The sequence below is a fragment of the Ranitomeya imitator genome, chromosome 3 (genome assembly GCF_032444005.1).
Source record: "Ranitomeya imitator isolate aRanImi1 chromosome 3, aRanImi1.pri, whole genome shotgun sequence".
Lineage (NCBI taxonomy): Eukaryota > Metazoa > Chordata > Amphibia > Anura > Dendrobatidae > Ranitomeya > Ranitomeya imitator.
Window position 1 is genome coordinate 728,157,793 of NC_091284.1, and position 215,926 is coordinate 728,373,718.

At 45.1% G+C, this 215,926-nt stretch overlaps 2 protein-coding genes and 1 long non-coding RNA gene across 10 annotated transcripts; 1 reads left to right on the forward strand and 2 right to left on the reverse strand.

Annotated features, from left to right (window-relative positions):
• Positions 1–1,829: 1,829 nt before the first annotated feature.
• ZNF740 (zinc finger protein 740) lies at positions 1,830–78,143 on the reverse strand. 2 transcript variants are annotated; one of them, XM_069758776.1, is made up of 11 exons: positions 78,077–78,143; positions 72,601–72,703; positions 61,687–61,860; positions 49,791–49,874; positions 39,313–39,436; positions 33,338–33,456; positions 17,859–17,935; positions 9,054–9,095; positions 7,849–7,916; positions 7,642–7,760; positions 1,830–3,679 (listed from the first exon to the last, which is right to left on the reverse strand). In XM_069758776.1, the coding sequence occupies exons 2-11, from the start codon at positions 72,622–72,624 to the stop codon at positions 3,593–3,595; spliced, it is 918 nt and encodes a 305-aa protein (XP_069614877.1). In that variant the 5' UTR covers positions 72,625–72,703; positions 78,077–78,143; the 3' UTR covers positions 1,830–3,592. The 2 variants fall into 2 exon arrangements, with proteins under 2 accessions (XP_069614877.1, XP_069614878.1); XM_069758777.1 differs by lacking the exon at positions 9,054–9,095.
• Positions 78,144–82,707: 4,564 nt separating this feature from the next.
• CSAD (cysteine sulfinic acid decarboxylase) lies at positions 82,708–175,663 on the reverse strand. 7 transcript variants are annotated; one of them, XM_069758782.1, is made up of 17 exons: positions 175,609–175,654; positions 168,076–168,186; positions 161,218–161,273; positions 158,388–158,524; positions 156,527–156,653; positions 156,331–156,421; positions 147,615–147,721; positions 147,411–147,526; positions 139,137–139,216; positions 136,796–136,850; positions 134,105–134,221; positions 132,149–132,213; positions 103,236–103,317; positions 100,543–100,742; positions 95,780–95,831; positions 86,575–86,664; positions 82,710–86,018 (listed from the first exon to the last, which is right to left on the reverse strand). In XM_069758782.1, the coding sequence occupies exons 4-17, from the start codon at positions 158,502–158,504 to the stop codon at positions 85,845–85,847; spliced, it is 1,473 nt and encodes a 490-aa protein (XP_069614883.1). In that variant the 5' UTR covers positions 158,505–158,524; positions 161,218–161,273; positions 168,076–168,186; positions 175,609–175,654; the 3' UTR covers positions 82,710–85,844. The 7 variants fall into 7 exon arrangements, 4 of the variants coding, with proteins under 4 accessions (XP_069614879.1, XP_069614883.1, XP_069614881.1 ...); XR_011319399.1 differs by lacking the exon at positions 175,609–175,654 and having other exon boundaries at positions 82,726–83,497; positions 85,313–86,018; positions 168,095–168,186; XM_069758778.1 differs by lacking the exon at positions 175,609–175,654 and having other exon boundaries at positions 82,708–86,018; positions 168,095–168,186.
• On the forward strand, positions 89,683–90,464 carry LOC138670963 (uncharacterized). Its single transcript, XR_011319402.1, has 3 exons — positions 89,683–89,818; positions 90,155–90,245; positions 90,329–90,464. It is a non-coding gene; the product is annotated as an uncharacterized lncRNA (long non-coding RNA).
• Positions 175,664–215,926: the final 40,263 nt, after the last annotated feature.

The following is a 215,926-nucleotide window of genomic DNA, read 5'->3' on the forward strand; positions in this document are numbered from 1 at the left end:
CGCAGGCGTACTTGTCGGCCCTGTTGAGTGCAGAGTAAAGTACTGCAGGGCGCTGGGCCTCTGACCTTTCCTGACACCTGCGCACTGCAGTACTTTGCTCTGCCCTCAACAGGACAGACAAAGTACGCCTGCGCCGGAGCCGCAGCGTGAAGACCAGAAGAGGACATCATCTGATGAAGATGGGAGGCGCCGGACCAGCAGCGGGACCACCCCTGGGTGAGTATAATCTAACGTCTTTTTCTCATCTTTCAGGATACATCGTGGGCTTATCTACAGCATTACAGAATGCTGTAGATAAGCCCCTGATGTCGGTGTGCTTACCTCACTCACGATTTTGGGGGTGACAGACTCCCTTTAACTGATGGCTCCTATACCTGAAGTCGCACAGCATAGAGGCTGTCGGTGAAGCAGGACGACGATGTGCTGGGTAGGGAATAGAGCTGGAGTGACAGAGGCTTCAGTTCTACAACCTAATTTGCTAATCAATTCAAACATTGATTTCTCAGTAATGGAGAAATGGACTGGCCATGTAAACGTATTGCTAGACTTGTCATTGAAAGAGCTACATGCACAGATCGTTTGGGAGGTGAAATCATGCCTACAGATCCCCTTAAATTAACCTAACATACTCCATTTAGATAACAATCAACATTTATCCTCTCCACCGCCCACATTATTCCTATTACTCCCACTCTGTGCAGTAATACCACATTCCTCTCTGAAAATGGGATTATGGCGCAAAAAGCTAATTGGTTACATAAGCAGTAAATTAATCCATGTCTGACTGCTGTGACCCCCAACAATCACAAGATCAGGGCTTTTAAAGCTGAATAGAGCTGAGGTGAGCATGCTTCACCTCTGAAGGCTACAAAGAACAGGATTTCATTAAATCTGTCCCTTGATCCATATAGAAAAATATTTAGAATTGAGAGTCCTCAGTGGTTGATAACTTTTAATGGCTAACTGAAAAGATGGTAACAAATTGCAAGCTTTCGAGACTACTTAGATCTCTTCATCAGGCAAAGACTAAAACAAATTCTGAAGAATCACATATTTATGCACAACATAGCACAGAAAAAAAAGGGGGGGGAACCATGGATAAGACAGGTGACATGAAGCAGAATTATCATCAGTGATAAACAGTTATGTCCATAAATATTGGACCAGCTCTTAGATAAGGAATGTTTTATTGTCCTCTGATTAGGGTCTCTGTTGTGATGACCCCTCAGTCTGAGGGGCAAGTTCCTTAGTTGATGTAAAAAGACATATCCATATACACACTCAGCCAGGAGCTGTGAGATCCGGCCTGCTGAGCTGTGGGGTCTATTGAGTGATTGTTGGGGGTCAAAGGAAACAGCCCTACGGCTAATTTCACACTTCAATGTAAAACATGGACTGTGATGTATAAACTGGGTGCGGGGGTCTGGACCCAAACTTATCAACCTCATAGGCATACATGAGGCCTTCGAGTTCAGGTGAGAAGATCCATGGCCAGTCTGCAGATGATGATCCATACCGACACAGATGCGTGAAACCGGCCCAAAACAATAAGCTACAAAAAGAAATAGTCCGACCTCTGCAAAGAAGCTGCACACTACATATACCGGAGAGAAAAAAAAATTCTAACCTGGTCATTTTAATGCTATAGAATAAATTTGTGATTATCTGTTTCTCAAATACGTCAGATTAGGATTTCAGAAATAGGACTACACAATGCCAGTGTTCAGTGGATCCTAGCAAGAGAGAGTAGGGGGCGAAATGGATCTCGGCCTGTCAAAGGCCCACAGGTACGAGGGCAGTCAGCGCAATCCGCCAATCTACACCATATACTCCAGAATGGTCTGCTGCCTCTAAAGATTCACGGTAAGAGATCGAGGAGGGAGATTTCATGTAACAACATTTAGACATCATTAAACTCCAGTGTAGCCATCTCATGTAGTTTATCAACATCACCTTTCTGTGCAGATTACACAGTATTTTCTGCCAATCCTCCCTCGTCTCACACTAGTGTGTCCTGCAGAATATACATTTAGTAGTTCCATAAAGTGGTCACATAAACCTCTGTTCAGCGTATCTCACAGGGTAATAGATGCTGGCAACGAGCTGCTGCGGTCACTACAAATACTTGTCAGTCATGGCGGGGGAGGAGAGTTCCGTAAGAAGCAGTATTATGGGGTTAGTCCAGGTATCATCATCAGTCTGCAAGTCCTGAAAAGCTAATAGCTGTTTTGAAGAAAATGTATCATCAGAAAATGCACTAAAAATCAGAAGTCTTTTTTATAATTTTTATACTGCCCACCAGGGCTAATTTAAGCCCCCCCATACACATCAGACTAACATTGGTGGGATCAGCAGGCAGTCTAATGCATATGGGGGGCCCGGACAGATGATTGCCAGGGGAATTAAATACACCAATGCTTTTGATGTCCCAGAGATGGGTCACTGGCAGACATGTCATATGAGAACACAGGAGACCTCAGCAAAGCGAGTGCCCGAGTGTATGGGGAGCGACAGCTACCGGCCAAATGGCCCAACCATCAGCCATCTACAGCATATAAGGGACTTTAGAGACTTGTACCTCCTGTACTTTATAAAAGACTTTTCATAAATCTCATTACGATCAGGTTACAGTGGCAGGTAATGACTCTATACACCGCAGATAACATAGGATCCACCATTCACAACCGGCAATGTCACAACTCGCCTGCTCCTTCTCCCTTCTAAATCACTTTTGCACATAAACATTTCAATACAAAACATAGGGTCTGAGTTAGTCGGTGTACTTTTTGTGTCTTCTAATAAAGATTGTGATCTGAAAAATTAAAACAATTACAAAAACATTTAACATTCTGATTTAAGCAATAGGTCATTTTCTGGTTATACATTCCGCTGCGTTTAAAGCATAAATATCATCATGATTGTTGCTGTTGCTAATCTATAATGTTGGGGGCTGGGCTCTGAACAGAATCACTCCCCTTCCCCCTCTGGCAGCTGAAATTATCGCGTCTTACTTCCGTCTGCACTTGAGAGTCTTCTCAGCTTTACTCATATGCTATTAGAGGTTGTGCCAGCTTCAGAGCAGGGCTTGCAAATTGCAAACCAATCTGCAAGCATGCATGTCTTGCCTAGGAGACTGGCCACTTTTAAAGCGCTTGGTAACCTAAGCCACAAGCTATACACCACAGAATTAAACATCCCTCAGTTCTTGAGAACGATGAGGAATTTTAATAAGAGGTTCGTTTTCCAAGACCTATCTAATTTTACCCATTTAATAACATGAGACAAGCCCTTTAAATACACTTAAAGGATAACAAATGGAGATCTGCCACTTTAAGTATCAGACCAGAGTCATCTCCTTCCACGAAGTGAGAAATATTTACCAGTTTCAGACAAACTGATGAATATTGCTTAGTCTTTTCTATAAAATACGTTTGGCCTTTTTATTATTACAGCTTGCAAAGTAAGACCTGGTAGGCAGACCTCGTAATCAGCCCTGTGTCTTGAATCACAGAAATGTTGATGGATTTGATTTATCAGTACTGATAGTAAATGAGTCCTGAGCGTTGGAGATCGGCCGACATTCCACTGAAGTTCACAACACAAGGTTTATTTCAGGTTTCGTGTGGCACCCCTGACAAATCCGCTTATGTTTCAGAAGGCGGTCCGTCCTAGAGAAAGCCTGAGGGAGACAGAAAAAATGCAATTATATAATCAGAACCTAAGAGGCCAACATGTGGCCCTCCAGCACGCCTTCTGTGGTAGCTGCAAGAAAAGATTGCCAGTTGGTGCTCCATCTGTATTGCTATGTTAACACAGTTTTTTCAGCAGAAACTCTCCAGAAAACCTCAATTTTTGATTGGAAAAAAACAAAAAAATCTCAGCACAAATATACCATAAAAGGTGCCCATAAACCTTTGAGCTGTTTGTCAAATGTAGTCTCATTTAGCAGACAGCCATCTCTCCAGACGCTTGTATAAACATGAATCATTGGCTAAGTGTTCATGTGTTATCAATAGGGAGAGAGGAGTAAGCAGCGCCTATGTGTCACTATAGTCCAAAGACGATCAAACCACAGCCCTGGTGGCCCAGTACAGATTGCCAGTGGGCCATAGAGCTTAACTAGCGCGGTTATTCTGGCCCTTGGCCATTTAATTTTTGGGCAAAGAAGAACAGTGCGCACACAGAGTTCAGCCTGCGTGACCTAAATGTGCAACCACGGCTGGCAACATCTCTGGACTTGTCTCCCATTGAGCACATCTGGGCAATCATTGATCAGCAATTGCAAAACGAGCTGCCAGCATCGGATTTTGATGATTTGCCCAAGTGCTTTCATTTTTTGGGGGGGGGGGGGGCGGGGGGGGGGAGCGGGTTGTGTACACCATGTTCCAAATTATTATGCAAATAATTTTTCTCGGATTTTCCTAAATGGTCGGTGCAAATGACAGTCAGTCTAATAAAAGTCATCACCCGTTAGATTATACATCGCATTTTATTGAAGAAACCTCCCAATGATAACAGTATAATCTTTAAAATGAATAAAAACTCAAAATGCACTGTTCCAAATTATTAGGCACAGTAGAATTTCTAACCATTTGATATGTTTTAAAGAACTGAAAATGCTCATTTGTGGAATTTGTAGCTTTAAGAGGTCACATTCATTGAACAAAAAAGCTATTTAACTCCAAAACATCCTAACAGGCCAAGTTACATGTTAACATAGGACCCCTTCTTTGATATCATCTTCACAATTCTTGCATCCATTGAACTTGTGAGTTTTTGGAGAGTTTCTGCTTGTATGTCTTTGCATGAAGTCAGAATCGCCTCCCAGAGCTGCTGTTTTGATGTGAACTGCTTCCCACCCTCATAGGTCTTTTGCTTGATGATACTATAAAGGTTCTCTATAGGGTTGAGGTCAGGGGAAGATGATGGCCACACCATGAATTTATCTCCTTTTATGCCCATAGCAGCCAATGACTCAGAGGTATTTGCAGCATGAGATGGGGCATTGTCATGCATGAAGATGATTTTGCTCCTGAAGGCACGTTTCTGCTTTTTAGACCATGGAAGAAAGTTGTCAGTCAGAAACTCTATATACTTTGCAGAGGTCATTTTCACACGTTCAGGAACCTTAAAGGGCCCTACCAGCTGTTTCCCCATGATTCCAGCCCAAAACATGACTCCTCCACGACATGCTGGCCATCCACCATCCATCTGGACCATTCAGTGTTGCTCAACACTCATCAGTAAACAAGACTCTTTGAAAATTAGTCTTCATGTATGTCTAGGCTCACTGCAACCATTTCTGCTTGTGAACACTATTTAGGGGTGGCCGAATAGTAGGTTTATGCACCACAGCAAGCCTCTGAAGGATCCTACACCTTGAGGTTTGAGGGACTCCAGAGGCACCAGCAGCTTCAAATAACTGCTGCTTTGTAATGTTATTTTGGCAGCTGCTCTCTTAATCCAATGAATTTGTCTGGCAGAAACCTTCCTCATTATGCCTTTATCTGCATGAACTCTGTCTGTGCTCTGTTTCAGTCACAAATCTCTTCACAGTATGATGATCACTCTTAAGTTTTCGTGAAATATCTAATGTTTTCATACTTTGTCCAAGGCATTGCACTAATTAATGCTTTTCAGCAGCAGAGAGATCCTTTTTATTTCGCATATTGATTGAAACCTGTGGCCTGCTTCATAATGTGGAACATAATTTTTAAGTAGTTTTCCTTTAATTAGAATCACCTGGAAAACTAATTAACACGAGTTTAAGATTGATTTCAGTGATCCATTGAGCCCTGAGACACAATACCATCCACAAGTTTATTTGAAAAACAAAACAATTAAATCTTTATGACACTTAAATCCAATTTGTATAATAATTTGGAACATGGAGTATGTGAACAATTTTTTTTCCAGAACTTTTCTCACCTTTAATATAAAAAATAATAAGTACAATTCTATTGAACAATAAAGTAAACTTACTTTAAAGGGGAAAATATAATATGGTTGCATAAGTGTGAATGCCCTCTTATGACTGGGGATGTGGTTGTGTTCAGTATTGGCTAATCCCATTTACACTCATGGTAAACAGTCGTCAGTACACAGCAGCCATCATTCTGATTAACCCCATATAACGTTCAGCTGTTCTGATATAATTTTCTTGACATTTTCTTAGTTGCATTTTTACAGAAAAAGCCATGCTCCGAAAACAGCTTACAACACAGCAAAGAGATCTAATTGCTGAAAGTGATCAGTCAGGAGATGGGTACAAAAATTTTTCTTCTAATGCATTAGAGATACAATGAAGCGCTGTGAAGAAGGTTATCGAGAAGTAGTGATGATTAAGGGTTCCTAGTCACCAGAAACGCATTGGTATCGCATTTTATCTACTGTTTACACTTTTGTTTTTATCCTCTACCGAGCACGTTTTTCAATGAATAGTTTTCGTCACTACCTCATTGAGTTGGATCCTCCATTTTTTATGAAGTAGTAACTTAATTTTGGCACAACAGTGATATTACCTAGAACAGGACGTCCCTGAAATATTGATGAAAAGACAAAATTGGCCCTTTAAGCTGACAATAGACCTACAGCAACATTAAAGGAGCTGCAAGAATTTTTGGCAAACACTGGTTGTGTACTACATGTGACAATAATCCCCCATATTCTTCATAATTCTGGCTTGTGGGGAAGGGTGGAAAGATGGAAAACTTTTCTTACAAAAGAAAAAAAATCCAAGCTCAGTTATGTTTTGCCAAAACCTACAAGTCTGTCAAAATCATGTGGCAAAACGTGTTTTGGTCTAAGGAGATCAAATAATTTTTTGGTAATAATTCCTAAAGGTATATGTAGTGCAAAGCTAACTCTGCACATTATCAAAAGAACACCATATCCATAGTGAAGCATGGTGGAGGCAGAGTTATGCTTTTAAGTGTTTTTTGACAGTAAAAATTTGAATGTTAATCAAGGTGGAGGGAATTGTGAACCGCTCAATATATCAGTCAATTTTGAGTCTACACTTTCAGGCCTCTGCTAAAAAAAAATGAAATGAAAACTTTTTAGCACGATAATGACCCCAAGCATACTTCCAAATCAACAATAGAATGGCTTCACCAGAATACGATCCAAGTTTTGGAATGGCCCAGCTGGAGTCCAGACCTGAATCCTATTCAAAATTTGTCGGTGACCTGAAGAGGGCGCTGTACCAAGGAGATGCCCTCGCAATCTGATAGATTTGGAGCTACAGCAAGTAAGAGTGGGCAAAGATATCCAATTCTACGGTAGATATTCCAGGCTGATAGAATTCTACTCAATAATGAATGCCGTCACATATTCAAAGGGTACTTCAACAAAGTATTTGTGTAAGGATGTGCATATTTATGCAAGTCCATTATTTTATTACTTTTTCAACAGATCATTTTCAGTTTATTTTTCAATTGAATTGAACAGGTTATGGGAGATAGTAAAGGTGGGTAAAGTTCTGAGGATTCTTCTAGGTTTGAATTTTTTTTTATTACAAGCCAAAAACCTGGCATTTTGGGGTATGTAGACTTTATATATACACTGTATAAATTCATCAATACTAAGTTTGCACCAATCATGGATGGCTGAAAAAATGTCAACATTTGGGGCATCACTCACCTGCAGGCATCGCTCGCACTGGTACGGCTTCTCTCCGCTGTGAACTCGTTTGTGTCTGTCCAGATGATATTTCTGAACAAACTTCATGTCGCACATATCACATTCGAATGGACGCTCCCCTACGACATAACAGGTTGGCACACTGAGGGTCTTGGCACCTAATACAATTATTTAGGGTCTCTGCAGCACTGTGGGACCGTCTCTTACCTGTGTTAAGGTACACTTCTCTGTGAATACCGAAACTTGGCGAGTATGAGGATAAACTTGCCCCCGACCTAAAACATATATATTTTACTGTAAGTTTGCAAAGTCTTTAGCAGTAGATCTGAGGTAGAAATGGTGGCTCTCCTTTGATAAGGAAGTGATTCAAACCAAATTATGCTAAATTCAATGGCAGCCTTGTAGGTCAGACATGGGCGTCACATATATTGTGTAATGCATCCAAATACATGCGCTTTCCATCATACAAAGGCGAACAAAGCCTTGATTTTGGGACATAACTTTGCAAAGGCTAAATCATACCCATCAGTCAATATAAAAGGCATGCATCATTATTAGTGCATGCTAACAAAGTTAGTGACAAGCTCTTTACTACTATTGTATTGACAGAACAATAAAACAAAGTATACATCCTGCTTGGAAAAGTCAAAGTTCTGCTCTAAAGAAAAATGCTATTTTTTTTGTAACCAGGTTACAATCTATTTGGATGAAAAAATAATTGTCTACAATTCTGGGATTTGTTATAATATTCGCTAGAATATTTTGTCCACATGCTTTACACTGGGAGATGGCTGATCCATGGAAACCGTGTGGCCACGCGTAGCTTTTTCTTCCCATTTTTAAAGCATTTTTGCATTGAACTCTGGGAGATGTATTTAATACATTGACAAAATAGGTCTGCCACTGGGAGGGGGGGGGGTCTACGGTTACCTAGCTGTTCTCCATTGTGGCTCATAAAAATGGGTGGTCAGGAAGGGGGGGCAACTCGGCATTGTGTGTCCCAGCAAAGTCTAGCATTGATTGCATAGTGGAAACACCCGCATATTAACACCCCCACCTGTTAATTTATTAGCATTAATCTCTAAGAGGAAAAACTCTAAGGAGCGTTTTATACAACATGGTCCAGTAGGGCCCGATGCGGAGGGCTACATTTACGGTTTGTGTCAATCTGGAATAAAAGATCCCCATTGATCTTGACGAATTCTTCCATGATAGAGATGTCTAATTGTTATATTATAAAAGCATAGATGTGCATGACGAGCTTTAGACGGCATTAGAATCGTAACAAAATAGCTGTTATTTATTGTCAGATCCATTCACCAATATAGCGAATCTGTCATGAAATCGATGATGTTAGCAGCACCTCAGAGAAGGAGCAGAACAGATCGATATACAAATGTGTCCTTTCTTACCTTTTCTCTTGGCTCCCAGGATGAGTGGAGCAAGATAACAAGCTTTGGGGAAAAAATAAGAATGCTCGCATTACTTTTCCATGCATTTTCAGTAAAACAAAAAAGTTTGTCTCTCAAAGATGGTTAACTCACTTCACTCTTCTTGGATTATCTTCAGCCAAGAGGAAAGTTATACAATAACATATGTATATGGGTTATTCGAAAAAGATTTGATATAACTAGTATTTTACAGACCTAAATCTGTGCTCTCTTAGGCCGGGATCACACATGCGAGAAACACGGCCGAGTCTCGCAAGTTAATACCCGGCATTGCCGCCGTCACTCAGGAGCGGAGCGTGCGGCCGAATAGCAATACATGGAGCCGCACGCTCCGCTCCTGAGTGACGGTGGCAGAGCCGGGTATTAACATGCGAGACTTAGCCGTATTTCTCGCATGTGAGATCCCAGCCTTAGAGTCCAGTGGGCGGAGTTATGCTACGATAGAACGTTGACAATTGAGCGGGCCCGCCTACTGGACTCGAAACCAGAATAAATAGGAATTTAGAGAAATATAAAAATACAGCTTATACTGAATCTTTTCCCACTAAAGACCAGTCTGGTTTTAAGAACCAGAGAAGAAGAAAAACAGATGAAACAAAGAATATGTATAAAAAAATCACAAGTTTATTTAAATATTCTACACACACTGGTAATAGGGCAAAGGATACAATAGACTGTACAGTGCTATAAAACTGCATGTATTCAGAAAAAAAAGTCACTACGCTAATGTTAAAATCAAAATAGTAAAAAAGGTAAAAGTGAAAAAAAAAAAACTTCAAATTAAAACTAAACCTTCTTACAACAGAACAGATTACATAATTCATGTGAAAGCTCTGGAGAGAGGCAGCGACTTTACATTAAAGCTATTCATTTAGCTGGGCAGTGGCACACAGAAAATATATTTCTGACTTCACAGCTGTTACAAACATCTTAACATATATGAAACAAGCATAAAAAGACATTACGTTCTATTTAAATTTTTATTAGGGTTTATTGGAAATTTAGCTAAATCAATAGCTACATAGAAAAAGTCCATAGAAGAATTAGTTTGTGTAACTCCACTGCCGTCTGCGAATCGGCCTACAACAGTCCGCTGGGGACGCCGGTCCGTGCAACACACTGGTGAATTAATCAGAAAGACCATCTCTAAATCATATGGTTAAGGCCACTGGCTTCCATATGATGCTCAAAATTGAATATGGAAGCCACCTTTTGAGAAAATCATAAGGCAGCCGCTCTTCCTTTACACTGCTGAAGTCACCTCGTCACCCCCATGACGCCCATCATCTCCCGCTTGTGTGATCCAGTGAAGGTTAAAATGCCCCAAATTGGGAAGAGGAATCTTTTTTTTTTGTGTATGCCCCAGATCCAACGTCATTTCTGGGTAAACCGATGTGCCAGCTGTCACTACAGGATCTACACGTTTCAAGGAGCACTCTGTCTTAGATGCCGCACCGGTGAACCATAGACACGGCATGATCCCATACTGTACAGTAAAAGAGGGGATCACATGGATGACATCGACCTTTATCAATAATTGCAGGTAGTCGGATGGTATGTCAGCCCCTCTTCCAGTATAGTCTGGGCACGTTCAGGGGCCTGGTGTATGCCCATTAGAATATGCCATGCGAGTTATTCCAACTTTTTCTAAATGTTTGGGAATAAATGTTGGTGGCAGTGGTTTAGAGGGGCAATGCCTGATGAAAGGTTATCTTTGAAGCTGGTTCGATAGCTTATGCTCTAGACAAAGGTGAACACAGCTTAAAAGTGTCAAAGATTTTTTTAGTAGCATCTGCAATTTGTTGTAGGTAAGTAAATGGCTATTCAAACCCAAACCCAATGTGTTTGTTTTTTTTTTTTTAGTTTCCACCACCATTTAACCTGTAATACACTATTTACAGGTCTCTAACTGATAGGGTATGTGCACACGATGCAGATTTAGTGCAGAACTGCAGCAGATTTTTCTGCAGCAGAAACGCTGCAGAACTGCACTGTGATCACAGTACAATGTAAATCAATGTGAAAAAAAAAGCTGTGCACATGGTGCAGAAAAATCTGCGCAGAAACGCTGCAGATTTCAAAGAAGTGCATGTCACTTCTTTTGTGCAGTTCTGCAGCGTTTCTGCACCCCTCCATAATAGAAATCTGCAGGTGCGTTTTTGATGCGTTTTTTTGTGCAGATTTGTGCACAAAAAACGCATAAAAAACGCACCTGCGGATTCTGCCAGGAGATGCAGATTTAGTGCAGAACTGCAGCAGATTTTTCTGCACCAAATCTGCATCGTGTGCACACAGCCATAGAATACAGTGTTCAAAGTAAAATACACATAATATTTATCTGTAAATTAAAATAAAAAAATAACTCCTACAACTCGTCTAGAAAAGAAATACAGGACCAAGCAGTTTCTTAATGGTGATCATTTTTATATAATACTATGTACCAGTAGTCTGTAACATTTAACAAATGGATTTTAAACCGTAGAGGGGGGGAGGAACAAGGATTCATAACTCTAAGTATTAAAAACTGAGTACAAATGTGATATTCTGAAGTAACATTACAGAAAACAGAGGAGCTGGACACAGTGAACAGTGTACCTTTATGGATCTAATGTGTGCTGTGGGGAGCGGCCTAAGTAGAGCAGTCTCCTCCACCCTCTGGCAGCAGAATAAATAGTCTCATCTTACTACCCCTACAGAAGGAAGGATTCAGCCATGCTACTGCAAAGGCTCTGCTTCGTCTGACAAGCAGGACAGAAAGCAAATTATGTGTGTGCAACATAGTGTGTGTGTGTGTGTGTATGCGTACACATATACACACACACTGTACGTGCAAATGTTTTAGGCAGCTGTGGAAAAGTGCTTTAAAAAATTATCAAAAATAGAAATGTTAACAGTTTGCATTTTATTAATTGATAAAAATAAGATGAATGTCTGATGTGCCCACTCTTTGCATTTGAAACAACATCAATTCTTCTAGGTAGAAAGTCAGGGATTTTGTAGGATAACATTCAGGCCTATGAGTAACTAATTTGACCAAACAGGTGATATAATGATCAACACTTTCAAATACAGGTTGAAGCAGTGTCATTAACAAACAGAAACAGCTGTATTGAGGCATTAAATTGGGTGAGGAACAGCAAATCTCAGCTACAAAGGTGAGGTTAGGAAAGAGTTTCATGTAATAGGCCCTACACCATGGCACGACTGAGCACAGCAACAAGACAGGGTAGTTATACTGCATAAGCAAGGGATTTCCCAGGCAAAGTTTTCATAGTAGACTGGGGATACAACATGTATATTTAAAGCTCTTTTTGAAGAAGCAGCAAGAAATGGGCAACATTAAGGGCTGTAGATGTAGTGAAGAGCCAATGAAAGTCAGTGCGGCAGATAAAAGACACATCATGCTTACTTCCCTTTAAAATCAGATGTCCAGCAGTGTCATCAGCTCAGAACTGCATGAACTACTGTTCGGAGATTGCAGGGAAAAAAATCATCACTTCAAAATGGAAACAAGGCCAAGTGACTCGACTGTGCACAGAAACATAAGAATCGGAGTGCAAAAAATGGCAAGGTATGCTCTGGACGGATGACTCAAAAATTGAAATATACGGCTGTTAGGGTGGGTGTCCATGGTCGGTAATCACGGTGCTTTGGACGGAGCGGAAAACCTGCTCCGCCCAAAGCGCCACCCCCTTCTGTAAGCGCGGTGATCCCGGATGTGTTAATTGCACACATCCGGAATCTCCGCACCCCATACATAGGGCCCTGTGATTTACTTTGCGGCAACGCAATGTAAACAGACATGCTGCGATCTAAAAAGACGAGCCGCATGTCCGTAAATGCAGGGACGCCGGATGCGTGTTCGCACGCACAGTGGAGACGGGATTTAAAAAAATTCCTTCCACTATGCTGTAACATCTGGACGCTGCGGGTTCAACGCTGAAGCTGTAAGCAGCGTTCAATCCGCAGGTAATCTGGATGTAATCCTGAACGTGGACACATACCCTAAGAGAAGGCAGTTTGTTCACCAAAAGGCTGGAGAGCAGTACAATAATGAGAGTCTGCAGGCATCAGTGAAGCATGGTGGAGGTTGTCTGCAAGTTCAGGACAGGATTTGAGCAAATAGAGTTGGGAATTTGGTAAATGGCACCTTCAATGCTGAGAGATACAGGTAGATACTTATCCATCATGTAACAACATCAGAACGGAGTCTGATAGATCCAAATTTATTCCCCAGCAAGACAAAGACCCCAGTCAATATCATTAAAGAGGCTGTCCACTACCCTAACTCAGTTACTGCTTTTGTCAAATGATTAAAGCATAATGCCCCTAAATATTCAAATATATTGTTTAGGAAAGTTCCATGCTTCACTTCCTGTGTCCTGGCACAGCCAACACTTCCCTTTCAGGACCCACTGCTCCATTCTGACTACATTTCCCATCAGACCTTGTGCTGGGCTGCAAGCCAACAGTGAGCACACCCCTTTAATTCTGCCTAAACCCATCCCACTTCTCCCCAGCATAAACATTACATGGGGTATATAGCAGTCTGTATACATACACAAAGAAGAGCTGGATCTGCAGGAGCAATGAGAGCTCTGCTGAATGGCGCCCACCCAACCACACGGCAAATGATGGCCACCCATATGTTTCCAAAGACCTGATCTCAGGGAGATTTTGACATCACAGGAAGTCAGGGAATGCTAACCAGAGATCATGTGAGCAGGAGATTAGCTCAGATTAAGAATGATCTTCAGTGTACAGAAGAACAAGGAGTCACGGGAGTGATGATCTGGCCTCACTGAGCCCTGATCGCAACATTGAGTCATCTGGGACTACATGAAGAGAGAAGGCTTGTACAAGCCTACATCCACACAAGATCTGTGATTAGCTCTCCAAGATGTTTGGTACAACCTCCCCGTCGAGTGTCTTAAAAAGCTGTCTGCTAATGTATGTTGAACTGATGCCGTTTTGCAGGCCAAGCATGATCACACCAAATACTGATGTTCACTTTGCATTTTAATTGATAAAAATAAGCTATTAAAACTTCTATCTTTTTTTAAAGCATTCTTACATTAAAACATTTTTCCTACACCTGCCTAAAACTTTTGCAAAGTATTGTAATATATGTATGTATTTTATGTATTCGCTTTCTGTCCTGCTTGTCAGGGCATGTATATGGTGGTCTGCAGTAGAAGGGGCATCGCCATGCTAGGTCCTTATCTGCCAGAGAGGGACTGATCACTTTAACCGCATGTCATTTGCATTTTTATTATCTAAACAATTAATATATTTAATGGTGGTCTGATGCCATTAAAGTAGAAAGATAACATGTTCTGAGCGACTTTGGAGGGGTTGGATTTTGCAGAATGTTATCAGATACATCCAATTATAGAAACAATCCGTCTCGTTCCATAACTCCAGTCCTCCACCTACTATGGTAGAATAAAGGGAAGAAATCGGTTCTGGAAAGGGTCCTGATATGAAGGTAACTTGTCAGCTGAACCTTTCACGCTGAAACAATCAATACCCGAAAAATGTTCACGTCACCTACAAATAAGGCACCCCATGAATAATGCCGGCAATAAAAACAATCCACCATTTACCAATACAAACTGGCAGCACCAGCCCCAAATGCAATGACCGCTAGTCTTCCCTGTTTGGTAAAAGACACAAAAACGTCAAAATATTTTAGCTTGCGGTAGCGCTGTCCAACAACTTCTGCAAAAGCTACAAAGAATTTTAGAAAACGTATTGGGGATCGTGACAAACTAAAAGGGAAAAAGCTCCTTGTAACCAAAGAAAAATCAGAACCTGCCGCCTACTGCTACAAAAAAAAAATAATTGAAATGATCAGACGATAAAAAAATAAAGCAAAACTGTTAAATGTAACAAATTTTCTACAATAAAATTCTTATAAAAATATAGTAACACAATAAAGGGTGATACAACGACCTAAGGTTAGTAAAGACCAAAACAGTATAAAGCATTTTCTCCGTTAGCTAAAATAATTGTGCTCATGACTACAAGAGGATTTCCACAATCACTGTTAGTACAAACATTTCCATTCATTGTTTTACTGCACCCTGTGAAAGAAATATAGCGATAAAAGAAATCAGACAGGCCGGAAACCAGTGTTTGATGGGATTGGACAGGATTTAAAAGAAATATGGCTGCTTTGTCTTTAAAAAAAAAAAAAAAAAAAAAAAAAGGGCACCACTCTTGTTTACAGGTTGGTTGTGATACTGCAACTTAACTCGATACAATGGAAATGATAGATCTGGCCCAGCAGAAACCACCTAGAGTTACACTAATAGGGTTTCCCAATATCCACTCATTGGCTGAATCCCCCTCAATAGGAGCAATGCAAAGCTAGCCCAGGATGGCCGCCGGCAAAACCACGCCGCCATGGGACATTGGCAGCAGGTCAGCAGGCTACGCAGAGTTTAAAGGGACTGGATCATCTGGGTTTTCTTACTGAATATGGATACATTTTTAATAGCAGATTTTTTGTGCTTTCTGTACAGGTAACGCAGGGGCAGCTCTTCTAATACTTAGCATTGCTTTACACATGGGCGATGGAGCCTGGAGACCGCTCACTGACTTATCGCAGAGTGCTGTGGACATGGTCTGTTCTGGGAGGGGAGGAGGTGAGCTGTGACTATTAGGCCATGTTCACAAGTTGCGGTTTTTACCGCGGAACCGCAGCGATTTTGCCGCTGCGGGTCCGCTGCAGTTTCCATTGCGTTTACATTTACATGTAAACCAATGGAAACCGCTGTGCACATGCTGCGGGAAAAACCACGCAGAAACGCAGCAGTTTACAACCCGCAGCATGTCACTTCCTTGTGCAGAATCGCAGCGATTCTGCACCCATAGGAATGCATTGATCCGCTTACTTCCCGCATGGGGCTGTGCCCACCATGCGGGAAGTAAGCGGATAATGTGCGGGTTATACCCGGGGTGGAGGAGAGGAGACTCTCCTCCAGGCCCCGGGAACCAGATTTGTGGGTAAAAAAAAGAATTAAAATAAAAAATAATGTTATACTCACCTCTGAAGTCTCAGCGCTGCACGCGGCCGTCCGGTCTGGGTTGCTGTGCGAGCAGGGCCTGCGGTGACGTCGTGGTCACATGACCGTCACGTCACGAAGGTCCTTCTCGCACAGCATCTTTGGAACCGGACCGCCGGGTGCAGTGCCGAGGAGATCGGGACGTCAGAGGGTCAGTATATCATTATTTTTAACATTACTATTGATGCTGCATATTGCAGAATATGCAGCATCAATAGTAGGAGTAAAATCCCGCAGCGGAAACCGCGGAACAAAACGTGATAAATCTGCAGGGATAACCGCAGCGGGTTTGCCCTGCAGATTTATCAAATCCGCTGCGGGAAAACCCGCAGGGACAGGACGCAACGTGTGAACATGGCCTTAGGACTGGTGCATCCCATGTTATCACACTCCAGCTTTATAATGGAGATGTTAGGATAGGGCTACAATTTTTTAATGTTTGCAAGAGAAATCCACACATTTTTTCCCCCAATGAAAGGGTTCTCAATTCTGCTGTGGGGTGTTTTTTTTTTTAAATGTTTTTTTGCAGTCTTTTGGCTGCAAGTAATATTTGGTGCAGATTCCATGGAAAACCAGTAGTGATTGATGTTTTTAAACACAAGTTATAAAAATATGAATAATGGACAGCGAGGATTTCACACTGAAATCAATAGAAATAGAGGTCTGTGGATTATGGAGCAAAATCTGCTCAAAAGTCCACATAAAAACTCCAATGAACATACCCTTGCAGTTCAGATACATTTTGCAGGTGTCTTAGTAGATAGGCATGATTTTTATTTTATATATAGTGACATAAAACAATTCATAAAAGGGTTTTTTTTTTTCCAATGAAAAAAGGTAACATTTCAAAATAGCTAGTATAAAAAAAAAAACCCTCACCATTCTCGAGAAGAGAGGGATTTTTAAATCTAGTTTACTGCTCATTGCCTAGGTTACCAACCACCGCTGAGATCCATCAGCAGTAGACGGTCTCCTTGACGAGAAGCTCACACTTGTTCTATGCTTTAGACCTTGAGAGCGCTGCTCTGAAGGTGGCCGAATCGCTGGAACAGTCAATCTTCAGGAGCGTGTCGCCTTCTGACAAGGAGCAGAGGAGCGGTGCGCTCCTTAAGAAAGAGGAAAATAACCCTTTAAGTAGTATTTCAAATAAAAATTTAATTTATACCATAGTTCATTGGTAGAGGACAGATTTCCATTAAAAAGTCAGTAGCCCCTGCTCCAAAAGTGCAAGAACCAAGGAATAGTAGGAATATTTTAGGTAATTTCTAGTACTGTGGAAATGTTGCACCTCCTTATTGCAGAGGCGCTGCACACAGAACCAGCAACCTTTGGGGGTAAAACAAATATCAGCCCATCGCTGCTATAACAGCTTTCCAAAAAGTATCGACAATCAGGGGCGCCCTGTCAGAGTCGCTCTACATAGATATACATTTCTATACATACACATTTATATAGTTTATGGATCATAATAATCTGAGCCTAGGAAACGTCACGGTGCACAATTGTGAGCCGGAAGTGGTCAGCTTTATATAAAAGTCATCCTGTCACCAGTCCCGTGCCTGTCAGTACATTTTTTTTTTCAGATGCTGAAATTATAAAACAGGACTGAGAATATTTACGTCCTGAGTAAAAGAACATAATCTGCATGTAGAGATTACAGGACGTGCCAAACACATTCATAAGCTACAACACATACTCTGTTTCGGCAATTTTGGTGTGGCAGCCCTGGCACATCCGCTTATGTTTCAGAAGTCTGTCTGTTCGTGAAAAGGCCTAGAAAACAAAAAAATACAATGGATCAGTAAAAAAGGACAGCATCAAGAACAACGCGTCAGTAAGTGAGCTAGGATCACATCACAATCGTCCGCTGCGTTCAACAGGACCATGTGAAGCACACACCCCTAGGTCTAAAGAACGACAGACGTACAGGGCACAAAGTGAGCAGAACGGTCTAAAGTACTTTATTAAAATTCCGTATTAAAATTGAGAAACAAGTGCTGATTGGCAAAGCACGCTGATGAGGCATTACATAAAGCACAATGATGAGGCATTACACACAGCACAATAATGAGGCATTACACACAGCACACTGATGAGGCATTAAACACAGCACAATAATGAGGCATTACACAAAGCACGCCGATGAGGCATTACACAAAGCACGCTGATGAGGCATTACACAAAGCACGCTGATGAGGCATTATATAAAGCACAATGATGAGGCATTACACAAAGCACAATAATGAGGCATTACACAAAGCACGCCGATGAGGCATTACACAAAGCACGCCGATGAGGCATTATATAAAGCACAATGATGAGGCATTGCACAAAGCACAATAATGAGGCATTACATAAAGCACGCTGATGAGGCATTACACAAAGCACAATAATGAGGAATTACACAAAGCACGCTGATGAGGCATTATATAAAGCACAATAATAAGGTATTACACAGCACGCTGATGAGGCATTACACACAGCACGCTGATGAGGCATTACACACAGCACGCTGATGAGGCATTACACACAGCACACTGATGAGGCATTACACAGCAGGCTGATGAGGCATTACACACAGCACACTGATGAGACATTGCACAAAGCACGCTGATGAGGCATTACACACAGCACACTGATGAGGCATTACACACAGCACACTGATGAGGCATTACATAAAGCACAATGATGAGGCATTACACAAAGCACAATGATGAGGCATTACATAAAGCACAATGATGAGGCATTACACAAAGCACGCTGATGAGGCATTACACACAGCAAGCTGATGAGGCATTACACACAGCACACTGATGAGGCATTACACAGCACGCTGATGAGGCATTACACACAGCACGCTGATGAGGCATTACACACAGCACGCTGATGAGGCATTACATAAAGCACAATGATGAGGCATTACACACAGCACGCTGATGAGGCATTACACACAGCACGCTGAAGAGGCATTACACACAGCACGCTGATGAGGCATTGCACAAAGCACGCTGATGAGGCATTACACACAGCACGCTGATGAGGCATTATATAAAACAATGATGAGGTATTACACAGCACGCTGAAGAGGCATTGCACAAAGCACGCTGATGAGGCATTACACAAAGCACGCTGATGAGGCATTACACAAAGCACGCTGATGAGGCATTATATAAAACAATGATGAGGTATTACACAGCACGCTGATGAGGCATTGCACAAAGCACGCTGATGAGGCATTACACACAGCACGCTGATGAGGCATTACACAAAGCACGCTGATGAGGCATTACACAAAGCACGCTGATGAGGCATTACACACAGCACGCTGATGAGGCATTACACAAAGCACGCTGATGAGGCAATGAGGCATTATATAAAACACAATGATGAGGTATTACACAGCACGCTGATGAGGCATTACACAAAGCACGCTGATGAGGCATTACACAAAGCACGCTGATGAGGCATTGCACAAAGCACGCTGATGAGGCATTACACAAAGCACGCTGATGAGGCATTACACAAAGCACGCTGATGAGGCATTACACAAAGCACGCTGATGAGCCATTACACAAGGCACGCTGATGAGGCAATGAGGCATTATATAAAACACAATGATGAGGTATTACACAGCACGCTGATGAGGCATTACACAAAGCACGCTGATGAGGCATTGCACAAAGCACACTGATGAGGCACTACACACAGCACGCTGATGAGGCATTGCACAAAGCACGCTTATCGAGGCATTGCTCAAAGCACGCTTATCGAGGCATTGCACAAAGCATGCTGATGAGGCATTACACACAGCACGCTGATGAGGCATTGCACAAAGCACGCTTATCGAGGCATTGCACAAAGCATGCTGATGAGGCATTACACACAGCACGCTGATGAGGCATTACACACAGCACGCTGATGAGGCATTACACAAAGCACGCTGATTAGGCATTACACAAAGCACGCTGATTAGGCATTACACAGCACGCTGATGAGGCATTGCACAAAGCACACTGATGAGGCATTGCACAAAGCACGCTGATGAGGCATTACACAAAGCACACTGATGAGGCATTACACACAGCACGCTGATGAGGCATTACACACAGCACGCTGATGAGACATTACACACAGCACGCTGATGAGACATTACACAGCACAGTGATGAGGCATTATACAAAGCACGCTGATGAGGCATTACACAAAGCACGCTGATGAGGCATTACACAAAGCACGCTGATGAGGCATTGCACAAAGCACGCTGATGAGGCATTACACAAAGCACGCTGATGAGGCATTACACAAAGCACGCTGATGAGGCATTGCACAAAGCACGCTGATGAGGCATTACACAAAGCACGCTGATGAGGCATTACACAAAGCACGCTGATGAGGCATTGCACAAAGCACGCTGATTAGGCATTACACAGCACGCTGATGAGGCATTGCACAAAGCACACTGATGAGGCATTGCACAAAGCACGCTGATGAGGCATTACACAAAGCACACTGATGAGGCATTACACACAGCACGCTGATGAGGCATTACACACAGCACGCTGATGAGACATTACACACAGCACGCTGATGAGACATTACACAGCACAGTGATGAGGCATTATACAAAGCACGCTGATGAGGCATTACACAAAGCACGCTGATGAGGCATTACACAAAGCACGCTGATGAGGCATTGCACAAAGCACGCTGATGAGGCATTACACAAAGCACGCTGATGAGGCATTACACAAAGCACGCTGATGAGGCATTGCACAAAGCACGCTGATGAGGCATTACACAAAGCACGCTGATGAGGCATTACACAAAGCACGCTGATGAGGCATTACACAAAGCACGCTGATGAGGCATTACACAAGGCACGCTGATGAGGCAATGAGGCATTATATAAAACACAATGATGAGGTATTACACAGCACGCTGATGAGGCATTACACAAAGCACGCTGATGAGGCATTACACAAAGCACGCTGATGAGGCATTGCACAAAGCACACTGATGAGGCACTACACACAGCACGCTGATGAGGCATTGCACAAAGCACGCTTATCGAGGCATTGCACAAAGCATGCTGATGAGGCATTACACAGCACGCTGATTAGGCATTACACAGCACGCTGATTAGGCATTACACAGCACGCTGATGAGGCATTGCACAAAGCACACTGATGAGGCATTGCACAAAGCACGCTGATTAGGCATTACACAGCACGCTGATGAGGCATTGCACAAAGCACACTGATGAGGCATTGCACAAAGCACGCTGATGAGGCATTACACAAAGCACACTGATGAGGCATTACACACAGCACGCTGATGAGGCATTACACACAGCACGCTGATGAGACATTACACACAGCACGCTGATGAGACATTACACAGCACAGTGATGAGGCATTATACAAAGCACGCTGATGAGGCATTACACAAAGCACGCTGATGAGGCATTACACAAAGCACGCTGATGAGGCATTGCACAAAGCACGCTGATGAGGCATTACACAAAGCACGCTGATGAGGCATTACACAAAGCACGCTGATGAGGCATTGCACAAAGCACGCTGATGAGGCATTACACAAAGCACGCTGATGAGGCATTACACAAAGCACGCTGATGAGGCATTACACAAAGCACGCTGATGAGGCATTACACAAGGCACGCTGATGAGGCAATGAGGCATTATATAAAACACAATGATGAGGTATTACACAGCACGCTGATGAGGCATTACACAAAGCACGCTGATGAGGCATTACACAAAGCACGCTGATGAGGCATTGCACAAAGCACACTGATGAGGCACTACACACAGCACGCTGATGAGGCATTGCACAAAGCACGCTTATCGAGGCATTGCACAAAGCATGCTGATGAGGCATTACACAGCACGCTGATTAGGCATTACACAGCACGCTGATTAGGCATTACACAGCACGCTGATGAGGCATTGCACAAAGCACACTGATGAGGCATTGCACAAAGCACACTGATGAGGCATTACACACAGCACGCTGATGAGGCATTACACACAGCACGCTGATGAGACATTACACACAGCACGCTGATGAGACATTACACAGCACAGTGATGAGGCATTATACAAAGCACGCTGATGAGGCATTACACAAGGCACGCTGATGAGGCATTATATAAAACACAATGATGAGGTATTACACAGCACGCTGATGAGGCATTACACAAAGCACGCTGATGAGGCATTACACAAAGCACGCTGATGAGGCATTGCACAAAGCACGCTGATGAGGCATTGCACAAAGCACGCTGATGAGGCATTACACAAAGCACGCTGATGAGGCATTACACAAAGCACGCTGATGAGGCATTGCACAAAGCACGCTGATGAGGCATTACACAAAGCACGCTGATGAGGCATTACACAAAGCACGCTGATGAGGCATTACACAAAGCACGCTGATGAGGCATTACACAAAGCACGCTGATGAGGCATTACACAAGGCACGCTGATGAGGCAATGAGGCATTATATAAAACACAATGATGAGGTATTACACAGCACGCTGATGAGGCATTGCACAAAGCACGCTGATGAGACATTAAACACAGCACGCTGATGAGACATTACACACAGCACGCTGATGAGACATTACACAGCACGCTGATGAGGCATTGCACAAAGCACGCTGATTAGGCATTACACACAGCACGCTGATGAGGCATTGCACAAAGCACACTGATGAGGAACTACACACAGCACGCTGATGAGACATTACACACAGCACGCTGATGAGGCATTGCACAAAGCATGCTGATGAGGCATTACACACAGCACGCTGATGAGACATAACACACAGCACACTGATGAGGCATTGCACAAAGCACACTGATGAGGCACTACACACAGCACGCTGATGAGGCATTGCACAAAGCACGCTTATCGAGGCATTGCACAAAGCATGCTGATGAGGCATTACACACAGCACGCTGATGAGACATTACACACAGCACGCTGATTAGGCATTACACACAGCACGCTGATGAGGCATTGCACAAAGCACACTGATGAGGCATTGCACAAAGCACGCTGATTAGGCATTACACACAGCACGCTGATGAGGCATTGCACAAAGCACACTGATGAGGCATTACACAAAGCACGCTGATGAGGCATTACACACAGCACGCTGATGAGACATTACACACAGCACGCTGATGAGACATTACACAGCACAGTGATGAGGCATTACAGAAAGCACGCAGATGAGGCATTACACAAGGCACGCTGATGAGGCATTATATAAAACACAATGATGAGGTATTACACAGCACGCTGATGAGGCATTACACAAAGCACGCTGATGAGGCATTACACAAAGCACGCTGATGAGGCATTACACAAAGCACGCTGATGAGGCATTACACACAGCACGCTGATGAGGCATTACACACAGCACACTGATGAGGCATTACACACAGCACGCTGATGAGACATTACACAGCACACTGATGAGGCATTGCACAAAGCACGCTGATTAGGCATTACACACAGCACGCTGATGAGGCATTGCACAAAGCACACTGATGAGGCATTGCACAAAGCACACTGATGAGGCATTGCACAAAGCACACTGATGAGACATTACACACAGCACACTGATGAGGCATTGCACAAAGCACACTGATGAGGCACTACACACAGCACGCTGATGAGGCATTACACAAAGCACGCTTATCGAGGCATTGCACAAAGCATGCTGATGAGGCATTACACACAGCACGCTGATGAGACATTACACACAGCACGCTGATGAGACATTACACACAGCACGCTGATTAGGCATTACACACAGCACGCTGATGAGGCATTGCACAAAGCACGCTGATTAGGCATTACACACAGCACGCTGATGAGGCATTGCACAAAGCACACTGATGAGGCATTACACAAAGCACGCTGATGAGGCATTACACAGCACGCTGATGAGACATTACACAGCAGTGATGAGGCATTACACAAAGCACGCAGATGAGGCATTACACAAGGCACGCTGATGAGGCATTATATAAAACACAATGATGAGGTATTACACAGCACGCTGATGAGGCATTACACAAAGCACGCTGATGAGGCATTACACAAAGCACGCTGATGAGGCATTACACAAAGCACGCTGATGAGGCATTACACACAGCACGCTGATGAGGCATTACACACAGCACACTGATGAGGCATTGCACAAAGCACACTGATGAGGCATTATATAAAACACAATGATGAGGTATTACACAGCACGCTGATGAGGCATTACACACAGCACACTGATGAGGCATTGCACACAGCACGCTGATGAGGCATTACACACAGCACACTGATGAGGCATTGCACACAGCACGCTGATGAGACATTACACAGCACGCTGATGAGACATTACACAGCACACTGATGAGGCATTGCACAAAGCACACTGATGAGGCATTGCACAAAGCACACTGATGACACATTACACACAGCACACTGATGAGGCATTGCACAAAGCATTGTGATGAGGCATTACACACAGCACGCTGATGAGACATTACACAGCACACTGATGAGGCATTGCACAAAGCACGCTGATGAGGCATTGCACAAAGCACGCTGATGAGGCATTGCACAAAGCACACTGATGAGGCATTACACAAAGCACGGTGATGAGGCATTACATTACAAAAGGACTCTTTCAGCATACTGCTGGTTCATAAGAGTCTATAGGCACATCACACAATTTGGAGAATTTTCCAAGCTAAACATGCAATCAAATTAACGTTATCCTACTAGAAGATACATTAATCAAAAATATTATCACTTGTAACTTACACACTTTGCATCAAATTTGGGAACTACATAGATAAACCGGCAAAAACTACACAGGCAGATAAGCAGCACGCACTTCTCTGTATTCTACATTTTCCTTTATACAGTGTGTCTGTAAAGTCATGGTGCACTTTTGACCAGTCACAGGATCTATTTATAGTTTACGTTTTGGCACCCTTTCTCTGGCCCAATCATATCAGACCCATTCATGAGGAGGAATAACAAGAACCAATCAAACAACATAAACTCATTTAGGCTGTTGCTGAGCCCCCAGTCAGATTAACCCCTGATAAACTGAACTCTGATTAATACACTGCCAGGTCTGTGACATCATGCAACCACAAGCTTATGCCAGCTGTGTAGTCTTCCATGCCAGTCGAGATGTGGACAGTAAAGAGGAAAGTTCAATGTGTTCTGTGGCTCGCTAAGTTCGAATCCGTGACCAAGTGCTACGTGACTATTGGCGCGTTTATAACAAAGCCCCACCACATAGGAATAACATTACTCGGTGGGATAAGCAGTTGAAGGAAACCGGCAGTTTGGTGGAGAAACCCCGTTCTGGTAGGCCATCAGTCAGTGACGAGTCTGTAGAGGCTATACGGGATAGCTACCTAAGGAGCCCTAAAAAAAATCTGTGCGTGCATGTGCTCGAGAATTAAGGTACCTTCACACATAACGATATTGTTAACGATATCGTTGCTATTTGTGACGTAGCAACGATATCGTTAATGAAATCGTTATGTGTGACAGCGACCACCGATCAGGCCCCTGCTGGGAGATCGTTGGTCGCTGAACAAAGTCCAGAACTTTATTTCGTCGCTGGACTCCTGCTGACATCGCTGGATCGGCGTGTGTGACACCGATCCAGCGATGTCTTCACTGGTAACCAGGGTAAACATCGGGTAACTAAGCGCAGGGCCGCGCTTAGTAACCCTATGTTTACCCTGGTTACCATGCTAAAAGTAAAAAAAAACAAACACTAGATACTTACCTACAGCCGTCTGTCCTCCAGCGCTGTGCTCTGCACTCCTCCTGTACTGGCTGTGAGCCGGAAAGCAGAGCGGTGACGTCACCGCTCTGCTTTCCGGCTCACAGCCAGTACAGGAGGAGAGCAGAGAAGCAGAGCGCAGCGCTGGAGGACAGACAGCGGTAGGTAAGTATCTAGTGTTTGTTTTTTTTTACTTTTAGCATGGTAACCAGGGTAAACATAGGGTTACTAAGCGCGGCCCTGCGCTTAGTTACCCGATATTTACCCTGGTTACCGGCATCGTTGGTCGCTGGAGAGCGGTCTGTGTGACAGCTCTCCAGCGACCAATCAGCGACGCTGCAGCGATCCGGATCGTTGTCGGTATCGCTGCAGCGTCGCTTAATGTGAAGGGGCCTTTACACCTAAACAAGACTACAGTTCATGAGGTGTTAAACTAATTAGGCAAATTGTCTCTTCAGAGAGTAAGAGAGCTAGAACTCTAGTGCCACCTATTGGAAGGTAGCAATCCTACAAGTCAATGATGACCCTTTAACGAGCCTTGTCACATGACTTAGGATAATAGCCAAACCAGAATCTCAAAGTGCAGACACTGTGTTTCGGGATACTGCCCCTCATCAGTGCAATGTTGAGATCTGGTTTGGATGATTGAGAGGCGTCAGACCATTAGAAACGATATTTCTTGGATAACGGTCAGACGCCTCTCAATCAGCCAAACCAGATCTCAACTTTGCACTGACGAGGGGTAGTACCCTGAAACACAGAGTCTGCAAATTGAGATTCTAGTTTGGCTATTATCCTAAGTCATGTGACAAGGCTCGTTAACCCCTTCATGACCCAGCCTATTTTGACCTCAATGACCTGGCCATTTTTTGCAATTCTCACCAGTGTCCCTTTTTGAGGTAATGGTAATAACTCAGGAACGCTTCAACGGATCCTAACGATTTTGAGACTCTTTTTTCATGATATATTGGGCTTCATGTTAGTAGTAAATTTAGGTCGATAATTTTTGCGTTTATTTGTGAAAAAAATCGGAAATTTGTTGAATTAGGGCACCATGGGCACAGCGGATTTGGTTTTCCATAGGCTTACATGGTATTGTAAACATGATGGAAAACTGCTATGAATCCGCAGCGGCCAATCCGCTGCAGATCCGCAGCCAAATCCGCACCGCGTGCACATAGCCTAATTCTAACCCTAATTGCAACCCTAACCTTAATTCTAGCCCTAACCCTAATTGCAATTCTAATTCTAACCCTAATTGTAACCCTAACCGCAACTCTAAATGCATCCCTAACCCTAATTGCATCCCTAACCCTAACTATAACCCTAACCCTAGTTCTAACTCTAACCCTAGTTCTAACCCTAACCCTAGTTCTAACCCTAACCCTAGTGGAAAAATAAAAGTAAATATATTTTCTTTATGTTATTATGTTCCCTACCTATGGGGGTGATAAAGGGGGAAGTTTATTTATTTTTTTTATTTTGATCACTGTGATAGAACCTTTCACAGCGATCAAAATGTACCTGGAATGAATCTGCCGGCAGATTCGGCGGGTGCACTGTGCACGCGCCCGCCATTTTGGAAGATGGCCGCGCCCATGGAGAAGACAGACGGACGGACGGACACCGGAGCTCGGTAAGTATGCAGGGGTGGGATCGGACTGCGGGGGGAGCAGAAAGGAGGACGGAGGGGGGAAGCGGAGGATAGCAGAGGACAGGACGGAGGACGGGGGCGGTAGATCGGTGGCAGATCGCGGTCTCCAGCCATGGCCGATGATATTGCAGCATCGGCCATGGCTGGATTGTAATATTTCACCAATTTTCATTGGTGAAATATTACGATTGCTCTGATTGAAAGTGAAACGTCACTTTCAACAGCCAATCAGAGCGATCGTAGCAGGTCGGGTGAAATTACAGTTTACCCTTTCACCCGACCTGGAGCGCGATCATTCTGTGACACAGCTTATGCGTCACAGGTCGGATTGGCACCGACATTCATGACGCATACGCTGTGTCACAGGTCGGGAAGAGGATAAAGGGTCAACATTGACTTGTAGATTGTAACCTTCCAATAGGTGGAACTAGAGTTATAGCTCTCTCTCTCTGAAGAGACAATTTGCATAATTAGCATATTACCCAGAGGAGCATTGCGGCTTTAAGTCTCCTCATCTCGGCATGCTTAGCAAGGAGAAACGATACTTCTTGGATAAGGTGTTAAAGAAACATCTGTGTTTTACAGGGTACAAATTGCGGCTGCTGAACTTCATCAAACTGGCGGATAGACCCAAACGAAGCACGTTTGCTACCGATATGCTTCATGAGATCAACAATGATGCAAGAGAGCAACATGATGATATCTGTGGACATGTTCATCGTCATAACATCCGAATATGGGCTGAACATCCTCATGCCTACATTGAGTACGAACGTAACAACCCTAAAGTGAACGTGTGGTGTGGCCTGAGGCATGAAAAGGTGATAGGCCCATTTTTTTTTCGCGGAGTGGTCTGTGATGGCAAACCCGTATCTTGACATGTTGGAATTGCCACAATTTCCAGAAGGTGTCGTCTTTCAACAAGATGGCGCTGCTCTACACTACGCCACCATTGTTCTTGAGTTTCTGACTAGAACATTCCCCCAGCGGTGGATAGGCAGGGGTTCTGTCAAGCCATGGCCACCACGATCCCCAGATCTGATGCCCTTAGACTTTTACTTTTGGGGTTATGTGAAGCATCATGTGTACATTTAATGCATCAACAACATTAATCACTTAAAACAGAAAATCACAGACATTATTCACTCTGTTACACCAGACGTCCTTACCCGTGTGTGGCAAGAACTTCACTATTGTTTGGATGTGTGTAGGGAAACAAATGGAGCCCATATCGAACTGCACTGAATAGGTATGAAACTGAAGACTTATTTGGAGCAGATTTCACATTTCTATCGGTTTTTTTTGTTGCTTTCCAGTGAATGGTCAAAAGTGCACCATGACTTTACGGACACACGGTATTCTTCAATTTCACAGGTTTCATTGACTAAAATTACCAGTTTAGCACTGACACCATGGCTGTCGATCTAACTTAACACTGATGTGAAGCTGCAGCACGAGATGTTCTCCTGCATCCTCTTCCTACACAATGGGCAGCCATCAAGTGGTTGGTGCAGCCATATAAATAAAATAAATTATTATATCACCAAACTCAAGCGTGAAATAGGCTGAAAACACACCCGAGAAACCAGAAAAACCTATAAAAAATAGAGTACATATAAATATAATTTTATTGAGATGATAACATACAACTGATAAAAGACAAGTGTATTAAAATAGGAAAGTACAACAGGCCAAGAAAAGAACAGCAGGAGGAATGAGCTGGATAGTGATAATAAATATATATAATATGTATATAATGATATGAAAATGATGGGTGAAGAGGAACAAGGGTAGGTGGCAGTCAATGACTATAATAAAAGTAAAACAGTTGATGCCAAACAAATCAAATGCAGTAAATAAATAGAACAAACATTCAATAGAGAGACCACATAAATGAAAATATAAAACACCACCATACCCATAGCTTCCTCCTTCTGGAATGGCGCCAGCCCCAATGAAGGTTTACGCCGAAATACGCTTTGGGGCTTGCGCCATTCCAGCGGGATGAAGTTATGGGTATGGTGGAGTTTTATATTTGCTTTTATTATGTGGTCTTACTCTATTGAATGTCTGTTCTATTTTTACTGCATATGATTTGTTTGGCATCAACTATTCTACATTTATTATATTCATTGACTGCCACCTACCGTTGTTGCTCTTCATCCATCATTTTCATGTTATATCATGTTATTCATGTTGTCATTATATAGATTTTTTATTTATAAAATATATATATATATATATGTGTATATATATATATATATATATATATATATATATATATATATATATCTAATATATAATTGCCTAGAATACTACTTCCTGCAATTTGTGCCAACTTCCGTGGCTTTGTCCGGAGCTAATGTCCGGAGATTAATTGCCTAGAATACTACTTCCTGCAATTTGTGCCAACTTCCGTGGCTTTGTCCGGAGCTAATGTCCGGAGCTAATGTCCGGAGCTAATGTGCGGAGATAATGTCCGGAGCTAATGTGCGGAGATAATGTCCGGAGCTAATGTCCGGAGCTAATGTCCGGAGCTAATGTCCGGAGCTAATGTCCGGAGCTAATGTCCGGAGCTAATGTGCGGAGCTAATGTGCGGAGCTAATGTGCGGAGCTAATGTCCGGAGATAAGTGACGTCAACAGTGTCCAGTGTCTGATTGGTTGCCGCCTGCTGCGAGCGACCAATCAGAAACGTGCCGTACTGTGACACACTCCGCCCGCCATTTTGGTGTGATTTTTGAATTTTTACCTCACAGCAAGTTTCTACTGCGTGGAGGCGGGCCCAGTGACGTTGCTCTTCAAGCTCCTGCCGAATTTCGTCAAAAAAATGATAATACCATTTACCAAAACTATATATATTTAGTTGTGAAGTGGTTCAGTGACATTTTCACACCAATTTTGAACTTTTGTTTGGTGTTTTCTCCATATACTGCCTATTATTTTTGTTCTTTCTTACTATTATTTATTAATTGTATTATTCTTACATTTGAATAAATAAAGTATATATGGATTCTAGACTCCCGATTCTTTAGAATCGGGCTGCCATCTAGTATATATATATATATATATATATATATATATATATATATATATATACATACATACACACACACACAGAGTATATATACAGTATATATATTTATTATCACTATCCACCTCATTCCTCCTGCTGTGTTTTGTCACCCTCTTTTGTTCTCCTATTTTAATATACTTGTCTTATCAGCTGTATGTTATCAGCTCAATAAAAGAGATTTTTGGTATTTACCGTAAAAAATCTCTTTCTTGGAGCCTTCATTGGGGGGCACAGGTAACCATGGATGTATGCTGCTGTCGCTATGAGGTTCACACTATACAAAGAAAGAAAAATAACTCCTCCCCGGCAGTATACACCCTCCGACATGCACCAGGCAACTAAGTTGGTGCAAAAGCAGTAGTAGGAACAAGTATAAACAACTCAACCTATGTACCAACCCACAACAATGGCACGTTGGCAAATACGCTGTGTCCCCCAATGAAGGCTCCAAGAAAGATTTTACGGTAAGAACCAAAAATCCCTCTTTCTCGATTCATTGGGGGACACAGGTAACCGTGGGACATCCAAAAGCAGCCCTCAGGGTGGGATAATAAGAATAGAGAACAAGGTCGGCCGATGCGAAACCGCCTGCAGTATCTTCCTACCCAGGCCTGCATCCGCAGAAGCCCGAGTGTGCACCTTGTAGAATTTCACAAAGGTGTGGATGGACGACCAAGTCGTAGCTTGGTGACGAACTACCCAAGAAGCTCCCACAGCCCAGGTAGAGTGAGCCCTCACCCCCGGGGATCGTTGGTCGCTGGAGAGAGCTGTCTGTGTGACAGCTCCCCAGCGACCACACAACGATTTACCAACGATCACGGCCAGGTCGTATCGCTGGTCGTGATCGTTGGTAAATCGTTTAGTGTAACGGTACCTTAAGAATCCGACAGAGGATACATCTGACCCGACGTCCGCCTGCGAGAGGAGGGGGGGGAATGGGTAGAGAGAGGTATTCCGGCTGACGGAGCTGGCTCCGGAGAAGTGGATGAAGAACTAGACAGAAAACGCTTTCTGGTTCTTTTCTCAAGTCTGCCCCTGTGAGGGTCTTGGACAGGTGCGATCGAATCGCTGAGAGAAGCGTTCGTGGCACTGGTGGCAGTAGTCAGCAGTGGAATACGTTCTAGTACCTGAACCAGGGACTGAGACACTTTAGTCAGGTCGGAGACTGACAGACATTGCAACAGCCCACTCCGGGGAAGTGCACTCATCCCGAGCATTAGGGGCCTCCTGCATTAGGGGCCTCCTGCATTACGGGCCTCCTGAGAGACGGACATGATGGAAGGACTGCAAGACGTACTTTTCTTACAGCGGGCACAAGCGTAGTGAATTACCGTAGGGATATAGCCGGGGGCCCCTGCGGGGTTGGGCATAGGTAGTGCAGTTACACTGTGTCCCCCACCTATGGAGAGGTATTCCAGAGTACGCGATGCACAGGAGACAGCTGGCCGGGAAAGCGCAGGCTGCGAGCGTCTGCTCATGCAGAGAACGCGCCAAACAGTGGGGTGTGGCCGGCTGAAGAGAAACCAAGCACCCAATAGGCTGGCAGGGAAGGGGGGGGGAGGGTGGCCCGCCGGAAGCGCAGCCAATACCAGCGCTGGGCTGCAAGCGAGGTATGTCCAGAACTGGGAACGAGGAAGAAGAAGGGGCGCGGCCTCCCGGGGCAGAGACTTGCCGGAAACGAATATGTGGAAAAGGGCGCGCTGCGAGGAAAGTGGCGCGAGATTTAAATAATAGAGCACCCGATGGCCCCCTAGCCCGTGCAGCGGCGAGTGCTGCTGGATAATAAAGTTAAGTGCCCCTGCATGGAGATTGCGACGATGCAGGAACTGGGGGGGGGGGGGGGGGTTACTGTTGCTTGAAGATCTTCGTACCTGAAGATGAGGAACGCATCAGGATCCCTTGATGGCAGAAAGGGTCCTGGGAGATGTGGTCCGCCTTCCCGCGCTATATCAACCGGCGCAGAAGACGGCATCAACCCCTTAAAGAGGGGGAGAACACCGCAGGTGACCACCGTCTTCCTCTCAGCCCACTCCGAGGAGAGGGATGAGGGGGGGGGGTGGGAGGCAAGGACTGGCCACCGAAAGTAAACATGAACACCCCAGGGTGACATGAAACAAAGTCCTGCCCAGCGGATCCAAGAGGGTGCGATGTGGGTGATACCACACTGCTCTCTCGGTCGCTTAATGCGGGGAATCAGGGTGAGAAGAACTGCACCCTGTAACCCCCAGACATGTATATGAAACGAAAGGGAAAAAGATTAATAAACACACACAATCCCTGAAAGAAAAAGAAATGCGGATCTGGTGTTAGATCCAGGTCCGCCTCCTACAGACACTAAGCAAAAACTGAGTTGCCTGGTGCCTGTCGGAGGGTGTATACTGCCGGGGAGGAGTTACTTCTTTATTTGCATAGTGTCAGCCTCCTAGCGGCATACACCCATGGTTACCTGTGTCCCCCAATGAAGCGAGAAAGAAATGTATATTTATATGTACTCGTTTTGGCTGCACCATCCTTTGTAGGCTTATCCTCCTCCTACAGACTGGGCTTTCGGCAGAAGAGGGGCTGCTGGCCAGAGACTGACATAAATATGAGCAAAGCCCAGTGTACCTGCAGGCATCGCTCGCACTGGTACGGCTTCTCTCCACTGTGAACCCGTTTGTGTCTGTCCAGATGATATTTCTGAATAAACTTCATGTCGCACATATCACATTCATGTGGTCGCTCTCCTGAGAAGCAAAAGGGAATTATCAGATGGTTATATAACTGGAGAATGTGAACAAACATCTCCATACGTAAGATATTAACCCCTTTACCCCCCAAGTGTGGTTTTCACATTAATGACCAGGCCAATTTTTACAATTATGACCCCTGTCCCTTTATGAGGTTATAACTCTGGAACGCTTCATTGGATCCCGGTGATTCTGAGTTTTCTTGTGACAAAATGTATTTCATGATAGTGGTAACATTTCTTCGATGTGACTTGTGTTTAGTGATGAGCGATTGTACTCGTTGCTCGGATGTCCTCCGAGTATTTGTGAGTGCTCGGAGATTTAGTTTTCATGCGGCAGCTGAATGATTTACAGCTATTAGCCTGCTTGATTACATGTGGGTATTCCCTAGCAACCAGGCAACTCCCACATGTTCTCAGCCTGGCTAGAAGCTGTAAATCATTCAGCTGAAGCGATGAAAACGTAATCTCCAAACACTAACAAATACTTGGAGACCACCCGAGCATGCTCTGGAAAACCCAAGCAACGAGTACACTCGCTCATCACTACTTGCGTTTATTTGTGAAAAATTGGAAATTGTCAAAAATTTTGCAATTTTTCAACTTTGAATTTTCATCCCCTTAAATAACAGAGATATTGCACACAAAATATTTAATAAGCAACATTTCCCACAAGTCTACTTCACATCAGCACAATTTTGGAACCAATTCTTTTTTTGTTAGGACGTTATAAGGGTTAAAAGTTGACCAGCAATTTCGAATTTTTACACCATTTTTTTAGGGACCACATCACATTTAAAGTCACTTTGAGAAGTCTATATGATAGAAAATAACCAAGTGTGACACCATTCTAAAAACTGCACCCCTCAAGGTGCTCAAAACCACACTCAATAAGTTTATTAACCCTTCAGGTGCTTCACATGAACTTTTGGAATGTGGGGGAAAAAAATGAACATTTAACTTTTTTTTTCCCCAAAAAAAAATTTACTTCAGGTTAAAAAATTTTTTATTTTTCCAAGGGTAACAGCAGAAATTGAACACCAAAAGTCATTGTCCAATTTGTTCTGAGTACGCTGATACCCCATATGTGGAGGTAAACCACTGTTTGGGCGCACGGCAGAGTTCGGAAGGGAAGGAGCGCCGTTTGACTTTTTCAATGCAAAATTAGCTGGAATCAAGATCAGATGCCATGTTGGATTTCGAGAGCCCCTGATGTGTCTAAACAGTGGAAACCCCCCACAAGTGACCCCATTTTGGAAACAAGGCCCACATCTAGGAACTTATCTAGATGTGTAGTGAGCACTTTGAACCCCCAGGTGCTTCACGGAAGTCTATAACATTGAGCCGTAAAAATAATATAATCCCATTTTCATCACATAAATGTTATTTTAGCTCCAAATTTTGCATTTTCACAAGAGTAACAACAGAAATTGCACCATACATTTTGTTGTGCAATTTCTCCTGAGTATGCCGATACCCGATGTGTAGGGGAATACTACTTTTGAGGCACAGTGCAAAGCTCAGAAGGGAAGAGGCATCATATTGGAGTTTCCTTGAATGGTTTGAGGGTGCCATGTCACATTTGTTCTGGCACCTCAGGGCTCTGCCAAAGAAACCTCATTTTACAAACTACACTCACAATTAATTCATCTAGAGGTACAGTGATCATATTGACACCACATGTGCCTCACAGAATTTTATACCACTGAGCGGTGAAGAAAGAAATTACATTTTTCTAAAATGCGGGTTTAGCCCCAAGTTTTTAATTTTTCTAAGGGCTAATAGGATTTTTTTTTTTTTTTTTTAATAAACTGAGGTCCATTTTTTCCTGAGTGCATCAATACATGTAAATCGGGAAATATTTTTCAGGCACAGTGCAAAACTCAGAAGGCAAGGAGCTCCAGATTTTACTGTTATGGTTTGCAGGTGCCATGACCCACTGGGGGAGCCCATGAGGTGCCAGAACAGCAGAATCCCCCATAAGTGACCCCATTTTATGAACTACACCTCTCAATTCATCTAGGGGTGCAGTGATCATATTGACATCACGGGTGTGTCACAGAATTTTATACCATTGAGAAGCGAAGACAAAATAACTACATTTTTACCACCAAAATGTTGTTTTAGCCAAAGATTTTATATTTTCACACAAGAAGTGGGTAAAATGACACCAAAATTTGTGCCACAATTTCTACTGAACGCAGCAATAACCCATATGTGGCTGTATAGTACTGCTTAGCCATACGGAGAGACTCGAGAGGAACGGAGCGCTATATGCCTCCTGGAGCGAAGATTTTCCTAAAACAGTTTGTGGACTCATATACAGGGCCCCTAAGTGCTAGAAGAGCAGAATCCCCTCTCAAGTGACCCCATTTTGGAAACTATACCCCTTTATCTACAGGTATATTGACGATTATTTGACTCCATGGGCATTTTCCAGAAAAAAGCAGCAATGAACGTTGCAGAGTGAAAATTGCAAACTGCCGCTGTAGTGACCAGTACGTTGTAGTAACCAGTACGTTATGCCCAACCCGTGCTTCTGGAGGCATATACCCGTAAGTTAGGCGGGCTCTCATCGCTTCAGAAATGCCAAACGTGGACGCAATATGTTGTTTAGGCACAATGGGGCTCAGAAGAGAGGGGGTCATTTGAATTTGGGAGCAGCAAATTTGCTGAATTTCTTTTGGGGGCGAGGAGCCATTTTGCTTTTCCAAAGCCATTGTGCTACCAGTAACGTGGAAGCCCCAATATTTCCATTAACAGGTGGCGGACCTGAGTGAGGGCCTGCTTTTTTTGTGGATTGAGTTGAAGCTTTTATTGGGAACATTTTACATAGTGCTTGGGATCACATTTATCTGGCGCTCTTCGTCGAGCACTTACTTTAGGGTTTCCATCTAAATCTCCGAGTGACGTGATTTAGATGAAACCCCTTCGCGATCCATTCGCTATAATGAGGCAGAAGAGTTACTCTGGTTTCCGTCTGGCCTCTGTTCAGCGGTGTCCTTTTCAGAACTGCACAAAACTGTGGTCGACGGCACTTTTTTGCAATCCTAAAAAGACTTGACATTGCCGGATCACAGGTCCTATGGGGTTCACAGTTCCTCCATCAGGCTCAGTATAGGGAATCTTCTGCCAGAGGTTCCGTTTGAATCACGTATTTCAGAGATTTTCACGGAAACCCCACTGCAAGCACTCCGCGCAGGATAAATGTGTGCCGAGCCTTACTGCAATCTTTGGGCAGCAGAATGAATAAACCGCAGGTGAAGAATTGGTTTTATTTATTTTTTACGCCGTTCTTCGTGCGGTATAAGTGATTAGGTGACTTTATTCTTCGGGTTGGTGCGATTACAGAAATACCAGATTTATTCCTCTTTCACACATCCATGTCTCGGTAAGTGTGATGACAGTTTTCACACGTACCGGAGACACGTACACACCCATTTGAGTGAATGGGTCTGTGCACAAGTCAGTGTGCTTCCATGTGTTTCCAACATGCTGATATGTACGTTTTTTTAATGTCAGCGTGGGCCGCAAAACTTGCCACACACGTGTTCACGGATAACACACATGGATGTCAGTAGTGTGACACGCCGGGTCCTCAACACGGCTCTCATCATTCTCCCCTGCTCTTCCAGCGATCGGTACGAGCAGGGGAGAATGAGGCGTTCTATTTAAGTGATAAAAGAGACAGCAGGCAGCGGCTGATGGGACTATCATTCCCATCAGCCTACCCCTGCTGCCACTAATAACAGTGACAGCAGGAGCGGTTGATGGGGGTAGTTATCAGCCGCCACCTCCTGAACTATAAATAAATGAATTAATAAAAACGGCGTGGGTTCCCCTGTATTTTCTATAACCAGCCAGGCAAAACTCACAGCTGCGGATTGCAACCCTCAGCAGTCAAGTGTCAGCAAGGTTGGTTATCAAGAATAGAGGGGTCTCCACAATGTTTTTATTTTTTAATTATTTAAATACATTGCTTTAAAAACAGGCGTGGGGTCCCCCCATTTTTGACTAACAGCCTTGCAGCCCGCAGCTGCCCAGAAAAGACATGTATTAGATGCGCCAATTCTGTCGCTTTGCATGGCTCTTCCCATTTGCTCTGTAGCAGTGGCAAGTGGGGTTCATATTTGTGGGGTTGATGTCGCTTTTGTATTGTCAGGTGACATCAAGCCCACGGGTTAGTAATGGAGAAGCGTCTATAAGACATCTATCCGTTACTAATCCTATAGTTATATTGTAAAAAAAAAGCCACAGCCAGATAAAACATTCATTTTAATTCATTTTTTTAATTATAGCACAAGCGGCAGGCTGATGAATACCCCCATCAGCCAGTCCTGCTGTCGCGGTTATTAACAGCAGGGGTAGGCAGATGAGAGTAACAGTCCCATCAGCCACCGCCTGCTGTCTCTTATCATTTAAAAATATAACTCATCATTCTCCACTGATCGCAGGCAGAGCAGGGGAGAATGAGAAGAGCCATGTTCAGCACCCAGTGCTGGGGAACAGCGTTTACTGTAACGCTTCTTCCCTGGCGCCCGTCCTTGTGGTACTGATGTGGCACATGCATGCCACACGTGTGCCACAAGTATTACACACACGGACACTAACATCTCCGGTACTGGAAATATCAGGACGTGTGAAAGAGGCGTTATAGCTGTTTTTTTTATGTTTGGCAGCAGTCACACATTAAAAGATGCTTTTTACTGCAAAAATTTTTATTTTAGGGTTGGTGGGGGGGTCTATACCATTCCGTGTGTGGTAAAAATTGATAAGGCAGTTTTATTCTTCGGGTCAGTACGATTACAGCGATACCTCATTTATATTTTTTTTAATGTTTTGGCGCTTAAATACAGTAAAAACTATTTTATGGAAAAATTATTTTTGTATCACTTTATTCTGAAAGCTATAACTTTTTTATTTTTCCCTTTTTTATTTTATGGAGCTATATGGAGGCTTGTTTTTTGCGGGACAAGATGACGTTTTCAGCTGTGTTTATTTATATCCGTATTTTTGATAAAGCATTGATTTTTTGCCTTTTTTATGGTGTTCACTATAGGGGTTAACTTGTGGGACAGTTTTATAGGTCGGGTCGTTGCGGACGCGGCAATACAAAATATATGTACTTTTATTGTTTAGATTTTTTTGATTCATTCAAATATTTAGTTGGAAATTGAATATATATTGATTTTATTATTTTTTATAAATATTTTTTTTTTTTATTACTTTTTTCGAACTTTTCTTAGTCTCACTATGGGACAATCATTTTTTGCAGGTTGATCCTTTCTACAGCATGGAGATGAAGCAGCATCTGCACGCTTTAGAATTGTCAGCTCGACACTGATAGGGAGACTTGCTGATCATGCACTGCGCATGATCAGCAAGTTTCCTAGCTCTGGTGACCCGGATGCTGTCATGGTGACACTGGGTCACCATGGAAAGATCGGGACCCTGCGTCACGCTGGCAGCCCTCTGTCGGCTTCCGGACTGCCGCTATTGTGTTCCGATTGCAGCATTTTGGGGGGTTAAAGTGCTCCCACCTCCCCCCCCCCCCCCCCGTGTGCGATCGTGATGACGTACTATTCCGTCCATGGTCAAATAGGCTCAGGTCACATGGACGGAATATTGTGTCCAATGTCAGAAAGGGGTTAAAGCTGAAAAATTTAAGACACAAAAGATGAACCTCTCTATAACTAAGACTTTTCATCCAACATTAATGAGCTACTATGTTACATTTGAATATAAAAATACATATACTGTAAGGCACCCATAGGTAGCCTCCAAAAACAATGTATTTTTTTTTTTTTACTAGAGTGGAACAAGGCTGTGAAACTGATCCAGATCTCGGTCTTACCTGTGTGGATGTATAAATGTCTCTTTAGATGGTAGCTACTTCTGAAGGCTCCATAACAATGCTCACAGATAAAATTTTTGGGTATGTTCAATGAAAAAGGGATATTTTCTTCTGTTAAATCCACCTGCAACACAGGTAAACGGTCCAAATAACAGCAATGTGAAAGCATATAGGTTTTATATTGCATCTAACAAAAAAATTAGATTATGTCATACAGAAAAATTAAAATCCATATAGACATTTCCAAAGATAGGATATATCACCCTCACATTAAAGGGAACCGTCAGCTATTTTGGTCAATATAAGATGCGGCAACTGCCTTTCAGGGTTTATCTACAGCATTCTATAATGCTGAATTATTTATAAGCTCCCAATCTGACGTGAAACATAAGACCTTTGCCGGCGCACTGCACTGCTTAGCTCTGCCCTCAACAGGGCAGATAAGTACGCCTGCGCAGGAGCGCGATGTCGGGGAGCCATGAAGCAAGCAGAAGGGCAGCGTCACAAGAAGATGGGAGGCGTCAGAACTGGACCTGTGATGCCCATTGGACCAGACAACCCCCAGGTGAGTATAATAAAAGTTATTTTTCTCATCTTTCAGGTCGGATCGGGGGCTATCTACAACATTATAGAATGATGTATATAAGCCCTGAAAGGCAGTGGCTGTATCTTATATCGGCCAAAACAGCCGACAGGTTCGCTTTAAACACAGAAGATGAATTATAACTGGGAAAGTGAGAAAGAGCTGACACAGGAGTAGGGAGCATCTGTGGTGACCAGGTAATTACATCAGGATATATGTTCGGGAGAGCCAGTCACTAAGCCTGGGATTTATATATTTAGAGGCGGAGAAGTACATTTCCAAGGCAAGAGCTTTTTCTGTTCAAAGCACTGATCCCAGACCTTTTGGAGCCAGTGGTCACTGATGAATATTGGATGTTGTATTGATCTAATATTTATGGGAGATATATTTTCAGCATAGTAGCGAAAGGACTACGATAACACATTCACTCACATCACCATAATGCCATTCTAACACCTCCAAATTTAAGATGAAGACGATGAATGATGCTATCCATGCCATGTTTCAATGTCTATAGAAAGTAAAATTGCAAAAGGAAACATGGCAACCATATCTACGGTCTGGGACCTCTAGGGGTGAAGATATCCTGGAATTTAGAGGTCTTAAAATTCTAACAGACCTAGCATATCTCACAACCCCACAAGAGAGCTCACGGAGGGGAAATGTGTGGGTGTAACCTTGATCTAATAAAAAAACTGAATTTGGATTTTTGTATTTTGTCAGTACTGTAAGGTACACCTTGCTGTAGGTTCGGTCCGTTTCCCAATGAGTACTTCCGTCCACTAAGTTCAGAGAAATTTCTGTGACATAGGTTTAGTACTTTTCCCTTTGTTAATCATTTTATACCATGTGATTGTATATACCGTATTGTTTTATTCAGAATTTGTAAAATCTTTGTATAGTTTTTCTTTTATAAACACTGCCTACCTTTGCGGTTTAACTACAAACTACATAAAATTTAATAGCTCTGTTCCTCTTGCTCTGTAAACCGCACCCTTGAAGCACTTCCTGTAACTGGTGTTCATTAGGCCTATGTAAAAGATTGGAAGTGACAGCTAATAGATCATTTTACAAAATAATTAGAAAATGGAAGAAACACAACATGACTGTCAATCTTCCTCAGTCTGGGGCTCCATCCAAAATTTCGCCTTTCGGGGTAAAGATGCTTCTGTGTAAGTCAGTAATCAGCCCAGAACTACACGGAAGGACCTGGTGAATAACCTGAAGAGAGCTGGGACCACAGTCTCAAATATTGCCGTTAGTAACACTACACTGTCATGGATTAAAATCCTACAGGGCACGCAAGTTCCCCCTGCTCACACCAGCACATGTCCAGGCATGTTTGAAGTTTGCCAATGACCATCCGGATGATCCAGAGGAGGCATGAGAGAAGGTCATGTGGTCAGATGACACCAAAATAGAACTTTTTGGTATCAACTCCACTCACCGCGTTTCGAGGAAGGATGAGCACAACCTCAAGAACACTGTACCAACCATGAAGCATGGTGGACGAAACATCATACTTTGGGGGTACTTTCCTGCAAAGAGGACAGGACGACTGCTCTATAAATGAAGGAAGAATGGATGGGGTCATGCGTCACAAGAGTTTGGCCAACAACCTCCTTCCTCAGTAAGAGAATTGAAGATGGGTCGTGGCTGCGTCTTCCAGCATGACAATGACCTGAAACACACAGCCGAGGCAACTAAGGAATGTCTCTGTAAGAAGCATTTCAAGGTCCTGGATTGGCCTTGCCAGACTCCAGACCTGAACCCAATAGAAAATCTATGGGGGGAGCTGAAACTCAATGTTGCCAACAGAGCGTCCCGAAGCATCGGATAAGTTCTGTATGGAGGAGTGGACCAAAATCCCTGCTGCAGTGTATGCAAACTTGGTCAAGAACTACAGGAAACGTCTGAGCTCTGTAACTGCAAACAAAGGCTTCTGTACCAAATATTAAGTTCTATTTTTCTATTGTATCAAATACTTATTTCATGCAATAAAATTTAAATTAATTATGGAAAAATCACACGTGAGTTTATGGATTTTAGATTCTGTTTTTCTCAGTGCAGTGTACGATAAAAATTACAGACCTCTCAATTTTTTGTAGGTGAGAAAACTTGCTAAATCGGAAGTATCAAATACTTATTTTCCCCACAGTATAACTGAAAATATCAGCAGAAATATGTTAACCTTTTAGTGACCGGGTCAAATCTGCCGCTAGGAGGCTGACACGAAGTGAATACGAATTAAAGTTAGATTCTCCTCTGCAGTATATATCCTGATGCTGGCTCCACAAGAACCAGTTCAGTGCAAAAGCAGTAGAACACACACAAAAAAGAAAATTTAATACAAGGTACAACATGTGCATAAAAATAAATATATATATATACATATATATATATATATATATATATATATATATATATATATATATATATATATATATATATATATATATATACACACACACACACATATATATATACACACATATATTATTATAATATATATATATATATATATATATATATATATATATATATATATATATATATATATATATATATATATATATATATATATATATATATATATATATAAAATCAGAGCCATCAGGCCACCCGCCCCCAATGGGTGCTGTGCCCACAATGAGTGTCTCGGAGAAAAGGATTTTATGGTGAGTACACAAAATTCCTTGTTTCTCTTAGCCTCATTGGGGGACACAGGACCATGGAATGTCCAAAATCAGTCCTGGGTGGGAAATTGACACAGCAGAATAAGCCAAATTGTCTACAGGTGTGCTACCGCCGACTGCAGAATTTTTCTGCCCAGACTCGCCTCTGCTGGAGGCCCGAATGTGGACACCTGGTGCCGAAGGGCCCAAGAGGCACCCACCGACCGCAAGGAGTGTGCTCTGATCTCTGCTGGAATAGGCTTGCCTCTGATGTGGTAAGATTCCTGAATCGCCGAACGAATCCACCTGGCTATTGTTGACTTTGAAGCAGCAAATCCCTTCTTGTAATCCTTGGGGAGCACGAACAGCACGTCCATCTGGCGAAAGGGGGCTGTCCTTGACACATACCTCCTGAGAGCTCTTACTAGATCCAAAGTGTGAAAGGCCTTTTCCACCCAGTGTACTGGTGCTGGACAAAACGAGGGCAAGACAATGTCCTCGTTAATGTGAAAAGAGGAAAAATCCTTTGGCAGAAACGGAGGGGCTGGCCTTAGAACCACTTTGTCTCGGTGAAAAATTAGAAACGGAGCTCAGCAGGAGAGAGCAGCCAACTCCAAAACCCGCCTGACTGACATTGTCGCGACAAGAAAAACAATCTTCCATGAGAGGTAAGTTAACGAAACATCCTGTAGTGGCTTGAAGGGAGATTCCTATAGAACACCTAGGACCAGGTTAGGGTCCCAGGCATCCAGGGGAGCTCTATAGTGCGGTACCACATGGGAGACCCCCTGAATGAAAGTCTTCGCCTGCAGACTGGATGCAATCCTGCACTGAAATAGGCTGAGATCTGTCCTTTGAGGGAACTTGGCGCTAGACCCGAGTCCAGGCCTGTTTGAAGAAACTCTAAAATGTTAGGAATGGAAAAAATAAGTGGAGGACGACCGCGATATCTGCACCATGCAAAAAAGACCTTCCAAATGCAAATTGCCTCTTCAGAGAAAAAGAGGACTTGAACTATAGCCACCTATTGGAAGTAGTGGTGATAGATGCGCACCGAAGTGGGCTTACGAGCTCTAATCATCATGGTAACTACATCCCGGGAGAAACCGGCCTGGGTCAGGACCCAGGATTCAACGGCCAAGCCTTTAAACACAAAGCCCCCGAGTTCTGGTGGTAGATCGAACCCTGGGAAAGTAGGTCCTGTCGATCCGGTAGCCGCCAGGGTACCTCGGCAACTAGTTGCATCCACGCCGAAGGCCTTTGGGTCTCGGGATCGAGCGACAAACCCGGGAACCTTGGTGTTTAACCTGGAGGCCATCAGATCCACATCCGAGGTTCCCCAGCGTTGACACATCTGCTGAAAAACCTCTGGATGGAGAGACCATTCTCCCGATGAGAGACTTTGCTAGCTGAGAAAGTCTGCTGCCCAGTTCTCTACGCCTGGTATGTGAACTGCTGAGATCACTGAGTGGTTTTTCCCTGCCCAGTGGAGGACGTGTTCGCTCTGCTGTGGGTGCCCCCTTGATGATTGATATAAGCCACTGTGGCATTGTCCGACTGAATTCGGACTGGGCGCCCCCCGCCAGAAGATGATGGAAGTGCCGTAAAGCCCACCGAATTCCCCGGATTTCTAGGAGATTGATTGGAAGGCGTGACTCCCGAGGCAACCAACGCCCCTGAGCCGTGTGGTGATGATGGAAAACAACCCCCCAGCTGAGGAGACTGGTGTCGATAGTGCCCAACCAGCCAAAGGTCCGGGGAGAAGGATTTCCCCTGAAGGAGGGAGGAACTCAGCGTCCACCACCTGAGTTCCTGCCTGAACCAGGTGGACAGACGGTACGGGTGATCGAGAGAAAATGGGCTCTTGTCCCAGGTTGCCAGCAGCGCATGCTGCAAGGGGAGGAGGTGAAACTGGGCAAACGGAACAGCTTCCATTGCCGCCACCATTTTTCCTAGGACCCTCATGCTGAATTGGATGGAAAGAGGAATTGGTCGACGGAGTGCCTGAACTCCCAGACAAATGGCTAGGACCTTGTCTCGAGGAAGAATCACCAACCCTTGGGAGGTGTCCAAGATTATTCCTAAGAAGGAAATTTTCTGAGCTGGGACAGAAGACTTCCTCAAGTTTATGAGCCACCCCAGGCGAGACAGTGTATCCAACGTGATGTAGACGCATTCTTCACAGGCCTGAAAAGACGGTCCCTTGATCAGGAGGTCGTCTAAGTATGGCAAGATTACCATGCCCCGGAAATGCAGAATGGACATGACAGCCGCCATGAACTTTGTGAACACCCTGGGAGTGGTGGCTAGTCCGAAGGGCAGGGCTGTAAATTGAAAGCCCGCGAACACCGAAACACAGGAACCTTTGTTGAGAGAAAAATGGGAATATGAAGACAGGCGTCTTGGATGTCGATAGCCGCCAAGAATTCTCCCCTTTCCATCGAAGAGATGAGGGAGGGGAGGAACTCCATCCGGAAATGTCTGATTTTGATGAACCTGTTTAGGTCCAGAATGGGCCTTACAGTTCTGTCCTTTTTTGGAACCATGAACAGGTTTGAGTAGAACCCCTGGAATCTTTCGTTTTTCGGCACAGGAATGATAACCCCGTTGTGCCGGAGTGACTCGATGGCCTGAAAAAAGGATCGGCATGTGCCACCGCTTTGGGGTACGGGAAAGAAAAAAAGTTTTGGGGGTGGGAGCAAAACTCTATTTTGTATCCGGAAGACACCAGATCTCTGACCCATGAGTCGGAGAGCCAGACGATGCGAAACCAGAGCAGGCGACCGCATACTCTGCTGGTGTCGACCGGAAAGAACCTTGAGTCATTTGGTTGAAAATCTGTGGGACCTGGATCCCATAGATCTGGACTGGTTGGGATGGTTCTTTCACAATGGGTTGGTTATGTAAGAGACTTGATGATCTCTGTCCCCCCTGAGCGGGGCAGCCCGTGCCAGAAGGATTGGTTGAGGTGGCCCACCCAGGGCTGCAAAAGGGCCGAAAACACGTCTGTGGCTGGCGACAAAAGGGTCGCCTAATCTTCTGTTGGGGGAGGATGTTACTTTTTTCCACCTGTGGTGTTCGAGATAAACTGGTCTAGCTTCTCACCAAATAACCGGCTGCTTTGGTAAGGCAGAGAAGTTAGGGACTTTTTTGAAGTAGAGTCTGCTCGCCATGTCCTGAGCCACAGAGCTCTCCTAATATAAATAGCATTTGCAGCTTAAAGCGCTGTGCAGTTAGGCGCGTCCAGGGATGCATTAACCAATAGTCCCCAGCCAAAGCGATTTGGTTAGCAAGATCAGCAACCTCTGGTGGAAGGTCAGTATCCTGCAAACCGCTGTTTAGAGACTCCGCCTAGGATAACATTGCCTTAGCCACCCACGTTGCAGCGAAGGAGGGGGAGAGCGCTGAGCCTCACGCCTCGAAGAGTGAGGGAGCAAGGCTCTCTATTAGGCGGTCTGTGGGATCCTTGATGGAGGATCTGTTCAGTAAGGACAGTAGGGTTTTGGAGGCCAAACGCAATACGGGTGTATCCACTAAGGGAGATTCTGCCCAGTTTTTGCGAAGATCCGAAGCAAAGGGGTATCTCGCCTCAAGCACCTTCTGGCCTGAAAAACGCTTGTCTGGTCGCTCCCAATGTCGCCGCACACTCGGGGTGACTGCCGAACATCCTATGGGGACATTTGGCTGGTTTAAATAACACTTTGTGGCCTGTGGTAAGAGTGGATTCCTCATCAATCCCCAATAAGGCTATAAACTGTCTCCTGATAACCAAGCGCATCTAGATTGAGGGGCCCATCAGAATCGTAATACGAGTTCTGCTCGCTACCAACCTCTGGTGAGGGGGAGAGAGAGATGGAGCTCATGGATGCTGAGGCGCAGGAGGGCCCGGGAGACGCAGTATGGGATCATTATCTGGCTGCCTGTGGATGCTGAGTGAGAGCCTGCAGGCCGATGGATCCTGCGAGATGGAGGATCTCTCAGACAGGCGAGCTGTCCTTACCCCTGTCGGGGGCCTGAAGGGACTGCTCTAGCCAGTAATGCCATGGACTGCGACAAAGACTAAGCCCATTCAGGAGGGCCAGGTACACTGGGATCAGTCGCAGCGGAGGGTTCCTGAGCACGTTCGGGATCGCTTCACATAATTGCTTATTCTGCGCTTGCGGGAAAGCAGTGTGACAGGAGGTACATGAGGCGAACAACAACGTATGGGACTTGTTGGATCTTCTTGACATGCTGTACCCATGGTTAATATGGGCGGTATACTGCCGGGAGGCTGCTATAGTGCCGTAGTACTAAGTGTCGGCGCAGCTTATTCTGTTATAGGGCTGCAGCGCTTACCCCAAGTACCCATGAGCATCCTGGACCTGCGGAGATCCTGTGAGATCTGCGGCTCTTTGGTGGTGCCCCCATCCAGATTCAAAAGATGCGCCTCTCTGAAAAGCGGCGAGCGGGTGGACGGGGCTGCCGGAAATACACACGCTTGGGGGCGGGGCTGCCGTAAGAACGCACGCTAGGGGCGGAGCCACCGGCCTAGTACAGGCTGAAGCCGGGGAGTAAAGTTACAGCGCCAGCACGACACGCGCACGAATGAAGCCGGATAGGACTGCAACGCTGCAGGAGCCCTCCCAGCCCCCCTTCTTCATATACTCACTCCAAGAAGATCCAGGTCAGAGGGGAGGGGGGCTGTAATATGAACGGTGCAGGCACCCTCAATCCATCCTCCCTTGTAAGGGATGAGGAGAGGGACTGTCCGCCTCCTTCCATCACCACAGTAAAAAAAACATTGGTGATGCAGTGGGGGCTGCACGGACTAAATCTGTGCCTCTGTGCAGCCTAGGGTTTCATTACCTTAGGGTGGACAGGACTGTGTCTGGCAAAATGTCCCACGTCGCAGGAGAGGATACATGGAGGCGACTACATGTGCTCGCCTGTTGGTTTGGGGAGATTGGACCCTTCCAATAGGGTCCGTCGCCCCTATCTCATCTTCGTAGGAAAAGAAAAAAAGATGGTCTGAAGAAGCAGACCAGTGTGCCTCCTACAGACATTAAGAATGAACTGGTTCTTGTGGAGCCAGCATGAGGGTATATACTGCAGAGGAGGAGCTAACTTTTTTTTCGTATTCACTTCGTGTCAGCCTCCTAGCGGCAGCAGCATACACCCACGGTCCTGTGTCCCCCAATGAGGCGAAGGAGAAATAGTAATGTTCAAACTCTGAATGATTATCCCTTTAATCCAGATACCACAGAAATACATTAATAAATAACATTTCCCACATGTCTGCTTTAGATCAGCACCATTTGTGAAATGTTACTTTATTTTGTTAGCATTTTCAGGAGGTTTCAAAATGTAGCAGCAATTTTTCATTTTTTTCAAGGAAATTTACAAACATTTATTTTTTTTTAGGGACCTATCCAGGTTTGAAGTGACTTTAGGGATCTTATATATTGGAAACCACCCAAAAGTGATACCATTTTAAAAAAGGCACCCCTCAACATATTGAAAACTGCTGTTATGTAGTTTATTAACTCTTCAGGTGCTTTTCAGGAATTAATGCAAAGTGACATGACAGGAATGAAAGTGTGTATTTTTACCACCTAAAAGTTGCTAACGTCTTAACAGGCGACTGTAGCCAGCAGACTCTAAGGCCGCTATTTGGCCATGAATTGCCATGGCCAACATCAGCACCACACGATCATTATCTCAGGGTGCCAATGGGGATAAAGAGGGAGAAGCCACACTCTGTTAACCATTTATATGATATAGCCACTATTGACAGCAGCATCTAACGCCTCTTTCACACTTCAGTTGTTTGGCGTCAGTCTAAATCGCCATTTTCCTCAAATAACGGATCCGTCAATTTTTTTTGACGGATCCGTTACTTTCCCATAGACTTGCATTAGCGACGGATTGTGACGGATGGTCGTCCATTCCATCTGCCATGCGACGGATCCGTCGAAATTTGGCGGACGTTTTCTGAAAATAGACGGACATTGAAACGTTTTTTGTCAACGCCGAAATGGCGAATCGCGACGGATCCGTCGCGTCTGCCATTCCATAGAATGGCCACCTATGGGCGACGGATCCGCCGCAACCGTTTTTTCGGCGGATCCGTCGCCCCAATCCGTTTTTTCAATTGCGCATGCTCCAAAAAGTAGATACTTTTCCCAGACAACCCCCAAGTAACGGATCCGTCAAAAAAACGGATCCGTTAGAACCGTTTTCTCAACAATTGTGACGGATCCGTCAATCCGTCACTATGTCGGTAGTGACTGACGCCAAACAACTGAAGTGTGAAAGAGGCCTTAGGGGTTATACAGATTTGGACGGTGACAACACTGATTGTGGCTGATGCAGCAAGTTGTCAGCTATAGTGTACAGTGTGCTATTCCCTTATATCTTAGGTCAGAAAAAAAAGTTTTGGCGGTATTAAGGGGTTAAAGTTGGATGATCGGCAATCACACAGGGATTTTTCAATAGTGCTAAGAAAAAAATCACTGAATAAATAGGCAGGTTTGCAATTCAAGAACTTGGATTAGATAGCTGAGACCACTTATGGAATTTTGCTTTCTAAAAGAAACAACATTTCTAATGTCATGGAGCAGGAAATGTTACAAAGCATAGATTCTGCCCTATTGCCTTCTGTTTTTTGGGGTTTGTGTATTCCTCATTTGTAATCTATTATGCTTGTCTGTTACCCTGTACAGCCGCGTAATTGTGCATTTATACAATTACTAGAATTAGTAGTGTGCACAAGTTTGTATAACTTTACTAAATTACTGAGATGTCAAATGTGCTCATAAGTAAAAGAGAAAGTAAAATGCACAAAATCCATTTAGAGGAGAGCGCCACTTTAGGATGGCACATCTTCAGTTATGCCCCAGCGAGGAATGGAGGCCAGCTAAAGACTGCTAGATATTTCTGTTGTAATTTTCGGTATAAATTGTGATGAATATCACGGATGTGGGGCAACACCCGGCCAATTTTTCGAAATTGGGCAAAACATTTGCGACGTTTAAAGCTGTTTTACTCCAGAATTCTGTAAAAAAAAAAACTGCTTAATTCATCTGAGCCAATATGTTTATTTAAAAATAAAAAAAAATAAAAATCAGAATTTGGAACAACCAATACCGGACTAAAAGGCAAGAATTATATTTCTGCTGACATGGATTCCTATACTAGGTGAGAAAGAACAAATGGCCACAATGTAAACAGCAGCATACCTTTTTATGGCTCTGACTTTCTTGAGGAATCATTGATGCTTGACCTCTAGAAATAATTTGTTTTGCTGTTTCATTGTGTGGTTCCTGAGAAAAAAAAAAACAGGGATTTAAAAATAAATAAATAAACCCGACATACTGTTAAAAAAAAAAAAAAAAAGTAAAAAAAAGATCTAAAATATATACATATGAGCTCCTATACAAAGCAACATAATATAATGAATAACAGGGCCGTGTTCCAGTTGTCACCTATTCACAGGATAGGGGAACTCTCTTTTTCAACTGCTGTGACCTCCACTGATTGCCAGAACTTGGTCCTTATCCCATAGAATGTAGCAGGGCTTGTTCGACAACAGATCCATTCATTATCTGTAACAGGAATCCCCAAATTGTGACCCCCTATCATGTGGCTCGGGAAAGCTGTAGTAGAAAAGTGAAATATGACCCTGACACATTGGAGGAACCATGTAAATGCCCTGATGGTACAGCAATTGCCTCAATCTTATCTGGCGGCATCAATGTACTCTCCCCGGTGCTGCCGCCTCCTCGGTTGTTCCTGCGCTGCTCACTCCTGCTTGTCTCCCTGCTTAAGCCAATGTCAGCTTTGGCCACTGTAGGGCCAAGGCACTAGCACTGGCTGCTGTAGTTTGCAGCCCTCCTTCATAAATGCAAGGCAACACTGTTCTCCCATATTACCCAACCCCGGAGAAGTGCGGAGTAAGAAGCATGCGCCAGTCAGATGGCAGTTCACTGCTCCCCTTCATTGGGGTGGATCATCCAAAAGGACAGCGCTGCGGTTATTAAAACTACTATACTGCAGCCTGCTCTCTCTGGGTAGCAACCAGACCTGCTGTTTCCCAGGTTAAACAATAGAGGAGAGCGGTGCGGCTGTTGCCCAACATGGATCGGCAGCAGTGCACTCAGTAATTGCTGTTTGGATTGGTCTCTCCCCCTACTTCGGTTCAACATCATAGCTCAGATTACGATCTGTGCTTGGTATTCTGCTTCATGATGCGCCTCTCGCCCCGTGGTAGAGCAGAGGTAGGTCGATGGCTCGGCTCCCTGCGGCATCACTGGGGCCAAGTGAATAAAATACTCCCTAAGGCCGGCGTCACACTCAGCGTATGCAAATACGGTCCGTATATTACGGCCGTAATATGCTGAAAAGTCCTGAAAATAGTGGTCCGTAGCTCCTCCGTAGGCAGGGTGTGTCACCGTTTTTTGCGCATGGCATCCTCCGTATGTAATCCGTATGGCAGCCGTACTGCGTGTTTTTATCGCAGGCTTGCCAAACCGACATACGCCTATACAAGGGATCCATGTGTTAAAAAAAAAAAAAAAACATATATACTGTATATATATATATCTATAATATAACGCTGGGAGCGTCACGCTGTCCGAAGCCTCTATAGACTGCGCAAGCGCCGGCGCAGTCTGGGCCTCACAGAGCGACGCTCCCGGGAGATCGCGGTGTGCGTTCACACTGAACACACACCGTGATCTCCACCGCAGAAGCAGGGACCGCCAGGAGGGTGAGTATGAGCTATATTCACCTGTCCCCGTTCCATCGCTGAGCGCCGCCATCTTCCCGGTCTTCGGTCTGTGGCCTTCAGTTCAGAGGGCGCGATGACGCGCTTAATGCGCGCCGGCGCCGCCCTCTGACTGAACAGTCACAGCCAGGAGACCGGGAAGATGGCGGCGCTCAGCGATGGAACGCCGGACAGGTGAGTATAGTAAGTGCTGGGGGGGCCTGAGCTGGCGGCGATACCGGCACCTGACCCCCACAGCGCGCCGGTGTCCCCGCCTGCTCAGGCCCCCCAGCACTCGACGCCGAGCGGGTCAGAGGCAGGATGGGGACGCAGGATGGAGCAGCACATAAGGATGGGGACGCAGGATGGAGCAGCACATAAGGATGGGGACGCAGGATGGAGCAGCACCTAAGGATGGGGACGCAGGATGGAGCAGCACATAAGGATGGGGACGCAGGATGGAGCAGCACATAAGGATGGGGACGCAGGATGGAGCAGCACATAAGGATGGGGACGCAGGATGGAGCAGCAGATAAGGATGGGGACGCAGGATGCAGCAGCACATAAGGATGGGGACGCAGGATGCAGCAGCGCATAAGGATGGAGACGCAGGATGCAGCAGCACATAAGGATGGGGACGCAGGATGGAGCAGCACATAAGGATGGGGACGCAGGATGCAGCAGCACATAAGGATGGGGACGCAGGATGCAGCAGCACATAAGGATGGAGACGCAGGATGCAGCAGCACATAAGGATGGGGACGCAGGATGGAGCAGCACATAAGGATGGGGACGCAGGATGCAGCAGCACATAAGGATGGGGACGCAGGATGCAGCAGCACATAAGGATGGGGACGCAGGATGCAGCAGCACATAAGGATGGGGACGCAGGATGCAGCAGCGCATGACAGGATGGGGACGCATGATGGAGCAGCGCATGACAAGATGGGGACGCAGGATGGAGCAGCACATGACAGGATGGGGACGCAGGATGGGAGCAGCGCATCACAGGATGGGAGCAGCGCATCACAGGATGGGAGCAGCGCATCACAGGATGGGAGCAGCGCATCACAGGATGGGGACGCAGGATGGGAGCAGCGCATGACAGGATGGGGACGCAGGATGGGAGCAGCGCATGACAGGAAAGGGAACGCAGGATGGAGCAGCGCATGACAGGATGGGGACGCAGGATGGAGCAGCACATGACAGGATGGGGACGCAGGATGGAGCAGCGCATGACAGGATGGGGACGCAGGATGGAGCAGCACATACCATGATGGAGACAATATACCAATATAAATGCTCGCCACCCGGGCGTAGAACGGGTTCAATAGCTAGTATATATATATATATATATATATATATATATATATATATATATATATATATATATATATATATATATATATATATATATATATATATATATATATATTATTCCTTCATACAGCGCGAGATAGCAAAAAGCCGGTAATTCAATTCCCGACTTTTGCTTTCTCCTTCCTAAACCCGACATGATATGAGACATGGTTTACATACAGTAAACCATCTCATATCACCATTTTTTTTGCATAATCCACACTACTAATGTTAGTAGTGTGTATCTGCAAAATTTGGCCGTTCTAGCTCTTAAAATAAAGGGTTAAATGGCGGAAAAAATTGGCGTGGGCTCCCGCGCAATTTTCTCCGCCAGAGTAGTAAAGCCAGTGACTGAGGGCAGATATTAATAGCCTGGAGAGGGTCCATGGTTATTGGCCCCCCCCCTGGCTAAAAACACCTGCCCCCAGCCACCCCAGAAAAGGCACATCTGGAAGATGCGCCTATTCTGGCACTTGGCCACTCTCTTCCCATTCCCGTGTAGCGGTGGGATATGGGGTAATGAAGGGTTAATGTCACCTTGCTATTGTAAGGTGACATTAAGCCAAATTAATAATGGAGAGGCGTCAATTATGACACCTATCCATTATTAATCCAATTGAATGAAAGGGTTAAAAAAACACAGACACATTATTAAAAATTATTTTAATGAAATAAAAACAAAGGTTGTTTTAATATTTTATTTAACGCCCAATCCAATCACTGAAGACCCTCGTTCTGTAAAAGAAAAAACATAATAAACCAACAATATACTTACCTTCCGCAGATCTGTAAAGTCCAACGATGTAAATCCTTCTGAAGGGGTTAAAACATTTTGCAGCAAGGAGTTCCGCTAATGCAGGCTGCTCCTTGCTGCAAAACCCCGGAGAATGAAGCTAAATATAGGTCAATGATCTATATTTAGCTTCTTTTGCGGTGAGGCGCCCTCTGCTGGCTGTTCATAGATCGTGGGAACTTTCCTAGAAAGCCTGGGAGCTTTCTAGGTAAGTTCCCACGATCTATGAACAGCCAGCAGAGGGCGCCTCACCGCAAATGAAGCTAAATATAGATCATTGACCTATATTTAGCTTCATTCCCCGGGGTTTTGCAGCAAGGAGCAGCCTGCATTAGCGGAACTCCTTGCTGCAAAATGTTTTAACCCCTTCAGAAGGATTTACATCGTTGGACTTTACAGATCTGCGGAAGGTAAGTATATTGTTGGTTTATTATGTTTTTTCTTTTACAGAACGAGGGTCTTCAGTGATTGGATTGGGCGTTAAATAAAATATTAAAACAACCTTTGTTTTTATTTCATTAAAATAATTTTTAATAATGTGTCTGTGTTTTTTTAACCCTTTCATTCAATTGGATTAATAATGGATAGGTGTCATAATTGACGCCTCTCCATTATTAATTTGGCTTAATGTCACCTTACAATAGCAAGGTGACATTAACCCTTCATTACCCCATATCCCACCGCTACACGGGAATGGGAAGAGAGTGGCCAAGTGCCAGAATAGGCGCATCTTCCAGATGTGCCTTTTCTGGGGTGGCTGGGGGCAGGTGTTTTTAGCCAGGGGGGGGCCAATAACCATGGACCCTCTCCAGGCTATTAATATCTGCCCTCAGTCACTGGCTTTACTACTCTGGCGGAGAAAATTGCACGGGAGCCCACGCCAATTTTTTCCGCCATTTAACCCTTTATTTTAAGAGCTAGAACGGCCAAATTTTGCAGATACACACTACTAACATTAGTAGTGTGGATTATGCAAAAAAAATGGTGATATGAGATGGTTTACTGTATGTAAACCATGTCTCATATCATGTCGGGTTTTAGGAAGGAGAAAGCAAAAGCCGGTAATTGAATTACCGTTTTTTTGCTATATCGCGGCTGTATGAAGTAAGAATATATATACATATATGTGTCTCACTGACATATATATACAGGTCCTTCTCAAAAAATTAGCATATAGTGTTAAATTTCATTATTTACCATAATGTAATGATTACAACTAAACTTTCATATATTATAGATTCATTATCCACCAACTGAAATTTGTCAGGTCTTTTATTGTTTTAATACTGATGATTTTGGCATACAACTCCTGATAACCCAAAAAACCTGTCTCAATAAATTAGCATATTTCACCCATCCAATCAAATAAAAGTGTTTTTTAATAACAAACAAAAAAACCATCAAATAATAATGTTCAGTTATGCACTCAATACTTGGTCGGGAATCCTTTGGCAGAAATGACTGCTTCAATGCGGCGTGGCATGGAGGCAATCAGCCTGTGACACTGCTGAGATGTTATGGAGGCCCAGGATGCTTCAATAGCGGCCTTAAGCTCATCCAGAGTGTTGGGTCTTGCGTCTCTCAACTTTCTCTTCACAATATCCCACAGATTCTCTATGGGGTTCAGGTCAGGAGAGTTGGCAGGCCAATTGAGCACAGTAATACCATGGTCAGTAAACCATTTACCAGTGGTTTTGGCACTGTGAGCAGGTGCCAGGTCGTGCTGAAAAATGAAATCTTCATCTCCATAAAGCATTTCAGCCGATGGAAGCATGAAGTGCTCCAAAATCTCCTGATAGCTAGCTGCATTGACCCTGCCCTTGATGAAACACAGTGGACCAACACCAGCAGCTGACATGGCACCCCACACCATCACTGACTGTGGGTACTTGACACTGGACTTCAGGCATTTTGGCATTTCCTTCTCCCCAGTCTTCCTCCAGACTCTGGCACCTTGATTTCCGAATGACATGCAAAATTTGCTTTCATCAGAAAAAAGTACTTGGGACCACTTAGCAACAGTCCAGTGCTGCTTCTCTGTAGCTCAAAAGTGGCTTTACCTGGGGAATGCGGCACCTGTAGCCCATTTCCTGCACACGCCTGTGCACGGTGGCTCTGGATGTTTCCACACCAGACTCAGTCCACTGCTTCCTCAGGTTCCCCAAGGTCTGGAATCGGTCCTTCTCCACAATCTTCCTCAGGGTCCGGTCTCCTCTTCTCGTTGTACAGCGTTTTCTGCCACATTGTTTCCTTCCAACAGACTTACCATTGAGGTGCCTTGATACAGCACTCTGGGAACAGCCTATTTGTTGAGAAATTTCTTTCTGGGTCTTACCCTCTTGCTTGAGGGTGTCAATGATGGCCTTCTTGACATCTGTCAGGTCGCTAGTCTTACCCATGATGGGGGTTTTGAGTAATGAACCAGGCAGGGAGTTTATAAAAGCCTCAGGTATCTTTTGCATGTGTTTAGAGTTAATTAGTTGATTCAGAAGATTAGGGTAATAGGTCGTTTAGAGAACCTTTTCTTGATATGCTAATTTATTGAGACAGGTTTTTTGGGTTATCAGGAGTTGTATGCCAAAATCATCAGTATTAAAACAATAAAAGACCTGACAAATTTCAGTTGGTGGATAATGAATCTATAATATATGAAAGTTTAATTGTAATCATTACATTATGGTAAATAATGAAATTTAACACTATATGCTAATTTTTTGAGAAGGACCTGTATATATATATATATATATACCTATTCTATGTGTACATATTTATTCTACCTATTCTAAGCTGTCAGTGTGATTTTACTGTACACCGCACTGAATTACCGGCTTTTCTCTGTAACACCGCTGCGTATTTCTCGCAAGTCACACTGCTGGTCCGTGTGTAATCCGTATTTTTGGGGCTTCCATAGACTTTCATTGGCGTTTTATTTGCGCAATACGGTGACAAACGCAGCATGCTGCGATTTTCTACAGCCGTAGAAAGCCGTATAATACTGATCAGTAAAATACGGCAGATAGGAGCAGGGGCATAGAGAATAATTGTGCCCTATTTTTTGCGAGTTTTACGGACGTAGTTTCTGCGCTCTTACGTCCGTAAAACTCGCAAATGTGACGCCGGCCTCAGGCTCTTAGGTAATTAGGGCAGATATGGCTGGTGGGGGAGTGGGAGCTTCATTCAATCAGTGGCGACATGAGTGGTGGTGAACACCCCGAGTCAGTAAGGGATGACCGAGGGCCCAACCACCACCAAAATAAGTCTTAACTGAATGAGGGCCCCTCTCCCTTACCACCCGCACCCTTATAGACAATGATAGAGAATGACAACCCTTAGGCTGTGTCCACACAATGTGGAAGCGATGAGGTTAATTTGTCATTGCAGCTTAAAAAAATAAAAAAATAAAAAAAAAGTGTACCATTTGCAATGATTTTCAAAAATAGCTGCGGTTTTAGAAATTGTGAAAAGGAAAAAAAAAAAAAACTTATCAGGAATGCAGTGTGTGAATCTGCAAGTAGCTTTCCTTTAACCCTTCAACCCCCAAGGGTGGTTTGCACGTTAATCACCGGGCCATTTTTTACAATTCTGACCCCTGTCCCTTTATGAGGTTATAACTGGAAAGCTTCAATGGATACTGATGACTGTGGCACTTTTTTCTCGTGACATATTGTACTTCATGATAATGGTAAAATTTCTTTGATATTACCTGCGTTTATTTGTGAAAAAAAAAGGTAGATTTGGTGAAAATTTTGAAAATTTCACAATTTTCCAACTTTGAATTTTTATTAAATCACAGAGATATGTCACACAAAATACTTAATAAGTAACATTTCCCACATGTCTACTTTACATCAGCACAATTTTGGAACCAAATTTTTTTTTTTTTGTTAGGGAGTTATAAGGGTTAAAAGTTGACCAGCAAATTCTCATTTTTACGACACGATTTTTATTTTTAGGGACATCACATTTGGAGTCACTTTGAGGGGTCTATATGATAGAAAATACCCAGGTGTGACACCATTCTAAAAACTGCAACCCTCAAGGTGCTCAAAACCACATTCAAGAAGTTTATTAACTCTTCAGGTGTTTCACAGGAATTTTTGGAATGTTAAAAAAAAAAAATGAACATTTAACTTTTTTTCACAAAAAATTTAATTCAGCTCCAATTTGTTTTTTTTCCCCAAGGGTAACAGGAGAAATTGGACCTCAAAAGTAGTTGTCCAATTTGTCCTGAGTACGCTGATACCCTATATGTGGGGGGGGGTACCACCGTTTGGGCGCATGGGAGGGCTCGGAAGGGAAGGAGCGCCATTTGTATTGCAAACTTTGATGGATTGGTCTGCAGGCGCCACATTGCGTTTGCAGAGCCCCTGATGTACCTAAACAGTAGAAATCCCCCCACAAGTGACCCCATATTGGAAACTAGACCCCCCCACGAACTTATCTAGATGTGTTGTGAGAACTTTGAACCCCCAAGTGTTTCACTACAGTTTATAACACAGAGCCGTGAAAATAAAAAATCTTTTTTTTCCCACAAAAATTATTTTTTAGCCCCCAGTTTTGTATTTTCTCAAGGGTAACAGGAGAAATTGGACCCCAAAAGTTGTTGTCCAATTTGTCCTGTGTACGCTGATACCCCATATGTTGGGGTAAACCACTGTTTGGGCACACGGGAGAGCTCGGAAGGGAAGGAGCACTGTTACTTTTTCAATGCAGAATTGGCTGGAATTGAGATCAGACGCCATGTCGCATTTGGAGAGCCCCTGATGTGTCTAAACAGTGGAAACCCCCCAATTATAACTGAAACCCTAACACAAACACACCCCTAACCCCAACCATAACCCTAACCACACCCCTAATCCCAATCGTAAATGTAATCCAAACCCTAACTTTAGCCCCAACCCTAACTTTCCCTAACTAAGGGGGTGATGAAGGGGGGTTTGATTTACTTTTATAGCGAGTTTTTTAGCGGATTTTTATGATTCGCAGCCGTCACACACTAAAAGAAGCTTTTTATTGCAAAAAATAGTTTTTGCGTCTCCACATTTTGAGAGCTATAATTTTTCCATATTTTGGTCCACAGAGTCATGTGAGGTCTTGTTTTTTGCGGGACGAGTTGATGTTTTTATTGATAACATTTTCGGGCACGTGACTTTTTTTATCGCTTTTTATTCCGATTTTTGTGAGGTAGAATGAACAACAACCAGCTATTCATGAATTTCTTTTGGGGGAGGCGTTTATACCGTTCCGCGTTTGGTAAAATTGATAAAGCAGTTTTATTCTTCAGGTCAGTACGATTACAGCGATACCTCATTTATATCTTTTTTTTATGTTTTGGCGCTTTTATACGATAAAAACTATTTTATATAAAAAATAATTATTTTTGCATCGCTTTATTCTGAAGACTATAACTTTTTTATTTTTTCGCTGATGACACTGTATGGCGGTTCGCTTTTTGCGGGACAAGATGACGTTTTCAGCGGTACCATGGTTATTTATATCCGTCTTTTTGATCGCGTGTCATTCCACTTTTTGTTTGGAGGTATGATAGTAAAGCGTCGTTTTTTGCCTCTCTTTTTTTTTTTTTACAGTGTTCACTGAAGGAATTAACTAGTGGGACAGTTTGGGTCGTTACGGACGCAACGATACCAAATGTGTGCTTTTGTTTTTTTTATTATTATTTAGATATTTAGGGGCAGCACGGTGGCGCAGTGGTTAGCACTACAGCCTTGCAGCGCTGGGGTCCTGGGTTCTAATCCCACCCAGGACAATATCTGCAAAGAGTTTGTATGTTCTCTCCGTGTTTGCGTGGGTTTCCTCCGGGCACTCCAGTTTCCTCCCACATTCCAAAGACATACTGATAGGAATTCTAGATTGTGAGCCCAATCGGGGACAGTGATGATAATGTGTGCAAACTGTAAAGCGCTGCGGAATATGTTAGCGCTATATAAAAATAAAGATTATTATTATTTATTATTAAATGTATTTATTGGAACAATATATTTTTTTCTTTATTTAGGATTTTTTTTTACACTTGTGAATATTATTTTTTTCACTTTATAACATTGCCCCGGGGGGGGGGGGGGACATCACAATGTAGTGACAGATCGCTGATCTGACACTTTGATGTGCAATGTTTCAGATCATCGATAACACTGGCACAGCAGGGACGCTTCCAGGCGCCTGCTCTGAGCAGGCACTTGAAAGCCACCTCCCTGCAGAACCCGGAAGGCCCCCCGTGGCCATTTTGGATCCGGGCCTGCAGGGAGGAGGAGGTAGGAGACCCTCGGAGCAACGCGATCACATCGCGTTGCTCCGAGGGTCTCAGGGAAGCACGCAGGGAGCCCCCTCCCTGAGTGATGCTTCCTTATGCCACTGGAAAACTGCGATCATGTGTGATCGCAGTGTGTCGGGGGTTAATGTGCCGGGAGGATGTCAGCTGTAATAATCAGCTGACACCCGGCGGCGATCGGCCGCGCTCTCCCTGTGAGCGTGGCCGATCGACTATGACGTACTATCCTGTTACTTGGAATTAAGTCCCAGGTCACCTCGACGGGATAGTACGTTATATGGGATAAAGGGGTTAAGGGCGAATTCAGAAATCGGACCTGAACCTCATAGCCTCAATAAGCACATCTGAGACACTGGCATTCAGAGCAGGAGACACGCGGCCAGGCTCATGCATCACACACTGTACTATACGCAGACCTTGTTTTCACAGACACCTGAATTCGCCTTTTAAGGAAATCTGTCAGCAGTTTTTTTTTACTATGTAATCTGATAACAGCATGATGTAGTGACAGAGACCCTGATTGCAGCAATGTAACACTTAGTTTACTGGGTACAGGAATTATGATAGAATCACAGTTTTCTCTGCAGCAGATCTAGCAGAGCTCAGTTGTTGAGCTTTGTACACATTACAGCTCTCTGTGCACAATGTATGGTGACTGCTAATCAGTGCTGGGGGTGTGGTTGGACTAGGAGGAACCAGGCCGGTTGGACTAGGAGGAACCAGGGAGTCCCATAGCGATAATCTCCTGCTGATAAACCATTGATTATACTGAAACAGCAAAATACAGTTCAGTAAGTGACATCACTGTACTCAGGGTCTCAGACCCTTCATCCCGCTGCTGTCAAAATACATAGCAAAAACCTGGTGACAGATTCCATTTTTAATTATATGAGGGTGTGGAGGGAACGTTTTTATATCACCAGTAAGGCCATAATGGACTGCTGGCCCCCTCAACCTCCAACACTGTCAGTAAATATAATGTATGTTCACATAGCATAATTTTTTGCAACATATCTGCATTAATATCTGCTATGAGTTCTGCAGTTTAAACTCCCTTCACTTTAAGGCTATGTGCACACGTTCATTTCTCGCAGAAAATTCCTGAGAAAAACCTGAAATTTTCTGCAAGAAATCCGCAAGAAATCTGCATGTGTTTTTGCCGCGTTTTTTTCCGGACATTTCCCAATGCATTTTGTAGTGGAAAATCCGCAAAAACATACTGCGGTTTTTACCGCGATGCGTTTTTTTCGCGGAAAAAAACGCATCATGTGCACAAAACATGCAGAATTCATTCTAGAAGATGGGATGCTTATTGTATGCAGTTTTTTGCGGTTTTATAGCGTTTTTATCGGGAAAAACCGCGAAAAAACAGGAACGTGTGCACACAGCCTAGATGTGGAATTAATACAATGTTGAACACAGCGCAAGGACTAAGGTGACATTGTTTGTAGAAAGAAGAAAAAAATCAGACCAATTTATCTAACCTTAATTATTTAAGCGACATGTGGCAATCTTTTTATTGTTACTTGGAGGGAGCAGCTTCCAGTGTCTCCTACAGGTTACATGGTTCTACTTTTTTTTTTTTTTCATAGGATGCTGCTCACCAACCATCTCTCAGAGCTGAATGTGGTCTCTAGGTCAGAAAGGCTGGCAACCACTGCTCCATGAAACAGCTGGAGAGCTGTATTCGGCTTTTCCCGACAGAGAATGTATAAAGCGGTGGATAAGTAGGTGCATTGCCCCTCAATCCCACTAGATATCAGCATGTATGGTAATATAAAAGATGACTAGAAGAGAAGAAAGATCACTGCAAACAGAACCAATAATAAAAATACTCATCTTCCCATGTACCATGCGATATACGGCTAAATTCTCAATATAGGTTTAGGTATTGTTAATGATGCAATAATAAAAAAAGATATATCATACCGGCGTATCCTCCGTGTCAGATATTTCTGTTATCTCTTCCACGTCATCGTCGTCATCTCCTTCGTCACTTCCGACTGTACGTGACAGGCTGGCACTCAGCATTCCCAACTTCTTGCCTGCCGCTGAATGGAGAAGGCTTAATCCGGATAGCCCCTCACAACCAAGCAGACGACGCTGCACATAGAAAAATAGAAAAAAGGAGAGAAAAAAATTATAATAATTATATATTTATTTTCATGGCCCAAAGTGTTTGCGCCCTTGAAATGGTTTCCAGAAAATGAAGTACTTCACCCAGAAAATTATTGAAATTACACATGTTTTGTTATACAATTATCCACAACACACAGAATGGAGGGAAAAAAAAAAGGCAAATTGGACATGATTTCACACAAAACCCCAAAAATGAGAGAAACAAAATTGTTTGCACCCTCTGCATAATATTTGGTTGCAAATCCTTTGGAATAAATAACTGCAATCAATCATTTCCTATAACCATCAATAACTTTTGCAAACTGCTCCAGCTCTCTCATATTTGAAGGCACCTTCTCACAACAGCAATTTCAAGATTTCTCCACAGATGTTCAAAGGGATTTAGATCCGGACACATTGCTGGACACTTCAGAACTCTCCAGGGCTTTGTTTCCATTCATTTCTGAGTGCTTCTTGAAGTATTTTTGGGTTACCGTATATACTCGAGTATAAGCCGAGATTTTCAGCCCAAATTTTTGGGCTGAAAGTGCCCCTCTCGGCTTATACTCGAGTCACGGTAGCGGTGTGGTCGGCGGGTGAGGGCGCTGAGGCATACTCACCTAGTCCCAGCGATCCTCGCGCTCCCCCTGCCGTCCCACGGTGTTCTGTGCTGCAGTTCTTCCCCTCTTCAGCGGTCACGTGGGACCGCTCATTACAGAAATGAATAGGCGGCTCCACCTCCCATAGGGGTGGAGCCGCCTATTCATTTCTCTAATCAGCGGTAACGGTGACCGCTGATAGAGAAAGAAGCTGCAGCACCGAAGACAGCTGTGACAGGCGGGGACAGCGGGAGGATCGCTGGGACTAGGTAAGTATGTCATATTCACCTGTCCACGTTCCAGCCGCCGGGCGCCGCTCCATCTTCCCGGCGTCTCTGCGCTCTGACTGTTCAGGTCAGAGGGCGCAATGACGCATATAGTGTGCGCGGCGCCCTCTGCCTGATCAGTCAGAGCGGAGAGACGCCGGGACCGGACGCTGGGAGCTGCAATCAGCGTGGTGAGTATGGCTTTTTTTTATTTTTTATTGCAGCAGCAGCGGCCATGGCACAGATTTATGTGGAGCATCTATGGGGATATGTGAACGCTGCCGAGCACTATATGGGGCACAGCCAAGGGACGCTGCAGAGCACTATATGGGGCAGAGCTATGGGAGACATGAACGCTGCAGAGCACTATATGGGGCACAGCCAAGGGACGCTGCAGAGCACTATATGGGGCAGAGCTATGGGAGACATGAACGCTGCAGAGCACTATATGGGGCACAGGCAAGGGGGAGATATGAACGCTGCAGAGCACTATATGGGGCACAGCCAAGGGGGAGATATGAACGCTGCAGAGCACTGTATGGGGCACAGCTATGGGGAATATGAACGCTGCAGAGCACTATATGGGGCACAGCCAAGGGGGAGATATGAACGCTGCAGAGCACTATATGGGGCACAGCCAAGGGGGAGATATGTACGGTGCAGAGCACTATATGGGGCACAGCCAAGGGGGAGATATGAACGCTGCAGAGCACTGTATGGGGCACAGCCAAGGGGGAGATATGAACGGTGCAGAGCACTATATGGGGCACAGCCAAGGGGGAGATATGTACGGTGCAGAGCACTATATGGGGCACAGCCAAGGGGGAGATATGAACGCTGCAGAGCACTATATGGGGCACAGCTATGGGGAATATGAACAGTGCAGAGCACTGTATGGGGCACAGCCAAGGGGGAGATATGAACGCTGCAGAGCACTGTATGGGGCACAGCCAAGGGGAGATATGAACGGTGCAGAGCACTGTATGGGGCACAGCCAAGGGGAGATATGAACGGTGCAGAGCACTAAATGGGGCACAGCCAAGGGGGAGATATGAACGCTGCAGAGCACTATATGGGGCACAGCTATGGGGAATATGAACAGTGCAGAGCACTGTATGGGGCACAGCTATGGGGAGATATGAACAGTGCAGAGCACTATATGGGGCACAGCCAAGGGGGAATATGAACGGTGCAGAGCACTATATGGCACAGCTATGGGGAAATAATGATCTATTTTTATTTTTGAAATTCACCGGTAAAGGCTGCATTTCCACCCTAGGTTTATACTCGAGTCAATAGGTTTTCCCAGTTTTTTGTGGCAAAATTAGGGGGGGGCCGGATTATACTCGGGTCGGCTTATACTCGAGTATATACGGTAATTGTCCTTCTGGAAAACCCATGACCTAGCATGCAAATCCAGTTTTCTGACACTGGGCACTACATTGTGATCCAAAATCCATTGGTAAACTTCACATTTCATGATACTGTGCACACAGTCAAGGCACCCAGTGCAAAAGACAACATAATAACAACCCCAAACATTTTTTTACCCTCCATCATATTTGACTGTAGGTACTGTGTTTTTTTTTCTTTGTTTGTTTTGTTTTTGGCAAAGAGTAGAATGATGTGCTTTACCAAAAAGGAGATTTTTGTGTACTCACCGTAAAATCTCTTTCTCTTAGCCTCTAATTGGGGGACACAGGACCATGGGTGTTATGCTGCTGTCCACTAGGAGGCGACACTATGCATAATCTGAAAAAGATTAACCGTGGCTCCGCCTCTGCAGTATACACCCCTGGACGGCATCAGCCTTCTCCAGTTTTGTGCAAAAGCATTAGGAGGAAAGTAACATGAACAACATAACCATGCCTATAAGAAGGCAACTACTGTATATACGAGCTCAAGAAAACAATATGAATACTCAACAGTAACAACGGCCCGGAAAGGGCAACAGGGTGGGAGCTGTGTCCCCCAATTAGAGGCTAAGAGAAAGAGATTTTACGATGAGTGCACAAAAATCTCCTTTACTCTGTTGCCTCATTGGGGGACTCAGGACCATGGGACGTCCCAAAGCAGTCCCTGACTGGGAAGCAATGGACGAATATTGTGCAGACAGGCCCCTAAACTTGGGGCACCGCCGCCTGCAGAACCAGTCTACCCAGGCTTGCGTCCGCTGAGGACTGGGTATGAACTCTGTAGTGTTTAGTAAACGTGTGTAGGCTAGCCCAAGTGGCCGCCTTACACACTTGTTGTGCCGAAACCTGGTGCCGAATGGCCCAGGAGGCCCCTACCACCTGTGTAGAGTGTGCCGTAATACCGGCTGGAAAAGGAGAATTCTTAAGGCGGCAGGCCTCTTGTATGGTGGATTTGATCCACCTGGCAAGGGTAGCTTTGGAAGCTGGCAGACCCTTGCGGCTGCCTTCCGGAAGAAGGAAAAGAGAATCAGACTTCCGGAAGGGCGCAGTGCTAGACACATATATACGCAATGCCCTGACAAGGTCAAGAGTATGCAGAGCCTTCTCCACTCTATGAACCAGAACCGGACAAAGGGATGGCAGTCAAATTTCCTCATTGAGGTGGAAGTTGGACACAACCTTCGGAAGGAAGGATGGGACCGTACGGAGGACTACCTTGTCCTGGTGAAAAGGCAGAAAGGGCCATCTGCAGGAGAGTGCTGTCAGTTCAGACACCCTGCGTAGCGAGGTGATTGCCACCAGGAAAAACCACCTTCTGGGATAGAAGGCGGAGCGGGACCTCCTTAAGGGGTTCGAAGGGTGGTTCCTGCAATGCTGTCAGGACCAGGTTGAGGTCCTACGTTTCTAGTGGTCGTCTGTAGGGGGGAACCAATCGGGAAACCCCCTGAAGAAATGACCTTACTTGCGGCTTGGTAGCAATGCGCCTTTGAAAAAGCACTGAGAGGGCTGACACCTGGCTCTTAAGCGAGCCCAGGGACAGCCTGGCCTCCAGACCCAATTGGAGAAAACCAAGTAGTTTGGGGAGGGAATAAGGGAATGGGGTCTGGCCACGAGATTCGCACCAGGTAAAGAAAGCTTTCCAGGTACGGTAATAAATCTTGGCAGAGGCTGGCTTCCGTGCCCTGGTCATGGTCCTAATGACGTCCGGCAAGAGCCCTGCCTGGGTTAGAACCCAGGTTTCAAGGGCCACGCCGTCAACATGAGGACCCCTGAGTTCTGGTGGTAGAATGGGCCTTGTGACAGAAGATCCGGGTGGTCAGGGAGGCGCCAGGGGGCGTCTGCTGTAAGTTGTACGATGTCGGCTGTTGTGAATTCTGCTTTTGGGCTCCCTCCGGTGGTTGTAGGATTGTAGGTTGCAGTTGTCTCTGGGCTGCAGTCCTGGACAGGTGTATGTGCTGATTGCAGTTCTGACTGGAGTATTTAGGTTTGCAGGACTCATTAGTCCTTGCCAGTTGTCAATGTTTCTTGGGAAGTATTTGTTCTCTGTCTGGCTTCTCCTGCTTAGCTGCCAATTCAGCAAAGATAAGTGTCTGTTTCTTTTTCTATGGCACACAAGCTGTGTGCTTGTTTTTTGATTGTGTGTAGGAGTCTCTGGAGTTGCAGATATACGTTCCACGTTAGATGGAGGAATTTTTGTATAATCAGCTGTGGATATTTTTGGAAGGGTTTTAATACTGACCGCACAGAACTCTGTCCTATCCTTTCCTATTTTAGCTAGAGCGGCCTCTTGTGCTAAATCCTGTTTTCTGACTGTGTGCGTCTTTCCTCTCCTACTCACAGCCAATATTTGTGGGGGGCTGCCTATCCTTTGGGGTTCTGCTCTGAGGCAAGATAGTATTCCTATTTCCATCTCTAGGGGTATTTAGTCCTCCGGCTGTGACGAGGTGTCTAGGGCTTGTTAGGTACACACCACGGCTACTTCTAGTTGCGGTGAAAGTTTTCATGCTGCTCCAAGGTCACCGGATCATAACAGTCGGCGTACCATGTACGTCTGGGCCAGTCCGGTGCGATTAGGATGGTTGGAACTCCCTTCTGCTTGATCTTCCTCACCACTCTGGATATCAGGGGGAGAGGTGGACAAATGTACAGAAGCTGGAACTGGGTCCAGTCCTGAACCAGAGCGTCTGCTCCGAGCGACCGCGGATCGTGTGTTCTGGCCATGTAGTTGAAGACCTTGGCATTGAAGTGGGATGCCATTAGGTCCACATCCGGGGTCCCCCAGCGATGGCAGATCTGGCGATGGAAATCGGGATTGGAATGGACTCTCCCGAGTCTATTCCTTGTAGGCTGAGGAAGTCTGCTTCCCAGTTGTCCACACCCGGAATGTGGACCGCCGAGAGAACCAACCCTGTGTCCTCCGTCCAGTGGAGGATGTGTGACACTTCTCGCATCGCCTGGGTACTGCGGGTCCCCCCTTGGTGATTCACATATGCCACAGCCGTGGCATTGTCCGACTGTATTCTGATGTGAGAGGCTGCCAGTAAGTGATGGAAGGCCCTCAATGCCAGGAGGATGGCACGCATTTCCAGGATGTTGATGGGCATGGTCGCTTCCACTGGGGACCACTTGCCCTGTGGTGTAGGTGCACCACACCCCAACCCATCAGGCTCGCATCGGTGGTCAGAACCTTTCATTGACCTGTGAGAAAGGATTTCCCCTTTGCTAGCAAGGTTGGCTTGAGCCACCAGTGAAGGGACCTCCTGGTTGACGACGTTAGCCAGAACTCCCTGTCGAGAGAGAAAGGATTCTTGTCCCAGGACTTGAGGATGGCTAGTTGGAGAGGTCTGAGGTGAAACTGGGCAAATGGGACTGCTTCTATTGCTGCCCCCATCCTGCCGAGGACTCTCATGGCAAACCGGAGAGATCGAGGGGGTTTGCAGAGGAGGGTGTGAACTCCTAGGCGGAGAGCCAGTGCCTTGTCCTTGGGAAGGAGCACTAGACCCATGGAGGTGTTGAATAGCATTCCCAGGAAGGTCAGAGACTGACTCGGGGTTGGTGATGACTTTTGTAGGTTGACTAACCAGCCCATGCAACTCACGAGTGTCGATTGTGATTGAGACGCTGAGCTCGCAGTCCTTGAAGGTGGGAGCCTTGATAAGTAGATCGTCCAGGTATGGAACGACTACTATGCCTCTGGAATGCAAACACTCGAGGAGCCGTGGTGAGTCAGAATGGGAGAGCCACGAACTGGTAGTGGTCCTGGTCGACTGCGGACCTGAGAAATCTCTGATGGGCGGGTGCAATCGGTATATGCAGGTATGCGTCTTGTATGTCTATGGAGGCGAGATATTCTCCCTTCTCCATGGACGCAATGATGGGACTCCATGCGGAAGTGACGAACCCGTACATATTTGTTGAGCTATTTTAGGTCCCGTATGGGCCGTACGCTTCCTCCTTTCTTGGGAACTACGAATAGATTGGAGTAGAACTCTGAAGCGCTCGGCCGTGGGGATCGGTACTATGACTCCTGCTTGAAAAAGCGAGGAGACCGCTTGGTGGAAGGCACGAGCCTTGGCTGGTGGTTTTGGGGGGACAGAGAGGAAGAATCGGTCCGATGGGTTGGAAGTGAACTCTATCTTGTATCCGGAAGACACTAGTTCCCTGACCCACTTGTCTTCTGTAATAGGCAGCCAGACTTGATGAAAGAGCAAAAGTCGGCCGTCTATGGGTGTAGTGTCTTCCGTAATCCGTGAGTCATGATGAGGAGAAACTCTGAGATTTTCCTCCTCTGGGCTTAGACTGGCCTGCTTTTGACTGCCAGGTCTTGTCCGACCTTCGCGTGGAACGTGAGTTGTCCCTGCGTGGGGAACGGTTACGATTTTGTACTGGATGCGAGACGGACCAGCCCGAGGAGTTCCGAAAGGATTGGAATAGAGTTTGGTTACAATTCTTGTAAGTGCGTTTAGGTTTCAGTTGGGGAAGAGAGGTACTCTTACCCCCGGTGGCGTTGGGTATCATCGTGTCCAACTGTTCACTGAAAAGTCGCCCACTGAGGTAGGGGAGGTGCGTGAGGGACTTCTTTGAGGCTGCGTCCGCTTTTCATTCCTGCAGCCAGTAGATACGCCGAATTGTGATGGCATTTGATGATATCCCCGCTACACCCCTTGCTGAATCCAGAGCTGCATGAAGCATGTAATCTGCTACAACTGCTATTTGAACCGCTTGGTCCGACAGCTCAGGAGCGGATGCTTGGAGGCCAGCTTGTAAATTTTTGGCCCAGGCCAGAATTGCCTTGGCATCCCAAACTGAAGCGAATGCGGGAGCCAGGGATGCCCCTGCAGCCTCAAATATTCAATGAGCCATGCGTTCTACCTGCCGGTCTGCTGCGTCCCTGAGGGTTGAGCTATCTGGCAGTGAAAGGCGGGTCTGTGCTTCTAGCCTAAAGACTGGGGGGTCCACTTCGAGTGGATCTGTCCATTCCTTGGTGTCCTTCTGTGGGAAGGGGTACCTTGCCTCCAGATATTTGCGATTAGCAAATTTTTTCTCAGGCTGTGAGAGCTGCTTTTTAAGGATCGCCTTAAAATCTGGGTGGTTGGAGAAAACTTTAGGCGGCTTCAGAGCTCCTTCAAAGGAAATCTTGTGTTCTGGGGCCTCTGGTGGCGGATCAGAAATGTCCAGCACCCGATGGATGGAAGAGATTATGTCCTCAACTAGCTCTGTATTTCTAGGGGGGAATGGGATCAGGGACCCCTCCATTTCCTTGTCTGAGTCACAGATGCCTTTCGAATCCTGTGTATCACTGAGGCGTCCACTGCTGGGTGAGCTGGGGCGGAGGCCTTCTCTGGTCGGGGATTGCGGAGATCTGCATTGTCTGCCCCTGGAAGGGGACAGTCTAGATCAGGGATCCCCAACTCCAGTCCTCAAGGCCCACCAACATGTCATGTTTTCAGGATTTCCTTAGTCTTGCCCAGGTAATAATTGCATCACCTGTGCAATGCAAAGGAAATCCTGAAAACATGACCTGTTGGTGGGCCTTGAGGACTGGAGTTGGGGACCCCTGGTCTAGATGACCTGGAACTACGGTGTCTCTCCCTAGAAGGGAATGACCGTGTGCTATGGGATGATGCAGATAGAGTTGACCTATGGGTCTGCTTGCGTCCTGACCTAGACGTGGATGTGTCAGGGTCATCCTGTCCCTGAGTCAAGCTCTCCCTTTGCTGGGAAGCGGTCATAGCCGAGGCATGACTCTGTAGAGCCTGAAGCAATGTGGAGGTTAGGTTATCTATAGACTGCGTCATAGATTGCGACATCTGAGTGACCCATTCCGGCGTGGCATTAGGCACCGAAGCATTGGCAGGGGCTTCTTGGGGCTCTGACACAGTAGTCTGGTGCAGTCCTGGCAGTGTGGGTACGTGCTGCCACTGGGGAGAGCGGTCCTGCAGGCTGTGCAGAATGCATAATAGCAGTCCTGCCTCATAGTGCACAGACTGCAGAAGGGCTGGCTATGCAGAGGACCCTACAGGGGTGCTATGCAGAGGAACCTAGAGGGTTCTGGGATTTGTCATCTGGGGGGCGGGCCAGGGGGCGGAGAGGAGGCGGCGGCTTTAGCTAGGCCGAAGCCGCGGCCTAAATTAGATGCCTGATGCCCAGAAAGGCTCCAGGCCAGCGCGGAAGTCCGGGTGGGGGTCGGATCTGAACCAAACCTTCCCACCCGGATTTAAAGGCAGGATAGCGGTGGGGCTATAAGTGGAAGGGGGGCCCTGTGAGGGGTCCCCCTGAGGCACTGTAGCGCTGGTGCTGCCGCAGAGACAGGGGCGCAGGGAGCCCTGTGTCTCTATTGTGCCATGCCTGCCTGCACTCCCCCCGGCCCCGACAGGAGCCCGCAGCTGGGCTGGGGTCCCTGGATGCAGGCGCAGTGTGCTGGCCCATGCTGGGAGCTGCTGAATGCTGCCTGTACAGGCCCTACCTGAGGCGTCTCAGCCTAATGCCCCCAGAGGGGGATTAGGGAGGGTGCTGCTGTCACCATCAGGGGGCTTTATCCTCGCCTCAACCTCAACCCAGAAACCAAAAGAATTGGGAAAGTAGGGGGGGGGTCTCGACTTCGAACCAGCACCCGAGGGACTGGGGAAGGAGCGACATGGAGAATAGCCATCTCGACTTCAACCGGGCACCCCGTAATAAGGGGCCGAGGAAGGAGCCATGCCGGGAGTCTTGGAGGAGACCCACTTTTCTTCATCTGTAATTCCGTCGGAAAAAAACGAGTAAAAAAAAAACTAAGGTTTAGGTGTACCTCCTATGCGACACTAAGCAAAAACTGGAGAAGGCCGACGCCGTCCAGGGATGTATACTGCAGAGGAGGAGCCACGGTTAATCTTTTTCAGATTATGCATAGTGTTGCCTCCTAGTGAACAGCAGCATAACACCCATGGTCCTGTGTCCCCCAATGAGGCGACAGAGTAAACTATTTTGGTTTCATCTGTCCACAGGACTAGAGATGGGAGAACCCGAACAGAAATGTTCAGCATTCATACCGGACAGTCACTGTTCGGCCCTGTACACTGAACACAGACTTTCTGCTGAAGTCCGATGCAGAGTTGGGGGATAGTCCGTGGTGACACAGAGGAGAGAGACAGACAGAACAGGGCGGCACCAACAGACATACAAGCCATTGGAGGACAGACTGTGCCAGCACGGGACCCTGGAGGACGAGGCGCACTTCCTGCTGCACTGCAACAAATACTCAGCAGTGAGGGCCTCCAAATTACAGTGAAAATCACATCCCAGACTTTCCATCCATTGACGAAGAGAGGAAACTCTGCTTTCTACTGGGGAAAGAGGAATCACCGGTGGAGATCGGTGCCCAATATGTCACACACATATCATGAGCTGAGTGGAATGTAAGACCCCCGAATGAACTATTACTGCCCAAATTATGCCCCTAATACATCATCCCCATAACTCCCTCCCCGTCACACTTATTTTTTCTTTCTTTGGCAACACTAATTGTATTTTGGTCCTGCCAATAAGCCTATTTGAATCAGGCAGAGGAACATGCACACTTCAATTGAGTTCTACTGGAAGTTCGGGTAAGGTACCAGAACCGGAAACCTCAACCGATCCGCCCATCCCTACATACGACACTATCCCAGAAGGATTTTGGCCCACTGCAGTCCAGCTATTTTATGTGCCTTGTGTCAACAGTGGGGTCCTCCTGGGTCTGCTGCCATAGCGTCTCATCTCATTCAAATGTCAACGGATAATTCACGCTGATATTGATGCACCCTGAGCCTGCAGGACAGGTAGAATTTCTTTGGAACTGTTTATCCATCATCCATACTATCCTGCATTGCAACCTTTCATCTATTTTTCTCTGCTGTCCATGTCCAGGGAGATTAGCTACAGTGCTAAGGGTTGGAAACTTCCTGATTATGTTACACACCATGGACAAAGAAATATCAAGATCTTCAGATTTTTGATATTTTTCAACAATCGTGGTCTCTTCTTTGTGTTCTCTATATTTAGTGGAGCACACACAGACACAATGCAAAGCTTGAGTCAACATCTCCCCTTTTTACCTGGTTTCAGGTGTGACTTTCATATTACCTGTTGCATACCTGTTAATTGCCATGAGTGAGTTTGAACGAACATCACACGCTTGAAACAAAGCTGTTTACCCACAATTTTGGAAAGGTGAAAAACAATTTTTTTGGCCCATTTTTAGGTTTGTGAGTGAAATTATGTCCAATATGCCTTTTGTTTCCCTTCTGTGTTTTTTGTGCTTTTCTAATACACACAAAAGGAAATAAACATGTATCACAAAACATGCGTCATTGAAATTATTTTCTGGCAGAAATACTTAATTTCCTGAAACAATTTCTAGGGTGCCAGCACTTTTGGCAATGACTGTACATATACACACATACATACACTTCAGCACTCACTAACCGGATTTCTGTGTAGATGAGCCATCCTCAGTAACTTGTCGACGTTCTGTGCAGGATGTAGTCTCTCTCCTGGAGTGTCTCAACACAACCAGCTCATAACACTTCTGCAATTAAATACGAGAATCAGAATAAGTGAGGAAAAACAGAAGAAAAAGTGGACTTAATTTAAATACACTGCTCAAAAAAATAAAGGAAACACAAACAACAGAATATAACTCCAATTAAGTTAACCTTCTGTGAAATCAAACTGTCCACTTAGGAAGCAATACTGTTTGACAATCAATTTCACATGCTGTTGTGCAAATGGAATAGACAACAGATGGAAATTATTGGCAATTATCAAGGCACACTCAATAAAGGAGTGGTTCTGCAGGTAGGGACCACAGACCACATCTCAGTACCAATGCTTTCTGGCTGATGTTTTGGTCACTTTTGAATGTTGGTTGTGCTTTCACACTCGTGGTAGCATGAGACGGACTCTACAAACCACACAAGTGGCTCAGGTAGTGCAGCTCATCCAGGATGGCACATCAATGCGAGCTGTGGCAAGAAGGTTTGCTGTGTCTGCCAGCGTAGTGTCCAGAGGCTGGAGGCGCTACCAGGAGACAGGCCAGTACACCAGGAGATGTGGAGGGGGCCGTAGGAGGGCAACAACCCAGCAGCAGGACCGCTACCTCCGCCTTCGTGCAAGAAGGAACAGGAGGAGCACTGCCAGAGCCCTGCAAAATGACCTCCAGCAGGCCACAAATGTCCATGTGTATGCACAATTTGTTAGAAACCGACTCCATTAGGATCGTCTGAGTGCCCGACATCCACAGATGGGGGTTGTGCTCACAGCCCAACACCATGCAGGACGCTTGGCATTTGCCATAGAACACCAGGATTGGCATATTCGTCTCTGGTGCCCTGTGCTCTTCACAGATGAAAGCAGGTTCACCCTGAGCTCATGTGACAGACATGACAGAGTCTGGAGACATCTTGGAGAGCGATCTGCTGCCTGCAACATCCTTCAGCATGACCGGTTTGGCAGTGGGTCAGTAATGGTGTGGGGTGGTATTTCTTTGGAGGGCCGCACAGCCCTCCATGTGCTCGCCAGAGCTAGCCTGACTGCCATTAGGTACTGAGATGAGATCCTCAGACCCCTTGTGAGACCATATGCTGGTGCAGTTGGCCCTGGGTTCCTCCTAATGCAGGACAATGCCAGACCTCATGTGGCTGGAATGTGTCAGCAGTTCCTGCAAAATGAAGGCACTGAAGCTATGGACTGGCCTGCCCATTACCCAGACCTGAATCCTATTGAACACATCTGGGACATCATGTCTCGCACCATCCACCAACGTCACGTTGCACCACAGACTGTCCAGGAGTTGGTGGATGCTTTAGTACAGGACTGAGAGGAGATCCCTCAGGAGACTATCCGCTGCCTCATCAGAGCATGCCCAGGAGTTGTAGGGAGGTCATACAGGCACGTGGCGGCCACACACAACTGAGCATCATTTCCTTGTCTTGAGGCATTTCGACTGAAGTTGGATCAGAGTGCAATTTGATTTTCCACTTTGATTTTGAGCATCATTGCATCTCCCGACCTCCTGGGATATTTATTTTGATCTACATTGATCATTTTTAGGTTTTACTGTTCTCAACACATTCCACTACATAATGAATAAAGATTTACAACTGGAATATTTCATTCCGTGATATCTAGGATGTGGGATTTTAGTGTTCCCTATATTTTTTTGAGCAGTGTATAATTTATTGAAGAAAAGGCAGATGAGCGCTGTCATTATATGAAGTGGGCTCAGGAGTAGTGATGAGTGAATATACGGTACTCGTTACTCGAGATTTCTTGAGCATGCTCGGGTGACCTCCGAGTATTTTTTAGTGCTCGGAGATTTAGTTTTCATTGCCGCAGCTGAATGATTTACATCTGTTAGCCAGCATAAGTAAATGTGGGGGTTGCCTGGTTGCTAGGGAATCCCCACATGTAATCAAGCTGGCTAAGAGATGTAAATCTAGTCACCAGAGCGGCATGGTCCCAAAACATGCCTGCCTGGCAGGACCGAGCGGGGCTTGGTTGGATTCATGCTGCTTGTGGTTTGGACATCATAGATTAGCCTCCTAGTTCGGGGAGAGAGAGAGAGAATTCTAACTGATCACATGGATATTGAAGATTTGAGAGTGTCCAATATTAAATACCTGACACTTTTATATCCAGGTAAGATAAGCCTCAAGCGGAGGTGTCTGGCAGCGTTCTCTGCTGAACCTGTGCGGGTGGGCGCCGGCAAGCAGGTTTACTACTGCCACACTTGGTTTTGGTTTACATGATCAATTGGGCCTTGTATCACTACTTGTACAACTTTATGTACTTCTTGATAAGGTAACAACATTTTACCCAATAAAAATATAAAGTTGCTCAGAGAAATCAAATTTCAGCCAATTCACTGCAGATTCTCATTGTTTGCCAATTGGAAGCAGACACAAATCACCACTGATTGTCTAACACAATAATCGGCTAGCGTAAATGCTCCTTCGCAGTTAAGCAAGTGGTGGCCATGAATGGACAGGTGATCTGATGGAGGCAAACAATTACGTATTGGCAAAAAAAAGGACAACCTTTAGCTACTGGCGGGGGAAGACAAAATGCCATAAGATTCATTTCAATTGAGAAATGACACAGATGACATGAAGTGTGATGAATTGATCATTTATAAGGACATCAGCAATAGCGCTGATCAGGAGGCGCCAAAACTTGATATGAGGTTTGGGTGACAGAATCCACGGTGGCGTGCACCTGCCCTTAGGGCGCATTACTGTCAGAAGCTAGGAGCAGAAACTCACCGAAATCCCCAAAATTTGATCGGAGAACGGGACAGTCTCTCCTGAAAAAAACTTAGGCTACAGTGATTGGAACTAGCACCAATCGCTGTTTAACCCTTTAAACTCAGGTGGCATTTAAGTCAAGCCATCCTAGTGGTGCATGCATTTGGGAAAACATTTAGGGTGCAGATGGCTGGCCCGATTACATAGCAAAGCTCGATTGGAACTTTAAACTGTATTACTGAAGTATTGCCGTGTACAGAACAACTGAGCGAGGTGCAAATCTACAAAGGGGACTAAAAAATAAAGTTTGAAAAAAAAAAAAGTTAACAACTACACAGGTGTGGGTTCTCCATAATTATAATGACAATGAATGCTGTAAAACAAAACTAAAATTGTATTTTTGTTTCACCAGTCTACTGCGCTTTTTTCTCTACTTTTCAGAAGATTCTATGCCAAGAAGAATGGTGTCGTTCAAAATTACAAGTTTCACGGAAAAAAAAAACATCATCGGAGGACAGAGCAAGCAGGCATGTTGGATTTTAACATTCCTCCTCGCTTGTGCCTGTGCTCTGGAGATGGGCTGCCGCCAGCAGGGTCCGTCTGAATGCACAAATGTAATAAATAAATGTACAAGCACTCTTCAGCGAGAGCGCATATATATGCAAGAACTATGGACATAGCGGTCAGCAGACATTATATAGGGGGCTTATTCTCATCTGCTGGGGACATTAGCGGTCAGCAGACATTATATAGGGGGCTTATTCTCATCTGCTGGGGACATGGCAGTCAGCAGACATTATATAGGGGGCTTATTCTCATCTGCTGGGGACATGGCGGTCAGCAGACATTATATAGGGGGCTTATTCTCATCTGCTGGGGACATGGCGGTCAGCAGACATTATATAGGGGGCTTATTCTCATCTGCTGGGGACATGGCAGTCAGCAGACATTATATAGGGGGCTTATTCTCATCTGCTGGGGACATGGCGGTCAGCAGACATTATATAGGGGGCTTATTCTCATCTGCTGGGGACATGGCGGTCAGCAGACATTATATAGGGGGCTTATTCTCATCTGCTGGGGACATGGTGGTCAGCAGACATTATACAGGGGGCTTATTTTCATCTGCTGGGGACATGGTGGTCAGCAGACATTATATAGGGGGCTTATTCTCATCCGCTGGGGACAGGGCGGTCAGCAGACATTATATAGGGGGCTTATTCTCATCCGCTGGGGACATGGCGGTCAGCAGACATTATATAGGGGGCTTATTCTCATCCGCTGGGGACATGGCGGTCAGCAGAAATTATACAGGGGGCTTATTCTCATCCGCTGGGGACATGGCGGTCAGCACACATTATATAGGGGGCTTATTCTCATCTGCTGGGGACATGGCGGTCAGCAGACATTATATAGGGGGCTTATTCTCATCTGCTGGGGACATAGCGGTCAGCAGACATTATATAGGGGGCTTATTCTCATCCGCTGAGGACATGGCGGTCAGCAGACATTATGTAGGGGGCTTATTCTCATCTGCTGGGGACATTGCGGTCAGCAGATATATAGAGGGCTTATTCTCATCTGCTGGGGACATGGCGGTCAGCAGACATATAGGGGGCTTATTCTCATCTGCTGGGGACATGGCGGTCAGCAGACATATAGGGGGCTTATTCTCATCTGCTGAGGACATGGCGGTCAGCAGACATTATATAGGGGGCTTATTCTCATCTGCTGGGGACATGGCGGTCAGCAGACATATAGGGGGCTTATTCTCATCTGCTGGGGACATGGCGGTCAGCAGACATATAGGGGGCTTATTCTCATCTGCTGAGGACATGGCGGTCAGCAGACATTATATAGGGGGCTTATTCTCATCTGCTGGGGACATGGCGGTCAGCAGACATATAGGGGGCTTATTCTCATCTGCTGGGGACATGGCGGTCAGCAGACATATAGGGGGCTTATTCTCATCTGCTGAGGACATGGCGGTCAGCAGACATTATACAGGGGGCTTATTCTCATCTGCTGGGGACATGGCGGTCAGCAGACATATAGGGGGCTTATTCTCATCTGCTGAGGACATGGCGGTCAGCAGACATTATACAGGGGGCTTATTCTCATCTGCTGGGGACATGGCGGTCAGCAGATATATAGGGGGCTTATTCTCATCCGCTGGGGACATGGCGGTCAGCGGACATATAGGGGGTTTATTCTCATCTGCTGGGGACACGGTGGTCAGCAGACATTATACAGGGGGCTTATTCTCATCTGCTGGGGACATGGCGGTCAGCAGACATATAGGGGGCTTATTCTCATCCGCCTCGGGACATCCATGCACCATAAAGCTCCACTGCAGGGATAATGCCCATGTAGTTAGGCACTGGTTGTGAAGTGGGGGTGGGAGCCCCCTGTATACACAGTGGGGGGCCTCATACACTGCAGCCAGTGCTCACAGGAGGCTGAAGATGTGATAACACGAGTGCTCCCTATTGTATGTGGATGCAACAAGCAATGGCGTCCCCCGCCCCCTCCACTCACTCCGCGCACAGACTGCTACGTGCACCTCAGGCCGTGTGAGGGACCAGCAGGAGCCCGGCACAGCCGCCTCAGCACTAGCTCCTGAGGAGACGAGTATGGCTACCAGCACCACATTATACCTGTCCGCCCGCGGCTTCCACCGTCTTGTACCACTTCTCCCGCTGCTCCGGAAACTCTTTCCAGTGACTTCCTGCTGCACATGCGCACTGACAAGCTACCTGCTCGGCGACGCCATCTTACTAGAGGCAGTGCCAGCACTTGAGGCCGGGATTTTCTAAAGCACTGAGAGGTCGCCTCTCACTGAAACCACACAACTGACTGATTGCTATGGACGACTCTTTCATAATTTACTTGCAGACGTATGCGTCGGACTTATGCTGTACAAACGTGTGCAGTCGTGTGCCATTACGGCAAACTGCGTTTCATTTTGACGTTTACGTCAAACTCATTTAATACATCTCCATACGTTTGTTGTGGGTATTTTTTTTGTCATATCCATTTTCTATTCTTTTTTTCAACTTGTTTTTTCTTGTACTGACAGGAAATTGTATACATGTTAGATGTTTGTACATTTCAGTACGTCCGACATTCAAAATAACCAAGAGAAAAATGTACACAGCTTTTTTTTTGTGCCAAAAAGATGCAGTCAACCAACTACAGGTTTTTTTGTACGAAAAAAAAACAACAACACAATATGACACAAGCTGAACAAATTGTGGTCAAAACAATTGAGCGTGTTTGTAAAGTCTATGAGAAAGCCGCCGACATACATCTCTGCTAGAGGCTTATCTCCTGGAGAAAACAACCATCTGCGGCCTGAAATCAGACATTCCCGCTCAACATCGTTCCAGACCATCACTTGGCCAACGCCCCATACACTGATGGTCATCAGTAGGGGTCCGAAAACATCACCCATCTGCTGACCTCAGCTCCACATAAACTCATAATGCACATAAATGAACATAAATTCATGATGCATCACAGATGTTCGGGAGAGGGACGCGTCACCAAAGAATCCCAGACATGCGTACGCAACACTCAAAAGCCAGGAGTCCAGGACTCTTTGGTGATGAATCCCTCTCCCAGCACTTGCAATACATGATGACTGCTGGGGGCTGGGAGGTCTGGATTAGCTAGTGCTACTATTTAGGGGACTGTAATAGCTATAGCCGTGTCCAGAATGACCTGCCTATAAAACTGTCCCACTAGTTAACCCCTTTAGGGTATATTTCCACGGTCAGTAAATGTTGCGGGTTTGACACTGCGTTCATCCGCAGCATCAAACCCTCAGCATCCAGAAGTTACAGAATAGTGGACGGGATTTGAAGAAATCCCATCTCCACTATGCGTACAGGGACGCATCCGGCTTCCCCACAGTTTGTCAACTTATTTTGCAGAGATGCTCCATCTCCGCAAGATAAATTTCCCGTACAATGTATTGGACGTGGTGATTCCGCACGGTTCAATGAACACATGCGGAATCACCTGCGTTCAAAAGCCGGCAGCGCTTTGGACACAGTGGACATGTGCTGCGTCCAAAGCGCTGCTGGTTCCTGACATACTCTTACTGAACACCATAAAAAATAAAAAAGTCAAAAAACAACGCTTTATCATCATCCCGCCACACAAAAAAAAGGAATAATACGCAATTAAAAAGATGGATATAAATAAACATGATCCACTGAAAACTTCATCTTGTCCCTCAAAAAACAAGCAGCCATACAGCTCCATCAGTGGAAAAATAAAAAAGTTATAGCTCTCAGAATAAAGTGGCAAAACATAAAAAAACTATATAAATGGGGTATCGCCAGGGCCGGACAGGCCATCTGGCAATTCTGGCAAATGCCAGAAGGGCCTGTCTTTTCATGGGCTGCCTTGTCTGCTACGTTGTTAGGCCGGTTTCACACGTCAGTGGCTCCGGTACGTGTGGTGACAGTTTCCTCACGTAGCGGAGACACTGACTCACGTAGACACATTAAAATAAATTTGTCTCTGCACATGTCAGTGTGTTTTCACAGACCATGTGTTCGTTTTCAAAACATGGAGACATGTCAGTGTTCGTGGGAGCACACGGATCACACGGAGCCATTAAAGTCAATGAGTGCGTGTAAACACGTACCGCACACGGATGCTGTCCGTGTGTCATCCGTGGGCGTTTTTCCTGTCAGAGGGTAAAAATTGTTGCAATGCACGGACACGGACAGCACACGGACCCCAAAAACGTACTCCCGGACATCACACGGATCCCACACGGATGGCCTACGTGAGCACACGGACACGGATAACTCCGGTACCGTTTTATCCGGTACCGGAATTATCTGGACATGTGAGACTGGCCTTAACAGAATCGGTGTTCTCAAGACATCCATACTGTTAAGAGTTGTGATGCAGCACAAAGTTGCTGACTCCGTCACTTACCCCAGCAGCCACGGGTATCATTAAAATATTGGTCTTGTAGTAAATCTTTCTTTCCCCCATCCAGGGTAATATTAGTAATATATCCCGTCTGGTTCATCGGGATGAGGACAAAATGGGCCTGTGTGATTTCAAATGCCAGGACTGAATTTCAGCCCCAGTCCATACCTGGGTATCGCTGTAATAGTACAGACCCAAAGAATATGGCCGGGATCACATGCGAGAAATACGGCCGAGTCTCGCATGGTAATACCCGGCATTGTCGCTGTCACTCAGGAGCGGAGCGGAGCGTGCAGCCGCAGAGCAATCCATGCAGCCGCATGCTCCACTCCTGTGTGACGGCAGAAATGCCGGGTATTAACATGCGAGACTCGGCCGTATTTCTCGCATGTGTGATCCCGGCCTAAAACTGCCTTATCAATTTTACCACACGCGGAACGACATAGACCCCTCCCAAACAAAAAATTCCTGAATTGCTGGTTTTTGTTCATTCTGCCTCCCAATAATAGAAAGCGATCAAAATACATCATGTGTCTGAAATGGTACCAATAAAAACGTCAACTCGTCCCACAAAAAACAAGACCTCACATGACTCTGTGGGCCAACTATGGAAAACTTATTGCTCTCAAAATATGGCAATGCAAAAAATATTTTTTGCAATAAAAAGCGTCTTTTAGTGTGTGACAGCAGCCAAACATATAAACCCAATATAAATCTGGTATCACTGTAATCGCAGTGACCAGAAGAATAGAGTCGCATAATCTGTTATACCGCACAAGGAACGGTGTCAAAAAAATAAATAAAACCAATTCTTCAAGTGCTGTTGATTTTTTTCATTCTGCCTCCCAAAGGCTCGGTGCACATTTATCCTGCGCTCTGCGCTGATCGTTTGCACAAGGGTTTTTCGTTTAAATCTATGAAATATGTGATTCAGAAGGAACCCCCGGCGGAAGATTCCCTATAATGAGACAGATGGAGGCACTGTGGACGCCATAGGACCTGTGATCTGGCGGTTTCCGTCTTTTTAGGATTGCATAAAAGTGCAGACGGCCCCAGTTTTGTGCACTTTTGAAAAGGACACCACTGAACAGAGGCCAGACGGAGTCCAGAGTAACCCTGTGCCTCATTATAATGAACCCCTTGGGGGTTTCATTTGACTCACGTCACTCAGAGAGATTTAGATGGAAACCCCAAAGTAAGTGGTCAGTGTAGAGCGCCAGATGAATGTGATCCCAAACATTATGTAAAATGTCCCAAAAAAAAGCTTCAACTCAGCACACACAAAAAAGCAAATTCCCAATCAGGACTGTCATCTGTTAAGAGAAATATAGGGGGCTTCCATGTTACCTGTAGCACATAGGCTCTGGAAAAGCGAAAAGGCTCCTCACCCACCAAAAGAAATTCAGTAAATTCTGTGCTCCCAAATCCAAATGCCCCCTCCCTTGTGAGCCAAACAGTGTACCTAAACCTCATATAGCGTCCACATGTTTGGTATTTCTGAAGCGATGAGAGCCCACCTAACTTACGGGTGCATGTATCCAGATGATCGGGCTGGGCATAATGTCCTGGTGACGGCAATGCACTGGTCACTACAACGTACTGGTCACTATAACAGCAGTTTGCAATTTTCACTCAGCAACATTCATTGCTTTTTGTTTCTGGAAAAAACCCATGGAGTCAAAATCGTCACTACCCTTGTAGATAAATTCCCAAAGGGGTATAATTTTCAAAATGGGGTCACTTGAGGGAGGATTCTGCTCTTCTAGCAATTAGGGGCTCTGTATATGAGTCCACAAACTGTTCTAGGAAAATCTGCGATCCAGGAGGCAAATAGCGCTCCATTCCTCCCGAGTCTCTCCATATGGCTAAGTAGTACTGTGCAGTCATGTATGGGGTATTGCCACGTTCAGTAGAGATTGTGGGACAAATTCTGGTGCCATTTTTACCCACTTGTTGTGTGAAAATGTAAAATCTAGGGCTACAACAACATTTTGGTGGTTAAAATGTTGTTATTTTTTCTTCACTGCCCAATGGTGTAAAATTCTGTGACACATTTGTGGTGTCAATATGATCTCTGCACCCGTAGATGAATTCATTGGAGAGTGTAGTTTGGAAAATGAGTTCACATATAGGGGGTTTCGGTTGTTTTGGCACCTCAAGGGCTCTGCCAATGTGACATGGCACACTCAAACCACTCCAGCAAAATCTTAACTCTTTCCTTCTGAGCTTTGCACTGTGCCTCAAAAATTGTATTCCCTCCCACGTGGGGTATCGGCGTACTCATGAGAAATTGCACAACAAATTGTATGGTGCAATTTCTTATGTTCCCTTTATGAAAATGCAAAATTTAGGGCTAAAATAACATTTTTGTGGGGAAAATATGATTTTATTATTTTCATGGCTCAACGTTATAAACTTCTGCGAAGCACCTGGGGGTTCAAGGTGCTCCCCACACATCAAAACACATTCCTTGAGGGGTATATTTTCCAAAATGGGGTCATCTGTGGAGGGGTTTCCACTGTTTAGGCACATCAGGGGATCTTCAAACGGACATGACTTCCACTAATGATTCCAAGAAATTTTATATTCAAAAAGTCAAATGGCACTCCTTCCCTTCTGAGCCATGCCGTGCGCCCAAACAGTATTTTTCTTCCTCAAATGGGGTATCGGTGTACTCAGGAGAAATTGCACTACGAATTGTATGAAAATGCAACATTTGGGGCTAAAAACATTTTAGTGGGGAAAATGTGATTTTTTTTTTTTTGTATTTTCACAGCTCAACGTTTTAACCTTCTGTGAAGCACATTGAGGGTTCCATGTGCTCACCACACGTCCAGATCAGTTTCCTGTGGGGTCTAGTTTCCAAAATGGTGTCACTTGTGGGGGATTTTCACTGTTTAGGCACATCAGGGGCTCTCCAAATGTGACATGGTATCTGCCAATTGTTCCAGCAAATTTTGCATTCAAAAAGTCAAAAGGTGCTCCTTCCCTTCCGAGCTCTGCCGTGCGCCCAAACAGTGGTTTTATTCCTCATATAGGGTATCAGCTTGCTCAGGAGAAATTACACAACAAATTTTGAGGTCCATTTTTTCCTGTTACCCTTGTCAAAATGAAAAAATTTGGACCTGAAGTAAGTTTAAAAAAAAAAAAATTAAATGTTCATTTTTTTTCCACATTCCAGTAATTCATGTGAAGCACCTGAAGGGTTAATAAACTTCTTAAATGCAGTTTTGAGCACCTTGAGAGGTGCAATTTTTACAATGGTGTCACTTTTCGGTATTTTATATTATATAAACCCCTTAAGGCCGGTTTCACACGTCAGTGGCTCCGGTACGTGTGGTGACAGTTTCCTCACGTACCGGAGACACTGACTCACGTAGACACATTAAAATAAATGTGCCTCTGCACATGTCAGCGTGTTTTCACAGACCGCGTGTCCGTTTTCAAAACACGGAGACATATTAGTGTTCGTGGGAGCGCACGGATCACATGGACCCATTAAAGTCAATGGGTCCGTGTAAACACGTACCGCACACGGATGCTGTCCGTGTGCTGTCCGTGTGCGTTTTTCCTGTCATAGGGTTAAAATTGTAAAAATTGTTGCAATACACGGATACACGTACAGCACACGGACAGCATACAGACAGCACACGGACCCTAAAAACGTATTCACGGACATCACACAGATCCCACACGGATGGCCTACGTGAGCACACTGACACGGATAACTCCGGTACCGTTTTCTCCGGTACCGGAATTATCTGGACGTGTGAGACTGGCCTCAAACTGCATTCCTCGAGGGCCTCAAACCATGCGTGTTTTCAAGATTTCCTTAGCATTGCACAAGGTGCTGGAATCATTCTGTGCAGGTGATTAAATTATCACCTGTGCAATACAAGGAAATCCTGAAAACATGACCTGTTTGCAGCCCTCGAGGAATGCAGTTTGAGACCTTTGCCTTAGGCCAGTCTCACACGTCCAGATAATTCCGGTACCGGATCCATGAAAGTGTTCCAGAGCTATAACCTTATAAATTGACAGTGGTCAGAATTGTAAAAATTGGCCTGGTCATTAAGGCCTCTTTCACACTTCCGTCGTTTGGCCAATGTTGCAATGTGTCGTTTTGGAGAAAAAACGCAACGCATCCAGCAAAGTTGCCCCCAGGATGCGTTTTTCTCCATAGACTTGAATTAGCGATGCATTGCGACGTATGGCCACACGTTGCATCCATCGTGCACTGGATGCGTCGTGATTTTGCGGCCCGTCGTGATGAAAAAACGTTCAATGTAACGTTTTTTCGTCCGTCGGAACCGCCATTTCCGACCGCGCATGCGCGGCCGGAACTCCGCCCCCTCCTCCCACGGAACTCATAATGGGCAGCAGATGCATCTGAAAACTGCATCCGCTGCCCACGTTGTGCACTATTTGCACAAAGTCCGTTGGGCCGACGGTTTGCGACGGCCCCGTACCGACGGAAATGTGAAAGAGGCATAACGTGCAAACCACCTTCAGTAGGATTTTAGCCTACTTTTTTGGACTTGCGGTCTGAGGTTAACTACAATTTTCTGCACGTCTGAAAGAGACGAACTCTGCCAGAGGCGAGACAGTGTCCACAGTGACTTCGTCAGCTTCATTCTAGAGAATGGCTCTTTCAGAATACAGCTTTTTGGAGATTTTAATAGAAACCCAGACCTAGCGCTATTATGTCATCGTTATAACCGATGACTCTTTTTTACAATGCTATGTTAGGTTGTATATTAATCTGGGATCAGATTACTGCTTCTAGACTTGAATGAACCCCCTGTTCCTGCAAGTAAATCGCATTTGGTCCCCTCTCCTTCTCTTGGAGGGAGCACGATTCATACAATTCACCGTTTTCTACTTGCTACTCTCCTCCTACTTTGGAACTGCAGAATGTAATGGATGAAGACTCAACTTACCAGAAACTCTTATAGTATTGGCAGAATATAATATGAATATGCTTTGTGAAATGTGAGCTGTTCAATGAGAAGACTGGATGGTGGGAAGGTCATGGAAGATTTTCTAGGGTTTTAGTGTTTTGTATAAACTTGAACATTTTATAAGAAAAGATATGGATACCAGAAGGCACAAATATTGGTGACTGTTGGATAGGTGAGACGTATCTATTCTTACTTGGTGATGACTTGTAGATGATAGGCCTACTGAGTCTGATGGACAGTAGATGAAAATACCTTAGTGCCCCTGACTATAAGGACATTTCAATGTTTTTCCCCGTACTCGCACTTATAAGCTCAAGGCTTACAATAACTAAATTGCAGGTGACACAACTACAATAATGCTGGACTTCACAGTGAAGTAAGGAGTTGTCTGTGGGCCATATTCACCAAACCTTCAGTTGGGTGTATCAGTTCACCATAGTAGAACTGCTGTCCATATCTATATGTTACATTATTATATGTCCTTCCTTTCAGGATGCTGTGAAAGGATAATTCATAGATCTTCTGCCAGTCTTTCAATTTCATCTAAGAAAAAGTCCAAGTCTTCTTTAGTCACATCTGGATTCACAACGATCTGCCTGAAGAAGTTAACTCTGTGCCCATGAGGCTGGTATCCCACCATCATTGATCCTTTCTTCATCATTCTTTCTTTTAAGACAGGAGCCACCTAGAATGACAGGTAATATATTTTATAATACATGTTTATTTCCTATTCTCTATACAGTTCTGCAGCATTGTACAGAATTATTTTCCAGTTCCTGTAGATCACAGATGTTAAAGGGACTCTGTCACCTAAATTTGGCGGGACTGGTTTTGGGTCATATGGGCGGAGTTTTTGGGTGTTTGATTCACCCTTTCCTTACCCGCTGGCTGCATGCTGGCTGCAATATTGGATTGAAGTTCATTCTCTGTCCTCCATAGTACACGCCTCCACAAGGCAAGATTGCTTTGCGCAGGCGTGTACTATGGAGGACAGAGAATGAACTTCAATCCAATATTGCAGCCAGCGGGTAAGGAAAGGGTGAATCAAACACCCGAAAACTCCGCCCATATGACCCAAAACCAGTCCCGCCAAATTCAGGTGACGGGTTCCCTTTAAGGTATCATTTTATTCAGCTTCCTATGCCCTACGTGCCCATATAGACGGTTTAGGAGGGTTGATCCTACTGATAAATTCCCTTTAAATACTTTAGATTACAAATGACTATCAGGTGCTAAAATACCTTTCCAAGTCTAGTCCAGAAATCCAGGGAATTTTCTTGGTTTCGAAGGCTTGGTGGCACATACCAAAAACATAAATTCACAAACTCTGGCTGTAGAAAAATAAAGACTTGTAGTAATAAACTAAGTAATTGAAGATGGCAGATGCAATCGACTCACTCTCAGTAGATACAGCTTTGAAAACTCTTTATGACATCTTTTTTTTGCACTAATTTTTTTTTAGAACACTTGCGAATTACTAAAATATTTTGATTTGTCTTATTTGCATGCTGATAAAATTTAGTGTTGGAAAAAAAAAGTCCTAATCTACAGAATCAGGTTTTGGCACAAAAAAACGCAGCAAAACCTGATACCTGTTTTTCACTACCCATTTATTTCAATGGGTGAAAAACGCTGACAAAACGCTGGGAAAGAAGTGACATGCTCCATTGTGCAAAAAAAACATGCAAAGCACAAAATCCTGATGACAAAAAAAACAATGTGTGTGCATGAGATTTCTGAAACCTCATTGACTTTGCTGGTACTGTAAGGGTATGTTTCCACGTGCCGACGCGCCGCATGTCCGTTTTCGCGGGTCTGCCGCATGCGTCTTTTAATGCATAGTGGAGACGGGATTTCATGAAATCCCCTCCACTATGCTGCAACATCTGGATGCTGCGTTTTTGACGCTGCGGCTCAACGTCAAAAACGCAGCGTCCAGATGTTACAGCATAGTGGAGGGGAATTCATGAAATCCCGTCTCCACTATGCATTAAAAGACGCATGCGGCAGACCCGCGAAAACGGACATGCGGCACGTCTTTTAAGAACGCAGCATGTCCTTACATTGCAGAAACAACGCAAGGACAGAGCATGTGTCCTGCCAGTGACCTCAGGTGCAGATTTGGTCAGGATTTTACCTGCATAAAATCCTGACCAAATCCTGATGCAATCCTGAATTGGTACTGCAGGTGATACATCAACGACCAGAAGTCGTCTATGCTTCATCAATCGGGGATCAGCAAGTACTTAAAGATCTCCTTGATCTATTGGAAGAAAACACGACGCCAGCAGGTTGGAAACATTTTCCATTTAGGAATAAGTCCTCTACCGCTCCGTCTTTTTCCCTGGTCCCTGCGGTCAAATTCTTTTTTGAGTCAACTAAAAGAGACATCTTACAACTACCTGCATCCATCCGTAACACCCATAATCTCTCCCCACAAGAAAGGAAGGCACTGGGTTCTCTGAAGAACAATCACTCCTTTATCATCAGGGAGGCGGATAAAGGTGGGAATGTGGTGCTGTGACCCACCCACCTTTATCTGGAGGAGGCAAAAAGGCAGCTCAGTAACTCTAACCTTTATGTTAAATTGCCTTCGGATCCGACAGAAATTTTTGCGCATAGACTCCAAAAACTTATCAATCAGGCCGCGACCTGTTGTGAATTCTGTGGCTGAATTCACTCCTGTGGTCACAAGTGGTACTGCAGCTTCTGAGCTTCCTCCCTCAGGTGTTCTGGTGAGCTCGTTGGCTGCTTTGTTATTTAACTCCACCTGATTCGGTCTTCCTTGCTCCTTGTCAATGTTCCAGTGTTGGATCTAGCTTCTGGATCTTTCCTGTGGCCTGCTGCTCTGCTTAGATAAGTGCTTCTTTGCTTTTGTTGCTACTTTTTCTGTCCAGCTTGTTAATTCGTTTTGCTGGAAGCTCTGAGACGCAAAGGGTGTACCGCCGTGCCGTTAGTTCGGCACGGTGGGGCTTTTTGCCCCCTTTGCGTGGTTTTTTGCTTTAGGGTTTTTTGTAGACTGCAAAGTTCTCTTTGCTATCCTCGCTCTATCTAGAATATCGGGCCTCACTTTGCTGAATCTATTTCATCCCTACGTTTGTCTTTTCATCTTGCTAACAGTCATTATATGTGGGGGGCTGCCTTTTCCTTTGGGGTATTTCTCTGAGGCAAGTCAGGCTTGTTTTTCTATCTTCAGGCTAGTCAGCTCCTCAGGCTGTGCCGAGTTGCATAGGTAGTGTCAGGCGCAATCCACAGCTGCCTTTAGTTGTGTTTAGGATAGGTTCAGGTATTGCGGTCTACAGAGATTCCACGTCTCAGAGCTCGTTCTATTGTTTTTTGGGTTATTGTCAGATCACTGTATGTGCTCTGATTGCTGGCACACTGTGTCACTGGATTGCCTACATAACAGCGACCATGGGCATCATTACCATTAATGAAAAAAAGTTCATGTGTGTTGAGAATCCCATCATCCCTACATTTTACCTTTTACCAAAGGTACACAAAAATGCCTGCAAGCCACCTGGCAGGCCCATTGTGTCAAGCATTGGCAGCATTTGCGAACGGGCATGCACTTATATTGATTTTTTTATACAGCCCATAGCATCTTCTTTACCATCTTTTATCAAGGATAATACGGCTGACTTTATCCGTGTATGTCGGGACATCACTCTCACGGGACAGGAGTTACTTATCACATGCGATGTTGAATCGCTATACTCCAATATAAGTCATGCCCATGGCCTCGAAGCTCTGTCCTTTTTTCTAGATCGACTCAATGGTACAAATCGACTTCATGACTCTTTCATTGTGGATTTGTTAAACTTTGTCCTACATCATAATTATTTTTTATTTGATAGGACATATTACAAACAGATATCGGGCGTGGCCATGGGCGCACGGTGTGCGCCGGCCTATGCCAATATTTCTCTTGGTTGGTGGGAGGAAACGGTGGTTTTTGGCTCACAGATGTTCCGTGATCATGTTACACATTGGCATCGCTTTATAGACGATGTCTTTTTCATATGGGCTGGTTCTGAAAGCTCTTGCTTACAATTTCTCAGGGAACTTAATGATAATCCGTTCAATATTTTTCTTACTCATTCTTGTTCCCCTGATTCAGCAGTGTTTCTTGACCTTCGGATCTCCACGGAAGGAAACAGATTGGTGACAGATTTATTTCGTAAACCCACAGCCACCAACAGTCTACTTCAATATCAGAGCTTTCACCCGCAGCATACCCAGACGGGTATTCCAACAGGACAGTTCCTTCGGGTTCATCGCAACTGCACTACTGATGATAGTTTCAGGCAACAAGCCAGGGATCTTACTTTAAGGTTCCAACAGCGAGGATACCCTCGGAGGGTTATCTCTAAAGCCTTTCAGCAAGTGCAATCATCGGATCAGGCCTCTCTATTGGTATCGCATCCTCGACCACAAGACTCCACAGTCAGATTCATCACGGAATACAGTACAAACTGGAATCAGGTGAGATACATTTTGACAAAAAATTAGGATATTCTCACTTCAGACTCCCAAACTGTTGCCTGTGTTAGCTCCAGACCCTTGATGACTGCTAAGCGAGCCTCTAATTTACGTGACATACTTACTAGGAGTCACTTTTCACGACCTGTTATGAACCTAAGTCGGGGTATTCGACTTAGAGGTTCCTTTCCTTGTGGAAATTGTACCATCTGCCCCTATATGCCGCCTTCTAAAGACATCTTTCATAACCCCTCGGACAATACAGACCATAGACTTTGCCAATACATTAATTGTAAAACCAGTTTTGTGATTTATGCCATCATTTGTCCATGTCACAAGGTATATATTGGTCAGACGTCGCAGGAATTGAGGAAACGAGCCCAAAAACATCTATCTACAATTCATTTAGCTCATTCTGACCTTAAAAAGGGTAAGGTTTTAACCCCGATTGCGGCACATTATCTGAAAGTGCATGGTGGTAAATCTACTAATACTCAGTTTTTTGGTCTACAGAGGATCTTACTCAATGAAAGAGGTTGTGACCGGCATAGATGGCTATTGCAACATGAGGCCCGCTGGATCTTCCGTTTGAAGTCTATTTCACCCTCCGGTTTGAATGAAGAACTTCTCTACACTGGCTTTTTGGGTTAACTGGGTCTGTTTTAATTATCCATGATCATCTTGGTATTCAGGTCACCTAATCAGGCTCTCCTGGGTCATTATTTTTGTCCTTGCCATGTTCAAGTCAGCTCATAGGATTCCTTGGACAGCCTTTATTCATTTCTTGACATCTATCAACATTAGGGGCATCTAAAACCCCTTTATTTCGGTCCGGTATTTTTCTGGTAACATCTCGGACCTGGACATTTATCAGGCATCTGGAATATTACTTCTATGGAAGCTTTCATTGGCCTTGTACCTGTGTGGTTTCCCTACTTTGAGTTCTACGGACGAAGGTTGTTGGCGTATATCTTACTGGATGTTGGGTTCAGATCGGATGAGTTTCTGACGTCTATCAATAGTAAGGGCATTTTAAACCCCTTTGCTTCAGTCCGGTATCATTCTGACAAAGCCTCGGACCTGGACATTTATTGGGCATCTGGAATATGACTTCTATGGAAGCTCTCACTGGCCCTGTATTTATGTGGTTGCCTACTTCCAGTTCCACGGATGAAGTTTATTGGTGTATGCCTTACTACATGCCGGGATCATATTGGACTAACTTTTTTCTAATTTCTTATACATATGTATATATATATTTTGTCATATGTTTGTTTGGTCCCCTTATGGGCACCATTTATTTTTGTACAATTTTTTTTTTTTATTGGTATTGTTGTTATATTTTGTTTTCATATATATATTTTTCATATTTTTCTATTTTTTTGGGTTTCATGGTTTTTGCTTTATTGTTACTGTTAGTGTGTTTACTTCTAGTGTATAGGTACCGTAGCCTGTATATTTATATTTATTACACATCATTGGTTGTGCATTATATTATTATACATATTGCTTGTATGGATAGGCTATTGAGATGTAATATTTGTTCAACTGCTCCGTCTCTTACAGGTATCTTTCGGTATTCTTCATTTTTATTTATTTATTTTTTTATTTATTTATTTTTTCTTCTTGTTTTTCATTCATTTAGTCCCCCACCTCATACAATCCCATGCTTCTTCTTTGCTTGCATTTTATTTATGTTTTCCTTCTTTTGTGCGGCCGCACAATGCACTTACTGTGCTTTCTTTATCTCCACGCCTGCACAGTGAGTTCCCTTACTGGGGATCTCACGCGCCTGCATGCCTGTCTTAGGCAGCCTTTTTCTATCTTGCCGCTCATTCGGCTGTTCATTGTACCATGCGCACTGCATCCCAGCCTTGCTTGGCTTCTGCGCTTGCGCTTCCACCCCCCCTGTGACTTCCGGTCTTGTCCACCTGGATCGCTACACACCCGTAAGATTAGGGATCATTAATACCGCTACTTATAGTGGCTATACTCTACAGGAGAATCACTTTCCCTGACGAAGCTGCCCAGTGCAACGATACGCGTGGGATTCTCCCACACCTTCTCCTTGTTTGCCCGCAGATTCGCCAGCATTGGGGTCCTCTTTATGGCAGCCACCAGGCATGTAACTATCTTTTTGGCTCCCCTTTCATTTTTTTAAGGTGGTCATACAGCTCTGTCTGCACCTTTTGGGCTGTGCTATTTTTCAGCCATGATTGCTGCTTCTTTATTTTGTGACTGTGATCTTGTAGACCTCTCTATGCCTCTGTGCTGATTTAGCCTATATATTTTTCTGGCTTTTCTGCTTCCCCTACTATGGACATTTAGCATTAGCCACAGGGTTTCTTTCACCTAGTGAATATTTTATTTGGCTGAACTTGGCGTATGCATTGATAACTTTGGGGACGCCCATACGTTATCAGGATCTGTGTGGTTATTTTCTTATTTTCACAAGTGCTCGGCCTTTATATATTTGATTGTATTTGTATTTATGCATATTAGTGTATGAGCATTTTTTCCACATCTTGGGCTGTGACTTGTAGGTATATCATCACTCAAAGAATATGGTGTGTTCGTTTTTTGATCCTTATGGGACATGTTTTTAATGGTTTTATATTTTGTATTGCTGTGTGTCTTATAATAAAGTTGTTATTCTTTTGATACATAGGTGTGCACTTCCCATGCATTGTGTAGCACCCTAGCGAATACATTTATATATTTGTTGTGCTCCCGACACATCTCTTTATTCTGGTGCAATCCTGAATGTGGACACATACCCTTAGGCTATGTGCACACGTTCAGGATTTTTCGCGTTTTTTCTTCCGCTTTCAGCGGAAAAAGCGCTAAAAAAAGCTTAATTTTTGTGCACATGCTGCACTTTTTTCCACGAAAAAAAGGCATCGTGGTAAAAAGCGCAGCATGTTCATTAATTTTGTGGATTTTTCGCATTTTTGCCACTATATTAATGCATTGGAAAGCTCCAGAAAAAAAAAACGTGAAAAATCCGCCAAAAAAAGCTCAAAAAACACGATAAAAACGTGCAAAAAGCGCAAAAACACCGCGAGCAGATTTCCTGCAGAAAGAGTCTGGTGTTGTTCAGGCAAATTCTGCTGACATTCCTGAACGTGTGCACATAGCCTAAAATGCAGCTGAAAATTTGCATAAAAAAGGTTGAAGTACCACATAGTGTGAATATAGCCTTACAGTTCCAGCAAAGTGCATGAGATTTATAGAGATCTTACGCCTGTGCTTTTCTACTCATTAAAAAATGGCCTGCAGTGCGGGTTTCTAATCTGCAATATGTCCATTTCTCTTGTCGGTACACTGAGTTTTATGTGCAGATTTTCCCCATAGCCTTGCATTACGCTACTTTCACACTAGCGTCGTGTGGCGTACGTCACAATGCGTCGTTTTGGAGAAAAAAAGCATCCTGCAAAGTTGCCCGCAGGATGCGTTTTTTCTCCATTGACTTGCATTAGCGACGCATTGCTACGTATGGTCACACGTCGCATCCGTCGTGCAACGGATGCGTCGTGTTTTGGCGGACCGTCGGCACAAAAAAAGTTGCATATAACGTTTTTTTGTGCGTCTTGTCCGCCATTTCCGACCGCGCATGCATTGTAAAACTGCATCCGCTGCCCCCGTTGGTCATTTTTTTCGCAGTTTGCGTCGGTACGTTGGGCAGACGCATGGTAACGGCCCCGTACCGACGCTAGTGTGAAAGTAGCCTTAGTTGCAGAAACTCTTCAGGTAAAAAAATGCATATACGTTTTTAGTGTGTTTCTGCAGCGGAAACTTACCAAAATCACATGTAATCCACACATGACTATCAGTAAAGGAAGTATCAATAACAAAGCAATTTTGTAATGAAATACCAAAAGAGACAAAAAACGTAGCATTAAAAACGCACTAAAAATATATGTAATGGCAAAAAACAAGTAACTTAATTTATTTAATGATTAATGATTAAGGGCATCAAGGAAATGCATCAGTTTTAAGCCTTGTATGTCGGTTTTATGGCTTGAAAAATAAATATATTGTTTTTATCTATCCGCTGGAAGTGCCGCTCTCTTCACTCCGTTAACTTAATTTACCTAAGGTTATGTTCCCATGATGAGCTTTTTGTGAGATTTTGATGCTGCACATGTTTTGCACATATTAAGTAGCTTAGGTTACTTGCGCTTTTTTATTATGTTTTTGAGTGCGTTTTTTACATGCAGATTTTCTATATCTAATGCAAGTCTATGGAAAAAATCTGCACAGAAAAATCCACATACCCGCTAGAGAAAATGTCATATTGTGGATCTGAAAAACGCACCGCAGGTCAGTTTTTGTTGAGTAAAAGAAGGGTTTTGATGAAGAAAGGGTTGTCCAATAAGTGGACAACCCCCTTAAGCTACGTTCCCGTGTTGAGCTCTTGGTAAATTGTTTATGCTGCATATTTTTGCTGCATCAAAAACAGAGCATCTTAGGCCACGTGCACATGTTGAATATTGGGTGAGGTTTTTTACCTCCAGAATTTATTATCGAAAACCAGGAGTGGGTGATAAATACAGAAGTGGTGACGTGTTTCTATTATACTTTCACTCTCTGATTGTTCCACTCCTAGTTTTGGCTTCCAAAACTCGGAGATTTAGTTTTTCTTGCTGCAGCTGAATGATTTACATCTGCTAGCCAGCATAAGTACATGTGGGGGTTGCCTGGTTGCTAAGGAATTCCCACATGTACTTATGCTGGTTAACAGATGTAAATCATTCAGCTGCAGCAAGAAAAACTAAATCTCCGACCACTAAAAAATACTCGGAGGACCCCGAGCATGCTCGAGAAATCTCGAGTAACGAGTATATTCGCTCATCACTAAGGGTGGTTTCACACTTGCGTTTTTGTCTGCAGCGTTTTTTTTCAAAAAAACGCATGCGTTTTTTTTCCTATATTTAACATTTTGTGACGCATGCGTATTTTTACTGCATGCGTTCGTTTTCTGAAATGCTACTTGTAGTATTTTTAGAAGCGTTTTTTGGACCAAAAAAAAACGCATGCGTTTTCATGCGTTTTTTTTGGGTCAAAAAATACATTGGAGTCAATGGGGACGCATGCGTTTTTTGGTGCATGCGTTTTTTGCGGTAAAAAACGCATGCTTTTTTTATTAAAAAAGCAGAAAACACACTGATATGCCACCCCCCAACATAAAGGTGATAAAGGGAACCTAACCCTACCCCTAACCCTAACCCTACCCCTAACCCTAAGGGATCCTATCCCTAACCCTACCCCTAACCCTAACCCTAAGGGATCCTATCCCTAACCCTACCCTTTTAGGGTTAGGGTTATGATCCCTACCCCTAACCCTAACCCTAACTATTTCTGTTTATAGTGGGTTTTTTACTTTATTTTGATGATTGGCAGCTCTCACACATTTCTCAGCATGCGTTTAAAAAACGCAAACGCATGTAAAAACGCATGTAAACGCGTCAAAACGCCGCGTTTTTTTCACCACATGCAAAAACGCATGCGTCAAAAAAACGCAGCGTTTGCACGCGTTTACATGCGTTTTTTCACCATGCTTTTTTTGCGTTTTTTACCGCAAAAACGCACCCCAAAAAACGCCAATGTGAAACCAGCCTAATGCTGAGATTTCTGTGCGGATTTTCCCCATAGACCTGCATTCGATACAGAAAATCTTCAGGTAAAAAAAAAGCAAATTCATTTTTAGTGCATTTCCGTGGTGGAAACGCATCAAAAACTCATGTAATCCGCACTCAAGTTAATAGGTGACATGGTGACATGCAAATGTAATGCTTGACTTTTGCATACGTTGAAGATAAACATTTTAACTCCTTTTTTAATAAGCGTGAAGAAAAAAAGCTTTTAGGCTCGGATTCATCAGGAGTGGTGTTTCACTGGCTCTGATTTATCAAGCAAAATTGCAAGAAGCGATAAGACATGTACAACCTTCACAAATCCTACCTCCATAACCAAACGGAAACCTTCCCTTTTCTTCATTTCCTCAGCCAAATACCTAAAGACAAGGATATAATGTTTTAATCAGGGTTAAAGGTGGGTATCTTCAATTTGTAAACTGTGAAAATCAGACATTAAAAGATTTAAAAAAATCAGTTTGGGTTCACACATTGCAGTGCGTTTTTGTTTTTTTTTTGCCACTACTGTACCAAAAATGCTCAATTTTGCTGATATTCTACTGTGATTGTGGAGAAAAACAAAGTAGGAACACAGTCTAATGACGGGGTCACACTAGAGAGTAATACGGACGTATGAGAGGCGCAAAAACAACGCATTGCACACGGACCAATGTTTTTCTATGGGGCAGCTCCTATCTGCCGTATATTTGTCTGCCGTATTTTACGGGCTGAGAAAATCACAGCATGCTGCGTTTATCAGCGTATTGTGCAAAAAATCCACCAATGAAAGTCTATGGGCGTGCGAAAAATACAGATTGCACACGGACCATGCGTGTGACTTGCGAGAAATACGCAAGACTTTTGCAGGTGACAGGAAAAGTGCCTAGCCCTCAATCAGGAAGCTTAGACATGCTAATTAGCTGAAAAAGCCAGACAGACATCCCGGAAGTCTGCCGCACGCCTCCACGTTGTCTCATACATGATGGCTTCTATTATAAATGTGGATATGCTGCTGGTCCTGGTCCAAGAAAGGCCAGAAATATGGGATCAAAGGGATGCCCATTACTCAAACCGGGCAAGAAAAGAGGCTGCTTGGAGGAGCGTGTGTGGCCTCCTTTTCCCTGATTATGAACCGCGGCCACGTGAGGGCCTGAGGCAAATAAGTAAGTTCACTCATGTTTCGCTATTAATATCCTAAACTGCAGTAACTAGCAGATTTTCACACTATCCCCTTAAATCCTATTGTGCTATTTGCATGTTTATTATTATTACTGAAGTTTTTTTGTTAGAAATGCAGCTAACTAGGCCACATTAATATGTGAAAACACTGACACCTTGTTGTACCACTCTGTGCACAATGGCCTTATACATTATTTTCTTCTCTGTCATTGCAGTGGAAGATGGCGCAGCATTCGGGACCAGTACCGCAGAGAAAGGCAGCAGCGGGCCAGGAGTGGGGCAGCTGTTCCTTCAAAAACAAAATATATCTATTTTGATAGGCTCTCCTTTCTGGAACCCAGTATGGATCTGAGACCATAAGTACAAACCTCACAACACATTACACATATGTTTTGAATGGTCATATATTACATGTGATTTAGTTATTCTCATATTTTCCTAACAGAACTCAGTCCACAAAACATATGGATAGGGAGACCGACTCAGACTTGGAGGCTGTCATTGATGTGGTCGTGGAAGGGGAAGAGGTGGCTGGCCCATCTTCGGATCCTTCCAGGTCCATCTCTCCTGGTCTATCCTCTGCTGCACCCCAAGCTCCGGCAACAACAGGGCCAGATGCTGCACCACGACCCACAGCAGCACCAGCACCAATAAGCCAGGATGATCCTGGGAACAGCAGTAGCCCTACTGTCCCACTGGAGACCTTCCCACAGTCTGCTGTGACTTCACGCCATGGCCGCAGAAGGAGAGAGCTTATGGAAAGTAGGAGGCATGTGGACACTGGTGTCCTAAATTATCTGGCCAGGGCTGATCAGGATGAGGGTGAGGAGGCCTATTCGCGGAGCCTGGCCCGGTACCTCCGTCCCCTAGCCCGTGAAGTGAGGCTAAGTGTGAGAGGGTGCATTCAAATCCTTCTTGATGCATGCACCCCCCCAAATAGCCCGTATGAGTTATTTGAATACATTGAGAGGTGGCAGCTGTCACCATGTAACCTCATGCGTCTTCAAACAACTCAACAAGTGCATTCTCAAGAGGGATCTGAAGCACCTCCTCCACGTGTGCCTACACCTCACCAAATGCCATCCTACCAGCAACCTTCCCAATATGGCCACTTGTACAGACCCAGTGCTGGAGGCTGTTCCCAACCTGGGTTTGGACGACCTGGCCATATGGGGGCGGGGGGGTATGAGTCATGTGACTATTACCATCCTTTTGAGGCCCATAGTCTAAACCCTTATGGCCAATCCACAACTGGCTAATACAAGCAAGCACAGTATTTGGAGCAGGGCCAACAGAGTTTACCTACACAGGGTGAAGGACAATTGGCCCAACAAAAGCCAAAAGAGCAGCAACCCGGACTGCCGCCATCACCTCCACCAACTTATCGGAATCTGTAAAAAAAAACCTGTATTCTTGTTGCAAATTTTGTGGTAAAACCACAGATTTGATATTCTGCTGTGATAGCACTTGGTTTGTTTTTATTTTTACTTTTGTTATGCCAAGTTTAAATGGCCACAAAAGCCATTTGATATTAATATGGTGTTCTAAAAAAATTATTTGGCTTTTGCTAAATTTAAAAAAAATTGTCAAAAGCCAATTTACGGTAAGTTTGTTGTACCAATCATCAATACACCATACACAATTAATATATTCTCAACCATCTCTTAAATAAGTCAATTCAACACACACAGTTAAGTAACATCATTTTATCTTTTTAGATGTAAATATATATAAATGAACACATCACAACATAGAGACAGCATTATCTTGCCAGGGAGTAGCACCCTGAGGTGAAAGAAAATAATTGGTAAAAATATCTCGAAATTTGAGTCCAGAAAGGGGACGACGCTGAGGAAGGCCATGTGGTGTAGGCCTAGCCACATTGGGCAACATGCCTTCAGCACTATCAGCTGAGGAGCACTCATGTAGTCTGGTGAAGTTATGTAAAACTACACAAGCTTTAATAACTTCATTGACGTTTGCTTCACTCAACTGAATTGCAGACTGGAGGACCTGCCATTTGGCACAAAGAATGCCAAAGGCGCAATCCACTAGTCGCCGTGCCCGTGATAAGCACAAATTAAAGATCCGCCGCCGGTGGTCCAGGTTTCGACAGGGATATGGCCTCAAGACATGCCTTGTCAACTGAAAGGCCTCATCTGCCACAAGGACATATGGCACAGCTTCTACATTGGAGCCTGGGAGTTGACGTGGTGGTGGTAGGTCCAACTGGTTATCGCACAGCCGCCGACCCATAATGGAAGAATTGAAGACTCTAGAGTCTCCAGTTCTCCCATAGGCCCCAATATCTACAATTATAAACCTGTAGTGACTGTCAACAACAGCTAACAGCACTACAGAGAAAAACTGCTTATAATTGTAGAATTGGGACCCTGAGTTCGGCGGCTTACACAATCGGATATGTTCCCCATCAAGGGCTCCAATACACTGTGTGAAATCACAATTGTCCTGAAATCCACTTGCTATCTTCACCCAATCATCCATTTTGGGCACAGGCATCACCAGTTCGTGTAGTCTGGACCAAATTTCCTCACACGTAGCACGCACTATGCCGGAGATAGTGGACCTCCCAATTAAAAATTCCAGATGGAGGCCAGCATTCGATATTCCAGTTCACAGGAAGCAGAAAGCAGACAAAAATATCAATTATTACCAATGATATAATGCTTGTGAAAATTCATAGTCAACACAAGTAATGTTTGGATATAAAAAGCCAGGATACCACTGCACCTTCAAAAATATACACTGGCTATAGACATTTAACATTAACTACATATTTTGTTATAGTTTTGCAATATAATATTAATCAATTTAATTCAGCTTATAGGACACGTAAAAAACACATTTAGATTATAAAAACATCATCAACATAGAGTATGTGAGGTTGGTGAATACATACCGTAAAGTAAGGAGAAGATGCTCCTCTGCGGATATGCATTTCCACATCCTGGAGTTCTGATATGTAATGCCTGGTCGTACTGTCTCCAACAAAATATCAAATGTGGATATGCTCATGCGACAGTACTGGTGAAATTTGTTGGGATGTGTCCGCAGAGATGTATATAGCCGGTGAAAATGGTCTTTAGTGGGGCGTTGCCTCAAAAGCGGATGTACCCACATTCTTCTCCTCCGCGGATCCACTATCACTGGGTATGGCTGGCCAAAGCGACGTGACAACACCCAGTTATATAACACCCGCTGAGTTGGGGTAAAATGCAGAAGGTCAGACATGTTGCCAAAGAACCACCAACACACCAACAGAAGCACAGCAACAAAATGGCCAGATTGGAGGGTGCCACCTGTTGTAGAGGCCTTACATAAGGTTGTTGATGATGATTTAAATTAATTTCAGCTCTGAAAACCATTAAATGTCCATTTTATAAGGTTGCGAAAAGAAACGCAGTACGGATGCCATACGGATTACATATGCAGGATTACATGCGCAAAATACAGTACGCTGCCACACCTTGCCAACGGATTCCATATGGAACACTGTTTAGGGAAAATTTCTGTGTATTGCGCCCATAAAAAACTGACCGTATTTTATTACACTAAGTGTGACGCCGGCCTTATTCTGTGGAAGTCTTTAGCTTGTAGGTATTTTTGTTAAAAGCAAGGCTGTGTATTTGCATCAAATATTTTCTGATGTGTCCATTTTGAAGGTAATAAAGAGAACTGTTGTGCACCCAATTAATTTGGCATGGCCTTACTTTCTAGGGGCACAATGATCAGGTGTGTTGAAAGCCATTGTTCCGCTTCATTTTTACCCATGGCTTATCAATTCTCCTCCAATATGCCCAATACAAATTACAGAGTCGTCCGATCCTGCCTATATTGGCCGGTGTGTCTGACTTCTATATGGTTACCATTATGTGTGGTAGGACATTGTACCTTGTCTGGTCCAGCACTCCGTCCACTCTTCCCTCCAGACCCTTGGATCCAAGCGCCTTCCACATTAGCCAGAGTTTCAGGCAGTCCACTCGGCGACCACATTGGATTGATTTATCGCCTGTGTCATATTTTAGATCGTAAAATTTGTCTGTCTGGAACAGGTAGGTGGCTTTAGCCGCATGACATTGTTCTAATATTTGCTGTAAAGAAAGGCAGACAGTTAGTTACACAAAGTGACATGCACTATGCTATAACATAGGCGGCAGCATGCCCTGTCCAAGAATGGCCAATATATATTTTTTGGCATGTGTATTGGGGCAGCTTCACTGTCCGTCAGAGAAAACAAGGCTGGGCATGTTAGATTCCCAAAAATCTATTTTTTTCTTCACCAAGGAATTGAGGGCAACTTAAAGGGAACCTGTCACCCCGTTTTTTGAGATTGAGCTATAAATACTGTTAAATAGGGCCTGCGCTGTGTGTTCCTATAGTGTATGTAGTGTACCCCGATTCCCCATGTATGCTGAGAAATAACTTACCAAAGTCGCCGTTTTCGCCTGTCAATCAGGCTGGTCAGGTCGGGAGGGCGTGGTGACATCGCTGGTTCTTCCTCAGCTTTACGTTGGTGGCGTAGTGGCGTAGTGGTGAAGACACAGCGCGCGATCTGCGCTGTCATCCCTTTCGTCGGTGGGGGCGGCCATCTTCCTGGGGCCGCGCGTGCGCAGATCGAGTGCTCTGCTGCACGGGGCTTCAGGAAAATGGCCGCGGGATGCCGCGCGTGCGCATTAGAGATCGCGGCGGCCATTTTCCCAAAGCCGAGATGCAAACTCGGCTTTGGGAAAATGGCCGCCGCGATCTCTAATGCGCACGCGCGGCATCCCGCGGCCATTTTCCTGAAGCCCCGTGCAGCAGAGCACTCGATCTGCGCACGCGCGGCCCCAGGAAGATGGCCGCCCCCACCGACGAAAGGGATGACAGCGCAGATCGCGCGCTGCTTGTTCACCACTACGCCACTACGCCACCAACGTAAAGCTGAGGAAGAACCAGCGATGTCACCACGCCCTCCCGACCTGACCAGCCTGATTGACAGGCGAAAACGGCGACTTTGGTAAGTTATTTCTCAGCATACATGGGGAATCGGGGTACACTACATACACTATAGGAACACACAGCGCAGGCCCTATTTAACAGTATTTATAGCTCAATCTCAAAAAACGGGGTGACAGGTTCCCTTTAAAGGGGAACCTGTAAGGGAATTAATGCTGCCCAAACCACACCACAGGCACATGAATCAGAGCCAGGCTGCATGGTCGCATGAACCTCTTCATCTCCAGCATTTTTTTTCTGTCATTTTTGTTTTTTCCTCCCCTTTTTCCAAGAGCTATAACTTTTATTTTTCCATCCACATGAAGGATTGTTTTTTTTGCGGGACGAGATGCGACAAGAGTCACACTTTTTAATGCTTGAAATTATGATGTAGTGAATCGAATTAAATATACCTACACTAGTTACCCCATGCTGTGTTTTTTTTTAATCATCCAGGTCAACTAGTGAGATCAGTGGCTACAAAAGTACAGTATGATGTTAAAGCATCATTTAATCTGTTCAAAGTAACATTATTCACTTGTCTGTACTACGATTCCATGTTGTACAGAGCTGTAATAGAAGTGTGTGATACATCTGTAACATATATATATGGCAAGGTGCTAGAGGGGAGATACGTTTCACTGAGGCTATGTTACGGGACTACCGCGACAGAGAGGTTCCAGAGAACCGCAGCGCTCTGGGCCTCGTTCACACACAGTGAACAGAAGCTCTTCTCCTGTGTTCTGACCTGGCTGCTTTGTGCCAGCAGTGCAGGAGTTAACCTTATTGCTGAGTTGCTGAGAGCTGGGTCTCTCAGCTGAAGTGGATTTTGTAATCTCATCCTCTATATAGACTCAGCCCTGACCACAGCTATTGTCAGTGATCAGTTCAGCTGCCTGGCTTGGAGAGTGTGAAGGAGCGTAGAGCTGCAGTTTGGAGGTTTATTTACAGAAATTGGTGTCTGCTGTTTTGGTTGCATGTTAAACCTGTTTTCCTTCCTAGTGTATTCCTTCTCTTCCCTTCTGTGTTTCCTCTGTGGTTGTGTGAGCATTTGGTGAGTTTGAGACTTTTAGTTACCTTGTCTGTATACCCTGTTAGTTGTTGTATTTATACACTGGTGCAGTCCAACTCCCTTGGGGGGAGAGGGGGCCACTGATAGGGCCTGCACAGGAGATAGGGATACGCTGGCGGCTCAGGCCTCCTAACCATCATAGGTACCCCTGAGATAAGGGAAAGCCAGGGCCCCATTATAGTGGCAGGGACAGGTGCGGGTCCCAGTACGCCATCCTGCCCCTTTATCGCCGTTAACGGTGTGACAAGCTATTGGCTTCAGTGATTTGAAACCCAGAAGTTTGCTCCAGCACACTATGTCCACCTTATCTCCACCCCAGGATGTGGTCTGGGTTTTTAAATAGTTGGCTTCCAGAGGCTGCAGTGCTAGGTGTCCTAACAAGGAAGCTGAACCTGTATATGTTGGTTTTCCTGAGTAGGCGGATCCCCGCAACCACAAGGACTATGCTGTATGTTTTGCTTTTGAATTTCCTTAGGCCAGGAAGGCCTTGTTTTATTTTGATAATATCTCCTTTTCTGCAGATTAGAAATATACTCACAGTTGTGTCCCGTAGGAGAAATGCAGAACATTGCAAGCCAACACCTAATAATTTGTGAGGATTCCATGTCACAGAATCTGCCCTGAAAGAAATAAAATTATGTAGAATTGGGATATAATGTTTAAAGAGGTTGTCTGTTTTCATAAAAATATTTGCCAAAGGCTTGATTTGCTTTAACCCCTTAACACCCACTATGCACCTTTTAACGGCGACAGTTAAGGGTACTTATTCCTCAACCCAACATTTTAATGGCACTGAGAAATAAGGGTATAGCGCCACCCAGCGTCAGCAAATCTCCTGGGTCTCAGCCACCGGGGGTGGTGGCTGAGACCCCGGAGAACATGATAAGGGACAGTTTTTACGGTCTCCTGTCATGTGATCACAGTTATTGCGATCACAAAGAAAAGGTCTGATTTATAATTAATTTCTCTCTCCTCTGATATGTTGTAACATATCAGAGAAGAGAGAAATTGGGTCACCGAGCTTCCCTGATACCACTGCCATCCCCGGACCCTCCAGATCTGTCCCCCCGCCCTCTTCGTGATCTTTCTAGAAAAAAATGGCAGCTGCATTCGCAGTGCGCCCGCCGAGATCTGACGGACAGTATCTGGCAACAATATGGAATTTTTCCTATTGGTTCCTTTTGACCACTGTGATAGACCCTATCACAGTGATCAAAATAAAAAAATAGTCAATCAAATTCCCCTTTATTATTCCCTTAGTTAGATAAAAATTATAAAATTACATTTTAAAAATGTTTTCCATTCTTTGCAGTTGTGGTTAGAGTTGTGTTAGGGTTAGGTTTGTGTAAGAGTTAGGGTTGGGGAAAGGGATTGGAGAATTTTCAAAAGTAAAAAAAAAAACGATGACTATGTGACAGCTACTGTAGTGTTGAGCGCAAGTGTTTACTACTCGAGTTTGCATCAGGTGCTTGGGATCCCCACATGTTTGTTTTTGGGTGGGGGTGACTCAAGCATGTCACTCGAGCACCCGCGATATTAGGTGCGCACCCGAGGCAAACTGGAGTAGCAACCACTTGCACTCAACACTAATGACAACATATTCAATATAACAAGTTAGTATTATAAAATTCTGTGTAGTTAAAAATCCTCACTATACCCCTGGATAAAATTTTTGAAGGGTGTAGTTTACAAAATGCTGCCACTTGTTTAGGCATATCAGGGGCTCTCCAAACACGACATGGCATCCGCTATCTGATGCCCTGCAGGTGATTATTATGAAAGATCTTTCTCTTCGCTTTCAGGTGGGGTTGGGTGCATACACACAGCATTATAGAATGCTGTATGTCACGCTCGCGCCCTGACTGGTGGGCGTGAGCTCGGGGGGTTTGTGGCCCCACTGTGCCACAAACCAGACTTCCCTGGAAGGGGCGTGACTATGACAGCTGCCTGGGTTTTCACTGGAGCCTCTGATGGTGAGGACAGGCTTGTGCAGCAGGCAGCTGCCAGGTGCTACTCCAGGGTGGTGTCTGGCTGTGGCTGCTGATCCCACTTGGGAGACAGGAACACCTGGATTGGTGCGGGCATTAGGCAGGACTGGCAGAAGAGCACGGCTGGAACACAGACGAGTAGGCTGGCACGGCTGAGACAGGGCTGGCAGAGACACGGCAGAGAACACAGGGCTGGCAGAGACACGGCAGGAAACAGGACTGGCTAGGACAGCAGGAACACAGGACTGGAAGGCAGGGCAGGAAAGGCAGGACTGGCAGGAACACAGGATTGGGAGGCACTGAAGAGAACACAGGACTGGAAGGCAGGGCAGGACTGGCAGGAACACAGGATACACAGGACGGGTTGATGTGGTGTATGAATCAGGCTGCACTCTGATGACACCCGAGTGCAGTCCTATTGTGAATGTGATGAAGGAACAGGTAGGGACCTGTACACACAGAAGATGCAGGTACGGAAACAAGCCAGAAGGAAAGGAGAATGAAGGAACAGGTAGGGACCTGTTCACACAGGAGGACCAAGTAACAAGTAGAAGGTGGAACTAAGAGAAGAGAAGGAGAAGGCAGAGCCAAGGACGGAGCCGCAAGAGGCGGAGCCAAGAGCGGAGATGCTGGAGGCGGAGCCAAGAGCGGAGATACTGGAGGCGGAGCCAAGAGCGGAGATGCTGGAGGCGGAGCCAAGAGCGGAGATGCTGGAGGCGGAGCCAATAGCGGTGACGCTGGAGGCGGAGCCAAGAGCGGAGACGCTGGAGGCGGAGCCAAGAGCAGAGACGGAGCCAAGTGCAGAAACACAGGAGGCAGAGCCAGATAGTACCGCAAAGAGCGGGGCCAGATAGAACCGCAAAGAGCGGAGCCACAGAGCAAAGCCAGAGAGTGCAAAGCAAGGTCTGAGTGCAGAGCCGCAAGAGTGCGGAGTGAAAGCAGACAGAAAACACAAGGAAAGAAAGCAGGGAAGAAAGCCACAGACAAGGAGACCGAGAAAAGACAAAGTACAGACAAGGCAATAGAACAAGACACAGGGACCAGGATATTCTGCCTCCTGGAGGGCGGACTACAAGATCAAGGCAATAGCACAGAGAAAAGCTCAGAGGGAATAACTCAGAGCAAGGCCAGGCAAACTCAGCAGCTAAACACTAACTGAGCTAACACATTGCACAGGCCCAGAGCACAGGGTGGAGCTGCACTATATACAGGAGGCCTCTTGGTAATTGGTCATGAACTGATTGGACAGATGCACCTGATTCCTATAAGAACCAGAGAGTTCAGGCGCCGGCCCCCTATACACATAGCCATGAAGCATGTACAGAGCAGAGACACAGAACATGGAGCTGGCATTAAAGAGAAAGCACATCATGGCCTGGAGCAGTGGGTAAGATTGTGTGAGAGATGTGAGGCCATGCTGTGATGCCAGCAGAGTTGTTACAGTACCCTCCCCCCCCCTTTACGGCCCCTCCTCTTCAAGCCCGCCAGAACAACCTGTAGAAGAAGGATAGGAGGACACATAGTCATAGCCATCACAACATTCCTCTCGTAGAATGAGGTATTTGAGACATTAAAGATCTCAGGATGCACAGTCTCTTTGAGTCCAGTAAGATCAGCATCCCACTCAGAAGACACAAGGGACAGGACTTCTTTCACCTGGTCAACAGGAGGCAGGGACTTGGAAGCTTGTGATTTGACCACAACATAGTCTGATTCTTTGGACACTGAAGACACCTTCACTGGATCCAACTTAAGTCCATCATCACAAGAAAATTGGACCTCCTCCTTTGGACCGGTGGGAAGCAGAGATGAGAACACTTCAGTCTTGGGATCTTCGCCCGATAGCCAGATGGAAACTGGTGGCATACATATAGGAAACATCTTCAACCTGGTACCCTGAAAAAACTGGACCTCCTCTTCAAGATTAAATGATGAGTAAGTCTCTGTCTTAGTATTATCAGCAAGTAGCCACTTGGAAGCAGAAGACATACATTTAGCTAGCCCCATCAGCCAGTTGCTCAGACAAAACTGGACCATCTCTTCCTCCGGATTGGTGAAGAACAGAGATGCAAGAGCTTCAGCTTCAATTTCCTCATCCACCTGCCACATGGAATCATTACAGGAAGCATCTTCTTCCCAAAGTTCATAGAAAATTTTTTAAGTGACAGGGATGTTCCTGGGAACTGGTCACAGGTATTGACACTGGAGGTGTGCGGAGAGGACGCCACTGTTTCCTTTACTTCAGTGAGGTCAGCACACCGTGACTCAATAGCCAGCTGATTGGATGGAGAAGATATCAACACTGTAGGTTGACCTAGCAGTTTAGGAACAAGAAACTTCTGGAGACTTGATAGTTCCAAACGCAGAACCACGCTGGGTCTTTGGACCGGAACGGGCAGCAGAGTAACCGGTTCAGAACGACCGACAGGCGGACTGGTCAACAAGTGGAAAACAAATCTCTCCGTATACAATGCTCCGATTTGGAGCTGTAGTTTTCCCTTCAACACTGGACTGTTCATAAGTAGGACTTGGCAATCACCAAACACCTTCACAGGATTCTGGAGCAGTGGAACAGGAATCACACTTAGACTCCGTCTGGTTAGCAGCTTTAACACATCTGCAGGACCGAAGCTCCCACAAGGCACTGGAACAGACTCAGACTTTAGCGGAAGGGAGTTATTCTCACCAAGGGCAGTCTCTCCTACTGGCCCGAGGTTTTGGAGCTTTAGATCCCCTGGACAGAGGTCTTCCAGGTGTTCCTCACAACAGCAGCGACATAGTAAGCCCTTCTTACGACTGGTCTTAGACTGATGCTTTGCCAGTCCACTCTTGCCAGTCTTTTTGGGTTCTATTAGAGTAGCTGCTTTAACGGGTAGAGGAACTGGAGGATCACAGACGGTCATGGCTTGACGTGGAGGTTTCCTCACAGGTTTCGCCCGTCTGGAGCGCCTCTCGGATCTAGATTGGGAAGACTTCACAGGAGCAGCAGGACGAGGCTTGTCAAAGACTTTACGGAAGGCCACCAGGAAGGCCCCAAGACTCAAGACGATAGGATCCCCTGCTTCCCAGAGGGGACAAATCCATAATAAAGCATCTCCTGCTAGGTAGGACATGATGTAGGCCACCTTAATCCGGTCAGAGGGAAAACAAGCTGCATTCTGCAGGATGTAGCGCAAGCACTGTTCCAGGAAGCTTTGGCATTCTTCTGGATTCCCCTAGAACCTAGGTGGGTCAGCTGGGTCGTGCTCCTCCTCATAGGCCCGGAGTTGATCGTAGAGAGCGTTTGATATTATGATTGGGCCCGAGGTCTCCTCAATAGGAACGACACAGGGCGGAACAAATTCTTCAGCTTGCTCATACCGGTAGAGAGAAAGTTCATCATGCTCTGAGAGCGGTAGGACATGGGATACAGCGGAGGCCATGGCCTGTGCAAACTGTCACGCTCGCGCCCTGACTGGTGGGCGTGAGCTCGGGGGGTTTGTGGCCCCACTGTGCCACAAACTAGACTACCCTGGAAGGGGCGTGACTATGACAGCTGCCTGGGTTTTCACTGGAGCCTCTGATGGTGAGGACAGGCTTGTGCAGCAGGCAGCTGCCAGGTGCTACTCCAGGGTGGTGTCTGGCTGTGGCTGCTGATCCCACTTGGGAGACAGGAACACCTGGATTGGTGCGGGCATTAGGCAGGACTGGCAGAAGAGCACGGCTGGAACACAGACGAGTAGGCTGGCACGGCTGAGACAGGGCTGGCAGAGACACGGCAGAGAACTCAGGGCTGGCAGAGACACGGCAGGAAACAGGACTGGCTAGGACAGCAGGAACATAGGACTGGAAGGCAGGGCAGGAACGGCAGGACTGGCAGGAACACAGGATTGGGAGGCACTGCAGAGAACACAGGAATGGAAGGCAGGGCAGGAACCAGGACTGGCAGGAACACAGGATACACAGGACGGGTTGATGTGGTGTATGAATCAGGCTGCACTCTGATGACACCCGAGTGCAGTCCTATTGTGAATGTGATGAAGGAACAGGTAGGGACCTGTACACACAGAAGATGCAGGTACGGAAACAAGCCAGAAGGAAAGGAGAATGAAGGAACAGGTAGGGACCTGTTCACACAGGAGGACCAAGTAACAAGTAGAAGGTGGAACTAAGAGAAGAGAAGGAGAAGGCAGAGCCAAGGACGGAGCCGCAAGAGGTGGAGCCAAGAGCGGAGACGCTGGAGGCGGAGCCAAGAGCGGAGATGCTGGAGGCGGAGCCAAGAGCGGAGACGCTGGAGGCGGAGCCAAGAGCGGAGACGCTGGAGGCGGAGCCAAGAGCGGAGACGCTGGAGGCGGAGCCAAGTGCGGAGACGCTGGAGGCAGAGCCAAGAGCAGAGACGGAGCCAAGTGCAGAAACACAGGAGGCAGAGCCAGATAGTACCGCAAAGAGCGGGGCCAGATAGAACCGCAAAGAGCGGAGCCACAGAGCAAAGCCAGAGAGTGCGAAGCAAGGTCTGAGTGCAGAGCCGCAAGAGTGCGGAGTGAAAGCAGACAGAAAACACAAGGAAAGAAAGCAGGGAAGAAGGCCACAGACAAGGAGACCGAGAAAAGACAAAGTACAGACAAGGCAATAGAACAAGACACAGGGACAAAGACACAGGGACCAGGATATTCTGCCTCCTGGAGGGCGGACTACAAGATCAAGGCAATGGCACAGAGAAAAGCTCAGAGGGAGTAACTCAGAGCAAGGCCAGGCAAACTCAGCAGCTAAACACTAACTGAGCTAACACATTGCACAGGCCCAGACCACAGGGTGGAGCTGCACTATATACAGGAGGCCTCTTGGCAATTGGTCAGGAACTGATTGGACAGATGCACCTGATTCCTATAAGAACCAGAGAGTTCAGGCGCCGGCCCCCTATACACATAGCCATGAGGCATGCAGAGAGCAGAGACACAGAACATGGAGCTGGCATTAAAGAGAAAGCACATCATGGCCTGGAGCAGTGGATAAGATTGTGCGAGAGATGTGAGGCCATGCTGTGATGCCAGCAGAGTTGTTACACTGTATATCAACCCTGAAAGGTGGTGGCCGAATCTCATATCCGCCAAACCTGGTGACAGGTTCCCTTTAAACTTCATTTGTCATTTTTCAGCCCAAGCCTCTAGTTTACATAAATCCTTTTCCCTTAGTCTCATTTTTTAAATTTTATATACCAATTACCACAATTTTGTGTGGCATCATAGAATAAAAGAAAGTTACAGTTGGAAGGGACCTCAAGGGTCATCATGTCCAACCCCCTGATCAATGCAGGATTCATTAAACCATCTCAGTCAGGAAAAGGAAAAGAAAACTACATCCCGTGTGTCATTCAGTGATCTCTCGCGCCCTGAGTCCTACACCACAAGGTACACAAAGTCTGACATAAACGGGACCGGTAGCCCTGGGGCCCCGCTCCACCTGTGGGGAGCAGAACCATCCCAGCTGCGTCACCATCGGCCCCAGCGGTCTCCTATAGCAGTGTCGGCCATCCGTTGCCAAACACCACAGGTGGCGTCATATTAAATCCCATATACATATTCCCCATTTTACGGCACAGCCAGGGCCACGGAGTCGTGTCACTGCCCCGTGACTTCTTCAAAGAAGTGTCCGACCCAGTTCCGAGTACCCCACACTGATGTCTGTCCAGCCTCTGTTTGAAAACTTACATTGAATGAGAACTCACCGCCTCTCATGGCAGCCTGTTCCACTTGTTTATCACCCTCTCTGTCAAAAAGTTTTTTCTAATATCTAATCTGTATCTTCTCTCTTTCAGTTTAATTCCATTGCTTCTCATGTTTCCATGTGCAAATGAGAATGATGATGATCCCTCTACACTGTGACAGCCCTTCAGATATTTGTAGGCAGCTATTAAGTCTCCTCTTAGGCTACTTTCACATTTACGTCGGTACGGGGCCGTCACAAAGCGTCGGTGCAACATACGTTTGTGAGTTTGTGCATAACGTGAGCAGCGGAAGCAGTATTTCAACGCATCCGCTGCCCATTCTAAAGTTCCGGGGAGGAGAGAGAGATCTCCACCCGGGCATGCGCAGTTAAAAATGCAGGATGCAACGTACGAAAAACGTTCCCTTGAACGTTTTTTCAAAATGACGGGCCGCCAAAACCCAACACATCCAGTGGACAACGCATCCAGGGCCGTGCTTAGTAACCCGATGTTTACCCTGGTTACCATTGTAAATGTAAAAAAAAAAAAACACACATACTCACATTCCGGTGTCTGTCACGTCCCCCGTCGTCAGCTTCCCTGCACTCCTCCTGCATCCTGTGTCAGCGCCAAGTGGCATATTGCAAACTTTAAAGGACACTTTTTATGGATATCTTTGAGAAATGGCTTTTTTCTTGCCACCCTTCCATAAAGGCCAGATTTGTGCAATGTACGACTGATTGTTGTCCTATGGACAGACTGTCCCACCTCAGCTGTAGATCTCTGCAGTTTATCCAGAGTGATCATGGGCCTCTTGGCTGCATCTCTGATCAGTCTTCTCCTTGTTTGAGATGAAAGTTTAGAGGGACGGCTGGGTCTTGGTAGATTTGCAGTGTAATGATACTCCTTTCATTCAAATATGATCGCTTACACAGTGCTCCTTGGGATGTTTAAAGTTTTGGAAATCATTTTGTATCCAAATCCAGCTTTAAACTTCTCCACAACAGTATCACGGACCTGCCTGTTGTGTTCCTCGGTCTTCATGATGCTCTCTGTGCTTCAAACAGAACCCTGAGACTATCACAGAGCAGGAGCATTTATACGGAGACTTGAATACACACAGGTGGATTATATTTATCCTCATTAGGCATTTAGGACAACATTGGATCATTCAGAGATCCACAATGAACTTTTGGAGTGAGTTTGCTGCACTGAAAGTAAAGGGGCCGAATAATATTGCATGGCCCACTTTTCAGTTTTTGAATTTCCACAAAAAATTAAAATAACCAATAAATTTCGTTCAACTTCACAATTGTGTTCCACTTGTTGTTGATTCTTCACCAAAGATTTACATTTGGTATCTTTATGTTTGAAGCATGATATGTGGGAAAAGGTTGAAAAGTTCAAGGGGGCCAAATACTTTTGCAAGGCACAGTATGATTTGGTGAGCACCGTTGGTGAATATAATGAGCGGTCATTTTTATGCCTTGCAGAGGGGATTGGGAACAGATTTACATCCTTCTATATAGAGGCTGCTTATGAGGATGCATTACGCTATAGAGGCTGCCTATGGGCCTGCATTACACTATAGAGGCTGCCTATGGGGAGCTGCAATATACTATAAAGTCTTCCTATGGGAAGTGTATTATACTATAGTCTACCTATGTGAAGTTTGGGGGATATTAAGGAGTCAGTATATATAGTGAGGGAAAAATAAACTGTGCATAGGGGAGCTGTACAGGGGGGAGACTGTTGTGAATTCCGCTCTTGGGTTCGCTCCGGTGGTTGTAAGTGGCACTTTTGTGAGTTCTGCTCTTGGGATCCCTCTTGTGGTTTCTAGTGGTATGGCTGCTCCTTGGAGTTAGCTGTCATCAGCTGCCTCCACTTATCGTCTCTTCTGCTCGGCTATTTAAGTCTGGCTCTATCTTCAGCCAGTGCCACTTGTAAATGGTTCCTGGTTGGATTCACATCTCTTTGGAGTTCCCTGTTATCCTGACCAGTTCAGCTAAGCTAAGTTTTTGCTTCCCTTTTCTGTCCATAGATTGTGGACTTATCCATTCTGTGCTTTCTATGTTTGTCCAGCTTATCAGTGTGAATATATTCTGTCTTGCTGGAAGCTCTGGGAGGCAGATTTGCCCTCCACACCTTTAGTCAGGTGTGGAGATTTTTTTGTAAACTCTGCGTGGATTTTTGTAGTGTTTTATACTGACCGCACAGTATTCCATCCTGTCCTATCTATTTAGTTAGACTGGCCTCCTGTGCTCATCCTGGTTTCATTCTGTGTATGTCTTTTCCCTCTCCACTCACAGTCATTATTTGTGGGGGGCTAATCTACCCTTTGGGGATTTTCTCTGAGGCAAGATAGCTTTCCTGCTTCTATCTTTAGGGGTAGTTAGCTCTTAGGCTGTGACGAGATGCCTAGGGAGAGTTAGGAGCATTCCACGGCTACTTCTAGTGTTGTGTTGAGCTTAGGGACTGCGGTCAGTACAGTTACCACTTCCTTCGGAGCTCGTTCCATGTTGCTCCTAGACCACCGTATCATAACAGGAGACTTGGGACATTACTAAATGTAAAGTGGGCACTTATTGTTATAGGGAAACTGAGGTTATTGTGACTGTCAACAGGGACACTGTAACAACTCTGCTGGCATCACCGCATGGCCTCTCATCTCTCACACTATCTTACCCACTGCTCCAGGTCATGATGCGGTTTCTATTTCTTGCCAGTTCCATATTCTGTGCCTCTGCCCTCTGCATGCTTCCTGGCTGTGTATAGGGGGGCGGCTGTTGTGAATTCTGCTCTTGGGCTCCCTCCGGTGGTTATGAGTGGTAGTGCTGCTGTCTTTGGATCGCAGCATTTATCAGGTGTGTCCACTTATTGCAATTTGGACTGGCCTATTTAGTCTTGCTTGTTCCTTTAGTCTGTGCCAGTTGCCCATTGTTTTTGGAGGATTCACATCCCTACCTGGTCTCTCCTGTTTTGCTGTTCTTTTCAACAAAGATAAGTTCTGGCTTTGTTTTTGCTGTCCACATGCTGTGGGCCTTATAGTTCAGTGCATTTACATGTTTTGTCTTGTCCAGCTTTGTCTGTGTAGGGATTTTTTGCAGCCAAGCTGTATCTCTGGATATGCAGATATACCCTCCATGTCTTTAGTCAGATGTGGAGATTTGTATTTTCTGTGGTGGATATTTTCTAGTGTTTTAATACTGACCGCATAGTACTCTGTCCTATTCTTTCTTTTTAGCTAGAAAGGCCTCCTTTGCTAAATCCTGATTTCAGTCTGCGTATGTCATTTCCTCTCCTCTCACAGTCAATATTTGTGGGGGGCTGTCTATCCTTTGGAGATTTTCTCTGAGGCAAGATAGTCTTCCCGTTTCTATCTTTAGGGGAAGTTAGTTCTTAGGCTGTGTCGAGGTGTCTAGGGAGTGCTAGGTACATCCCACGGCTACTTCTAGTTGAGGATCTAAGTTCAGGGTCTGCGGTCAGTACAGGTACCGCCTTCTCCAGAGTACGTCTCATGCTGCTCCTAGGCCACCAGATCATAACAGTACAACTGGCCAACAATGAGTTAAACGCATCTCAAATGAAGGGAAGAAAAGTGCTGAGCCATTTTTTTTTTCTGTAGTCTGTTTTGTCTTTTCTTCCCTCTTTCCCTCTGAGTGGCTCAGGAGTTTTGTGCTGGCATGGAGGTTCAGGAATTGGTTTCTCGTGTGGATCAACTTGCTGCTAGAGTACAGGGTATTTCCGAGTATATCGTTCAGACTCCGGTTTTAGAGCCTAGAATTCCAACTTCTGATTTGTTTTTGGGGACAGGTCCAAATTTTTGAGCTTTAAAAATAACTGTAAACTGTTTTTTGCTCTGAAACCCCGTTCTTCTGGTGATCCCATTCAGCAGGTTAAAATTGTTATTTCCCTGCTGCGTGGTGATCCTCAGGATTGGGCATTTTCCCTGGAATCTGTGAATCCTGCTTTGCTTAATGTAGACTGTTGTGAATTCTGTGGCCAACCTCCCTCCTGTGGTCGTGAGTGGTACTTCGGCTGGTTCTGTCTATGAGCTTCCTTTGGTGGATGAGAGTGGTACTGCGGCTTCTGAGTTTCCTTCCTCAGGTGATGAGGTTAAGTCGTTAGGTGATGCTCTATTTAACTCCACCTAGTGCTTTGATCCTGGCCTCCAGTCAATGTTCCAGTATTGGTCTTGCTTTCTCCTGGATCGTTCCTGTGGCCTGTCTATCCTGCATAGGCTGAGTTTTGCTTGTGTTATTTTTGTTTGCTGTTTTTTCTGTCCAGCTTGCTATATTTGTTTTTCTTGCTTGCTGGAAGCTCTGGTACGCAGAGGGAGCACTTCCGTACCGTTAGTCGGTGCGGAGGGTCTTTTTGCCCCCTCTGCGTGGTTGTTTGTAGGGTTTTATGTTGACCGCAAGGCAATCTTTCCTATCTTCGGTCTGTTCAGTAAGTTGGGCCTCACTTTGCTAAATCTATTTCATCTCTGCGTTTGTATTTTCATCTCAACTCACAGTCATTATATGTGGGGGGCTGCCTTTTCCTTTGGGGTATTTCTCTGAGGCAAGGTAGGCTTATTTTTCTTTCTTAGGGCTAGCTAGTTTCTCAGGCTGTGCTCGAGGCGCATAGGACTGGTCAGGAGCGCTCCACGGTTACCTCTGGTGTGGTGTGATAGGATTGGGGATTGCGGTCAGCAGAGTTCCCACATCTCAGAGCTCGTCCTATGTTTTTGGTATTTGTCAGGTCACTTTGTGTGCTCTGAACTACAAGGTCCATTGTGGTTCTGAATCACCTGTTCATAACAGTGCTGGAGGCCCAAAGTACTAATGCTTCTCAATAGAGGGAAAAGAGAAGTTCTGAGACCAATGTTTTTTTCTCTGCATTGTGTTCTGTCTTTCTTTTCCCCTTTACATCAGGGTGGTTCAGAACACAGGTGTGGACATGGACATTCAGGGTCTGTTCTCTTTGATGAATAATCTCGCTATAAATGTACAGAACATTCAAGATTTAGTGGTTCAGAATCCTATGTTAGAACCTAAAATTCCTATTCCTGAGTTATTTTCTGGAGATAGAGCTAAGTTTTTGAATTTTAAAAATAATTGTAAACTATTTCTGGCTTTGAAACCCCGCTCCTCTGGTGACCCAGTTCAACAAGTTAAGATCATTATTTCTTTATTACGTGGCGACTCTCAAGACTGGGCATTTTCCCTTGCGCCAGGAGATCCTGCATTATGTAATATTGATGCGTTTTTTCTGGCGCTCGAATTGCTGTATGATGAACCTAATTCAGTGGATCAGGCAGAGAAAAATTTGCTGGCTCTGTGTCAGGGTCAGGATGAGATAGAGATTTATTGTCAGAAGTTTAGAAAGTGGTCCGTGCTCACCCAATGGAATGAATGTGCGCTGGCAGCTATTTTCAGAAAGGGTCTCTCTGAAGCCCTTAAGGATGTCATGGTGGGATTTCCTATGCCTGCTGGTCTGAATGAGTCTTTGGCCATTCAGATCGGTCGACGCTTGCGTGAGCGTAAATCTGTGCACCATTTGGCGGTATTATCTGAGCATAAACCTGAGCCTATGCAGTGCGATAGGACTTTGACCAGAGCTGAAAGGCAAGAACACAGACGTCAGAATGGGCTGTGTTTCTACTGTGGTGATTCCACTCATGCTATCTCCGATTGTCCTAAGCGCACTATGTGGTTCGCTAGGTCTGCCACCATTGGTACGGTACAGTCGAAATTTCTTTTGTCCGTTACTTTGATCTGCTCTTTGTCTTCCTATTCTGTCATGGCATTTGTGGATTCAGGCGCTGCCCTGAATTTGATGGACTTGGAGTATGCTAGGCGCTGTGGGTTTGTCTTGGAGCCCTTGCAGTGTCCTATTCCATTGAGAGGAATTGATGCTACGCCTTTGGCCAAGAATAAGCCTCAGTACTGGACCCAGCTGACCATGTGCATGGCTCTTGCACATCAGGAGGATATTCGCTTTCTGGTGTTGCATAATCTGCATGATGTGGTCGTGTTGGGGTTGCCATGGCTACAAGTCCATAACCCAGTATTAGATTGGAAATCAATGTCTGTGTCCAGCTGGGGTTGTCAGGGGGTACATGGTGATGTTCCATTTCTGTCTATCTCATCATCCACCCCTTCTGAGGTCCCAGAGTTCTTGTCTGATTACCGGGATGTATTCGATGAGCCCAAGTCCAATGCCCTACCTCCGCATAGGGATTGTGATTGTGCTATCGATTTGATTCCTGGTAGTAAGTTTCCTAAAGGTCGACTGTTTAATTTGTCTGTACCTGAGCACGCCGCTATGCGGAGTTATGTGAAGGAGTCCTTGGAGAAGGGTCATATTCGCCCGTCATCGTCGCCATTGGGAGCGGGGTTCTTTTTTGTGGCCAAGAAGGATGGTTCGCTGAGACCTTGTATTGATTACCGCCTTCTAAATAAAATTACGGTCAAATTTCAGTACCCCTTGCCGCTGCTGTCTGATTTGTTTGCTCGGATTAAGGGGGCTAGTTGGTTCACCAAGATAGATCTTCGTGGTGCATATAATCTTGTGCGTATTAAACGGGGCGATGAATGGAAAACAGCATTTAATACGCCCGAAGGCCATTTTGAGTACCTGGTTATGCCATTCGGGCTTTCTAATGCTCCATCAGTGTTTCAGTCCTTTATGCATGACATCTTCCGAGATTACCTGGATAAATTCCTGATTGTATACTTGGATGATATTTTGGTCTTCTCGGATGATTGGGAGTCTCATGTGAAGCAGGTCAGAATGGTGTTCCAGGTCCTGCGTGCAAATTCTTTGTTTGTGAAGGGGTCAAAGTGTCTCTTTGGTGTTCAGAAGGTTTCATTTTTGGGGTTCATTTTTTCTCCTTCTACTATCGAGATGGACCCTGTTAAAGTTCAGGCCATTTATGATTGGACTCAGCCAACATCTCTGAAGAGTCTGCAGAAGTTCCTGGGCTTTGCTAATTTTTATCGTCGCTTCATCAATAATTTTTCTAGTATTGCTAAACCGTTGACTGATTTAACCAAGAAGGGTGCTGATGTGGTCAATTGGTCTTCTGCTGCTGTGGAAGCTTTTCAGGAGTTGAAGCGTCGTTTTTCTTCTGCCCCTGTGTTGTGCCAACCAGATGTTTCGCTTCCGTTCCAGGTCGAGGTTGATGCTTCTGAAATTGGAGCAGGGGCTGTTTTGTCGCAGAGAAGTTCTGATTGCTCGGTGATGAAACCATGCGCCTTCTTTTCCAGGAAATTTTCGCCTGCTGAGCGAAATTATGATGTTGGCAATCGAGAGTTGCTAGCCATGAAGTGGGCATTCGAGGAGTGGCGTCATTGGCTTGAAGGAGCTAAGCATCGCGTGGTGGTCTTGACTGATCACAAGAACCAGACCTATGCGCCTCGAGCACAGCCTGAGAAACTAGCTAGCCCTGAAGATAGAAAAATAAGCCTACCTTGCCTCAGAGAAATACCCCAAAGGAAAAGGCAGCCCCCCACATATAATGACTCTGAGTTGAGATGAAAATACAAACGCAGAGATGAAATAGATTTAGCAAAGTGAGGCCCGACTTACTGAACAGACCGAGGATAGGAAAGATTGCTTTGCGGTCAACACAAAACCCTACAAACAACCACTCAGAGGGGGCAAAAAGACCCTCCGCACCGACTAACGGTACGGAGGTGCTCCCTCTGCGTCCCAGAGCTTCCAGCAAGCAAGAAAAACCAATAATGCAAGCTGGACAGAAAAAATAGCAAACAAAAATAACACAAACAAAACTTAGCTTATGCAGAGCAGACAGGCCACAGGAACGATCCAGGAAGAAGCAAGACCAAAACTAGAACATTGACCGGAGGCCAGGAGCAAAGCACTAGGTGGAGTTAAATAGAGCAGCACCTAACGACTTCACCACATCACCTGAGGAAGGAAACTCAGAAGCCGCAGTACCACTCACATCCACCAACGGAAGCTCATAGACAGAATCAGCCGAAGTACCACTTGTGACCACAGGAGGGAGCTCTGCACAGAATTCACAACAGTACCCCCCTTTGAGGAGGGGTCACCGAACCCTCACCAGAGCCCCCAGGCCGACCAGGATGAGCCATATGAAAGGCACGAACAAGATCGGCAGCATGGACATCAGAGGCAAAGACCCAGGAATTATCTTCCTGACCCTAACCCTTCCACTTAACCAGATACTGGAGTTTCCGTCTTGAAATATGAGAATCCAAAATCTTCTCCACAATATACTCCAACTCCCCCTCCACCAAAACCGGGGCAGGAGGATCAACAGATGGAACCATAGGTGCCACGTATCTCCGCAACAATGACCTATGGTATACGTTATGGATGGAAAAAGAATCTGGAAGGGTCAAACGAAAAGACACAGGATTAAGAACCTCAGAAATCCTATACGGACCAATGAAACGAGGCTTAAACTTAGGAGAGGAAACCATCATAGGAATATGACGAGATGACAACCAAACCAAATTCCCAACACGAAGTCGGGGACCCACACAGCGTCTGCGATTAGCGAAACGTTGAGCCTTCTCCTGGGACAAGGTCAAATTGTCCACTACATGAGTCCAAATCTGCTGTAACCTGTCCACCACAGTATCCACACCAGGACAGTCCGAAGACTCAACCTGCCCTGAAGAGAAACGAGGATGGAACCCAGAATTGCAGAAAAACGGCGAAACCAAGGTAGCCGAGCTGGCCCAATTATTAAGGGCGAACTCAGCCAAAGGCAAGAAGGACACCCAATCATCCTGATCAGCAGAAACAAAGCATCTCAGATATGTTTCCAAGGTCTGATTGGTTCGTTCGGTCTGGCCATTTGTCTGAGGATGGAAAGCCGAGGAAAAAGACAAATCAATGCCCATCCTAGCACAAAAGGCTCGCCAAAACCTCGAAAGAAACTGGGAACCTCTGTCAGAAACGATGTTCTCTGGAATGCCATGTAAACGAACCACATGCTGGAAGAACAATGGCACCAAATCAGAGGAGGAAGGTAATTTAGACAAGGGTACCAAATGGATCATCTTAGAGAAGCGATCACAAACCACCCAAATGACCGACATTTTTTGAGAGACGGGGAGATCCGAAATAAAATCCATAGAGATATGTGTCCAAGGCCTCTTCGGGTCCGGCAAGGGCAAAAGCAACCCACTGGCACGAGAACAGCAGGGCTTAGCCCGAGCACAAATCCCACAGGACTGCACAAAAGAACGCACATCCCGCGACAGAGACGGCCACCAAAAGGATCTAGCCACTAAATCTTTGGTACCAAAGATTCCAGGATGACCAGCCAACACCGAACAATGAACCTCAGAGATAACTTTATTCGTCCACCTATCAGGGACAAACAGTTTCTCCGCTGGGCAACGATCAGGTTTATTAGCCTGAAATTTTTGCAGCACCCGCCGCAAATCAGGGGAGATGGCAGACAAAATTACTCCCTCTTTGAGAATACCCGCCGGCTCAGACAAACCCGGAGAGTCGGGCACAAAACTCCTAGACAGGGCATCCGCCTTCACATTTTTAGAGCCCGGAAGGTACGAAACCACAAAGTCAAAACGGGAGAAAAACAGCGACCAACGAGCCTGTCTAGGATTCAACCGTTTGGCAGACTCGAGGTAAGTCAAGTTCTTGTGATCAGTCAAGACCACCACGCGATGCTTAGCTCCTTCAAGCCAATGACGCCACTCCTCGAATGCCCACTTCATGGCCAGCAACTCTCGATTGCCAACATCATAATTTCGCTCAGCAGGCGAAAACTTCCTGGAAAAGAAGGCGCATGGCTTCATCACCGAGCAATCAGAACCTCTTTGCGACAAAACAGCCCCCGCTCCAATTTCAGAAGCATCAACCTCGACCTGGAACGGAAGCGAAACATCTGGTTGACACAACACAGGGGCAGAAGAAAAACGACGCTTTAACTCTTGAAAAGCTTCCACAGCAGCAGAAGACCAATTGACCACATCAGCACCCTTCTTGGTCAAATCGGTCAATGGTTTAGCAATACTAGAAAAATTACAGATGAAGCGACGATAAAAATTAGCAAAGCCCAGGAACTTTTGCAGACTCTTCAGAGATGTCGGGTGAGTCCAATCATAGATGGCCTGGACCTTAACAGGGTCCATCTCGATAGTAGAAGGGGAAAAAATGAACCCCAAAAATGAAACCTTCTGAACACCAAAGAGACACTTTGATCCCTTCACAAACAAAGAATTAGCACGCAGGACCTGGAACACCATTCTGACCTGCTTCACATGAGACTCCCAATCATCCGAGAAGACCAAAATATCATCCAAGTATACAATCAGGAATTTATCCAGGTACTCTCGGAAGATGTCATGCATAAAGGACTGAAACACCGATGGAGCATTAGCAAGTCCGAATGGCATAACTAGGTACTCAAAATGGCCCTCGGGTGTATTAAATGCAGTTTTCCATTCATCGCCCCGCTTAATACGCACAAGATTATACGCACCACGAAGATCTATCTTGGTGAACCAACTAGCCCCCTTGATTCGAGCAAACAAATCAGATAGCAGCGGCAAGGGGTACGGAAATTTGACCGTGATTTTATTTAGAAGGCGGTAATCTATACAAGGTCTCAGCGAACCATCCTTCTTGGCCACAAAAAAGAACCCCGCTCCCAATGGCGACAATGACGGGTGAATATGACCCTTCTCCAAGGACTCCTTAACGTAACTCCGCATAGCGGCGTGCTCAGGCACAGATAAATTAAACAGTCGACCTTTAGGAAACTTACTACCAGGAATCAAATCGATAGCACAATCACAATCCCTATGCGGAGGTAGGGCATTGGACTTGGGCTCATCAAATACATCCCGGTAATCAGACAAGAACTCTGGGACCTCAGAAGGGGTGGATGATGAGATAGACAGAAATGGGACATCACCATGTACCCCCTGACAACCCCAGCTGGACACAGACATTGATTTCCAATCTAATACTGGGTTATGGACTTGTAGCCATGGCAACCCCAACACGACCACATCATGCAGATTATGCAACACCAGAAAGCGAATATCCTCCTGATGTGCAGGAGCCATGCACATGGTCAGCTGGGTCCAGTACTGAGGCTTATTCTTGGCCAAAGGCGTAGCATCAATTCCTCTCAATGGAATAGGACACAGCAAGGGCTCCAAGAAAAACCCACAACGCCTAGCATACTCCAAGTCCATCAAATTCAGGGCAGTGCCTGAATCCACAAATGCCATGACAGAATAAGATGACAAAGAGCAGATCAAAGTAACGGACAAAAGAAATTTTGACTGTACCGTACCAATGGTGGCAGACCTAGCGAACCGCTTAGTGCGCTTAGGACAATCGGAGATAGCATGAGTGGAATCACCACAGTAGAAACACAGCCCATTCTGACGTCTGTGTTCTTGCCGTTCAACTCTGGTCAAAGTCCTCTCGCACTGCATGGGCTCAGGTTTATGCTCGGATAATACCGCCAAATGGTGCACAGATTTATGCTCACGCAAGCGTCGACCGATCTGAATGGCCAAAGACATAGACTCATTCAGACCAGCAGGCATAGGAAATCCCACCATGACATCCTTAAGGGCTTCAGAGAGACCTTTTCTGAAAATAGCTGCCAGCGCACCTTCATTCCATTGAGTGAGCACGGACCACTTTCTAAACTTCTGACAATAAATCTCTATCTCATCCTGACCCTGACACAGAGCCAGCAAATTTTTCTCTGCCTGATCCACCGAATTAGGTTCATCGTACAGCAATCCGAGCGCCAGGAAAAACGCATCAATATTACATAATGCAGGATCTCCTGGCGCAAGGGAAAATGCCCAGTCTTGAGGGTCGCCACGTAATAAAGAAATAATAATCCTAACTTGTTGAACTGGGTCACCAGAGGAGCGAGGTTTCAAAGCCAGAAACAGTTTACAATTATTTTTGAAACTCAGAAATTTAGCTCTATCTCCAGAAAACAAATCAGGAATAGGAATTCTTGGTTCTAACATAGAATTCTGAACCACAAAGTCTTGAATATTTTGTACTCTTGCAGTGAGATGATCCACACATGAAGACAGACCTTTAATGTCCATCACTACACCTGTGTCCTGAACCACCCAAATGTCTAGGGGAAAAAAAAGGCAAAACACAGTGCAAAGAAAAAAAAATGGTCTCAGAACTTCTTTTTTCCCTCTATTGAGAAGCATTAGTACTTTGGGCCTCCAGTACTGTTATGAACAGGTAATTCAGAACCACAATGGACATTGAAGTTCAGAGCACACAAAGTGACCTGACAATTACCAAAAAACATAGGACGAGCTCTGAGACGTGGGAACTCTGCTGACCGCAATCCCTAATCCTATCCAACCACACTAGAGGTAGCCGTGGAGCGCTCCTGACCAGACCTATGTGCCTCGAGCACAGCCTGAGAAACTAGCTAGCCCTGAAGATAGAAAAATAAGCCTATCTTGCCTCAGAGAGATACCCCAAAGGAAAAGGCAGCCCCCCACATATAATGACTGTGAGTTGAGATGAAAATACAAACGCAGAGATGAAATAGATTTAGCAAAGTGAGGCCCGACTTACTGAACAGACCGAGGATAGGAAAGATTGCTTTGCGGTCAACACAAAACCCTACAAACAACCACGCAGAGGGGGCAAAAAGACCCTCCGCACCGACTAACGGTACGGAGGTGCTCCTTTCTGCGTCCCAGAGCTTCCAGCAAGCAAGAAAAACCAATAATGCAAGCTGGACAGAAAAAATAGCAAACAAAAATAACACAAGCAAAACTTAGCTTATGCAGAGCAGACAGGCCACAGGAACGATCCAGGAGTAAGCAAGACCAATACTAGAACATTAGTTATATAGAAAATGTTCAGCACAGCCAAAAGGAGGAGGTGCACGGTCATAGGTTCCCAAGCCTTTATGAAAAATGCAAGTGACTAGCACACTCCAAAAGTGTTGTGATGCAAAGCGGGGGTTTTATTTACATACAGAATTCACAAACGTTTCGGTAACGACCGAAACGTTTGTGAATTCTGTATGTAAATAAAACCCCCACTTTGCATCACAACACTTTTGGAGTGTGCTAGTCACTTGCATTTTTCAATACTAGAACATTGACTGGAGGCCAGGAGCAAAGCACTAGGTGGAGTTAAATAGAGCAGCACCTAACGACTTCACCACATCACCTGAAGAAGGAAACTCAGAAGCCGCAGTACCACTCACATCCACCAACGGAAGCTCATAGACAGAATCAGCCGAAGTACCACTTGTGACCACAGGAGGGAGCTCTGCCACAGAATTCACAACAGGAATCGCTAGTTCTGTTACCATCAGTACTGTACAACCTAAATTTCTGTTATCTGTGACCTTGATCTGCTCATTATCGTCATTTTCTGTCATGGCATTTGTGGATTCAGGTGCCGCTCTGAACTTAATGGACTTAGAATTTGCCAGACATTGTGGTTTTCCCTTGCAGCCTTTGCAGAACCCTATTCCTTTATGGGGCATTGATGCTACACCGTTGGCTAAAAACAAACCTCAGTTTTGGACACAGCTGACCATGTGCATGGTGCCAGCCCATCAGGAAGATTGTCGTTTTCTGGTGTTGCATAATTTGCATGATGCTATTGTGCTGGGTTTTCCATGGTTACAGGTACATAATCCGGTGTTAGATTGGAAATCTATGTCTGTGACTAGTTGGGGTTGTCAGGGGGTTCATGGTCACGTTCCTTTGATGTCAATTTCCTCTTCCCCCTCTTCTGAAATTCCAGAGTTTTTGTCAGATTTCCAGGATGTATTCGATGAGCCCAAATCCAGTTCCCTTCCACCGCATAGGGACTGTGATTGTGCTATTGACTTGATTCCAGGTTGTAAGTTACCTAAGGGCCGACTTTTCAACCTGTCTGTGCCAGAACATGCCGCCATGCGGAGCTATATTAAGGAGTCTTTGGAGAAGGGGCATATTCGGCCATCTTCACCATTGGGAGCAGGTTTTTTTTTTTGTTGCCAAGAAGGATGGCTCCTTGAGACCCTGTATTGATTATCGCCTCTTGAATAAGATCACGGTCAAATTTCAATACCCTTTGCCTTTGCTTACTGATTTGTTTGCTAGCATTAAGGGGGATAGTTGGTTTACTAAGATTGACCTTCGAGGGGCATATAACCTTGTTCGTATTAAGCAGGGTGATGAATGGAAAACTGCATTTAATACGCCCGAAGGCCATTTTGAATACCTTGTGATGCCATTCGGACTCTCTAATGCCCCATCTGTGTTCCAGTCTTTCATGCATGATATCTTTATCGGAGTTATCTGGATAAATTCATGATTTTATATTTGGATGATATTTTGATTTTTTCCGATGATTGGGAGTCTCATGTGAAACAGGTCAGGATGGTATTTCAGATCCTCCGTGATAATGCTTTATTTGTGAAGGGGTCTAAGTGCCTCTTTGGAGTGCAGAAGGTTTCTTTTTTGGGCTTTATTTTTTCTCCCTCATCTATAGAAATGGATCCGGTTAAGGTTCAGGCCATTCATGATTGGATTCAGCCTGCATCTGTGAAGAGCCTTCAGAAATTCTTGGGCTTTGCTAATTTTTACCGTCGTTTCATTGCCAACTTCTCCAGTGTGGTTAAACCTCTGACCGATTTGACGAAGAAAGGCGCTGATGTGACGAATTGGTCCTCCGCGGCTGTTTCTGCCTTTCAGGAGCTTAAACGCCGATTTACTTCTGCCCCTGTGTTGCGTCAGCCGGATGTTTCTCTTCCATTTCAGGTTGAGGTTGACGCGTCTGAGATTGGGTCGGGGGCCGTTTTGTCTCAGAGGAATTCTGATGGTTCCTTGATGAAACCGTGTGCCTTCTTTTCTCGGAAGTTTTCGCCTGCTGAACGCAATTATGATGTCGGCAATCGGGAGTTGTTGGCTATGAAGTGGGCATTTGAGGAGTGGCGACATTGGCTTGAGGGAGCCAAGCACCGTATTGTGGTCCTGACCGATCATAAGAATCTGATTTACCTCGAGTCTGCCAAACGACTGAACCCTAGACAGGCTCGATGGTCCCTGTTTTTCTCCCGTTTTGATTTTGTGGTCTCGTATCTTCCGGGTTCTAAGAATGTTAAGGCTGATGCCCTTTCTAGGAGTTTTTTGCCTGATTCTCCTGGGGTCCTTGAGCCGGTCGGCATTCTGAAGGAAGGGGTGATTCTTTCTGCCATCTCCCCTGATTTACGACGGGCTCTTCAGGAACTTCAGGCTGATAAACCTGACCGCTGTCCAGTGGGGAAACTGTTTGTTCCTGATAGATGGACTAGTAAAGTGATTTCTGAGGTTCATTGTTGTGTGTTGGCTGGCCATCCTGGAATTTTTGGTACCAGAGATTTGGTTGGTAGGTCCTTTTGGTGGCCTTCTTTGTCGCGGGATGTGCGTTCTTTTGTGCAGTCCTGTGGGACTTGTGCGCGGGCCAAGCCTTGTTGTTCCCGTGCTAGTGGGTTGCTTCTGCCTTTGCCGGTCCCTGAGAGGCCTTGACCGCATATTTCTATGGATTTTATTTCAGATCTTCCGGTTTCCCAGAGGATGTCGGTTATTTGGGTGGTTTGTGATCGGTTTTCTAAGATGGTTCATTTGGTACCTTTGCCTAAGATGCCTTCCTCTTCTGATTTGGTTCCGTTGTTTTTTCAGCATGTGGTTCGTTTGCATGGTATTCCGGAGAATATTGTGTCCGATAGAGGTTCCCAGTTTGTTTCTAGGTTTTGGCGGGCCTTTTGTGCTAGGCTGGGCATTGATTTGTCTTTTTCTTCCGCATTTCATCCTCAGACAAATGGCCAAACCGAGCGAACTAATCAGACTTTGGAAACTTATTTGAGATGCTTTGTGTCTGCTGATCAGGATGATTGGGTGGCTTTCTTGCCATTGGCCGAGTTTGCCCTTAATAATCGGGCTAGTTCTGCTACCTTGGTTTCGCCTTTTTTATGTAATTTTGGTTTTCATCCTCGTTTTTCTTCAGGGCAGGTTGAGCCTTCTGATTGTCCTGGTGTGGATTCTGTGGTTGACAGGCTGCAGCAAATTTGGGCTCATGTGGTGGACAATTTGGTGTTGTCTCAGGAGGAGGCTCAGCGTTTTGCTAACCGTCGTCGAGGTGTTGGTTCCCGGGTTCGGGTTGGGGATTTGGTCTGGTTGTCTGTTATGACCTGGTGGTTAGGAGCACCCGGAATGACCTGATAGTTAAACCTCATACAGGACGAGCTCTGGGATGTGGGAACTCTGCTGACTGCAAGTCCTAATCCTATCACACAAAATAGAAATAGCCGTGGAGCGCTCCTGACCAGACCTAGGCGCCTCATCACAGCCTAAGAACTATCTAGCCCTAGAGATGGAAAATAAAGCCTACCTTGCCTCAGAGAAATTCCCCAAAGGTAAAGGAAGCCCCCCACATATATTGACTGTGAGTAAAGATGAAAGTCACAAACGCAGAAATGAAACAGGTTTCAGCAAAGGGAGGCCAGACTTACTAAATAGACAGAGGATAGGAAAGGTAACTTTGCGATCAGCACAAAAACCTACAAAAGACCACGCAGAGTGTGCAAAAAAGACCTCCGCACCGACTCATGGTGCGGAGGGGCCACTCTGCATCCCAGAGCTTCCAGCTAGCAAGACAAAATCTTGATACCCAGCTGGACAAGAAAACAGTGAACAAATAATGACTATCAGGAACTTAGCTTCTGCAGGAGAAGGCAGGTCACCAGAGAGATCCAGGAGCGAACTGAACAAATGCAAAAACATTGACAGCTGGCATGGAGTAACGATCTGAGAGGAGTTAAATAGAGCAGCCAACCAAAGGATAAACCATGTCACCTGTACAAGGAACCTCAGAAGCCGCAGCTTCACTCATAGCCACCAGAGGGAGCCCATAGACAGAACTCGCCGAAGTACCATTCACGACCACAGGAGGGAGTTCGACAACAGAATTCACAACAGTTGTCTTCCCGTCATGTTCCTGTAACACTCGCGCCGAGACTGGTTGGCGCGGGCACCTGGGGGTGTGGCCCCACTGGACCACAGACCGAACTTCCCTGGAAGGGGCGTAACTAAGTAGCTTCCTAGGTGTTCGCTGGAGCCTCTGATGGTGAGGTCAGACTTGTGCAATAGGAAGCTACCAGGTACCACTCCAGGGTGGAGTCGGACTGTGGATGCTGATCCCACCGGGGACAAGACACGGGCAGGCAGGCACGGCTGTGACACTGGCTGACAGACGGGTATGGCAGAGGCCCTGAAGGGCGGACTGGCTTGACGGAGATACAGGCAGGCAGATGGGCGCGGCTGGCACTCAGGCAGACAGGCGGGCATGGCTGGCACTGGCAGACAGGACTGATACTCTGGTAGGTACTGGTATTCAGATGGATGTGTGGAAACAGGTAAGAACCTGTTCAGACTGCAGAATATAAAGGAACAGGTAGAGACCTGTAGGGAAAGTTGCAGAATTAAGATAGAGCAAGAGTGGAAGAAAAGCTGAATTGCAGGAGGCGGAGTACGAGTAGAAGGTGGAGCTATGAGCAGAGAAGGAGAAGGCAGAGCAGAGAATAGAGAAGGAGAAGGCAGAGCCAAGGACGGAGCAGCAGGAGGCGGAGCCAAGAGCGGAGACGCTGGAGGCGGAGCCAAGAGCGGAGACGCTGGAGGCGGAGCCAAGAGCGGGGACGCTGGAGGCGGAGCCAAGAGCGGGGACGCTGGAGGCGGAGCCAAGAGCGGGGGCGCTGGAGGCGGAGCCAAGAGCGGGGACGCTGGAGGCGGAGCCAAGTGCGGGGATGCTGGAGGCGGAGCCAAGAGCTAAAGACGTAGAACCGCAAGGAGCGGTGCCAGGTGGAACCGCAAGGAGCGGAGCCGTAGAGCAAAGCCACAGAGAGCGGAGCAAGGTCAGAGAGCAGAGCTGAAAGAAAAGCTGAGAGACACAGAGCCACAGGTTGTGGAAGAACTGAGCAGAGAGAAACAGAGCCACAGACAGTGGCGAACAGAGCAGAAAGATAAGGCAGAGGTACACACAGTTGAGGGGAAATGACTAATGACAAAGAAGGAGCAGGGACGGACATAGACCAGAGTACAGACAGGAATGGACACGGATACACAAACAGAACACAGATGAAGGCCTGCAATAGTGCAGCCCTCAGAGACAGGAAACACACGACCTGGCAGCTCAGTAGCAAATGCAAACTGAGGGGAATAGTTTGCTCAGGCATCCTCCAATGGGTGAGGATGCCTTAAGTATCAGAGGCCTCAAGGCTATTGGCCAGAAGCACCTTAGGGAGGTGCACACAGTCTCAATAAGAATCCGGAGTGGCTGGCGCCGCCCCCCTATGCACACAGCCAGGAAGTGTACACAGAGAAGGCCGCCATGAAGCACATGGCATGGAACCAGCAGAAGACAGATCTCACAGCATGGCACTGGGTGAGTGAGTAGATGTAACAGGCAGGTGGGGAATGGAAGGCCATGCAGTGATGCCGGCAGGGTTGTTACAGTTCCTATGAAGGTTTCTTCCCCTAAGTTCAAGCCTCGGTTTATTGGTCCTTATAGGATTTCTGAGATTATCAATCCAGTGTCTTTTCGTTTGGCCCTTCCAACCTCTTTTTCCATCCATAATGTTTTCCATAGATCTTTGTTGCGGAAGTATGTGGTGCCCGTTGTTCCCTCTGTTGATCCTCCGGCCCCGGTGTTGATTGATGGGGAGCTGGAGTATGTGGTTGAGAAGATTTTGGATTCTCGTTTTTCGAGACGGAAGCTTCAGTAACTTGTCAAATGGAAGGGTTATGGCCAGGAGGATAATTCTTGGGTTGTTGCCTCCGATGTTCATGCTGACAATTTGGTTCGTGCCTTTCATTTGGCTTGTCCTGATCGGCCTGGGGGCTCTGGTGAGGGTTCGGTGACCCCTCCTCAAGGGGGGGGTACTGTTGTGAATTCTGCTCTTGGGCTCCCTCCGGTGGTTATGAGTGGTAGTGCTGCTGTCCTTGGATCGCAGCATTTATCAGGTGTGTCCACTTATTGCAATTTGGACTGGCCTATTTAGTCTTGCTTGTTCCTTTAGTCTGTGCCAGTTGCCCATTGTTTTTGGAGGATTCACATCCCCAGCTGGTCTCTCCTGTTTTGCTGTTCTTTTCAACAAAGATAAGTTCTGGCTTTGTTTTTGCTGTCCACATGCTATGGGCCTTATAGTTCAGTGCATTTACATGTTTTGTCTTGTCCAGCTTTGTCTGTGTAGGGATTTTTTGCAGCCAAGCTGTATCTCTGGAGATGCAGATATACCCTCCATGTCTTTAGTCAGATGTGGAGATTTGTATTTTCTGTGGTGGATATTTTCTAGTGTTTTAATACTGACCGCATAGTACTCTGTCCTATTCTTTCTTTTTAGCTAGAATGGCCTCCTTTGCTAAATCCTGATTTCAGTCTGCGTCTGTCATTTCCTCTCCTCTCACAGTCAATATTTGTGGGGGGCTGTCTATCCTTTGGGGATTTCCTCTGAGGCAAGATAGTCTTCCCGTTTCTATCTTTAGGGGAAGTTAGTTCTTAGGCTGTGTCGAGGTGTCTAGGGAGTGTTAGGTACATCCCACGGCTACTTCTAGTTGCGGTGCTAAGTTCAGGGTCTGCGGTCAGTACAGGTACCACCTTCTCCAGAGTACGTCTCATGCTGCTCCTAGGCCACCAGATCATAACAGGCGGCGCCTGAACTCTCTCGATCTTATAGGAATCAGGTGCACCTGTCTAATCTGTTCCTGACCAATTACCAAGAGGCCTCCAGTATTTAGTGCAGCTCCACCCAGTGGACTAGGCCTGTGCAATGTGTTAGCTTAGTTTGTGTTTTGCTTCTGAGTTTGCCAGGCCTTGCTCTGTGTTACTCCCTCTCTAGTGGTCTTTCGCTGTGTTCTTACCTTGATCTTGTTGTCCGCCCTCCAGTAGGCAGATTATCCTGGTCCTTGTGTCTTTGTCCCTGCGTCTTTGTTCTTGTCCCTTGTCTGAACTTAGTCTTATCTCGGTCTCCTTATCTGTGGCTTCCTTCCCTGCTGTGTCTTTCCTTGTGTTCTCAGTCTGCTTACACTCCGCACTCTTGCGGCTCTGCCTGCTCTGTACCTTTGTGGCTTTACCTCTGCTCCACACTCCTGCGGTTCTGCTCTGTTCTATTCTGCTCCGCTCTCGTTGCTGCAGTAATCTCTTGCTGCAGCTCCTCTCCACATTCCTTGTGGTTCCGCTCTGCTTAGCTTCTGCAGAAATCTCTTGCTGCAGCTCCTCTCCGCATTCCTTGCGGTTCTGCTCTGCTTAGCTTTTGTTGCTACACTATCTCTTGCTGCTCTTCCGCTCCTATCTTGCCTTGCACTTTTCTTCCTGTGTGAACAGGTCCCAACCTGTTCCTTCATACTTCATTCCTTTCTGCTTGTTTTCTTACCTGCACCTCCAGTGTGAACAGGTCCCTACCTGTTTCTTCATACTACATATCCATACCTGCACCTCCTGTGTGAATAGGTCCCTACCTGTTCCTTCATACACCACACCAACCAGTCCTGTGTTCCTGCCGCCCCTGCCAGTCCTGTGTTCCTGCCAGCCCTGTGTTCCCTGCCGTGCCTGCCAGCCTTGTGTTCCCTGCTGTGCCTGCCAGCCCTGTGTTCTCTGCCGTGCCTGCCAGCCCTGTGTTCTCTGCTGTGCCTGCCAGCCCTGTGTTCTCTGCCGTGCCTGCCAGCCCTGTTTTCTCTGCCGTGTCTCTGCCAGCCCTGTGTCTCTGCCGTGCCAGCCTACTCGTCTGAGTTTCAGCCGTGCTTTTCTGCCAGTCCTGCCTGATGCCCGCACCTGGGCCAGACACCACCCTGGAGTAGCACCTGGCAGCTGCCTGCTGCACAAGCCAGACCTCACCATCAGAGGCTCCAGTGAAAACCCAGGCAGCTGTCATAGTCATGCCCCTTCCAGGGTAGTCTGGTGTGTGGCACAGTGGGGCCACAAACCCCCCGAGCTCACACCCACCAGTCAGAGCATGAGCATGACAGACACAGATGGCATTGTTACTTTTTAGGGGACAAAATGTGGGCTCTGTTTTCTAGGGCACTTGTGCCCGGCATTACTATATTCTAGAGGGTTGCTTTAGATTTTAGAGGGCACAGAGAACCACACAGCAGGTGCAGTAATAGGGACACATACGGCAGCAGCGGCTCAGTATTGGGGTATCAGCAGGATGAGGAGTTTCTGCAGGTTGGGAATAGATGGTGATGGGGCTGGAATATGAGAAGTGAAATGTGTCTTTGTTGTAATCTCTGCAGTCGAGTTGTGGCTGGAAGAAGTTGTCATGTCGTTCTGGGCCAGATAGAAAAGACGGGGAAAATGAACGATTCCATCAGAAAGAACGTCAGCGGTAAGACATTATCTGTAACTGTGCTGTGATCTCTTATATGTTCTGTAGGGCTGGTATCTACCACTGACCATATGGCGGTAATATCAATATTGGTCTTTATATAGAGATTATTTTCAGCAACAGTGCGGTCATCTGCTGAGGTTCTCCTCCAATATTAGGGTACGTCACCAGTTGTGATCAAGCTTACCTGGTTAGGGGCCCACTCAGATATCCCCCCCCCCCCCTCAAAACCCTAGCTACGCCTCTGCACAGATGCCATGGTACAGTGGGCGGATGCATTATGAGTTATGCAACAGCTTTTCATATCTGTTAGAACAATGCTGTTCTTCACTATAATATAATCTGTTAATGACTATGTCATGAAATAGCTCATTGTTATCTGCAGCCATAGCACTGACCTCTCTATTCCCTTCAGTAGGTGTCTGTGCCTACTGGATAATAAGGCACTGCCTCCCCATGCAGCCTATAGAAAACAAATGAATATGTATTAGTTATAACCTATGGGTAAATTTTCGACATCTATTGTACGTAGAAGGTTTTTATATAAAAACATAGCTATTAAATTATATATTGAACTTTTTTTATGCCAAACCTGGTAGAATTTTTGGCTTATTTATTAATCCTTTCCAATATCTACGAGGCAAACTAGACAGTCTGAATAAGATCCTCAGTCACTCATGCATCTCTACACACTTTTCTCCTCTTGGTTAGCTGGCTTAGTTTTAGAGAAATTTTTGCATCAAACTTTTGTCACATGTTGCTGCACATTTAAAGGGAATGTGCTATCAGAAAATGACCAATTGTTTAAATCAGGCTTTTATGTTAACATTATTTTAAAAACATGATATTGTTTTTTAATGCAACTTTTACTTTACTTAAAAAAGTCCTGCAATTTTCAGAACTGCCATTAAGTCTAACATTAGCGTCGCCAAATGGGCAGCAATAGACTGGCTTAGTGATGTCAAAACTCTGATGTCAGGTGTCCCAGGACCAGGTTCCTTCCCTGTCCTCAACGCTAGGAGCGTGCTAGCTTGCCCTGTTCCCGGATTACTTCTGATGATGAAGATACCGGGGCCACATACGTTGCCTTAGTTCCTGAAACCGTCCTCAATCTGTACCCTTCCCCCACCCAGGGAAGAGTGGCGTAGTAGTGTACCGTAATACACCAACCAGACTAACAAGGTAATACAAACAGTAATAATGGAAAATATCAATCATACAAATATACACACATAAACAACAGAGGTAAACACCGGGGAATGGAGGATGGCGTTAAACCAAAGTAGGAAAAGAAAGAGAATTATCACACACTCAGAATCTAGCAACAGTCACAGATCAATCCACCAAATGCCTACTCCAATAACCACCAACAACCTCCAGCCATGCAGCATGAGCTAGCTCTGACAATGACTGCTAGCCAGGGTAAAGATTATATAGGAGATGGCTAACAGTGCACAGCTGAAGCTTAACAAAGGAAAGCTTCCAAGAGCTCTCAACTGAGCAGATTAACCCCTGCAGTGCTAAAAGAAACCTGCACCGTTTATTATGAAGGTGAAGTGCTTCTACTCAGTGCAGGAGTTTGAGAAATAAGACGCTGCGGTCTTCTGGCTCCTCTCTGTCGCGGTAAACCCGTGACTCCTGACTCCTCCCTGGCACATGATATCGGTGGAAATTACTATATGTTATCCAGGAGATAAGTCACTGCTAGAGCTGTCTGGCAGCTGCTTTCTCCACTCTCCCCTACAAAAAGACATTAACGTTAGAGCTTGTGTACATGACCGATTATATCAGACGAATGCTAGCTGTAGTTTTCATGGATAGCCTCATAGCCGTGATATTCTATGGGCTGTGTACATGTTCAACATTTTCCTCAGACCAGGTGGTCCGGTGAGAAAATCTAAGACATATCTGAGTTTCAGATCAAAATTGGCAATACTGTACAAATCTATGGGTCCGTGAAAAAAATTGGAGTGTATTCGGATGACATTGGAGACTTAACCCTGCCTAACTATGCCAAGGTGCACCCTGGTGTCTGTCTGTTCTTCACCCACCTGATCTAGAGACCTAGCCTAAGTTGGATGGGTGTTGCAGGTAGGCTCTGTTATATGTCAAATTAATAGGTCTGCCAAGAACAAACCACAGCCTTTTTAATTTTAAACAAAAATTATGAGTATCAAGATATTGGAGCAAACATAACAGGAGAGATCAGCAATCACACACTTATAATCAACTTTAAATAAGGATAACTGGGTACTCACCTTCTAGGTTTTATGCTTGGATTGTAGCCGTTGCCATGCTAAGCCAAGTGAGGCGATCACCACTACCGATAATGATATACAAGAGACCAAACTTACATCAACATGAAGCCATAGACTGTGCCGCTCACACACTTCTGCTATTCCTTCCAGGGGATCAAAGGCTCCAAAAACTGTTGTCCCACAAGTTGCGCTTACCAAGAAAGGTACAGAACCCTAAAGTTAGAAAAATTTTCCCAAGTACAGTATTTACAAAAATATGTAAACCTTTACTATACACCATGTTCCAAATTATTATGTAAATTGGATTTAAGTGTCATAAAGATGTAATTTTTTATTTTTCAAATAAATGCATGATTGGTCTTGTGTCTCAGGGCTTTTTGGATCATAGGATCACTGTACCAATCTCAAACACCTGTAATAATTAGTTTGCCAGGTGAGTCCAATTAAGAAAAACTACTTTAGAAGGACGTTTCACATTATTAAGCAGCCACAGGTTACAAACAATATGAAAACGAAACAGGATCTCTCTACTGAGCAAATAGTGCATAGTTTTGGACAGGGCATAAGAACATTGGATATTTCACGAAAACTTAAAGGTGATCATCATACTGTGAAGAAATTTGTGGCTGATGCAGAGCACAGACAAGTTTGTGCAGACAAAGGCATAATGAAGAAGGTTTCTGCCAGTAAAATTAATTGGATTAGGAGAGAGGCTGCTAAAATACCATTACAAAGCAGTCAATAGACATTTGAAGCTGCTGGTGCCTCAGGAGTCCTGGGAGCCTCAAGGCGTAGCGTTCTTCACAGGCTTGCTGTTGTGCATAAACCTACTATGGCCACCTTTAAACAGTGCCCCAATACAGAAATGGTTGCAGTAAACCCAGACATGCATGAACATTAATTTTACAACAGTTTTGTTTGTTGATGAGTGCCATGCAACCCTGGATGGTCCAGATGCATCGAGTAGTGGATGGTTGATTTCTACTCTAATGGTTGATGATTTGAACATTATACTGACTCATTTGCATTGATCATTTAGAAATATGAGAGAAAATAGCATTTGCATAATTGGAGCATGTTATAAATTACAATTTCTAGGATTTTTTTTTCACTCTTGGATTTTCATTTTTAAAGATTGCATAAGAATATAAGAAGGAAATAAAACCATTGATGACAAGTTACAGAGGGATGCCTCCCTATAGATAATCAAGGGTAAAATACACTACATCACTAAACTAAAGCACAATGTGCTCTTAAAAGGAGGGCCTACATAAAGTACCCAAGCACATAGCATTTCCGTGTAAATGAGTCCCTAAAGGCACCTTCCAGTTATAAAATTATACTTAAAGGGGTTTTCTACCTTTAGAAAAGTGAACACCAAACGATTCCTGTAATGGAAAAAATAAGGTTATATAACACTCACCGTTCCCTGCTCTCGCACACTCTCCCCACCAATGCTTTGGTTTCTGTATTGGCTGAAGAAGTAATGTCACACCAAAAGCTCACATCATCGACTGGGGCAGCGGAGGGGAGATGGCGCTAGATGAATGGCGTACTGTATGGCCTTGTTAATTTATATTACAGGCATTACATTACAGGAGTCATTTGGGGTTCACTTTAAATACAGTGGGAAAAAAGCTTTACATTTTCATAAGTAGTAAGTTCTACAAATTAGTAATATGTTTGTATTATCATAGGTGTCCCGATCTTCTGCTCTCCCGCTAGTCCCTAGTGTCAACAGCTTCATTTCTGGTTATGTCCTTAGCAGGGGAGAGTGTTTTTTTGCATCAGGATGTGTGTGAAAATGACACACATTTCTGTAGCTAAGCCAGCCCTCTTTTCTTTCTATACATATGTTGTTTCAAATAAGGAGGCCAGTTAATTGCTTATTTCAAAAGCTAAGCTACTCTCCTTCTATACATTGGGCTTGAAAGAGAATGGTTGGCTTAACTATTAAAGGGAACCTGTTAGCAGGATTGTGCACAGTAACCTACAGACAGTGTCAGGTCAGCGCCGTTATACTGATTAAAATGATACCTGGGTGATGAAATCCGTCTTGTGGTTGTTGTTGAATCTTTATTTTCAGTAAATGAGATTCTCGTGGTCCAGGGCAGCCTGAGGGGGTCTTCATATGGTGCTCTGATTAAATATTCATCTGTATGGCTTCTGACAGGTCATTGATCACTCACTGACCTGCCCCCTATTTTATATATAAGAATTTAATGTACATTATACATGTGTGTCTGCCTGCTGAAGGTGATTTTTTTTTTTCAATACATATAATAATCAATATGTAAACTAGGGGCCGGTCAGTGTGGGATCAGTGACCTGTCAGCAGTCTGCATTATGAGTACCTAATCAGAGCACTACATTAAGACCCCCCACAGGCCGCCCCGGAGCACGAGCATAACATTAACTCAAAACTGAAAATAAAGATTAAACAACAACCACAAGACAGATTTCATCACCCCAGGTGTCATTTTAATCAGTATAACCTGACACTGTAGGTTACTGAGCACAATCCTGCTGACAGGTGCCTTTTAATATGGGGCTGTCCATCAGCCTCCTTCCCACCAAGCTCTGACACCGCACCAAGACTGGAAAATCTTTCATATTTAGACCAAGGGCTCGAGATGGGGCTGCCAAAGCCTGGACTGAAAGGAATAGCTGAAGATCAAGATCTTATTGTTTTGTGTAACAGAGTACACCCCTTTAAACTATTACATGCATGTGACTATTATAGATGTCTCTTTTAAAAACTTTATTTTGTGTCTAAACTTAAATTACCTCAGTTTTAACTTTTAGTATTTTGTCTTCCAAATCTTCAGAAATCATTTTCCCTCTGTGTTGAAATAAAGTTACAGCATAAAGTCACAGTATGATATCTGGATGTGGAGATCGCTGGCATCCAGCGGTTTGTCATGTGCTAATCATGTATTTTATCATGTACCAAGCTAATCAGCAGTTAGCTTGGCTGGGACGATACAATCATTCAGCTCTATCATGTAACTATGAAGACTTACTACTGACAACTTTATAGAACTTCTGCAAAAAGTGAAAAACAATAAATAAAGACCTTTCTGTAAAATGCGTTGTCCACTACTTGGATATTGGTAGCCTATCCTCAGATTGGTGTGGTTGCTGACACTCTGCACCCCCACTAAGCAGCTGTGTGCAACGGTGGTGGCTGGAGTAACACAACTCCATACACTGTTCAATGGCCGTTTTCACATGTTGCAAGCTCAGTTCCTAGTTAAAGGGAAACTGTCAACTCGGAAAATGCTATTTCCCTGAAGATATAACGTTAATCTAAAGGTAAATAGCGTTACAATTAACATTGAGCAAATTTAGCAAAATTCGGTTCGGATTACGATCGCCGGCGAATATTGTATTTGAAATATTTGTCATTGGAGTTAGATGGACTAGACTTGAGCGAATATATTCAGAACCGATTGTCATACATAAATTTGGCACGAATAAGGTACCAAAATGGCACGAATATGGTAAAGTCGCATATCATTTCTGAACATATTCGCTCAACTATAGTTACAATGCTTCCTGGTCCCTTTACTGAAAGTGCGGCTATTGGGAAAAATGCATTTATTTCCACCCAGAAGTTGCCATCTTTCATTCATGGCGCATTCATGGAGTGGTTACAGTTAGTGATGGGCGAGTATACTCGTTGCTCGTGTTTTCCCAAGCATGCTCGGGTGGTATTTTGGCGTGCTCGGATATTTGGTTTATGTCGACGCAGCTGCATGATTTGCGGCTGCTAGACAGCTTGAATACATGTGGGGATTTTCTAACAAACAGGCAATCCGCACATGCATTCAAGCTGTCGAGCAGTCGCAAATCATGCAGATGCGTGGACATAAACTAAATCTCCGAGCACGCCAAAATACTCAAAGACCACCAAAGCATGCTCGGAGAAACTTGAGTAACGAGCATACTCGCTCATCAGTAGTTACAATCATCAGTCACAGCACAGCTCACTAAACTGTGAGTGTTGGCCGTAAGCAATCACAGCAATTAGATTGACAGCTCTCTGTGCAGAGCCAGCTCTCAAAGTGTCGGGGCATGCTTAAAATCACAGCTCAAAGTATAGTGAGGAGTGACTGGAGCTTCTCCATGGACATGTGCATGACTGAAAGCCTGCAGTTCTCAGATGGAAAATATATTAATTTTCTCTCTGTTTGCCGCCCTTTCAGTAAAGCAGCCACAAAGCATTGTAACATTATTTACTGGCAAAATAACCCTATTCTGCAGGTAAATGGCATTTCCAAAGTGTAGCAGTGGCAGGTAAAACAGGGTTAAGTCCTATCTCTGCAGGCTTTGGTTAGATGCACCTGCCTAGCTTTTTACTACAACCAGGGTCTGTGTTCACTAGGTGTGTCAGTCTACTGTATGAAGCAAAGTTGTGTGCTGTAGCTGGTGAGTGACCAGCCGAGATGTGAGCTGTAGCTGAGAGAGAGACACGTTGAGGTCTCTAAATGAATAAATGAAGACTGTACAAGTTAGCTAGTAAAGCTGAGCAGTCTGTGTGTTGGAGCTGCAGAGAAACAAGTGAAAGCTGCCGCCTGTTCAGTGTGAACTGTGCCCAGAGTTGAACACTTCTGTTTGGCACTGGAGGCTGCTAGAGGTCGGACTGAAGGGGATATCGAGACATGTCAGGATCATGCCTCTTCTGTGCATAAAGTTTGCTTGGGGAGAAAGGACTGTATTCTGTTCGGGTGAGCCCGCACTGACATATGTGCCCTGCTAAATTCACGGTTTATCTGCTATAACACCTTTGTGCATCGTAGAGGCTGTTTTTGATTTTTCATTACTTGGAGTCTTATGAAAGCAATTAAATTGCACCTGTTTGGTCCAAACAGCATTGCCAGTGTGAACGCTACCTAACGCCTACCTGAGAGCGTGAATCCCTACAATGGTGACAGGTTCCCTTTAAGCCTTTAAGTAAAGAGGAGCTGAGCTGCAGTACTCGAGAATGGCCACTAAACAGAGTACAAAGCTGTGCTGTTCTGGCACCATTCAATGTGTACATCCAGCTAGTGCTGCAAACAACTGATTTTGGGATATTGGATATCGGGCCTCATTAATATGATATTGATGGCCTAACAGTCCTTACCTTTCATTTGTCTCAACCAAGATGACATTATCTGTTCCAATGCCAAGAAATGCTGCCCCCTTCTGGACAGAATAATGGCTCTACAAATAAGAGACACAGTGATATTATATCAAATGTTGGCATTAGAAGTTATTTATAATCAGAAAATGAAATCTATAACAATATACATTCTATAAGTTATTTATTTGCTGTTGTTGAACATAGTCAGGACTGTTGTACACAGTCCATGATACACCAGTGTCCCCAGCAGGACTCGCACATCTAATTTCCATTTCACATATGGACTTTGTAGAGACAATTTCACATCAGTAGCATTGTTTTATAGGAAGAAACCAGAATACCCCAAAAAACACAAGTCCAGGGTGAACATACGTCCTCCAGCAACACAGTAGTCCCATGAAGAGCCTAGCACTATTGTGGGTGTATACTGGAGTATTGCACCACAACACTGATAGGAATAAGGGTATATGCACACGTTGCGGGTTCTCTGCGGATCCGCAGCGTTTTTTGAGGTGCCGAAACGCTGCAGATCCGCAATTGATTTACAGTACAATGTAAATCAATGAGAAAAAAAAAAAGCTATACACACATTGCGGAAAATACGGTGCAGAAACGCTGCGGATTAAAAGAAGTAGCATGTCACTTATTTTTTGCGGATCTGCAGCGTTTTTGTACCCATTCCATTATAGAAATCCGAAGGGGTAGAAAACACAAAAAATCTGCAGCAAAAACGCACAAAAAACGCTGCGGATCTGCACAAAAAACGTGACAAATCTGCAGCTGCGCTTTCTGCCAGGAGAGGCAAAAGCCGCACCAGAAATTCCTAAGGCTAATCCGCAATGTGTGCACATAGCCTAAAAGGTAGGGACAAAAGCAAGGGCAGTGTGTGGTACCTGGGGGACTTTCCAGATACTTCAGAAAAGAAGGCTAGGATTTTCTAGCCACTACAATGGAAAGCTGGCAGAGCTCGGTGTGGGATATTACTGAGCCCATGGGAAAATTAGCTAAGGGCATTTAGAGAAACCTCAGCCCAAGAGGAAGCCAACGTGGTTGCGTGGTGGAAAGCAGTAAGCCCGGGGAGGCTACCACTGTGGCAGACTTCAGCCAGTGAAGGCTTGTGACCAGTGTGTAGCAGGAGATTGGCTATGAAATAGGCTGAACAGTTCAGTACTGGTGTGTAATGGACTGCATAGGAATGGTGAGGAACAGCTCTAGTCTTAACGAGACAGCAGAAGGTAGAAGACACCCTACTTCTGTGTAAAGGGGTTGTCCAGGCATAGGGATTTGATGAATTATCTACGAGATAGGTCATCTATAGCACACCTGTATGAGTCCAACACCCAGCGCTCACACTAATTAGATGTTTTTGCTCCGAAGGTGGCCAGTTGTAAATACTTTGAATGGTGCTGCTTCAAAATGTAGCTGCCATTGTAGCTTCCATTCTTTTGCACCAGACACCACAACTACTAATGTCTCATGACCATTACGTCTATGAATCTGTAGTGACCAGAAAAACCATTACTAATGTATGATGTATGTCGTATGGTAAGGGTGTTCTCTATTCCTTACATGATAACACTTGTGACCCCAGCTCCCCGTCTTGCCTTGGGAGGAGGTAAATTATTTAATACTATGCTGCCCTCTCCTGCCTTGTTTTGGTATTACAACTTGTAGTACCATGCTGCCCTCTTCTGCCTTAGTTTGGCATTGCAACTTGTTTTTCTGATTTGAACATAAGTGGCAGTTGGAGGTGGTGCGTGGGAGATGAAAAAGGTCGCGTTACGGGCGGTTTTGGTGAGGAGAGGAGGTAGAGAATTGGGGCTCCTGCATTGGGACAAGTGGGGAGTGCAAATAGCACCCTATTAGGAGTGCCCCGCTTGTACAGCAACAGAGTGCTGAGACAAGAGAAGGAGCTGCAGAACTGCGCAGCAGATTCCCCGGATACTCCTATCTGATTAAGGTCTGATGATCCTCCCCCTTCAAGCAGCACAGTTAGTCAAATGGAAAGTTACCATCATCCTCCCAAGGCCAGGACCGAGAAAAGGCTTTGACCGTCGCAATGTGTAAGAAAAATTTTATCTGCTACCCATGACTTTTATATTGAAAAAATATAAGAATTGTTACCAGTCTTCAGTAAAGTTCATCTTTCAAGTTTGCACGGGACCCCGGTGTATGCTTCTTTATTCCGAGACCTCATACCTGGCGGGCATCAACATAACTCACAGTCTCCTATATCCGATGTCTCCCCTTTATAATTGCCACCTACTGTAACCCAGGGATTGTTAGAGCCATCGGAGTCACCGTGACTGAACCATCCTCTGAGATAGTAGACCCTGCATCTCACATGGTGGTGTGTTATATCAACATGAGAATGGTCTTCAGCAGAGATGATACATTTTTTTTGCAGGACCCTTGGCCAGCACCGTGTAAGGAGTTCGTGGTCCGCTGGACAAGAACCCTGCAAAACATCATCTACCCGATGGCATACCCAGTGCCTCTTCTGACTAGAAGGTCTGGTGCAATGTCATTCTGTGGTTGACTACCAACATATGTGCACATAACACGCAATAACCTGCCCTGTTGCGTTTTTCTTTATGTGTTTCTACTTGTTTTGCTGCAAGTTGTTTATGCAATTTTAAGCTTAAAAACCCAATTGTAATTTTACATGCATTTTTTTTCAGCCTCTCTATAGAAGTCTATAGATAAAAACGACACCAAATAATGCACAGTTCCCTGTATTTATAGATACGGCAAGGCATACGTTTTCTTGAAATCACATCCACCTACACTACTAAGTACAACTAATAAACGGACCCCTTGGAGGCGCTCAAGATCTATGTAACAAAACAAGCAGCAGATGCAGTTTGTCCATCTTAAAGCCAGGAAATATTATTTTTTTATCTTCAAAATGCAATCAGGACTGAAAAATGGATATTAATAACCAAGCACTGAGTAAACAGAACACTGAGTACTGAATCCGAATACTTAGCAGATTCCAAAACACGTGCAATTACACTTTCACTGTTGGCTAAATGCTCAGCTAATTCTTCAAAACAAATTAGGGAGGAGTGGGGCTCATTATTGAAAGTGCGCCAAAGAAACAAGGAGCCCACTCCAATCAGAGTAATAAAGCAGAGGCTAATGTCATAATTATGCTCCAAATAGTCGGATGACGTATGTGGGATCCTTGACCTCTGTCTGCTGTTTACATTGCACTTAATGGCTTTACAGATGGCTTTCAGTACAGGATAACAAGAGCAAATACTTAGAGTTTTCCACATATGTTGATGTAAAACAATCCTGGTAATATCCCTAGTTGTCTACAGTGGGTACGGATAAAGTCCTGTTATTTCTGGTGGTCTAGGTAGTCATCGGGTTATTTGTAATATCCATGGTGGTCCCCAGTGGCTAAGGGTGTGTATCAAGATATCAGTTTATGAATTATCCAGGGTCAGACAAGAAACTGTTAGGGTCAAACCAGACACTCTTACACCCCCTATAGCCTGGACTAAGGAAATAAATAATTCAACCGCAACACCACAACTGGCTCTTTATTGTAGACGCCAATATTCAGACACTTGTACCTGAAGCATTGGCTAGCAGTAAGGTACCATCTCTGGACTCAGCTTTTCTGGTGCTCCTGAGCTCATGTCGCCTCTATGTACAGTGGGGCAAAAAAGTATTTAGTCAGTCAGCAATAGTGCAAGTTCCACCACTTAAAAAGATGAGAGGCGTCTGTAATTTACATCATAGGTAGACCTCAACTATGGGAGACAAACTGAGAAAAAAAAATCCAGAAAATCACATTGTCTGTTTTTTTTTATCATTTTTTTTTGCATATTATGGTGGAAAATAAGTATTTGGTCAGAAACAAACAATCAAGATTTCTGGCTCTCACAGACCTGTAACTTCTTCTTTAAGAGTCTCCTCTTTCCTCCACTCATTACCTGTAGTAATGGCAAACAGTCTGACTCCAAACTCCACTATGATGAAGACCAAAGAGCTGTCAAAGGACACCAGAAACAAAATTGTAGCCCTGCACCAGGCTGGGAAGACTGAATCTGCAATAGCCAACCAGCTTGGAGTGAAGAAATGAACAGTGGGAGCAATAATTAGAAAATGGAAGACATACAAGACCACTGATAATCTCCCTCGATCTGGGGCTCCACGCAAAATCCCACCCCGTGGGGTCAGAATGATCACAAGAACGGTGAGCAAAAATCCCAGAACCACGCGGGGGGGACCTAGTGAATGAACTGCAGAGAGCTGGGACCAATGTAACAAGGCCTACCATAAGTAACACACTACTCCACCATGGACTCAGATCCTGCAGTGCCAGACGTGTCCCACTGCTTAAGCCAGTACATGTCCGGGCCCGTCTGAAGTTTGCTAGAGAGCATTTGGATGATCCAGAGGAGTTTTGGGAGAATGTCCTATGGTCTGATGAAACCAAACTGGAACTGTTTGGTAGAAACACAAATTGTCGTGTTTGGAGGAAAAAGAATACTGAGTTGCATCCATCAAACACCATACCTACTGTAAAGCATGGTGGTGGAAACATCATGCTTTGGGGCTGTTTCTCTGCAAACGGGCAAGGACGACTGATCCGGGTACATGAAAGAATGAATGGGGCCATGTATCGTGAGATTTTGAGTGCAAACCTCCTTCCATCAGCAAGGGCATTGAAGATGAAACGTGGCTGGGTCTTTCAACATGACAATGATCCAAAGCACACCGCCAGGGCAACGAAGGAGTGGCTTCGTAAGAAGCATTTCAAGGTCCTGGAGTGGCCTAGCCAGTCTCCAGATCTCAACCCTATAGAAAACCTTTGGAGGGAGTTGAAAGTCCGTGTTGCCAAGCGAAAAGCCAAAAACATCACTGCTCTAGAGGAGATCTGCATGGAGGAATGGGCCAACATACCAACAACAGTGTGTGGCAACCTTGTGAAGACTTACAGAAAACGTTTGACCTCTGTCATTGCCAACAAAGGATATATTACAAAGTATTGAGATGAAATTTTGTTTTTGACCAAATACTTATTTTCCACCATAATATATCAGAGCACAACAAACAGAAACCTGAAGCTAATGACAAATATGATATGGAAATAATAAAAGGACAAAATTATATATATAAAAGTGCCTTTATTTAAATATATGGCAATGGCACTAACAATGTGCCTGTTCTTGGAGAAAAATTATATAGAAAAAATGACAATAATAAAATATATACGGACGGACAACAACCAGAAATAACAAATCAATGGGTATACCACATACACTGTCTCATTATACCATAAGGTTATACCGATATCCACCAGAGTCTAGACCAAAACTAATATTGGAGTATGTGCAGCCATATAAAAAAGCCGAAAACAATTATAAAAAATATAGTGAAAAAATAGTAATAATAATAAATACCTCATACAAAGGTGGTGCCAATATATGAAAAAAATGTGAAAAATACCAAGTGTATAGCAATGTAAAAAAAAATATATAATATATACTGTATATATATATTATGGAAGATAAATAGGTGCAAAAAATAAGTGTGTAAAATGTAAAAAAAGAATATATTGAACCTGATGTAAGATAAGAATGATATATATTGTGAAAAAATGTAATGTAATGGTCTAGAAAAGCCTATGGTAGATACAGGTGCACCACATGATATAGATATGTCCAGGAACAAAGTGCACAATACACCTAGATATGACTACATAAGGTCAGGTTGCACAATATACCTGAATATGTAAACATGCACAATATGGCAAAATAGATATACCCAGGTGCACAAAAGTGCACGCTATGCCGTGGAAAGTTAAAGGAAAATCACTCGGACAGTGTATAACCTGAAGGAAATAATAATAGATACGTAGGTGGCAATAGAAAAAATAATAAAATAAAAGTGATTATAGTGTTACCTATAGGTGTCCGTCCCTCCAAGATACAGAGCACCCCGACGCGCGTTTCGGACGCTAATCCTTCGTCCACCATAATATGCAAATAAATTGTTAAAAAAACAGACAATGTGATTTTCTGGATTTTTTTTTCTCAGTTTGTCTCCCATAGTTGAGGTCTACCTATGATGTAAATTACAGACGCCTCTCATCTTTTTAAGTGGTGGAACTTGCACTATTGCTGACTGACTAAATACTTTTTTGCCCCACTGTATATGCATGACTTGCCATAGCTCTTACTCACAGACCCAGACTTCAGGCCTGATTTCCACTATAGGACATCACCATGGTTTCTCTTTGAGGCTAATTCTCACACCAGTTGTCACTGCGGCTCTTAGTACCACTATCGCTGTATTCCAGGCATTCATCCTCAAAGCGCCTACTCACAAAACCGGATGGTTCCCTCCTGGTATCTTGCAACATATTTCAGGTCCCTTGTCCTCACAGTTACCAGTCACAAAAGTGGACAGTTCCATCTTTATTCACTTCATTTCTTCCACCTGAATTTGGTCCTCTGCCTCGGGCTACTTCAGGTGCGGATGTGAGGGGGTGGTAGAGCTGTCATACACCCTCCCCTGAAGACATCAATGAGTTTAATGCAGATGTTTGAAATATGGTTTCTTGTGGTAACAAGTGTTAATTTCCCTGTGAGCTGCAGTACTAACCAATGGCTACAAAATGTCTCTCTTTTCCTCTTCGCTTTTGTACTGAACTGGATACAAGGTTAAGTCTGCCCAGCAAAAGACAGCATGCACAGTGTCAGGGTTAACTGTAAGGCCAGCCCATAGTGGAGAGGAAAATTGGGAATCTCTGAGTAGTGAAAGATTGAGGAAGTTGGTGGAGTAAAAGAGGAGAGTGTGCGGAGATCTGGATAGGAAGAGAACTAGTGTGGAGCTGGAAGGCACAAGGCAGCAAGATTCATTAGGGAACTTTAGAGGCAACGGAGATCCAGTTCAACAGGCAAGTGGGTGAAACCCATTAGTGGGAGAATCCAGTGACAAAGTGAGTCCAGTGTTGACCAGACATGAGAGGCCCTGTAGAGAAGAGTATTGCCCAGCTGAGGACATGGTACAGGAGGGAAGTGGCTCTAAGTGAGACACGTGTTAACGGATCACAGACTGCGGTTTTGGGGCTGGGTTCACAGTGTAACATACTGACCCTTGTGTCTCTGCACTATTAAGATGAAGGCTTAGCTGACTTGCTCTGCTTGTCTACACATGTAAAGTGCTGTCGCCCAAAACCGATAAGAACGGAATAAGTTGTAAAGCTGAGTAAAAAGTGTCTTGTTTTTTAGAACATGCCTGGTGTCCTTGTCTTGAAATCTAATGGACCTGGTGAAGATTGGAATGGGACTGGCCTGGAGGTGAAGGTACCAATAGCAACGCTGCCAGCATACACACAGAATTCTTGTTTTTTTCTGTAACGTGCCGTGGTGTTGGACCCATGACAGTCGCCCACAGCTACCACCTCGGGCATCATTACACAGAGATTTACTTTTCGCACCTCTGGATTTGGCTATGGAAGCTACTTCAGGCAAATTGATAGACACTCATCCATAATGGCCCAATCTAATACCTCAAACCTAAATTTAAGGGTAACCCAATTCTATGCTTGGGATATCCTCGTAATAATCTTGGATTGATGGATACAGTGGTTCAATTACCTTTTCATTTTAGCGTCCCCCACACTGCACCATTTGTGTACTGATCCCTTTCTGGCTGGAAACTTTCCTTACAATCTCATGTCATTTTATGTTATCTGAGTAGGTTCCAGGGTTGCCAACTTTAATTTTTATTTCTTTATGCCTTATTACAAAACACGGACAGCTAAGAGATTTTATAACACATCGGAAATCCATAATAAAATCATCGGGATTATAAGTGATACATGTCTAAAGCTCATAATTCTGATACGAAGACATCAGCTGCATTCACTGCAAACTGTAAAATGATGATAATTACAGTCAAAATAATCTGTATATGTTTCTTGACTTTCAAAAAAAATCACGGACATTGTTATTTCCATGCAGTTTTCATGCTTTCCTTGTGTTTGCATATGTTTTTCTCCAAACTCTAAAAGCATACTAATAGGCTACTTGTTACACTGCTCACCGTGTGTATGTGGAATCCATATTGTGAGCCCATTTAGCCATTCCTGTACAGTGCTGCAGAATAGGATGGATTCATAAGCAGCAGGACATAAATATACATTCTGGCCTTGCTTCATTGATGACATATCCATGCTCTAAGCCCTTAGAAGAAGTTGGATTGAAGAATACATAATGTTCATAACTTGAAAAAGTGCCCTTTTCTTACCTCCTGCGATGTAAAGACCACCAGTCTGGGCAGTGCATGCAGACCCTTCTCTTTGCATTGTGGAAAGCGCTGAAATCTAGCCACATTCAAGGCGTACATGTTAGAGATGGAGCCCCCTGCAAAAAAAGAAGACTCCAGATAAGAAATCGATCCGAGGACACACAGACAAGACCATGATGATGATCTAATGTAATATTACAATACCGGGGCAGAATATCCCATCTCCATTTTTCCACCCTACAAAGCTTCTCATTGTTCTGAGGACTTCATCTTCCATCAGGACAAAGACAGGCGCAACCTCATAGGTGTACCTGCAGGAAACATTGTCTATGGTTTATAGCTCCTCAAAGAAGATTTTCTTAATACTATATACAGTACATAGGTGGATGAGTCTAGACTGGCATTTAATATTCTAGTCTTGATCAAACCCCGCCAATGTAAGGTACGGTACATCAAATATATTAAGAGGTGAATGCCTAATGACTTCAGCGCATTTTGGGCTTTCTCCTGAAATTAATGCCAGCTGGATTCTGCTAGAATTTATACCACATTTTAGCAATTGCTCGTCTAGTGTAAAAAGGTTAAAACACAAAAAGTTGTAAAATTTTTAAGCACATGCGTTTGTTTGCGTTAAAAACGCATGCGTTTTTATTAAAAAAAAAAACAGAAAACACACTAATATGCCACCCCCCATCATAAAGGTGATAAAGGGATCCTAACCCTAACCCTAAAGGGATCCTAACCCTATCCCTAACCCTACCCCTAACCCTAACACTACTCTTAACCCTAACCCTAAAGGGATCTTAACCCTAACCCTAACCCTAAAGGGATCCTAACCTTAACCCTACCCCTAACCCTAACCCTAAAGGGATCCTAACCCTAACCCTAACCCTAATCCCTTTTTTCACCATGCGTTTTTTTTTTAAACGCATGCGTTTTGAAATGCAAGGGTGAAACTAGCCTAAGACAGTCAGGTCCAGGACAATCTGGTCCAGAACAGTCAGGTGTAAGACAGTCAGGTACAGAACATTCAGGTGTAAGACAGTCAGGTCCAGGACAGTCTGGTCCATAACAGTCAGGTGTAAGGCAGTCAGGTCCAGAACAGTCAGGTCCAGGACATTCAGGTCCTGGACAGTCAGGTGTAAGACAGTCAGGTCCAGGACAGTGTGGTCCAGAACAGTCAGGTGTAAGACAGTCAGGTCCAGGACTTTCAGGTCCTGGACAGTCAGGTCCGTTCAGTCAGGTGTAAGACCGGGTTCATATTTGCGTCTGAGTGCGCAGCGTACGATCCGCATCTATCCTCATGCGTCACGTGTGCATATCTTTAACATTGTGTATGCAGAGACATGTTTTTCCATGCGTTCGCTTGCGGATGCATATGCATGCATCATTTGGAGGTGTGCGGTGGGTTCCGGCAAAGGCAACATGTTTTTTGAGGCGTCAAATATTGCGCAATTGTCCGCATGCAGAAGATTGCGGAAGATTGCGTCCAAAAAATGCATTACTGTCTATGGGAACACATTGGTACGCAAGGACATGCGTACGCATGCATTTGATACGCATGTGTACTTTAGACTGTGCATGTCCAGAAAATGATGTCACCGCCCCCACCATACGCATAAAAACGCAAACGCATGCTAAAAAACATGCACACGCAGCGTTTTTGTTTGTGTCATGCGCAAGATGATGCACAGGCATAAGCATGCTTTTGCATGCGTTTTTGCATGCGTTTGTGCATGCAGACAATACGCTATGGACACATACGCAAGTGTGAATTAGACAGTTAGGTCCAGGACAGTCAGGTCCAGAACAGTCAGGTGTAAGACAGTCAGATCCAGAACAGTCAGGTCCAGGAAAGTGAGGTCCAGAACAGTCAGGTGTAAGACAGTCAGGTCAAGGACAGTCAGGTGTAGGACAGTCAGGTGCTCCTGAACAGTCAGGTGTAAGACAGTCAGGTCCAGAACAGTCATGTCCAGGACAATCTGGTCCAGATCAGTCAGGTGTAAGACAGTCAGGTCAAGGACAGTCAGGTGTTAGACAGTCAGGTGCTCCTGAACAGTCAGGTGTAAGACAGTCAGGTCCAGGACAATCTGGTCCAGAATAGTCAAATGTAAGACAGTCAGGTCCAGAACAGTCATGTCCAGGACAATCTGGTCCAGAACAGTCAGGTGTAAGACAGTCAGGTCCAGGACAGTTAGGTCCTTTATGTTTTTTCATTAAAGAAATAATATCAACAAGTACCCTATGTTGTTGACATGTACAAATACTTCTCACTAAATTAGAATATCATCAAAAAGTTCATTTATTTCAGTTCTTCAATGCAGAAAGTGAAAGTCATATATTATATAGAGTCATTACATACAGAGTGATCTATCTCAAGTGTTTATGTATTTGCAGATTTTTTTGATAATTATTCTAATTTACTGAGATAATGACTTTTGGGTTTTGACTGGTTGTAAGCCATAATCATCAACATTAACGCTGGGTTCACATTGCGTTCATGGTGTCCGTTAAACGGACTACGTTACACCGCAGCATAATGCGGTGTAACGTAGTCCGTTAATGCCGCTATTGAATGCAATGTCGGACACACCGCTAGCGCACGCCCACAGTGGGCGTGCGCTAGCGATGTGCAGTTATTGAGTGACGGACCCTGAGACGCGGGCTGCAGCGTTTCTGGGTCCGTCACCGCTAGCGCAAATAGAGCTAGCAGATGCTCTATCTGCGCTAGTGTGCTGCCAAATCGGCACTTGCGTTAACAGCAGCTCGTTAACGTATGTGTTTAACGGGCTGCTATTAACGCAATGTGAATCCAGCCTTACAGAAATAAACATCTGAAATAGTTCACTCTGTTTGTAATGACTCTATATAATACACTGCTCAAAAAATAAAGGGAACACTTAAACAACAGAATATAACTCCAAGAAAATCAAGCTTCTGTGAAATCAAACTGTCCACTTAGGAAGCAACGCTGTTTGACAATCAAGTTCTCATGCTGTTGTGCAAATGGAATAGACAACAAATGGAAATTGCATCCAAAAAAACGAAGAAAAGAAAAGCTATAGCCATCCGCAGCTAGGTTTATTGCTTCACAGCCCGTACTGCAGTTCCAGCGGTGAGCGCTCCTTCCGGGTTCCCTGCCTTAGCGTTGCCGGGATGACGCATCTGTAGCGGCCCGGTCCTGCCTCCCTGCTCTGACGCGTTGAGCGGGGAGGAGTTCCGACGCCACATGATGCCGAGACCCGGAGACGTCGGCAGATCTTCCCTGCTGCAGCGCCGCTACACAGCCGCTGCCACTAATGTCAGCCAGACGCATGATATAAAGCTCCCCACACATAACACACTCCACCCTTATCCCTTGAGAAAGCTGCACGCAAAACGCGCATCGGGGAACCGGTCCACGCCAACGGAGGTAATGTGCCTACGCCACTGGGCGATTTAGTTTTTGGGTTATATGTGGTTGTCCTGCTAGGGGTAATTTAACCCTTGATCGTTTATTAGGCTGCACTTGCACCTTACAATTATATACCTCACTGCTGTGAGCATCGCTGCTCTTCTACCTTATTGGCCATTTATTTTACTTAGGCTATGTACAATTTTTACCTAAATTGTCACAAGTTTAGATAAATTAACCACATAGGGTTTTTTTTTACCCCCTCCTTCTCCTGTGTACTTACATTAATTTCTCATATACCTATACGTTGTCCTTTTTCCACATAAACCCATAGTGCCATTGCTCCACAGGCTGGTCCGCACACAGTTTGCACATAGCGTTTTCACAAATTGTATATGTCTCTTGTTATCTGTTTTATCAAACATGATGATATTAATATATATTTGGAATAAAATGTTTACATTTTAAGGCTATAGCTTTTCTTTGTTTTTTTGGATGCATATATTTCTCATAAGCTGCCTGAACCTAGGCATGGCATACTTTTGAGGTTATTATTTAACAAATGGAAATTATTGGCAATTATCAAGACACACTCAATAAAGGAGTAGTTCTGCAGGTGGGGACCACAGACCACATCTCAGTATGAATGCTTTCTGGCTGATGTTTTGGTCACTTTTGAATGTTGGTTGTGCTTTCACACTTGTGGTAGCATGAGATGGACTCTACAACCCACACAAGTGGCTCAGGTAGTGCAGCTCATCCAGGATGGCACATCAATGCAAGCTGTGGCAAGAAAGTTTGCTGTGTCTGCCAGCGTAGTGTCCAGAGGCTGGAGGCGCTACCAGGAGACAGGCCAGTACACCAGGAGATGTGGAGGGGGCCATAGGAGGGCAACAACCCAGCAGCAGGACCGCTACCTCAGCATTTGTGCAAGGAGGAACAAGAGGAGCACTGCCAGAGCGCTGCAAAATGACCTCCAGCAGGCCACAAATGTGCATGTGTCTGCACAAACGGTTAGAAACCGACTCCATGAGGATGGTCTGAGTGCCTGACGTCCACAGATGGGGATTGTCCTCACAGCCCAACACCATGCAGGATGCTTGGTATTTGTCACAGAACATCAGGATTGGCAAATTCGCCACTAACGCCCTGTGCTCTTCACAGATGAAAGCAGGTTCACGCTGAGCACATGTGACAGACGTGACGGAGTCTGGAGACGCCATGGAGAGCAATCTGCTGCCTGAAACATCCTTCAGCATGACCGTTTTGGCAGTGGGTCAGTAATGGTGTGGGGTAGCATTTCTTTGGAGGGCTGCACAGCCCTCCATGTGCTCGCCAGAGGTAGCCTGACTGCCATTAGGTACCGAGATGAGATCCTCTGACCCCTTGTGAGACCATATGCTGGTGCGGTTGTCCCTGGGTTCCTCCTAATGCAGGACGATGCCAGACCTCATGTGGATGTAGTGTGTCAGCAGTTCCTGCAAGATGAAGGCATTGAAGCTATGGACTGGCCCGCCCGTTCCCCAGACCTGAATCCGATTGAACACATCTGGGACATCATGTCTCGCACCATCCACCAACGTCACGTTGCACCACAGACTGTCCAGGAGTTGGCAGATGCTTTAGTCCAGGTCTGGGAGGAGATCCCTCAGGAGACCATCCGTCACCTCATCAGGAGCATGCCCAGGCATTGTAGGGAGGTCATACAGGCATGTGGAGGCCACATACACTACTGAGCATCATTTCCTTGTCTTGAGGCATTTCCACGGAAGTTGGATCAGCCTGTAACTTCATTTTCCACTTTGATTTTGAGCATCATTCCAACTCCAGACCTCTGTGGGATATTAGTTGTGATTTACAGTGGGGCAAAAAAGTATTTAGTCAGTCAGCAATAGTGCAAGTTCCACCACTTAAAAAGATGAGAGGCGTCTGTAATTTACATCATAGGTAGACCTCAACTATGTGAGACAAACTGAGAAAAAAAAATCCAGAAAATCACATTGTCTGTTTTTTTAACATTTTATTTGCATATTATTGTGGAAAATAAGTATTTGGTCAGAAACAAAATTTCATCTCAATACTTTGTAATATATCCTTTGTTGGCAATGACAGAGGTCAAACGTTTTCTGTAAGTCTTCACAAGGTTGCCACACACTGTTGTTGGTATGTTGGCCCATTCCTCCATGCAGATCTCCTCTAGAGCAGTGATGTTTTTGGCTTTTCGCTTGGCAACACGGACTTTCAACTCCCTCCAAAGGTTTTCTATAGGGTTGAGATCTGGAGACTGGCTAGGCCACTCCAGGACCTTGAAATGCTTCTTACGAAGCCACTCCTTCATTGCCCTGGCGGTGTGCTTTGGATCATTGTCATGTTGAAAGACCCAGCCACGTTTCATCTTCAATGCCCTTGCTGATGGAAGGAGGTTTGCACTCAAAATCTCACGATACATGGCCCCATTCATTCTTTCATGTACCCGGATCAGTCGTCCTGGCCCCTTTGCAGAGAAACAGCCCCAAAGCATGATGTTTCCACCACCATGCTTTACAGTAGGTATGGTGTTTGATGGATGCAACTCAGTATTCTTTTTCCTCCAAACACGACAAGTTGTGTTTCTACCAAACAGTTCCAGTTTGGTTTCATCAGACCATAGGACATTCTCCCAAAACTCCTCTGGATCATCCAAATGCTCTCTAGCAAACTTCAGACGGGCCCGGACATGTACTGGCTTAAGCAGTGGGACACGTCTGGCACTGCAGGATCTGAGTCCATGGTGGAGTAGTGTGTTACTTATGGTAGGCCTTGTTACATTGGTCCCAGCTCTCTGCAGTTCATTCACTAGGTCCCCCCGCGTGGTTCTGGGATTTTTGCTCACCGTTCTTGTGATCATTCTGACCCCACGGGGTGGGATTTTGCATGGAGCCCCAGATCGAGGGAGATTATCAGTGGTCTTGTATGTCTTCCATTTTCTAATTATTGCTCCCACTGTTGATTTCTTCACTCCAAGCTGGTTGGCTATTGCAGATTCAGTCTTCCCAGCCTGGTGCAGGGCTACAATTTTGTTTCTGGTGTCCTTTGACAGCTCTTTGGTCTTCACCATAGTGGAGTTTGGAGTCAGACTGTTTGAGGGTGTGCACAGGTGTCTTTTTATACTGATAACAAGTTTAAACAGGTGCCATTACTACAGGTAATGAGTGGAGGAAAGAGGAGCCTCTTAAAGAAGAAGTTACAGGTCTGTGAGAGCCAGAAATCTTGATTGTTTGTTTCTGACCAAATACTTATTTTCCACCATAATATGCAAATAAAATGTTAAAAAACAGACAATGTGATTTTCTGGATTTTTTTTTCTCAGTTTGGCTCCCATAGTTGAGGTCTACCTATGATGTAAATTACAGACGCCTCTCATCTTTTTAAGTGGTGGAACTTGCACTATTGCTGACTGACTAAATACTTTTTTGCCCCACTGTACGTTGATAATTTTTAGGTTTTATTGTTCTCAACACATTCCACTATGTAATGAATAAAGATTTACAACTGGAATATTTCATTCAGTGATATCTAGGATGCGTGATTTTAGTGTTCCCTTTATTTTTTTGAGCAGTGTATATGAGTTTCACTTTTTGTATTGAAAAGCTGAAATAAATTATCTTTTTGATGATATTCTAATTTTGTGAGAAGCACCTGTATTACTGTTATATATCTACTTACTGCGGGGTATCTATTAATTGTTTATATTCTAAGTTACATAAGGTATATTTCATGTGAGATTGTGGACATGTCAGCTCTTCTGTTTTAATTTCAGTTTAGCTGTGTTGTTCCTCTATTATTCCTCCTATAAATGGACCTTACCATTGTACTTGTCAAAGGTGTGTCTCTATATAGTATAAATGTTATGATTGCCAAAGCACATTAATATGGGGTACAAACCAGGGAGACAAACATCTGAATCTGACAAGTCCCTGTTCAGACCAGTAAAAGCCCTTCTGTGACCTTGATCTGTCCATGCCTGACCGCAGAGGTTGGCACCCTAAGATAACGCAATGGTGCCTCCACTTGATGGCGGCTTACCCTGAATGTCCTTAGCAGTTCCTAGGATCTCTCGAGTAGCAGTTCCCTAATGAGTCAAGGAATCACACTCAAAACAACTGCAATCAACATGAACTACAGCAAAGTGAATTAATCCAACAAAATCTATCACCAGCAGGAAGTACGAGTAGGGGAAAGTATTTAAAGCTGCACTTGAAAGGTGATAGGACAGACAAACATAGTAATTGAATAACACCTGTTACCCAAAATCGACAGCAACAAAGATAACAGAACTAAAACACCCAAAGAAAAGGTGTATCTGCTGTGGCTCAGAGAAAGAGACAGTGACCACAGAATCAAGGGATTCGAATCCAGAAGCATGACGTTGAAAATGGAGGTGCCTATTTGACTTTGTCACCCCCCTTTCCAAAGGGAACATCCAGTTGTCAATTAATTCAGAGACTCCTAAGAGGAATAACTGATTAACTACACACCAAAAAATTAAAAGAATTTATGCTCCAGAATACTTTTTTATGGTGACTACAAGTATAAACAGAAACGTCAGCAAAATATACGGACTCGTAAGCAGAACTAGAATGTCCTTTTTGTACTGAAATATAGTACTGAATTATTCTCTTATCTCGCTCTGTCCTGACTCTATTAATAATAGTAAATTTCAGGTTGAGAATTAACATTTTAACATTTGTTATTTTCCACTGTGTCTTTATCACTCGCATAAAGGTACCATCACACTAAACGATATCGCTAGCGATCCGTGACGTTGCAGCGTCCTGGCTAGCGATATCGTTCAGTTTGACACACAGCAGCGATCAGAATCCTGCTGTGATGTCGTTGGTCGCTGCAGAAAGTCCAGCACTTTATTTCGTCGCTGGACTCCCTGCAGACATCGCTGAATCGGCGTGTGTGACACCGATTCAGCGATGTCTTCACTGGTAACCAGGGTAAACATCGGGTTACTAAGCGCAGGGCCGCGCTTAGTAACCCGATGTTTACCCTGGTTACCAGCGTAAAAGTAAAAAAAAAACAAACACTACATACTTACCTTCCGCTGTCTGTCCCTCGGCGCTCTGCTTCTCTGCCCTGTGTAAGCACAGCGGCCGGAAAGCACAGCGGTGACGTCACCGCTCTGCTTTCCGGCCGCTGTGCTCACAGTCAGTACAGGAAAGCACAGCGCTGAGGACAGACAGCGGAAGGTAAGTATGAAGCGTTTGTTTTTTTTACTTTTAGGATGGTAACCAGGGTAAACATCGGGTTACTAAGTGCGGCCCTGCGCTTAGTAACCCGATGTTTAACCTGGTTACCGGCATCGTTGGTCGCTGGAGAGCTGTCTGTGTGACAGCTCTCCAGCGACCAAACAGCGACGCTGCAGCGATCCGGATCGTTGTCGGTATCGCTGCAGCGTCGCTTAGTGTGACGGTACCTTAACACTTTAATGAATGTTCAATTTGACACAAAAAGAACCCCAGACTTGCTGACACTTACTGGCTGGTGTTCAAGGCCTCACTTATCATCCTGCCAGTCAAGGCATAGCGATCCAACCCGGAGAAGAGCTGATTGAAGAATCGTGGGTGCCCTTTTGATCAAAATAATGTAATAAACCTACTAAATTTATATCATAATCGCCAAACAATAATCCAGTCATATTACAGCACTATGGATCAGGGTTCATCAGAAAAACCTGTTTTAACACTCAGCCGGAAGATGTCTTTGCAGTAACCCAGCAAAACATCTTGAGGTTCTCCTTCGCTCCGTAGACTTAAATCAAGAATGCGTTTTAGCTCCTCTGGTTCCATCCATTCGCAGACCTATAATAGCAAGACATGGAGAAAATATTGACCAAAGCTCCATTGATGACTAACTGCGAGCACTTGGCCGGAGAATAGGTTATAAGCGAAAGCAAAATGCCTCATTTGTCTAACATATTAGATGTTGTAATTAGATATTTCCTATAGGGGGTTCTGAGGTATCAATGGCACCTCGGCCCTGGTACCTCAAGACACCAGCATTATAAATGTGTGCATACATATACATATATATATATACAGTATATATGTACACAGTATATACAGTATGTACATAATATATATATATATGTATATAGTAGGCTTCAAAAGATTTTGATCTATTCAGTATCGAGTATGAGCACCACATACAGAAAACCATGCACTAACATGCTTGCGCTGCTATCAATAAGGTTATTAATGGTTGTCTGATTAATGTTCTGCCAGTCTGAATGCACTTGAACCGCAAATCATCAAGATCCACTTCTGGCAGCTCCCTTTGCAATTGCTGACCCATGATGTCCCAGATGAGTACGATGTGAGACAAGTTCAAAGATGCTGCAGGCCATGATTGCACTTTTCGTGCTCTCAGGCTGCTCAACATGTGACCTGGCATTGTGTTGAAAAACTGATCCTTGGACGCTTTCAAATTCAATCATGAAGGCCTTTTCATGGTATTGCCCACTTGGTCTCCAAATCAGCCTCCGGCTGTCATTGCATCCAAGACAAAAGAACAAAAGAAGAACTCGGCATTGAACAGTACAGACCTCCATTCCATCTTCCATTGCAGTGTTGCTCTGTATCATGAAAGCCTTTGGTAGTGGTTTTATGAGGTCAATGGACCAGCTGTAGCTTAATGTCTGGCTCTTAGCCCAAATGCCTTCTGATAGTCTGTGTAGACACTGTTTGATGCCTGGTATGTGACATCCAATTTCACTTGCAGTACAGAATGGATCACTACACACCATTCTTTAAATTTGACAAGTTCACATGAGCAGTGCCATGAAGACTTGAAGAAGCCTTCACAAGTGATCATCACACAGGACCTAGTCATGGGATTGTGGTGTGGGGTGGCATAATCTATAGTATTTATTCCAGCTCAGTATTACATTGGTTTGATTGTGGAACAAGTGGTACAATCATTTCTCCAAAGTGTCCACACAGTTATTTTTCCACCAGACAACACCAGGCCGCAATTTGCTCCTGCTGCTGTGCGTAGACTAAATGTGCTACCATGGCCTGCAGCTTCTCTAGACTTGTCTCACATCGAGCACATGTTGGGACATCATTGGTCGGTAATTGCAAAGGGAGCGGATCTGGACTTGCGTCTCTGGACTGGTCTCACATCGAGCACATATTGGGACATCATTGGTCGGTAATTGCAAAGGGAGCGGATCTGGACTTGCGTCTCTGGACTGGTTTCACATCGAGCACATATTGGGACAGTTGGTAATTGCAAAAGGAGCTGCCAACAGCGGATCTTGATTTTCCCAAGTCCATCCAGCGTAGCAGAACATTCCTCAGACCGCAATAAATAACCTACTTGATAATACTTGATACTGAAAAAAATGAGATGTTTTGAAAATCTAATTCCCATGATTCCACAACTTTTCGTTCTTAATGTTGTAATTTCAATGTTGAGGAATGTACAGTATATTCTAGCATCCCCAATCCTGTGGAGTCATGGGAACGTGAGCTTTACAGCAGTTGAGCATCTTGATGGCATACAGCATCTTCCATAATGAATGTACTTCTTACCTTACAATTCCTATCAGTGCCTTTCTGCACAGCCTCCTCCATTATTATCTTAAAAGCCTCTTTCAGGAATTCATCGCCAGTTTCATCATTCTGTAAAGAAGAACTTTTTCTTGCCATTGCAGAGCTCTGTTGGAAACCTTGAAAACATATATTAATAATATGGCCATATTAATATGGCTTTTTTCATCATTTGTTTCAAGAAAGGAAAAACAGACCCCCATCTAGGCACCTACATTATAGCACATCATTCTACAAGGAGAAAATGGATCATAGCTCCAAACTTTGTTGTATCATTGTCCATCTGCCCCGATATCTCTTCTATCATTTGTGGGATTAAATACTTGTTTTCGCTATAATAATTCTTGTCGGATTCTGTATTGACTCATCCCTCTGATACTCCTCCTGGAAATGCATAATCAGACTGATAACTGGGCAGTGCCATTCATCTAGCTTGAACAGCTTAGAGATGCCCTTAATCTGGTAGACTGGGACAATATCCTCAGAAATGAGAATACAGATAATAAATGGGAAATGTTTAAGAACATCCTAAATAGGCAGTGTAAGCGGTTTATACCTTGTGGGAATAAAAGGACTAGAAATAGGAAAAACCCAATGTGGCTAAACAAAGAAGTAAGGCAGGCAATTAACAGTAAAAAGAAAGCATTTGCACTACTAAAGCAGGATGGCACCACTGAAGCTCTAAAAAACTATAGGGAGAAAAATACTTTATCTAAAAAACTAATTAAAGCTGCCAAAAAGGAAACAGAGAAGCACATTGCTAAGGAGAGTAAAACTAATCCCAAACTGTTCTTCAACTATATCAATAGTAAAAGAATAAAAACTGAAAATGTAGGCCCCTTAAAAAATAGTGAGGAAAGAATGGTTGTAGATGACGAGGAAAAAGCTAACATATTAAACACCTTCTTCTCCACGGTATTCACGGTGGAAAATGAAATGCTAGGTGAAATCCCAAGAAACAATGAAAACCCTATATTAAGAGTCACCAATCTAACCCAAGAAGAGGTGCGAAACCGGCTAAATAAGATTAAAATAGATAAATCTCCAGGTCCGGATGGCATACACCCACGAGTACTAAGAGAACTAAGTAATGTAATAGATAAACCATTATTTCTTATTTTTAGTGACTCTATAGCGACAGGGTCTGTTCCGCAGGACTGGCGCATAGCAAATGTGGTGCCAATATTCAAAAAGGGCTCTAAAAGTGAACCTGGAAATTATAGGCCAGTAAGTCTAACCTCTATTGTTGGTAAAATATTTGAAGGGTTTCTGAGGGATGTTATTCTGGATTATCTCAATGAGAATAACTGTTTAACTCCATATCAGCATGGGTTTATGAGAAATCGCTCCTGTCAAACCAATCTAATCAGTTTTTATGAAGAGGTAAGCTATAGACTAGACCACGGTGAGTCATTGGACGTGGTATATCTCGATTTTTCCAAAGCGTTTGATACCGTGCCGCACAAGAGGTTGGTACACAAAATGAGAATGCTTGGTCTGGGGGAAAATGTGTGTAAATGGGTTAGTAACTGGCTTAGTGATAGAAAGCAGAGGGTGGTTATAAATGGTATAGTCTCTAACTGGGTCGCTGTGACCAGTGGGGTACCGCAGGGCTCAGTATTGGGACCTGTTCTCTTCAACATATTCATTAATGATCTGGTAGAAGGTTTACACAGTAAAATATCGATATTTGCAGATGATACAAAACTATGTAAAGCAGTTAATACAAGAGAAGATAGTATTCTGCTACAGATGGATCTGGATAAGTTGGAAACTTGGGCTGAAAGGTGGCAGATGAGGTTTAACAATGATAAATGTAAGGTTATACACATGGGAAGAGGGAATCAATATCACCATTACACACTGAACGGGAAACCACTGGGTAAATCTGACAGGGAGAAGGACTTGGGGATCCTAGTTAATGATAAACTTACCTGGAGCAGCCAGTGCCAGGCAGCAGCTGCCAAGGCAAACAGGATCATGGGGTGCATTAAAAGAGGTCTGGATACACATGAGGAGAGCATTATACTGCCTCTGTACAAATCCCTAGTTAGACCGCACATGGAGTACTGTGTCCAGTTTTGGGCACCGGTGCTCAGGAAGGATATAATGGAACTAGAGAGAGTACAAAGGAGGGCAACAAAATTAATAAAGGGGATGGGAGAACTACAATACCCAGATAGATTAGCGAAATTAGGATTATTTAGTCTAGAAAAAAGACGACTGAGGGGCGATCTAATAACCATGTATAAGTATATAAGGGGACAATACAAATATCTCGCTGAGGATCTGTTTATACCAAGGAAGGTGACGGGCACAAGGGGGCATTCTTTGCGTCTGGAGGAGAGAAGGTTTTTCCACCAACATAGAAGAGGATTCTTTACTGTTAGGGCAGTGAGAATCTGGAATTGCTTGCCTGAGGAGGTGGTGATGGCGAACTCAGTCGAGGGGTTCAAGAGAGGCCTGGATGTCTTCCTGGAGCAGAACAATATTGTATCATACAATTATTAGGTTCTGTAGAAGGACGTAGATCTGGGGATTTATTATGATGGAATATAGGCTGAACTGGATGGACAAATGTCTTTTTTCGGCCTTACTAACTATGTTACTATGTATGTTAGTCAATAGGTTGTGTTCATATAAAGTCTCACACTGACAGCATCACAGATTGGGATCCCTAATGGGGACAGCGATGGTGATGTCGAAAAAGCGCTGAGGAATTAATGGCGCTATAAAAGTGAGTAACATAAATAATTACAGTGGGGAAATAAGTATTTGATACACTGTTGATTTTGCAAGTTTACCCACTTACACAGAATGGAGAGGTCTGTAATTTTTATCAGGTACACTTCACCTGTGAGACAGAATCTAAAAAAAAATCCAGAAAATCACATTGTATGATTTTTACATAATTAATTTGCATTTTATTGCATGAAATAAGTATTTGATGCAATGGAAAAACAGAAATTAATATTTGGTACAGAAATCTGTGTTTGCAATTACAGAGGTCAGACGTTTCCTGTAGTTCTTGACTAAGTTTGCTCACACTGCAGCAGGGATTTTGGCCCACTCCACCATACAGATCTTCTCCATATCTTTCAGGTTTTGGGGGTGTCTCTGGGCAACATAGAGTTTCAGCTCCCTGCAAAGATTTTCTGTTGGGTTCAGGTCTGGAGACTGGCTAGGTCACTCCAGGACCTTGAATAAATTCTTACAGAGCCACTCCTTAGTCACCCTATCTGTGTATTTTGGGTAATTGTCATCCTGGAAGACCCAGCCACGACCCATCTTCAGTGCTCCTACTGAGGGAAGGAGGTTTTTGGCCAAAATCTCGACCCCATCAATCTTCCCTTCATTATAGTGCAGCCGTCCTGTCCTCTTTGTAGAAAAGCTGATGATGTTTCCCCCACCATGCTTCACGGTTGTGATGGTGTTCTTGAGTTTGTATTCATCCTTCTTCCTCCAAACGACGCGAGTGGAGATGATACCAACAAGTTCTGACCTTCTCCCATGCCTCCTCTGGATCATCCAGATGGAGAGTTTCAAATGGGCCTGGACATGTGCTGGCGTGAGCAGGGGGACCTTGCTGGTATTGTGTGCTACTAACGGTAATATTTGAGACTGGTACCAGCTTTCTTCAGGTCATTGACCAGGTCCTCCCATGTAGCTCTTGGCTGATTCCTGACCTTTCTCAGAATCATCCTTACCCCACGAGGCAAGATCTTGTATGGAGCCCCAGACCTAGGAAGATTGACAGTCATCTTGTGTTCCTTACATATTCTAATAATTGTGCCAACAGTTGCTGCTTTCTCACCAAGCTGCTTGCTTACTGACCTGTAGCTCATCCCAGACTTGTGCGGGTCTACAATTGTGTCCCTGGTGTCCCTAGACAGCTCTTTGGTATTGGCCATGGTGGAGAGTTTCCACTGTGATTGATTGTGTGTGAACAGGTGTCTTTTACACAGGAAACAAGCTCAAACAGGTGCAATTAATACAGGTAATGAGTGCAGAGTAGGAGGCTTCTTAAAGAAAAACTATCAGGTCTGTGAGAGCCAGAATTGTTGCTGGTTGGTAGGTGATACAATACTTATTTCATGCAATAAAATGCAATTTAATTATTTAAAAATCATACAATGTGAATTTCTATTTTTTATTTTTACATTTTATAGAAAATGCTATATACCACAATTGACATTGCACAGAATGATAATAATAGGAATCAGGCCATCGAAAATGTTATTAACTCTCCAATATCAGAAGGGGAAGCTACTACATCACATACAGTGGGGCAAAAAAGTATTTAGTCAGTCAGCAATAGTGCAAGTTCCACCACTTAAAAAGATGAGAGGCGTCTGTAATTTTTTTTTTAATTCAAATAAATTTTTATTAAGAATAACAAGGCAATTAACATGTTACATTTACATTTTCAATATAGAGTATTTCCCCCCCCTCCCCCTTCAAACAGCCCCCTTCGATCCCAAAGCCCCCCACCCCCACCCCATAAAGCAGCTCATCTTGTTAATTACTACCATCATTAAAACAATAGAGTATCTAATCCCTCAACCATTCGTATAAGCCACACTTCACATTACTATCCCATAGCAATCCATGGAGACCACATTTTATTGAACGTTTCAGTTTTCCCTTTCTTCTTATAAATCCCTTTTTCTAGTGTCAGGCCCTGTTTCACATACTGGAGGAACTCTCCTCTTGACGGCGGCTCTTCCCTAATCCAGTTTCTAGCTATCACCTTCCTAGCCATATACAACCATCTGGCTATAGCTATCTTTAGGTGTTTATCCACTCCAATCTCATCCACGCATCCCAACAAACAGACAACTGGATCCCTTGGCACCGTGCATCCATACGCACCTTCCATACGACTCAAAACTACCACCCAGAAGGCAGCCAACCTCGGACATGTCCACATCATATGGAAAATGTCTGCATCCGTAGACTTACACCTCGGACATTCAGAATCATTACGCAATCCTGCCTTATATAGCACCATCGGAGACCTATAAACTCTGTGTATCACATAGAGCTGTGACAGTCTATACGGTTCACTCAGCGACAGTCTTGGGATCCATTCCAACACCGACTCCCAAGTCTCGTTATCTATTGGGCCCAAATCCCTTTCCCATTTAGCTCTTGCCATTATTGGAAACCCCAATAGAAAAGTGTGCAACAGATCCCTGTACAGAGTGGATATGACTCCTCCAGTCGTCCCATCATTACACACATACTCCAGTACTATACCCCTTTGAATCCTAATACCTCCGTTCCTACTCTGAGCTCCAAAGGCATACCTCATCCGCAAATATTGATACTCCCCTGCAGACCCAAGACCAAATTCCGCCTGCAATTGGGAAAATGATTTCAGTTCACCTTGTTCAATTATTTGATACACATACTGAATCCCTTTGCCCAACCACTCTATCAGTACCCCCAATGCCTCAAATTCTTTCAGATTGTTATTATGCCATAGCGGCGAGTATCTAGTCAAGTCCGTGATCCCACGTATGTGCCTCAATCTACTCCACAGCTTGCGTATCAACAGCAAAGTCGGATATAGCTTCCCCAAACTCTCCAAGGATCCATCCTCCAAACATTGCACCACTGGCCTTCTTTTTGTCACCACCTCCATCAACCGCTGTACTGCCCCAGATGACCCCTCATGCGCCCAGCCCCTTAAATGCTGACTCTGGGCTGCAAGAAAGTACAACTCAGGGTTAGGCAATGCCAGACCCCCATCATCCTTAGGTCGCTGAAGTGTCTCCAGTTTGATACGCGGATGCTGCCTCCCCCAAATCAGATTCCTAAACAGAGAGTTGATCTGTCTAAATTTCCCACGTGGTATCCAAACCGGCGCATTGTGAAGAATATACAGTATTTTCGGCATCAGAATCATTTTGATAAGATTCACCCTGCCTACCACAGACAAATGTAGCTTAAGCCATGCATCCGCTTTTGCCTTGAGGGCACCCAAGATTGGAGTCAGATTCTCATGTATATAGTCAGTGACCGGCATAGATACCCATATTCCCAGGTACTTAAATTTACTCGTCACCTCCAGTCGCCCGTCCTCCAATGGCTGCCCATCCACATCGTCCACCTTAAACAAGATAGACTTACTCCAATTTATCCTAAGTCCCGACACTGATCCGAATCGTTCAATAATCCCAATGGCTCCCTCCAAGGATGCAACCGGGTCAGCCAGAAATAGCAGAATGTCATCCGCATACAACGCCACCCTTTCTTCAATCACCCCATATTTAAACCCCGTCATCTCATCAGACTGTCGAAGCGTAGCGGCCAGTGGTTCCACCGCCAGAGCAAACAAAAGGGGAGAAAGCGGACACCCCTGTCTCGTCCCTCTAGCCAATTGTATGGTCCGTGACAACTCCCCGTTTACCCTAACCCTGGCCATCGGCATCGAGTACATTAATTGAATCCATGATATGAACTGCGGTCCAAACCCCATTCTTCGCAACACCTGCCAGAGATACCCCCACTCCACACTATCGAACGCCTTGTGAGCGTCTAAAGATGCAATAACTCTCTGGCCACAGTTATCGGCTTTGAGTTGCAAGTTCATATACAGCCTTCGTAGATTAATCGCAGTTGACCTATCAGGCATAAAACCAGACTGGTCTGAGTGTATCAGGCCAGAAATAACACTTGTCAACCTCATCGCCAACACCTTAGCCAGGAGTTTAACGTCGATAGTAAGCAAAGAAATTGGCCGATATGAATCCGGCTGTGTCGGGTCTTTCCCCTCCTTTGGAATCACCACTATTGTGGCCTCCCGCATAGATGCCGGTAGCCTTCCACCATTCGTAGCCTCTTCCAAGACCGCCTTCAATTTAGGGATCAACACTTCCCCCAAGCTTTTATAAATTTCGGCAGGAAATCCGTCTACGCCAGGCGCCTTCCCATTAGCCATCGACTGCAATGCCCGTCCCAGTTCCTCCTCCGTAATGGGAGCCTCCAAATCCTCCCTAGCTGTGTCACTCAGCCTCGGGAGCTCCAACTCCTCAAGGAACGCCACCGTGTCCGCCATTGACCCATCTACCCGAGAGGAGTATAAGTCTGCGTAAAAATCTGCAAAAGTCTCCAAAATCTCTGAAGTCTCAGAAACAGCAACACCACTCCCAGTCACCAAAGAGTGAACAAAGGAAGTATTTCTCTGGGCAGATGCCACCAGCGACAGCAAATGACCCACTGATTCACCCTCCTGGTAATAGGCCAAATTGATGAATTCCCTCTTCCTTTAGGCGTCTGTAATTTACATCATAGGTAGACCTCAACTATGGGAGACAAACTGAGAAAAAAAAATGCAGAAAATCACATTGTCTGTTTTTTTAACATTTTATTTGCATATTATGGTGGAAAATAAGTATTTGGTCAGAAACAAAATTTCATCTCAATACTTTGTAATATATCCTTTGTTGGCAATGACAGAGGTCAAATGTTTTCTGTAAGTCTTCACAAGGTTGCCACACACTGTTGTTGGTATGTTGGCCCATTCCTCCATGCAGATCTCCTCTAGAGCAGTGATGTTTTTGGCTTTTCGCTTGGCAACACGGACTTTCAACTCCCTCCAAAGGTTTTCTATAGGGTTGAGATCTGGAGACTGGCAAGGCCACTCCAGGACCTTGAAAAGCTTCTTACGAAGCCACTCCTTCGTTGCCCTGGTGGTGTGCTTTGGATCATTGTCATGTTGAAAGACCCAGCCACGTTTCATCTTCAATGCCCTTGCTGATGGAAGGAGGTTTGCACTCAAAATCTCACGATACATGGTCCCATTCATTCTTTCATGTACCCGGATCAGTCGTCCTGGCCCCTTTGCAGAGAAACAGCCCCAAAGCATGATGTTTCCACCACCATGCTTTACAGTAGGTATGGTGTTTGATGGATGCAACTCAGTATTCTTTTTCCTCCAAACACGACAAGTTGTGTTTCTACCAAACAGTTCCAGTTTGGTTTCATCAGACCATAGGACATTCTCCCAAAACTCCTCTGGATCATCCAAATGCTCTCTAGCAAACTTCAGACGGGCCCGGACATGTACTGGCTTAAGCATTGGGACACGTCTGGCACTGCAGGATCTGAGTTTTCTAATTATTGCTCCCACTGTTGATTTCTTCACTCCAAGCTGGTTGGCTATTGCAGATTCAGTCTTCCCAGCCTGGTGCAGGGCTACAATTTTGTTTCTGGTGTCCTTTGACAGCTCTTTGGTCTTCACCATAGTGGAGTTTGGAGTCAGACTGTTTGAGGGTGTGCACAGGTGTCTTTATACTGATAACAAGTTTAAACAGGTGCCATTACTACAGGTAATGAGTGGAGGAAAGAGGAGACTCTTAAAGAAGAAGTTACAGGTCTGTGAGAGCCAGAAATCTTGATTGTTTGTTTCTGACCCAATACTTATTTTCCACCATAATATGCAAATAAATTGTTAAAAAAAACAGACAATGTGATTTTCTGGATTTTTATTTCTCAGTTTGTCTCCCATAGTTGAGGTCTACCTATGATGTAAATTACAGACGCCTCTTATCTTTTTAAGTGGTGGAACTTGCACTATTGCTGACTGACTAAATACTTTTTTGCCCCACTGTACATGTTTGCTATTACAAGACCCATAGACTCATTCCCTCTATCAGTATGACTTCTTGTCTATTATCACCCTATTGTTACTGTTTACCCTGTATCTTTATTGTTATGCTCAAAGACTTTCCTCTGTATTTCTTTTATTTCTTCTTTAATTGAATCTTCTGTCAAATTTTTTTTATATGCAATATTTTGATTTTCTTGCTTGCCCACCATTTTTGGTATTCAATACACGCTATATGCATGTTTTATATTGATTGTGTAATCACTGATATCCAGCACATTCTTCATTTGTATGCAAATTATCCCAGAATTTAGTTTATGACATAATACATACAGTAAGATATTGCTATTCCTTCTACATCCCAAGCATTGACAAACTCAGTGTAATGCAAGTGGTGGGATGGGGTGTTGTACCCACCTGCAGGTCTGATGGATACCTTTACTTTATACAAGTTCAATATTTGCTATTATAAATACTTTGCATAACTACTTCACTTAAACATAACCTATCAGGACGGAAGCTATTGCTACACCTATATAGGTCCTAGTACAACAATGAGAATGATACATGTCTTGTATTAATCTGATGCGCCAAAGTGGAGTAATCAAGCTTTGAAGCCACATGCAAATGAGCCACGATGTACACTGGGGGCGTGTCGATGCACAGGGTATTGCCACGCCCCCAATGCACTTCCAGTATAATTTGTATCTGATTTCAAAGCTTTATTTCTCCTCTCTGGCACATCGGATTACAACAAAACAGGCGTCATTTTTAGTGTTCTTCTCTAACCTACACAGCCATACCCATAGTTACAGGAACACAAATTTTCCTGACAAGTTCCGTTTAAATTTGTGGATTGTCATACAGGCATGAATCAGTATGCCTCTGTCCCTATAAATTAATACTATATATTCGGGTACCCTGTCTGCCACCACACAGGATACAACAGACCCCAGCATTCATGCAGATGGCGTCAAACAGACAGGATGGATTTGTTTTCCCATCGGGCACACATTTACAAGGATTTGTGGGTTATGGAAAATACAGGAATCTTACCTTTTAAGTCAATAAATACCTTTTAGCAGTGGATTCTGTCCCCTCTGTCGCCATGTAATGGACACAAATCTGCATAGACTTCTGGGAACATTCATTTCATATAGAACTGATCTGTAAGAGACATAACAATGGCTTCTAGCAGCAGTAATCCTGAACAATACAGGGAAACTGAGGACTGGATAAAGGGTCATTTGGGCTTGTGCCCTTGTATCACTCTGTATGAGCCCGAGGTATGAGCAGGGCACAGGGAGCTAAGGAGGGGATCCAAAAGTGTGACATGCCCAGAGGTGTTACATAGTAGTCACCCTGCCGTACTATACACTGCAGCCCCCGGATATAGACCAGTTACATTTGACTCCTGGGAATAGTAAGTTCCTGTGTGACAGCAATTCCCCAAATAGAAGTGATCAGTTTATTATATCAGCTCAAATGTAGAGCATTGCTATCAGCGTCAGTCCATAATATGAATGTACTCCGAACAGGCGTCCCGGGCAGCGGCCTACTCTGCCTACCCACGTCCTCTCATAGCAAGTGTGCACAGGTCAATTTGAAGATTGCTAGATGTATACGATTCTAATTTAATGGCAGCTTTTTACAAAGATGATTAAAAACAGAAGTTTTAGGGGAAGAAAAATTATTATAATTTGACGTTCATTAATGAGACTATGAAAGCAGATCACTAAATTAAATTATCAATAAACTGTGTTTATCTAGCAATCATTGGGCACCAAACCAGAACATGTAATCGCATCTCACTCCACCATGACTGTTTGTAGAGTTTAGGACACCAACAATTGATGATTATGATCACTACCCAATCCCTGTCTTTTCCTTCTTTCATTTCATTTCTTTCCTCCCCTCTGTATTCTTCGCAGTACCTGCACCTCACCATGGGCCACCATGGCTCCTGGGCTCCATAATAGCCCTCCCCACTGTATTCTTCACAGTACCTGTACCTCACCATGGGCCACCATGGCTCCTGGGCTCCATAATAGCCCCCTCACTGTATTCTTCACAGTACTTGCACCTCACCATGAGCCACTGTGTCTCCTGGGCTCCATAATAGCCCTCCCCACTGTATTCTTTGCAGTACCTACACCTTACCATGGGCCGCCGTGGCTCCTGGGCTCCATAATAGCTCTCCCCTCTTTATTCTTCGCAGTAAATGCACCTCACCATGGGCCACCATGGCTCCTGGGCTCCATAATAGCCCTCCTTTATGTATTCTTCGCAGTACCTACACCTCACCATGGGCCGCCATGGCTCCTGGGCTCCATAATAGCTCTCCCCTCTGTATTCTTCGCAGTACCTGCACCTCACCATGAGCCACTGTGGCTCCTGGGCTCCATAATAGCCCTTCCCACTGTATTCTTTGCAGTATCTACACCTTACCATGGGCCACCATGGCTCCTGGGCTCCATAATAGCCGTCCCTTATGTACTCTTCGCAGTACCTGCACCTCACCATGGGCCACCGTGTCTCTTGGGCTCCATAATAGCCCTCCCCACTGTATTCTTTGCAGTACCTACACCTTACCATGGGCCACCATGGCTCCTGGGCTCCATAATAGCCCTCCCCTCTGTATTCTTCACAGTAAGTGCACCTTACCATGGGCCACCATGGCTCCTGGGCTCCATAATAGCTCTCCCCTCTGTATTCTTCGCAGTAAATGCACCTCACCATTGGCCACCGTGGCTCCTGAGCTCCATAATAGCCCTCCCCTCTGTATTCTTCACAGTAAGTGCACCTTACCAGGGGCCACCATGGCTCCTGGGCTCCATAATAGCCCTCCTTTATGTATTCTTCGCAGTACCTACACCTAACCATGGGCCACCATGGCTCCTGGGCTCCATAATAGCTCTCCCCTCTGTATTCTTCGCAGTAAGTGCACCTCACCATGGGCCACCATGGCTCCTGGGCTCCATAATAGCCCTCCCCACTGTATTCTTTGCAGTACCTGCACCTCACCATGGGCCACCATGGCTCCTGGGCTCCATAATAGCCCTCCTTTATGTATTCACAGTACTTGCAACTCACCATGAGCCACTGTGTCTCCTGGACTCCATAATAGCCCTCCCCATTGTATTCTTTGAAGTACCTACACCATACCATGGGCCGCCGTGGCTCCTGGGCTCCATAATAGCCGTTCCCTATGTATTCTTCGCAGTACCTGCACATTACCATGGGCCACCATGGCTCCTGGGCTCCATATTAGCCCTCCCTTATGTATTCCTAGCAGTACCTGCACCTCACCATGGGAGGCCATGGCTCCTGGGCTCCATAATAGCCCTCCCCTATGTATTCTTCGCAGTACTTGCACCTCACCATGGGCCACTGTGGCTCCTGGGCTCCATATTATCCTCCCCTATGTATTCTTCTCAGTACTTGCACCTCACCATGGGCCACTGTAGTTCCTGGGCTCCATAATATCCATCCCCTATGTATTCTCCGCAGTACTTGCACCTCACCATGGGCCACTGTGTCTCCTGGGCTGCATAATAGCTCTCCCCACTGTATTCTTTGCAGTACCTACACCTTACCATAGGCCACCATGGCTCCTGGGCTCCATAATAGCCGTCCCTTATATACTCTTTGCAGTACCTACACCTCACCATGGGCCACCGTGTCTCTTGGGCTCCATAATAGCCCTCCCCACTGTATTCTTTGCAGTACCTACACCTTACCATGGGCCACCATGGCTCCTGGGCTCCATAATAGCCCTACTTTATGTATTCTTCGCAGTACCTACACCTCACCATGGGCCGCCATGGCTCCTGGGCTCCATAATAGCTCTCCCCTCTGTATTCTTCGCAGTACCTGCATCTCACCATGAGCCGCCATGGCTCCTGGGCTCCATAATAGCCCTCCCCACTGTATTCTTTGCAGTACCTACACCTTACCATGGGCCACCATGGCTCCTGGGCTCCATAATAGCTCTCCCCTCTCTATTCTTCACAGTAAGTGCACCTTACCATGGGCCACCATGGCTCCTGGGCTCCATAATAGCCCTCCTTTATAATAATAATAATAATCTTTATTTTTATATAGCGCTAACATATTCCGCAGCGCTTTACAGGTTGCACACATTATCATCACTGTCCCCATTATTGGGGCTCACAATCTAAATTCCCTATCAGTATGCCTTTGGATTGTGGGAGGAAACCGGAGCACCCGGAGGAAACCCACGCAAACACGGAGAGAGCATACAAACTCTTTGCAGATGTTGCCCTTGGTGGGGTTTGAACCCAGGACTCCAGCGCTGCAAGGCTGCAGTGCTAACCACTGCGCCACCGTGCTGCCCTTTATGTATTCTTCGCAGTACCTACACCTAACCATGGGCCACCATAGCTCCTAGGCTCCATAATAGCTCTCCCCTCTGTATTCTTCGCAGTAAGTGCACCTCACCATGGGCCACCATGGCTCCTGGGCTCCATAATAGCCCTCCCCTCTGTATTCTTCGCAGTAAGTGCACCTCACCATGGGCCACCATGGCTCCTAGGCTCCATAATAGCTCTCCCCTCTGTATTCTTCGCAGTAAGTGCACCTCACCATGGGCCACCATGGCTCCTGGGCTCCATAATAGCCCTCCCCACTGTATTCTTTGCAGTACCTGCACCTCACCATGGGCCACCATGGCTCCTGGACTCCATAATAGCCCTCCCCATTGTATTCTTTGAAGTACCTGCACCATACCATGGGCCGCCGTGGCTCCTGGGCTCCATAATAGCCGCTCCCTATGTATTCTTCGCAGTACCTGCACATTACCATGGGCCACCATGGCTCCTGGGCTCCATATTAGCCCTCCCTTATGTATTCCTAGCAGTACCTGCACCTCACCATGGGCCACCATGGCTCCTGGGCTCCATAATAGCCCTCCCTTATGTATTCACAGTACTTGCAACTCACCATGAGCCACTGTGTCTCCTGGACTCCATAATAGCCCTCCCCATTGTATTCTTTGAAGTACCTACACCATACCATGGGCCGCCGTGGCTCCTGGGCTCCATAATAGCCATTCCCTATGTATTCTTCGCAGTACCTGCACATTACCATGGGCCACCATGGCTCCTGGGCTCCATATTAGCCCTCCCTTATGTATTCCTAGCAGTACCTGCACCTCACCATGGGAGGCCATGGCTCCTGGGCTCCATAATATCCTCCCCTATGTATTCTTCTCAGTACTTGCACCTCACCATGGGCCACTGTAGTTCCTGGGCTCCATAATATCCATCCCCTATGTATTCTCCGCAGTACTTGCACCTCACCATGGGCCACTGTGTCTCCTGGGCTCCATAATAGCTCTCCCCACTGTATTCTTTGCAGTACCTACACCTTACCATGGGCCACTGTGGCTCCTGGGCTCTATAATAGCCCCCCCCCCCACTGTATTCTTCGCAGAACTTGCACCTCACCATGGGCCACTGTGGCCCCTGGGCTCTATAATAGCCCTCTTCTACATATTCTTCGCAGTACTTGCACCTCACCATGGGCCACTGTGTCTCCTGGGCTCCATAATAGCCCTCCCCACTGTATTCTTTGCAGTACCTACACCTTCCATGGGCCACCATGGCTCCTGGGCTCCATAATAGCCCTCCCTTATGCATTCTTCACAGTACCTGCACCTCACCATGGGCCACCGTGGCTCCTGGGCTCCATAATAGCTCTCCCCTCTGTATTCTTCGCAGTAAGTGCACCTCACCATGGGCCACCATGGCTCCATAATAACCCCCCCACTGTATTCTTCACAGTACTTGCACCTCACCATGGGCCACTGTGGCTCCTGGGCGCCATAATAGCTCTCCTCCTGTATTCTTCGCAGTACCTGCACCTCACTATGGGCCGCCGTGGCTCCTGGGCTCCATAATAGCCCTCCCTTATGTATTCACAGCACTTGCTCCTCACCATGGGCCACCGTGTCTCCTGGACTCCATAATAGCCCTCCCCACTGTATTCTTTGAAGTACCTACACTTTACCATGGGCCATCAAGGCTCCTGGGCTCCATAATAGCCGTCCCTTATGTACTCTTTGCAGTACCTACACCTCACCATGGGCCACCGTGTCTCTTGGGCTCCATAATAGCCCTCCCCACTGTATTCTTTGAAGTACCTACACTTTACCATGGGCCATCAAGGCTCCTGGGCTCCATAATAGCCCTCCCTTATTTATTCTTCGCAGTACCTGCACATTACCATGGGCCACCGTGGCTCCTGGGCTCCATAATAGCCCTCCCTTATGTATTCCTAGCAGTACCTGCACCTCACCATGGGCAGCCATGGCTCCTGGGCTCCATAATATCCCTCCTTTATGCATTCTTCGTAGTACCTGCACCCCACCATGGGCCGCCGTGACTCCTGGGCTCCAGAATAGCTTTCCCCTTGTATTCTTCACAACACCTGCACCTCACCTTGGGCCACCATGGCTCCTGGGCTCCATAATAGCTCTCCCCTCTGTATTCTTCGCAGTAAGTGCACCTCACCATGGGCCACCATGGCTCCTGGGCTCCATAATAGCCCTCCCCACTGTATTCTTTGCAGTACCTGCACCTCACCATGAGCCACCATGGCTCCTGGACTCCATAATAGCCCTCCCCATTGTATTCTTTGAAGTACCTACACCATACCATGGGCCGCCGTGGCTCCTGGGCTCCATAATAGCCGCTCCCTATGTATTCTTCGCAGTACCTGCACATTACCATGGGCCACCATGGCTCCTGGGCTCCATATTAGCCCTCCCTTATGTATTCCTAGCAGTACCTGCACCTCACCATGGGCCACCATGGCTCCTGGACTCCATAATAGCCCTCCCCATTGTATTCTTTGAAGTACCTACACCATACCATGGGCCGCCGTGGCTCCTGGGCTCCATAATAGCCGCTCCCTATGTATTCTTCGCAGTACCTGCACATTACCATGGGCCACCATGGCTCCTGGGCTCCATATTAGCCCTCCCTTATGTATTCCTAGCAGTACCTGCACCTCACCATGGGAGGCCATGGCTCCTGGGCTCCATAATATCCTCCCCTATGTATTCTTCTCAGTACTTGCACCTCACCATGGGCCACTGTATTTCCTGGGCTCCATAATATCCATCCCCTATGTATTCTCCGCAGTACTTGCACCTCACCATGGGCCACTGTGTCTCCTGGGCTCCATAATAGCTCTCCCCACTGTATTCTTTGCAGTATCTACACCTTACCATGGGCCACTGTGGCTCCTGGGCTCTATAATAGCCCCCCCCCCACTGTATTCTTCGCAGAACTTGCACCTCACCATGGGCCACTGTGGCCCCTGGGCTCTATAATAGCCCTCTTCTACATATTCTTCGCAGTACTTGCACCTCACCATGGGACACTGTGTCTCCTGGGCTCCATAATAGCCCTCCCCACTGTATTCTTTGCAGTACCTACACCTTCCATGGGCCACCATGGCTCCTGGGCTCCATAATAGCCCTCCCTTATGCATTCTTCACAGTACCTGCACCTCACCATGGGCCACCGTGGCTCCTGGGCTCCATAATAGCTCTCCCCTCTGTATTCTTCGCAGTAAGTGCACCTCACCATGGGCCACCATGGCTCCATAATAACCCCCCCCCACTGTATTCTTCACAGTACTTGCACCTCACCATGGGCCACTGTGGCTCCTGGGCGCCATAATAGCTCTCCTCCTGTATTCTTCGCAGTACCTGCACCTCACTATGGGCCGCCGTGGCTCCTGGGCTCCATAATAGCCCTCCCTTATGTATTCGCAGCACTTGCTCCTCACCATGGGCCACCGTGTCTCCTGGACTCCATAATAGCCCTCCCCACTGTATTCTTTGAAGTACCTACACTTTACCATGGGCCATCAAGGCTCCTGAGCTCCATAATAGCCGTCCCTTATGTACTCTTTGCAGTACCTACACCTCACCATGGGCCACCGTGTCTCTTGGGCTCCATAATAGCCCTCCCCACTGTATTCTTTGAAGTACCTACACTTTACCATGGGCCATCAAGGCTCCTGGGCTCCATAATAGCCCTCCCTTATTTATTCTTCGCAGTACCTGCACATTACCATGGGCCACCGTGGCTCCTGGGCTCCATAATAGCCCTCCCTTATGTATTCCTAGCAGTACCTGCACCTCACCATGGGCAGCCATGGCTCCTGGGCTCCATAATATCCCTCCTTTATGCATTCTTCGTAGTACCTGCACCCCACCATGGGCCGCCGTGACTCCTGGGCTCCAGAATAGCTTTCCCCTTGTATTCTTCACAACACCTGCACCTCACCTTGGGCCACCATGGCTCCTGGGCTCCATAATATCTCTTCCCTATGTATTCTTCGCAGTACCTGCACCTCAGCATGGGCCACCATGGCTCCTGGGCTCCATAATAACCCTCCCCTATGTATTCTTCCCAGTACCTGTACCTCACCATGGGCCGCTGTGGCTCCTTCCTGGGCTCCATAATAGCTGCTATGCCTGGCACCCTGGCACTTATATATATATACTTATATATGACAAAGAACTAACACAGGTGAAGTTGGCGTCCTCCTTACCTGCTCCTGGTAGAGGAAACCTGCAGATATGTGATTAAACATCAGACGTACAAGGAGCAAAGTACGACAGTAACGTACGACATAAATAGAAGAGTCCAGAAGATCATATTTCTTACACATCTGTAAATGTTCACATTATTATTGCCTGTGAATGTAGGAGAATGCCTACAGGTATTTGCCTACAAATTTTTGCCTGTAGGACATTATTGCAAGAGAGCTTGGCTGAGTAGATTACACAAGAAGGAAAACACACAGCAAGTCAGCAGGATCTAGGAGCAACATGGCAGATGTGACAACCTACATGGTGAGCTGCAGCATGTGCTACATGTTCACAGATCGACCAGAAGAAGAATTAAATTTCACCTGTCAGAAGTGTAGACTAGTGGCCCTTTTAGAAGAAAAGGTGCGGGGTCTGGAAGAAAGAATAGCAACTTTGAAACTCATCAAAGAGAATGAAGACTTTCTAGACAGAACAGAAGCATCTCTACTGGTCACAGAAGGTGCAAAAAGTGTCAGAGAACCTCCAAAAGCAGATGAGTGGAAGCATGTGACCAAAAGAAGCAAGAAGACCATGGAGAAATCACCAACCACACAACTGAAGAACCGATATCAAATCTTTGTAGAGGATGAAGATGGCACACCTAAGAATGAAGCAATACCAGCAAGCAAAAAAGAAAAGGGCACACAGCAACAAGTGACAGCAAAAAGTACAGCCAAGAAGCAACGAAGAGTGGTGGTGGTGGGAGACTCACTACTGAGAGGCACAGAAGCAGCCATCTGCAGACCGGACATAACTGCAAGAGAAGTATGCTGCCTTCCAGGTGCGATGATCAAGGATGTGACCGATAGGATACCAAAGCTCTTCAGCTCCAAGGACGTCCACCCATTTCTTCTGATACATGTTGGCACCAATGACACGGCAAGGAAGGACCTACCGACAATCTGCAAGGACTTTGAAGAGTTGGGGAAGAAAGTAAAGGAACTGGATGCACAGGTAGTTTTTTCTTCTATCCTTCCAGTAGACGGGCATGGCACCAGGAGATGGAACAGGATCCTTGATGCAAACAACTGGCTAAGACGATGGTGCAGACAACAAGGATTTGGATTCCTGGACCACGGTGTGAATTACTGGTATGATGGACTCCTCGCCAGAGACGGACTACACCTCAACAAACCTGGGAAACACACATTCGCCAGAAGACTCGCTACACTCATCAGGAGGGCGTTAAACTAGAAGAAGAGGGGACGGGAAGAAAAACATTAGACTCGAACAAAGACGACCCAGGAAAACATACTCAGAAGGGAGGTAAGAACATTTCTAAAACAATCCACAGTGAGGAGATTGGAACAAAACAAAATCCTCTAAACTGCATGCTCGCAAACGCCAGAAGCCTGACAAACAAGATGGAAGAACTAGAAGCAGAAATATCTACAGGTAACTTTGACATAGTGGGAATAACCGAGACATGGTTAGATGAAAGCTATGACTGGGCAGTTAACTTACAGGGTTACAGTCTGTTTAGAAAGGATCGTAAAAATCGGAGAGGAGGAGGGGTTTGTCTCTATGTAAAGTCTTGTCTAAAGTCCACTTTAAGGGAGGATATTAGCGAAGGGAATGAGGATGTCGAGTCCATATGGGTTGAAATTCATGGAGGGAAAAATGGTAACAAAATTCTCATTGGGGTCTGTTACAAACCCCCAAATATAACAGAAACCATGGAAAGTCTACTTCTAAAGCAGATAGATGAAGCTGCAACCCATAATGAGGTCCTGGTTATGGGGGACTTTAACTACCCGGATATTAACTGGGAAACAGAAACCTGTGAAACCCATAAAGGCAACAGGTTTCTGCTAATAACCAAGAAAAATTATCTTTCACAATTGGTGCAGAATCCAACCAGAGGAGCAGCACTTTTAGACCTAATACTATCTAATAGACCTGACAGAATAACAAATCTGCAGGTGGTTGGGCATTTAGGAAATAGCGACCACAATATTGTGCAGTTTCACCTGTCTTTCACTAGGGGGACTTGTCAGGGAGTCACAAAAACATTGAACTTTAGGAAGGCAAAGTTTGAACAGCTTAGAGATGCCCTTAATCTGGTAGACTGGGACAATATCCTCAGAAATGAGAATACAGATAATAAATGGGAAATGTTTAAGAACATCCTAAATAGGCAGTGTAAGCGGTTTATACCTTGTGGGAATAAAAGGACTAGAAATAGGAAAAACCCAATGTGGCTAAACAAAGAAGTAAGACAGGCAATTAACAGTAAAAAGAAAGCATTTGCACTACTAAAGCAGGATGGCACCATTGAAGCTCTAAAAAACTATAGGGAGAAAAATACTTTATCTAAAAAACTAATTAAAGCTGCCAAAAAGGAAACAGAGAAGCACATTGCTAAGGAGAGTAAAACTAATCCCAAACTGTTCTTCAACTATATCAATAGTAAAAGAATAAAAACTGAAAATGTAGGCCCCTTAAAAAATAGTGAGGAAAGAATGGTTGTAGATGACGAGGAAAAAGCTAACATATTAAACACCTTCTTCTCCACGGTATTCACGGTGGAAAATGAAATGCTAGGTGAAATCCCAAGAAACAATGAAAACCCTATATTAAGGGTCACCAATCTAACCCAAGAAGAGGTGCGAAACCGGCTAAATAAGATTAAAATAGATAAATCTCCGGGTCCGGATGGCATACACCCACGAGTACTAAGAGAACTAAGTAATGTAATAGATAAACCATTATTTCTTATTTTTAGTGACTCTATAGCGACAGGGTCTGTTCCGCAGGACTGGCGCATAGCAAATGTGGTGCCAATATTCAAAAAGGGCTCTAAAAGTGAACCTGGAAATTATAGGCCAGTAAGTCTAACCTCTATTGTTGGTAAAATATTTGAAGGGTTTCTGAGGGATGTTATTCTGGATTATCTCAATGAGAATAACTGTTTAACTCCATATCAGCATGGGTTTATGAGAAATCGCTCCTGTCAAACCAATCTAATCAGTTTTTATGAAGAGGTAAGCTATAGGCTGGACCACGGTGAGTCATTGGACGTGGTATATCTCGATTTTTCCAAAGCGTTTGATACCGTGCCGCACAAGAGGTTGGTACACAAAATGAGAATGCTTGGTCTGGGGGAAAATGTGTGTAAATGGGTTAGTAACTGGCTTAGTGATAGAAAGCAGAGGGTGGTTATAAATGGTATAGTCTCTAACTGGGTCGCTGTGACCAGTGGGGTACCGCAGGGGTCAGTATTGGGACCTGTTCTCTTCAACATATTCATTAATGATCTGGTAGAAGGTTTACACAGTAAAATATCGATATTTGCAGATGATACAAAACTATGTAAAGCAGTTAATACAAGAGAAGATAGTATTCTGCTACAGATGGATCTGGATAAGTTGGAAACTTGGGCTGAAAGGTGGCAGATGAGGTTTAACAATGATAAATGTAAGGTTATACACATGGGAAGAGGGAATCAATATCACCATTACACACTGAACGGGAAACCACTGGGTAAATCTGACAGGGAGAAGGACTTGGGGATCCTAGTTAATGATAAACTTACCTGGAGCAGCCAGTGCCAGGCAGCAGCTGCCAAGGCAAACAGGATCATGGGGTGCATTAAAAGAGGTCTGGATACACATGATGAGAGCATTATACTGCCTCTGTACAAATCCCTAGTTAGACCGCACATGGAGTACTGTGTCCAGTTTTGGGCACCGGTGCTCAGGAAGGATATAATGGAACTAGAGAGAGTACAAAGGAGGGCAACAAAATTAATAAAGGGGATGGGAGAACTACAATACCCAGATAGATTAGCGAAATTAGGATTATTTAGTCTAGAAAAAAGACGACTGAGGGGCGATCTAATAACCATGTATAAGTATATAAGGGGACAATACAAATATCTCGCTGAGGATCTGTTTATACCAAGGAAGGTGACGGGCACAAGGGGGCATTCTTTGCGTCTGGAGGAGAGAAGGTTTTTCCACCAACATAGAAGAGGATTCTTTACTGTTAGGGCAGTGAGAATCTGGAATTGCTTGCCTGAGGAGGTGGTGATGGCGAACTCAGTCGAGGGGTTCAAGAGAGGCCTGGATGTCTTCCTGGAGCAGAACAATATTGTATCATACAATTATTAGGTTCTGTAGAAGGACGTAGATCTGGGTATTTATTATAATGGAATATAGGCTGAACTGGATGGACAAATGTCTTTTTTCGGCCTTACTAACTATGTTACTATGTTACTATATTGTTTGATCAGGTTGTATTCCCCATCCTTCCCTTTTAGGCCGGCGTCACACACAGCGTAAAACAATACGGTCCGTATATTACGGCCGTAATACGCTGAAAAGTCCCCAAAAAAATGGTCCGTTGCTCCTCCGTAGGCAGGCTGTGTCAGCGTTTTTTGCGCATGGCATCCTCCGTATGTAATCCGTATGGCATCCGTACTGCGTGGTTTTCTCGCAGGCTTGCAAAACCAACATACCGCTATAGAAGTGATCCATGTGTCCCAAAAAGAAAAGAATATATATATATATATATATATATATGTCAGTAGACACATATATGTATATATATTAATACTTATTCCAGCGCTATACAGCTTGAAAGCCGGTAATTCAATTACCGGCTTTTTCTTTCTCCTTCATAAAACCCGACATGATTTGAGACATGGTTTACATACAGTAAACCATGTCTTCTCTCCATTTTTTTTGCAGATTCCACACTACTAATGTCAGTAGTGTGTATCTGCAAAATTTGGCCGTTCTAGCTCTTAAAATAAAGGGTTAACTGGCGGAAAAAATTGGCGTGGGCTCCCGCGCAATTTTCTCCGCCAGAGTAGTAAAGCCAGTGACTGAGGGCAGATATTAATAGCCTGGAGAGGGTCCACGGTTATTGGCCCCCCCCTGGCTAAAAATATCTGCCCCCAGCCACCCCAGAACAGGCACATCTGGAAGATGCGCCTATTCTGGCACTTGGCCACTCTCTTCCCATTCCCGTGTAGCGGTGGGATATGGGGTAATGAAGGGTTAATGCCACCTTGCTATTGTAAGGTGACATTAAGCCTAATTAATAATGGAGAGGCGTCAATTATGACACCTATCCATTATTAATCCAATTGTAGTGAAGGGTTAAATAAAACACAAACACATTCTTTAAAATTATTTTAATGAAATAAAAACAATGGTTGTTGTAGTATTTTATTCAACGCCCAATCCAGTCACTGAAGACCCTCGTTCTGTGAGTAAAGAAACATAATAAACCAACAATATACTTACCCTCCGCAGATCTGTAACGTCCAACGATGTAAATCCTTCTGAAGGGGTTAAAACATTTTGCAGCAAGGAGCTGTGCTAATGCAGGCTGCTCCTCGCTGCAAAACCCCAGGGAATGAGGCTAAAAATAGATCAATGATCTATATTTAGCATCATTTGCGGTGAGGCGCCCTCTGCTGGCTGTTCATAGATCGTGTGAAATTACCTAGAAAGCCAGGGAGCCAGGGAGCTTTCTAGGTAATTTCCCACGATCTATGAACAGCCAGCAGAGGGCGCCTCACCGCAAATGATGCTAAATATAGATCATTGATCTATTTTTAGCCTCATTCCCTGGGGTTTTGCAGCCAGGAGCAGCCTGCATTAGCACAGCTCCTTGCTGCAAAATGTTTTAACCCCTTCAGAAGGATTTACATCGTTGGACGTTACAGATCTGCGGAGGGTAAGTATATTGTTGGTTTATTATGTTTCTTTACTCACAGAACGAGGGTCTTCAGTGACTGGATTGGGCGTTGAATAAAATACTACAACAACCATTGTTTTTATTTCATTAAAATAATTTTAAAGAATGTGTTTGTGTTTTATTTAACCCTTCACTACAATTGGATTAATAATGGATAGGTGTCATAATTGACGCCTCTCCATTATTAATTAGGCTTAATGTCACCTTACAATAGCAAGGTGGCATTAACCCTTCATTACCCCATATCCCACCGCTACACGGGAATGGGAAGAGAGTGGCCAAGTGCCAGAATAGGCGCATCTTCCAGATGTGCCTGTTCTGGGGTGGCTGGGGGCAGATATTTTTAGCCAGGGGGGGGGGCCAATAACCGTGGACCCTCTCCAGGCTATTAATATCTGCCCTCAGTCACTGGCTTTACTACTCTGGCGGAGAAAATTGCGCGGGAGCCCACGCCAATTTTTTCCGCCAGTTAACCCTTTATTTTAAGAGCTAGAACGGCCAAATTTTGCAGATACACACTACTGACATTAGTAGTGTTGAATCTGCAAAAAAAATGGAGAGAAGACATGGTTTACTGTATGTAAACCATGTCTCAAATCATGTCGGGTTTTATGAAGGAGAAGGAAAAAGCCGGTAATTGAATTACCGGCTTTCAAGCTGTCTAGCGCTGGAATAAATATTAATATATATACATATATGTGTCTCACTGACATATATATATATATATACCTATTCTATGTGTACACATTTATTCTACCTATTCTACTGTAAGCTGTCAGTGTGATTTTACTGTACACCGCACTGAATTACCGGCTTTTCTCTCTAACAGCGCTGCGTATTTCTCGCAAGTCACACTGCTTGTCCGTGTGTAATCCGTATTTTTCACGCTTCCATAGACTTTCATTGGCGTATTTCTTGCGCAGTACGGTGACAAACGCAGCATGCTGCGATTTTGTACGGCCGTAGAAAGCCGTATAATACTGATCAGTAAAATACGGCAAATAGGAGCAGGGGCATAGAGAATAATTGTGCCGTATTTTTTGCGAGTTTTACGGACGTAGATTCTGCGCTCTTACGTCCGTAAAACTCGCATGTGTGACGGCGGCCTTACAGTCATGTGAAACAGGAAGAACAACCCTTGTAGTGGACAAAGATAAAGAAGATTTAATTAAAAAAAAACTTTTCTAATAATTTATGGTGTTTACCGATTGGGCTCATTGTTTTTATATTTTGATAGATCGAACTTTTCTGATCCCACATATTAGAAAAATAAAAAATACACATCTTTATTTGTAATGAGGGTAAAGGGGGAGAATTTGAACTTTTAGTTTTATTTTATTTTTTTTCCATATTTTTACAACATATTTTTTTTTTTACTTTTTACAGACTTTGTTACGGGTGTTCCGATGGGCAGAGAGAATACAGAGCATACCGGCACGTGTCTGTCAGAGATTGACAGCAGCATTTAACAGGTTATCAACCGCAAGTGAAGCACTGCTCCACCCACGATTGTTCGAAGCAGGTTCTGGCTGTAATATGTAGCCATACACCAGCTTCTGATTTGTGCTGTACATGTAAGGCGGATGTTGTGAAGGGGTTAATCTATCTTTTACTATTGAGTGCTGTGTGAATAAGAGAAGGTACAGCGAGATGCTGCTGTAGTATAGTATGGCTGTACCCTAGAAGGATGTTGAGTGGATTGGGGGTGCGTGCTCTATTCTCCATCTCCCATTTGGCAGCACTGGCTCAATGGTTCCATCTGAGTATTTGCTGTAGAGATTAGGTTTTGTTTTTTAAGCTTTTATCATCAAGTAAATAACAAGAATTTGATCTTTTTCCCAGAAAGATTATTGCAATAAATCCAAAGTACATTTTTAGGCCTGGGAATGTAGGTCTGCCTTTACAGGGCAGCATTCAGAACATGCCGTACTCCACAGTGATGTCATCTCTGCCCAATAGGAGATGGCTTCCAATTCTAAGTACATTGCTCCAAAAAATAAAGGGAACACTAAAATACATCCTAGATATCACTAAATGAAATATTTCAGTTGCAAATCTTTATTCATTACATAGTGGAATGCGTTGAGAACAATAAAACATAAACATAATCAATGTAAATCAGAATTAATATCCTATGAAGGTCCGGATTTGGAATGATACTCAAAATCAAAGTGGAAAATCAAATTACAGGCTGATTCAACTTCAGTGGAAGTGATGCTCAATAGTGTGTGTGGCCTCCGCGTGTCTGTATGACCTTCCTACAGCGCCTGGGCAGGCTCCTGACAAGGCAAAGAATGTTCTCCTGAGGGATCTCCTCCCAGACCAGAATTAAAGCCTCAGCCAACTCCTGGACTGTCTGTGGTGCAATGTTGCATTTTTGGATGGAACAAAACATGATGTCCCAGATGTGCTCAATTGGATTCAGGTCTGGGGAACGAGCAAGACAATGCATAGTGAAGCAAATAAGAAAAAGAAAAAAGGTGAGCAGCACAGCCCAAGGAACCAGGGAGATCTGGATGTGTACTTCAATAGCAGATGCCCGACAGCTGATCAGAGGTGCTCGCATGGAACATGGAGTTGAATAGCATGTGAATCACAAAGAAGCTGCAACAGCACTCACCGATCCTGGAGTTAGACAGTCCTTTATTCAAGCATGTGAGAAAACATCTTCATGGCTCGGGGGTGTGCAATAATAACAGGAGTGTGCAGGGGTCGACGACGGCCGTTTCGCGCTGTGAGTAGCACTTTTACGGGTCCATGTCTGAGGGAAGTGACGCTGGGAGAAATAGGTAAGTGCAAGCAGACTCCTTCCGCGCCATGCTCCAATCAGACAAAGAGAAGTGCAACGTGCATGACATTAAAAACATTTAAAAACAAAACCGGAAACACCAGCCGGGTAAAACACAAACTCCCTATTTTACTCATATAATCATAATATCAGAATTCATTTATACTGCCAAATAAATGTAGAAAAGGAAGTAAACGGTAAATTGTAATATAACAACTGCATTCGCCGCATAGTGCGGCTGATAGCATGACACATATGAAACCACCTGACATATAGGGTATAAATGATGAACATAATAAAAATAGAGGTGAAAGGTGCTGGCTGAGTACGGGATTCATAGAAAAATAGACATATCGATTCTGTCATTGAGACCTGCTGCCGGACCTGTGGCTTGTGTCCGCATAATCCACCTGGCCTCCTGCTTTAAGTTTATGTAAATCCCCTCCCTGTGCCGGTAATGCCACCTTCTCAATACCCGCAAATGTCAGGACCTCTGGGTTTCCCTCATGTGCCTCTCTGACATGGCTAATCAAACTGGGTACTCCTGTACCTGAAAGGACAGACTTGAAGACTTGAAATGCTCCCTGAACCGTATGTATACTTTACATATAGTTTTTCCGATATAAAATCTTTTACACGGACAAAAAACCACATATACTACGTATTCGGTTTTACAGGAGATGAATTGCTGTACGGTATGTGTTACTGGACCGATACTCAACGTTCGCCCAGGGACATGATATTGACAGTACTGACAATGTCCGCACCGATAATTACCCTTAAGTGCTGCTTGCTCTAACCAGGTAGTTTTCTGTTTTGTGACGCGGTTGCGAACTAAGACGTCCCTAATGCGTGTGCTACGTCTATTAGAAATAAGCGGTCCCCCGGCTATCCTACCTGCTAAATCCTTATCTCTTTCTAGTACGTGCCAATGTTTCCTAATGGTGGATCCTATCTCCTGATCCATCAGACCATACTGGAAACAAAATGTAAACCGCTGTTCTGACGTATTCTTTACCTTCCCCCTGCGCTTCTGGGAACAATTATTTACACGCTCCAAGGTGGTCTGTAGCAGAGCATCAGGGTAGCCCCTACTATGGAGCCTATGGCATAGTTCTTTCGACTGTTGTTCAAAGCCTTTTTGTGTATTATTAACCCTTTGTGTCCTTAACAGTTGCCTGTAAGGAAGCAACCTCTTGGTGTGACCCGGGTGGAAGTTGTTATAATGTAATACCGAATTAATGGCGGTGGGTTTTCGATGGATAGACGTACAAACCTCCCCTTCCTGAATCTCCACCAACACGTCCAAGAATTCTAAACTGGAGCCCCCAAAATTGGAAGTGAAGGACATACCCATGGTATTAATGTTGTTAAGGTGCCCCACAAATAGTGCGAACTCGTCCTCTGTGCCATCCCACACCAGAAAAAAACATTTAAAAACCATAATAGTACATCCCCAAATGGGGAATACCCCCCAAGACCGGAGAAAGGCTAATACTAAAATATATAATACAGATGTAGTATAACAAGTACATACAAATGGAAGACAGATGGTATAATAAGCGCGTACAGAATATACACAACTGCTCAAAGAACAGCACTATAATATTTGCCCTAAAGGCATAACAGAATAATAATAATCAGTCTAGTATACCACCTAGTATTTTATATGTAGAGCATGTGTTGCCCAAACCAAATAAATGCCAGTACCATGCGATCAAATACAGTTTAATCCGTACAGGAAACAATATCATATGACTAGTCAGACTGCTGTTAGTGTATAGAAACGAATCCTATATGCTATAAGAGCCCCATATGTAAAGTGCTACATGCAAGGTGTGTGGTGTGGGGTGGAGGACAATGCCTGAACCCCACAGACTAGAAATAAAGTATATATAGGCCTACAAGTAAACGGCACATAAATATCACACCTGCCTGCAAGCAATAACTAGATAAAGAAGGAGAAGCATACAGACAATATCATCTGACTAGTCAGACTGATGCTAATATATACAGATGCACCCTAAATACTACAAGAATCCAATATATAAAGTGCTATATGCAAGGTGTTCAGAGTCTGTAGTGTGGGATGGAGGACAATGCCTGAACCCCGCAGACTACAAATAAAGTATATATAAGTCTACAAATTAAGGGCACATAAATATCACATCTGCCTACAAGCAGTAACTAGATAGAGAAGGAAAAGCATACAGGTACACACAAAGGGGAGCAAAAGAGAGCCATGAACGCTAAATATAACCTGCCCAGAGCTAGAGACAGAGCTTAAAGCAGCATAACACTGGTCATGGGGGGCAAAAGAAGCCCAACGCGTATCGCCACAGCGTGGCTTCGTCAGGAGCAAGAGTGCCAGTGTCCACATATTGACAACTATTTATACACCTAAATCAAGAAGAAATTTCATACCAGCTGAGTGGATCTCCAAACAGGGAGCGGAGATATGTATCGTAATGCACGCTGAGGCGCCATGCTAGGAAGTGGAAATGCCCCAGCGTCATAAACACCTGACCCGGCAGGGTGTACCAAGATGGCGAACAATGTCACAGGTGCGCATGCGCCGAGACCGCTTAGAGGCTTGATGCCATTCATTGCAGGTGCCTGCAACACACAGATAAGGAGTGCCAAGATGAAGGCACAATGACGACGTGCGCAGGCGCTAAATACAACAATCCAAGAAGGGGGAGTCACATCATTAATATGAATAATAGCGCAAGGAGGGCATATCATATACCTCCCACAGCAGTATACCACATAGATGGTAGGGAACGGCGTAATAGATAATGTAACAGATGTAATTACCCCAGGGTGGAGCTACATGCATGCAGATCAAGCAGAGTGGATATACTGCGCATGAGCCAGCCCATAAGGATGATAGTGGCAAGGTGCCTGACTGGTCCAAGATGCCGCACACATTAACAAAAAAAAAAAAAGGGATCACAGATATAAAAGTGGTTCATTGAATTTGCAACTTACAACAGTCCTGTCGAGTGGCATATATATATTACGCAAGCGCCATAGCAAAATAGCAGACAAAATATAAAGTGTATGACGTTCATAGAAGAATGGATCTCCCCAAAATGTGCCAAGATGGGGGCAAGGTATGGAACACCTAGACCCAATAAGATAGGCACGTATGGTGCGTGGCATACCGCCGATGATGTCTTATCGTAGGCATAGTTGGAGAAGTGCCACAAAGGTAGTACAAGCGACAAATATCAGAAAAGTAGGTACAATGTACAATGTGTTTTTACTGTGTGTTGTGTCTTGTTTTGACCATAATAAAATTGATTATTATAAATATTATTGTTCTTCTCTTGGTGATCGCCGGATTTGTGTATGTCTCCTTTCTTCTTGTTTTTTGACATTACTCTTTTTGGACATTCCCCGGGTTGATCCCAGCTTGTTATAAGGATGATGGTGCCCTCCACCCCCTTTCTTTTTATCCCACACCAGAAATACGTCATCCACGTATCTCAGGTAGAGTTTAATGTGTTTCTAAAAGATGTTATTGGCCGAATAAAGGTAATCTTCTTCGAACGCTGCCAAGAACAGATTGGCGAACGTACATGCAGCTGGGGTCCCCATGGCAGTCCCGGTGGTCTGCAATCTACTAAGTGTCCATGAACGTAAAGGCATTGTGTGTTAGTATAAAGCGGAGACCCTCACAGACGAAATCTATGAAATCCCGATTTTTATCCGTGGTTTCCAAAATGCATCTGATAGCACGTACCCCCAACAACTGCGAAATATTGGTTGTTGTGAATTCTGTTGTCGGGCTCCCTCCTGTGGTCATGAATGGTACTTCGGCTGGTTCTGTCCATGGACTTCCTCTGGTGGGTGTTTCTGAGTTTCCTTCCACAGGTGACGAGGTTAATTCATTAGCTGGCTGCTCTATTTAACTCCACTTAGATCTTTGCTCCATGCCATTTGTCAATGTTCCAGTATTGGTCTAGTTCACTCCTGGATCGTTCTTGTGACCTGTCTTCCCAGCAGAAGCTAAGTTCCTGCGTGTTTTTCTTTGGTTTGCTATTTTTCTGTCCAGCTTGCTATTTTTATTGTTGTCTTGCTTGCTGGAAGCTCTGGGACGCAGAGGGAGCGCCTCCGCACCGTGAGTCGGTGCGGAGGGTCTTTTTGCGCCCTCTGCGTGGTCTTTTTGTAGGTTTTTGTGCTGACCGCAAAGCAACCTTTCCTATCCTCAGTCTGTTCAGTAAGTCGGGCCTCACTTTGCTAAATCTATTTCATCTCTGTGTTTGTATTTTCATCTTTACTCACAGTCATTATATGTGGGGGGCTGCCTTTTCCTTTGGGGAATTTCTCTGAGGCAAGGTAGGCTTTATTTATTTTTCTATCTTCAGGGCTAGCTAGTTCCTTAGGCTGTGCCGAGTTGCATAGGGAGCGTTAGGCGCAATCCACGGCTATTTCTAGTGTGTGTTATAGGATTAGGGATTGCGGTCAGCAGAGTTCCCACGTCCCAGAGCTCGTCCTTTATTATCAGTAACTATCAGGTCATTCCGTGTGCTCTTAACCACCAGGTCCATTATTGTCCTGACCACCAGGTCATAACAGTACAGGTGGCCCAAAGTACTAATGCATCTCAATAGAGAGATAAGAGAAGTTCTGAGACCGTTTTTTTTTCTTTGCAGTGTGTTTTGTCTCTCTTTTCCCCTTTACCTCTGGGTGGTTCAGGACACAGGTGTAAACATGGACATTCAAGGTCTGTCCTCTTGGATGGATAATCTCACTACAAGGGTACAAAACATTCAAGATTTTGTGGTTCAGAATCCGATGTCAGAGCCTAGGATTCCAATTCCTGATTTGTTTTTTGGTGATAGATCTAAATTCTTGAATTTCAAAAATAATTGTAAATTGTTTCTTGCCTTGAAACCTCGCTCCTCAGGTGACCCTGTTCAACAAGTAAAGATCATTATTTCTTTGTTACGTGGTGACCCTCAAGACTGGGCATTTTCCCTTGCGCCAGGAGATCCGGCATTGCGTGATGTTGATGCATTTTTCCTGGCGCTTGGATTGCTTTATGACGAACCTAATTCAGTGGATCAGGCAGAGAAAGTCTTGCTGGCTCTGTGTCAGGGTCAGGATGAAGCGGAGATATGTTGTCAGAAGTTTAGAAAGTGGTCTGTGCTCACTCAGTGGAATGAATGTGCCCTGGCAGCAATCTTCAGAAAGGGTCTCTCTGAAGCCCTTAAGGATGTCATGGTGGGATTTCCCATGCCTGCTGGTCTGAATGAGTCTATGTCTTTGGCCATTCAGATCGATCGACGCTTGCGTGAGCGTAAAGCTGTGCACCATCTGGCGGTACTATCTGAGCATGGGCCTGAGCCTATGCAATGTGATAGGACTTTGACCAGAGCTGAACGGCAAGAACACAGACGTCGGAATGGGCTATGTTTTTACTGTGGTGATTCCACTCATGCTATCTCCGATTGTCCTAAGCGCACTAAGCGGTTCGCTAGGTCTGCCACCATTGGTACGGTACAGTCTAAATTTCTATTGTCCGTTACTCTGATTTGCTCTTTGTCATCCTATTCTGTTATGGCATTTGTGGATTCAGGCGCTGCCCTGAATTTGATGGACTTGGAGTATGCTAGGCGCTGTGGTTTTTTCTTGGAGCCCTTGCAGTATCCTATTCCATTGAGAGGAATTGATGCTACGCCTTTGGCCAAGAATAAGCCTCAGTACTGGACCCAATTGACCATGTGCATGGCTCCTGCACATCAGGAGGATATCCTCTTTCTGGTGTTGCATAATCTGCATGATGTGGTCGTTTTGGGGTTGCCATGGCTACAGGTTCATAATCCAGTATTGGACTGGAAATCTATGTCTGTGTCCAGCTGGGGTTGCCAGGGGGTACATGATGATGTTCCATTTTTGTCTATTTCGTCTTCCACTCCTTCTGAAGTTTCAGAGTTTTTGTCCGATTATCGGGATGTATTTGATGAGCCCAAAGCCAGTGCCCTACCTCCTCATAGGGATTGCGATTGTGCAATTAATTTGATTCTTGGTAGTAAGTTTCCTAAGGGCCGATTGTTCAATTTATCTGTGCCAGAACACGCCGCTATGCGGAGTTATGTAAAGGAATCCTTGGAGAAAGGCCATATTCGCCCGTCGTCATCACTAGGGTTGAGCGAAACGGGTCGAACATTTTCAAAAGTCGCCGACTTTTGGCGAAGTCGAGTTTCATGAAACCCGATCCGACCCCTGTGCGTGGTCGGCCATGCGGTACGCGACTTTCGCGCCAAAGTCGCGTTTCAATGACGCGAAAAGCGCCATTTCTCAGCCAATGAAGGTAAACGCAGAGTGTGGGCAGCGTGATGACATAGGTCCTGGTCCCCACCATCTTAGAGAAGGGCATTGCAGTGATTGGCTTGCTGTCTGCGGCGTCACAGGGGCTATAAAGGGGAGTTCCCGCCGACCGCCATGTTACTGCTGCTGATCTGAGCTTAGGGAGAGGTTGCTGCCGCTTCGTCAGAAGCAGGGATAGCGTTAGGCAGGGTCCATTAACCACAAAACCGCTTGTGCTGTAGCGATTTCCACTGCCCAACACCACCTTCGGTGTGCAGGGACAGTGGAAGCTCCTTTTTTTTTTTTTTTCCTCAGCCCTGTAGCTCATTGGGCTGCCCTAGAAGGCTCCCTGATAGCTGCATTGCTGTGTGTACGCCGCTGTGCAAACCAACTGCTTTTTTCAAAGCACAAATCCTCTTGTTCCTTCCTTTCTGCACAGCTATCTTGTTTGTTTGTCCACACTTTTTATTTAATTTGTGCATCAGTCCACTCCTTATTGCTGCCTGCCATACCTGGCTGAGATTACTGCAGGGAGATAGTAATTGAAGGACAGTTCCTTTTTTTTTTTTTTTTTTTTTTGGTGGGAGATTAAGATTGACATTTCTGCTAGAGTGCCATCCCTGTCTGTGTCATCTCTCACTCAGTGGGCCATAGAAAGCCTATTTATTTTTTTGCTTGATTTGGGTTCCAAAATCTACCAGAAAAAAATCACAACATCAATCAGTGGGAGAAAAATATTGGCCTCAGGGCTTGTGTGCCACTCCTTACTCCTGTGTGTGCCATCTCTCACTCAGTGGGCCATAGAAAGCCTATTAATTTTTTTGCTTGATTTGGGTTCTAAATTCTACCTGAAAAAATCAATAAATCAATCAGTGGGAGATTAATATTGGCCTTTGGGCTTGTGTGCCAGTCCTAAGCGTGCCATCTCTCTCTCTCTCAGATAGTGGGCCATAGAAAGCCTATTTTTTTATTATTTTATTGGGTTTATAAATTTTCCCTGGAAAAAAAAAAAAAGTGGGAGATTAATATTGGCCTCTGGGCTTGTGTGCCAGTCCTGAGCGTGCCATCTCTCTCACAAATAGTGGGCCATAGAAAGCCTATTTATTTTTTTGGTTGATTTGGGTTCATAATTCTACCTGAAAAAATCAATCAATCAATCAGTGGGAGATTAATATTGGCCTTTGGGCTTGTGTGCCAGTCCTAAGCGTGCCATCTCTCTCTCTCAGATAGTGGGCCATAGAAAGCCTATTTATTATTATTTTTTTTATTGGGTTTATAAATTTTCCCTGGAAAAAAAAAAAATGGGAGATTAATATTGGCCTCTGGGCTTGTGTGCCAGTCCTGAGCGTGCCATCTCTCTCACAAATAGTGGGCCATAGAAAGCCTATTAATTTTTTTGCTTGATTTGGGTTCCAAAATCTACCAAAAAAATCACTAAATCAATCAGTGGGAGATTAATATTGGCCTCTGGGCTTGTGTGCCACTCCTGACTCCTGTGAGCGTCATCTGTCACTCAGTGGGCCCTAGAAAGCCTATTTTTTGTTTTATTTGTTTTCTAAATTCTCCCTGAAAAAATCATTTTATTTTCTTTGGTTTCTAAATTATTCCTGAAAAAAATCATTTTTTTTGTATTTTTTTTTCTCTAAAGTCTCCCTGAAAAAAAAAAAAAAAAAATCTGTGGGAGATTCATATTGCCCCTTCTGCTTGTGTGCCAGTCTTGACTCCTGGGTGTGCCATCTCTCTCTCTCTCCCCAATTGTGGGCCATAGAAAGCCTATTAATTTTTTTGCTTGATTTGGGTTCCAAAATCTACCAAAAAAAATAACTAAATCAATCGGTGGGAGATTAATATTGGCCTCTGGGCTTGTGTGCCACTCCTGACTCCTGTGTGCGTCCTCTCTCACTCAGTGGGCCCTACAAAGCCTTTTTTTTTTTTTTTTCCTAAATTCTCCCTGAAACAATCATTTCATTTTATTTGTTTTATAAATTCTTCTGTAAAAAATAATTTTTTTTTAATTTTTTTTTTTCTGAAGTCTCCCTTTTAAAAAAACCAAACACAAATCAGTGGGAGATAAATATTTACATTTGCGCTTCAGTGACAGTCCTGCGTGTGTGCCATCTCATTTGTTGCCAACAACAACAGAGTGTGTAACATTGTGGCTGATTTTCGTTGTGGTCTCACCCACCTGTAAAGGGGTAGCTAAATCATACTTAAGTTATAGCTCATCGTGTAAGTTGTGTGACAGCAACAAATACCGTTCGTTTGGTAACGTTTTTAAAACAATGAGGAAGTCTGGTGGAAGAGGTCGTGGCCGGGGGCGTTCATTGTCAGCTGGTAATGAGGGTAGTGGTAGTGGTGGAGCATCAGGTGGTCGTGGGAAAAAAAATATTGCACCTAAGTCTGGAGCTGTGGAGCCAGGTTCGTCGTCTGGCTACACAAGGCCTCGAACCCTCCCTTTTCTGGGAGTAGGAAAACCGCTTTTAAAGCCGGAGCATCAAGAGCAAGTTTTGGCTTATCTTGCTGACTCAGCCTCTAGCTCTTTTGCCTCCTCTCGTGAAACTGGTAAAAGTAAAAGCAGCGCGTCGTTAGTGGATGTTCACGGTCAGGGACAAGTCGCTTCCTTGTCCTCTTCAGCAAAAACAACAGAGAAGAATGCAGCAGGCGACACAACGGGTTACTCCATGGAGCTCTTTACACATACCGTCCCTGGCTTAGAAAGTGAAGCAGTTAACAGTCCATGCCCATTACAAGTTGAATCTGACATGGAGTGCACTGATGCACAGCCACAGCCAGACTACTATGCTGGTCCTTTGACTCAGACCACAACATTGCCCTCGCAGGGTGCTGATCAAGAATCAGACCCTGATGAGACTATGTTGCCCCATCACGAACGCTATACCACCGACCGACACGGTGACACAGACGAAGTTGCACACGAGCTACAAGAAGAGGTAATAGATGACCCAGTTCTTGACCCCGATTGGCAGCCATTGGGGGAACAGGGTGCAGGCGGCAGCAGTTCTGAAGCGGAGGAGGAGGGGCCGCAGCAGGCATCAACATCGCAACAGGTTCCATCTGCCGGGCCCGTATCTTGGCCAAAACGCGTGGCAAAGTCAAAACCTGTTGGAGGACAGCGTGGCCATCCGGTTAAAGCTCAGTCTGCAATGCCTGAAAAGGTATCCGATGCTAGAAAGAGTGCAGTCTGGCATTTTTTTAAACAACATCCAATTGATCAGCACAAAGTAATCTGTCAAAAATGTTCAACTACCTTAACCCCTTAATCCCATATGACGTACTATCCCGTCCAGGTGACCTGGGACTTAATTCCCATGGACGGGATAGTACGTCATATGCGATCGGCCGCGCTCACGGGGGGAGCGCGGCCGATCGCGGCCGGGTGTCAGCTGCCTATCGCAGCTGACATCCGGCACTATGTGCCAGGAGCGGTCACGGACCGCTCCCGGCACATTAACCCCCGGCACACCGCGATCAAAGATGATCGCGGTGTGCCGGCGGTGCAGGGAAGCATCGCGCAGGGAGGGGGCTCCCTGCGGGCTTCCCTGAGACGATCGGTACACGGTGATGTGCTCACCGTGTACCGAGCGTCTTCTCCCTGCAGTCCCCGGATCCAAAATGGCCGCCGGGCTGCATCCGGGTCCTGCAGGGAGCACTTCCGGGTCAGGATCAGGCTGCAGCTGCAGCTCTAATCCTGCCCGGCTGTATGTCAGATCACCGATCTAACAGAGTGCTGTGCACACTGTCAGATCGGTGATCTGTGATGTCCCCCCCTGGGACAAAGTGAAAAAGTAAAAAAAAAAATTTCCACACTTGTAAAAAAAAATAAAAAAAAAAATCCTAAATAAAGCAGAAAAAAAAAAAATATTATTCCCATAAATACATTTCTTTACATAAAAAAAAAACAAAAAAAACAATAAAAGTACACATATTTAGTATCGCCGCGTCCGTAACGACCCGACCTATAAAACTGGCCCACTAGTTAACCCCTTCAGTGAACACCGTAAGAAAAAAAAAAAAAAAACGAGCCAAAAAACAACGCTTTATTATCATAACGCTGAACAAAAAGTGGAATAACACGCGATCAAAAAGACGGATATAAATAACCATGGTACCTCTGAAAACGTCATCTTGTCCCGCAAAAAACGAGCCGCCATATAGCATCATAACCAAAAAAATAAAAAAGTTATAGTCCTGAGAATAAAGCGATGCCAAAATAATTATTTTTTCTATAAAATAGCTTTTATCGTATAAAAGCGCCAAAACATAAAAAAATGATATAAATGAGGTATCGCTGTAATCGTACTGACCCGAAGAATAAAACTGCTTCATCAATTTTACCAAACGCGGAACGGTATAAACGCCTCCCCCAAAAGAAATTCATGAATAGCTGGTTTTTGGTCATTCTGCCTCACAAAAAATCGGAATAAAAAGCGATCAAAAACTGTCACATGTCCGAAAATGTAACCGATAAAAACGTCAACTCGTCCCGCAAAAAACAAGACCTCACATGACTCTGTGGACCAAAATATGGAAAAATTATAGGTCTCAAAATGTGGAGACGCAAAAACTTTTTTGCTATAAAAAGCGTCTTTTAGTGTGTGACGGCTGCCAATCATAAAAATCCGATATGAAAAACTCGCTATAAAAGTAAATCAAACCCCCCTTCATCACCCCCTTAGTTAGGCTAGGTTCACATTGCGTTAATGGGTTAACGCTAACGGACAGCGTTGCACGGCGAAAATGTCACAATTAACGCCGTGCAACGGGTCCGTTAGCACAACCATTGACAGCAATGTGATTTTCGGGTGTAGCGCATCGCTAGAGCGTGCCATTTTCGGCTCGCGCTAGCAAGGTGCCGTTCTTTTGTGGCGCGCCTCAGACGCTGCTTGCAGCGTCCGCGGCGCGCCCGAGGTCCGATCCCCGATCTTCCAGAGCGGGGACGTTAACGCGACCACTAAACACGACACCTAAAAAGACATTGCGTTAGCGCAATCCGCTAGTGCTAAACGGATTTCCCTAATGCAATGTGAACCTAGCCTTAGGGAAAAATAATAAAATTAAAAAAAATGTATTTATTTCCATTTTCCCATTAGGGTTAGGGTTAGGGCTAGGGTTAGGGCTAGGGTTAGGGTTAGGGTTTGTATTACATTTACGGTTGGGATTAGGGTTGGGATTAGAATTAGGGGTGTGTCAGGGTTAGGTGTGTGGTTAGGGTTACAGTTGGGATTAGGGTTAGGGGTGCGTTTGGATTAGGGTTTCAGTTATAATTGGGGGTTTCCACTGTTTAGACACATCAGGGGCTCTCCAAACGCGACATGGCGTCCGATCTCAATTCCAGCCAATTCTGCATTGAAAAAGTAAAACAGTGCTCCTTCACTTCCGAGCTCTCCCGTGCGCCCAAACAGGGGTTTACCCCAACATATGGGGTATCATCGTACTCGAGACAAATTGGACAACAACTTTTTGGGTCCAAGTTCTCTTGTTATCCTTGGGAAAATAAAAATTTGGGGGGCTAAAAATCATTTTTGTGGGAAAAAAAAGGATTTTTTATTTTCACGGCTCTGCGTTGTAAACTGTAGTGAAACACTTGGGGGTTCAAAGTTTTCACAACACATCTAGATAAGTTCCATGGGAGGTCTAGTTTCAATATGGGGTCACTTGTGGGTGGTTTCTACTGTTTGGGTACATCAGGGGCTCTGCAAATGCAACGTGACGCCTGCAGACCAATCCATCTAAGTCTGCATTCCAAATGGCGCTCCTTCCCTTCCGAGCTCTGCCATGCGCCCAAACAGTGGTTCCCCCCCACATACGGGGTATCAGCGTACTCAGGACAAATTGAACAACAACTTTTGGGGTCCAATTTATTCTGTTACCCTTGTAAAAATACAAAGCTGGGGGCTAAAAAATCATTTTTGTGAAAAAAAAAAAGAATTTTTATTTTCACGGCTCTGCGTTATAAACTGTAGTGAAACACTTAGGGGTTCAAAGTTCTCACAACACATCTAGATAAGTTCCTTGGGAGGTCTAGTTTCTAATATGGGGTCACTTGTGGGGGGTTTGTACTGTTTGGGTACATCAGGGGCTCTGCAAATGCAACGTGACTCCTGCAGACCAATCCATCTAAGTCTGCATTCCAAATGGCGCTCCTTCCCTTCCGAGCTCTGCCATGCGCCCAAACAGTGGTTCCCCCCCACATATGGGGTATCAGCGTACTCAGGACAAATTGGACATCAACTTTTGGGGTCCAATTTATTATGTTACCCTTGTGAAAATACAAAACTGGGGGCTAAAAAATAATTTTTGCGAAAAAAAAAAAAAAATTATTTTAACGGCTCTGCGTTATAAACTGTAGTGAAACATTTGGGGGTTCAAAGCTCTCAAAACACATCTAGATAAGTTCCTTATGGGGTCTAGTTTCCAAAATGGTGTCACTTGTGGGGGGTTTTAATGTTTAGGCACATCAGGGGCTCTCCAAACCAACATGGCGTCCCAACTTAATTCCAGTCAATTTTGCATTGAAAAGTCAAATGGCGCTCCTTCCCTTCCGAGCTCTGCTATGCACCCAAAAAGTGGTTTACCCCCACATATGGGGTATCGTCGCACTCAGGACAAATTGCACAACAACTTTTGTGGTCTAATTTCTTCTCTTACCCTTGGGAAAATAAAAAATTGGGGGCGAAAAGATCATTTTTGTGAAAAAAAAAAGAATTTTTATTTTCACGGCTCTGCGTTATAAACTGTAGTGAAACACTTAGGGGTTCAAAGTTCTCACAACACATCTAGATAAGTTCCTTGGGAGGTCTAGTTTCTAATATGGGGTCACTTGTGGGGGGTTTGTACTGTTTGGGTACATCAGGGGCTCTGCAAATGCAACGTGACTCCTGCAGACCAATCCATCTAAGTCTGCATTCCAAATGGCGCTCCTTCCCTTCCGAGCTCTGCCATGCGCCCAAACAGTGGTTCCCCCCCACATATGGGGTATCAGCGTACTCAGGACAAATTGGACATCAACTTTTGGGGTCCAATTTATTATGTTACCCTTGTAAAAATACAAAACTGGGGGCTAAAAAATAATTTTTGCGAAAAAAAAAAAAAAATTATTTTAACGGCTCTGCGTTATAAACTGTAGTGAAACATTTGGGGGTTCAAAGCTCTCAAAACACATCTAGATAAGTTCCTTATGGGGTCTAGTTTCCAAAATGGTGTCACTTGTGGGGGGTTTTAATGTTTAGGCACATCAGGGGCTCTCCAAACCAACATGGCGTCCCAACTTAATTCCAGTCAATTTTGCATTGAAAAGTCAAATGGCGCTCCTTCCCTTCCGAGCTCTGCTATGCACCCAAAAAGTGGTTTACCCCCACATATGGGGTATCGTCGCACTCAGGACAAATTGCACAACAACTTTTGTGGTCTAATTTCTTCTCTTACCCTTGGGAAAATAAAAAATTGGGGGCGAAAAGATCATTTTTGTGAAAAAATAAGATTTTTTATTTTTACGGCTCTGCATTATAAACTTCTGTGAAGCACTTGTTGGGTCAAAGTGCTCACCACACATCTAGATAAGTTCCTTAAGGGGTCTACTTTTCAAAATGGTGTCACTTGTGAGGGGTTCCAATGTTTAGGCACATCAGGGGCTCTCCAAACGCAACATGGCGTCCCATCTCAATTCCAGTCAATTTTGCATTGAAAAGTCAAATGGCGCTCCTTCCCTTCCGAGCTCTGCCATACGCCCAAACAATGGTTTACACCCATATATGGGGTATCAGCGTACTCAGGACAAATTGGCCAACAATTTTTGAGGTCCAATTTCTTCTCTTACTCTTGGGAAAATAAAAAATTGGGGGCGAAAAGATAATTTTTGTGAAAAAATATGATTTTTTATTTTTACGGCTCTGCATTATAAACTTCTGTGAAGCAATTGGTGGGTCAAAGTGGTCACCACACATCTAGATAAGTTCCTTAGGGTGTCTACTTTCCAAAATGGTGTCACTTGTGGGGGGGTTTCAATGTTTAGGCACATCAGTGGCTCTCCAAACGCAACATGGTGTCCCATCTCAATTCCTGTCAATTTTGCATTTAAAAGTCAAATGGCGCTCCTTCCCTTCCGAGCTCTGCCATGCGCCCAAACAGTGGTTTACTCCCACATATGGGCTATCAGCGTACTCAGTACAGATTGTACAACAATGTTTGGCATCCATTTTATCCTGTTACCCTTGGTAAAATAAAACAAATTGGAGCTGAAATAAATTTTGTGTGAAAAAAAGTTAAATATTCATTCTTATTTAAACATTCCAAAAATTCCTGTGAAACCCCTGAAGGGTTAATAAACTTCTTGAATGTGGTTTTGAGCACCTTGAGGGGTGCAGTTTTTAGAATGGTCTCACACTTGGGTATTTTCTATCATATAGACCCCTCAAAATGACATCAAATGAGATGTGGTCCCTAAAAAAAAATGGTGTTGTAAAAATGAGAAATTGCTGGTCAACTTTTAACCCTTATAACTCCCTAACAAAAAAAAATTTTGGTTCCAAAATTGTGCTGATGTAAAGTAGACATGTGGGAAATGTTACTTATTAAGTATTTTGCGTGAGATATCTCTGTGATTTAAGGGCATAAAAATTTAAAGTTGGAAAATTGCGAAACTTTCTAAATTTTCGCCAAATTTCCGTTTTTTTCACAAATAAACGCAAGTTATATCGAATAAATGTTACTACTAAAATGAAGTACAATATGTCACGAGAAAACAATGTCAGAATCGCCAAGATCCGTTGAAGCGTTCCAGAGTTATAACCTCATAAAGGGACAGTGGTCAGAATTGTAAAAATTGGCCCGGTCATTAACGTGCAAACCACCCTCGGGGCTTAAGGGGTTAAGCAGAGGGCAGAATCTGAAAAGTCTCAATACAAGTTGCATGCATAGACATTTAACCACCATGCATTTGCAAGCTTGGACTTACTACCAAACGTCCCTTAAGGTTGTAGCACCCTCGGCCAATGAAGCTACTCATCAACGCAACATCCCTTCCGGCAGTGTAGGGCCACCATTTTCTGCACCACCTGCAGTATCTGTGCAGGTTTCTTTGCCAGGCCAAAGCAGTCAGGGTCAGGGAATCTCCAGTTTCGTAGTAGGAAACACTGCATCTAGGGCACCGGCGGCAACAATACCATCTCCCACCGTCTCTCAGTCTGCCATGTCCACCGGCACCCCCGCTAGTTCCACGATCTCCAGCTCTCCAGTCCAGCTCACCCTACATGAGACTATGGTTAGAAAAAGGAAGTACTTAGCCTCGCATCCGCGTACACAGGGTTTGAACGTCCACATAGCTAGACTAATCTCGTTAGAGATGATGCCCTACCGGTTAGTTGAAAGCGAAGCTTTCAAAGACCTGATGGACTACGCTGTACCACGCTACGAGCTACCCAGTCGACACTAGTTTTCCAGAAAAGCCATCCCAGCCCTCCACCAGCATGTTAAAGAGCGCATCGTCCATGCACTCAGGCAATCTGTGAGCACAAAGGTGCACCTGACAACAGATGCATGGACCAGTAGGCATGGCCAGGGATGTTACGTGTCCATCACGGCACACTGGGTAAATGTGGTGGATTCAGGGTCCACAGGGGACAGCAAGTTTGGGACAGTTCTGCCTAGCCCACGGTCTAGGAAACAGTTGGCTGTAGCCGTTCGCACCCCCTCCTCCTCCTACTCCTCCTCGTCCTCCTGCAGAAGCGAGAGCTCGTCCACAGACCGCAGTCACACAACCACTCCATCCGCAGCTGCCACTGTTGCACACCAGGTCTCCCATTATGGGGCAGCTACTGGCAAACGTCAGCAGGCTGTATTGGCTATGAAGTGTTTGGGCGACAACAGACACACCGCGGAAGTTCTGTCCGAGTTCTTGCAGCAAGAAACGCAGTCGTGGCTGGGCACTGTAGATCTTGAGGCAGGCAAGGTAGTGAGTGATAACGGAAGGAATTTCATGGCTGCCATCTCCCTTTCCCAACTGAAACACATTCCTTGCCTGGGTCACACCTTAAACCTGGTGGTGCAGTGCTTCCTGAAAAGTTATCCGGGGTTATCCGACCTGCTCCTCAAAGTGCGTGGACTTTGCGCACATATCCGCCGTTCGCCTGTACACTCCAGCCGTATGCAGACCTATCAGCGTTCTTTGAACCTTCCCCAGCATCGCCTAATCATAGACGTTGTTACAAGGTGGAACTCAACACTGCACATGCTTCAGAGACTGTGCGAACAGAGGCGGGCTGTTATGTTTTTGTGGGAGGATACACATACACGGGCAGGCAGTAGGATGGCAGACATGGAGTTGTCAGGTGTGCAGTGGTCGAAGATTCAAGACATGTGTCAAGTCCTTCAGTGTTTTGAGGAATGCACACGGCTGGTTAGTGCAGACAACGCCATAATAAGCATGAGCATCCCCCTAATGTGTCTGCTGATGCAAAGTTTGACGCACATAAAGGATCAGGCGTCTGCACCAGAGGAAGAGGAAAGCCTTGATGACAGTCAGCCATTGTCTGGTCAGGGCAGTGTACAGGACGAGGTAGCGGGCGAAGAGGAGGTGGAGGATGAGGAGGATGATGGGGATGAGTATATTTTTAATGAGGAAGCTTTCCCGGGGTCATTGGAAATTGGTGGCGTGGCAAGGGCGGGTTCTGGTTTTTTGAGGGACACAAGTGACGTAGATTTGCCTGCAACTGCCCCTCAACCAAGCACAACCGCAGATTTGACAACTGGAACTTTGGCCCACATGGCGGATTATGCCTTGCGTATCCTCAAAAGGGACACACGCATTACAAAAATGATGAACGATGACGATTACTGGTTGGCCTGCCTCCTTGATCCTCGCTATAAAGGCAAATTGCAAAATATTATGCCACATGAGAACTTGGAACTAATATTAGCAACAAAACAATCAACTCTTGTTGACCGTTTGCTTCTGGCATTCCCTGCACACAGCGCCCGTGATCGTTCTCACACGAGCTCCAGGGACCAGCAGACCAGAGGTGTTAGAGGGGCAGAAATCAGAAGTGGCGTTGGCCAGAGGGGTTTTCTGACCAGGTTGTGGAGTGATTTTGCTATGACCGCAGACAGGACAGGTACTGCAGCATCAATTCAAAGTGACAGGAGACAACATTTGTCCAGTATGGTTACAAACTATTTTTCATCCCTTATCGACGTTCTCCCTCAACCGTCATTCCCATTTGATTACTGGGCATCCAAATTAGACACCTGGCCAGAATTGGCAGAATATGCATTGCAGGAGCTTGCTTGCCCGGCAGCTAGTGTCCTATCAGAAAGAGTATTCAGTGCTGCAGGTTCAATACTAACTGAAAAAAGGACTCGTCTGGCTACCCAAAATGTAGATGATCTAACCTTCATTAAAATGAACCACAACTGGATTTCGAAATCTTTTGCCCCACCTTGCCCGGCTGACACCTAACTTTCCTATGAAAAGGTCTTGCCTGTGGACTCTTCTGAATGACTTTTCCAATCTCGTAATTTTCTGCACCTGATTGTCCAGCATACGACATGTTTACTCCTAACAAAATGGCCAAACTCCCCACACGGGGCCGTGGTATCGCCACTTTGCGCCAGCACCCGTGAGAGTGCTGTTTGTCTGAAGAGGTGGGTGTGCCCGCTTTTGGTCGACGGCACTGCCACTGGGTCCCTCATAGTACAATAAAGTGTCTCTGGCGGTGGTGGTGCGCACCCAACGTCAGACACACCATTGTAATATGAGGGGCCCTGGGCCTGTACCGCCGGCCACAAGACAGTTCCCCCCCCAGCTCAAACAGTGCTCTACCACTAGCAAAATTATCTCTCACAGCTTCACCAATGTTTAGTCTATGCGCTGACATCCTTCAATGCCTGGCACTGACAATACCATTGTTTTGACATTTTTGTTATGTTAGGCCTTCGAAGCCCGTCTGCGGTCCGTTCTTTCTACAACTACTACACTGACCAGGCCACTGCTGGCCATGTTCCCCTGGAACCAATTTACACTTGCCTACAGCCAGCCCAATTTTGTTATGTTAGGCCTTCTTAGCCTGTCTGCCGTCACTCCTTCCACTAGACTTCCACTGACCAGACCACTGTTGCCCGTGTACCCCTGGAACCAATTTTAAATTGCCAACAGCCAAATGTTATTATGTTAGGCCTTTGATGCCTGTCTGCCGTCACTCCTTCCACTAGACTTCCACTGACCAGACCACTGTTGCCCGTGTACCCCTGGAACCAATTTTAAATTGCCAACAGCCCAATGTTATGATGTTAGGCCTTTGATGCCTGTCTGCCGTCACTCCTTCCACTAGGCCTCCACTGACCTGTCTACTGCTGCCCGTGTTCCCATGGAACCAATTGTAAATTGCCTACAGCCAGCCCATTTTATTACGTTAGGCCTTCGAAGCCTGTCTGCGGTCCCTCCTTCCACTAGGCCTCCACTTACCTGTCTACTGCTGCCCGTGTTCCCCTGGAACCAATTTTAAATTGCCTACAGGCAGCCCAATTTATTATGTTAGGCCTTCGAAGCCTGTCTGCGGTCCCTCCTTCCACTAGGCCTCCACTTACCTGTCTACTGCTGCCCGTGTTCCCCTGGAACCAATTTTAAATTGCCTACAGCCAGCCCATTTTATTATGTTAGGCCTTCGAAGCCTGTCTGCGGTCCCTCCTTCCACTAGGCCTCCACTGACCTGTCTACTGCTGCCCGTGTTCCCCTGGAACCAATTTTAAATTGCCTACAGCCAGCCCATTTTATTATGTTAGGCCTTCGAAGCCTGTCTGCGGTCCCTCCTTCCACTAGGCCTCCACTTACCTGTCTACTGCTGCCCGTGTTCCCCTGGAACCAATTTTAAATTGCCTACAGGCAGCCCAATTTATTATGTTAGGGCTTCGAAGCCTGTCTGCGGTCCCTCCTTCCACTAGGCCTCCACTGACCTGTCTACTGCTGCCCGTGTACCCCTTGAACCAACATCATAAAATAAAAAAAAAAGTATTTTGCTTATAAAAAAGAAAATACTGGTGAGATATCAAATGCAGACATTTTAACATTAAAAACAAACACACAACTAAAATCTGGTACAGTACTAAAAATGGCCACCAGCTACAATTACTTTATCCTGCAAGTATTTAACTGAAAGGTTTTTTAAATTGAAAACACAGATATGGCATCCACCGAGTGTTGTCCTGTCGCGTCTTCTTTATATTATTGCCGAGAAGATGCAAAACAATGAAAATAATAAAATCATTAATTACCAAAATAATAGAGAAAGTCAACACCACATTGCAAATAAACATTCATTCCAAATAAAGAAGCAGGGCGTGTCCGAGGGTGAGTATATACCTAATAAGAATATAATCACCCTCGGACGCGCAATGCTTATTTCCAACAGCCTTCCTTCCTAAGAATCAGCCCTTCCGTGGTGTAGAGAGACGTTGTGTTACACTCCAAGGTGTTCCCCAGGTTGCCTTTCCTGAGCTTCGATCTTCATGCTCTCGTTTAGTAGTTGTCGGAAACTACGCTGCATTAGGCCTACAAATTGGGTATGGGGTGTAGAGAGAGGGTTTGTTACACTCCAAGGTGTTCCCCAGGTTGCCTTTCCTGAGCTTCGATCTTCCGGCTCTCGTTTAGTAGTTGTTGGAAACTACGCTGCATTAGGCCTTCAAATTGGGTATGGGGTGTAGAGAGAGGGTGTGTTACACTCCAAGGTGTTCCCCAGGTTGCCTTTCCTGAGCTTCGATCTTCCGGCTCTCGTTTAGTAGTTCTTGGAAACTACACTGCATTAGGCCTTCAAATTGGGTATGGGGTGTAGAGAGAGGGTGTGTTACACTCCAAGGTGTTCCCCAGGTTGCCTTTCCTGAGCTTCGATCTTCCGGCTCTCGTTTAGTAGTTCTTGGAAACTACACTGCATTAGGCCTACAAATTGGGTATGGGGTGGAGAGAGATGGTGTGTTACACTCCAAGGTGTTCCCCAGGTTTCCTTGCCATTGCTTCGGTCTTCCGACTCTCGTTTAGTAGTTGTAGAAAAGTACACTGCATTAGGCCTACAAAATGGGTATGGGGTGGAGAGAGATGGTGTGTTACACTCCAAGGTGTTCCCCAGGTTGCCTTTCCTGAGCTTCTATCTTCAGGCTCTCATTAAATTGTGGTTAAATGGAACAACTGCATTTGGCGTACTAGTTGGTTTGGGGCCTACTATCGGTGTCTGCCACTCCTTTCTGTTCTCCTGGTTTCCTGTCCTGAAATTCCATTTTCAGGCTCTCGTTAAGTAGTTGTTAATGTTAGACTGCATTTGGCCTACTAGTTGGGTTGGGGCCTACTATCGGTGTCTGCCACTCCTTGCTGTTCTCCTCCATTGAACAAAGCTGTGCCACCTGTTTACTACGGTTGCCAATTTTGAACTGCATTTCGACTACTTACTGATTTGGCCCTACTCTCTGTGTCAGCCTCTCATTCCAGTTGTCCTCCACTGCAATGCCCCCTGGTTATTCCTGTGTTACCAATTTTGAACTGCATTTAGCCCACTTTATTCTTTGGGCCTATATCTGTGTTTCCACTTCATCGTGCCCATTGCCCAGCCAGTGATAGATGAGTCTGCTGGTACATTGACCCATAACGCAACATTCCCCGTGCATGCTACACAACAACATTGTGACCCTGCTGAAAGTCAGGTTGCTCTTCCCGCATACCATACCACCTTACACGGGGACAAAGAGGAAGGTGCAGATGAAAGTGCAGGTTCCTTCATCAGGTGGGGGGAGGAATACTAGTTGGCGACGTCACTGGCACAGGGCCTCTCATAGTACGCAAAAGTGTTGCTGCCGGTGGGAGGCGCCCCCGCCGTGCAAACACACCGCTGTACTTTGAGGGGCCCTGTGCCAGTGCCAATGCCAACAAGTGGGCCCCCCCTGCTTGCTCAGGATCACAGCACTTGCAAAGTTGAAATACTTACCTCTCCCTGCTCCACTGCCGTGACGTGGTCCAGATTTCCTGGGCCCACTAATTACTTGAACCAGCCCTACCCCACACAACTTTAGCCAAATGACCCCCAATTTCAAATGCCTTCCAATTATTATAAGGTAAATTACGCTTGACAAGCTTCATTAAGAAGAATGGATGGTTTTGACATTAAAATGGGCACTCTAGGTGTTTTCCTGGCCCCCACTCACTGCCGACTATGCTGCCCCATTGACTTGCATTGGGTTTCGTGTTTCGGTCGATCCCGACTTTTCGCCATAATCGGCCGATTTCACTCGACCCGACTTTTGAGATAGTCGGGTTTCGCGAAACCCGGCTCGACTCTAAAAAGGTCAAGGTCGCTCAACTCTAGTCATCACCGTTAGGAGCAGGGTTCTTTTTTGTGGCCAAGAAGGATGGTTCTTTGAGACCTTGTATTGATTACCGCCTTCTTAATAAAATTACAGTCAAATTTCAGTATCCTTTGCCGTTGCTGTCTGATTTGTTTGCTCGTATTAAAGGGGCTAGTTGGTTCACCAAGATTGATCTTCGAGGGGCGTATAATCTTGTGCGTATTAAACAAGGCGATGAATGGAAAACAGCATTTAATACGCCCGAGGGCCATTTTGAGTACCTGGATATGCCATTCGGGCTTTCCAATGCTCCATCAGTATTTCAGTCCTTTATGCATGACATCTTCCGAGAGTACCTGGATAAATTCCTGATTGTGTATTTGGATGATATTTTGGTCTTTTCGGATGATTGGGAGTCTCATGTGAAGCAGGTCAGAATGGTGTTCCAGGTCCTTCGTGCGAATTCCTTGTTTGTGAAGGGGTCAAAGTGTCTCTTTGGAGTTCAGAAGGTTTCATTTTTGGGGTTCATTTTTTCCCCTTCTACTATCGAGATGGACCCTGTTAAAGTCCAGGCCATTTACGATTGGACTCAGCCGACATCTGTAAAGAGCCTGCAAAAGTTCCTGGGCTTTGCTAATTTTTATCGGCGCTTCATCGCTAATTTTTCTAGTGTTGCTAAACCGTTGACTGATTTGACCAAGAAGGGTGCTGATGTGGTCAATTGGTCTTCTGCAGCTGTAGAGGCTTTTCAGGAGTTGAAGCGTCGTTTTTCTTCTGCCCCTGTGTTGTGCCAGCCAGATGTTTCGCTCCCGTTTCAGGTTGAGGTTGATGCTTCTGAGATTGGAGCAGGGGCTGTTTTGTCGCAAAGAAGTTCTGATGGCTCGGTGATGAAGCCATGTGCTTTCTTTTCTAGAAAGTCTTCGCCTGCTGAGCGTAATTATGATGTTGGTAATCGAGAGTTGTTGGCCATGAAGTGGGCATTCAAGGAGTGGCATCATTGGCTTGAAGGAGCCAAGCATCGCGTGGTGGTCTTGACAGATCACAAGAATTTGACTTATCTTGAGTCTGCCAAACGGTTGATTCCGAGACAGGCTCGATGGTCGTTATTTTTTTCCCGTTTTGATTTTGTGGTTTCGTACCTTCCGGGCTCTAAGAATGTGAAGGCTGATGCCCTGTCAAGGAGTTTTGTGCCTGACTCTCCGGGTGTTCCTGAGCCGGCGGGTATTCTCAAAGAGGAGGTAATTTTGTCTGCCATCTCGCCTGATTTGCGGCGGGTGCTGCAAAAATTTCAGGCTGATAGACCTGACCGTTGCCCAGCGGAGAAACTGTTTGTCCCTGATAGATGGACTAGTAGAGTTATCTCTGAGATTCATTGTTCAGTGTTGGCTGGGCATCCTGGAATCTTTGGTACCAGAGATTTGGTGGCTAGATCCTTTTGGTGGCCGTCTTTGTCACGGGATGTGCGTTCTTTTGTGCAGTCCTGTGGGACTTGTGCTCGGGCTAAGCCCTGCTGTTCTCGTGCCAGTGGGTTGCTTTTGCCCTTGCCGGTCCCGAAGAGGCCCTGGACGCATATTTCTATGGATTTTATTTCGGATCTCCCCGTCTCTCAAAAGATGTCGGTCATTTGGGTGGTTTGTGATCGCTTTTCTAAGATGGTCCATTTGGTAACTTTGTCTAAATTGCCTTCCTCCTCTGATTTGGTGCCATTATTTTTCCAGCATGTGGTTCGTTTACATGGTATCCCGGAGAACATCGTTTCTGACAGAGGTTCCCAGTTTGTTTCGAGGTTTTGGCGATCCTTTTGTGCTAGGATGGGCATTGATTTGTCTTTTTCCTTGGCTTTCCATCCTCAGACAAATGGCCAAACCGAACGAACTAATCAAACTTTGGAAACATATCTGAGATGCTTTGTTTCTGCTGATCAGGATGATTGGGTGTCCTTTTTGCCGTTGGCTGAGTTCGCCCTCAATAATCGGGCCAGCTCGGCTACTTTGGTTTCGCCGTTTTTCTGCAATTCTGGTTTCCATCTTCGTTTCTCTTCAGGGCAGGTTGAGTCTTCGGACTGTCCTGGTGTAGATGCTGTGGTGGATAGGTTGCAGAAGATTTGGATTCATGTGGTGGACAATTTTCCATTGTCCCAGGAGAAGGCTCAACGTTTCGCTAACCGCCGGCGCTGTGTGGGTCCCCGACTTCGTGTTGGGGATTTGGTTTGGTTGTCATCTCGTTATGTTCCTATGAAGGTTTCCTCTCCTAAGTTTAAGCCTCATTTCATTGGTCCGTATAAGATTTCTGAGGTTATCAATCCTGAATCAAATTTCACCTGTCTGAAGTGTAGACTAGTGGCCCTTTTAGAAGAAAAGGTGCGGGGTCTGGAAGAAAGAATAGCAACTTTGAAACTCATCAAAGAGAATGAAGACTTTCTAGACAGAACAGAAGCATCTCTACTGGTCACAGAAGGTGAAAAAAGTGTCAGAGAACCTCCAAAAGCAGATGAGTGGAAGCCTGTGACCAAAAGAAGCAAGACGACCATGGAGAAATCACCACCACACAACTGAAGAACCGATATCAAATCTTTGTAGAGGATGAAGATGGCACACCTAAGGATGAAGCAATACCAGCAAGCAAAAAAGAAAAGGGCACACAGCAACAAGTGACAGCAAAAAGTACAGCCAAGAAGCAACGAAGAGTGGTGGTGGTGGGAGACTCACTACTGAGAGGCACAGAAGCAGCCATCTGCAGACCGGACATAACTGCAAGAGAAGTATGCTGCCTTCCAGGTGCGATGATCAAGGATGTGACCGATAGGATACCAAAGCTCTTCAGCTCCAAGGACGTCCACCCATTTCTTCTGATACATGTTGGCACCAATGACACGGCAAGGAAGGACCTACCGAAAATCTGCAAAGACTTTGAAGAGTTGGGGAAGAAAGTAAAGGAACTGGATGCACAGGTAGTTTTTTCTTCTATCCTTCCAGTAGACGGGCATGGCACCAGGAGATGGAACAGGATCCTTGATGCAAACAACTGGCTAAGACGATGGTGCAGACAACAAGGATTCGGATTCCTGGACCACGGTGTGAATTACTTGTACGATGGACTCCTCGCCAGAGACGGACTACACCTCAACAAACCTGGGAAACACACATTCGCCAGAAGACTCGCTACACTCATCAGGAGGGCGTTAAACTAGAAGAAGAGGGGACGGGAAGAAAAACATTAGACTTGAACAAAGAAGATCCAGGAAAACATTCTCAGAAGGGAGGTAAGAACATTTCTAAAACAATCCACAGCAAGGAGATTGGAACAAAACAAAATCCTCTAAACTGCATGCTCGCAAACGCCAGGAGCCTGACAAACAAGATGGAAGAACTAGAAGCAGAAATATCTACAGGTAACTTTGACATAGTGGGAATAACCGAGACATGGTTAGATGAACGCTATGACTGGGCAGTTAACTTACAGGGTTACAGTCTGTTTAGAAAGGATCGTAAAAATCGGAGAGGAGGAGGGGTTTGTCTCTATGTAAAGTCTTGTCTAAAGTCCACTTTAAGGGAGGATATTAGCGAAGGAAATGAGGATGTCGAGTCCATATGGGTCGAAATTCATGGAGGGAAATGGTAACAAAATTCTCATTGGGGTCTGTTACAAACCCCCAAATATAACAGAAACCATGGAAAGTCTACTTCTAAAGCAGATAGATGAAGCTGCAACCCATAATGAGGTCCTGGTTATGGGGGACTTTAACTACCCGGATATTAACTGGGAAACAGAAACCTGTGAAACCCATAAAGGCAACAGGTTTCTGCTAATAACCAAGAAAAATTATCTTTCACAATTGGTGCAGAATCCAACCAGAGGAGCAGCACTTTTAGACCTAATACTATCTAATAGACCTGACAGAATAACAAATCTGCAGGTGGTCGGGGATCTAGGAAATAGCGACCACAATATTGTACAGTTTCACCTGTCTTTCACTAGGGGGACTTGTCAGGGAGTCACAAAAACACTGAACTTTAGGAAGGCAAAGTTTGACCAGCTTAGAGATGCCCTTAATCTGGTAGACTGGGACAATATCCTCAGAAATAAGAATACAGATAATAAATGGGAAATGTTTAAGAGCATCCTAAATAGGCAGTGTAAGCGGTTTATACCTTGTGGGAATAAAAGGACTAGAAATAGGAAAAACCCAATGTGGCTAAACAAAGAAGTAAGACAGGCAATTAACAGTAAAAAGAAAGCATTTGCACTACTAAAGCAGGATGGCACCATTGAAGCTCTAAAAAACTATAGGGAGAAAAATACTTTATCTAAAAAACTAGTTAAAGCTGCCAAAAAGGAAACAGAGAAGCACATTGCTAAGGAGAGTAAAACTAATCCCAAACTGTTCTTCAACTATATCAATAGTAAAAGAATAAATACTGAAAATGTAGGCCCCTTAAAAAATAGTGAGGAAAGAATGGTTGTAGATGACGAGGAAAAAGCTAACATATTAAACACCTTCTTCTCCACGGTATTCACGGTGGAAAATGAAATGCTAGGTGAAATCCCAAGAAACAAAGAAAACCCTATATTATTTAGCACCAATCTAACCCAAGAAGAGGTGCGAAACCGGCTAAATAAGATTAAAATAGATAAATCTCCGGGTCCGGATGGCATACACCCACGAGTACTAAGAGAACTAAGTAATGTAATAGATAAACCATTATTTCTTATTTTTAGGGACTCTATAGCGACAGGGTCTGTTCCGCAGGATTGGCGCATAGCAAATGTGGTGCCAATATTCAAAAAGGGCTCTAAAAGTGAACCTGGAAATTATAGGCCAGCAAGTCTAACCTCTATTGTTGGTAAAATATTTGAAGGGTTTCTGAGGGATGTTATTCTGGATTATCTCAATGAGAATAACTGTTTAACTCCATATCAGCATGGGTTTATGAGAAATCGCTCCTGTCAAACCAATCTAATCAGTTTTTATGAAGAGGTAAGCTATAGGCTGAACCACGGTGAGTCATTGGACGTGGTATATCTCGATTTTTCCAAAGCGTTTGATACCGTGCCGCACAAGAGGTTGGTACACAAAATGAGAATGCTTGGTCTGGGGGAAAATGTGTGTAAATGGGTTAGTAACTGGCTTAGTAATAGAAAGCAGAGGGTGGTTATAAATGGTATAGTCTCTAACTGGGTCGCTGTGACCAGTGGGGTACCGCAGGGGTCAGTATTGGGACCTGTTCTCTTCAACATATTCATTAATGATCTTGTAGAAGGTTTACACAGTAAAATATCGATATTTGCAGATGATACAAAACTATGTAAAGCAGTTAATACAAGAGAAGATAGTATTCTGCTACAGATGGATCTGGATAAGTTGGAAACTTGGGCTGAAAGGTGGCAGATGAGGTTTAACAATGATAAATGTAAGGTTATACACATGGGAAGAAGGAATCAATATCACCATTACACACTGAACGGGAAACCACTGGGTAAATCTGACAGGGAGAAGGACTTGGGGATCCTAGTTAATGATAAACTTACCTGGAGCAGCCAGTGCCAGGCAGCAGCTGCCAAGGCAAACAGGATCATGGGGTGCATTAAAAGAGGTCTGGATACACATGATGAGAGCATTATACTGCCTCTGTACAAATCCCTAGTTAGACCGCACATGGAGTACTGTGTCCAGTTTTGGGTACCGGTCGGTACTCAGGAAGGATATAATGGAACTAGAGAGAGTACAAAGGAGGGCAACAAAATTAATAAAGGGGATGGGAGAACTACAATACCCAGATAGATTAGCGAAATTAGGATTATTTAGTCTAGAAAAAAGACGACTGAGGGGCGATCTAATAACCATGTATAAGTATATAAGGGGACAATACAAATATCTCGATGAGGATCTGTTTATACCAAGGAAGGTGACGGGAACAAGGGGGCATTCTTTGCGTCTGGAGGAGAGAAGGTTTTTCCACCAACATAGAAGAGGATTCTTTACTGTTAGGGCAGTGAGAATCTGGAATTGCTTGCCTGAGGAGGTGGTGATGGCGAACTCAGTCGAGGGGTTCAAGAGAGGCCTGGATGTCTTCCTGGAGCAGAACAATATTGTATCATACAATTAGGTTCTGTAGAAGGACGTAGATCTGGGGATTTATTATGATGGAAAATAGGCTGAACTGGATGGACAAATGTCTTTTTTCGGCCTTACTAACTATGTTACTATGTTACTATGTTACTATGTGTCACTTTGTTTGGCCCTTCCTGCTTCTTTTGCCATCCATAATGTGTTCCATAGGTCATTGTTGCGGATATACGTGGCGCCTGTGGTTCCATCCGTTGATCCTCCTGCCCCGGTGTTGGTTGAGGGGGAGTTGGAGTATGTGGAGAAGATTTTGGATTCTCGTATTTCGAGACGGACACTCCAGTACCTGGTCAAGTGGAAGGGTTATGGTCAGGAAGATAATTCCTGGGTTTTTGCCTCTGATGTTCATGCTGCCGATCTGGTTCGTGCCTTTCATTTGGCTCATCCTGGTCGGCCTGGGGGCTCTGGTGAGGGTTCGGTGACCCCTCCTCAAGGGGGGGTACTGTTTTGAATTCTGTTGTCGGGCTCCCTCCTGTGGTCATGAATGGTACTTCGGCTGGTTCTGTCCATGGACTTCCTCTGGTGGGTGTTTCTGAGTTTCCTTCCACAGGTGACGAGGTTAATTCGTTAGCTGGCTGCTCTATTTAACTCCACTTAGATCTTTGCTCCATGCCATTTGTCAATGTTCCAGTATTGGTCTAGTTCACTCCTGGATCGTTCTTGTGACCTGTCTTCCCAGCAGAAGCTAAGTTCCTGTGTGTTTTTCTTTGGTTTGCTATTTTTCTGTCAAGCTTGCTATTTTTATTGTTGTCTTGCTTGCTGGAAGCTCTGGGACGCAGAGGGAGCTCCTCCGCACCGTGAGTCGGTGCGGAGGGTCTTTTTGCGCCCTCTGCATGGTCTTTTTGTAGGTTTTTGTGCTGACCGCAAAGATACCTTTCCTATCCTCAGTCTGTTCAGTAAGTCGGGCCTCTCTTTGCTAAATTTATTTCATCTCTGTGTTTGTATTTTCATCTTTACTCACAGTCATTATATGTGGGGGGCTGCCTTTTCCTTTGGGGAATTTCTCTGAGGCAAGGTAGGCTTTATTTTTCTATCTTCAGGGCTAGCTAGTTCCTTAGGCTGTGCCGAGTTGCATAGGGAGCGTTAGGCGCAATCCACGGCTATTTCTAGTGTGTGTTATAGGATTAGGGATTGCGGTCAGCAGAGTTCCCAAGTCCCAGAGCTCATCCTTTATTATCAGTAACTATCAGGTCATTCCGTGTGCTCTTAACCACCAGGTCCATTATTGTCCTGACCACCAGGTCATAACAATTGGTGTATAAACTGACCACGTCAATGGATGCCAAGGAGAACCCCGGCTGCCACGTGAATTCTTGGACGTGACCTAAAAAAGATTTGGTGTCCTTAATGTAAGACAGGATGTCCTTTAACAGCGGACGCAGAAGCCAATCCATGTACTGGGACAGGGGCTCTGTGAGCAACCCTATCCCAGACACGATGGGTCTGCCGGGGGGGGGGTGTGTGACCGATTTGTGGATTTTTGGAACATAACCGCGTCACAAAACAGAAAACTACCTGGTTAGAGCAAGCAGCACTTAAGGGTAATTATCGGTGCGGACATTGTTAGTACTATCAATATCATGTCCCCGGGCGAACGTTGAGTATCGGTCCAGTAACACATACCGTACAGCAATTCATCTCCTGTAAAACCGAATACGTAATATATGTGGTTTTTTGTCCATGTAAAAGATTTTATATCGGAAAAACTATATGTAAAGTATACATACGGTTCAGGGAGCATTTCAAGTCTTCAAGTCTGTCCTTTCAGGTACAGGAGTACCCAGATTGATTAGCCATGTCAGAGAGGCACATGAGGGAAACCCAGAGGTCCTGACATTTGCGGGTATTGAGAAGGTGGCATTACCGGCACAGGGAGGGGATTTACATAAACTATTATTAAAGCAGGAGGCCAGGTGGATTATGTGGACACAAGCCACAGGTCCGGCAGGTCTCAATGACAGAATCGATATGTCTATTTTTCTATGAATCCCGTACTCAGCCAGCACCTTTCACCTCTATTTTTGTTATGTTCATCATTTATTCCCTATATGTCAGGTGGTTTCATATGTGTCATGCTATCTGCCGCACTATGCGGCGAATGCAGTTGTTATATTACAATTTACCGTTTACTTCCTTTTCTACATTTATTTGGCAGTATAAATGAATTCTGAAATTATGATCATATGAGTAAAATAAGGAGTCTGTGTTTTACCCGGCTGGTGTTTCCGGTTTTGTTTTTAAATGTTTTTAATGTCATGCACGTTGCACTTCTCTTTGTCTGATTGGAGCATGGCGCGGGAGGAGTCTGCATGCACTTACCTATTTCTCCCAGCGTCACTTCCCTCGGACATGGACCCGTAGAAGCGCTACTCACAGCGCGAAACGGCCGTCGTCAACCCCTGCACCTACATATGGTCTCACAATGGGTCTGAGGATCTCATCCTGGCAGTCAGGGTGTAAGGGGGTGACCAGGGTCATCACGTGCCTCCTCTTCTTTGGACACTGTTCACATGATTGCGTGCCTCACCATGTCGTTCAGTAATGTTAGTGTAATGTCGCATAATTGTTTATGTACTGAAATGTGCTGAATTTGATATGTTATGTATAGAAGTAGGGATAGAATAGAAGATAGCATAGGGCAATAGTGGGATTAGATTAGTGTGGCACATTAGAGATAGGGAATAGGAGTATTAGTTTAGGTTTAGTTAGCATAGGGGTTTCCAGTTGGGAGGGGCTACAGAATAGTGCAGCATAGAGCAGGGGGATATAGACAGGCACTTCCTGGTTGGAGTCAGTCAGGATGCAGCAGTGAAAGGAGACAATCTGCTAGCCGTGGGGATAAGGCTGCTAAGGCAGGAAGGGGATCAAGGCTGAGTATCGTGCTGGCGGTCACCAGCGTGAATAGAAACCAACCTGCAGAGGATCCGGGGTCTACGACCGGGGAAAGTGAAGCTGAGACGGCGAGCCTGGCACCTTTTCCTATTGAAGCCGGACCAGGGGATGGTGGGCCTGAAGGAATGGATGGGACAGAGATTGTCCAGAAGCGAGGCAGGGGTTGCCGGAAGTGAGGCAGGGAGTGCTGGGAAGGATCTAGGTTCCTGGGAAGGCAGGGAAACCATGAGAGATGCCACTCTGTGTACCCTGTGATGCATTTGGGATGGAAACCCTACTGTTAAGTAAAGTTGAACTGTTGAAAAAGGACATTGTGTCTGAAATGGTTTGTGGAGCTCATGGATGCGGAAGCGGAGTTAAAGAAGCCGAGGGGACGCTAACAGTAAATGAGAGTGTACTGCTGTGCACACTGCACATGCAGCAGAAGGAACATTGCATTTCATCTGTGGGGCACCAGGGTGTGGGAACACTACAGCCCGTTGCAACGACTACCACCCTGGCCACCTTACAAGGGTACTTCTGGCTAGCACATGGAGCGCTGTTCGTCCCTCCAAAGAAATGCCTCCCCACATCATTATTGACCCACTGCCAAACCAGTCCTGCTGGAGGATGTTGCAGGCAGCAGAACTTTCTCCACGGCATCTCCAGACTCTGTCACATTTTCTCATTGTGAACCTGCTCTCAACTGTGAAGAGCAAAGGGCGTCAATGTCAATTCTGCCAACCTTGGTGTTCTCTGGCAAATGTCAATCGCCCTGCTTGTTGTTAGGCTGTAATTACAACACCCATTTGTGGACGTTGGGCCCTCATACCACTCTCATTGGGTCTGTTTCTGACAGTTTGAGCAGACACATGGATTTTAGAGGCCTACTGGAGGTCATTTTGCAAGGCTCTCGCACTGCTCTCCTGTTCTTCCTTGCACAAAGCAGGAGGTAGCGGTCCGGCTGCTGAGTAGTTTCCCTCCTATGGCCCCCTCCACATCTCCTGGTGTACTGGCCTGTCTCCAATGTATACCCTGACTTCTGTGTTCATCGCCTTTATTTCCAACGAGATCATCCAGATTTTCATAGTAATTTAGTCTAGATTCTGATCCGTTTATCTGCTCT

What these genes read in the sequence shown, in the direction of transcription:
- ZNF740 (XM_069758776.1), bottom strand. Translation starts at nt 72,624, where the DNA reads ATGGCTCATCTACACAGAAATCCG. An exon ending in AAAGTCAGAGCCATAAAAAG is followed by an intron (nt 39,437 to 49,790) that starts GTATGCTGCTGT and finishes CCTGTGTTGCAG; the next exon opens with GTGGATTTAACAGAAGAAAA. An exon ending in AGTGCGAGCGATGCCTGCAG is followed by an intron (nt 17,936 to 33,337) that starts GTACACTGGGCT and finishes TTTGTTTTCTAG; the next exon opens with GCCTTTTCACGAACAGACAG.
- CSAD (XM_069758778.1), bottom strand. Translation starts at nt 168,150, where the DNA reads ATGCAGATTTGTGTCCATTACATGGCGACAGAGGGGACAGAATCCACT. An exon ending in GCACTGATAGGAATTGTAAG is followed by an intron (nt 156,654 to 158,387) that starts GTAAGAAGTACA and finishes TTGCTATTATAG; the next exon opens with GTCTGCGAATGGATGGAACC. An exon ending in GTCTATGGCTTCATGTTGAT is followed by an intron (nt 132,214 to 134,104) that starts GTAAGTTTGGTC and finishes TGTTTTCTATAG; the next exon opens with GCTGCATGGGGAGGCAGTGC.